Source organism: Anabrus simplex, chromosome 14, assembly GCF_040414725.1.
Source record: "Anabrus simplex isolate iqAnaSimp1 chromosome 14, ASM4041472v1, whole genome shotgun sequence".
In the NCBI taxonomy this organism is placed as follows: domain Eukaryota; kingdom Metazoa; phylum Arthropoda; class Insecta; order Orthoptera; family Tettigoniidae; genus Anabrus; species Anabrus simplex.
The window spans coordinates 19,158,376-19,426,458 of record NC_090278.1 but is presented as its reverse complement, the minus strand read 5'-3'; the positions used below and the strand labels follow the sequence as shown (position 1 = coordinate 19,426,458).

At 40.0% G+C, this 268,083-nt stretch overlaps 1 protein-coding gene across 1 annotated transcript; it reads right to left on the bottom strand.

Annotated features, from left to right (window-relative positions):
- Window positions 1-32,721: 32,721 nt before the first annotated feature.
- On the bottom strand, window positions 32,722-169,249 carry LOC136885373 (zinc finger protein 649). The gene is made up of 6 exons (XM_068230260.1): window positions 169,156-169,249; window positions 165,252-165,381; window positions 153,509-153,604; window positions 111,783-111,865; window positions 57,470-57,602; window positions 32,722-32,847 (listed from the first exon to the last, which is right to left on the bottom strand). Exons 2-6 carry the CDS (start codon window positions 165,315-165,317, stop codon window positions 32,722-32,724), a joined length of 504 nt encoding a protein of 167 aa, XP_068086361.1. The 5' UTR covers window positions 165,318-165,381; window positions 169,156-169,249.
- Between the last annotated feature and the right edge of the window lie 98,834 nt (window positions 169,250-268,083).

Here is a 268,083-nt window from a genome sequence, read left to right as displayed (position 1 = left end):
GATAAATAGTGATCTGAATCTAGATTGGCATTCCTTAGAAACTTCACATTCTGTATCTCTCTTTGGGCTTTACGGGAGACTGCAACGTAGTAAATTTGGAAATCCCCGAGATTGGGATTCGGAGAAGTCCAAGTATTCTGCTTCTTGTGTAGGTGTTCGAAAGCTGTAGATTTCATAACCAACTTGAAGGCCTTCCACAAACCTCCCGCCGTTGCAGTTTGTTCTCTGGTGTGCCGGATAGTTTCCGATGTTTTGGAAGTTTATCTCTTTACCCAGCTGTGCATTGAAATCTCCAAGAAGTATAATCGTGTGTTTGTCCAGGACCTTAGTAAGAACGTCCTCAAGATCTTCCCAGAATTTATCTGTTCCTTCTGGGTCTCTCTTATTCGCTTGATTGATAGCGCACGAACATTCACAGTAGTGTGAACTTTGTTTCTGCTCCGGGAGGAGAGCGTTGAAACTCGGCTGGTAGGTGAAGTGGAGTTAATGACCGAATCCAGAATCTTCCTCCTGACTATGAAACGTGTGCCAAGGTGGGAATCCCTTTTTGACCACGTTTACCAGTTTTTCCTTTAAAGATTCTGTAACCTTCTTACTCAAAGACCTCTTCATCAGTGAATCGTGTTACTTGGATTGCTGCAATCAATATATGATGGTGAGAAAAAGTATCAGTTAGTTGTTTCAATTTGCCAATCTTCCGAAGGGAATTCGTGTTAAAGGTAGCAAAGAAATTCCGGCGTTTCTGTTGGATCTTTCCTGGAGTCTCCGATACCTCCATGCATGTCGGTGCAGGTCCCCCAGAATCCGAAGGCCTGCATGCTTCACTCAAGGTGAAGGTGGACTGGGTATCACCTGGAGTAGTAGCTTCTGCTGAACTTTCCTCCATGCTTTATACAGTTGAAAAACTGTTGATTGGGGTCAGTGATATTTCACACTGACCAAAATACTACCAAGGTTGTGAGCCTTGGAGAGCCTCGCGATGTTTCCTTGATATTATTGATTATTATTGAGGATGATGATGATTATTGTTATTATTATTGTTATTATTATTATTATTATTATTATTACTATTCCTGGGTTATCTGTGGAACGCATAGGGGTGAAAGAAGGTGCGGGCTGGATGGGTCTATCTACGAAAGTCAAAGATTCATTTGAAATTTGAAATGAAGGTTATATTTCTTTTCAAAAAATTAAATTGTTAACCAACAAAATTCTTCACTTTTTGAAAGAACACGGTATCAGGTACAATGACAATTTTTATACTAGAACAGAAAACCCAAGGATGGGTAATTTACAAGTTTTGAGCTTCAAGCTTCAAATTTACAAGTTTACCACGTCGCAAATGTTGCGCTTAGTTAGATGAGGAGAGAGGTCTCCAGGACACAAGTCTAGAGCACTTTGCTCCAACGGACTTCCAAAGGCCCCTCTCAATGGTACACAGAAATCTCTTACATAGCAACGAAAGAACTTACATGCTGCCCCACCAGTTAGGTTACCCGGTGCCAACTAAACTGATTGGCAGTCAAAGACACAACACAGGACAAAGATCCTGTTGAAAGGAACAAAACGGAAGCGTGATAAACACTACACACCCAGAAAACACCAAAAGGAACATAGTAAAAGGTAAACTTACCTCCAGGTGGTAGAAAAAACAGGTGGATCAAACTACCAACCGACAGTGTGTCAAATAAATGTTGCGTGAAAATAAAGACAACACTTCTTTTTTTTAAAAGGAAAATATATAATTCATCAAACTCAGATTAACAAATTGAATAAAATGACATCCTCGTAGTTAGTATTATTAGGAAAAAAATTAGGTATCAGAAACTAAATAAAATCAGATGACATAGTATAAAAATAAGGAGGCCTTTAAAATTCAAAGAGATTAATATAATTAGATAAAATAAGGGAAGCAGACCTCACTAAAACCACAGGAAATACACAATTAAACTCAAGAAACACCCAAAGATAAATTAATGAAAAATCATTTGAAACCGCCGGTCGGTAAGAAAATAATGAAAGTAAATTAAATGGTACCTTGAGTTTGAAACAGACTAAAATTAAGAAATTAAAACACAAAACGCCAGTCGGCAAGAAAGATATAGGCTGCAGGAAGGATTGCAATCACCTCAACCTGTTTACTTAGCAACAACCACCAAATCATTTATCAGAGGTTTCCATTTGGGAAAGGATACTTTGTTAAAAATAAGAAAATACAACCTTCTTGGTTCACCGTTATTCCTTGAGAGGTTCCTACTCTCTATCCGTTTCACATCAGCAAACGGGAACCATAAATACAGTGGGAGTTCCAGTCATGGGATGCTAAGTGCTTTTCATTAAAAGTTACTAAGGGAAAGAGAGCAACTGGGGTGCCCAAAGAACAGTAAATACACAACGGGGTGTCAAAAATACTGAAACAACATCAGACAGGGTAGTCTCCCAACATAAAGATCATCACCAACATCATTCCAGTTCAAAATCAGCATCCATTACCCCGGCAACAAATCAATTGTTAAACCATGGGAGAACCAATCCCGATGGAAGGACCAACAATGGCACCAAAACAATGGAGGCCAGAAGGGAAAAAATCATACGCAAAACACGTTTAAAGCCCAAAAAAATAAAGGATATTAAATTAAAATAAACCAGCATAGCACAAGTAATCCCTACTGGATCTCCCATGTATTATCCTACCTTTAAAAGCCAAAATAATTTCAGAGCAGCAGTAACATCATTACGGTGTGATGATAATAAAATAATAAAAATTTTACACCACTGCTTTTCTTTGGAAATTACCCCAAGTAACACTTAAATTCCATTACGCGAAATGTTATACACTAAGTACTCTGAATTAACAAGGTCTTTTCAACCCGATACTTTGTTTTGAAAGGGCACAATAATTTTACCCAACAATGAAAAGGTCCACATCATTATAATCGAACGCACAACTTTGATAATTAAAAAGTTTCCTCCGAAGAAATCACACGAACAGTTCACCGCCGATGAAAATACCAAAATAACAAAGGTTGACTTACAGGTTGGTTGCTTGCTCAATCAGTAGTATGATTTATACATGGCTCGGGCATGTGCACCTTACCAGTTGGAGATCTTCCTTCGCAGCATATTAAAAACAATCACTCACTACCAGGTTACAAATTGAGAATATAAAGAAAATATGATGAGGGTGTGGAGCACATCCCCACATCCTTATGATTTACTATCCACCGTCCATGATGCTACCCCAAAGCACTGCTTTGAGCTCAGAACGCCAACCACTTTTAGCCATGATTGCAAAGCAGCAACTGCTCGCTTCGCTTCCCTCTCTCACGCGCCAGAGAGAGAGTCTTCATCAAGATGGCTGACACCAAGCGCTGATTGGCCGGAGCAGCTTCAAGGAGAAAGGGGATAAATAGTTCCCATTATAGCCGTAGATAGCAGTAACAATCAGAGCTCACATGCGCTCCCAGAGTTAAACATGAGAAATTGCGAGAACACCGTTTCAAAGCAGAAGAAAATTACAATACAGTTTTCTACACCGTAATAGGCAATCCCAAAACGTTGGTGGAAAGGAGAAAAAAACGAAACCTCGGTTTCAGCCTCCCCCCCTTTAAGGGTTACATATCTTCTTACATCACTCCATGACGTAGTCCAGTGTATGAAATTAAGCTAGATTTTAAGTGTTTCAGTCCACAACAAATAAAAGTCACTGGTACCAAGTCCATCTTTAGATTGTCATAGCATGCAGAAATGAAAGCTTTCCAAAACGGGCAATGTACATAGCTCACCACCAATCAAGCATTAAGTTCATTGAACACCGTTCAAGGTCCGGAAGTTATAGGTTACGATAAACTTACACAGCGCCACAACACAGTTTTTCTTTTGAAATTCACAATCTCCAAACAGTTTAAGGATTCAATTTTCCTACATGTTTTACACCAAGTTCGCTTTAGATTACCTTTCACATACAGTTTCATAGCAAACGCTTTACCATAACCATTCCTGAGTTCATGTGGAATCTGGAAGTTTTAAAATTTTTCACATAACCAGAACCAATGTTCTTCGCTTGCAGATTTCAATCACCAAACACACCTTGGTTTACAAGTTCAATGGACCATTAGAAAACAGTATTTTAAGTCCACTACAGTTCAGGATAGATCACCTAACACCTCTTACAATACCCTTCAAACCTTTAAACCAATTTTCCTTATTAAATCGGGTTGCTAATAAAGAAACGCACCATCAAGATTGTTTCAATTACAGCGAAATGGCCCGCAAAAGAAAAAGGCAAGGACCATAGGGAGGGAAGGAATATGCAACGTTGGTGAGTAATCATAAACAAGGTGAAAAGGCCCAAAAAAATTAGTTTGGCACTAGAGTATATGCTAAAGAGGAGTGCCAAATACCAAGGTTAAGGAACATTACCCCCCCCCCGGAAAAGAAGGATCACAAGGGAGCAAGGAACAGGAGAAAGGAAGGATCATAAATTGGCGAATGCTGTACTACATGATACCCAAAATCCAAGTTTTAGCTCAAATTAAAATAATCAACCCAGTCTCGGCTGAGCCAGGGCCCGAGTATACCACAGCAAATACCCCCCAAAAATGAATAACACAAGCAGAACCTAGGTTATCAGAAGTATTTTCAACAGGTAGAACAAAACAGAGGCAGAACTTCAACACAGCGAGTAAGCAAAATTCTAAATTTCACAAATACACCAGAAAAGATGCAAATGAGGCTCAACATTCCATATACACCATGCATAACCAAGATGAACAACAACAAGGAGAGGCAACCAATACACAATCAATTAGCAATGTTTCAGGTAAGCGAAAATAGGATATAAAATATGGAAAAATCCAAGGCTAAAAAGGTAAACAAATTCATAGCAAGGGAAGAGTAGGTAGGATCGGTTGGAGACCACTTAAAGCTCTTTTAGATGGAGGGTACGCGTTTCAGTTTGTCATCAACAACAGATCAACCAACAAACACCAAGCTAGCAAAACTTCGGGATCCAAAAAAATTGATAAAACATTGGACCTTTAAAAGCACAATGGAACAGACAGGACAGAAAAATGGATAGGAGGAACTCAGGAGGGAATGCAATCTGGAATCAACCAACCAACCCACTACACGATATGACCAAAAATATTATTTCCACAACGGCATATCTAATCAAACATAAAGGCAATGAACCACTTCAGACCAGAAGACCGACAAGGAAGGTAACGAGCAATGACCAACACTACGTAAACCACCGGTTGTTCTTTACAGAACCTCGGCAATAATCCGGTCTAGAAATATGTGATATCCACATCACACTGTCGCTTCACGGCTAAACAGGAACCTCCCCCTATCCCCTAGGGGACCAAGCAAATAAAATATAAATGGCGGAATACGAGGTAAGTCCATGGAAAATGCTCAAAGTAACATGAAGAAGGTAGTACACAACTACTAGACCCCATAATCTAACAGCAGTGAGATTCCAGAACCGACTAGGGGAGAGCAGGTTAGTCCCATACCCAACAAGCAAACACCCAGAACGGTAGGATGACCTACAAACAATGACAAGAGACGCAAGGAGATCCACTGAGAAAACAAAACACCATAGAGTGGTAGATAAAATTAAAATGAGATTTACAGAAGGAAAAAAATAACAAACACGATGACATCAGATCAACCGGAAATGCAGGGAGACAGGAAAAGAAGAAACCGGGAAACAGGCAACCAGCAAATTACAACAAGGTAAGATAGTTCCAAACGAGTAGCAAATCCATGCGAGAGGTTATTCCCAAATCTACAGAGGCACAAGGTAAAACATCAAGACAACACATTGCCCATACCTGACATGCCATAATCACAATTACTTACACCACAATAACAATAATAAAACAGTAACGACGACCCCAAGCCACGTGTTAGCCCATAGAGGGATAAAAGGAATACACCATCCTCAACAACATGCTCAGTAGTCAAAATGCAGATCCCAAAATCAAACTCACGGTACCGTACACATTCCTTCAAACACAGGATCACGACCAAACCATTACAGGTTAAAAGGAACTTAGTCCTCAGGTGTTATGACCCTACTGCATCACTCAACTCCAAAACAATAAGTAGATAAGGTAGGAGGTTGCATAGACTTCACAACTCGAAATGGAACTAGGCTAATAATGATAGGTTAAATGCTTTTTCCAGAAGAAGTATACCTAGACACATAATGACCTCAACTGGGTACCAGTTTCAGTTATGCCGAAAACCACCAGATACAAGAACCTCCATATATGATCAAAAATTTACATCAGGATGACCACAAGAACACAAATTTCAGACAGAATGAGCTAGTTTAATAATTCCACCATAGACAATTCATCAGCAGGAACACTTGAGGCAGGCCACACACCGTACAAATACTTCCAACCAGGTAACAAATACAACCGATAATAGGGTACCAAACACAATGAAACAGAGAACCACATGCAATCAATAGTTAGGAAAAGGGTAAACAAGCAAAGACACTAAAATGTCCAGGCACGTGGCCAACAAGTCACCAACCCAATCCCCGATTAACAGAGTTCAACTATAGCCCATAACTACCAAATAACAGATAACATAATGTAACGTGTCTCCGTCCACCACCTAACAACACACCAAACGGACACCAACCACAAGACAGGGTGAAAGTGGGAACCACTCATGCAATAAGCACAGCCAAGTCTCGCAGCTAGCACAGATCAGCAATCGCACAGCAGACACGGAACACCTTCATCACCAACCGGTTTGTATAATACATAAATGATCATTTCCAAGTAGATTTAAGGGACTACACTTCAAGTCAAATTCCCCACAGAAGTAAAGGTAACTAAACAAGGTTAGGAAGCACCTACCAGGCCAATTTAAGGTAAATAATTTCAAATTAACAACCAGCACAACGATTAAAAAGCATCACAGGAAGGACAAATTTTAAAGTTCAACAATCATCAAGGATCAACCACTGGAAGGAAACTTTTACAATATGTACACAATCCATTTAAGCCCAAGATGGAAACAGGCAATAAATACTTTCGCACAGTAGGCCTACAAGATAAAGTAACACACGCACGCCCACCACATAAACCAGGAAAGGTTTAAAACAGGCTCATAGACAGTAACGATGGTAGGATATAATGAAATGCCAAACAGCCCAGCAGTAAATCACACCCATATAACCAGCCACAAGGTAGATATGCCTAAGTTTAGTTTAACTACATGCAAGGTTCACACGCAGGTAGCAACACAATAGGAAAAACTAACGATGGTAGGTTCTCGCAGAATAATATCAGCACGTTCACAGTCGAAGCATCATGTCAGGTAAAATAATAATAATTAAGACCAAACTGGGAATCAATATAGAACGCCAAGACAGATAAAGTAATAAGAAGATCCCAGAGTACAGTTCAATGAACATATTTCAGTAAAGCAAATAACATCACAGGCAACATATCCGAGCGAAACCAATAACAGGCTTAAAACGCAATTAATTCCATAACCACAGATTATATCTTTTTCGCCTGAAGACAATGGAAATACTCAACAGATAATCACCACCAAAATCACAGAGCACGCTGTAAACTGTGGTACACTCGTAGCCCAAAGCCAATCGATTCATGCTCAAGAGTAGATCAATTTTCCCACTTTTTAAAAGATAAATGGTAACAAATTGAAAATGTATAATATTTGATAATGTGCAAAACTCACCAATTTACGATGAAACCAAGGAGAAAAGATAAAGGGCACCTGAATAAGCACGGAAAGAAGGTTAGCACAATCAGCAACAGAACCCGCTGGACTAGCTCCACGTATCGCTAACTCATAGGTTAACTCTGCCTTACGGAGCTTGTGGGGAAACAGGACCGCTCGAGACATCGTGGAGGTACATGTAACAAAATTCCAACAAATTAATCAAGATAAATGCGCTTCTTTTCACAAAAGTAAGTAACCTTTAAGACCATTTGCCTTTTTTCCACCACTCAACCATTTGACACACTGTACAGTTTTCAAGAAAGGGGGATACGACCGACCTACAGGTAATTAACAGTAGCACGAGCGTAGTCAACTTAGGAACCACGCTCTGCTACCACTTACTGCCCCACCAGTTAGGTTACCCGGTGCCAACTAAACTGATTGGCAGTCAAAGACACAACACAGGACAAAGATCCTGTTGAAAGGAACAAAACGGAAGCGTGATAAACACTACACACCCAAAAAACACCAAAAGGAACATAGTAAAAGGTAAACTTACCTCCAGGTGGTAGAAAAAACAGGTGGATCAAACTACCAACCGACAGTGTGTCAAATAAATGTTGCGTGGAAATAAAGACAAAACTTTTTTTTAAAAGGAAAATATATAATTCATCAAACTCAGATTAACAAATTGAATAAAATGACATCCTCGTAGTTAGTATTATTAGGAAAAAAATTAGGTACCAGAAACTAAATAAAATCAGATGACATAGTATAAAAATAAGGAGGCCTTTAAAATTCAAAGAGATTAATTTAAATTAGATAAAATAAGGGAAGCAGACCTCACTAAAACCACAGGAAATACACAATTAAACTCAAGAAACACCCAAAGATAAATTAATGAAAAATCATTTGAAACCGCCGGTCGGTAAGAAAATAATGAAAGTAAATTAAATGGTACCTTGAGTTTGAAACAGACTAAAATTAAGAAATTAAAACACAAAACGCCAGTCGGCAAGAAAGATATAGGCTGCAGGAAGGATTGCAATCACCTCAACCTGTTTACTTAGCAACAACCACCAAATCATTTATCAGAGGTTTCCATTTGGGAAAGGATACTTTGTTAAAAATTAGAAAATACAACCTTCTTGGTTCACCGTTATTCCTTGAGAGGTTCCTACTCTCTATCCGTTTCACATCAGCAAACGGGAACCATAAATACAGTGGGAGTTCCAGTCATGGGATGCTAAGTGCTTTTCATTAAAAGTTACTAAGGGAAAGAGAGCAACTGGGGTGCCCAAAGAACAGTAAATACACAACGGGGTGTCAAAAATACTGAAACATCAGACAGGGTAGTCTGCCAACATAAAAATCATCACCAACATCATTCCAGTTCAATATCAACATCCATTACCCCGGCAACAAATCAATTGTTAAACCATGGGAGAACCAATCCCGATGGAAGGACCAACAATGGCACCAAAACAATGGAGGCCAGAAGGGCAAAAAACATACGCAAAACACGTTTAAAGCCCAAAAAATAAAGGATATTAAATTAAAATAAACCAGCATAGCACAAGTAATCCCTACTGGATCTCCCATGTATTATCCTACCTTTAAAAGCCAAAATAATTCCAGAGCAGCAGTAACATCATTACGGTGTGATGATAATAATAATAATAAAAATTTTACACCACTGCTTTTCTTTGGAAATTACCCCAAGTAACACTTAAATTCCATTACGCGAAATGTTATACACTAAGTACTCTGAATTAACAAGGTCTTTTCAACCCGATACTTTGTTTTGAAAGGGCACAATAATTTTACCCAACAATGAAAAGGTCCACATCATTATAATCGAACGCACAACTTTGATAATTAAAAAGTTTCCTCCGAAGAAATCACACGAACAGTTCACCGCCGATGAAAATACCAAAATAACAAAGGTTGACTTACAGGTTGGTTGCTTGCTCAATCAGTAGTATGATTTATACATGGCTCGGGCATGTGCACCTTACCAGTTGGAGATCTTCCTTCGCAGCATATTAAAAACAATCACTCACTACGAGGTTACAAATTGAGAATATAAAGAAAATATGATGAGGGTGTGGAGCACATCCCCACATCCTTATGATTTACTATCCACCGTCCATGATGCTATCCCAAAGCATTGCTTTGAGCTCAGAACGCCAACGACTTTTAGCCATGATTGCAAAGCAGCAACTGCTCGCTTCGCTTCCCTCTCTCTCGCGCCAGAGAGAGAGTCTTCATCAAGATGGCTGACACCAAGCGCTGATTGGCCGGAGCAGCTTCAAGGAGAAAGGGGATAAATAGTTCCCATTATAGCCGTAGATAGCAGTAACAATCAGAGCTCACATGCGCTCCCAGAGTTAAACATGAGAAATTGTGAGAACACCGTTTCAAAGCAGAAGAAAATTACAAAACAGTTTTCTACACCGTAATAGGCAGTCCCAAAACGTTGGTGGAAAGGAGACAAAAACGAAACCTCGGTTTCAATGCTCTACTTTTAAGTTTGCATTAATGTTAGAATTACATTACTCGGCCTCTCTAGGCACAACCTACAGTTTACAGTTTCATGTGGTTTACACAGAGCTATCTAGTACCCATGCTACTGGGCCTTCGTGAAAAGAAAGAACAGGTAAAATTACTGGCCCAAACTCAAAAATGAATGGAAGCGTACACTTGTGCTTCTTGAAAACCAATGTTAAAACCCTACTTGGGCTTGTGGCCCAATGATGCAGGGGCTAATCCGACACTACTGAGGTGACTAGAAGAGCAAGTTTCTTGGTAATTTTCAGGAGAATTCGGTTACAAAATCGTAGTCAACTCAAGATAAATTGAAGGGGAACGCAGTCTCTATCCCCAATTTACAGTTTAAGTCTTTATGAGATTCTACATTAGCAAGAAGAAGTTTACATTTTAGAAAACATATGGTTACACAGTAAAAATTAGAACCTTCCCCTCGGGCCAGTTGCGGGGATAGCTGCAGAGACGGACAACTGGTGGCCATTACCTGTGTTGATATTTTGCCAGCCGAAGTATGAGGCACCACACCTCCTCTCTTAACACTCGCACTCAAGACAAGGTAATGGCTTTTATACCCGAAGGGAGGGTTCGAGAAGGCTCTGGACTAAATCCTGACACACCCACTCATTTTACTGAATTCTCAAAAATTTACAAGAAGCTTATTATTGGCTGAAATATAAATACAGAAAACTTGCGATTGGACAGACTCCAAAGCCGGCAGGATGAGAGGGAAGCGTTGCAAACCTTGAAGTATCAATATAAATGAAAGACAATTCAGCTGAGGAAACCTATAAACACAGAACTTCTTTAAATCACAAATTATTCCACCTTGCACCAGAGTGCGTGCCCTCTTTTTTAGTAGAGGCATCTAGGTAGAAACGTGACAACTTCTTGATGTACACCAAAACAAAACAAAGAAATCCAGTCAGTTTAGGAAACTTCAAAATAACACATTACTCAGTTGTTCAGTAGTGACATCTTCTGATCAATGTCCCAACTTTATGAATTAGCAGTTTCATACTTTGATCGACAGATAGTGTTCCTTAAGGCACTTCTTTTAGATGTGCGGGGTTGAGGTGTACCTCCCGGTACGATTATTAATATTATTACTATTACAACTACTATTATTATTATTATTAGATGATGCAGAGAAGTAATTTCTGGCGTTGTCGAACACATCTTGCCTTGCTCCATACAGCTCCTCCATCACGTACTCCTATCCACTCATAACTCCTCTGTAAACTCTCTTGATTTTTATGGTGCAATTATACTATTTTCATTTCCATATATTTTTATTTCCAACAATGGCATCGACCGTTCATCCTTTCTAGGTCAATATTCAAGAGTGAACCAAACGCTCCACTTCCTAATAAAGACACAATGACGCGGGCTTGGGCACATTCAAGACTGAGAAAGGCAATTCCAGGATAATACTGGTATTTATAACTAACGAATGACCCGTGCTTCGCTACGGTATTCTACGTTGTATACCGATATCGAAATAAATTACTGTACATGCAGTGAATAAGTTTTCTAAATGCATTTTCTCAGCGTTATCCGAGAAACAGCATGGCGAGGTCCCCATTCGTTTCTTCCAATGTAAAGTGTGAGTTGCGTGGTTGTGATGATAATGGTAGGCTAACTTGCCTACCGCCATTCACAATCGAGTTTGGGAAGTTTTTATTATAATGGAAGAGCCCCGTTGCCTACTTCCAGACAGATTACAGTTGAGGAGTTTTTACTATACTGTGTTGTGCTGTTATTATTATACTGACAGGCCCCTTTTCCCACTGCCAGCCAGCTTGTTGCCTCTCACAGCGAGTTGGTGAGCTTCCATTAAAACAGCACGCCACTCTAATGCCTAAAGCCAGTCACATTTTAGGATAGGTTCACAATCGGGTAGGGGAGTTTTGAATAAAATGCTCCCTTGCCTTCTGCAAGACAAATCATTAAAGGAATTATTCATTACAATGGTTATAGTAGATGCAAGTAATGATGTTAAATATTGAATATTGAATAACCTATATTACGTATTAATGGAAATTTGGTAATAAACTTACGAGTCAATAATAGATAATATTTATCAAAAGAATTTCAAGTAACCTATAATGAATACTCGTATGGCAATTTCGAAGACAATTTCAGATTAAGTGTATGGTTTAAACTGATTTGAGATAAAATAGGATGTCATTGATAGGAGTGCCTTCATTATGACCACCTATCACTAATGAAGAATTAGGAATGCCATCTATGATATTCCTTATCAAATTGCAGTCAAATGATTGAATTTTAGGAAGTGGTATGACATAATTGCAACCTGACGACGAAGATATTGAATCTATTTAGGACAATTTCACCTATTTCTAAGGAAAATATTTCGAATATAATTATTTATGACTAGTACATTTTTAATATTACGGTAGGTAGCCATTGGAAGCTACAAAACGTGAAAATAAGCTTATTTTGTATTTGCTTAAGCAAACAGTTGCATGTGTTTCAATATGAAAGAAGTGATAAGGTTTAATCATTCTTAGTATCGCAATCAAATACTTTATTTTCTTATTATGAGATTTTAAAACATTCAAATATATTCATCAAGTAATTAATTATTTTTTGACATAATGTACTCTCCAATATTTTATTCTTTAATAATATACCTAGAAGACGAGAGAAGCGATTTATTTTAGATTAAGATAACCTTCAGTTAATTCTGAGCAGATGAATTATATTTACACATGAAATCGAGAGCTTAGAAAAGCTGACATATATATATTTTTATTGAAAGCAATGAGGACCAGGAAGAAGAAAATGAATTTAAACTGATGCTTTCAAAGCAAAATTATTGTAAATAATGATGGATATTTGGATCTGTGATTTAACTTATCCAGATTATACTACTTTGAATAAATAACAGTTATTAAGTTTTAATCTATTATTATTATTTATAGATTATAGTAGTATATATGTAATGATATCTTACTTGATAAGAAATTTCCGATCATGCGGTTGATTTTAAACTAAATTGAAACTTGAATAACATAAATGGAAGAAAGATACTGAATAACTCTCAGTCTATGCCACATAAAATTTTTATATTTAACATAATCCCTGAGATGGACGTAGCTCCAGCACGGTGACCACACTAGCAGCACGAACTAACTCCAGGACGAACACAGTGACCACACGAGAAGCACGAAGTTGCTCCAGCACGACCACGATGACCACACTAGTAGCACGACGTAGCTCCAGCACGAGCACAATGATGGTGACCACACTGCGGCCATCATGGCCAAGCGCAGCGACAGAAATAGCAGCACCACAACGTTCGCATTTGCCCATAGACCACCGTCAAGCTTACATAGTGTGACGGTGAATTCATAGGTTATGAAATATTTAATACAGTTATCAGTCACAGTGAGTATTCCAGAACGCGTTTCAGAGCATATACCCTATCGTCAGGTGCTGAAATATTTCCTCTAGATGGTACACAATTGAAGGTTTGAGCATTAGAAGCGTACTAACTGAAATTTCGTAACTTTTAAAGAGAAAAATTGTGTAAAATCTGTATTTTATGACACATCTTTTATACGGAAGTTATACCTCTACCGTAGAAGGGCATGTATAAATTCTATTGAACTATTCTACTGGTTTTCTTTCAAAACAATATATTATTTGTCAAAGAATTTACCATACTGTGGGATATACACACATAAAACTGTATTATATAGATAAACATTGGACATTTTCTCTGTTCATAATTTTTCTAGTGCTACTTGTGCCACACTTTTATTGAAATGGTAACCCAACGAATACCATCTTCAGGGCTGTCGACAGTAGGATTCGAACCAATTATCTCCCGGATGCAAGCTTATAGCTGCGCGACACTAACTGCATGGCCAACACGCCCTGTATTATAGGTTTCTAGCATTTAAATGCTCAAAGTTCCCATTTCGTCGTTTGGTCTTCATTCTCCGTTTTCTGCTGTTCTGCAAGGAAATCATTCCAGTTTCTTGTTCGCTGGTGCAAAGTCCATTTCGTTTTTAGATCTTTTATTTTAATTTCATTTACTGGTATTCGTCCTTTATATTTCCGAACAAGCGCTCGAAAGATACGGGATCGTCAAGTGTTCCGAATGTTGAATGTTCCTTTTTTTAATAATATTAATAATAATATTAAAAATCATAATAATAATAATCATATACTTTTTATTCACAGAAGCATGAAAAATCAGCAGTTGTTCTACATCTGCATGACACAGGTCATTGAACATCAAACATACAAAATTCTCCCACTGTTTTGCAGACACATCCAAAAGGGATAAAACAAAACATTTTAGAGCTCTAGAAATTTATTGACATCAACTAACACATCTTATAACATACTAACTGTTAATATTGAAGATGAATATATGAAACTAAGCTTTAGCAGCAACTGAATATTTCTGAGGCGACACACACCTATAACTGACTCAACAAACTCACAATGTACGTAGCCTGTGGACTTCCATAAAATAGTATAATATTCATTGAAAACTACTGTGTATTGCAGCCTTGGAGAGCTGCTTCGATGTCCACTTGAAGTTCACTGTTGCCACGACTGCCCCTAAAAAGAATATTCTTACCGAAGACTTGAGACCCGCCTCAGAGATGATCAGCCCCTGTTGTCGTTTCATGGATACATAAGGGAATACTCAACTAAGGATAGCTATCTACCGAAATAAAAGAACTTGACAGAGACCGATTATATGAAAATTTTTGTGTAAAATATATTATTCATAATCAAAAAGAAAGAAATGTAATTTTCAATTTTACTGAATTTAATGAAAATACAGAAAACAAAAAATGTAACTATGACATTATTATTGTGACCATGACTGTCATTGACTAAAATACAGACTTGATACCACATCATTAACTAACTTTTAACCAAATTATTTGTTAATGACCTGTGAAAACTTACTAATTAATTTCCAAATTTATTATTCGAAATCGTTAAGTACTTCCGCTGATATACACACTCGCATGGTAATATTGTGGTAATGATCATAAATAAAATAATAATAATAATAATAATGATAATAATAATAATAATAATAATAATAATAATAATAATAATAATAATAATAATAATAATAATAATAATAATAATAATAATAATAATAATAATTGTATCGGGCGGTACATCTCTACGACGCAAGTTCAAATCTTGGGTCAATTGAAACTTCTCTACTGGAGAAACCCGGAACTTTAACAACTGAACTAACTCCACTGTTTATCAGAAGATGTCACTGTGTGTTTTTGATTTGCTTTTGTTTTTCAGTGATCAAGAAGTGTGCACATTCCCTAACAGATGTCTCTACCAAAAACTATGGTAATACACTCTGGTGCAATGGAATGAACTCTCTTGAAGAAAATTTGTATTCATAAGTTTTGTCTTTACTAAATTTTGTTCTGTCATTGGTGGGTTGGCAATATTAAGTTTTCTTTCCGCCCGTTTTGAATTTAACCAATCCTAAATTTCTGTAATTAATTTCCCACCAATAAGGTGTTTTTTCATTGCCTTGTGTACAAGTTTTTGCTGTCAACCAATAAAAATTGAGTGGGTGTGTCTACTCATTCCTGAAAGGTCTCAAATTTTCCACGAGGGTATAAAACCTGCTGATTTTCTTGTCTCCGGGCCACTTCAGTGACATCTAGCTTAGTGTGTGGATATGTTGCAGGGGGCGGGAAGCGCCCCGTTGTTCAGGCAGCAGCTCTTCATCAAGGTAATGGCCTCTTAACATCTTTATTTCTTGCTAGCTCAGCAGTTTAACTCCCGGGGAAGGTTCGAAACCTTTAATATGTAACCTATATCTTTAAATATGAAAGCCTTTTCAATCTTTGTAAATACTCCACTTCACTGGAACAGTAATTCGGGGATAGAGAGTGCTTTACCCTCTCGAGCTCCCCTTCATTTGAAATTGAGGTGACTACGTTTTCGTAACCGTTTCTTCTCTTCCTTAATGTATTAAAGTTTCATCATATGAGTCACCTCCCCAGCTTGGGATTAGCCCCTGTGTATCGCCCTAGAGCCCCTTAGGTTTTAAAATGTAGATTTAGGAGTGCAAATTCACGCCTCCATCCTTTTTGTTTTGGGCCATTTAAATTAACCTAGTTTTTTCACACTAAGGCCCAGTAGATTGGGTACGAGATACCCCTGTCTCTTTATAATGCCTTGATGGCAGTTTGTGTAAAAGTCTGTTATTGCCTTTATAGGCTTGAAAGATCGAGAGCGGGTCAGCTCTTTATGGTGTTGTGGTAAAAGTGCCTTAAAGAGGCTTGAGATGTAAAGTTGGGAGCATGTGCTTCATGTAGTGAGGGGTTTTCTGCCCTTTGGCAATTTGTGGTTGTGAGCTGAGGGCTCAGGAATTGTAACTTGGGGCACGAAGCCCAGAACTTGTAGGAACCCGAAACTTGGGTTTTCCTTGTAAAACTACTCTGGTACCTGATTTTGTTATTTCCCCTAGTGGAAACTGGTTAAATTTTTCTCTTATCTTGGACTTCTTGACCATGTACCTGATTTAACTTGTTGTTATTTGTTGTACGCTCAAAAAATCTATGTCACAATTGTTAAGTTTTGAAAATATGACCTTTATTTAAATTTTAAATCAATCTTTCGGACTTATACTTACACCCATTCCAGCCCGCACCTTCTTTCACCTCTGACTTCCACGGATAACTCCGTCACAATAATAATAATAATAATAATAATAATAATAATAATAATAATAATAATAATATTAAAAAATTTAACTAAAAAAATACAGTGGCTGTCAAATATCAAGTTCCAGTAATGCTTATAATCACCAAACCAATAACTAAATCGTCCATAAGTTACATAAAAATAAATATGTAAATGTTTTAATTAATTTCAAAATGCATAATTAACTGCTTCTGAATGATCAGTAACTATGCCTTCCAAAAAACAGGTGAATCAAAGTGATGACACCCTAATAATAATAATAATGACATCTAGCCACTGGTGTCCACTGTAATTTACTTCCACTATGTATATGAATTTTATTATTCAGAACATTCACAAACTAATGAAACCATTACACCTCTGGTAATTACTGTTAACTCTGATTTAAATAATTTAATAAACATTTGTTTCCATACAAATCACCATGACAAATTTCTTCTCAGAAAGAAAAACAATCTTCACTGTGTAAAATAAAAGTCCATTACCTAAGGAATATTTCTGCAATTAGCAGTTACTTCTTTGCTAATGGTTACTGAACTGCCTAAATATAAATTTACGGTTCATAACATACAATTTAAAATATACATAAATTTTAGTTCACACCAATTCTAGTTCAGTAACTCATTTAAATTTCCGATGTTGTTGTTGTTGCTGTTGCTGTTGAATCCAAAACATTTCCTTCCGCTTATACGCGAGTACTACACTAAATTTACATAACTTAAAGCAGGGATAATAACTCTCCCACTTAAGAAACAGGATCACAAAAGTAAGCTACTATTTACAACAAGAGACACAGTCAAATAAAGAGCCTACGAAGTCATTAAAATATAGTTGGGAACAAAACAAACTATCATTCACTACCCACAAATATATACAACAGGTCAATATCCAAACGAAAACTATCCAAGGAAATCATAGTATCAGATTATATAAATTGAATGCTGACGATTATTGGTTGATTTCAGTGTGCAAACTGTATGAATCACTGAAATCACCCCTAACCGCGTATATAAATAAATTAATCTCGTGGCTATTCAATCTGGGAAACTGTAAAATTCAATAATATATTCACGAAATGACTTCATAACAGTTTACGGGATTGTAGCGCAAAATTATCAATATTTTTTTAAAATAACAATAAAATTAATGTAACGCTAAAAGATAAATTCACAAAAGAAAACTGTAATTAACAATCTTAATGAATCAGTTGGGTACTTCTCACACCATTACGAGATTTCTGTGGCAATCAAAAATGGTCAATTAAACTTTCATATCAATTATCGAAGTTGCGTCACTGTTAGCTTACAATTTCGTCATTAGGTCCTTTCTACTACTCAGTTTAATCAACTGGTTCATTAGCATATCTTCTTTTCAACGTTACATTCCTTCGGCTTCCCAATGCTGGTATTAATTTAATGTCAGCTGCACCGCTGATTTACTGAATTGCCAGTCTCCAGCTGGCACATAAATTCCTCAATTATTCCATGAGAAAAAAATCACGTACTACAGTATACTCTTCTGTCTCTACCTCAATAAAATATATGACTAATATTGTCACTCAACATCGAACTTCATCACAATGAAAATTATTCTTACCATATGCTATAAATTTAATAACATCCCAACTGTTTATTCAGATTCTGCTTCCAAAAAAATGAAATGAAAAATATATACTTATAGTCTCACATTATCTGACATCATGATAATAGATCAAATAGATTCCTAGTCATTATATTGAATTTAGATAACACAGTCCTAGCTCATTTCGCTTGTGCACAAAATACCCTAATTAATTAATTAATTATATAATTAATCCAATAAGTGTCCTTTTAAACAGTTCAAAATACATATGTTTACGGCATCACACTGAACTGAAATTATACCTCACACAATTGTCAAAAAATACACTAATAAACTGAACTATCAACATGCTTATCTTAATAATAATATCTGTACACATTAACACGACAAAAAACCTAAATAATTTGACTGCGCCCTCGTGTCTTATCACTACGACTCGCGTAACTACATTACGGTAAGATATGTTTTAGTTTCTATGGACGTTATGAGAAATACATTTTGCAACCAAATCCAGCCCTGTCACCGGGCCCCGTCATGGTGAAATTAAAACTCCATTCTTATCCAACTACAATACTTCATTTTTCTTGCTATATCCCATATTGCTTATACACAAGTTATATCTAACACAGAAATATGACGCTTTATTATTCACACTCAACACACGATGTTTTCGCTCTACTACCACGCATAATACACTGGAGCACTGTTTAACTTATACTCGCACATATTACTCCGTGCAAAATCGCGAAGGATTGCTGGTAATATTTGTTTATCTCGGACGTCGGCCTTTTCCACACACACACCAAAATCCTACAGTTGCCCGCCTTCCCTTAAGTCTTGACAAAGAGTCTCCCGTAATCTGCGAGGGGTTCTGTTTGTCCTTGACCGAGTATACTAACTGCAGTTGGAAGACCCTCGTTCTAAAAGGTGAGGGTGAATATCTCCAAACAGCCGCTCGCCAGCGGGCTTATTTAAAACATGGAAAGGAAAGTGTTCTTTATAACTGGAAACATTCCCTGCTTGTTGAAATGTCTGCCGTTATTACTGAACGTGACAAAGACTTTACTGCAATTATTTCATGATTATTATTATGCAACTCAAAATCTTGTATTAACATAAATGCCTGCTGTTCCATAAATTGTTTTTATCGTTTATTTCCTTGATGAAATAAACAGCACTGTCTTAAACACTTGATATCTCGATTTAATACTATATTTATACTTATAGAGATGCACTTTGTTATACCGTATTTATCCGCAATACGGAGCGATGACTGATACACGTCTGACCGACACTATCTCTCCCTGCGAACTAACGTGTGCGAATTGGACTTTTACTCGCCGTAGTTGCGCTTCCGCGGAAGGATCTATACTTGGCATATGAAAATCACCAATTGAGGAGCGTCTCTCAATCATTAAAAATGTTCAGAAGATGAATTGTACCTCTTGGCTAATTACATTAAGTGCATGTTATAACAATGATATGGCATGATCATAGAATCGTTCGTAAAATTATATGTAACACTGACGGCGTGGGTAGCACTACTTTGATATACGCACCGTTCATCAGAACTCTGTTGTGGCGGTAACTCCACACACCTGTTACTAACTCATTGGTTAGTGCGTAATTAATTATTTGCGCCTTAAATAATTTAATTACTTGATCCAAAATATACTTAGTAAATTCAAGTATTCTGCTATTAGAAAATCCATCTTAATTATTTGCAGAGATCGCAGATAAATTAAATATTCTGTCCCGCTACTTTCAAACATATTACATACATACATACATACATACATACATACATACATACATACATACATACATACATACATACATACATACATACATTCATTAACATTATAGACTGTTATGCCTTTCAGCGTTCAGTCTGCAATCCCCTATGAATGTACTAAACGGCACCACAATCCTGTATTTGCAACTAGTGCTGTGGCCACATTTAGTTCTATAGCTCTTATTTTTAAATCGTTAGGTACTGAGTCTAACCATCGTCGTCTTGGTAGTGAATTCTGATTCGGTGAGATGTATTCGCTAGTCACTTGTACAGACGAGTCCATCCTAGATCAAGGGGTATTGGGTAGTAACTTCATTATTTTCTGTCTCTCTTGCACAGTGGAATTTTCCGCTTCAACTGCGTAGTTTTCCCCTACTCCTATTCTGATGCAATCCACCGGGTGTTCGTTGCTTACTTTGCAGAGATAACATTTTCTTTTATTAAACAAACATGAGCTTCATATAATTCTTTGTTCGCTTACAGTTGCTTCATGAATATACCATAATTTTACAATTTAGATGCCACATATGAATACATCACTTCTGACGTCAAATAAAATAATTTAAATTTGCCATGAGGCTCAAAATAATGGGTGCAGTACGAAATAGAGAAACAATTAAATATCAGCATTTCACTGCCTGGTAATAAACTAAAAGCTCTGAAACGCGTCGTGGAATACGAATTAATAAAAACTGTGATTGGTAAGTATTGCATAATGAATAAATTACCTATATTTAACAAGATTGTCACACATAACTTGCTTAAGCAATTCTATCAACCACGAACCCACAACTTTGATGGGAACGGGGCAGGATGAAGAAGTAAGCACGAAGTAAATTACACAGTTTGTATCTTAGTTTCATATATCTACATAAATGTATTTAAAACATAAGGAATAGATGGGCACACACAGTTCACTCGTACTGACAAATATATTAGCGACCATTCCTTCAGACTAAGAACACGTATTCACGAAATCCTGTCCGTGTGACACATGAAGTCTTAGTATAGAGGGAGGTATAAATCACGTTCATCACACAAAGTCACTACAGGAACTTGTCCAGCATGCAAGTTAAAATACAGTGACGTTTCATTCTTGAAATAACATCATCCGATTCTATCAAATCACACTCAAATATTGTGAAATGTATAAACATTTATTTTTATTTCTGTTTAAATACTTAGGAACTTGAAATCTGGAACGTATCTTAATGAAGTCCACTCTAGCATAGAATGCGAGGTGTCGGCACGAGTCCAGCTGGATGGCCAGTCCATTGACCTAGCGTGCCTAGGTCAACGACACGCTGTGTTTTACTTTTAGGTGTTCAATTTTTAGCACTCCCACAAACATTATTATTATTCTTTCTTAATCTGTTTAATCTCCAGGGTTGGTTATTCCCTCGGACTTAACGAGGGATTGAGCCGTATCCTGCCGGCCCATAATAATAATTAGAGTATTATTTGACCCAATATGTAAAATTTATTCATAAAAGTTACAGTCTAACATGTTAAAGCATCGTATCCCAAGATAGTTGATACCGGATGTTGAGCAAGACAGTGAATCGCTGGACATTGCTTCATATTTCCGTATGACCGTGAGAAAGGGTGGCGTAACCAAGCGCTGGCAAGGATCGACACGTGTAGTAGATGCTGACTAAGCAATATATTTCAGCCAATGGAAATTAAGGACTTGGGAAACATGGAGGCTACACCGCGCCAAATCTTAATTCCAGAATGACCAACGTGCTCAGTTTCTGTCAGTAATCGGTTTTCCACAGTTTCAGAAGTCAGATATATTTGGGAAAGTAATATAAAAATTGGTCGAAGCGATTTGCTAGTGTTTGAGCTGTGTTTTGTAAAAATATCACAATAAATATTGTGTCATCATATACGACGAATTTTCTGATTGGTGGTTGGTTCAGACACCCGGGAACCCCAGTATTAATATGGCGTCACCGAAGCCTCCTCAGTAACCCAAGCTCTGGAGAGCGTCACTCTGTGTTAAATGCTTGGATAGTGCGGAAGCACAAACTCTGAATTGATGTTCGTGATTCCAGTAACAGTATCTGGTTCTAAATGATATTTTAAATTGTATAGTTGGAAGATTTTACTGTTCTTGAGTAAATGGAATAGTATATTTTGGGAGAGTTTACTTTCAATATATAAAGACGGTGCTTAGTGACCGCTGTGTAACAAGTGTAGTGGAGACGTGCTATTGTTTCACTACTTCGCGACGGGCGCGTTTCGCGAGGAACTTCCGTAGCGAACCGTGTGCTGCTTATAAAACTGTATTCTCACCCTTTAAGTGAAGTGTATTATAATTATATCAGTGTGTTTAGCTGATCTTGTAAAGAGAAAGGGTATTTCGGCTCGTAGCATTAAGCAGCGAAGATATTGTCAACCATAGTCTTGTATGTTCCAGTGGATTATTTTCAAGCAAGATGATGGCCATGCATGCAGAAGAAGGAAGTGCATTCCCACATGTAAATGCTGTGATTAACATGGAGTAAATCCCTCAATTAGCGGGGATGTAAGCTGCTGTCCTGGTATCTCGAGAGTCGTCGGATGGAATTCAGTTAAGACGCATGTGTTATTTATGGCATGATATGTAAATTACGTTAAGGTACTAGGGCAGTGTAGATAGAATTTTTAATTTTCATATATAGTAAGCCTGAAGGCATGTGTTTGTTTTATTTTGTTAATATGATAGATTCGGATACGAGAATAATGCATGTTTATTTTATTTTTAGTTTGCTTTATGATTAGATGATTGAGAAAATGAGGGATTGATAGGATTAGTTGTTGTTTATTTACGCATGTTACTTAGTATAGGGTATTCCAAGTTTTCCTTATATATATGCTAGAAGGGCTAGATTGACAGGTTCATCACTATACAACGTTCAATACGTATTAGTTCATTTCATTTCGGTTATTCAGAGAGACAGGTATAGATATTCCGCATGACGCATGATTTTACGGAAGCTGACTGAAGGAGCTGCAGAACGTCGTTGTTAAAATAAGATCTTTGAGTTAAGTTGGATTCTGTTTTACCTGATGCTCTGTAAAGGACACGAACTGAGTCTCATAATGTGGAAGGCCAATGGGATTTATGAGAAATAATGAGATAAAAATTGCATGCTGAAATATAATGTATTGATGCAGGCTGATTGTATGCCTGACAAGAGAAATAATATTGTGCAGATGTGTGTACCTGCTAAGTGTCTTCTGAGTATATTTTGTGATCAGAATGGACAGTATTAATTCCAGACTATTGAGTCTGATGATATTCAATGGTAAACGCATGCTAAGAAGGAATGAATATACGTGAGTTTCCGTGTAGCCGGCGAAAGGCGTTATCTCATGGCAAGCTGATTTCTGGCCTGTGTTTATCTGTTCGTGTGAAGGAGACGAAACTTCCTAGTGACAGCCTCGGGAGACAGAATCTAAACTTTAGCATAGTGTTGAGTTCAACATTTCTTTTCAGCTCGTAATCTATCCGGAAGTACATGACGGATGACCGCGCTGTTGAGCGCTCAAATGCAGCAAAAGGAGGCAATGTTGCCCATTGCTTTCTTCATGATATCAAGGGTTATTTATATGTCTTTCCCTTACAGGTTGATGTGTTAAATTGTTATTTGTGATTGTATACCTTGTCTCGTTGTTTTAAAAGGGAACAGCCCGAGTGCTGAAGTATTGGTGGTTTATCTAGTTCTGTCTAGATCTTTTGCAGTGAACCGGGTTTCACATTAGAATCTGTGTAGCATTTAAGACTTTACTCGATATCCGATGTATATAGATGTGTTTGTTTGATTATTTGAATTGTTGTAAATATAGTGTAGGATATGCCCCTAGTATTTTGCATAACTTACATAGCGTCCATTGCGTCTTAATGATTTTCCTTTTCGTCATAACTTTTCTTTATAATGTAACTTTTATTTAACGGTAGTATTTCGACGACTCTCGGATTTAACTTAAATATGGAAACTGTATCGTTGTGATGCGATAGTGTGTAACTCCATACGGAAATACCACATGTCAGTGTTTGCGTACACTTGTTGCCAGACAATATAAACAATGGACTATAAGAAGCAGCTCAGTCTTGATGTATATAATGTTCTTTGTTGAACTTCATTTTTTTAATTTCAAATTTTGTCTTATCATTCAAGTAACGTTTTGATTTTCATTTATTTTCTATATTTTTGAGTTCATTTTGACATATTATTTTTTTATTTAATTGTTTTCTCGTAATATGATCAGGGATATTTATCAATAAATCCATCTTACCCCCTATGATTGTTTCTCATTCGTGTTATACCTCCATTTCCTGTCATTGATTGATATTTTAGTGTAGAACTTCGACTTTTTATCCTGACCCAACCGACAACCTACCCACACTCTGCCCAACCCTGAGTTAGTCGGATGTTCATACAGGAATGGAGGCATCGTCCTAGAGGGTATTTACCCCTGGGTACGGTACAGGATCTCACCTCTACCACCTCAAGGACAATGTCCTGGAGTGTGACACATTTGGTTGGGGATACAAGTGGGGAGGGGGACCATTACCTCGCCCATGCAGTCTCACCTGCTATGCTGAACAGGAGCCGGCTGGAGGATGGGAAGATTGGAAGGGACAGACAAGAAAGAGGGAACGAAGTGGCCGTGACTTTAAGTTAGATACCACCCCGGCATTTGCCTGCAGAAGTAAGATACCACAGAAAACCACTTGTAGGATGGCTGAGGTGGGATTCGATTCCCCATCTATTCAGTTGACCTCCTGAAGCTGAGTTGACCCAGTTCCAGCCCTCGTACAACTTTTCAAATGTCGTGACAGAGCCGCGAATCGAACCCGAACCTCCGGGTGTGGCAGCTAATCACGCTAACCGCTACATCATAGAGGTGGACTGCAAGGGTTGTTAATGGGCATACATCGGTAATTTTCCGGTATGCCATTTACTCAGCCATCCTCCAAGTGATTTTCCATGGTTTCCCACTACTCCTCCAGGCAAATGCCGGGATGTTACCTGACTGAACAGTGACATGCTCACGTATGCGCACCTCTGTATACTGGATTTGGCGTTATTCATTGGAAGTAATGTAAATCTCTACATCATGCAATTTATATCGTACTGTATTACTATTGTCGTATTCAAAGAGTTAGTTAATTATTTATTCGACAGTGGATATGCGATCATGATTATATATAAGTTACTCTTAAATAATAAGTAGGATATATCTACTCAGTTGGTATGGTAAAAATGCTTCAGTTTCTCTTTCTTAAAATTTCTCAAGCTTGGCCCTAGATAAAAGTTTCCAGTTCATCCGTTAGGGTCAGACTCAAATCCTCTTATTTAATTTGTATGATCTATGCTGCCTTCCTTACAGACTTAACTACGTTTAATGGTGGATTTTGATAGCAATATACCACTGATATGAGTTTTTAGAGGTAGAACATTATAGGTACATTATATATTTCCTTAGGGAATTTCGGCCCTTGGTGCATTAACCCGTTCGGTGGGCGATGCGTGGAGATCCGCGGCTACAAGTCGCTTGCGTGACGGGGAACGCGGATGTATGCGCTGAATATAAATATAGTTTACTCAGTTACCTGCCTTCGGAGGTTTATTTCTTTTTCAGTAACGATACTCACGAAAGGATCTGTTATGTTCGTGAATTTTTTCAACTATATTCTCTCAATTCCAATGTTTCATCCAAGAGTTGGATCATAGAGAACGCAACTTACGTCTGGGCAAGAACGACCTAAAGCCCAATAGCCCCGCGCCGAAGCTTTAGCTCAACGCCTAATCGTCCCTTGGATGAAATAATATTGCAGTAGAAGGTATTTCTGGAAATCGTGATACTGAACAGACTTCTCTAGTGACACTTTAGAACTGTAAATTTGAGTTTTTGGGCTCTTTCTTCACGACTGGAGTGTGTGCTTACTGTGTTACACAACATTTATTATCGTACGCATGTGTTCAGTAATAGAGGTACAATTCATGATTTTCCTCCAAACTGCACAGACCAGGGTTCTATTCAATTCCCTTTCTTACATTTTTTCGCTAAAATATCTGAAAGGAATCACCAGTCCCCACCGTTATAGGAAGATGATTTATGGGTCATGATAAACGAAATGTCGATATTTAGTGGGGAGTATAGTGATCTTAGTCAAGTAAGTTCTGCCGCAGGGGAATTCGTAAGTGACAGGAATTTACATGGAACAAGTACTGCAGGCTCGAATGTATAGAGTTCGGGCCCAGCTGATGCGAAAATTTTGCAGTAACAAAAAACATAACACGAGATCGATTCCTGTTCGAGTAGTGATCATGACAGTGACAGTGATGACGATAATACTGATAACGGTCCAACCAGTGTAACTTCTTCGTCAACCTGGACCTAAAGTGGACAAGGAAGGTCCCGCTTTGACCCAAAATTTCATCATGATGTAAAAGGCGAGTTTTTAGGGAAAGCAAAACCGAGCGAAATATTTGATTTCTTCAAGACGAGATATGCCAGTACATACTGTAGCTGAACAGATAAAAGGTGCCCAGCAGAAAATCCAGTTTTTGTAAGAAAAACGAATGGGTAGAATCGGCGAAGCCTCGGTGTTCTTCCGCTGTGAATTAATAACCAGTCACGTACGAAAGCAATCCCCGAAATCGAGGAAGACACGATCTATTTACGAATATCGGCTGCGTGGTATTAATGAGAAGTTTCAATGTGAAGGGGGCAAGGTTAACCATAACAAACAAGAGAGACTAACTGACTTTCCCAAATATGTTAGTCGAGGTATGTTTCTTGTTTCACTACTGTAAGCATTGTACCCTGAACTTTTTTAAAGTTACTATAATAAGGGTTATAATTAAAGTGATGTCGTAAAATAGTTTATTCTACATCATTATGTACTTTTAAATATAATGTATTCAGTATCAGCCCTTCAATTATGTGCTATACACGCGCAAAATGCGGTATTCCTTATATCTCGAAAGTTCGATAACTCGAAATAAAATGTAGATCCAGAGGTCATTCGAGATATTGAGGTTCCACTGTACTATTGTTAATCGCCTCAGGGACATGAATTATTGGAATTGAAGTTTTACATAGAATTTCCCGCCGGGCTCCTCATTCCTGCCACCCGTCTGACGAAAACTTCTGGGGAGAACACTGTTGAAGGTGCTCAAATACATCAGCCTCGTGTCAGTAGATTTGCTCCTGCTAGACTAAACTGTAATACCTCGGTGTCTCCGAAAATCGTAACGTTAGTTAGTGGAACGTAAGGCCAATATTATTATTGCTATTACATATCCATCCGCATCATTTTACATTTATCTGACAATGAGGCGTATAATGAACAAATTCCTCGCAAAGTATAAAAGATAAAGCCAGTATATGACCACCTGGTAGAAAAATATTTGGGAATATATACCACTGATGGCAACGTGTCAATTAATGAGAACCCCTTGTTACTGAAAGGTTGGAAAGTGTATATGCGAAGAAAACGATCGCGTTTCAGAATGGAATCGTACAAACTAAGTGTAACCGAGAGAGGGTATGTAACAAGAACTGCTTCCGTGTGTATAACGATGAACAGCTGTAAAGGAGAAAACACTGTGAAGACTACAAATAATGTACATATTACCTGCAGTTTTGAGTAATATAATCCGTTGGTGACATTTATGAATTGTGGGCGTATACTGGATACATCAGAAGCTCTAACGAACATAACAGATCCTTTCGTGAGTATCGTATATACGATTTTAATCTTTTTATGTACATGAAAAACTTGTAACTCTACAATTCGCATGCAGAGAAAAATTTATTTCCGGGCAGAGATTTTTGGTAAAATATCTAAAATAATTAAGTTCACATTACTGCATAAACGAAAGCCAGAACTCTGTCATTGGGAAGAAACAATCTCGGTATCACGGTCTGAAAGCACTTAGTGCGTTCTTCCACAAAGAATACAAAAAGAATTAAAAAATTAAAACAGTACGATTTTTCAACAATTAGATACAATGTGATCAAGTAAATATTTCTCTAGTGGCCCTTCTATTGTTCATTTTAGTCTAAGATTGTTTCTGAGCAAGTAGTTAAATATTTTCTTCTATCAGGGAAATCACTCCCCACCAGGGAGTAAGTCAGTGTGTACCAATCTCCCCGCAAAAGGAGTTATATTACACGATTCTCTGAAAATTTTAGAGCATTACCTGAGCACACGTTTGCCTTCACACCCGTGTTCGCTCGCAAGTGAACTGTTACACTGACTTTCTTGCTGAAGGATTTGCCACCAATATTTCAGCACTATTACTTCTGGTCCGTATGGTGCGGCTTCTCGCCGGTATGAGTCTGTAAGTGAGCTGCTAGTTGGACTTTCTTGCTGAAGAAGTGCCACAGACATGCAGCGGTTTCACCTCATATCTGAATGCGATTGCATGTGTTTCGATAGTGCACTGCTATCGCTGAAGAGCTTACTACAGATACTGGAGCGGTGTGGCTTTGCGCCCGTGAGAATCCGCATGTGGCTTGCTAGGTGTATTTCCTGGCTGAAGGATTTACCGCAGACATTGCTCAAGTGTGGCTTGTCAGCGTGTGAGTCCGCATATGAATTGTTAGACCGAGTTTGTGGCTGAAGGATTGACCACAGACATCGCAGCACTGTGGCTTATCGTTCGTGTGTGTCCGCATGTGAACTCTTAACTGGACTTTCTGGCTGAAAGATTTGCCACAGACATTACATATTAGAGCTTTTCGCTCGTGTGAGTCGGCATGTGAACTCTTAAATGGACTTTCTGCCTGAAAGATTTGCCACAGACATTGCAAAATGTTGCTTCTCGTCGGTGTGAGTCAGCATATGAACTCTTACTAGGCCTTTCTGGCGAAATGATTTCTCACACACACTTTGCACCAGTATGGATTCTCGTATGTGTGCATTCTTAAATTGACTCTCTGGCAGAAAGATTTGCCACAGACTTTGCAACACTGGTGTTTCATGCCCGTGTGAGTCGGCATGTGATTTGTAAGACCATATTTGTGCTGGATTTTCCACAGGCAATGCACCAATATGACTTCTCGTCTGTGTGAGTCCTGACATGGACTATTAGGGTGCATTTTTTGCTGAAGGATTTGCCACAGACATTGCACAGTTTGGCGTATCGTCCGTATGAGTCCGCATGTGGTCTGTTAGATTACATTTGTGGTTGAAGGATTTACCACAGACAATTCAGCAGTGAAGCTTCTCGCTGGTGTAAGTCAGCAAGTGGACTGTTAAGTAGAATTTCTTGCTTAAGTATCTACCACAGATATTGCAACAGTATGGCATATTGTGCGTGTAGGTCCGCATGTGATCTCTTAGACCACATTTGTGGTTGAATGATTTACTGCAGGCAATGCCTCAGTAAGGCTCTTCGCCTGTGTGAGTCATCATGTGGACTATTAGGGTGAATTTCCTGCCGAAGGATTTCGCACAGACATTGCACCTGAAGGAAGCTTCTCCGCAATCCGGAAGTTGATGATCTGCGTAGCTCACTTCAGGTTTCGATCTACAGTGAAAAAATTAAAACGATGTTACCCATTATTTAACAGTCCACTCCGCTAAAACTCTCAGAGAAAGGTAATGCTACTATACACAACACTCACTGATATCACATGCAGAGAGCTCATTACTCATGAACATCACATTAATGAGGGTAAACATCATCTGAGGTCAAATTCAGGGTGTTAGTAACTTTGAAGAGCTTTCACTTGTTACAAGGATATGTAGCGTCTGACGATACAGGAACGTACGAGTTCATAGACCTCACATAAAGAATGCATGAGAAGAAGTGGTCCAGCCTAAAGCAGAAATACAAGTTCTTTAATCCAGCAAACAGTTATGTATTGAAATCCGTATACGTCTGTTCTCCTAGATAAAGAACGGCATATGCTTTGTAGATTTGATCTTGTTCAACCACTCTGCGGTATTTTGCAGGCGAGTAATAGTTTTTGTAAAAGCCTTTCCTTGCGGTTGTTTGAGAGAATATCTATTGTAGACATTAATAAAGTCGAGATCATTGTTTGCCGACAGTCAGCAGCATCTGCTGATCATTCGCAAATCATTTATAAATATTATTTACTGCCACGCAAACGTAAGTATTGTATTTTTACAATGTTATCATACCAGTGTAGGATTATATTACATCAGAGTGTGGTTAATTCTAATTACATAGTTTTCATGTGCAATCAGAGCCGACATACTGTAAATGTAGGATGGTAGGTTTTTAAAAAGAAGTTCGTACTACTGCCATGTATTACTTCAGTCTTACGTCTTAATTGCTGTCTTTAACATAGGCCGTATGCAATATAGAAACAACTAAACCTTATGAAATCCTCGAAAATCTGAAAGTTAACATACAGAAGACAGCTCTTTCCCTAACCCTGATGCTTTCATTTCACCTACACATACTGCTGTGATACACATTATGATGGCTTAGGTTGTAGTGTTTTATTACAATGTTCCCATATCCTGAAATATCTGATCCCAAATGCAAGCTATCACATCCTCAAATATTCTCACGAGTATTGTTTTCGCACTACACCTAAAAGGAGCATGAAAATCAAGGCTTGAGCTGGAATTCAAGATGACAGGACATTGAAGTGCACGTAGGGGATACTGCTGCTATGTAAAGGAAACAATGAAATTCATTATATTTCAAAAACTTAATGGGGCAGTGTTATTTTTAGTATAATGATAACATCGTTGAATAGCATCCAAGTCTATGCCTGTGTCCCCACTGCAGGATGGTTCTAGATATCCTAGGAAACAAGAGCGAGAAATGAAAATTTCTTGGCTAAAGATTAGATCCGCCTGCAACAAACACATAGAAAAAGTCGATCACACAGGAGAAAATTCATCGTGACGTGATGTGAGACTTCCCAATTCATGCTGTATGCACTAAATTCACATGTACCGGTGGAATGCATGACTTCCTCAAAAGCAAAGCAGTGAGCGGATCGATCATTTGTTGTTACTGCACTCTTAGGAAAAATAAGAGGACAAATGAATGCGGCACAATGATCGCAGACGGGACAGGCTAGGCCACTTGATCATCACACAAGGTTTTGGTATTGTCACCATAAGAAAACACGGGGCAGAAAATACGACACTGGTTTATATGTCACACGTTTTGTGGCATATCGCGCCAAGCAAAAGCTGCAACGCTCTGCGGCAATTCTTCTTTTGGTGATTACATGATTCTTGTGACAAGTGATTTATCGGGTTCTCAATTAGTTTTTTCAATATAATGATATTTCATGTTATATTGGTGAATATTTTCCACGAGCCAATTACCCAGGAATAACACGTGGCTCGTGACAGGTCACGGATATGAGTTCCCCACCGCCCTGCCGGCAGCCTGGAGCGAAATATAATAGCTCAGGTCGACCAAACACACACAAAGTCCTTAATGGCAACTTTGGCGGAGAAGGAGACTTTCGGTACGGAGTAGTTCGCAGACGACGTACACTACCTTTCTGGAAGTTAATGCAGAAACGAGCGTAGCGTTCCTTCTCCAGAGGAGGGTTGCAAAGGCGTCTCTTCCCCATGTCCGGAGGAGCGTTACTACCTCCTCTCATGAGATCTAAAACCCTTCATAACAAGCCGGCCGTAAAATAACACCGTCACATCCTTATGGAAATATCTCTCATGGAATCGGAACCAAGCCTAGGGCGTCCCATGGAAGGGACGCGCGTTGGCAGGGCCAAGTCAGCGTGAAAATTATGCAAGGGTTACCCTCACACGGGCTGTGACAGCTAAACAAGCGAGTACCCGCATTCTGTTTCGCATCACCGAACTAAGTCTGGACGAAGTAGCGAATTATCAACAGCATCTGAGAGAAGGCATACAGGCATCTGTAAGGTGCAGGAAAAAAATGGAGTGCAGAAAAGGAATGCGAAATGGGCTGCAGTAACTAAATGATGTACTATGGAAACTGAAGAATAACAAATGTGTTGGCATTGTTATATCAGCAAAATTTTGACTGTTTAGTCTCTGAGGTGCTAATGTATGACAATCGATTGATGTAACATGTCTACGTTGCGGGTAGGAGGAAAAACCAATTTTTCAGTGCAACGCTCCACAAAATGACCTGGGCACGGAAAGCAAAGATATCTTCTGTGCAGTTGACTATCGTTAACTCTCTTATTGTATCCTGTGATCTGAATAGACGTCAGACGGAGGAAAGAAGACCACACAGCCCACTGCAGTCATGGATATGGACAGAAGAACGATGAAGACGACCAACGAATTCCCGATTATGCACAAACTGATCATCGCGGACAAACGGTTCAAAAAGCGTGATACTCATCTAGCCAGGTATAGCAGTGGCTCCCATCCGACTCACAATGACTAAATCCTTCTGAGACGACAGAATCTCAGAGATGCTGTAGACAATTTCACAGGAAATGGACCCAAATGGATCAAATGGTGGCACCTGAAGAAGACCGATGTTTTTGCAAAAATTACAGTGCCACCAATCACCACAGTTGAGGTGAGCCGGACTAAACTGTAAGTTGCAGCATGCCCTATTCTCGGAACATGTTAATGAGGGAGACGACGACGGATTAGCAGTGACACCTGGCTTCGGAATGACAATGTTAAGAATGCAGTAACGTTGAAGGAACAGTTGTTCCAAAAGTTTCTTGCTCGTTGGAATGCCAACAAAACAGATAGTAGTAAAGAGAAGGAGGTCATTGCCAAAAATAAAACAAAAGAGCTATGCATGTCTACATGTAAAACTAGACATGCGCGAATACGAGCGGGATATTTAACAGCTAATAATATCGAGGCATCATGAAACGGAACAAATACAACGTTTTTACGGCATCAATAAGGGAGCAGACGATTTCTACTCGACTGGCGGGAAGCACGAGAAAGCTGGCGGAACTATGTTGATGAAATTTCAATCCTGGAATTTCCGCATCTATCAGTCCGAATTACCTTCGCTCAAAAATAAGGGAAGCCCTTCCGATTTTTATAATTACCGCCAGATCACACTTCTGAGCCATGCAATGACATTTCTCGAACAAATCCTCGACAATAGGATTAGCAATTTAGCCCAAATTACAACGAGCCCACCTGGATTTGTGAAAAATTGTGCCACAACTGGAGCAATTCTCACTGCACGGCTGTTCGTTTAGAGACACTGTGAAAAGATTAAGAGGCTTCATCTCAACTTTCTGGACCATGCTAAAGCCTTCCATCGGGTATCTCGTGACCTTATCTAGTCAGCGCTACTAGAAAGTGGCATTTCAGAGCACCTTGTTGAGAGGGTACAATTGCTCTCCGTAGAACCAAGGAGTTACGTTCAAGCTGCCGACCCCGGTGGGTGGGGGCGGTAGAATAACACCCACGGCATTCCCTGCCTGTCGTAAGAGGCGACTAAAAGGGGCCTCGGGTGCTCTGAACTTTGGAGCGTGGGTTGGCGACCAAGGGGCACTTTGCTCATTCTTCCACTTACTTGTGCCAGGCTCCTCACTTTCATCTATCCTATCCGGCCTTCCTTGGTCAACTCGTGTTCTTTTGCGACCCCGACGCTATTAGGTTTGCGAGGGCTAGGGAGTCTTTCATTTTCACGCCCTTCGTGGCCCTTGTCTTCCTTTGGCTGACACCTCCATTTTTCGAAGTGTCGGATCCCTTCAATTATTTCTCTCTGATTAGTATTATATAGAGGATGGTTGCCTAGTTGTACTTCCTCTTAAAACAATAATCACCACCACCACCACCTCTGAAGCTGCCGCAGGAGCATCTGATGACTTTCGCATAACTGCACGAGTCCACCAAGGCCCTGCCGTATTACTACTGCTATCCATTCTTGTGATGGACACCATTATATCAGACCTGCAAAAGCCAATAGCATGGGCACTTCTCTTTGCTAATGATTTAATTTGGCTGCCGAGAATAAGCTTGATCTGCAGCGCCAAACAGAAGACTGGAACAATCGACTAGCGCAATATGTCCCGCGCCTCAACAAATAGAAGACAGTTTACATGACATTACATCATCGAGCAGTTGGAAGTATGCATGTTGACGGTGAAGATATATCACGAGTAGTGAAATTTGAGCATCTCGTCTCCACAATCCCTGATGATGTCAACTTGAGGATATACAAAGCGTGGCTGATATGGAGAATGACAACGGCCCCCCTTCTGACCGTCGGATGAAGAACAATCTAAAATCCAATATTACCGAAGTAATATCTGTCCTGTCGTTTTCCATAGCAGCGAATGCTGGACAGCTACAAAGGAAGCAGAACCCAACTAAGCGTCATGGATACGAAGATGCTTAGGTGAAAGGCTGGCATATCTAGAGTACATCACATACCAAATGATGTTATAAGGAAATGTCTTGGCATTGCAACGATCCAGAAGAAAATTGAGGAAAGCCGTTTGCGCTGGATTGGGCAATTGTTGCGTGCAGAGGATAACATATTGTGAAAGTCAGCATATACACAGAAAGTAAGCGGAAAGAGGCGCAAGGGTCGAAGAAGACAGTGAAGAGCAGATACAGCGCACAGCGATCCGAAAGCTGAGAAACTACATACAGGCATTGTCCGAGACCGATCTAACTGGAGACAACGTATCGCAACACCGCACCATGCCACGAGGCAGGACTAACATTAAAGAAGCAGAATAACAAGAAGCAGATTGATGGATGTTCTATTCTGAAAAATGGGATAAGTTGTATATGTTACACATCGTAGCATTCAACTTAATACGTTCCAATTCTCTCCCATGAAGCCTGTGTCCAATATCCATAAATGACTTATTTTCACAAAAAAGTGTTTGAATGACAGAACGCTCCTGGATTGCGTGTTTAAGTAACTGCATTAAATGTATTTTATAGAAAAATATATAACTCAACAAAAGAAAAATTTCATGATTGTATGTATTAACCGGGAGTGACAGTTTTTATATCCAGTGAAATTTTATGGGTACCAACAAGTAGGGAGTCCATCACTGTATTCTAGGCTGAATGGAATTTCGCAATTCATATTTTTGCTTACATCCGTCATAGATAGCAGGCGATCAGATCAATCAATTTATTTTCACCCTGATCAAGTCTATAAATATGAAGACCATGGAGGAGTGGTACAAAGTGGTCAGCTCGGGGCCATGTGACTCTACACAAACGGAAGTTAAACTCATTATTAATTATTTACCTCATGGCGATGTGTATCTCCACAAACGGAAGGTAACCTCACCACTAATTGTTTAGCTCCGGGCGACGTCCCTCTCCACAAGTGGAAGGTAACCTCATCACTAATTGGTAAGCTCAGGAGTATGTATCTTTCCACAAGTCAGCAATTAGGAAATTTTATGAATATTAAAACCTGTTCTTATGTAATCCAGTACCAAATTGACACAGCAAACCTGTCAGACATTTTGAAAGAAGTCATTTAATTTGCTGCATGATATTTATAGACTGCTGAAATGAGAGTCAGGATAACACAGCGCCAGAGGTGAGATATAAAATAATACACTTTGCTGGTTCGAGAGTGTCTCTGCACAAGGTAAGTTTAGGGAGAAAGAAAGCTAAATTAAACTCCATTCAAAAATAGTAATATTAATTTTGTGTGTGAAAATTATTCATAAGCAACATTTTTACTGGTGGTCGTATTACATGATTGTTCTTTAACATAGACCATTGGGTCCTGTAACACAAGAATTACAAAGAAACAGCAGAATTTGAACCTAGAAGAGAAGACATATTCGGACTTTCTTCAGTTGTGTGCACGGTTCTGGTCTGTATAATGGGAGAGTGTAAATTGATACTGGGCAGTTTTGAGGAATGAAATGAACATTTCTTGCCACTAGTTGTGAATGTACAGTAGGAACAATTCAAAGCATCACATAACAGAAGACACTAACCTCTAACAAAATCAAATAAACCTTTCAGAATTCGTAGCTTCCATCAATAATCTGGTTTGAAGTCAAACATTAGGCTATGACTAGCCATTCCAGAACCTGCTGATACAAGAGTGAGTCTAAGAGCACAAAGCCGACCTTATACAATTGTTTCCCAGGGATTATTAAAGATCGTTACACACAGTAACCAACAAAGGTGTGACAGCAAAAAATTAATTAGCAAGTAGCCCGATGGCACACCTACAGTTCAAAAACACTACTGCATTAAAAGTTTGGAAACAGGATACACACTTGCAATACTCTGTTATGTCACTGATAAAAATAACAATTATGAAATAATATTCTATGATTACATCAATATTTATGTACACCTACCAGATAATGAATTCACTTGCTTGAAGAATTCTGGAATGCTCTTTAGGCAACCTGCACAAATTTAAAACTTCTCTTGTCGCTGCCATTTTATTAGTTGATAATAACTGTGTAAATGTGTTTGCAAACGACAAAGTACAAGCACTTAACTGACAATAAGCACTAAAATGAAAAGTGGGAAATGGCGACAATCAGCAAGTGTGACCACAACACTGGAATAAGCATAAATTCAAAACCATGATATCTTTGTACGCTTAGAACAGTGTGGAAGTTTTATTTGAAAACTATTGTATCTAAGATGTAGCACTACTAAATTGAATGTTTCATTTCTACAACACATTATCTGCTTTGGCGTTCACAAATGGAGAAATTTGACTTAACACAAAATAGAACTGGAAAGATCATAAAAGAGGTATCTAACCAAATAAATAATTCAAAAACTGACAATATTTGAGTTATAACACTATTGAACTGGTTAATGAAACTAAATTATATTAGTCTGACATTATTACGCTGTTTATGACGTACGTTAAAAAATTTTAATTTGTAGATTTAGTTTAGCCCTCTTCTCTGTGGCACTCTTGGAACAAACGTACAAAATTACTGAAAATATCTGGAGGCAATAGTGGCAGATGGCATTTCATATGATACGAATGTGATGAACAAATGATGCAGTGACAGTGAAGGAACGAATACATTTTTCACGATTGCTTAGAGGTATTGTTTCTTTTGCTACTTGCTTTACGTCGCACCGACACGGATGGGCCTTATGGCGACGATCAAATGTATTGTAAAAAATATATTTCAGAAATATCTAGTTCTTCTAGAGATTTTTGGTAGATATAAATTCAATAAAACTACATGAAGGAACAATAAATTTGATTTTAAAATTCCTGAATATTTTAGATAATTTTAACCAATAGAATTTTAAGATATAAGTGTATAAACGTAACTTTGTAATGAGAGGATTAAACTGATAAAAAAGGCAAGTTTCAAAGATAAAACAACCACTGCTGAACACAACTGTGAATAGGTACAGCATATTCCATATTGTATAGTGTTTGTGGTGTACGTACTTTGTTTCTTCTTTGATCTACGCCAGCAGCTAGTCATCAGTACTTTGTTCTATGAATATTTCCTTCTTAATGTCTTTGGAAGGCTATAAGTAAGAAAAAAGAGAGTATAATAAAGAAGTAAAGGAATAAAAATACGAATATATAGGCCTAAACAAGAAACAGGTGAGAAAATAAATTTCATATTGGCACAATAAGAGTATAATTAATTTATCTCCCAATTTGAAATATAAACATTTAAGAATAGAAAGTAACAATCAAATAAAAATCACTTTATTCACATAAGAAGTGTGTACCTTGGTGGCAAATGGTACACTAAAATACATTATTATCAAGCACTAAATTTTAAATTGACAAGAGAAGAGACATTTTCCTAAAATACAGTGTTATTCAATTTACACTAACAATTTTGTATTAATCACACAGCTCACCTTTAATAAATTTATATTATTTACAAAATTCTATTTCATAAAACTTCTGCACTCACAAACATAATCAAATCATATACATTATGTGGAATGACTGTAAATAATACTATACAACTGCTACAATACTAAAATTTATATTATATTTATTTATTTTCATGTTTTACCCTTTTTGGAACCAAACTAGCATAACGACCTGTTGCATCTTAACCAGAGCCCCTTTTGCCACCGTTTTCCGATAAGTGATAAGAATGATTAGAACAGGAAAAGGTACATACTATAGGACACCAGTAGACAAGGTAGCGATGGGAGAGGAGGAATATGAAAGGACAATACTATCTCCAAATCCTTACCCAATACCATTCCTTACTGCTCTTTCTCTTTCTGTTGATCCGTACTTTCGCACTGACTACCAATTTTCCATATCCTCTAATATTCACATTCACCTGTTCCCATCATTCTATACATGACTTAACTTGTCACTTTCCATGTTCCTATATCTATATAAATCAAGTTGTAGGGGGTCCGCCGTCAGTAATTCCTTTTGTTTTGCAAGTTTTTCAGATATTTAACCCTTTTAGGTCAACTCAAGACTGAATCGGTGGTTTTACTTTTGTCTGTTGGTCTGTTCCACCATCACGGCGAAACGGCTGGATAGAACTCGACCAAACGTCATATTTAGTGTATACTAATCTCTGGGCAGGTTTTGATATTCATATCATTTTTATATATTTGAACAGACGGGGGTTAATACGAAAACCAGAACGGTTTTGCTCCATTTTCTCTTATACTATTTTATGTAAACACCGTGGACTGTATGTGAAACATCTCTTCATTATAAACAACTTTCGTTATGTTCATAATTTACCTTACTCTTCAAATGACGGAGAAAATTACTAATTTCCCCGGGTATCATGCTCTGCAATTTGAGACCGACAGGCCGACAACGAACCTACAGGTTACCATGGCAACGTCTCTGACTGCTTGCCAACGTATTGACATTTTCGTCATCATTCCTGTAAATTCAAGGTTGTTCCTTGGGTGGAAAGCAAGAGAGGCGTCAATCGGCCATTCTGCAGGATATTGGCGGAATATCGTTGGAGGTTATAAACGTCCTCGAATAGCATAAGTAATAACATCATTAGTCATCTTCTTACCTGTTTACCTAAGAATCCCTGCGCCTAAATTTCTCCAGTGTTACCGCTTTCTTATATCCATGACTCATAATAGCATAATTTATTGAGAGGCACTTGATTATCCAATACATTCACTTGGTATTTACATATTTGTCCTCATCCGGCTGTCTTCAGTTATAATTCTATTTTCTATTAATTTCAACTTTCTTAACTGTATTATTTTCTTCCTTAATTACTCCGTATGAATGCGAGTGTTAATCCCGAAACCTGGACACTTTTTCTTTGAGGAAATATTATAAGCTATGCAAATGTATAACTTTTGGCCCTGGAAAATATTGAAATGTGGATGCAATTTTCAACGACCATTAATACCATGGTACTATGCAACTGCTATCGCCTTTCACTTTAGATAGATCTACAACTTTATTCCTATAACTTTTTGTCGTATTTCTATCCCTTATACGTTAAATAGAGCTGTATTTCTAGACATCAAGTTAATTTTGTACTTTATACACACATATATGTTAACCTTTGGCACATTTACAGGAAAGACAGAATCATGACATATGGCACGCAAACTGACATGACCATTGGCCATATGATAGCCAAATTTTATTATTCTAGCTGTCACATGAGTGTCAAAAAGTATAAAGTATGGGTAGTATGTGAAAACTACAAAATTTCACCCCATTCAATGAATATAACTCAATATAACCCATAAATATAGGAGATACGAGAAGATGTCATAGGACAAACCATGTAGAACACTGAAAGAGGCGTCTGATGGTGAAGTCCGTTTGTAGATACACTGTACAGTTTCAAAGAAGTAACTCTCGAAATAAAGGTCTGCACTTCCAGACGTGTCCATGCTTATCTATACAAAAAAAGGTGTAGAGGATCAGCGTTTTGTAATTTAGTTTGTTTTCCCAATTTTTCAGCTAATTATCCGTTTTAGGTCAACTAAAGACCGAATCGGTGGTTTTTACTTTTTACTTTCCTTGTGTCTCTGTCTGTTTCACTATCACGGCGAAACGGCTGGATAGATCTCGACCAAACGTCATATTTAGTGTAAACTCAACCCGGGGTAGGTTTTGATATGCATATCATTTTAAAATATTTGAATAGGCGAGGGATTTATAGGTGAACCAGAACGGTTTTCCTCCACTTCCTCTTATACTATTGATTTTCTGTAAAAACCGCGGTTGGTATGTGAAACGTCTCTTCATTATAAACAACTTTCAAATTTACCTCTTTAAATGATGGAGAAAATAACTCTTTTCTGCGAGTATTACGCTCTGTATTGAGTGACCGACAGACCGACACCGAACCTACAGTTTACCATGGTAATATCTCGGATAGCAGGAAGAAACGTATTGCATTTTCGTCATCATTGCTGTAAATTCGTAGTTGTTCCTGGAATATAAAACAAGAGAGACATCAATCGACCATTCTGCGGGATATTGGCGAAATATCGTTGGAGGTTATAACCGTCCTCGAATAGCTTAAGTAATGACACCATTAGTCATCTTATCTGTTTACCTAAGAATCCCTGCACCTAAATTTCTCCTCTGTCACCACTTTCCAATATCCGTAACTCATACCATCATAGTTTATTGATGAAGATTTGATCTTCCAGTACATCCACTTGATATTCACATATTTGTCCTAGTCGGCAGTTCTCGGTTATAATCCTATTCTCTACTAATTTCGACTTTCTCAACTGTCTTACTTTCTTCCTTAATTACTCCGTAGGTATGCGAGTGCTAATCCCGAAACCTGGGCACTCTTTTCTTTGAGGAAATATTCCAAGCTATGCAAACGTATTACTTTAGGCCCCGGAAAATATCGGAATATGGATGCAATTTTAACGACGGTGCACACCTTCGTTCGGAATAATTGGTGGCTAAACGGCAACTCGTACCAAAAAAGAGAAAGCATAATCGCGTTTAAATGCGGACAGATCTACAATTTTGGGTCTATGGCTTTTTGACATATCTCTATCCCTTATAAGTTTAACTGAACTGCATTCTCGAGTTCAAGTTAATTTGGTACATTTTACACGAACATGTGTTCTTTCACACATTTATAGGGAAGATGCAATCATGACATTGGGCACGCACATTGACATGACCAGTGGCAATATTTTCGCCAAATTTTATGATTCCAGTGTCATATGAGTATGAAAAAAATTAAGTAGTATGTGAAAACTGTACCAAATTTCACCCCATTCAATGACTAACTGAATGTAATCCATAAATATAGGAAATATGAGAAAATGTCATAGGACCAACCACGTAGAACCCTGAATAAATACAATCACTGCCTTTACAGTAATTTACGGAGAAATCCGTATACAATGTAGAATACCGTAGCGAACCACGGATACATTTCCTAGTATAAAATAATCCCACATTTTTCCTACCACTTTCCCAACAAGTGGACAATGCTTAAACCATAACTACAAAAATATTCATAATCCTTCTCTGTACATCACATTGCGACCAAAAAATCAATCAATCAACCAACCGCAAAATCCATCAACCTCAACTGATCAGCATTTAGGGCATTCACCCAGGTGGCAGATTGTCAGTTGTTTATGTAGAATAATATTGTGAAAATTCATGAAACAACTCCCTTGGTAAATTATTTCAATCACTAAATCCTCTTTGTATAAGCGAACATTTGCCAATATATGTGTCCTTGAATTCCAAGCCAACACTCTAATGACATTTCAGAATATACTGCTTATTCGAACAGCTTGTCTCCTTCTCGAAGTCTTCCCAGCCCAAACTTGGCAACATCTCAGTAACACAATTCTCTTGTCAGAGAACACCCACAAGAAATGGAGCTGTTTCTGTAGATTATTTCCTGTTCTCTAATCAAGTAATTCTGGTGAAGGTCTCATACTCTAATTGTGGCATTGTTGGAGATTTATATATCATCTCCTTTACAAAACCTACATAACCTCATATCATATTAAGAGATCTGTAAATTTTATTTTTAATCCTGTTTATGTGATCACCACAATGAAGATCTGTCTTTATTATGAATACCTAGGTACTTACAGAGATCCCCATTAGGAACTTTCACCCCATGAACACAATAATGAAAACAGAGAGAACTCTTTCTATTTGTGAAACACAGAAACTGACCTTTCACCCCATTTACCATCATGCCATTGCCCAAAGTCCATCTCACAATATTGTCAACATCTTTTGCAGTCGCTCACAATCCTGAAACTTATTTACCACAAATAGTCTTATCTCTGATTCCAGTTCATTATTCATATACTTTATATATATATAAGAAAATAACGGTCTCATTATACTGCCCAATCTCATAACCAATACAAGGTCAATGAAGCTTCAAATACTATTTTCTAGAAATTCAGCGACCCATTTAGTCACTATATTACCTAGCCCGTTTGCACTTATTTTGGTCAGTAGTCTCCCAAGATCTGTCCGATCAAAAGCCTTAGATATGTACATCATGACACATTTGACCTCCTGAATCTAAAATATCTGCTATATCTTGCTGGAATCCACAAGATGAGCTTCAGTGGAATATTTTTTCCTAAACCTGAAGTACCTTCTATCGAACCACTTAGTAATTTTGTAAAAGTTTTAACATAATCAGAAAGAATGCATTCCAAGAGCTTGCATACATCACCAGCCAAGATGACTAGTGTGTAATTATTGGCATTATGTATATCACATTTCTTTATACACAGGATGCTACTACACTTCATTCATTTGGAATAGCTGCTTCATAATACACTAATCAATTATGCACTACAGATTTGGTTCTATATCTCAACCAATTGCCTTTAGTATATCACCAGAAATTTTACCAATCTCAACAGCATTTCTAGTTTTAAATTATTGTACCTTATTTTTAATGTCTGTTTTTAATCATAGATCCATGTGGGCATTGCAAATTAATTTCAAAGGATTAAGTGAAATTGTCAACTGCATCAGGTACTGCAAAGGGACATGACCATACCGTTGGTGACACGTCCTATGCCTCAAGAGTGATGGTGTGATGCCCATTTGCTGATGAATGATGTATTTTTTACATGAAGCAGGACTGCGATACCCATCGACTAATGGAGTATACACATTCCCATGTTCCAAAATTGGTACTCCATACGTTTCTCAGTCTGTCGATATTCAATACTGTTCACACAGCAACAGGACATACTACCATGCACTATATTGTGGACTTCCGATGTAGTGGAATCCTTCAGTCACACAGTATGTCTGTGAAATCTTCATGTCATCCATGCTGACTTTATCATAATTCCCACTTCAACAACTACCCCACTATCAGACTGTAGGCGAGATCCTAGATACCTGAATGAACTTGGATGGAGCCATCAGTCCAGGTATTCACTCTTCTTTATGCTCATTCTTTTTCTTTATTCGTGTCAAGAGTTACTTACAGATGTTCCTGCCCGTGGTGCCCCTGCATAGGTACCTGGATTAAAACTCCAGTACTAAACCGAACGTGAGCATTCCAGAAGTATCTACCAGTCAATAAGTTCATTTCAAGGTCATACTGTTAGAAACAGATATTCCAAACTTGACCTTGAAGCCGCAGTCCCGTTCTGGATCTATCAGAAAGTGCAACATCTTCTGCATATAAGAGAGTCCTAGGAACACTCCTTAGCAGGTCCCATGTGAGTGTGTCCATGCTGAGGACAAAGGGCAATGGGGACAGAGCGGAGCATTGGTGTACACCAAACTGCACTGAGAACCTCTCCGAAAAGCTGAGAGCGCAACGTACATAATCTCTATTGTCCATGTAGAGCACATTGATCTAAATTAGAAGCATTTCTGGTACACGATGGTCACGAATGAAGACCAGATCACACAGTGTGGAACACAGTCGAAAGCCATTTCTAGATCAAGGAAGGCTACAATTGCATGCAGAGCATGCTTTCCTCCCTTGAAGCCTACTGATGCTCTTTGCTTCTAGGATCGAGGTAGCCCTTACTTCTTCGCGGCTTCTCCATATCTCGTTCATCCAGTATCTCTTTAAGAGATCTATCAAGCATATTGGCATTGAAATTACGATAGACTATGCTTCAAGGTTTATGCTTATATTCTTGCAGCACTGTCCGAAGTACCCACACAAGCACACCACACAGAAAAACAGCCCAATATATGATTCTTGAGGTGATCAAACTAACGCAAGTTGATCCTAACAGAACTTCAGTTGGTGAGAAACACTCCAAATAAATCATTTCAAGTAAAATTTGTTGATGCTGTGAACATTCAGTACCACACGACACAACGAAGAAATCCTCTCACTGAGGAACAGAGAAAAAGAGACAACAAACAAGACAGAGTTTTATCACAATAGTTTATGAACTTTGACTGTCCAATATCAACACTGATATATCCGTATTATGAAATGAAGCGTACACTTGTTTGAAGTTAAACCGTCGTCCAAATTAATCCCATGGAATATGTACCAGGAGGTACATCTCTACGCCGCACATTCAAATCTTGCGCCTAAAAGAACTCCTCTACAGGAGAAACAGTGAAACTAAAAGCTAGACCTACTTAAACCTTTACTCAGAAGATGTCACTACAGTAATTTGACGTAATTTTGTATTGTGAAGTTTCCAGAACTGTGTGAATTTCTACTTGTTTTGTTTTCATTCATCAAGAAGTTCGGACATTCTCTCATAGATGCCTCTGCCAAAAAACTATGATCATGCACCCTGGTGCGAAATGAAGGAACTTTTTTGAAGAATTTTTGCATTCATAAGTTTTTCTTTACTCAATTTCGTTCATTCATTTTTGGGTTGGCAACATTGACCTTTTCCTTCCGCCAGTTTTGAATTAAGTCAATCCCTAATTTCTGTAATTAATTTTCAGCCTATCACAGGCTTCTTCTTCGATTTAGTGTGTAACTTTGAGGTAGCCAATAAAATTGAGCAGGTGTGGCTAATTTATTCATTAAAGGTCTCGAACCTTCCTCGAAGGTTTATAAACTGCAATTTCCTCCTCTCTTGGCCATTTGATCAACATCTAACTTAGTGTGTGTGCCAAGCAGGAGGCGGGAGGCGCATCTTTCTTCAGGCAGCAGGTCTTCAGCAAGGTAATCGGGGACAGAGAGTGCTATACCCTCTCGAGCTCCCCTTTATATTGGTTTGAGGTGACTAAGTTTTGTAACTGGTTTTCTTCCCTTCCGTAATGTCTTAATTTATTCTTATACGAGTCACCTCAGTAGTTTGGGAATAGCCCGTGTTTCATCGGCCTAGTGCCTCTTAGGTTTTAAGAAATCACATCGAGAAGTGCAAGTATTCACCTCCTTCCATTTTGTATTCGGGCCATTTATTTAACTGTTATTTCTTTTACACGAAGGCCCTGTAGGTCGCGTACGAGATACCCCTGTTTCAATTTTGTAAGCTGGGTCAGTGAAGGCCAAAAGGTGTAAAATACTTTTGGTGTTGCCTTGAATAGGCTTGAAAATTGAGAGCCTGTTAACTCTTTTTCAAAGTTAATTACTGAATGCTTTTTAAGGCTTGATATTGTGAGTCGGGAGCCAGTGCTCCATGCATTAGGGGATTTCTGCCCTTAAGTAAGGTTATGATCCTTGTAATGTTGAGCGTGTAGCTCAGGAAGTGTAAAGTGAGGGCTTGAAGCCCCAGGTCTGTTTATACCACCAATCAGGTCTTTCCTAGACTTGTTTATTGCTACTGGTACCTGTTACATTGTTACTTGCTGCTTTTTTTAAAGAGAAAAATATAACCTTTGTTACAGTTTTCAATTAACATTGATTTGGTAGTTTGACCCAATCACCCCGGCACCTTCTTTCCCCTCTGCTGGTCCACGGGTAACCCCGTAACATAATATTTTGAAGCTAATACTCAGAGAAATGTAAGAAAACACCAGTAAATTGCAGGGTATATGCTGTAAAAGGGAATGATGGATCAAAGGTATCTGGGCATAGAGAAGTGCACAAGTGGTAGCAGAGCGTGGTTGAATGGGTCTCAACTAAGCCCCTTTTGACGGCTAAACATAGCATTCGAATCGAACTCTACGAATTTTCTCAGTCGCTGTAATTTTCCAAATTTATAAGTTTCTGTCAACATGTCCGGCCCTCGCGAAGTCCTCCATCCCGGCTACTTGCGCAAGGAGGAATTTTTTTTACGAATTATCTATTAGAAATGTTCAATCTGGAGGCACGCTTGCGGTAGATTCAACCAAACTGAAAGAGTCATTAGAGTTACCAATTTGTATCCCAACCTTGGGAGAGAAGACATTGATGAGGCTCTCTCCACCATCACTGACAACACTACTGAGTTAGCATTTGTAGTTAGCTTTTTTGAAGTAAATGATCAATCTCCAAACCAACATAAAAATAGTGCAGGCTAGATCGTTCGATTTTTACCATAGAGTTAGCGACCTATTGCCTCTAAGTTAAATGAAGTTCAGGGTAAAGAGGCAAGTAATCTTGTTGAATACCTTTCCAATATGTCCAGCAAAGTTAGTCTATTGTTAACTGGGTCGGCTACTCCCAAAACTGACCAAGCCACTGTTGTAAACATCGTAAGGGAGGAAGACCCGTCCAAGAATGTAGAAAGCGGAAAATCGGTAGCTACTCAACAAATTTCGGCCCCATTGGAAACCGAGCCTGATCGGCGTACATCTATTCCACCCTTCTTTTTGGATAATGCTGTCTATGAAGCTTCTTCACCTCCTAGGCCGTTACTTAGTATGTCACCTGGGTTTAGTAGTTTGCCACACCCTTTGGCTATGTTGCTTAGGGGAATTTCTAAGTTTTCGGTTAATTCCACTAACGAGGTTATTTCATTTTTAAGGTTTTTAGTTGAGTTTCAAGATCACGCTCTAGTGTTTTCTCTTTCTCCTTCCCAAATTATTCACATCATTTACCCGTACTCCATAGGTGTCTTATCAGACAAAAGAGTCAGAGCCATATCTGAACAATCCTCTATAGAGGATTTCCATGCACACTTTCTGGCGAATTTCATTCCGGCTCGAGCAATGCCATCATTGATTCAAAGGTATTTTACAGAGTACAGCGACTGGATGAAAATCTTGCCGACTTCATCCAGGACATTAAGTTCTACACTATGGTATTTGCTCTTCATTTCCCTCAAGATCAAATAGTGCAGGTTATTGTGGAAGGGATTTCACCACCCTACAGGTCGTACTTGTGTTCTGCAACGAGCCCTCAAACTTATGCTGAATTAGAGGCTATGGCTGTCTCACCCGAAGGAGTTAAGTACGCCTACACCCTACGAGTCGCTAAGGAGCCCGCTCTGTCTTCGAATAATTTTCGGCCTCAACCTCGCCGAACCTTCAACACCCACAAATGCTATGCTTGTGGGTCGGCAGATCATCTGCGTAATAAGTGCCTTTTGATTAAATCTAATGGGACAAAGAATGGAGCAAGGTCATTGCAAGGATGTTTCAAGTGTGGCTCATTTAATCACCTCGCCAGGAACTGCCCTAATGCCAATAGCACCCCCTCCTTTCAACTTCTGGTGCAATATCCACTAATTCGAATGATAGAAAGTGACTAGTGGCATCGGCTGAGTAAGCCAATTCATCTTCACATGGCTCAGCCCCGGGTAAAACCTCCGAAAGCTCGGAACAGGGTAGCAGTTCATCTAACCCAGCATTTGAATGCCCCAAAGAATGCCTTAGGATTGCGGCGGAGACCCCCGCATACTCTTGAGATCCGCCATTTTGTCTGTCACATGTAAGCTGCCATGTGGTAGTTCCCTGCAATGTCTTAAATCCAGTATGAGGAACCATCTTTTAGCCAACACATGAACCGCTTCAAATTAAAATACAACCAATATCATTTAAGAGGTGAGAATTTTAATCAATACAGCTTTATGTCTCCTATAGGAGACGTCATGACTGAGGAGATTATACTCTTCACAGTACTGTTTCTTTTACAGCTCTTCATTGTGATACACACGGAAGAAGATCATGTTATATACACTGTCTCGGCTTCACATAATCTGTATGATTCCATTCCAAATCGCGATCGTTTTCTTGGTATGTAAACTTTCCATTTGAGCTACCCCTAAACATATGTAATTTAAAATCTGTACAGTTTGTATTGAAAAGGTTATTAATACATTATTTTAAATTTATTATAATCACAGTTCAATACGGATCTATTAAAATGAAATTTATTTATTTTAATAGGTAAGTCTTGCCATTGATGCTTTCACTGCCTGTACTAATAGACATGATACTGTATAGGCTTTTGGGCTTCTGTCGTGTCAAAGAAATAAGGTGAAATTCATTAAGTTTCACAGAGAACTGTGCTCTGCATCAGCAGAAGAAATCTCGACCCTCTACGAGAAAGGCTTCTTAAACAATGTAAATAATTTCACCTTATTTGCTTGACACGGCATAAACACAAAAGCCTATACAATATCATGTCTATTGGTACGTCTTATTCGGAAGTAACGATATCTCGTTATGTGGTCTGCTATACTTGCAACTCTAGTTTTGGATGCCCAGTACATACAGATTCTGGGATATTCGATAAGGAAATCTGACTGTAAATTCCCAAAACCCTCTCATCTCTGTTTCAGTTAGAAGCTTTCCTGTATCTTGTGAATGTTATGAGGTCTTGTATATCTGCAGGCAAGTACTTGCTGAAATAATCATGTGGTGATAGTTTAGTTGCTTGTATCTGGTTTGTTGATGTAGGAGCTGGTTGCAATGGCTGGAATCCATCAGAAGGTACTCCTTTCCGAAATACTCTCCACAGAGAGCTGGGAGAATTTATAGAAATGGGAGCTTCAGGGACAGTCCCCAGTATAGGCCATGGCCGCCAAACCCCTTGCCTTCTCCGTTCATCTCCTTCACTGTAACACATCTTCCGGCCTGAGGGATGGCGCCACCGTCTAAAAGGCCCGCCTCCTCATCAGGAGATGAATGGAAACATTTTAGGGAAAAGTGGGAGCTAGGCAGTAAATCTCCTTCAGCCTCAGTTTCTGAAGAATATTGCTGATTAATTTTGGGTAGTATGTAGGTTTTATCCTCCTCGTTATCACATCGGAAGCTGAGTCTAACATTTCTTAGAAACAATACTTACACATTTTATAAAAGAAAAATATGACATGGAAAAATAACTAACCTGGAGCAATTCGCGTCTGTAGCCTACTCTTGAGATCCGCCATTTTGCCTGTCACATGTAAGCTGCCATGTGGTAGTTCCCTACAATTTCTTAAATCCAGTATGAGGAACCATCTTTTAGCCAACATATGAACCGCTTCAAATTAAAATACAACCAATATCACTTAAGAGGTGAGAATTTTAATCAATACAGCTTTATGTCTCCTATAGGAGACGCCACTTTCCATCTGAGCTACCCCTTCCGCAACAAGGGGTACTCATCAACTGACACTTCTCCATCAGTGGTATAAGCTTCCGAAAATTTTGCTACGAGGTGGTAAAATACTGGCTTTATCTTAAATACTTTGGGAGAATTTTGTCCACTATACGCCTCATTGTCAAATAAATGTAAAAAGATGTGGAGGAAAACCTATTAATATTATTATTGGCTTTACGTTCCACTGACTTATTTTGCTGTTTTCGGAGACGGCGAGGTGCCAGAATTTAGTCCCACAGGACTACCTTTGCATATCAGTAAAACTATCGACACGAGACTGATGTAGTAGACAACCGTCAAATACCACCCGACTGAACCAGAGCCGAACCTGACAAGCTGGGATCAGAAGGGCGGCCATCACCGCAACCTTCTGAGCGACTTAGCCTGGCGAGGAGAAATCTCTTCTGTGACATCAGCTCATAGGAAGTAGGTGTAGTCAACGAGCATTGGCGAGAAACATAATGTCCTAATTTAGTTTTCTGGACAATCCCCTTTGACAAATGGATGCCCATAAGAATATTTCGGTTTTATTTGTACAGATCCGGTCTTAACTTCTACTACTCCTTCAGTTTTTCTTACTAAACTGAGTTTTATGTGCGATTTTCTTCCGGGCACCTTTTGTCTGTTCAGGTATGCTCTGTCATACCTCGTCATTAAAAAGCTCAAATGTTTCATTCGGTTTTGCTTTTCGTAAAAACTCTCACATCATGATGGAATTTTTTATTTAAAGAGGACCTTCTTTTTCCACTTTTTGTCCAGGCTGATGAAGAACTTGCACTGGCTGGACTATTATCAGCATTATCGTCACCACTGTCACCATCATGGTTCCTAGTTGAAATGGTATCGAACATGTGTTACCTCTTCCGCGACTGCTAAATATTCGCATCAGCTGGGCTCGAACCCTGTACAATCGAGCCTGATGTACTTGTACCAGGTAAATTCCCGTCACCTAGAAATTAACTTTCGGCAAACTCTCCTTCCCACTAAATTTCATCAATTCGTTTATCATTGCAAGTAAACCTTTTTCGTTTATCGGTGGGAACTGGTGGTTCATTTTAGACAATTTAACGGGGAAAATGTAAGAAGAATATTTAATAGGTTTTTTTCTCTAGTTTGGGAGAAAATCATAAAATGTGTTCGTATTTTGGAACAGATGCGTGCGAAAAAATGTTGTGTAACTCGCAGTAAGCAAACACACCAGTCGAGAAGAAAGAACCCAAGAACTCAATGTCACAGTTCTAAAGTGTCATTGGAGAGGTCTCTCGAATATTATGATGTCCTTAAATACCTTCTACAGCAAAATTATTTCATGTAACGGTTGATTAGGCGATGAGCTGAAGTTTCAGAGCGCGGTTATTGGGCTTTAGGTCGTTCTTGCCCGGACGTATGTGGCGCTCTTTATGATGCAACTCGTGGATGATATATTGGAATTGTGAGAACATAGTTTTACGAATTATCATCACAGGGAAGACTAATCCAGAATACGCTGCTGAAAATGAAATAAACCTCCGCATGGGAGTACCTGAGAAAAAATTATAATCGGCGGATATATCCGCCTTCCTCGCTGAGCAACAGACTTGTAACTGCGGACCTCGACGCATCGTCCACTCAACAGGTTAAGTTACATGATTCCCTGAACATTTTATAGCATTACTGGGCACGCGTTTGCCTTCACATATGTTCGTTCGCATGTAAACTGTTATGTTGAAATTGATGATGATGATGATGATGCTTTTTGTTTTAAGGAGCCTAACATCGAAGGTCATCGGCCCATATTCTGGCTGTAGGATTTGACACAGCCATTTCATCGTATGCCTTCTAGCCTGTATGCGTTAGCATGTGAACTGTTAGATCGACATTCTGCCTGAGCGAATTGCAGCGGACATTGGATTAGTGTGGCATCTCGCTTGTGAGAGGCTGTATTTGTACTGTATGACTGCCTTTCTGGCTGAAGGATTTACCGCAACATTGCAGTAGTATAGCTTCTGCCATGTGTCAGTCCGCACGTGAGCTGCAAGGTTGGCTTTAATGCTGACGGAATTGACACAGACATATCAGCGGTTGGGTTCTCGCCTGTGAGAGTCCGCATGAGGTCTGGTGGGTTCCTTTCTGCCTGAAGCATTTCGCCACAGATATTCCGGCAGTATGTCTTCTCACCTGTATGCCTTCGCATTTGAACTGTGGGGTCGACTTTCTCCCTGAAGTACTTGCCGCAGACATTAACCCCTTAATGTCCACTGGGTCAAAAACGACCCAGTGACTTTAAAATTATACTAGTAACTCTCTATCCATTGTTGACATTTGTTACCCGGTCTGCTGCACTCTCTATAATGCACTTCACACATTGTCACTCTTGGTACACTATTGGCAATTTTCATTCTTCAGCTAGATGTGCAAGTGTGTTGGCGAGTCAAAAAGTCTTCTCCAGTCAGCATGTCGAGCTTCAGAAAAGCGTAAGTACAGCTGAATTTGCTTAAGTCTTATATAATTGAATAATATGTTTTGCATTTGTATACTACTGAGATTATTTAGCATATATAAAATCTATTGCACATCTTATGGTTTAATGGCTATAACTGGCCAAATTATGGATGGGTCAAAAACGACCCAGTGGGCAGGATGTAAAAGTAACATTTTTGTTGAAGTTGGGAAGTTATGAATATCATGCACTCTTATCATGCCATATCATTATTACACAATTGCAGCATTTATGTAAGATTAGAACAAATATTTTAGAGACACGAATTATAAGATAACTGCTGTATTTAGGAATTTATAGTAAAAAATATCACAGTCATTCTGAATATCTCATATATTACAGGCCGTATTTCCTGACCTAATTCCAATCCATTTCTTTTCCTGTTTGTAGTGGCCTATCGACTCATGAAGTAATAGCACTGCTAGAAGAGGAATATATTCCAGGTGATATCGATATCTACATCTCGCCTCCAGATGATAAGGGATTCGACACAGATGGTGATTCCGGAGAAGATGAATGCAACGACCCAGATCGTTTGAGTCGTGGGCTGTTGAAAGCCTCTGCAGAAATTGTTATCAGTGGTGTGAATGAAACTTGAAAATATTCCTCCATGCTTCGCAGCTTCTTCGGCAGACGAAGAGACTGTCTTTACAGGTACATGAGGATCCAATGGGGGACCAATGCACCAGCATCCAAAAAAGGCAAGAACAAATAGGATATGGAAATTAGGGGATTCCATAACTACTCCCCACAAAAACTTTCTACTATGCTGTGTACCACCACTTACTGTGAGTGAAAAAAGTCATCCAGTTGATTATTTTTTAACTATACTTATATGACGAACTTATCCTTCATATAGTGAAGTACACGGTTATGTATGCAGTTTCTAAGAATAATCCAACTTTTGCACTGTCCCTTGCGGAGATATGCATACATTCATTGGTATATTGTTATTGAGTGGTTACGCAGTACTGCCCAGACGACGAATGTATTGGGAGACACAAAATGATGTACATAATGATTTAGTGTCAAATGCAATGAGACGTAACAGTTCTGAAGAAACTTTCCGATATCTTCATGTAGCAGACAACAGTAATCTTCCTGCAGGAGACAAGATGGGTGAAGTCCGACCTATGCTAAATTCTTTGAATGAGTCCGTTTTAAAAACTTTCCCATCCAGAAAGATCTCTCAGCTGATGAATGCATGATACCCTATTTTGGAAGGCACGGCTGCAAGCAGTTTTTACGACGCAAGCCAGTGCGCTTTGGATTCAAAGCATGGGTTTTAGCAAATCCTAATGGATATGTTGAATGGAAAATTCTAAATTCCCATGGGGGGAATCAGATATTTTTCACCAATAGAGCATGTCAAAAACATATCAGATGTAGGCTTTTCAGGCGTTCGCTCTATTAACCAGCATTTCGTCTTAGGTCTGACACTAGACTGGTCAGAGTGGGATGTGTCAGACCCTACCCACTGACACTGGGTGTATGCAGGTGAGCTTATCAGAGGCCTATATATGAGGCACAGTCTGATAAGTGCATACGGAAGATAAATCTCCACAATGGAATTATTGCCCGCCTAGCAATTCCGAATGGAAAATTCTAAATTCCCATGGAGGGAATTAGATATTTTTCACCATGGTGAACGCCTGGAAAGCCTTACATCTGATATGTTTTTGACATGCTCTATTGGTGTAAAATATCTAATTCCCTCCATGGGAATTTAGAATTTTCCATTCGGAATTGCTAGGCGGGCAATAATTTCATTGTGGAGATTTATCTCCCGTATGCAGTTATCAGACTGCGCCTCATATATAGGCTTCTGATAAGCTCACCTGCATACACCCAGCGTCAGTGGGTAGGGTCTGACACATCCCACTCTGACGAGTCTAGTGTCAGACCTAAGACGAAACGCTGGTTAATAGAGCAAACGACTGAAATCCTTACATCTGATATGTTAATGGATATGTTGTTCACATGGATATATATTAGGGTCGAAAGACTGGAGACATGAAAACACATGCCACTAACTTAGGTGAGTCTGTTGTTCTTGGATTTTCGTGATGTTCTACAAGCGAATTACCCTAACGCACCATTCTCCTTATATTTTGATAATTTCTTCACTTCCGTTAGGCTCCTTACCGAGCTTGGCAAGAGGGGATTGCATGAAAGCAGGACCGTTAGAGAAAACAGAACTGAGAAATGTCTTTTGACAGATGCTAAGACATTAGCAAAAGAAGCAAGAGGCACATATGATTCTCGTGTGGATGAAGACAATGCCATAATTGCAGTGAAGTAGAAAGACAAAACGTTGTGATTATGCTCTCTAATGAACATGGGGTACTACCATTTCAGCGAGCAAAGAGATATTCCTACATTGAAAGGAAGAAGATCAATGTGAGTCAACCATTTTAGTTTTCTAAATATAACAAGGGAATGGGCGGTGATGACCAGCTGGGTAACAACGTTTCAATTTACAGGATATCCACGAGAGGAAAAAAATGTACATTCCAATTATTTTGTGGTTGCTGGATGTGTCGATGAACAACGCCTGGCTTCTGAGTAGAAGAGTAGGGTTGTCCCTGGATGCCTTAGGATATTGAAGAGTTGTAGTCCGAGCCTTGTCAACAATGTATGGTAAACTATGCCTGAGTCCCGGACCTCATCAACATTTGCAGTGTAGAAGGAGAGTTGAAGATCCTATCTGGACCAATGCAGCTCAACATATTATTCTTACTGATCAGCCGCGTAAAAGATGTGCACAGTGCTCCAACAAAACAATGAAAGCCTGTAAGAAGTGCTCTGTTCCACTGCCTGACAAGTGTTTTGCAGCTTTCCATCATATGTAATTCCTAAGTATTGTGAAACCTCAAAAAGTTTAAACAGTGAATGTGAAACAATTTTTAAAACTAATTCAGAACAAGTGAACTCTGAGTGTGTGTTATTTGTAACTTTATTAGACAAGAATATACTTATTTTGTTCAGGATTATTCCTGCATTTAAAACATAATTAACCATAAAATCTTGATCACAACTACATAAGAGGGTTGTTTTCGATCCATGCATTTTCACCATACAGAATACGCAATAACGTAAAATTCGTACTAATTGTTATGTTTGAGTCTCATATACAAACTATAAGCACAAATGATCAAAATTAGTGAAAAAAAGTTACGGGCATAAATGGGTTAAAGCAGTGTGGCTTCTCGCCTGAGTATGAGTCCGCAAATAAACTATTGGATTGAGTTTGTAGCTGAAGGATTAGTCACAGACATTGCATTAAGATGGCTTCTGGTGTAGGTAAACATGTGTTTCGAGAGTGCACTTCAATATGTGGAAAGCTGAGCACAGATTCTGCAACACTGTAACTTCTCACTTGTGAGAGACCGCACGCCATCTGCTAGACTGCCTTTGTGGCTGAAGCATATACGACAGGCATTGCAGCATTATTACATCTTGCGCGCGTGAGTCCGCACGTGTGCTGCTAGGTATGCTTTAATTTTGAAGGATTTGCCGCAAATATTGCAAGAGTGTGGCTTCTCGTCTGCGTGAGTCAACACGTGTGTGGCCAGATACACTTTCATCTTGAAAAACTTACCACAAATATTGCAGCAGTATGGCTTCTCACCTGTGTGAGAATGCATGTGAACTGTGAGATTGCCTTTCTGACTGAATGATTTTCCGCAGAGATTGCAGCAGTATGGCTTTTCGCCAGTGTGAGTCCGAGAGTGGGCAGTTAGATTCTTTTTGCTGCTGCAGGACTTTCCGCAGACACTGCAACAGTGTGACCAGTCCTCTGTGTGAGTATTCATATGATTCACTAGGGAACTTCTCTGAGTGAAGACATGACTACAGATACTGCAACGGTGTTGTTTCTCACCTGTGTGAATCCGCATATGGACCGTTAGATTCCCTTTGAGACTGAAGAAATTGCCACAGATATTGCAACAGAATGGCTTCTCACCTGTGTGGGACCGCATGTGAGCTGTAAGAGGTCCTACGTGCCTGAAGGATTTGCCACAGAGATTACAGCAGTGTAGCTTTCTCTCCCTCTGATTCAGCATGCGTATTGTACGATTGCCTTTGTGGCTGAAGGATTTGACACCGGTATTGTCACCGTAAGAATTTCCGCCTGTGTGAGTCCTCATGTGTTTCGAGAGGGCCCCCATGTTATCTCCTACAGTGTATTTCGGGCCGAAGAATTTTCCACAGACATTGCCAGAGGAAGACTTCAACCCAGTGTGAGTAAGCACGTGACGAGCATGTCTGCCTTTCTTGGAGAAGGATTTGCCACACAAATTACAGCAGAATTGCTTCGAGATTGTGTGAATTAGCATATGGGCTGTTAGCGTGGAACTTTCCTTGAAAGATTTGCCACAGACATCGCAACAGTATGGTTTCACAATTGAATGAGTCAGCACATGTGTTGCTAAGTTCACCTTAACACTGAATGATTTTCCACAAATATTGCAGCAGTGTGGCTTGTCACCTGTGTGAATCCGCATATGGGCTGTTAGCGTGGAATTTTGCTTGAAAGATTTGCCACAGACATTGCAACAGTACGGTTTCACAATTGAATGAGTCAGCACATGACTTGCTAAGTTCGCCTTAACACTGAATGATTTTCCACAGATGTTGCAGCAGTGTGGCTTGTCACCTGTGTGAATCCGCATATGAACTGTTAAATTGCCCTTCAGTTTGAAGCACTTGCTACAGACATTGCATTTATGTGGTTTCTCCCCTGTGTGAGTCAGCATGTGGGTTTTTAGAGTTCCCTTCCCCTTGAAGGATTTTAAACAGATATTACAACAGTGGAGTTTTTCGTTTGTGTGAGTCCGCATGTGGGTTTTTAGAGTTCCCTTCCCCCTGAAGGATTTTAAACAGATATTACAACAATGTAGGTCTTCGTTTGTGTGAGTCCGCATATGAATTTTTAGAATGCCTTTCTTGCTGAAAATTTCGCCACAGACATTGCAGCTGTGTGGTTTTGGGTTTGCATGAGATCGCATGTGGGCTACTAGACCGCACTTTTGACTGAAGGATTTACCACAGATTTCGCACCAGTGTGGCCTGAAGCCTGCGTGTGTTCGCATGTGAGCTGCTAAGTAGGCTTTAATGCTGAAGGATTTTCCACATAAATTGCAACAGTGTGGCTTATCCGCTGTGTGAGTCTTCATATGGGCAGTTAGACTGCCTTTCCGGGGAAACAATTTGCAACAGATATTGCAGGAGTAACGCGTCTCCCCAGTGTGAGTCAACCTGTGACGGGTACGGCTACATTTTTGGTCGAAGGATTTGCCACTAACACAGCCATAGTACGGCATGTCTCCTGTATGCGATTTCATGTGAACTGATAGACCGACTTTCTGCCTGAAGGATTTGCCGCAGACATTGCAGCTGTGTGGCTTCTGGCTGAAGGACTTGCCATAGAGATTGCTCCTGAAACAAGGAGGTTGATCTGAGTAACTCACCTCGGGTCTCGATCTACAATGAAACAATTAAAACGATGTTACCAATAGATCAACAGCCAACTCCATTACGACTGTCACACAGCGGAAATTCTACTGAACATTCTACTGACTGATATCACATGCAGAGAGCTTGTTAGTCTTGTACATTACATTCCTGAGGTAAAAATTATCTGAAGTCAAATTCAGAGTATAGTCGTAAATGTGAAAAGCTCCCGCTTGTTACGAGGATGTGTTACGTATTTTGTCTCGAATCACGATATCACGCCCTAGAAATTTCTGATGATTTAGGAATGTGAAGACTCATAGACAACCTCATTTAAAGAATCACTCTAGGAATGTGAAGACTCGTACACAACCTCATTTTAAAGAACGCATGAGAAGAAGAGGTAGAGCCTGAAAGGAGAAATACAATCTCCTTAATCCGGCAAACATTTACCTATTTAAAACCGTATGTGTCTGTTTTCCTACATAGTGGACAGCATATGCTTTGGCGATTTGACCTTCTACAAACAAATACTTTGCGGATTCTGACAGACGAGTAATAATTTTTTGTAAAAATCCCTTTTCCTTGAGGTTGTTTGAGAGAATCTCAGTGTTGTACATATTAATAAAGTTGAGAACATAGTTTTCCGACAATCAGCAAGGTCTACTGAAGAACGGCAATTGATTTATACATATTAATTAACATCGCGCAAACATACGCATTGTATTTGTACATTGTTAAAATATCAGAGCCGCACTCTACGTTTGAGTGTAGGTAGCTCTAAACCATTGCTTTGATGTGCAATCAAACAGAGCCGACATACATATAGACGGACGGTACATTTAAAAAGGACAGTACATACTTACTACAATGTACTACATCTAAATTACTGCCTTCAACAGCAATATGGAAACCACTAATCCTGATGAAATCCTCGAAAAGCTGAAAGATAACGTGCAATTGACGGCTTTTTTCCTAACACTGGCACTTGCGTTTCCACCTCCAGATACTACTGTCATAGATATTATGAAGGCGACAAGGAATATGGCTTTGGTAGTAGTGTTTTATTACAATGTTCTGATATGCTGAAATACTTGAGGATGCTGATGATGATGCTAGTTATTTAAAGGGGCCTAACATCTAGGTCATCGGCCCATGAAATATTTGAAACCAAATGCAGGCTATCACGTCCTTGAATATTCTTACAAGTGTTCCTCTAACACTACAGCTAAAAGGGGCACGAAAATCAAGGCTTGAGCCATAATTAAAGATGACAGGACATCAAACTGCACCATAGTGGATACTGCTGCTAAGCAAACGAAGGAGAGGGAGATTCCTTTTATTTCAAGAACTTCGAGGATCAGGTGATTATATTTAGCAGAATGATAACCCCGTTGGAAAGCATCCACGTTTTAACCTGTCTCCCTACCGCGGAGAGGTTCTAGATTTTCTAGGAAAAAAGTCAGGAATACAAATTTCCTGGTTAAAGGTGAGATTCAGTTACAGCAGGCACGTGGGAAAAGTAGATTACGTAGGCCAAAATACATCATAAGATGAAGTGGTACTTTCCAATTAAAAATGGGGGGGATGGGAAGAAACCCTTGTGGGGTAGCAGTTTTAATAAAAATGAGATAGGGGAGGGTAGAAAGGATACAGAGTGAGGTAGAGGGAGTGGTGTGGTTTAGAATTAAAATGCGAATTGACGCGATGGGGCAATTTGTTTGGCTTTATTATATAATCATCCTAAGGATTCAGATTATGCGAATTTTTTTTGAGGAACTGACTGAAGAAATAAACAAAATTAAAGGGCTGTATGTGGAAGATGAAATGATTTTAATGGGAGATTGGAATGCAAGAGTTAGCAATAGGGTACCAGATTATGGGAGGGAATTTACCGCAGTGAGAGGGTATAGAAGAAGGGGTAAAGACAAAGGTATAAATAGTTACGGAGTAAGGGTGTTAGAGCTATGTGCTATAGAAAATTTATATACTTTAAACGGATGGATGAGGGGAGACAGTAAGGGGGAATTGACGTACATCACATCGAATTGAGAGAGTGTATTACATACAGGAGTAAGCACGGAAACAGCGTTAAATAAAATGATAAGCTTTGAGGTGGCAGAATGTGGGACAACAGAACACATGCCCATTAAGATGAAACTAAGAGGTGCGGACGATGAAGTGGGGAGAGGGGTAGGAAAAAGGTGAGGTATAAGGAGGGATGGAAGTATATCTGGAATGATACTACGAGTGAGGAAATGAGATTAGACTTAAGAGAGAGGGGAGATATTTAAAGGGTAAAAACTGAAAGGGCGCTGGAAGACAATAATAAGGATAAGGTTCTAAAATTAATAGAACTTCCAGTATGGAAAGTGGGAATGAAAGTGAAGATAAGAGAAGGGAGAAACAAGAACAGAGTCATGGGGTGGTTTGGTGAAGACTGTAAGAGGAAACAAGAGGTTGTAGTGACAGCTTTAGCGGAGTTTAAGAAAGAAGGGAAAAAAGAAAACGGGGAGGAATATTGCGAATTACGAAGAGATTACAAGACGTTACTGAATGAGAAAAAGAAATGTTGGAAAGAGGCGGAAGCAGAAAGAATAAACGGATATTGCAAGGAGAAGAGATTGGAGAGGATATGGGAAACAATAAATAAGATAAAGAGAATGAGACCAATGGGGAAGGAAATAAATTAAGGTGAAAATGAGTGGGTAGGATATTTTAGAAGTAGAGCCGCACTCTACGTTTGAGTGTAGGTAGCTCTAAACCATTGCTTTGATGTGCAATCAAACAGAGCCGACATACATATAGACGGACGGTACATTTAAAAAGGACGGTACATACTTACTACAATGTACTACATCTAAATTACTGCCTTCAACAGCAATATGGAAACCACTAATCCTGATAAAATCCTCGAAAAGCTGAAAGATAACGTGCAATTGACGGCTTTTTTCCTAACACTGGCACTTGCGTTTCCACCTCCAGATACTACTGTCATAGATATTATGAAGGCGACAAGGAATATGGCTTTGGTAGTAGTGTTTTATTACAATGTTCTGATATGCTGAAATACTTGAGGATGCTGATGATGATGCTAGTTATTTAAAGGGGCCTAACATCTAGGTCATCGGCCCATGAAATATTTGAAACCAAATGCAGGCTATCACGTCCTTGAATATTCTTACAAGTGTTCCTCTAACACTACAGCTAAAAGGGGCACGAAAATCAAGGCTTGAGCCATAATTAAAGATGACAGGACATCAAACTGCACCATAGTGGATACTGCTGCTAAGCAAACGAAGGAGAGGGAGATTCCTTTTATTTCAAGAACTTCGAGGATCAGGTGATTATATTTAGCAGAATGATAACCCCGTTGGAAAGCATCCACGTTTTAACCTGTCTCCCTACCGCGGAGAGGTTCTAGATTTTCTAGGAAAAAAGTCAGGAATACAAATTTCCTGGTTAAAGGTGAGATTCAGTTACAGCAGGCACGTGGGAAAAGTAGATTACGTAGGCCAAAATACATCATAAGATGAAGTGGTACTTTCCAATTAAAAATGGGGGGGATGGGAAGAAACCCTTGTGGGGTAGCAGTTTTAATAAAAATGAGATAGGGGAGGGTAGAAAGGATACAGAGTGAGGTAGAGGGAGTGGTGTGGTTTAGAATTAAAATGCGAATTGACGCGATGGGGCAATTTGTTTGGCTTTATTATATAATCATCCTAAGGATTCAGATTATGCGAATTTTTTTTGAGGAACTGACTGAAGAAATAAACAAAATTAAAGGGCTGTATGTGGAAGATGAAATGATTTTAATGGGAGATTGGAATGCAAGAGTTAGCAATAGGGTACCAGATTATGGGAGGGAATTTACCGCAGTGAGAGGGTATAGAAGAAGGGGTAAAGACAAAGGTATAAATAGTTACGGAGTAAGGGTGTTAGAGCTATGTGCTATAGAAAATTTATATACTTTAAACGGATGGATGAGGGGAGACAGTAAGGGGGAGTTGACGTACATCACATCGAATTGAGAGAGTGTATTACATACAGGAGTAAGCACGGAAACAGCGTTAAATAAAATGATAAGCTTTGAGGTGGCAGAATGTGGGACAACAGAACACATGCCCATTAAGATGAAACTAAGAGGTACGGACGATAAAGTGGGGAGAGGGGTAGGAAAAAGGTGAGGTATAAGGAGGGATGGAAGTATATCTGGAATGATACTACGAGTGAGGAAATGAGATTAGACTTAAGAGAGAGGGGAGATATTTAAAGGGTAAAAACTGAAAGGGCGCTGGAAGACAATAATAAGGATAAGGTTCTAAAATTAATAGAACTTCCAGTATGGAAAGTGGGAATGAAAGTGAAGATAAGAGAAGGGAGAAACAAGAACAGAGTCATGGGGTGGTTTGGTGAAGACTGTAAGAGGAAACAAGATGTTGTAGTGACAGCTTTAGCGGAGTTTAAGAAAGAAGGGAAAAAAGAAAACGGGGAGGAATATTGCGAATTACGAAGAGATTACAAGACGTTACTGAATGAGAAAAAGAAATGTTGGAAAGAGGCGGAAGCAGAAAGAATAAACGGATATTGCAAGGAGAAGAGATTGGAGAGGATATGGGAAACAATAAATAAGATAAAGAGAATGAGACCAATGGGGAAGGAAATAAATTAAGGTGAAAATGAGTGGGTAGGATATTTTAGAAGTAGAGCCGCACTCTACGTTTGAGTGTAGGTAGCTCTAAACCATTGCTTTGATGTGCAATCAAACAGAGGGGAAACTAGCATGGGGAAATCGGCAAGACTTATATCGTAAGAGAACTAGAAGCAGGAATGCAGATACTAGATGAGGAGATAACAAGACAGGAAGTAATTAGGATGTTAAGTAAAGCAAGAACAAATGCAGCAGGGAGGCCCGAATAGTATTACAAACAGGGTATGGAAGCTATTGGGTCCAAATGAACCGATGTTGAAAGTGATGGTTAAATGTTTTAACAGGATGTGGGAAATGGCGAAATTTCCTAGCGAGTGGAGAAAAGGGGCATTATATCCAATATATAAGAATAAGAAGGTTCGAAATGATCCTAATAATTATAGAGGAATAACGCTCCTTGACTCGTTGTCGAAGGTGTATACAGGAATTTTAGCCAATAGGATTAAAAATTGGGCAGAGCAAAATGGAAGGATATCGGAGTATCAGAATGGGTTTAGGAAAGGGAGGAACACGGTGGACAATGTATGGACTTTGGATACTTTAATTACGAAATATGTGAAGATAGCGGGGATGAGATTATATGTAGCAGCAATTGATTTAGAGAAAGCCTTTGATGCAGTGAGTCGCTATTTACTAGATTAACGGATATACGACTGTCGAACAAAATGAAGGCGGCATTAGAAGGAATATATGAGAAAGTACTAGTGATGATTAAATTAGAGTGGGGAGGGTTGAGTAAGTGTACTGAGTCGAAGAGGGGCATGAGACAAGGTTGTAAGCTGTCACGAATATTATTTTTATTGTTTATAAATAATATATCAGAGACGTGGAGAAGAGAGATGGTCATGACCTTGTATAGGGAAGTGGCATGTACCGGGTCTGCTATCTGCAGATGATCTATTGATCTTGGCACTAACAGAAAGTTGCAAAGAGGGTTAGATGAGGTTGATGAATATACTAGAAGTAGTATAATAAGCGGGTTCGGGCGCCACCGCCACCGCGGGCTCCCAGAGGCCACCTCCACCGCCCCGCAGCCAGAGGCCTCCCAGAGGCCACCTCCACCGCCACCACAGCCAGAGGCCTCCCAGATGCCTCCTCCACCACCACCGCAGCCAGAGGCCTCCCAGAGGTCTCCCCCACCACCCGCGAGAAATTTGAATTTGTAAACTAAGCCACGTGCTTTTTGACAGCAATCATCGACAACAACGCATCGCTAACCTCAGTACTGCCATCTTGACGGGCCTAAACCTCAGTAGTGCCAACTTAACCTAACTAGCGCGAGATAAACAAATCCACGGGTTTTTTGACAGCCACGTGCTTTTTGGCAGACAACAACGCATCGCTAACCTCAGTACTGCCATCTTGACGGGCCTAAACCTCAGTAGTACCAACTTAACCTAACTAGCGTGAGATAAGCAAAGCCACGTGCTTTTTTGACAGCTGTCATCCGCCATCTTTATACCACAGGGCATTGTGCTGCCCTCTTTATCGCCGTAGCTGCAAATTCGTCACCTGTCATCCGCAGTGCTGCCATCTTGGCGGGCCTAAACCTTAGTGCTACCAACTTAACCTCACTAGCGTGAGATAAACAAATCCACGTGCAGTTGTCATCCGCCATCTTTAATCTATAGAGCACAGTGCTGCCCTCTTTAGCTACTTACCTTTGAAATTTGGTGGCGGATAATTTGAAAAATGCTTTTTGACAGCAGCCATCTTTGAGCACCGTGCTGCCCTCTTTAGCTAGATACCTGTGGTGGCAGACAATTCTACGTGACAGCAGCCATCTATGAGCACAGTGATGCCCTCTTTGTGGTGGCGGGAAATTCCACGTGCTCTTGTTTGGAAACAAACTCACGTGCTTTTTTCTGACAGCTGTCATCCGCTATCTTGCATCACAAACCTCAGTGCTGCACTCTTTAGCTAGATGCCTTTGAAATGTGGTGGCGGCAATTTGAAAAATTCTATGTGCTCTTGTTTGGAAACAAAGCCACGTGCTTTTTGACAGCTGTCATCCACCATATTTAATCAATAGAGTACTGTGCTGCTATCATGCGGGCAATTTCGTCAGCTGTCATCCGCCATCTTTAATCCACAGAGCACCGTGCTGCCCTCTTTATGACATGTAGTAGCGGGCAATTTGAAAAGTTCTGTTAGCCATCATCCGCCATCTTTAATCAAGAGAGCACCGTGCTGCCATCTTTAGCTAGATACCTTTGAAATATGGCGGCGGCAATTTGAAAATTTCTATGTGCTCTTGTTTAGTAAACAAAGCCACGTGCTTTTTTGACAGCTGTCATCCACCATATTTAATCAATAGAGCACTGTGCTGCTATCATGCGGACAATTTCGTCAGCTGTCATCCGCCATCTTTAACCTACAGTGCGCCGTGCTGCCCTCTTTATGACATGTAGTAGCGGGCAATTTGAAAAGTTCTGTTAGCTGTCATCCGCCATCTTTAATCAAGAGAGCACCGTGCTGCCAGCTTTAGCTAGATACCTTTGAAATGTGGTGGCGGCAAATTGAAAAATTCCACGTGCTCTTGTTTAGTAAACAAACTCACGCGCTTTTTGTCAGCTGTCATCCGCCATCTTTAATCTATAGGGCTCAGTGCTACACTCTTTAGGTACATACCTTTGAAATATGGTGGCGGATAATTTAAAAAGAAAAATTCTACAGCAGCCAAATCTCGGCGCTAATTGCACAAGATGGTGGATATACATGACTCTTTAAAGGTGCTTATGCATGATGGCCGCCATACATAGGTTCTTATGAGACGCCCTTTGGATGCTTGCGCAAGATAGCGGTTATACAAGGTTCCTTATGAGATACCCTAGAGATTCTTGCGCAAGATGGCGGTTGCTCTTATGAGGCGGCTTAAGGGTCCTTGCACAAGATGGCTACAGACGCCCTAAGGATGCTTGTGCAAGATGGCGGGCGCAAGATGGCGGCTATACACGACTCCTTATGAGACGCCTTAAGGGTGCTTGCGCAAGATGGCTGCTGCTCTTATGAAAAAAGCTAGCTTAGAGGCTAACGTGTCATGCTAGTTCGATTCATTAAATTAGGGGCTTAAATGCAAAATGTTAAATATCTCGAAAACGGTGCATCGTAGAGCAAAACGGACAAAATTTTTCTGTACAATACCTCGGTTCGCAGTACGAAGAACATGATAGCATAAGAAAAACATAGTCTAATGATGAGATCAATGGTTCGGTTCCTACTTAGGCCCTTTGGTATTCGCTCTGTTTTAGCTTGTATTGAAGCAAGTCTTCGTAACATGATCAGGTCTAGCTATGGTAGAGAGTATAACGTGCCGTGCAGGTTCGATTCATTAAATTTGGGGCTTAAATGCAAAATGTTAAATATCTCGAAAACGGTGCATCGTAGAGCAAAACGGATAAACTTTTTCCACCTGATACCTAGGATTGCAGTATCAGGAACATGATAGCATAAAAAAACATAGTCTAATGATGAGATCGACGGTTCGATCCCTACTTAGGCCCTTTGGCATTTGCAGCTATCTAATTCTACAAGATGGCGGCTATACATAGCTTCTTATGTGACAGCTTAAGAGCGCTTGCACAAGATGGCTGCTGTTCTTATGAGACTCCCTAGGGGTGCTTGCGCAAGGTAGCAGCGACAAGACGGTGACTATACACAGCTCCTTATGATACGGCCTAGAGGTGCGCACACAAGATGGTGGCTGCTCTGATGAAGAAAGCTAGCTTTGCATCGTGCAGGTATCTTTACGGCACTAAACCTCATACCTTTGAAATGTGGTGGCGGGTAATTTGAAAAATTCTACGTGCTTTTTCTTAACAGCAGCTATCTTTAAACAATAGCGGCTATACATAAGCTGTTAAGGCCTCCTCTTATGTCAAGGCATAGCTCTATCGAACAAGTTTAAACCTGCATCGGGATAGCTAGAGTAAGCACGTGCTGCAGTGATGACGTCATTATGCATGTTTAGATTTGCAAATCACTAAAGAAACATAACAAGACTAGAATCGAACACTGCACTCTATGCCGTTAACTTTATCATGTGATCGGAACATTGATTGAAGTGTTTAGAACACTAAATAAGTGATCAAGTCTAAAATAGAACACAGGAATTAACCTGGGAGTAGTCCATGTGGCTTTTGTCATCACATGGCTCTGGGCAAATGGGAGTGAAACGCGTCGTTGCTTGTCATCTGCAACTATAACATATTGGGTTCAGCAAGAGAACCCAACTTAGCCTCTTTCACTCCAACTCCAGCATGTAACCTACAAGAGGTGTCCCTGTTAAACCGAGCAACCCAGTGGAAGGTTGGGTAACCAATCCCAGCGGGAAACTGGGTCGGTGAGCCGATCAGTGCTGGTGGCTTCAAGGCTTACAACCTTGATCGTTAAAAACCCGTTACCTTTTAGGTAACCACCATTACGACTCTCGTAATACTCGAAACATGGAGACAAAGGATATTCAGAAATGTACCCCAGGTGGTAAACAATCCACCCCCACACAGTCTGGGGCAAGCAGGTCATCGGATTCTGGGGAACCTGCACCTTCATGCTTCCCACTTCTATCTAATTCTGCTAAACGACAACCAAAGAGACACATCGAGTACTTTGCTAGAATAAATATTAATTCCCTACTGAAGGTAGGTAAGCTCAAACAAACGCTTGACGTGCTGGAAAAGTACAAGGTTATGATAGCAGCGCTACAAGAGACTCGGTTTACCGACGAGGATACAATAGAGTCCGGAGTGTACAGAATCTACAAGGGGAAACCTGGTGAAAGAGTTATCAAGACACTTCCACAATTTGGTACTGGGTTCGCGGTACACCACAAGATGGCTGACCATATTTTAGATTTCACTTCACCTAACGGAAGGACCTCCGCGTTATCCTTCAGGTCTCGTAATAGAGCATACACAATCGTAAATTTCCACTCACCCACGAATGACACAAACCGTTCAAACCTGGAAAATGTAGAACAATGCTGGGCCACCTTAGAAGAAACTCTAGATAAGATCCCTTCCCACCATTCCATCATACTCATGGGAGACTTCAATGCACAAGTCGGTAAGGAGTGGAAGTACCGGAAGATAGTAGGCCATTATCCAGCCCATAAGAGAACAAACAGAAATGGAGAACGTCTCATTGAACTCTGTGACTAGTACAACTTAGTCCTGAAATCAACAGCCTTCAAACGTCTACCTAGAAAGGCCAAAACCTGGAGGAGTCCAAATCCTATACTTGGTGAATTCCAGTTAGACCATGTTGCTATAGCACGGCAACATTATACGGACATACAGAACGTCAAGGTATTACGAGGAGCCAACATAGATTCTGATCACTACCTTTCACTTGTTAAGATTAATATGCAACCCTTTAGAAAAACACCAACTCTCCAAAGTAGTCGTAAGATACCCAGGTTCAACACTCTGCGACTGCGCGATGAGGGTTGTGATTTTCAGGATACCCTCAGGAAGAATACAGAGAAAGAAGGATGGCCTGCCTTACAAAAGGCCTTGCTGGATGCCGCTCAAGAAACTATCCCTGCCTCATCAACCAAAGGCAAACACCCATGGTGGAGTTCAAAGTGTGATGAGGTTATAGAAGAAAGGCGTAAAGCCTGGACTAGGTGGAACCAACATAAAATTGAAGCCAATTATGAAGCCTTCCTCATGCAAAGAAAAGCTACAGCTAACACCATCCGCAGTGTCAAGAGAAATTACCTCTGAGCCTAATGCAAGAGGCTGAAAATAATTTTCAGAGAAACAACTCAAGAGACCTGTACAAAGGACTTAAGAAGCAAACGACCCAGTACACAGCCTCTACCCTCATCCTCCACGGGCCAGATGGAAAACTTCAACTGAACAATAAAGACTGCACCAAAACTCTTGCAGATTATTTCCAGAAGCTACTAAACGCAGAGGAACCTAAAGAAAAGCTTATTTTCCATGAGCCTTCACACAGGAACCCTGATTCTCAACCACCTACGAGAGAAGAAATAAAGGACATCATCGCTGGTCTCAAGAACAACAAGGCTTCAGGTGAAGATGGCATAGTTGCCGAGATGTGGAAACATGCAGATGACCAGTCTTTGCAGAGCATCCATCAAATCATAAAGGACATATGGACAACAGAGTCCCTACCCGAAGGATGGACGTCTGCCGTGATTCACCCCCTCCACAAGAAGGGAAGTAAGACAGATCTCAACAATTATAAAGGTATTTCCTTGTTACAAATTACCTACAAGATCCTCTCTGTAGCCCTGCTTAATAGAGTCACTACACAGCTAGACTCACAGTTAGGTGAATACCAAGCTGGTTTCCGTAAGACTAGATCTTGTCCAGAACAGATACACAATCTTAAGACAGTTCTCAATTACAAAAGCCGAGGTGGACATCCCTGGGTGGTGGTCCTAGTAGATTTTCAGAAAGCTTATAACTCTGTGGACAGAGACACCCTTTTCTCCATACTATGGGAACTTGGTCTGGATGGGAAGACCCTACGATTGATGCAAGCCACTCTGAGGAACAGGACGTCCAAGGTCAGGTTCAGAGGTGAACTATCTGAAAGCTTTCCAATCAGAACAGGAGTTAGACAGGGTGATGGTCTCTCCTGCATTCTCTTCAACTGTGTCCTGGAAAAGATCATTAGAGAATGGAGAACTATGCTACCACCGGGAGCTGGACTGAAGCTTGGGTACAAGAGAGACAACCTCATTGTCACGTGCCTAGCCTTTGCCGATGACCTCATTCTACTGGCAAACAATATAGAGGAGGCTACCTACAACTTAGAGTCTTTATAGTGTAGCGGTTAAGACTGGTCTGAAAATCAGCACCCAGAAGACTGAATTTATGACCAATATCAAGGAGGCCCCTTCTACAATTCCTCTCACAGACGCTACCATACGAAAAGTACCTGCGGTTAAGTACTTGGGAGAATGGATCTCTGCGAATCAGAGCGAGAACCCAGCCATAGATGCCAGATGTACCAAGTTTGAAAGGGCTTATCACTCGTGTCGTAGTATCTATTCATCTAAGTGCCTCTCCAAGAACCTCAAGCTCAGACACTACAACTCGGTAGTCAAACCATCTGTTCTGTATGCTTCTGAGTGCCTTGTAATGGCTAGGAAGGGCCCACTCAGAAAGCTGGAGTTAAAAGAGAGGAAGATCCTGAGGAGGATATTAGGACCAATCAGAGAGGAAGGAGGCACTTACAGAATCCGCCATAATGATGAACTGTATGAACACCAGGAGGACATCGTCACGTCTATAAGGAAAAGGCGCCTGACCTTTTATGGACACTTGTCCCGTCTGGATTCCGAAAGACTCACCAACAGGATATTCACAGTAACAGGAAGAGGCAAGGCTTCTAAGAACAAATGGATCACGTCAGTTAAGTCAGATATGGAACAACTAGATATCCCACCGGGACAAACTCATGACCGACTACTGTTCCGTCAAGCCATCCGACACGGAGTTTTCCCAACGTCCCTTACAAGTAAGAAGACTACAGGAACTAAGTGGACCGAGGAGAGAAAGCTGGCACATAGTCTACAAATGAAGGAGTATTGGAAGAAGAAGAAAGCAACAACTTTACCCAAGAGTAGATACGAGCCCCGTGGTCCTCAGTAGGCCTAAACGACAAAGAAAAAAAAGAATACTGTACTCGATACAACATGTGTTTAGAACATGTCAGGGGATACCTTTGTTCTAAGAAGATTAGGTTACTGCACATTCCTTGTAGGGCTAATAGGCTAAAGGGCTAATGGGCAAAAGGGCTAAAGGGCTAGGGTGCCTCTCCTCTCTTTATCCGGGCTTGAGACCGGCTCTACAACTAGAGGCGGAGTTAACACCCTAAGGAAGGAAGAATGTTGGGAAATAATCTATACGAATATAGCTACTCGATCGACTATATACTACAGATGGATGACTTAGGTGAGGGTAAGCGCTTACTTAATAATACCTACACGACGTAATACATGCTCTATTTCAAAAATATCTTCTTTTTTACTGTGTGTAAGCAGCATCATGATAGGCTCTTAGCAGTTGTAAACGTTTTACGAGTACGTTGGGGTCTTTACAGTACCTTATATCTACATAGGGTAACAGAGGCTTGTTGTGAACTTGGAGTCTATATGCAGGCAGTTGATGTGTAGGGACTTGTTTTGATGTGATACGTGCTTCAGCAGTAGCGTTTCTAGGTACAAACTTAACTTGTTTCGATAGCGATGAAGCGTTGAAATTTCCTTCTTCTTTACCTTGCATCTCTTCTTGAGATGTTTGCACTGCCACAGAACGCGTAGTAGGCTTAGGCAATGAAGTAAAATCATCAAGCTGTAATGGCAATGAATTTTCTTCTTCTTCTACTTTCCCTTTACTACTGTTTTGATCAACATCATTATCCTTATTATCATAATCATGATCTTGCCTCTCTTTATCTTGAAGTTTGTGCTTAGTAACAGAACTCGCAGCAGGTCTAGACAACAAGGGAGAATTAAAAATCTCTCGCAGAGGTGTAATTTTTAAACATAAATCAGTGTTCCCTTGAATATGGTTGAGCTCTTTGTATTTTGTTCCCGATGAAGCTACATTACACGCGGCTTCATGACGTTGAGCGTTGTATGCGTTCTTGAACTCTCTTCTACAATGTTTGCATTGAAAAATTGTCCTACATGATATCTCATGACGTCTCCTGTGATAGCTTCGGGAAAATGCTTTTCCACACTCTTCGCAAATATACCTAGAAGTGGGTTTTTCCATGACGGACTTTTATCTTCTTCTTTAAATCTACTTGACATTTGTTACTCTCTACTTCGATGATGCGAACAGCTTAGCGATTAACAGTAAACTAACACAAAAGCGTATAACCAAGGTAGCAACAGTAAGGTTTAAGCCCATCAAGATGGCAAGAGTGAGGTTAGCGACGTTCTGTTGTTGGATTTTAAATTCCGCGCTATAACATGCATAAGGTGGCAGCCTTGAGGTTTACCGCCGTAAAGATGGCAGCAGTGAGGTTAGCGATGCCCTATTGTCCTTCAATGTGAGGTTAGGGTCCGTCAAGAAGACAGCTGTCAAAAAAAGCACGTGGCTTGGTTTACTAAACAAGAGAACGTGGCAGTGACGTCACGGTCACGTAGTATGCTGCTTCAGAATGCAAAGTTCAATGTCTACACCTACGTAGTTAACACTCTGCTATGTTCACAAGATTTTTTTCACATAGTTATTCTTTATGCTTTAAGTTCGTGCACATAGGTTATGTTAATATAGCAGCACATGTACAAGCGATGGTCGCACGCTCGCGTAGAAGTTGTTTAGTACGATTCTAGCAGGATGTGTTTAGTACGATAGTTGATGCATGCAAAATCGATAAGTGTTGTGTACACACTTTGAAACTTAACTATTCTTCGTGCTTTAAATCCGTGCACATAGGTTATTCTAAGATAGCAGCACACTCTAGCGGAAGAAGTTTTGTACTCTAGTTGATGCATGTATAATCGATAGGCAATGCGTACACGCCTTTAAAACATTGCTATTCTTACTGCTGCTGCTATGTTCACAAATTTTTATACATCAGTATTCTTTATGCTTTAAGTTCATGTGTATAAGTTATACTAAGTTAGCAGCATACTTATAAGGTTATCGCACACTCTAGTGGAAGAAGTTTAATACGAAAGTCGATGCATGCAAAATCGATAGGTGATGAGTACACGCTTTGAACTTGGGTAGTTTTGTGCTTTAACTTCATGCACATAGGTTATGTTAAGATTGCAGCACACACAAGCGATGATCACACGCTGTTGTGGAAGAAGTTTAGTACGATAGTCGATGCATACATCATCGATAGGTGATGTGTACACGCTTTGGAACATAGCTCTTCCTTGTGCTTTAAGTTCGTGCACATGGGTTAGGGATACACAAAAGCGATGGCTACATGCTCTAGCGGAAGAAGCCTAGTACGATAGTCGACGCATGCATCATCAATCCGTGATGTGTACACGCTATTCTTTATTATTTAAATTCACACACATAGGTAGCAGCACACAATTGCGATCGTTGTACACTCTAGCGGGAGAAGTTTAGTACGATAGTCGATGTATGAAAAACCGATAGGAGATGTGTACGCGCTTTGTAATATAGCTATCCTTTGTGCTTTAGCTTTATACACATACGTTAGCAATACACATATGCGATCGTTGTACACTCTGGCGGTAAAAAATAGTCGATGCATGCAAAATAAATAGGTGATGTGTACACGCTGTTAAACATCGTTATTTGTAATGCTTTAAGTTCGCGCGTAAAGGTTATGCTAACATAGCAGTGCAATCTAGCGGAAGAAGTTCAGGGTGATGTGTACACGCTTTGAAACATGGCTAATCTTTGCATTTTAAGTTCATGCACATAGGTTATGCTAAGATAGCAGCATAATCTAGCGGAAGAAGTTTTAGTACGAGAGTCGATGCATGCGAAATCGATAGGTGATGTGTACACGCTTTGAAACATGGCTATTCTTTGCACTTTAAATTTATGGGTATAGGTTATGCTAAGATAGCAGCACGATCTAGCGGAAGAAGTTTAGTACGATATTTGTTGCATGCAAAATCGATAGGTGATGTGTACACGCTTTGAAACATGGCTATTCTTTGTACTTTAAGGTCATACGTATAGGTTATGCTAAGATAGCAGCACAATCTAGCGGAAGAAGTTTAGTACGAGAGTCGATGCATGCAAAATCGATAGGTATTGAGTACACGCTTTGAAACATGGCAATTCATACTGCTGCTCTGTTCCCAACATTTCTAAACATAGCGAATCCTAATGCTACTCTTAACGACGTAGAGCTGAAGATTGATTGCGTGACCGTGACGTCAATGCCACGTGCTCTTGTTTAGTAAACCAAGCCACGTGCTTTTTTTGACAGCTGTCTTCTTGACGGACCCTAACCTCAAATTGAAGGACAATAGGGCGTCGCTAACCTCACTGCTGCCATCTTTACGGCGGTAAACCTCAAGGCTGCCACCTTATGCATGTTATAGCGCGGAATTTAAAATCCAACAACAGAACGTCGCTAACCTCACTCTTGCCATCTTGATGGGCTTAAACCTTACTATTGCTACCTTGGTTATACGCTTTTGTGTTAGTTTACTGTTAATCGCTAAGCTGTTCGCATCATCGAAGTAGAGAGTAACAAATGTCAAGTAGATTTAAAGAAGAAGATAAAAGTCCGTCATGGAAAAACCCACTTCTAGGTATATTTGCGAAGAGTGTGGAAAAGCATTTTCGCGAAGCTATCACAGGAGACGTCATGAGATATCATGTAGGACAATTTTTCAATGCAAACATTGTAGAAGAGAGTTCAAGAACGCATACAACGCTCAACGTCATGAAGCCGCGTGTAATGTAGCTTCATCGGGAACAAAATACAAAGAGCTCAACCATATTCAAGGGAACACTGATTTATGTTTAAAAAGTACACCTCTGCGAGAGATTTTTAATTCTCCCTTGTTGTCTAGACCTGCTGCGAGTTCTGTTACTAAGCACAAACTTCAAGATAAAGAGAGGCAAGATCATGATTATGATAATAAGGATAACGATGTTGATCAAAACAGTAGTAAAGGGAAAGTAGAAGAAGAAGAAGAAGATTCATTGCCATTACAGCTTGATGATTTTACTTCATTTCCTAAGCCTACTACACGTTCTGTCGCAGTGCAAACATCTCAAGAAGAGATGCAAGGTAAAGAAGAAGGAAATTTCAACGCTTCATCGCTATCGAAACAAGTTAAGTTTGTACCTAGAAACGCTACTGCTGAAGCACGTATTACATCAAAACAAGTCCCTACACATCAACTGTCTGCATATAGACTCCAAGTTCACAACAAGCCTCTGTTACCCTATGTAGATATAAGGTACTGTAAAGACCCCAACGTACTCGTAAAACGTTTACAACTGCTAAGAGCCTATCATGATGCTGCTTACACACAGTAAAAAAGAAGATATTTTTGAAATAGAGCATGTATTACGTCGTGTAGGTATTATTAAGTAAGCGCTTACCCTCACCTAAGTCATCCATCTGTAGTATATAGTCGATCGAGTAGCTATATTCGTATAGATTATTTCCCAACATTCTTCCTTCCTTAGGGTGTTAACTCCGCCTCTAGTTGTAGAGCCGGTCTCAAGCCCGGATAAAGAGAGGAGAGGCACCCTAGCCCTTTAGCCCTTTAGCCCATTAGCCCTTTAGCCCTTTTGCCCTTTAGCCCTTTAGCCAATTAGCCCTACAAGGAATGTGCAGCAACCTAATCTTCCTAGAACAAAGGTATCCCCTGACATGTTCTAAACACATGTTGTATCGAGTACAGTGTTCTATTTTAGACTTGATCATTTATTAAGTGTTCTAAACACTTCAATCAAAGTTCCGATCACATGATAAAGTTAACGGCATAGAGTGCCGTGTTCGATTCTAGTCTTGTTATGTTTCTTTAGTGATTTGCAAATCTAAACATGCATAATGACGTCATCACTGCAGCACGTGCTTACTCTAGCTATCCCGATGCAGGTTTAAACTTGTTCGATAGAGCTATGCCTTGACATAAGAGGAGGCCTTAACAGCTTATGTATAGCCGCTATTGTTTAAAGATAGCTGCTGTTAAGAAAAAGCACGTAGAATTTTTCAAATTACCCGCCACCACATTTCAAAGGTATGAGGTTTAGTGCTGTAAAGATAACTGCACGATGCAAAGCTAGCTTTCTTCATCAGAGCAGCCACCATCTTGTGTGAGCACCTCTAGGCCGTATCATAAGGAGCTGTGTATAGTCACCGTCTTGTCGCTGCTACCTTGCGCAAGCAACCCTAGGGAGTCTCATAAGAGCAGCAGCCATCTTGTGCAAGCGCTCTTAAGCTGTCACATAAGAAGCAATGTATAGCCGCCATCTTGTAGAATTAGATAGCTGCAAATGCCAAAGGGCCTAAGTAGGGATCGAACCGTCGATCTCATCATTAGACTATGTTTTTCTTATGCTATCATGTTCCTGATACTGCAATCCTAGGTATCAGGTGGAAAAACTTTATCCGTTTTGCTCTACGATGCACCGTTTTCGAGATATTTAACATTTTGCATTTAAGCCGCAAATTTAATGAATCGAACCTGCACGGCACGTTATACTCTCAACCATAGCTAGACCTGATCATGTTACGAAGACTTGCTTCAATACAAGCTAAAACAGAGCGAATGCCAAAGGGCCTAAGTAGGAACCGAACCGTTGATCTCATCATTAGACTAAGCTTTTCTTATGCTATCATGTTCTTCGTACTGCGAACCGAGGTATTGGGCAGACAAATTTTGTCCGTTTTGCTCTACGATGCACCGTTTTCGAGATATTTAACATTTTGCATTTAAGCCCCAAATTTAATGAATCGAACTAGCATGACACGTTAGCCTCAAAGCTAGCTTTCTTCATAAGAGCAGCAGCCATCTTGCGCAAGCACCCTTAAGGCGTCTCATAAGGAGTCGTGTATAGCCGCCATCTTGCGTCCGCCATCTTGCGCAAGCATCCTTAGGGCGTCTGTAGCCATCTTGTGCAAGGACCTTTAAGCCGCCTCATAAGAGCAACCGCCATCTTGCGCAAGCATCTCTAGGGCATCTCATAAGGAACCTTGTATAACCGCTATCTTGCGCAAGCATCCCAAGGGCGTCTCATAAGAACCTATGTATGGCGTCCATCACGCATAAGCCCCTTTAAAGAGTCATGTATATCCACCATCTTGTGCAATTAGCGCCGAGAGATGGGTGCTGTAGAATTTTTATTTTTAAATTATCCGCCACCATATTTCAAAGGTATGTACCTAAAGAGTGTAGCATTGAGCCCTATAGATTAAAGATGGCGGATGACAGCTGACAAAAAGCGCGTGAGTTTGTTTACTAAACAAGAGCACGTGGAATTTTTCAATTTGTCGCCACCACATTTCAAAGGTATCTAGCTAAAGATGGCAGTACGGTGCTCTCTTGATTAAAGATGGCGGATGACAGCTAACAGAACTTTTCAAATTGCCCGCTACTACATGTCATAAAGAGGGCAGCACGGTGCACTGTAGATTAAAGATGGCGGATGACAGCTGACGAAATTGTCCGCATTATAGCAGCACAGTGCTCTATTGATTAAAGATGGTGGATGACAGCTGTCAAAAAAGCACGTGTCTTTGTTTACTAAACAAGAGCTCATAGAATTTTTCAAATTGCCGCCACCACATTTCAAAAGTATCTAGCTAAAGATGGCAGCACGGTGCTCTCATGATTAAAGATGGCGGATGATAGCTAACAGAACTTTTCAAATTGCCCGCTACTACATGTCATAAAGAGGGCAGCACGGTGCTCTGTGGATTAAAGATGGCGGATGACAGCTGACGAAATTGCCCGCATGATAGCAGCACAGTGCTCTATTGATTAAAGATTGTGGATGACAGCTGTCAAAAAGCACGTGGCTTTGTTTACAAATTCAAATTTCCCGCGGGTGGTGGAGGAGACCTCTGGGAGGCCTCTGGCTGCGGTGGTGGTGGAGGAGGCATCTGGGAGGCCTCTGGCTGTGGTGGCGGTGGAGGTGGCCTCTGGGAGGCCTCTGGCTGCGGTGGCGGTGGAGGTGGCCTCTGGGAGCCCGCGGTGGCGGTGGCGCCCGAACCCGCTTATTATACTACTACTAGAACATGGTCACTTGGAGTAAATGTACGGAAGACGCAGTTATGGTGTGTAGGAAAAGGAAAGACAGGAAAGCAAAGAAAGTCTGGATGGTGAAGCAGGAAGAAATAAGACGTGGAAAAAATTGAGTATTTAGGTGTAACAATTACTAGTAACGGATGATGGCGAGATCACTGTAGGATGGCCAAATTTATGGGAAGGGGAGCACTTGCAGCAGTGGGGGTATTACGAAATTAGTTCCGGAATATAAAGTACAAAAGTCAGAAAATGGTGTTGGAAACACTGGTAAACGGCAAAACGTTATTTGGGGTAGAAGTTTGGGGATTTTAGGAGGGAGGAAGGAACTAAACTAAGTGGTGGCGAAATTTAGTAAGACTATGATGGGTGTTCCAGACTGTACTGCAAATGCGGGGGCTAGATTAGTATGTAAAGAATCGGTAGAAATTGCAATAGCTGAGAGGATGATGAAGTACTGGATAAGATAAGAAGAAGGGAAGGGGGGATTTAATACAAGAGGTGTATAAGACAAATATAGAGAACGAAGGATACTGGGTGAATAAGTGTAAAAATTACAAAATTTAGGGTTAGGGGAATTAGGGTGTGCGAGATTTGGAGAAGGGAAAGAATGGGCATGGAAACGGGTAAAGGGGAGAGTATCAGATATGGAAAGACAGAGTTTAATAATGGAATGCAGGGAGAGAGACTGCAATCACTATTAAACAAATCGTTGGAAACAACGAACCCGAGAACCGAATTTGAGGTCAGAAGGGATAAGAGAGGTATCTAATGGTGGATAATGGGAGTTCCGAAAAACAGGGGGAGGGTACGTCGAGAAAAGGACAGATGCATTTTGAGTTGGTCGGACCTGCATGTATTTAACCAGTGCATACCCTTAGAGGAGATTGAAAAGAATGTGCTGAATAACAAAATTGGTACTTTCCAATTCATGCTGAATGCACTGAATTCACATGGGACAATGGAAAGCATGACTTCTTCACATGTTAAGTAGTGGGAGGCTCCACCTAGTGTTATTATTGCACTCTTATGAGAAAATAAGTGGACAAAGAAAACGGGGTCATTGATTCAAGATACGACAGACTAGACCACCTGAACACCACACAAGATATTAATTTTGCCACCACAAGGCTACAGGGGGCAGAGAATACGACAGTGGTTTGTGTGTCATACATATTGTTGCATATCATACCAAGCAAAAGGTACAATATGCTGTGGCAATTCTTCCTTTCGTGATTTTTGTGAGAAGTGATTTATCACGTTCTCAATTTTTAATTTTTTATTGATGAACATTCTGCAAGAATCAGTTACACTTCCGTAATACACGGCGGGTCACAGGTGACGCACACTAGTTCCCAACCGGCCTGCCGGCAGACTTGAGCGAAATATAATACCTCTTGCAGACCAAACACGCACGAAGTCTTTAATGTCAACATTGGCGGAGATGGAAACATTCGGTACGGAGCACTTGGCAGAAGAGGTACTCTAACTTTCTGGAAGTTAATGCAGAAAGGAGCGTACCATTCCTTCTCCAGAGGAGCGGCTGCAAAATGCGTCTGTTCTCCGTCTCCGGAGCGGCGTAACTACCTGCTGTTATGAGCTTTAAAATGTTTCATAACAGGCCTCCCGTAAAATAACACTTATTAATACTGTTATTATTATTATTATTATTATTATTATTATTATTATTATTATTATTATTATTATTATTATTATCGATGGTTCATGCTTGTGGGTTACTGCAGTCACATCCTAGTTCGTGAACAATGGGCAACTGCTGAGTGGTCTAGTAAGTGGTCCTGAGAGTCGGGATACTACTTGCTATGGAATGGGAGTAGGCATCTCGGACATATTCTGAGTCCTGGCCCTCCTTGTGCTCAGCCGGCTAGGACTACACAATTCACCGGTGGTCCATAACCTGATAGAAGAGAGATGCTCATTTGGACTATGTGTAAGTAGGGTAGCATCCTGCTTCATGAATTTACCGAGCTCAGAACATTCTAAGCAAGCCTCGGACCTATGGGAGTAACGAAGTCCCACTCCCACTTGACAGGCGAGGACTCCTTGGAAATAACTTGGCGAACAAAATGGAATTCCATGGGGAGCTATCAATATTAATGGGGCTTATGGAAGAAATAAAGTAGAACTGGCTGAGTCAGCAAAGAGGATGCATCCGGATGTGCTAGGAGTAAGTGATATTCGGGTAAGGGGAGATAACAAGGAAGAGATAGATTACAAAGTTTACTTGACGGGTGTTAGAAAGGGAAGGGCAGAGTCTGGGGTAGGGCTGTTTATCAGGAATACCATTGCACGCAACATAGTTCCAGTTAGACACGTAAATGACCGAATGATGTGGGTACATTTGTCAGTTGGAGGAATTAGGACTAGAATTGTGTCCGTGCATTCACCATGTGAGGGTGCAGATGAGGATGAAGGTGACAAGTTTTATGAAGCATTGAGTGACATCGTGGTCAGGGTCAACAGCAAGGATAGAATAGTGATAGCATCCTGCTTCATGAATTTACCGAGCTCAGAACATTTTAAGCAAGCCTCGGACCTATGGGAGTAACGAAGTCCCACTCCCACTTGACAGGCGAGGACTCCTTGGAAATAACTTGGCGAACAAAATGGAATTCCATGGGGAGCTATCAATATTAATGGGGCTTATTGAAGAAATAAAGTAGAACTGGCTGAGTCAGCAAAGAGGATGCATCTGGATGTGCTAGGAGTAAGTGATATTCGGGTAAGGGGAGATAACGAGGAAGAGATAAGAGATTACAAAGTTTACTTGACGGGTGTTAGAAAGGGAAGGGCAGAGTCTGGGGTAGGGCTGTTTATCAGGAATACCATTGCACGCAACATAGTTCCAGTTAGGCACGTAAATGACCGAATGATGTGGGTACATTTGTCAGTTGGAGGAATTAGGACTAGAATTGTGTCCGTGCATTCACCATGTGAGGGTGCAGATGAGGATGAAGTTGACAAGTTTTATGAAGCATTGAGTGACATCGTGGTCAGGGTCAACAGCAAGGATAGAATAGTGCTAATGGGCGATTTCAATGCGAGAGTTGGGAACAGAACTGAAGGATACGAAAGGGTGATTTGTAAATGTGGGGAAGATAAGGAAACTAAAGGGAATGGGAAGCAATTGCTGGACTTCTGTGCTAGTATGGGTTTAGCTGTTACGAATACATTCTTCAAGCATAGGACTATTCACCGCTACACATGGGAGGCTAGGGGTACCAGATCCATAATAGACTATATCTTAACAGACTTCGAATTCAGGAAATCTGTTAGGAATATACGAGTTTTGCGCAGATTTTTCGATGATACAAACCACTCTGTGATCTGTAGTGAACTAAGTATATCTAGGCCTGGGGTAGAGAAAGTGAAATCTGTCTGTAAACGAATAATGGTAGAAAATCTCCAGGACGAGGAAATTAGACAGAAGTACATGGATATGTTTGGTGAGAAGTTTCGAACAGTAGACAGTAGTAGTATAATAAGCGGGTTCGGGCGCCTCCTCCCGCGGGAAATTTGAATTCTGGCGGGAAATTTGAATTTTTGGCGGGACATTTGAATTTTGGCGCGAGATTTGAATTTGTAAACAAAGCCACGTGCTTTTTGACAGCTGTCATCGACAACAACGCATCGCTAACCTCACTGCTGCCATCTTGACGGACCTAAACCTCAGTAGTGCCAACTTAACCTAACTAGCGTGAGGTAAAAAAAGCCACGTGTTTTTTGACAGAAACGTGCTTTTTGACAGACAACAACTCATCGCTAACCTCAGTACTGCCATCTTGACGGGCCTAAACCTCAGTAGTGCCAACTTAACCTAACTAGCGTGTGGTAAACAAAGCCACGTGCTTTTTGACAGCCACGTGCTTTTTTGACAGCTGTCATCCGCCATCTTAAAACCACAGAGCACTGTGCTGACCTCTTTATCGTAGTAGATGTAAAATTCGTCACCTGTCATCGGCAGTGCTGCCATCTTGGCGGGCCTAAACCTTAGTGCTACCAACTTAACCTCACTAGCTCAAGATAAACAAATCCACGTGCTTTTTTGACAGCTGTCATCCGCCATCCTTAATCTATAGAGCACAGTGCTGCCCTCTTTAGCTACTTACCTTTGAAATGTGGTGGCAGATAATTTGAAAAATGCTTTTTGACAGCAGCCATCTTGCATCGCAATCCTCAGTGCTGCCCTCTTTAGCTAGATACCTGTGGTGGCAGACAATTCTACGTGACAGCAGCCATCTTTGAGCACAGTGCTGCCCCTATTTGTGGCGGCGGGAAATTCCACGTGCTCTTGTTTGGAAACAAATTCACGTGGTATTTTCTGACAGCTGTCATCCGCCATCTTGCATCACAAACCTCAGTGCTACACTCTTTAGCTAGATACCTTTGAAATGTGGTGGCGGCAAATTCTACATGCTCTTGTTTGGAAACAAACCTATGCGCTTTTTTGACAGCTATTATCCGCCATCTTTAATCCAGAGAGCAACGTGCTGCCCTCTTTAGCTACTTACCTTTGAAATGTGATGGCGGCAATTTCTACGTGCTCTTGTTTGGAAACAAATTCTACTCGCTCTTCCGCTGTCATCCACCATCTTTAATCCAGAGAGAACAGTGCTGCACTCTTTAGTTGAAATGTGGTGGCGGCAAAATTCCACGTGCTCTTGTCTGGAAACAAACCCATGTGCTTTTCTGACAGCTGTCATCCACCATATTTAATCCAGAGAGAACAGTGGTGCACTCTTTAGTTGAAATGTGGTTTTGGCAAATTCCACTTGCTCTTGTTTGGAAACAAGCCTATGCGCTTTTCTGACAGCTGTCATCCGCCATCTTTAATCCAGAGAGAACAGTGCCGAAATCTTTAGTTGAAATGTGGTGGCGGCAAATTCCACGTACTCTTGTTTGGAAACAAATTCTACTCGCTCTTCAGCTGTCATCCACCATCTTTAATCAGGAGAGCACCGTGCTGCCCTGTTTGTGGTGGCGGATAATTTGAAAAATTATTTTCGACAAGCAGTCATCTTTAATCCAGAGAGAACAGTGCTGCCCTCTTTAGCTACTTACCTTTGAGGCGGTTAATTTGAAAAATTCTTTTCGACAAGCAGCCATCATTAATCCAGAGAGAACTGTGCTGCCCTCTTTAGCTACTTACCTTTGAGGCGGTTAATTTGAAAAATTCTATTTAACAAGCTGCCATCTTTAATGAAAATAGCATCGTGGTGCTATCTTGCGGGTAAATTTTACGTCACAGCTGTCATCCACCATCTTGCAATGCTAACCTTAGTGCTGACCTCTTTAGCTACTTACCTTTGAAAAAAAATCTATTTGACAAGCTGTCACCCGCCATCTTGCATCGAAAACCTCAGTGCTGCACTCTATGTGGTGGCGGATAATTTGAAAAAATCTTTTTGAAAAGCAGCCATCTTTAATCAACAGAGCACCGTGCTGCCATCTTTAGCTACCGCCATCTTACATCGCTTACCTCGCTGCTGCACTCTTTAGTTGAAATGTGGTGGCGGTAAATTCGAACAAGTTTAATCACGCATCGGGAAAGCTAGAGTAAGCACGTGCTGCAGTGATGACGTCATCATGCTTGTTTAGACTTGTCCGTTTTCTTAAGAGTAATTCGGTGTAAGGAATGCAATAAGTATGCATCATAAAAACAAGAGTATGCATGTGCTGCAGTGATGACGTTATTGTGCATGTTTAAACCCGTTCGTTGACTAAAAGCTTTAGTCTTCGAGAACAAGTGATAGAGAGTGGAGTGCAAACATGACGAAAACATTAATAGTTGATGTGCAAGGCTTTAAAGTAAACGGAAACAAATTTGTGTTTAAAGAGGTGGCTGTGTTAGACTGCAGTGTGTTGTGGGCACCAAAACTTGTTAGTTTAGTATTTAGTCCACCGTTCCCTTATTGTTTGCAAACAGATGAAGATAAAAAGCAGACTCAGTGGATTGAAAACAATTTAGGTTTGAAGTGGGAAGAAAAAGGAATACCTTATCGTTTTCTACCTTTAATGATGAATGCACATTTGTCAAGAGCAGATCTTGTTCTTTTAAAGGGTTGTGAAAAGAAAGAATGGTTGCGTGATTTTCTACCATCATCGTGTGAAGTTATCGACATGCATGAATTGGGGTGCCCATCATTTAAAACTCTTCCGAAAGAGCATAGTAGATAAACAAGTAAACAGTCTTTACAACATGTATGCATGCTCTTTGATTGGTTGTGTCGCAGTGCATGCCGGGAAGTGAACAACATATGTAAACTGCAGTGTCGAAATAACCTTAGTGTAAAAGAAACATTTCTAGAGTAAAGACATCATGTCATTTCTAACAGATACTAAGTGTAACGCAGTTGAAAAGGCGATCGTAAAGTTTTACGCATGCAAAAAGAAACTATACACTTTTACAGAAGAGTTAAATGCATTACCAAAGGCATTTTTGGTTAATGTAGCTGCGAATGCTGTAAAGAAGATTTGGGATAAGGTGCCTCGTGAGTGGACTCAAGATCCTGTTTTGTCAGAGCTTCAAACGTGTAGTTTACATCATGAACACGTGAGTTTAGGTAGAAGACCTTCTGTGAGATAGTGCCGTACATGTCAACTAATTAAACTGTATCACGGACCTAAAACTAACGAGTTGTCTTCGCTTATAAACACTTATCATGGCTGTGGAGAGAGTAAACAAGGAAAAGGTGAAGAAACGTGCTGGGAGAAAGATGAGGAAGCATGTTGAGCGTGGACTCATCAATAGAGTGATTGATCTTCTTTTCTTCGTGCTTCATCTCCCCTGCGGCCCTAGAACACGTTCGCCTGACACGTAGTTACATGCTGCCTGCATAGAGTATGTCGTGTAGCTGTTAAAATCTGCTTCGTAAAGTTATGCTGTGTGTGTATGTGTTATTACCTAGTGCTTTACCTGCTCAGAAGAATATAGCAGAACTTGTCGTTGTTGGTGTAATAAAACGAAAACTGAGTGACAAAGACCGTAAAATAAACAAAGGATAAAAATGTATATATATATTCTAAAATAAATATGAATTGTCAAAACATATTACAGGTGTTGTTTAATCCTACAGCATGTCCTAGTGACTTAGAAGAAAGGAAACGTAGAGGATTAAAAGAAAACACACATAAGATTTAAAGTACATCCTCTTTATTAATCCATGAATTAAAGCTGTTATTATAACCAAGCCATTTAACATACAGTTTATTGCCACGACGTCGAATAACACGTTCAACTAAATAGTGATCAGGATATTTTGTTTTCTGCAGTTCTTCGATGTAGAATCCTCCTTCAATAGGCTGTCCTCTGAGAACGCGAAGTAAATACGTAACTGGATTAGTAAGCTTAACACTTCTGATTTGAAAAATTTCAGTGCTCCAGTTAGGTGTGTATCCTTTTGCAAAGATGGACTTGTGTTTGCCGATGCGAACAAAATCACCTTCTTTAAAGCGATGGCGACGAGGATCAGCTGTTTTAATTACAAGATGAATAGCATTTATACGAGATGTATTCTTTGTAACAAGACGTGGCTTTGTTCCGATAGTGCGATGAGGTGTATCGTTGTAGGTAGATAAAAGTCTAGGTAGCAGATCAATCCAACGATATGAACCTTGCGCTGTAAATTCTCGCCTCATCATTGTTTTGAGTGTACGATTAAAGCGTTCTACAACACTTGCTTTGAGATTGCTGAACGTAGAGTAGTGTTGAATGCCAAGTAACTTGAGGTAAGAAAAAAAATCCTTGTTGTAAAACTCTTTACCTTGATCAGTTTGAAGAAGCCTTGGGCAGCGTTTCGATTCTTCAACAATATGTTTAAATGCTTCTTTAACTTGAGCTGCTGTTTTAGAACGCACGGGTTGTGCAAAAGCAAACTTCGAGTACACATCGATAACAGTAAGTAGATACTTATACCCCTTATTACTAGAGGCATATGGAATCATTTCTACTAAGTCTGCTTGCCAGAGATCATCTTTTCCTCGTGTAATAACGCGTCTGCGACAGTAGGTGCGACGTGCTGGTTTATGTAACTCATGTGCGATGTTTACCTTTACAGGTGAGATCTTCTCTTGACGAGCCATTACAAAATAATACCGGCAAACGTAGTTCTCTTTCTATTTCTAGAATTTCTGATCCATGACCAGTGTGACCAGCCTCTTGCGATGCTCTTAAAAGTTGTAATCGTTCAACGAGTAAGTTTGGGTCATTCCAGTATCTTACATCCACATACGGTAACAAAGGCTTGTAGATAACATCAAGACTACGTGCAGTTGGAAACAGCTTAGAAATAAACTCACGATACTTGTAACTCTTATTCGCATTTACAGCTTCTGTTCTCTTGTAATTACGTCGTGTTGCATCAGTAGCAAAAAGTATTGCTTTATATTTTTTAAGATCATCTTGTAAAATTATATCCTTGTCAGGTATTCGTGAGAAAAGAAGTTCTAAGAGTCCTTTCGTAGGTTTATAGGTAACACCTTTTACAATGAGTTTGTTGTTATTAATCTTAACATTTGAATTTCCTATCCGGAAACAGTCATCTTCGTAGCGAATACCGTAGGTAGTGTCAGTTTGTCCTGTAAAAATATTTCTATATAAGGTGCAAAGAGAGATCCATAGGTATCTTGAATAAAAGTTCTAAACTGATTGCGATACTCTGGTGTAATCATAACCTCAGACAAAGATGGTAGATTTTGCGTCGAAGTAGTAGGTGTTTCAGCAATAACATCTGTAGTTAAAAACTCAACACGCTTAGATGGTGATGTATCATTAAGTTCTTCTTCTTCTTCCTTATCTTCCTCTTCATGATCTACATCCTGCTTATTCTCTTCCTTATCTTGTTCATGCTTTTCTTCTTCATGCTTCTCTTTATGATATGATGTTTGCATAGAAGCAAAACTTGAAGTAGACTGCGGTAATGAAGTAGAATTAAAAATTTCTTTGAGTGGTGTACATAGTTGTGTTTTTAAAAATAAATCCGTGTCTGCTTGAATACGTTTAAGCTCCTTAAATTTCCGTCGAATATTGTTTCGAGCTTGGATGATATGTTTTGTGATCTCCTTGCTAGATGTTAACATGATGATGGTTTTTAATCAAGTAGTTACTGTAATTCTGTGTTAATGCATATAAAATGATCGAAACCCATGCGATATCGTCCATGCTGTACATCACTTTCTTTATCAATAACTAAAAAGCTGTAACGGTGTAATGACCAACATTTAGCACACATACGTTTAAAGTCATCGAATGTCATATCAGTGTTAACATGATCGTTATACACATGTCGCATGTTGCGCTCATCTTGCAGAAAAAGCACAATAACATTTGCGTTGTCGCGTATCAACTGCTTAGGCACACGAGAATAGATTTGGCACAAATAGATGCAATCAACATATTTATGCCGACCCATACTAAAGAATGCACGAATAACGTTTTGCTGTTCTGTTGCGACATCATCAAAGATCATAAGAGAATTAGGAAGCACATCGTCTGGTGATGGTACTTGCTCATGCGAATTAAATATAAAATATCTTATTCCATCTTTAACTAGATCATGCATTACAGTTTGTAGAATAGTATATAGCAGCTGATAGAGTGACTTTGCGAAAACGTAAATATTCTCGAAGCGTACACCATTTACAGAAGTAATAAGTGTGAGTAAAAGATTTGTTTTCCCGCACCCCGACGGGCCTGATATAATACATCGAACAGTAAAAGGATACAACGTTCCATGACGTTTTCCTGTAGTTGTACTAGAACTAGGTAAGAGATGTGGTACAATGTCGGTAACATGTAGCGTGTCTTGCTGCTTTATAATCTTCATGATAACTGAATCATAAAGTACGTAATAGTAATATATGTATTAAACGAAACAAGAGGTAACGGTTAGTTTATGATTTGCTCTTGACTAGTAAAGTCGTGTCCAGCATGGTAAAACAACGATATCCAAACGACATGAAGACGAAGAAGAAAGTAAAAACTGTTGGATGGAAAGATGTTATAAAGGCTGCGCAAAAAGCTATTCGAGGGGAATACAATCCTCGTGTAGCTATTACTAAAGCGTTACGCGCAGCAAGAGCGAGAATTTCTCCAAAGTGCAGAGCAATATTTAGTAAACGTGCACGAATTATTCCTGTACCAAAACGAGGAGGATTTCTTCCTGCGCTGTTTGCTGGCTTAGCAGCATTAGGGTCATTGCTAGGTGGTGCTAGTGCTGTAGCGAGAACTGTCAAAGCTGTAGAAGAAGCGAAACAACAGTTGAAAGAGAGTGAACGTCATAACAAGACGATGGAGGCAATTGCGTTACGAGGCAAAGGTATGAACATGAAGCTAGCGCCATACAAGAAAGGGCTTGGTATCTACATTTCTCCAAAAAACGTCTACTGAATGCACTGCCATATCGAGCTCTAACGCATGATGAAGTTTTTACGTTTGCTAAACAACTAGGAATTCATTATTTTCGAGGAGTGTATATGCGCGATCAACTACCAGCGCGCCCACGTGAACGTGAAAGTGCCGTAATTAACTTGGACGACAGTCGTGGACCTGGAACTCATTACGTTGCTTATGTAAAACGTAAATCTAAAGTATGGTATTTTGATAGCTATGGAGACTTACCTCCTCCTTTTGAGCTCATACGTTATTTCGGAAGCAGTGCGGATATTGTTTACAATAAAAACCGTGTGCAAAACTTTAATACACGCATGTGCGGACGATTATGTCTTATGTTCTTATATCAAACCCAGACAGTAGAGAAAGTGCATTAGTGTCCACGTGATGACGAACAGTGAAAGAACGTTTGCTGTACGTGGAGAAGGACCTGAAACAACCGTCAATTCTAATCCACCAATCGAACTTAGCTATCAGCCGCATAGTCTTGGACTAGTATCGTTTGAAAGCTACAATAAAATCTATAATGTGCGTGATGGTGTAAACAAGTTCTATTACGATGAGTATGTGCTAACACTACCCTCAGGTAGTTATACAGTAGACGACATTCACGACTATATTGAAAGTACGTTAATTGATCAGTTTGGGGAAGATAGTTTTAGTAATCATAATTACAAGTTCTCAATCACTATAAGCAACATCACACATAAATGTGTTATTGAATCATCATTTAAGATTGACTTCAAATCACAACCTGATTCGATTGGACCACTGCTTGGATTTTCATCGAGGGAGCTCCTACCGAACGTACGTTACGAGTCTGATCAACCTATAAAACACTTCGATGATTACAATGTGAACATTACTTGTAATATTATTACAGACTTGAATAGTAATCTACAACCTTCGCACGTCCTGCACGACTTTATTGTTACAGAGGAACGTGGATATACTATTTGTGAGAAACCAGCAGTAGTTCTTTATCATCCTGTGTCTGTAAAACACATTAGCAACATTACTCTTAGACTTGTAAATAAACATAATCAGCTTATTCATTTAGATCAGCACGCGTACGTAGCTTACAAACTACATCTTAAACCAGTATGAAAACCATCTATAAAACACGGTGTACATTCCGAAGACATACTACATGTGTGCAGAGACTCATCGAGTTAACAGATACCCATAAGCAGATACTCCAAGATTTAGGATATACACTACTACAACAGAATGGAAGAAATGCTAGACATTACGAATACAGTAGAAAGTCGTGAAGGTGTAGTACGAAGTGAGCTTCATTCCTATCAACCTTTTACGTTTGGATTAAATAACAATGATGAAATTCATTTTATTATTAATCAACAAGATGTTTACACCTTACCACACGAAAGCTACCTCTATATTGAAGGACGATTAGAAAAGTCTGATGGAAGTGGACCAAGCACTTCACAACTAAACAACCATGCTCTAGCTTTTCTCTTTTCTGAAGCGCGATATGAAGTAAATAATGTTGAAATAGATCGAACGAAGAATGTTGGTATTACAAGTGCAACGAAACTCTACCCTTCTTTCTGTGATGAAGAAAGTAATCTTTTGCGGATGGCTGGATGGTGTCCAAAAGCTACTAACAACTGGATGATTAATGAGGATGGAAATTTTACGGGTATGTTATCACTGAAACATATTTTTGGATTCGCAGAAGACTTTACACGTATTATAATCAACGCAAAACAAGAGCTTATTCTAATCCGTGATCGAAGTGATTACAATTCTCTTAAAGCAGTAGAAACACCTGTAGAATCGAAAATAACACTGCATCGTATACTGTGGCGGATTCCACATGTGAAAAACTTCGATTGCTCAAGATTGTAGAAAATGATACACCATTATCTATACGTTTTAGAAGTTGGGAGCTGCATGAATATCCTGTGTTACCACCTACAAACAAGCATAGCTGGGCTGTTAAAACATCACGTTTTACTGAGAAGCCCTTGTACATTATTTTTGGATTTCAAACTAATCGTAAATTCAATCACGAAAAAGATAGCTCACTGTTTGATCACTGCAAATTAAGACACGTTAGACTATATCTCAACGGAATTACGTATCCCTACGAAAACATCGACATTAACTTTGAGAAAAATAAGTTTGGGATGCTCTATGACATGCTTTGTAAATTTCAATCATCGTATTATCAGAAAGAAGATCGTCCGCTATTTACACCTCAAGAATTTAAAAATAAAGCACCGATTGTAGTTATAGACTGCTCTTATCATGAAGAATCTATAAAAGAATCTCCAGTTGATATTCGTTTAGAATTTGAAACATCTGAAAATATTCCTGCTAACACAGCAGCCTATTGTCTTATTATTCATATGAGTGATGTTACTTACCATCCGCTAACGAATATTGTTACGAGACTATAAATAAGAATAGATCTTTATCATTTTCATTATTGTGTGCTTCGACATCGTACGCTATGGAACAAAACTGTAAATGTGCATGCTGTTTGCATGCTCATACGCAACATCTTATTTATGTTTCACGAGTGAGTGAGGCTATTAAGATGTTCTATAAACATAGATCGTCGATGCCGAAACATCTTATTCAATACTTACCACCAGGATTTTTATATACGTACGCTGCCTCTTACGTACATAATTTTTGGGACACCCTTCCTATACACAGTAAGATGTCGATCGAAGTAGCTTTATGCAGAACTTGTGAACGACATTACAAGCATCGGGGAGAAAATGGTGATGATGATTGGGATGGACCAAATCCGAGGATTGAGCACTGTACACAGTGTATGAATGAACTTTCTCTAGTACCTCATGATGATGATGATGATTCCGAAAAGGAATAACAGCAAGGTAAGAAGTATATGATCTTCTCTGTAAAGCATAACATACTTAGTATAATATATTTCTAAATGCTTTGTTTAATTTGAATGTTGCAGGAGGCATTACAGAAGCATACGTTGTTAAGAAGCACACCAATCTTGTCAGCAGCAAAAACGAACACTGTTGTAGTACATTTGTAAATAAATATTTGATCGCATTCAAAAAATGTTGTACTTATTGCATTGCTTTACACCGACTTACTCTTAAGAAAAACGATCAGGTCTAAACATGCACAATGACATCATCACAACAGCACGTGCTTACTCTAGCTTTCCCGATGCATGTTTAAACTTGTTCGAATTTACCGCTACCACATTCCTTTACACCGACTTACTCTTAAGAAAACGGACAAGTCTAAACATGCATGATGACGTCATCACTGCAGCACGTGCTTACTCTAGCTTTCCCGATGCGTGATTAAACTTGTTCGAATTTACCGCCACCACATTTCAACTAAAGAGTGCAGCAGCGAAGTAAGCGATATAAGATGGCGGTAGCTAAAGATGGCAGCACGGTGCTATGTTGATTAAAGATGTTGAGGTTGCGATGCAAGATGGCGGGTGACAGTTTGTCAAATAGATTTTTTTTTTCAAAGGTAAGTAGCTAAAGAGGGCAGCACTAAGGTTAGCAATGCAAGATGGTGGATGACAGCTGTGACGTAAAATTTACCCGCAAGATAGCACCACGATGCTCTTTTCATGCTTTTTCAAATTAACCGCCTCAAAGGTAAGTAGCTAAAGAGGGCAGCACTGTTCTCTCTGGATTAAAGATGGCTGCTTGTCGAAAAGAATTTTTCAAATTAACCGCCTCAAAGGTGAGTAGCTAAAGAGGGCAGCACTGTTCTCTCTGGATTAAACATGGCTGCTTGTCGAAAAGAATTTTTCAAATTATCCGCCATCAGAAAGAGGGCAGCACGGTGCTCTCTTGATTGAAGATAGTGGATGACAGCTGAAGAGCGAGTAGAATTTGTTTCCAAACAAGAGCACGTGGAATTTGCCGCCACCACATTTCAACTAAAGAGTGCGGCACTGTTCTCTCTGGATTAAAGATGGCGGATGACAGCTGTCAGAAAAGCGCATAGGTTTGTTTCCAAACAAGAGCACGTGGAATTTGCCACCACCACATTTCAACTAAAGAGTGCAGCACTGTTCTCTCTGGATTAAAGATGGTGGATGACAGCTGTCAGAAAAGCACATGGGTTTGTTTCCAAACAAGAGCACGTGGAATTTGCCGCCACCACATTTCAACTAAAGAGTGCAGCACTGTCTTCTCTGGATTAAAGATGATGGATGACAGCTGAAGAGCGAGTAGAATTTGTTTCCAAACAAGAGCACGTAGAATTTGCCGCCACCACATTTCAAAGGTAAGTAGCTAAAGAGGGCAGCACGGTGCTCTCTGGATTGAAGATGGCGGATGATAGCTGTCAAAAAAGCGCATAGGTTTGTTTCCAAACAAGAGCATGTAGAATTTGCCACCACCACATTTCAAAGGTATCTAGCTAAAGAGTGTAGCACTGAGGTTTGTGATGCAAGATGGCGGATGACAGCTGTCAGAAAATAGCACGTGAATTTGTTTCCAACCAAGAGCACGTGGAATTTTCCGCCGCAACAAAGAGGGGCAGCACTGTGCTCAAAGATGGCTACTGTTACGTAGAATTGTCTGCCATCACAGGTATCTAGCTAAAGAGGGCAGCACTGAGGTTTGCGATGCAAGATGGCTGCTGTCAAAAAGCATTTTTCAAATTATCCGCCACCACATTTCAAAGGTAAGTAGCTAAAGAGGGCAGCACCGTGCTCTATAGATTAAAGATGGCGGATGACAGCTGCACGTGGACTTTTTTATCTCACGCTAGTGAGGTTAAGTTGGTAGCACTAAGGTTTAGGCCCGCCAAGATGGCAGCACTGCCGATGACAGGTGACGAATTTTACATCTACTACGATAAAGAGGGCAGCACAGTGCTCTGTGGTTTAAAGATGGCGGATGACAGCTGTCAAAAAAGCACGTGGCTGTCAAAAAGCACGTGGCTTTGTTTACCACACGCTAGTTAGGTTAAGTTGGCACTACTGAGGTTTAGGTCCGTCAAGATGGCAGTACTGAGGTTAGCGATGCGTTGTTGTCTGTCAAAAAGCACGTGGCTGTCTAAAAACACGTGGCTTTGTTTACCTCGCACTAGTTAGGTTACGTTGGCACTACTGAGGTTTAGGCCCGTCAAGATGGCAGTACTGAGGTTAGCGATGCGTTGTTGTCAAAAAGCACGTTTCTGTCAAAAAACACGTGGCTTTGTTTACCTCACGCTAGTTAGGTTAAGTTGGCACTACTGAGGTTTAGGTCCGTCAAGATGGCAGCAGTGAGGTTAGCGATGCGTTGTTGTCGATTACAGCTCTCTAAAAGCACGTGGCTTTGTTTACAAATACAAATCTCGCGCCAAAATTGAAATTTCCCGCAAAAAATTCAAATTTCCCGCCAGAATTCAAATTTCCCGCGGGAGGAGGCGCCCGAACCCGCTTATTATACTACTGACAGTAAGCAAGTTCAGGATATAGAAAGTGAATGGGTGGCATACAGGGATGCTGTAGTAGAAACAGCAAGGGAATGCCTAGGAACAACTGTATGTAAAGATAGGAAAAGGCGAACATCTTGGTGGAATGATGAAGTGAGAGCAGCTTGTAAACGTAAAAAAGAAGGCTTATCAGAAATGGCTCCAAACAAGGGCCGAGGCAGACAGGGATTTGTATGTAGATGAAAGAAACAGAGCGAAACAAATAGTTGTTGAATCCAAAAATAAGTCATGGGAAGATTTTAGTAACAACATGGAAAGCCTAGGTCAAGCAGAAGGGAAACCTTTCTGGACAGTAATAAAGAATATTAGGAATGGAGGGAAAAAGGAAATGAACAGTGTATTGAGTAATTCAGGTGCACTAATAATAGATCCCAGGGAATCACTGGAGAGGTGGAGGGAATATTTTGAACATCTTCTCAATGTGAAAGGAAATCATCCTGGTGGTGTTGCGAACAGCCAAGCTCATGGGGAGGAGGAAAATAATGTTGGTGAAATTATGCTTGAGGAAGTGGACAGGATGGTAAATTAACTCCATTGTCATGAGGCAGCAGGAATAGATGAAATTAGACCTGAAATGGTGAAGTATAGTGGGAAGGCAGGGATGAAATGAATTCATAGAGTAGTAAGTCTAGCATGGAGTGTTGGTAAGGTACCTTCAGGTTGGACAAAAGCAGTAATTGCACCTATCTATAAGCAAGGGAACAGGAAGGATTGCAACTATCGAGGTATCTCATTGATTAGTATACCAGGAAAAGTATTCACTGGCATCTCGGAAGGGGGAGTGCGATCAGTACTTGAGAGGAAGTTGGATGAAAACCAGTGTGGTTTCAGACCACAGAGAGGATGTCAGGATCAGATTTTCAGTATGCGCCAGGTAACTGAAAAATGCTACGAGAGGAATAGGCAGTTGTGTTTATGATTCGTAGATCTAGAGAAAGGATATGACAGGGTACCGAGGGAAAAGATGTTCGCCACACTGAGGGACTATGGAATTAAAGGTATCGGTAGATTATTAAAATCAATCTAAGGCATTTATGTTGACAATTCGGCTTCAGTGAGAATTGATGGTAGAATGAGTTCTTGGTTCAGGGTACTTACAGGGGTTAGACAAGGCTGTAATCTTTCACCTTTGCTGTTCGTAGTTTACATGGATCATCTGCTGAAAGGTATAAAATGGCAGGGCGGGTTTCAGTTAGGTGGAAATGTAGTAAGCAGTCTGGCCTATGCTGACGACTTGCTCTTAATGGCAGATTGTGCCGAAAGCCTGCAGTGTAATATCTTGGAACTTGAAAATAGGTGCAATGAGTATGGTATGAAAATTAGCCTTTCGAAGACTAAATTGATGTCAGTAGATAAGAAATTCAACAGAATTGAATGTCAAATTGGTGATACAAAGCTAGAACAGGTCGATAATTTCAAGTATTTACGTTGTGTGTTCTCCCAGGATGGTAATATAGTAAGTGAGATTGAATCAAGGTGTCGTAAAGCTAATGCAGTGAGCTCGCAGTTGCGATCAGCAGTATTCTGTAAGAAGGAAGTCAGCTCCCAGACGAAACTATCTTTACATCGGTCTGTTTTCAGACCAACCTTGCATTACGGGAACGAATGCTGGGTGGACTCAGGATATCTTATACATAAGTTACAAGTAACATACATGAAAGTAGCAAGAATGATTGCTGGTACAAACATGTGGGAACAATGGCAGGAGGGTACTCGGAACGAGGAGATAAAGGCTAATTTAGGAATGAACTCGATGGATGTAGCTTTACGCATAAAACGGCTTCGGTGGTGAGGTAATGTGAGGCGAATGGAGGATAGGTTACCTAGGAGAATAATGGACTCTGCTATGGATGGTAAGAGAAAGAGAGGTAGACCAAGACGACAATGGATAGACTCAGTTTTTAACGATTTAAAGATAAGAGGTACAGAACTAAATGAGGCCATAATACTAGTTGCAAATCAAGGATTGTGGCGACATTTAGTACATTCACAGACGCTTGCAGACTGAACGTTGAAAGGTATAACAGTCTATAATGATAATGTATGTATGTAATGTTATTATTATCGTATGGCATTTGCAAGCATAATGTGTAAAAATACACAATTAACATACAAATTAAAATATAGAGATGATTAAACTAAAATGTCCAGCTTCGACAACCAGTCCGCTGCACTTGGTGTCAATTCATGCAGAGCCCGTAAACCGTCCTTAAATGCTAACAGTGGACAGCTATCAACAACATGAAGCAATGTCTGCTTCTCAGCACCACACTCACACGCAGCACTTTCACAATATCCCCACTTGGGCTGTTCTGAAACGATTGAGTTTTGACCACACATGTCGAGAAAGATCGAAACCTGGCACTTTCTTCGTTGGGTCTTTAATCATAAAGGCGTTGGTGGGTGGACATTGTTCCAATTGCTGTCTCCATTCTGCTGTTACATTGGATTTTTCATAGGAGTGTAGATCAGTCCAGAGTGGATTCCTGGATTTTAACCTCATCACATGTGGATCCCGTAAGACATTGAATAAAAGTGAGTTCCTGTTTGCAAAGGTCTTCTTGAGCAACTGTACTTTCGCTGCTTTTCTCCTCAGAACTGGAGGAGCAATGTTTGCTAAAACAGGCAGCCACTGAGTAGGAGTGGACCTCACTGTACCAGTAACAACTCTCATGGTTTCATTGAGCTGTACGTCAATCTTGCTCGAATGTACGCTGTTTTCCCACACAGGAGCGCAGGACTCACCAGCCGAGTATGCTAGAGAAAGTGAAGCAGTGCGAAGAGTGTTTGCATCTGCACCCCAGTTGCTGCCCGCTAGTTTATGCAGTAGATTTACTCTTGCACTCAGATTCTTTGACAGATTCGAGCAATGCTGTTTGAACGACAAGGATCGATCCAGTCTGACACCCAGATATTTTGCGAAGAAGTTGTGGGAGACTTCTGTTCCGTTAAAAACCACATGTAGCTTCCGATTGGCGTCCATCTTATGCAAGTGAAATGTTGTTACTTCCGTTCGGCTGGAGTCTCCATTTGAGAAAATAGTCGCACATGGTAGCTAGGTCCTCTGTAAGTACATCCTCACAGTGTGCCAAATCCGTACTCTGAGTAATTAAAGCTAGATCGTCTGCAAACTTTATCTTCTTTGAAGATGTTCTTGGCAGGTCATGGATGTAAAGATTGAACAGAATGGGAGATAAAACTTACCCTTGGGGTAAACCATTATTTAGAGATTTCCACCTGCTTCTTCCACCGTTCAGAAACACAACAAGTCGACGGTTGGATACCATGTTGTTTAGTAAGCATGCTAGTTTCTGACAAGGGATGACTTGAGCAAACTTGAGCAACAATCCCTCTCTCCAGACCGTGTCATAGGCTGATGTAAGGTCGACAAAAGCTGCAGCAGTCTTCAGTCTTTTCTGGAATCCTTCTTCAATCTCTGTTACCAGTGTTAACACCTGATCACAACAACTACGATTGTTTCTGAAACCCCCTTGCTCAACTGGGATGACTCTTTCTATTGCTTCCTTGATACGGTTAAGTATCATTCTTTCGAGCAACTTGTAGATTACGCTAAGGAGTGAAATTGGTCGATAATGTGAAGCATCAGTTCCTTTCTTTCCTGGTTTCAAGACTGCAATTACCTTGGCTTGTTTTAACAACGTAGGTAATTTAACAGTTCGTAGAATTTCATTGAAGAATTTGATGAACCAATGTTTTGTACCAGGGCCTATGGACTTCAGAAACTCAGGAGAGATTTCATCCAGATCAGCAGCTTTATTTATCTTTGTTTTGGATAGAGCCTTGTCCAGTTCTTCAGTACTGAAGTCACAGGAATACTCCGGATGGGATGTCAACTGTGATCTTCTCGTCTTAATTGCTTTTTAACACTCCTTGCGTGTACCTTGTCCATCTTCGATCTAGAGATTTGTGTCAGTCTGGAGGCAATGATGTTTGGGTTCATTGGCAAACTTCTGCGTTTCATTGTAGGATCACTACCAAGTTTTCTTATGGGGTTCCAGGCTGTACGACTAGAGTGTGTGAAGTCCATCTCTGATGGAGTTCTGTGCCACTTCTCTCTCCTAGATTTATTTAGAGCCCTTAGCAACTCATCAGCTGTCGTTTTATTAGGGGAGTTCTGATATTCGGTGTAGAGCTGACCATCCTGGTACATACGTCTTACGATATCCCGGGGAATGAACTTCCTAGCATTAGCTTTTATCAAGTTGACAAACCTAATGCAATTTTCAGGGACTGGTGGTATCCACTGTACAGTCTTATCAAGCCCTTTTGCAAATTTTTCCCACTTTGCTAGTCGAAAATTCCAACGAGGTTGTGGTACTGAAGACACAAGAGTGATCTCAGTGCCATAGTAAATGATAACTGGCCTATTTTGACTGTGAGGAAAGGAACTGATGACCTTTCGTTGTACCATGTGTTGATCCTCAGGAGTTGACCGTGACACTATGCACAGGTCAGGAGAATAATCCTTTAGCCATCTGCCAGAATGAAATTTGCCAGGATGTTTAGCATTGTGGACGAGTTGTAGGCAGTTTGCTTCAATCCAGTTATTTAGGTTGGACCCATTGTCATCTCCGAATTCGTATCCCCATGCTGGGCTGTGACTATTGAAATATCCGACGTACAAAACAGGTTGATCAAATACTTTTAGTGAACGGCTGGACCAACTGACTCCTGGTGGTTTATAGACATTCACAACAGTAATGCCTGAGATATCCACTACCAGGACAGAGTTATCTGTTGAGTTGTCTTCATAAACAACTTTAAAATCAGTTAAATGGGATTTGATATAAGTTGCGATCCCATAACGTTCATCAATGATTGCCCCAGCGAGATTGTAACCAATTTTCCCTCTTCTTAAGAGATCTTCACTGTCACTGGTATGTGTTTCCTGTAGTGCTATCAAATCCACGTTGTTCTCCAGCATAAGACGAGACTGACTCTTTGGTGGTGATATGGATTCAATAGTTAAGTGACAAATGCGGAGAATGTTACCAAGTCTGATCGACATGTGTTATGGTTGGTCCAGAAAAGGACTGTTAGTGGACATAGTATTTGCTATCATCTGCTTGTTGCTGTGTAGCAGCGCCTTCGTGGAAGAATCAGCCGGTGTACCACCGTTGCCCAGGTAACGCCCGAATGCCTATAGGTTTGTTCCAACACACAGTTCGGAACGAGTTCGGAACGCGTTCAGAACCGATACCAACAACTGTGAATGCGCAAGCGCGTACTGAGTACCGTTCAGAACCGGTTCGTTATTGCAGCGTGTTGGAACGCAAATAGAATCGTTCCGTGTTTAATCAGCGTCATCTAGTGACAGCGGAAGAAACGAATCATTTATTTGGCGGGTACTTGATTGCTATAATGAGGAGATAAGGAATGAATTATGTCTACATTCTTAATGTATTGACAAATGTCATCCTCTTAGCATATCTATCGTCATCGTCCTCAACGTCGCCTATTTCCTGTTGAGACAAGGCCCTTTCTACAATAATGTCGATGCCATTCTCTCCCAATACAGCATCACTTAAACATGGATGGAACACTGTAGGTATAGAATAAAAACCTTTCTTATTTATATAGGAATCCGGGTCATTTCCTGGTTACCGGGCGAGTTGGTCGAGCAGTCAGGGGCACGCGGCTCTGAGCTTGCATCCGGGAGATTGTGGGTTCGAATCCCACTGTCGGCAGCCCTGAAGATGGTTTTCAGTGGTTTCCCGTTTTTACACCAGGAAAATGCTTGGGCTGTACCTTAATTAAGGCCACGGCCGCTTCCTTCCAACTCCTAGGCCTTTCCTATCCCGTCGTCGCCATAAAACCTATCTATTTCGGTGCAACGTAAAGCAACTAGCAAAAAAAAAAAACATTTCCTGGTTTGTCAATTTGTATGTGAGAGCCTTCGATGGCCCCAATAACACCTAGAAACTCTCTTTTTCTTTTTCTGCAATTTAGTTCACTGTCCCCTTTTCAACTTCTGTAGGCCAGGTGATTATTTGGGCAGATATATAGATAGATTGCTCAAAAATAGAACAACTCTTTGGAGTACCCCGTGTAAAGAGCTGATAGTAACATCAAATCTGTCAGTAACATCTCTGAAACTTGCAGTTTGATGCCCCATGAACCACAGAAATATCAAAAACCTGAAATTAGCAATGCATATGTATTATGCCAAAGATGAATAAAATACATGTATAGGCATTTTGCTGAGAAATGAAAGCATGAAGCGTAGTCAACTATAAATTACCACTGCTGACCTGACTTCGAACTGATAGTTTTTCATGCTGCTCATAGTGCCTTTTAAACTGAGGAGTTCACTGAAACTGCTCAGCAATATTCTCAGCAACTGCTCGAGTGACCCGAAAATGTTATAAAAATGAATCATCTTCATACTGAGGGACTGTTTGTTCTGAAGATATAAATTTATAAGCAATAAGTCTATGATCCTTTTAATGAGAAATTAATCATGGTGTTAAAACATAAGAATTAGAAAATTTATTTTCCAAATGGAGTATTTTCTTACTTACTTCTGCCATGACTTCATTCTACATTTGAATGAATGCACATATTTTTGGAAATGATAGAAGATGTTCTTTGCTCAGCTATTCCATTCTTCCCCCCCCCCCTTCCCACAAATGAATATTTCCCCCGGTTTTTATGCCATTGGCGTAACCTTATTTTAAACTTGTGATCGAACCTACCTCCATAAACACCTTCAGTCTTTAATCTCTTTCCATTATCCTCCCAAGCACTTTCCCCTGTATATGCCAGGTACATATCCCAGGTACATACTCTCAACCTCCTTTCTGTCAAACTTAACCTTGCAAGTTTTCTTAGCATGATACTAACACTGCTGGTCATTCTGTGATCCCTATCACATACCTAACCTGCTTTCCTCTGTACCCACTCCAATTCATTTACCAAAAGTTCTTGATAAGGATCCCTTACCTGCGAAGCATACTCCAGTTGAAGTCTTACAAGTATTAAATATGCCATCTCTTTTATACCTACCCCTGCTTGTTCTTTTTAATATCTGCATTGCAATGTGCAGTGATCTAAATGCTTTATTGACTACATACATTACAGGCCCTATGTCTTCCCCAGTGAGATTTACCACTGCCTGATGTGACCCCTAAGTATCTATAATTATATTCAAAATTCACCTTCTCTCCCTCCCCCCCCCCACATTTATCAATTATGCACTCTCCTGCATGTCTTGTTCCTGAAACTAACTGCTTGACTCCTTTCAACATTAATTTTCATCCCATTTTTCTAAGTCCAGATACTGTACGTATTTTGTCCAGATCCTCCTGCAATATTTTAAACTCATAAAACAGTTTACTTTTCTACATACAATTTGCAATCCTTCTTGCATATTGTTCACATAAATTACAAAAATGTAAAGGCGCCAGTTTACTGCCCTCTCCTATACCCCTCCCCACTTTATGAGGTTCTGTTAATGACCCATCTGCCTCCTATCCAGGCCTCCATACTGTATTAAATCATTCACTAATTTTACATCTCCCCTTTTCCCTATCTGCAAGGACACATCCTGAGCTCTCCTGTCTCCCATTTTAGGTCTGGAATTTTACTTTTTACTCCCTGCTGTGTTTTAATATAGCTGTACATATTTCTCCACACTGTCCCCTTTCACTAGCTTACTCTCAAGAAAATTTTGTGCTGTTGATGTGAAGTCTAATACATAAAATTTTATTTTTATTACATTTTCATATTTAATGACTTGCAAAATTATTTATATCTAATAAGAAAACCCCAGCACCCCTGCTTCCCCTATTCCCCCCTATAATATTATACCCTTTTGGAAAAACATCCCCTCAGCATCACAATTAGGCAATTCGAAAAGAAAATTCAAGACAGGGTCCAACCCACATAACCAGAGCATCTTGCGCTTGAAAGTGGGCATATACATAGTTGATTGGGTAAGCGACTATAGTGTAAAGGTTAGCACTCTGGACCCTGAATCCAGCGATCTGAGATCATATCTTGGTGGGACCTCCATAAACAGGTTCCAGGAAGGACATTCCAGGGAACATTAATGGACAAGGCAAGTTCATATGCGAGGATTTACAGAAGGCAGAATTTCTTTGTATTTTTTAAAGGTACCAGTACCAGCCGTGACCTTAATGAAAGTAAGTTACAACATTTGCCTGGCGTGAAAATGGGAGACCACGGACAACCATCTTCAGGGCTGCCGACAGTGGAGGTTCAAACCCACTAACTTCCGAATGCAAACTCACAGATACGTGACCGTAATCCGGCCAAAAATTAAACATTTATCTGAGCTCAGCCAATCGCATTACTTGTCTGGACGGAGGTACCGTACCTAACTGATATGTTTACATTAGGTTTAAAATCTCTTTTAAAAAAATGGTTGTGCAATCAAGTTAAAATATTCAGTATTATAGAAGTCATCTCCGTACAGGCCATGAAGGTACTTGGAATGGTGGAAGGCGAAGGCTTCCACTATTCGTAACCTCGGCTTCAATATTATAGGGCCTACGCCTAACCTAATTATAAAGTTTGAATTGTTAGTTACCGTATCTAAATAATTTTCATTCTTTTTTTTTTTTTCCTAAGTATGTTCATATCTAACTCATCCTATTCACTTAAGCTTTCCTCATAGAGGTTACTGTCATCATCTAAACCACTCATTTTTCTTACTTTCCTATATCTCAAGAAATGTAGGGTTATATCGGTCGTGAGGATTACAGAGGAAGTGCAGTGCGCAGATTGAGTTCCGAACTCTTATCGGAACAAACCTTTTAGTGCGCATGACCAGAACGTGTAGTTCACGCAAGCTGGGAATTCAGAACCGTTCAGAACTGATTCTCATTTATGTTGGAACGCCCGTCGAGTTACTGCGCATGAGCAGACAGTTCAGAACCGATTCGGAATAGTGTTGGAACAAACCTAGTAATTACTTGACTATAGAAATGTCTCATAAAATCGGAACCAAGGTTAGGGCGTCCCCTGGAAGGAATGCGCGTTGGCAGGGCTCAGTCAGTGCGAAAAGCATGCAGAGGTTACCGTCGCACGGGCTGTGATGGCTAAACAAGCGAGTAACCCCATCCTGAATCGCATCACTGAACAATGTCTGGACGAAGTAGCGAATTAGCCACAGCACCTGAGAGAAGGCATGTAGGCATCTGCAAGGTGCAGGAAAAAGGATGGCGTGGGGGAAAGTAATGCGAAATGGGGTGCAGTTCTTAACTTATGTACAACGGGACACGAAGAACAACTTTTATGCTGGCATTGTTATATCAGCAAAATTCGTCTGTACAGCCTCCGAACTGCAAAAGTTTGACAATCGCTTGATGTAACTCGTCTACGTTGTGGATAGAAGGAAATTCCAATTCTCAGTGCAACGCTCCATAAACTGGCCTGAGCACGGAAACCAAAGATGCCCCCCGGGCACCACATGACAAGAAGACTGCTGACTATGTTTTCGTTGCCGGTGATCAGAATGGACACGTCGGATAGCGGAAAGAATACCACACAGCCCATGGAGTAAATGGATATGGACAGAACGGCGATGGCCAATTTATTCCCGATTATGCAGAAACTGATCATCACGAACACATAGTTCAAAAAGCGCGATATTCATCTAGTCACGTACTGCAGTGGCTACATCCTTGTGAGACGAAGGACTCTCAAAGATGTTCTAGAGACCGTTGCAATGCAACATCGACCAGTCACCTGTAAGCTGCGGATAAAGTCACCAAGAGCCCAACACTTCGCAGAAAATGGACCAGAAAGGATCAGATGGTGGCGCCTGAAGGAGGAGGTCGACGTTGTTCAAAAGTTACTGTGTCAAAAATTACCACAGTTGAAGTGAGCCGGACTGAACTGAAAGACGCCGCATTATCTATTCTTGGAACAGCTAAGTCAGGGCAACGACGACGAAGGATTAACTATGACATGTGGCTTCGGGATGACGATGTTAAGGATGCAGTACGGTTGAAGGAACAGCTGCTCGTTGAAATGCCTACAGAGCAGCCAAAAGAACAGTGGAGGAGGTCATTGCCATAACAAAAGCAAACCGGTATGCAGGTCTATATGTGAAATTTGACACGCGCGAAGACGAGCGGGATTTTTAAAGGCTAGTCAGAAAGAGGCATCGCAAAATGGAAGGAATCCAGCTTCAATGAGGAAACAGACGATTTGCTACTCGAATGCCAGGAAGCTACTTTGACAAAATTTCAATTTTGGAATTTCCGCATCTACCAATCCAAATCACCTCTGTTCTTGAAGGTCTAATGTGGGTATTGACATCACCGATGTCCAAGGCTATGCTGAAGGAAATGAAACCAGGTAAAGCCATTGGCCCCGATGATCTTCCGGCAGAGTTTTGATTCTCTCAACTATGGGATGCAGCCGTGTGGCTAGAATAATCTTTTCAACCTGATCATCAAAGAAGGTCGAAAACCAACAGATTGGTAATCCATTCAAAAATAAGGGAAACTCTGCCGATTTTTCTAATCACCTCCCGATCAGACTTGTGAGCCACGCAATGACAAAAGATTAGCGATTTAGCCAAAATTACGAGCCCAGATGAATCGGTGTAAAATTTTGGCACAACAGGAGCAATCCACGCTGCACGGCTGTTAGTTGAGAGACATTGTAAAAAGAATAATAATATTCATCTCGACTTTATGGACATTATCTGGTCAGCGCTACAAGAATATGGCATTCCGGAGCACCTTGTTAAGGGAGTACAATTGCTCTACATAGAACCAAGGAGTTATGTTCAAGCTGCCGCAAGAGAGTCTGATGACTTCCGCACAACTGTATGAGTCCAGAAGACTCTGCCTTATCACCACTCCTGTTCATTCTTGTGATGGACACCATTACATCAGACCTGCAGAAGCCAATACCTCAGACACTTCTCTATGTTAATGATGCCATTTTGGCTGCAGAGAATAAGTTTGATCTCCAGCACCAAACAAAAGATTGGAATAATCGAATGACGGAATATGTCCCGCGCCTCAAAAAAAAAAAAAAAGACAGAATACATGATATTGTATTGCCCAAAATGTTGAAACCGTGTATGCTGGCGGTGAAAATATAGCACAAGTAGAGAAATTTGGCTACACAATCTCTGATTATGGCCGACTTACTGACGAAGCCACCTTAAGGATATACAAAATCAGGCGGAAATAGACAATAACAACGGATCCTTTGCGACCGTCGGATGAAGGGCCATCTGAAATCTAAGATCTACCAAACTGTTACCTGTCCTGTCGTTTTCTACGGCAATGAATGCTGGCCAGCTACAAAGGAGGTAGAAACGAACCAAGCGTCATGCACACGAAGATGCTTATGTGGAAGGCTGGCATAACTAGAGAGGACCACATTCCACATGATGTTATTATGAAACGTTTTGGCGTTGCACCGATCCAGAAAAAATTGAGAAAAGCCATGTGCACTGATTTGGAAATGTGTTGTGTGCAGAGAGCGATATATAGTAAAAGTCAGCGTATACGCAGGAAGTCGGTGGAAAGAGGGGCAAGGCACGATCAAGGCAGCAAAGGACAGATACAGTGCACAACGTCCCGAAAGCCGAGAATACATACAGACATGGACCGAGACCGAACTAACTGAAGACCATCCGCCAGGCAAGGCTAACACTAAAGAAGCAGAATAACAAGAAGGAGACTGATGAATATTGTACTGTGAAAAATGGGATACAATGGATATTTTACACATCCTAGCATTCAACGTAATATGTCCCAATTCTCTCCCCTAAAGCCTAGGTCCAATACTTATAAATGACTTATTTACACAAAATAATATTTGAAAGACCGAAAACAACTCTATTAAATGCATTATAAGGAAAAATTCATAACTCAACAAAATAAAAATTTCACGATTATCTGTGTGACAGAATTTCTGCTGAAATACTACGAGTACCAACAAGGGAGGAGTCAGTCAGTGTATTCTGGGCTGCGAATTTTGCAATAATTCATATTTATGCTTACATTCGTCATAGATAGCTGACAATCAGATTAATCAATTTGTTATTTTCTATCTGTGCACATCATACGATAAATAATAACAACCCCGCTGACGTCTATAATTATGAAGACTGTGGCCATGTGTCTCTTCACCAATTATTTAGCTCAGGACTATGTGTCTCTCCGCAAATGGAAGGTAACATTGTCACTAATTGATTTGCTCACGGCCATGTGTCACTACACATGTGTCTCTTCACCAATTATTTAGCTCAGGACTATGTGTCTCTACGCAAATGCAAGGTAACCTTGTCACTAATTGGTTAGCTCACGGCCATGTGTCCCTACACATGTGTCTCTTCGCTAATTATTTAGCTCAGGACTATATGTCTCTCCGCAAATGGAAGGTAACCTTGTCACAAATTGGTTAGCTCACGGCCATGTCTCTCTACAGTAATTATTTAGCTCAGGACTATGTGTCTCTCCGCAAATGGAAGGTAACCTTGTCACTAATTGGTTAGCTCACGGCCATGTGTCTCTTCAATAATTATTTAGCTCAGGACTATGTGTCTCTCCGCAAATGGAAGGTAACCTTGTCACTAATTGGTTAGCTCACAGCCATGTGTCACTACACAAACGAATGTCAACCTCATCACTAACTGTTTAGCTCAGAGTTATGTGTCTCTCCACAACTGGAAGGTACCCTCATATCTAAGAGGTAAGCTCAAAAATATGCGTCTTTCAACAAGTCGGCAATTAGGAATCTTCATAACCTCTTCTTATGTAATTTAGTACCAAACTGACATGGCAAATCTTTTAGACATTTTGAAAGTAGTCTTCCACAATTCATTCAGAATAAGCAAACATGTTCGGGATTCAAAATGTGGGCTATAGCGGGGTCTACAGGAAATTTATATGACTTTGATGTGTATCAGGGCGCAGATCCTAACAGGGTAAAAAATTTACCGGGCAAGGGACTTGTTTGCAATGTAGTAATGAAACTAACCGCAAACTTGGAAGATAATCGACATTTTTGTGTCTTCGCGGACAAATGTTACAACATGTCAAGTTGCTCAGTCCTTACATAGAAGGGGCTTCTATTATACCGGTACCATAGGAGATGGAAGATTCAGACAATGCACCCTGTCTAACGAAAAAGAACTGAAACCCTAGGGACGAGGCACTGCAGTTTCGAAAATAGATACGACTGGCAAGTTTACTATTGTGAAATGGTACGATAATAAATCTGTCACATTATTGTTGTCTTTGACTGGGATAGAACAGCAGATAAGACCAATAGATGGGACAAGACTAAGAAAGAGCACATTCTCGTCCCAGGACGAAACAATGTTCACGAGCATAACAGGCATATGGGAGGTGTTGATCTCCACAATATGTTGGCTTCCCTCTACAAATTTCCCTGTCCATATTTTGTCACATTGTTACGATTGGCATTGTAAACTGCTGGTTGACATACAGGAAACACTGTAAGGTACTGTGTGAGAAACATGTTGCTCTGAAAAAATTTCAGGCTGACCTTGCCAGCGCACTGATCTCTGCAGGTCAGGGAAAGTTGAAGACGGGACGACTAAGTGCTGAGGATATGTCCAAAAAGTGAAGAAAGCAGCAACTACTTTGACACCAGTGCTGGACTGCCAAAAGGACAAGTATCATAACTTCCCACAGTGGAACGAGACTCGAGGAAGGTGCAAAATTTGCAAAAATATGTCTGTCTGAACTGAGACCGCAATTGTTTCAGGAGGTTCCATTATTAGAGAGTTGAATTTTTAGAGGATCGACTTCTAAATTACACAATTTTTGAGTGTTCCTTATTTCTTCAGTGTGATGACTAAAAACTGACTTACTAACATTTCAGGAATGTAAAAGCTATTGTTCAATGTACTCAATCGAAGATATTTCTGTATTTCTGTAAATTTGTGAACTTTATCAGGAGTGTAATTTGATAGAATGTAAAGGCTGAAGATGTTTGTGGTGTCAAATAAGCAATAAATTCTTTCATTTGAACTAAAACACATGTATACACTTAATACTGAAGTTGAATGTTCAGTATCCCTTAAAGTCCACTGTTACACATTAGTAACTACAACAAAAACAGTTTATAAAATGCTTAACTAGCAAATTTTAAATATTTTTATGAACTACCTTCAATAAAGAGACAATTTCAACCCTTTGCAGAGGAAAAGTTAACTTCTCAATACAATATTAATTGTCATGGGTACTAGAGGGTTAAGTTGCTGCATGATATCTGTAGACTGTTGAAATAAGAGTCAGGACAACACAGCACTAGAGGTGAGATATAAACAAGTGGGAAGCAGTAGATACGGTAAGATCCGGTCGAGTGAATCCTTCAAAAACATATGATAAACAACGGACTAAGCTGCGTAGACAATGGACTGTCCTCTGCATTGTATACCAAGGAAAAAGAATACACAAAAAAGGCTTGTTGCTTTGCTAGTTGGAGAGTGACTCTGCACAAGATATGCTTAGCAGGAAAGCTAAATTAATGTCCATCCAAAAATAGAAATATGCATAGTGAAATAATGATTTTTTGTGAAAAGTATTCATAAGCAATTTTTTTATTGGTGGTCATATTACAAGATTGTTTTCTAACGAAGCCTACTGTGTCCTGTTACACAAGAATTAATAAGAAACAGGAGAATTTGAACCTCAAAGAGTTGACGTATTGGTGCGTTCTTCAGTTGTGTGCATGGTTCTACTCCGACAAATGAGAGAGTGTACTGGGCAGTTCTGAGGAATGAAATGAATATTTCTTGACACAGGTTGTGAATGTCAGGATAACACAGCACCAGAGGGAAATGAGTGGGAAGCAGTCAACAAATCACATAACAGCTAAGAACACGCTCACTACACACAAAATCGTTTCACACAGTAACCAAAAACGGTGTCACAGCAAGAAATTAATTAGCAAGTAGTCCATTGGCACACCTACAGTTCAAGAAACACTACGGCATTAAAAGCTTGAAAACAGGATATACATTTACGCTACTCTGTTACATCACTGATAAAGATAACAATTTTGAAACAAATTTATATCACTACATTATTATTTACCTACTTTTATGAGATAATAAATTCACTTGAAGAATTCTGGAAATTTTTTAGGCAACCTGCACAAAATATAAAACTTCTCTTGTAGCTATCCATTTTATTAGTTATATTAATTGTCTAAATGAGTTTACAATCAACACAGTACAAGCACTTCACTGACAATTAGTACTAAAATGAAAAGTGGGGAAATGGCGACAATCACCACAACACTGGAACAAACATAATTCAATACCATGATATCTTGTTATGCTTACAACAATGTGAAAGTTTTATTTGAAAACTATAATAACTACTAAACTGAACGTTCCATTTCTACAACACATTATCTGCTTTGGTCTTCACAAATGGAGGAATTTTACTTAACACACAATAGAACTGGAAAGATTATAAAAATGTAATCTAACCAAATAAATAATTTAAAAAAGACATTCCTTGTGTTAATTTGCAACTGAATTTAGTCCTCTATATATTGATTAATGAAGTTATGTTATTTTGGAAAGATTATATTGTTTGCAATGTACATTTAAAAAATAACAATCTTGAATTTGTTTGTTTAGTTAATAATCTACAATCATGCCTCTGTGCATCACTGTTGATACAAACATACAAAATTACTGAGAATATCTGGAGGTAATAGGTGCAGATGGCATTTCAGATGATAAAAATATGATGAACAAATGATTCGGTGACAGTGAAAGAAAGAATACAGTTTTCATGCTTGCTTAAAGGTAGAAAACTAAGAAACAATGCTAGGTTTTCGTCCATCCAATCAATACACATCACTTTACAAATGAACTATTTATTCAGGGACAAGTTTTGTCTCTATCTGAGACTTCATCGGCCATAAAATCATGTGGTAGATTGCAAAATTCCATTCAGAAACTGAAAAATATGTTAAAAGTGGAAGAACCCAATGTCTTTTTAAGGACTATTTGGGAAATGCAAAAGATATAAATATATACTTACGACGCATTCCATTTTATTTGCGACATGACATTGGGATGAATTCCATTCTAGAGGGACCAGCCATAGGGGAGTCTCAAGATGAGCTATATATAACTTTTCATTTAAAAAGGATTTCTTTCTGTAAACAAATTATCTCTTTTCACAACCACAAGTGATTGACCTTGTTTTGAATCGAAATGTGAAACTGAGGTGATATATTTTTTCTTTGGGAAAGTTTTAAGAATTTGGGAATTACTTTGTTTACTAGACATTTCTTTTAAAATGCTAAGTTTTTGAAATTTTTGCTAATCTGATTTTGAGATTCATGAACCTATTTACAACTTTCTTAGCCTGGTTGGCTTCATTAGTACAATTTACAAACTTCATCGTGTAGATCCATATTGATACAGTTAAAACTAAGAAACAATTCTAGGTTTTGGTCCAACCAATCAATACAGATCACTTTACAAGTGAACTGTTTATTCGGGAACATGTTTCGTCTTTATTTGAGACTTCATCAGCCATAAAACCATGTGGCAGATTACTAAACTCAAATCAGAAACTGAAGAAATGTAAAAAAAATGGAAGAACCCAATGTAATTTTTAAGGACTATTTGGGAAATGCAAAAGATATAAATATATACTTAATATGCATTCCATTTTATTTGGGACATGACATTGGGATGGATAATTCTAAGTTCCCATGGAGGGAATTATATAATTTTCACCAATAGAGCTTGTCAAAAACAGATCAGATATAAGGCTTTTCAGACATTTGCTCTATTAACCAGCATTTCGTCTTAGGTCTGACGCTACACTCATCAGAGTGGAATGTGTCAGACCCTACCCACTGATGCTAGTTAATAGAGCAAACCCCTGAAAAGCCTTACATCTGATCTGTTTTTGACAAGCTCTATTGGTGAAAAATATCTAACTCCCTCCATGGGAACTTAGAATTTTCCATTCAGGATTGCTAGGCAGGCAATAATTCCATTGTGGAGATTTATCTCCCATATGCAGTTATCAGACTGTGCCTCTTATAATGGGCTTCTCATAAGTTCACCTGCATACACCCCAGCCTTAGTGGGTAGGGTCGGACACATCCCACTCTGAAGAGTCTAACATCAGACCTAAGACGAAATGCTGGTTAACAGAACAAACGCCTGAAAAGCCTTCCATCTGATCTGTTTCTAAGACATTGGGATGAATTCCATTCTAGAGAGACCAGCCATATGGGGGTCTCAAGATGAGCTAAATACAACTCTTCATTTAAAAAGGATTTCTTTCCTGTAAAGAAATTTAATCTCTTTTCTTAACCATAAGTGGTTGACCTTGTTTTGAATCGAAAGGTGAAACTAAGATGATATATTTTTTCTTCCTAAATAAATAGATCACTTGTAAAGTGATGTGCATTGATTGGTTGGACCAAAACCTAGCATTGTTTCTTAGTTTTAACTGTATCAATATGGATCTACACCATGATGTTCGTAAACTGTGCTTAAAAGTATTGTAAACAAATACACTTCAGAAATATCTAGCTCTACCAGAGGTTTTTTGTAGATATATTCGAGAAAAGTATATGAAGGGTCATTAAGTACGATCTAAAAGTTCCTGAATATTTTAGATAATTTTAACCAATAGAATTTTAAGATATTAGTTCTTAAATGTAACCATTTACATACAAATTGATGACCAAGTCGCAACTTCGAAACTGATCAACGGAGTACTCCAAGGAGACCAACTAAGCCCCTTGCTGTTTAACACTGTGACGTACGATGTGGGAAAGGTTACTCAGCAAGGAATAGAGGATTTGAAAATATACTTATACGCAGACGACATGGTCATTTGATCAAATTTCCTACATGATGTGCAAAAAGCTGTAGACAATGTAGACAGGTCGGCAAAAGATAACAAGTTGAAAATTAACACAGATAAGACTGTGGAAATGATATTTCGGAAAGGAGGCGAGAGGCCACAAGTGACAGGATATACCTAGGATCTACAGCCCTCAAGACTGTCAATACATTTAAGTATCTAGGATTGACCATGCAAACAACAGCAACAACCTATAGATTTCACATAAAGTCTAGAGCAACAGCGGCCACCAAAACAGTATGTGATATTAAAAATAATTACTAAGCTTTCACTAGCAACTGCTATGAAACTATTCGGTGCGAAAATTGTGCCAATTGCCACATATGGACTGGACATTATATGGTATAAACTGGGTCTGATTTAGCTGAAACAATTGAAGCAGTCAAGTCGCGCTTCCTGAAAGCTACATTGAGAATGTCAAAATAAACAAAATCAAGGCTTGCATATGAGCTTGCAAAGGAGAACTACTTCATTAAGGACCTCCGAATGAAGTGAGTGTTTCCATCCACAGACAGTTGGCAAAAATCACTGCAGGACAGACTGAAGAAGAGGGAAGAAATCTGGCTTGATTTTTACTCAACAGAGGCGATGATGAATAGAACATGGACAAAGACTAATCAAGACATGCGACATTTCGTTAACTCGATGGCGGTCCATGGGTATATCATAAACTGTGGAACACTGAGTACTTCCATGACCCTGACGAAAACCTGTGTTTGCAAAAACTGGGGTTTATCCACGGTGAACTTCTGTAATAGTGAGAGGTGACAGTACATATAACAAACTTTGTTTATACCATGAACAATTTGGGTGCTGTGTATTTATTAATTATGATGATTAATAAAGAGTTTATTAAAATGTAACCATTTAAAGAAAGGATTAAACTGATGAAAATGGCCAGTTTTTGGATATAAAACATCCACTACTGAACATAATTTTGAATAGGTACTATATATTCTATACTGTGTAGGGTATGTGGTGTACATACCTTGTTTCTTCTTTGATATTCGGTACCAGCTGGATAATTGTGCCAGGTTCTGTGCATATTTCCTTCTTAATACCCTTGGAAGGCTATAAGTAAGAAACAAGAAAAGTAGATTAATTTTTTTTTTGCTAGGGGCTTTACGTCGCACCGACACAGATAGGTCTTATGGCGACGATGGGATAGGAAAGGCCTAGGAGTTGGAAGGAAGCGGCCGTGGCCTTAATTAAGGTACAGCCCCAGCATTTGGCTCGTGTGAAAATGGGAAACCACGGAAAACCATTTTCAGGGCTGCCGATAGTGGGATTCGAACCTACTATCTCCCGGATGCAAGCTCACAGCCGCGCACGGCCAACTCGCCCGGTAAAAGTAGATTAAAAGGGGAATAAAAATATACAGGACAAAACAAGAAACAGCTGAGAAAATACATTTCATATTGGCACAATAAGAGCATAATTAATTTATCTCTCAATTTAAAAATACAAGAACGAAAAGGAACTGTCAAATCAAATATATACATACATACATACATTATCATTATAGACCGTTATACCTTTCAGCATTCAGTCTGCAAGCCTCTGTGAATTTACTAAATGTCGCCACAATCCCCTATTTGCAACTAATGCTGTGGCCTCATTTAGTTCTATACCTCATATCTTCAAATTGTTAGAAACTGAGTCTAACCATCGTCGTCTTGGTCTACCTCAACTTCTCCTACCCTCCATAACAGAGTCCATTATTCTCATAGGTAACCTATGCCATTCGCCTGACATGACCCCACGATTGAAGCCGGTTTATGCATACAGCTGCATCCATCAAGTTCATTCTGAAATCAGACTTTATCTCCTCATTCCGAGTACCCTCCCGCCATTGTTCCCACCTGCTTGTACCAGCAATCATTCTTGCTACTTTCATGTCTGTTACTCCTAACTTATGAATAAGATATCCTGAGTCCACCCAGCTTTCACTCCCGTAAAGCAAAGTTGGTCTAAAAACAGACCGATGTAAAGATAATTTCATCTGGGAGCTCACTTCCTTCTTACAGAATACTGTTGATCGCAACTGCAAGCTCACTGCATTAGCTTTACAACACCTTGATTCAATATCACTTACTATATTACCATCCTGGGAGAACACACTACCTAAATACTTGAAATTATCGACCTGTTCTAGCTTCACAATTAAGTATTTATTTATTTTCCACCTAGTCGATACAATGATTGCTTAAGGCAACTTTTAATGGTCAAAAGTGGTACATGTTTCGTATATTATCAACATCTTCAGCCACATAACACTGTTTAGATGAAAAATATATAAAATTGACAAAGTAATGCTTTAGAGGAAATGTCCTTAAAATTAACATAAGATTGACAAGATTAAAACAAACAAATAACTCAAGAGAAAATATATAAATTATTTCTACAATAGAAAGCAGTCGTCAAGGAAACACTTGTACAATATTCCATAGAGAAATTGTCCTAATAAATATTCTTTTCTTAATAATTCATGAAAAAAGATCAATTTATAAATTAAAAATTATACAATTTATAAGTAATTATCGAAATGAAGAAATCCTGATATCACAGTGCGGCTCTTCTTATTAATGTAGATGAAAATATAACTAATTCCTAGTTGTCAAATCTTATTAAGCCTGCTTTCCTTTGGAACAGTAACTCCTGTCATTCTTTCAAAGTTTTGCGCCGGGTGTAATATTGATGATGCGTTCTTCCTTGCTCTTGCACCTGAGGAGGTGGAGGAGCGGGGGATATAGGTGTGTCAACAACTTCCTTGCTGTCACCTATAGCTTCAACTGAGGAGGAATAAGTTGTAGGGCTACCTGTAGGTGGAGAAATTCCAATTCTTTTTTCGTGATCCTTCTCAAACATTTTCAAATATACTAGAATTTGATAATATAATGGATTCTTATATTCTACAGCCTCATTAAGGTTATCATTTTTCTTTACAAGTTGGTCTAGATGAATGTACAGGTCTTCATATGTGTTCATTAAGCTGCCCTTTTTTAACTTTTTTATGATGGTCAGGTCTTGTTCTATGTTGGTAAATTTATGACCTGTGGCAGTCATGTGTTATGTGGCTGAAGATGTTGATAATATACAAAACATGTACCACTTTTGACCATTAAAAGTTGCCTTAAGCAATCATTGTATCGACTAGGTGGAAAATAAATAAATACTTAATTGTGAATCTATTGAAGTGCGATACGGACCATGAAGCTGATTTTATGTAATCTGTTCTAGCTTTGTATCACCAATCTGACATTCAATTCTGTTGAATTTCTTACCTACTGACATCAAATTAGTCTTCGAGGGGCTAATTTTCATACCATACTCATTGTACCTATTTTCAAGTTCCAAGATATTACACTGCAGGCTTTCGGGACAATCTGCGATTAAGACCAAGTCGACAGCATAGGCCAGACTGCTTACTACATTTCCACCTAACTGAATCCCTCCCTGCCATTTTATACCTTTCAGCAGATGATCCATGTAAACTACGAACAGCAAAGGTGAAAGATTACAGCCTTGTCTAACCCCTGTAAGTACCCTGAACCAAGAACTCATTCTACCATCAATTCTCACTTAAGCCCAATTATCAACATAAATGCCTTTGATTGATTTTAATAATCTACCGATACCTTTAATTCCATAGTCCCCCAGTGTGGCGAACATCGTTTCCCTCGGTACCCTGTCATAACCTTTCTCTAGATCTATGAATCATAAACACAACTGCCTATTCCTCTCTTAGCATTTTTCAATTACCTGGCGCATACTGAAAATCTGATCCTGACATCCTCTCTGTGGTCTGAAACCACACTGGTTTTCATCCAACTTCCTCTCAACTACTGATCGCATCCTCCCTTCCAAGATGCCAGTGAATACTTTGCCTGGTATACTAATCACTGAGATACCTTGATAGTTGCAATCCTTCCTGTTCCCTTGCTTATAGATAGTTGCAATTAATGCTTTTGCCCAATCTGAAGGTACCTTACCAACACTCCATGTTAACTTTACTACTCTATGAAGCCATTTCATCCCTGCCTTCCCACTATACTTTACCATTTCAGGTCTAATTTAATCTATTCCTGCTGCCTTAAATCAAATAGAATCAAATAAAAATCACTTTATTTTCAAAAGAGATGTCTACCACGGTGGCAAATGGTACACAAAAATACATCATTATCAAGCACTAAATTTTAAATTAAGAAGGGAAGAAGGCATTTTCCTAACACACAGTATTATACAATTCACACCAAATGTTTTTTTATTAATCGCACAGCTCATGCTTAATAAATTTATATTATTTACAAATTTCTACTCATAATAACTTCTGTACTTACAAACATAATCAACTCATATACATTATGTGGACGTACCTCAAATAATGTTAAAACTGCAATAAAATTCAAATTTACATTGCATTTATTCATTATCTTTTTTACCCATTTTGAAACGTAACAAGCATAAAAACCTGCTGTGTCTTAACCAGAGCCCATTTCGCCACTGCTAGTGATAAGGGAGGTAAGAACATAAAAATGAACACACGATAGAATAGCAGTAGGCAAGGTAGCAATAGAAAAGGAGGAACATTAAAGGACAAATACTGTCTCCAAATCCTCACCCAAAACCATTCATTGCTTCTTTTTATCTTTCTATTGATCCCTATTTCCACACTGACTAGCTATATTCATTATCCTCTTACATTCACAATCCCCGGTTTCCATCTTTCTATAAATCACTCGTTGCTTCTTTGTTCATTTCCATAATCCTGTATACTTTCTTATCAAAATACCGCAGTGTAATATAAAAATAACCCCACATCATTCCTACCACTCCTCCAACAAGTGGACAATGGATAAATCACAACCACAGAAATATCCATCAATCCTCTCTGCACAACACATTAAAACCATCAAACAAAAATTAATCAATCAGTCGATCAATCAAGCTATCAACCACAAAATCCATCAGTCACCACTGATCAGCATTTAGGGCTGTCACGAAGGTGGCAGATTTGTTTATCAGTTGTTGATGTAGAAAAAGATTGTGCAAATTTATAAAACAACTCACTTGGTAAATTATCTCAATCATTAAATCTTCTTCATACAAGTGAACGTTTGCTGAAAAATTTGTCCCTTTGAATTCCAATTTATTTTCATTTTGTGACCTTTCCTATATGTAAAGAACACGATTTATATTCATTGATCAACAAACGTCATTCCAAGCCATCTCTCCAATGATATCTGAGAATATACTTCTTAGTCAAACAGCCTGTCACCTTCTTCCAAGTCCTCCAGCACAAACTTCGCAACATCTCTGTAACACAACTCTTTTGTCAGAAATCACCCATGAGGAATGGAACTGTTTCTGTGGATTACTTCTTGTCCTCTAATCAAGCAATCCTGGTGATGGTCTCATACTCTAATTGAGGCCTTACTGGAGATTTGTATTCCCTCACCTTAACAACCTCTACACAATTACATTAAGAGATCTGTAAATTTATTTTCAATCTTGTATAGGTGAATACATCAATGAAGATCTATTCTTATTAAAAATACCTAGGTATTTACAGAGATCCCCATGAGGAACTTCGACCCCATCAACACAATAATTAAAGCAGAGAGGACTCCTATATGGGAAACACACAACCTGCCTTTCCACCCCACTAGCCATCATAAGACTGCCCAATGTCCATCTCACAATACTGTCAAGGTATTTTGCAGTCGCTCACAATTCTGAAACTTATTTATTATAAAAAGTCTTATTCCTGACTCCAGTTCATTATTCATATAGTTCATATATATAAGAAAATAAAGGCCCCATTATGCTGCCCTGTGATACTAAACCCCATAATCGTTACAGAACCAAATAAAGCTTCACCTCCTCTAATGCTCTGAGTTCCGTTGTCTAGAAATGAAATGAATACCTACAGCCTGTTTTCCAGGAATTGACCGGGTCAGGGATGTAATGAATGAAGCAGATATAGGCTGTTAGTACGATGGGGTCGCCACTCCCAAAGTGATTATTAATGAAGATAGTGTTGCTGGAATGAAAGATGACAGGGAAAACCGGAGTACCCGGAGAAAAAGCTGTCCAACCTCTGCTTTGTCCAGCACAAATCTCACATGGAGTGACCGGGATTTGAACCACGGTATCCAGCGGTGAGAGGCCGACGCGCTGCCGTCTGAGCCACGGAGGCTCCTGTCTAGAAATATAGCCACCAATTTAGTCACTGTTTAATCTAGTCCAATGGCACTAACTTTTGTCAGTAGTCTCCCAAGACTTAATGCTGGCTATTTGCACACCTTCTGGTTATTCGAAACTGCCTAAGAATGTAATATACTACAGTAGGGAGAGGGTAAAACCCGGTGCCGGCACATAGCCTACTCCTGCTGAAAGAGCCTGCACAAGGCTTAACGCCTCCATCCGACAGATGAATCACCATCAACATCTAGTACCCGCAATCAGTTTTGGAGAAGCCTGCACAAGGTTTAACGTCCCCATCAACAGCCCTTACTTAATGCTGGCTTTTTGCACACCCTCTGGTTATTCGAAACTGCCTGAGAATGTAATATGTAACAGTAGGATCGCCCCATCCGACAGATGAATCACCATCAACATCTTGTACCCGCAATTATTCCCGCTACTTCGGGAGATAGCGGGTTCGAACTCCTACTGTCGGAAGCCGTAAAAATAGCAAATGCTAGGCGGGGGACCTGCGCGATCGTCATAACGTGTAATTACATGATCTAGCCGGATGCCCTTCCTGACGGCATAAGTTGCCAGGATTTGAATCGCGGTATCCATCATTGTGTCCGACTTGCGTGTATGCAAGCTCACGCGTATTTTTGCTGAGATATCATGCTACTTCCGTTCGCCAGCTATAGCGGAAACTCGCAGTACTGCGTCTATTTCGTCTTACAACTTGGAGAAGACAACATGTGTACATATAATTTATGATTTTTTCACCCCTATTTTTTTTACATGTAAGTATGTAGTATCTCGCAACATACTTATCCGTGTGTGTGTGTGTTTCGAGAAAAAAAGAGTAACGTATCGTAATGTATTTGCAGTGTGACCGAGCGAGTTGGCTACGCAGTGTGCTTTTTTGATTTTCGCATGACATATATCAGTGTATTTGCAATTACTAAGCGTCTTAGCAGTGCGGTGAACGAGTTAGCTACGCGGTATAGATTTTTTATTTTCGCAGTAAGCAAATCATTTGAAGTGTTGCCGAGTTAGCTATGCGATATGTGCACAGTGTATATTTGATTTTTACACTAGGTAAATCATTGAAGTTCTACTTTTGCTCTGAACACATCAAAAAATGTTCTAATCACATGTTGTATCGAGTACAGTGTTCGATTCTAGTCTTGCTATGTTTCAATCTAATGTTCTCAGAACAAAGGTATCCCCTAACATGTTGTATCGGATCACATGTTAAGGTTAACGATATCGAGTGTAGTGTTCGATTCTAGTCTTGTTATGTTTCAATCTAATTTTCTTAGAAATAAGGTATCCCCTGACATGTATCGAGTACAGTGTTCGGTTCTACTCGTTTAGTGATCTGAACACATCAGTCAATGTTCTGATCACATGTTGTATCGAGTGCAATGTTCGATTCTAGTCTTGATATGTTTCTTGTTATCTTGATATGTGTCTTGTTATCCCCTGACGTGTTGTATTGAGTACAGTGTTCAATTCTAGTTGTTTAGTGATCTGAACACATCAGACAATGTTCTAATCACATGTTGAAGTTAACAACATCGAGAACAGTGTTCGATTCTAGTTGTTTAGTGATCTGAACACATCAATCAATGTTCTGAACACATGTTAAGGTTAACGACATCGAGTGCAGTGTTCGATTCTAGTCTTGTTATGTTTCAATCTGATCTTCTTAGAACAAAGGTATCCCCTAACATGTTGCATTAAGTACAACGTTCGATTCTACTTATGTAGTGTTCTGAACACACCAAACAATGTTTTAATCACATGTTGAAGTTAACGACATCGAGTACAGTGTTCGATTCAAGTCTTGTTATGTTTCAATCTGATCTTCTTAGAACGAAGGTATCCCCTGGCATGTTCTAAACACATGTTGTATCGAGTACCGTGTTCGATTCTAGTCTTGATCACTTGTTTAGTGATCTGAACACATCAATCAATGTTCTAATCACAGGTTGAAGATAACAACATCGATTTTAGTCTTGTTATGTTTCTTTCGTAATCCGCAAGTCTAAACATGCATAATAATGTTATCGCTGCACACTCTTGCCTTCGCGATGCGTGTTCGATAAAGCTATGCTTTGACAGAGGAGGAGGAGGAGGAGGAGGCGGAGGTGGTAGAGGAGGAGGAAGAGCAGGAGGTAGAGGAGGTGTCGTATAGTCTCCTTCAAGATAGTAGATGAGAGGTTAGGTTAGCGAATGCACTAATGTTTATTGATGATAGCTAACGGAATTTCAAATTATCCGTCACCACAATTCAAAGGGATAGCAGCACGGTGCTCTGTTCATTAAAGATGGCATCTAGATGGAATTTCAAATTGCCGCCACCACATGTTAAATGTATGCAGCTAGAGATAGCAGCACGATGCTCTGTTGAATAAAGATGGCGGATGATAGCTAACGGAAGTTTTTCAAATTATCCGCCACCACATGTTAAATGTATGTAGCTAAAGATAGCAGTACGATGCTTTGTTGATTAAAGATGGCAGATGACAGTAGACGGAATTACCCGCAAGATACCAGCACGGTTCTCTCATGATTAAAGATGGCGGATGTCAGCTGTAAAAAAGCATGTAGATTTTAAATTTCCCACCACCGCCACCACGATAAGGTTTAGTACCGTAAAGATAGCAGCACAGAGGTAAGCGATGCAAGATGTCAGATAACAGCTGACGGAATTTTTCAAATTATCCACTACCACATTTGTTAAATGTATGTACCTAAAGAGTGCGGCACGATGCTTTGTTGATTAAAGATGACAACTTGTCAAATAGAATTTTTCAAATTGTCCGCCACCGCATTTCAAAGGTATGTAGCTAATGAGGGCAGCACGGTGCACAAAGATAGCTGCTGTCAAATAGCATGTTTCAAATTGTCCGCCTCAAAGGTAAGTAGCTAAAGAGGGCAGCACTAAGGTTAGCGATGCAAGATGGTGGATGACAGCTGTTACGTAGAAACTGCCCGCAAGGTAGCAGCACGGTGCTCTGTAGATTAAAGATGGCAGCTTGTCAATAAGAATTTTTTAAATTGCCCGTCTCAACGGTAATTAGCTAAAGAGGGCAGCACGATGCTCCGTTGATTAAGGATGGCGGATAACAGCTGTCAAAAAAGCGAGTAGATTTGTTTCCAAACAAGAGCACGTGGACTTTATCGTCACCACATTTCAAAGGTAAGTAGCTAAAGAGTGCAGCACGGTGCTCTCTTGATTAAAGATGGCGGATGACAGCTGTCAAAACAAAGCACGTGGATTTGTTTTCAAACAAGAGCACGTGGAAATTGCCACTACCACATAGAGGGCAGCATGGTGTTCTCTAGATTAAAGATGGCGGACGACAGCTTGGCGGATGACAGCTGTCAGAAATGCACATAGGTTTGTAAAGCACGTGGAATTTGCCGCCACCACACTTCAAAGGTAAGTAGCTAAAGAGGGCAGCACGGTGCTCAAAGATGGCTGCTGACAAAAAGCATTTTTCAAATTATCCGCCACCACATTTCAAAGGTAAGTAGCTAAAGAGGGCAGCACTGTGCTCTATGGATTAAAGATGGCGGATGGCAACTGTCAAAAAAGCACGTGGATTTGTTTATCTCGCGCTCGTGAGGTTAAGTTGGTACCACTAAGGTTTAGGCACGCCAAGATGGCAGCACTGCCGATGACAGGTGAGGTATTTGCAGCTACTGCGATAAGGAGGGCAGCACGGTGCTCTGTAGTTTAAAGATGGTGGATGACAGCTGTCAAAAAAGCACGTGGCTGTCAAAAAACATGTGGATTTGTTTACAAATTCAAATCTCGCGCTTGTGAGGTTAAGTTGGTACCACTGAGGTTTAGGCCCGTCAAGATGGCAGTACTGAGGTTAGCGATGCGTTGTTATCTGTCAAAAAGCACGTGGCTGTCAAAAAGCACGTGGCTTTGTTTACCGATTCAAATCTCGCGCTAGTTAGGTTAAGTTGGTACCACTGAGGTTTAGGCCCGTCAAGATGACAGCAGTGAGGTTAGCGATGCGTTGTTGTCGATGACAGCTGTCAAAAAGCACGTGGCTTTGTTTACAAATTCAAATCTCGCGCCAAAATTCAAATTTCCCGCGGGAGGTGGAGGCCTCTCCCGAGAGCCCGAGGTGGAGGTGGCGGCCGAATCCGCCTATTATACTACTTCAACTAACATTTGTTGACAATGTGAACGTTCAGTACACACGATACAACAAACAAATTCTCCAACTAGGGGACAGAGAAAAAAGACGACAGTCAAGAAATAGGTTTACCCCAATAGTTCTATGAACTTTGACTGCCGAATTTCAGTACAGATCTATACATACTAAGGAACAAAGCGTACACTTGTTTGAAGATAAACCGTCGTCCAGATTAATCCCATGGAATATTTTGAAGCTAACGCTCAGAGAAGTGTAGAAAACACTAGTAAATTGCAGGGTATATCTTTAAAAGGGAACCATGGATCAAAGGTATCAGGGCATAGAGAAACACTCATGGCTCAATTTATCTCCTAATGGAAAAGATAGGGTTGGATCAAACACATTTCAATGACACTTCAGTGAATTAACGAATAGTAAAGTTAATGATTATCATTATTTTACTGTAAAACCAATTAGAGTGTTAAAATTAACAATTAAAAGGGAGCTGAGCGGCTCAGAATAGTTAACTGTTAATAATGTAGAATGACACTGCGTAAGTACTGTACAAATCTATAGATAGTCTCACTTTGAAGTTCTACACAGCAATTTATACTGAATGTGAGATTTTCACACCAGAGATATAATTTCTACAAACCAGATTTACTAATACAACAACATATCGATATATCAAAATATTATATTGTTAATACTTCTGTATCATTTATACAGTAGTAAAAACTCTTGAAAGAAATATTTCATCTACAACATATTGTACCTGTATATTTCAGTATAATTGGGGTTAAAATTGAGATTGCCACAAGAGCCTAATTTAATTCAGTGCATAATTAATAGCAGCTGCGGTGAAAGCGAGGATCAGATAACCTTGGAGCAAGTCGCCTTTAAGCTCATAGCTGCATGGCCACGTGGGATCCGTTCCTCTTCTCTTATTGGTCAGGAGCTTAGCATGCGACAGACATGAAGAGCTAACATTTTCTAGGCTTGAACCACCCGGCAATTTTCGAGAACTCTTCACATGACCAGTTTCGAACCATATTTTAGGAAGACATGAAGAAAATTTACGACTCGTGTCCAACTAATCACAACTTCTAGACTGAGAACTGATTAAGACATTGTGTAAGCGACGCTCTACTTACACAGCTCTTACTCTACTGCTTGAATATTGCTCTACTTTAGAGCACAACCTCACTTCGCTTTCTCACTATAATTCTACAAGATATTCTACGCCAAGCGATGTTTATCAGCCGTGATGTCTTATAAAGGGAACACGTTATTTCGTCTTCTGCAAGACATAACCACTATGATATTAATTCCAGAACACGTGTGGTATGCACAAATAATCTGAACCCGCAAACTGAGTACCATTTGTGTCGACTGATGTTTAAATGGACATAGTTGGAGCACATAAGTGTGTGCGATTTTAGTTTCTCTCTGTGTGTGTGTGTGTGTGTGTGTGTGTGTTAGGAAGCCTACTGTATACGAGAAGCCTGCAAGACGAGGGGAATCATCACGCTGCTTGCAAGAGCAAGCTCTACATTCACCATGGTGCACTTAAGGTTTTTTTTTTAGAATATGCTACTAAATGGGGAGATACCACAAACCCTAAAGGGTGCTGAAGGGACCAATCGTGAGATGTAGCCAGCCAGGAGTTAATCAACTTCGCGCATCAAAATGCAAGTACCTTTTTCAAATATTAATTTCCTCTTCAGAAAAACTCCATTCTTGTAATAGTGTTTTCTATTAATTTGTGTCGTTACAGATTCGTATCGCTTCTGATCACGTTATTGGTTTTGGTAAATGTTGTGAATGATTGAAATACATTAATGTTCATTAAAAACCAGAACAACTTGAAAGACTAAAGAAACTAAGTTCTAGTTAACGGGGCCTGTGCACTAGTATGTTCTGAAGAAATGATTAGCATTAGAACCACGTCAACCCTCAGGTTCAAGGTCCACATCGATGTCTTCACACCTCCACCGACTGGTAAAACGTGCCTGCGGCTCTCGTTGTCGCTATAAACCGAAGGTCAAGGATCAGTGTGACTTAAGCAGACGTGCAGGATGCCTCGCAGATGTATGCGCATTATTAAGCACGTGAGGCGACCAGCTTAGTGTAAGATAATAATCACACTCCGTGCTCATTCAACAACCCCAAGCTTGTCTGATTAATGCTAATTTTAAACAATTACTAGTCTGTCATAATGTGTGAAGATAGATTGAAAAATCTTCTTAATGTCCTAAAGTGATCATTCCTTTAGTTATTCGATCATGATAGTGAGGGTGATATAAATTCTCGAATTTTCATGAAGTTAAGGTTTTCAATAAATAATGAAAACATACGTAATGTAATACTCAAACCTAAATAAAATGATTAACCTCACATGAGCTTACTTCGTCGCGGATTTGGAAACTAGCGCTTGGCCACGGATTACACTCAAGGCCAAACGTCACAGGCCCTGGATTCACTCCTAGGCTGAACCTTACAAGGTCATTAGGCTAGCTTTACAGACTCAAATTTGATGCCCAAGCGTGCTAGGTTAAGCTAACAGGCACAGATTTATGCCTGGCTTAACCCTACAAGGGTGTTACAGATTCGAGTTTGAGATTCGATCCCAGGTTTAACTTAATTAGACAAGATGAGACATGGTCCATGGGCTTTAGGATCTGAGCTTGGAACTGGATGGTGGCCATACATATTCCTTTAATATGACTAGGGAGATGGTGTAAGGATTAATACATGTGCTTTATTCATAGGGGCATAACGCTGAAAGGTGACCTTAGGTCATGGAGCTGAGTGACTGCAAAAGGGAGAAAGGCCAAAGGGCTAAACGGCTACATGGAAAAGGGACAAAAAATGTTAAATGGCAAACAAACAAAAGGGCAAAAGGGATAAATGGCTAAAGCACTGAAGGTCGAAAGGGTTAAAATCTACAGGGCAAGAGGGAATGAGCTATGGTCTAGGGCTCAGAGCTGAACTTGAAACAAGATGGTGGTATGAGACTATGGAGATAGTGAAAGGTGCATTATTCATAGGGACATATCTTTATAAAGCTACTTCAAAGTCTTGAAGCTGAGTGGCTGCAGAGTCAAAGATGCTAGCGTGTGCGCAGATGCATAACGTGCTGTTGGTTTTAAGTGTTTGAAACCCTAAATTCTTGATTGTAAAAATTATAGCTCTTACATTTGAACTGTGGAGACTAATAGTAGCTTATAATATTGTTGACACCATTTAGAGATTAAAACTTTGTGTTCAGAACTGATAAAACATGTTCGCACAGCATATGATTAGCAATGGAACCCAGGGCCCTTCTCCCTGGACTGCTGTGTACCATGCTAAGTAAATGACGGTACACTGAATGTGTGCATTTAATTCAAAACAGCTAACGTTTGAGCTTCGTGGAATTAAAAAATCCCCACCCTGACTGGGAATCGAACTCCACAGTCTTTCACTGGACTGCTGCCTATCATCGTAACTAAATGATTGAACATTAAATTCAAAAACACCCAACCTTCGAGCTACAAGACACAAAAAATTCGACGACCCGACTAGGATTCGAGCCAGTGGCTCTTTTACTTGGGAAGCAAGGAAGCACGTTAACTAAATGACTGCACATTAAGAGTTCACGTGTTTAATTGAAACACCTAGCTTCAGCGCTACAAGAATTGAAAGTTAAAAATCACCGACCTGACAACAGAGCTCCGAGCAATTAAGAAATCCCCAGGCCGTCTCGGAATCAAACTCGGCACACTTTACCTTGAACTACTGACTACCATAACTAAAGGAATGTGCGTTAAATTCAAAACACAATATTCGAGCGGTGAGAAATTAAGAAATCACCGACCAGACTACAAATCAAACCGGTTGGTCCTTAACTCCGGCAAGAAACAAGCATACTTCTAAATGACGGTACATTAAAAGCTTGTGTGTTTAATTGGAACATTTCAAGTTCGACTTCCTTTCGAGGTGAGGACAATAATAATATTCGCTTTACGCCTTACTAATTACACTTCACCGATTGAGAAGTTCGCAATAATAATGATAATTTTGAGAATCCAAGCTGTTTTCATGCTGAATACTGAACATTCATGCACAGTAAGAAAGTTAAGGCCAGCACTTTACCGTCTGAGCTACTGATCTCGGAAATTAATTTCCTCAGCTGGTAAGTGCTGAAATAGCAATACCCGTTTCAAACAGTTTTCGAAGATACTGACGTGCCAGAATTTAGTCCTGCAAGTTTTCTTTTATGTGCCAGTAAATCTAACAACACGAGGCTGACGAATTTGCACACCAAATGTCACTGGGTTGAGCCAGAATCGAACCTGCCAAGTAGGGGTCAGAAGGCTAGCGCCTCAACCGTCTGAGCTACTATGCCCAAAAATTCAACTGTTACAGTAAGTACCAAAAACACACACACGCTAATAATAATAATAATAATAATAATAATAATAATAATAATAATAATAATAATAATAATAATAACAATAACCATAATCATAATGTGGAGGATCCAAACTACCTTCGTACTGAATATTCAACATGTATATCCAATAAGAAAAAATGTCCTGGTGCCGGAATTAAGTTCCGCAGGAGTTCGCATCTTATCAGAATTCCCCAATAAAGAATAAAATTTACAATCCAGGTGGGAATTACAAAGTCTAGAAAATTTAAATCAGCCTGGATTACATGGGTGCACAGAAGAAGCCTCCCCGAAGAATGTATAAATTACGTTATGAAAAATCAGTACAATCAGGCGCACCCTGGGCAACGTTGCAAATTAGCAGCGGCGGATTCTTCCACTACCGGTCAACACAGAAGTAGTAATCCTCGTAAAGGGTCTTTTCTAAGATCACTTGTTATAGTCTCGATAAATATCGAGGGGTTTTCGTGTGCCAAAGAGACCTTATTGGCTGACTTGTGTAAGGAATATAAATGTGACATCCTTCTAGCGCAAGAGACTCACCGGGGCTACAACAGCCATCGACCCAAAATCGCAGGCATGGAGCTTGTTCGGGAAAGACCCCATGATAAATACGGTAGTGCCATTTTCACCAGACCAAACCTAAATATCACATCAACCTCGCTAACTGAAAGGGATGACATTGAGATTCTTTCTGTATGTACGCCACACTTTAGCGTTAACTCTATATACAAGCCTCCTAATGTTGACTTCACGTTTGAAGAACCTACTAACTTTAAGTACCAGGGCGTAAATTTCTTCCTTGGCGATTACAATTGCAGAAGCACATCTTGGAGATACCCAGATTCGGATTGTGAGAAACCAGTAATATGCGTTGTTTACTTCCTTGAACTTGGTTATGTACGCACTGGAAATGGGGAACTCTGGGACTGATTAAAGAGGAAAATGGTGTGATTGTTTGTGGTTTATAAATATCTGGAGAATTAAACCTTGTGTGAAAGTATATTCTGTGTTGTGAACTGGGTTCACATGTGTAGATGAAGTCCTGTAGTTATTAACGTTGGTGCAAGGATCTGTGACACGGGTAGTGCGCGAGTGTCTAACCCAACATTTAAATTGGTGACCCCGACGTGATTAGTATAACTGTACGTGCCACAATGGAGAATTTGTGTAAGAAACGGAAACCTGTGAGGATATCATTCACGAAAACCTCCTGACTTTTACCAAACGAGCTAAATAAAGACACGATAAATGACGATGTTAGGTTAATGTCCGTAAAATTGGAACAGTTATTTTAAGAACTTTCGATGTTAGATGAGCGAATACTGGACTTGGTTTTGCAGGAAGAAGGGAGTGATAAGAAATATGAAGATGAGTATACCAATATTGAAGAATATAGGGATAAAATGGACACTGTGAGATTCAAAATAGAAGCACACACTCAGAGGTTAGGTCTAATCCAAGAAAATGATAGGTTTGAGATGGTATGTTCTGTTGAGTCATATAAAAAAGGACATGAAATTACAAAAAACAGAGTTGGTTAAATTTAGCGGTGACATAAAGGACTGGCTTTCCTTTTGGAGTCAGTTTCGCAGAATTTATGAAGATGATGACATAACAGCAGAAGACAAATTCCAGTACCTGATGCAGGCGACAGTTCCAGGAATAAGAGCACGAGAAATCATCGACAGCTATCCACCGACTGCAGAAAACTATCAGAAGGCAGTGGACGGACGGACTGACTGAAAGATTTGGAAAGAAGGAGTTGCTGACAGAGTTCTACATCAGAGAGCTCCTAGGTTTGGTAATAAAAGTGCCACCAGTGTGAAAGGTAAGGAACATACTTTACAACTGTACGATAAGCTTGAGTGTTACTTAAGAGCGCTGGAATCCTTTGAAGTGACTTTTGACAAGCATGCGGCAATTTTGTTTCTTTTTTTTTTTTTTGTTAGGGACTTTACGTCGCTCCGACACAGATAGGTCTTATGGCGACGATGGGACAGGAAAGGCCTAGGAGTTGGAAGGAAGTGGCCGTGGCCTTAATTAAGGTACAGCCCCAGCATTTGCCTGGTGTGAAAATGGGAAACCACGGAAAAACATCTTCAGGGCTGCTGATAGTGGGATTCGAACCTACTATCTCCCGGATGCAAGCTCACAGCCGCGCGCCTCAACGCGCACGGCCAACTCGCCCGGTGTTTCCACTTGTTGAATCAAGCATTCCACAGGAGCTTGTGAGAATCTGGATGAGGAGTAGTTCAAGTGTGACTCAGGCAAGTGATTACAGTGAAAAGTTGAAGATGTTAGAATTTCTAAAGGATGAGGTGGAAGGAGAGGAGAGGATAACGTTAGCTAAAACTGGGTTTAAATTGACTCATAGATCACGTAAAACATCCAATGAAAGGAAAAACAGAGGATGAAATTGTACCTACTGCATATAATCTGTTGACTGATGAAAAAGAGAATACACGATCAAATGTTTGTGTATTTTGTGAGAAGTTTCATGAGAGTAAGGAGTGTTTTAAAAGGCAAAGGATGTCGCTTAGAGAAAAGACAGTCATGTTAAAATCTAAACGGGCTTGTTTCACATGTTTAAAACGCGGACACAGGTCTGTAAGGTGTAAATCCTCAGTAAAATGTTTGATCGGTGGGAAAAAACATTATCCGATAATGTGTTCTGATCTGCCTAGAAATAACGAGAAACCAATATTGTCAGAAGAGAATAGGAGGGAAGAAACGAGTGTCGTTGGAGCAAACCACTGTTGTTCTCCAGATGTGCTGCTGCAGACTCTAATGGTAGTTATCACAGCTAAGGGTAGTCAACGTGCAGTAAGGGCGATAATAGATACTGGACCTCAGCATTCATATATTCTAAAGAAGACTCCTCTGGAAACGGCTTGTTCTTGTGTTGGATCTGAGAATCAGATACAAGTTCTATTTGGGGGAATCTCGTCGCAAAGACAAGTACACAAGAGATATCGAGTATCACTTCAGAGTATGACAGGAAAATTCATGTGAGATTGAAGCCTTAGATCAAGTTTCTATATGTGGTTTAATCCCTCGCATTAATCAAAGTGCTTGCCTGCAAGAATTAAAAGAGAAAGGCATTGTAGTCTCTGACACTGGAGCTGGTCATCCTACCATTGACATTTTAATTGGAGTTGATTACGCAGGAAGCTTGTTCACGCGAAATATGGTAGGACTACAATGTGGCTTAGTGGCACAAGAAACTCGTCTTGGCTGGGTGATAATGGGATCAACAAGAAATACAGGGCATGGTAACACGGCCAACCTGGTAACATCCTTACTAACAAATAGTGAAGATCTGACAAGACTCTGGAGGTTAGATGTGCTCGGGATTACAGATCCAGCAGACAAGAAAAACAGAGAGGAGGTGGAGTTAGCAGTTCTGAATCATTTCAAGAGAACAGTCGCTGTTAACTAAGATGGTAGATATGAAGTCTGCCTACCCTGGTGTGAAAGATGAAAGGATCTTGAAAATAACAGAATGGTGGCAGAAAAAAGACTTGCATCGATGAGTTCAAAACTTGTCTCTGAGAACAGATACGAAGAATATCGTTCAGTACTACAAGACTGGCTTCAAGAAAATATCACTGAAGAAGTTGATGATGACATTGGAAACAAGCAGGGACACTTTATACCTCATCGTGGAGTTTTCAAGAGTGATTCAACTACGACGTGCCGACCCGTGTTTGAGTAAACAAGGAGGAAAGCTGTCTCTAAATGACTGGTTGGAGAAAGGCCCCAACTTGCTGGAACTTCTACCATCCATCCTGCTGCGATTTCGAGAAAGGGAAATAGGACTAGTGTCTGATATAAAGAAGGCCTTTCTGCAAATCTCTGTGAACGAAGTGGACCGTCATTATCTGAAATTCCTTTGGTGGGATGATTACGCTACTAGGAAGATTAAGATTTTTCGCCACTGTCGCGCTGTATTTGGTGTAAATTGCAGCCTGTTCATTCTAGGCTAACGGCCGTGGCCGTGTTGAAACACCGGATCCCGTGAGATCTCCGAAGTTAAGCAACATTGGGCGAGATCAGGAGTTGGATGGGTTGCCACGCGCTGTTGGTGGGGGATAAGGGAATGGAGGAGCGGAAAGGAACTGGCCACCCTACCGCACGTAAACTCCGACTCAGGAACACCTCTGCGGAGGTTCGGACCTGCCTTCGGGCAGAATAACCCTTACCTTACCTTCATTCTAGGAGCTGCTATAGAGCATCATCTTGACAATTGTCCTGCTGGTACCGTGAAACTGCAGAAAAACTCAAGCATTCATTTTATGTGGACTACTGTGTTGCTTCAGTCAGTTCGGAAGAAGAATTAAACTGTTTTATTCAGGAGGCTTCTCTTTTGATGGCCATGGCAAAGTTTGAGTCAAGAAGCCGGGTGAGTACTGCACTAAATGAAAGCGATGTGATTCAAGAAACCATACCGGTACCCAGATTACTATGGAAGAGAACAACTGATAGCCTGTCATGTGTAGGGAAATTACAAAATATAGAGCCACCTGTAACAAGAAGAAAGATTGTGTCTGTCTGTCTGTCAGGCAGTATTTGATCCTGTAGGGTATACATGTCCTGTCACTGTTGTACCGAAAAAAACTATTGCAGGACAGTTGGAAAGAGAAGATCTCGGAAGATCTGCAAAGAAACTTCGAAAGGTGGTTGGAAGAATTGCATTGTTTGGCTGATGTTGAATTTACTAGACAATTTAATTCGAGCAGCGATCGGACATTATACACTTTACATGTCTTCTGTGATGCTAGTGCTTCAGCCTATGCTGCTGTTGTATTTTTAAGAAGTGAAAGTAACTGGGATGACAGTGCAGTTGTTACTAGCGAAGTCACGAGTTGCACCGGTGAAGAAAGTAACTATGCCTAGACTAGAATTATTATCTTGCTGCATTGGTGTCCGACTGCTAGTCACTGTCAAGAACAGTTTAGGTCTCATGGAGACTCCTCAATATTGTTGGACTGATTCGAGCATTGTATTACGTTGGATTAGGAGGGACGGAAGATGGAGAACCTTCGTACAGAACAGAATAAAGGATACTAAACTTCACACAAAGAGATGAGTGGAACCACGTTCCTGGAAAACAAAACCCTGCTGACCTGCCGTCGCGAGGATGCTCGGCTAAGGAACTCTTAGAATCTGTCTGGTGGGAGGGACCAGCATGGCTAAGGTTACCTGAGGAGGAATGGCCCAGTAATATGGTTGTGGGCATAGAGTCCTGTTGTCAGGAAAAGGAGAAAGGGGTAGTGATGACAGTCAGTTGGTAGTTCTACCCCATGGTTTCTGGAGTAATTTTCGAAGTATACCAAGATAGTGAGGATGGTGGCATGGATATTCAGATTTGTGAAGAATACTGCAAAACAAACAAATGAAAGGTATAAAGGGAAGCTAACAGTGCAAGAATTAGAAAGGGCTGAAAAGAAGCTTATACAACTGGTAAACGCACGCACATTAATGGTGTTCCGACATAAACAATGAACACTGCCCCACTCCAGTACTGAAAAAGAGGGGAAGGGAGTGAACAGGTGGTACTGAATACACAGTGTGTGTATTCCGGCGTTATACTGTAACATTGTAATGCGATGGCTCCTATCCTATCACAGGTGAATCGAGGCCGTATTATTGACATGTGGGAGGCTCACATGGTCCCCCAAGCAATAGCACAAGCAATACCATGCAGTCTTAAGACAGTTTGGAGATGGATAGAAATATGGCAAGAACGAGGTGAACAAGGATTGGTAGACCCGATATAACGCAGCTACAAAATATTCCTAACTAGTATAAAATACTTTTCGGTTAAAAACCTCCTTTACCTCTTAATACTGTTATTAACAGAGTAGGCTACTTTTTAATTTTTTTATGTTAAAATGCTATTTGTTCGGGGCTTCGCAGTTCTTTTGCCCCAACTTGCACAATAAAAGAACCTGCATGTAATTGGAATTGCGAAAGTGTTGAGCGTTGAATATGAGAAACGTTAAGGACGACACAAACACGCAGTCCCCAGGCCAGGAATATAATGATTTACAATCAAAACCCCCTGACCCGGCCGGGAATCCAACCCGGGGCGGCCGGACGCGTTGCCCCGTACACCGCGGGGCCGGACGAGTAGGTAACCTAATGCCGTACTTCAATACATCCGCCACTGTGCCCATTTCGATCACAACAAAGTCTTGTAGCGGGCTGTCTGCATGCAGTCCATGCAGCAATGCGTTAAGCGAGAAGGTGAGTCATTGTGCCTTCGACACTACCCCTTCATTCTCTCCCCTTCTTTTCAGTACTGGAGTGGGGCAGTGTTGAATGTTTATGTCGGGACACCATTAATGTGCACGTCTGTACAAGAGGAAACGTTCACCAAAGAAAGGGTTTCTAGTTTGAAATCTCTATGTGTCTTCAAGGATGCAGAAGGAATCCTGCGGGTGAAGACGAAAATTGTGGAAAGGAAGGACGATGATAACTTCAAATGCCCCGTTGTCTTGCCAAACAAGCATAAACTAGTTCAGCTTTTCATTCAGGAGGAACATGAAAGACTGCTTCATAGTGGAACTCATATACTACTAGTTCACGTACGAGAGACACTGGATACTGAAATGTCGAAGAACTGTTAGAAATGTGATTCCATCGTGCAAGAAATGCAGACATGAAGCCAAAGGTATGGTTCCAGAAGTACAGTGCCCTATTCCAGAAGATAGGGTGAAGTACGCATCGGTGTTTGAAGTTGTGGGAACAGACCTTGCAGGTCCACTAATCCTCAAGGCAGGACAGAAGTCGTGGATTGTACTATTCACTAGTGCCGTGTATAGGGCAGTTCATCTAGAACTAATAACCACTCTCTCAACAAATGGGTTTATTATGAGTCTACGTAGCTTCATTGCGCGAAGAGGAAGGCCAAAGATAATTTACAGTGACAACGGAAGCGATTTCGTTGGGAGTAATAACCTGCTCAGATCCATTGACTGGAGCAAGATAGAAGAAGATGCTTTGTTGCTACGAATTCATTGGAAGTTCAACCGTCCAACCGCTGCCCGGTGAGGAGGTTTGGTGGGAACGGATCGTCCAAACAATCACAAGAGCCCTTCGTCGTGTGCTGGAAAGAGCATCTCTAAGCTACGAAGAACTACTGAGTATAATATGTGACTGCGTGGCTCTGATAAACTCTCGACCTCTCACTTACATGTCAGAAAATCCTGAAGATTTGAGTCCAATCACGCCTAACGTGTTTCCACAAGACATGCCCAATGTGAGTACTCCAGATTTGGACTTGATAGATGAGAAGTGTTTATTAAAAAGGATGAGTTATATTCAGCAACTACGTCAGGACTTGAGGAAGCGATTCAGTGATGAATATCCGGGTCAGCTTGCACATTGTCATCATAAATCTAGTGGTGAAACAACGAAAATCAAGGAAGGGGACATCGTGCTCATTGGTTGCGACCAGAAGAGGCGGATCTAGTGGCCTATTGCATAGGTGCTTGAAGTTAATCCAGGAAGAGATGGTGTGGTACGAGTGGTACGGTTGAAGACTTTTCTGGTTAACTTACTCGGCCTTTACAGAGACTCTACTTGTTGGAATGATCATCACCTTCAGGTATTAGTCCTGTCATTGATGTTGGTGACCGAGTCCGACAACCTTCAATGTCTCCATTGAGGGAGGTACAGGTAACGAGAAGTGGAAGGAGAGTAAAATTTCCTGAAAAACTGAACCTTTGAGCATAGTTGATTGTTGCTTTGTGCAACAATCAAGGGGGAGGATGTGAGAAACCAGTAATATGTGTTCTTTGTGTTGTTTACTTCCTTGAACTTGGTTATGTACTCATTGGAAATGGGGAAATCTGGAAGTGAGTAAAGAGGAAAATGGTGTGATTGTTTGTGGTTTATAAATGTCTGGAGAATTAAATCTGGTGTTAAAGTATATTCTGTGTTGTAAACTGGGTTCACATGTGTAGATGAAGTCCTGTAGTTACTAATGTTGGTGCAAGGATCTGTGACACGGGTAGTGCACGAGTATCTATCCCGACACAGATACCAATGGCGATAAACTGGAAACCTGGGCAGAGAATCATGATCTTCATCTAATTCATGATCCAAAGCTACCAGCATCCTTCAGTAGTGGTCGATGGAAGAGAGGCTACAAACCTTACAATATTTTCGTGTCATCAAAATTTGCTGGGAGTTGCGTGAAGATGATGGGTAAGCCCATTCCATCTACCGAACATAGACCTGTAATCTGCAAAGTGAATGCCATGGTAGTGCCAGAGGAGTTACCTTTCAAAAAAAGGTTTAATTTTCAGAAGGCCGATTGGGAAAGATTCACCAACGAACTTGATACAGAAGTTGTCAAGATCCCACCGCAACCTGAGATGTACGAGGCATTTGTCAAATGCGTCCAGACAGCCTCTAGAAGGGCCTTTTCAAGAGGTTGTAGAACAAGTTACATACCAGGACTGATTGATGACAGCAAACAGCTGATGAACCATTGCAAAGATCTTTTTGAGGCTGACCCATTTGCTAATGACACAATCCAGGTTGGCGAGGAATTGCTGCAAACTATCTGAGCAAATAGCAAAGTTAAGTGGACCTTACTGCTGGAGAATCTGGACATGAAATTGAACAGTAGGCGAGCCTGGAATCTCCTGAAATACCTCAGCGGTGACCCAACAAAACCTAGAAACTTCACCAGAATAACAGCAGACAAGATTGCAACTCAATTACTCATTAACGGGAAGAGAGCGCCTTATCCTTAACCGAATTAGTAGCATCCTCGAAGTTAATTCCTCAGCAAGCTGGTTTTCGAATACACGGGAGCAACTGGAACGAATCCCAGGAAGTGAGAACCATAATCTCCGAGAACCCTTCACCTTGAATGAACTAGTCTGCCATCTCCACATTGAAATTAAATAAAGCTGCTCGCATCGATGATACAAGAGTAGAACAGATCAAGAATTTCGGCCGGAGCACTCTGCAATGGCTGCTTACAATGATTAATGAGTGTGTATATAAGCCTTATATTCCCAAGCTCCGGAGGAAAGCTCGAGTGGTTGCACTACCTAAGCCTGGTAAGGTAAGAAGCCAAACGATCCTAAAAACTTTCGCCCAGTATCATTGTTATGTCACTGTTTCAAGATCTTCGAGCGCCTTATCCTTAACCGAATTAGTAGCATCCTCGAAGTTAATTCCTCAGCAAGCTGGTTTTCGACCTGGAAAGTCATGCTGCAGTCAGATATTGAACCTCACTGAACACGTCGAGGATGGTTTTGAACAGCGTAAGTTAACAGGAGTTGCCTTTGTTCATTTAACAGCTTCCTATGACACCATCAACCACAGAAAGTTGCTTAGGAAAATTTACCAGCTCACTAATGACTATCAACTAACATCTCTTATTGGCATCCTCCTGCAGAATAGAAGATTCCAAGTCTCTCTCCATGGTAAGAAGAGCAGATGGCGAATACAAAAGAACGGTTTACCTCAAGGCAGTGTGCTAGCCCCTGTGCTCTTTAATATTTACACTAATGATCAGCCCATAACGGAACATTCTAGGCTTTTCATATATGCCGATGATAAAGCAGTAGCTGCAAAAGGAAAGACATTTGAAGAGGTGGAGGGAAAGTTGACTTCTGCACTAGATACTCTTGGCTCTTACTATGAAGGCAATCATCTAAAGCCAAATCCCAACAAGACTCAGGTGTGCGCATTTCACTTTAGGAATAGAGAAGCTCGGCGGGAACTGGATATTACATGGCAAGGCAAACGCCTTGAACATTGTCCAACACCTGTGTATCTAGGTGTTACTCTTGACCGAACACTGCCCTTCAAAAAACATTGCCACAACACCAGGCTGAAAGTCAATTCACGGAACAATATTTTGAGAAAGCTCACAGCCACCACCTGGGGAGCAAGCCCTCGCGTCCTGAAAACCTCTGCTCTTGCTTCGTGTGTGTCCGTTGCAGAGTACGCTTCACCTGTGTGGAGTGCATCCACTCACACCAAGCAGGTTGACATTGCAATCAACGAGACCGTACGAATCTTGTCGGGATGTCTGAAGCCATCTCCAATTGACAAACTCTACCCGATTGTTGGAATAGCTCCCCAACCATCAGAAGGGCTGTTGCTGCTGATGCAGAGAGGACGAAGCAGACTAATGATTTTCGCCCCAGGCTGTAGTCTGTCGACTGAAGTCGAGAAAGAGCTTCATCACCAGGACTCAACCACTGATAGGAACATCGGAGTCTAACCGCATCACCAGGTGGAAGAGCATGCTGCCATCTGATACCCCTGCAAAGGAAGAACTAGCTCCAGGGAATGACCTGCCCTACTCTATTTGGAGATCATTTAATAGTCCTAGGGCGGGCGTCCCACGTTGCAAGACTAACATGCAAAAATGGGGCATACTTCCAGCTGATGGAGACTCATCCTGCGAGTGCGGTGTAACACAAGATCTGAACCACATTGTCATCTGTCCTCTACTAGAACAACCCTGCACTAGACAGGACCGATCGAGAAGAACAACAAGGCCATCGGAGTTGCTACATTTTGGAAATGCTGACCGGACACGGAATGATGATGATGACACCTACATGCACATTATGTCTGTAATATAAAATCGTTAACCAGCAAAGTACTAGTCCTGAACAATAGACGTGTTCTACACTCAGCTGTCAGAGACCAAGGGGGTTTCTAACAAATGGGCTCGCGGTAATAATGCCGGCAAGTTTCGTGTTACTGCATTCTTTAGACCTCGCTCGCTAGATGTGCGCAGGAATGATCAGAACTGTTAGCACGATGACGATATACAAGTTTCCTTATTATTAGTGTGTGTTTTCGGCACTTTATAGTTGAACTGTCGGGCTGAGTAGCTTAGATGGTTAAGGCGTCAGTCTTCTAACCCCAACTTGGCAGGTCTGATTCTGGCTCAGCCCAATTTTGAAGGTGTTCACATACGTCAGCCTCATGTCAGTAGATTTATAGCAATCAAAAAGAAAACATGCAGGACTAAATTCTGGCACATCAGCGTCTTCAAATACTGTTTGAAGCGGGAGTTGCAATTTCAGCACTTAGCAAATGAATTGCCAAGATATGTAGCTCAGGAGGTTATGTCCTTCTTAGTGTGCACGTATGTTAGGTATTCAGCATGAAAGCAGCTTGGATCTTCAAAATTATATTTATTATTGTTTGAGAACTCTTCAAACGTTGGAGTGTGCTTAGTAAGACGTATAGCGATTATTGTAATTGCCCCACCTCAAACGGAAGTCGAACTTGAAGTGTTTCAATTAAACGCACAAGCTTTAAATGTACAGTCATTTAGTTAGCAAGCTTGTTTCTTGCCCAAGAAAAGGAGCCACCGGTTCGATTCCTAGTCTGGTCGGTGATGTTTTAATTTCTTTTAGCTCGAATGTTGTATGTTTTGAATTTCAAGCACATTCCTTTAGTTATTATGATAGTCAGTAGTTTAAGCTAAAGTGTGCCGAGTTTGATTCCCAGGCGGCCTGGGCAGATTTTAATTGGTCACAGCTCTATTGTTAGGTGCCAAGTGATGTAAACATTACAGCAGGCAATTACAAGTCCTTTAGCCACTCAGCCATTTTGTCATTTAGCCATTTAAACATGTTGCCCTTTAGGCCTTTGGTCCTTTTGCAGTTTCTCAGCTCCATGACCTAAGGTCGCCTTCGATCGTTATATCCCTATGAATAAAGCATATGTATTTGGCCTTACACCATTTCCCCAGTTCTAATAAAGCAATGTGTGTAGTCATTATCGTCTTCCAAGATCAGATCCAAAAGCCCCTGGACCATGTCTCAATTGTCTAGTTAGGTTAAGCCTGGGATCGAATCTCAAACATTAATCGGTAACACCCTGGTAAGGTCAAAGTAGACATCAAATCCATGCTTGTCACTAATCACATTGGCAGTTGGGTTCAGCTAGCACTCCTGGGCGTCAAACTTGAGCCTGTAAAGCTAACGCCATTGCAAGGTTAAGCCTGGGGTTGAATCCAGAGCCAGTGAGGCTGGGCTTCGAGTTGACTATGTGCCTGTTAGGTCAAGCTTCCACTCTTGGCCAAGCTCTATTTTCCAAATCCTCCGCCAAGTAAGATCATGTGAGGTTAAGCATGCACTCTTAGTGAGCACATTCCGTGAGGCAGAGGGGCATGTGGTGGCGGTGGTTGGCGAACCTGTGAATAGTATCCACTAATATCTTCTTCCTACAGTGTTACATAAACCACGTTCCATGCCTTCCAAGGACAATGAAGAATATCTTCAAAGTATTATATACTTACATTGTAAAAATGTGTGGGTGTTGATTTAAAATTCAAAAAGACTTTAATAGTGAACAACATCAAAAGACCTAATTATTGTAATTCTTGTGATTTTTGAGCAGTGATGTTATAAAATAAACGTAGACATTTGCCAGACGTGTTCCAAGTCCCGTCACATCTAAATATGCCTCAAATATTTAAGTGTTGCCAACACGAACGGTCCACCTCAGGATTCCCTGTGTTCACCAATTGGGTGAAGAGTAGTTTGGGGGCAATATATAAACATGCGAGCTTTTAAGATAACATTTTATTAGTACAAAGAGTACAAAAAGTGTTCATCAAGCTGTAGACAACTGTGGAACAATTACAGGAGTTAGGTGATGAGCAGCTTACCAAGTATTAATATACTTTTTATTACAATTTGTTTTACATCGCATCGACATAGATTGGTCTTATGGCGACGATGGGATAGGAAAGGCCTAAGACTGGGAAGAAAACGGTTGTGCCCTCAATTAATGTACAGAAACAGCATTTGCCTGGTGTGAAAAGGGGAAACCATGAAAAACCATCTTCAGGGCTGCCGATATAGGGGCTCCAACCCACTATCTCCCAGATGGAAGCTCACAGCTGCTCGCCTCTAATTGGACGCCAACTCGACCGGTAGTTATAATACAATCGATATCTCTGATACTCAGGTTACAGTTAAAAGTCATTACTTGTAAGTACTTGCAGGATTAGTTTCTTCAGTGATAATGCTATCAGTTTCCATTGCATTCGATCAAGTCCCACCCAAGCTGTTCCTTGTCAGATGACAACATGGATGGGGACATCCTCGTATGTACCCATTAGTACAGGAATTTTTATATAGTAAAGATAACTCCCTCAATTCATAGCAGCAAAGCCTGAAAGAACTTGTACAAAATTCACACTACTGCCCTAACAACAAGCTAACATGCCACGGTTTGAAATGGGCAATTCCTGCAATATACCATATATATGTATATGACAAAGAATCGTGGAAAAGTATCACCTGTTGTATGGCCTTGGAACAAAGCCAGATGTCACACAACACCTGGCGGTGCATTACACTACTCTGTGAAAGACATACGGACTACTTGAAGGAAATGACAATATTCATATGAAAAATACAACGTTTCTAAGGACTTAATGCTTTAAAATAAGGGGTGTGGTAGTAGTGGTAAATGATTTTTAAGAGTTAGTACAACTATACAATCATCGTCTCAAAGAAGGGGTAATCTCCATAAATCGAGTACCTAATAATAATGGAACAGAACCACAGTATTACAGTGAAACCTCGTAAGAGCGTTAGTCATTAACAACTTTTCTCACCTAGTAAGTCGTAAATTTGAAGTACCAATGCTCATCGTATTAAATCTATATAAAAAACCTCACTTATCACGTCATGAATTTTCGCAACTGCCGCTTAGTACGACCACATATTTCCTAGCCTTGAAAATTATATTTGTCATCCCTTGTGGAAGGAACGTGATTTCGAACTCCAGTAAGAGCGCTCGCCACAGTTGCGTGATAACTGGAAAATGCCTTGAATTCTTGAAGTTCACAGGAAAATTTCACCTTCAGGGAGCAAGCCATTAGCCTCAGAAACGCTCAGATTTTCTTGCCAGTCAGCAGTGAAACTGCTGAATAACACAATGAGCCTGTTTGTGGTTGTATTTCACACCTGATTCAAAAGTTAGAAATGTATTTCGTGTTTAGTTGTACAATTATGGGTAGCAAATATTTGTCGCGTGATAGCCCACATCTGCAACATTATCGTGTGAAGTGACCACCCACTGGTCCGAAATAAAATGCTTTCTCCAACATTTGTTTTAGAAAGAGTGTAACCTTCGATATTTTTATGGGGCCTGTTCTAATGTTTTCATATTTGTTGTTTTAACACTTTTCAGTGCACAATTGTTACGTTCTAAGCCTCAGCAATTACGTCCTCATATTTGTTCTCTCATGTTTTTTCACTTCTCAATACTCTCTCCTACCGAGCTCGATAGCTGCAGTCGCTTAAGTGCGACCAGTATCCAGTAATCGGGAGATAGTAGGTTCGAACCCCACTGTTGACAGACCTGAAAATGGTCTTCCATGGTTTCCCATTTTTGCACCAGGCAAATGCTGGGGCTGTACCTTAATTAAGGCTACAGCTGCTTCCTTCCCATTCCTAGGCCTTTCCTATCCCATAGTCGACATAAGACCAGTCTGTGTCAGTGCGACGTAAAGCAAACAGCAAAAAAAAAATACTCTCTAAATGCAGAGATTCACTGTATCTGTGGATATACGACGTAAAATCCACATGTGTCGGAAAAATCGTATCTAGTGTTTCCACATCCCTGTTGGATAGTTTTTATTCGTTTATTCAGTAGCACGTTTTCTCGCTTAACACATTCATTTTGCCTGTCTCCTGCAGAAACGTCTTAGCGAGGTTTCGCTGCATTTAAATTAACAGAATTGGTCAATGTGACAAAGGTCTTGCTTCCACAAATAAAGTTACCAAGTTTTGATGGAGACAATATTTCAAGGGTATTTCTGAAAACATGATCGCTAAAAATTAAGGCCTCATTGGAATTTAAAAAATCAATATATCATCTCATCCCTGAAAGTTTAGACAAAGATAACCATAAAAACGCATTGCCATGATCAAATCCAAGGTCACCATACTGTACAAATTAAGCTCATTGCATCAGAGTATGTGAAGCACATCCTTGAATCCACAAATAAGCTGCGCTCAGATAATATTCTCATTATCTGGGCATGGCCTTTAAGGATCGTCGACCCAGATTTAATTTTCGATTGCTTATAACTGAAAAATATGGACGGTATATGCCCAAAACCTTGTGTATTTGTTCATCTCGTTTAGTAGATATCGACATGATTTAAGAATATTTTTCAGTTGCTGACTACTCTACCAGTTCAATAAATTACATACATGATGAATGGGTCGATGGACCGATCCAATAATTTCAATGCTTCCCTGCATGCTGGTCACTGGAGAAACAATGTTTGACCGCCTCCACAACTAGGGAGTGCTGCAGTGTTCAAATATGGCACGTCAGCAGTGGATATGTGAGAAATATATACGAAATATATTCTACGAAATTAGTAAGAGTGAATATGAAGAGGAGGCTGATGATGCATTGGCTGATTCTGATATTTTATTTCCCAAAAAACTCATGATAATATCACATTTCCCTCGAGGGAGATGAAAACGATGAGCTCAGAATATCTGATAATTAAATACAAGATGAGGTTGACGGTACAACAAGAAGTGTACATACCTCAAAATGGGAGAGAATGGAGAAAACAACCCTACTGACAATCAAGTGTAAGGTACATTCAACATATACAGCAGAACCCGTATGTAGCGTTTCTACAGAGACCTGATTCTTTTAACCTTAAATGGGGGTTTACTTTAAATCGAGGTTTCAGTAGGAAGCACATACTTTCCAGAGAATTTTGCATGTATTAACATAAATTGTACCACCATACATTATTTACACAATGACAGCAATAAAAGAAGGAGATATATATAATCTACACAATGTACTGAAGTTACAGTTTGTGCTTCAGTTTTACAAATTTTTGTCAGTGAAAGCATATTGCATCAGTTTACTGTTTTTCTTATAATGTTATACATGATTTTCCATAAAAGAAGGGAAAAATACCAAACTCGCACAAAAACACATTAAGAGGATTGTGGCAAATATATCCATTCTCTTAATCCAAATGGCGTCACCAAACCTAGGTTTACCGTGAACATATTATGAAAACATATTTCAAAGCTCCCTGCAGAAAAATGATAAAACGTTTACTACAAATTTACATGGGAATTTCAGTACATAGTATAAAATTAAGAAATCATTTATTTCAGCTTTTATTTCTAAAGAGTAAAAAACTGCTGTCATTGCACTTATTGCAAAAAAACTTGTTATCCCAATATATCGTACACCAGTCGGAGTTGTGAGAAGAATTCAGGCTCCATCAAAATCGATTCGCTAGCATTTATATGTAAACGCTGGAGTAGTGTATGGATGTTGATAACGGATAAAAACTAACATGTTCAAATCTGCCCGTGATAATGGATGAATCAGTAAAAGGGTTCTCATTGTAACCAAAGGATACTGCACAGAATTATATAGGAATTTTTGATGTTTATAATAATATTGTCATTAAAACGGGGTTCTCTTCTACTACAGCGGCCAGGGTCTGATGTGTATCAGAGTCCAACACCTCACTTCAGCCCTAAGTGCCCGTCTCTAAATTCCTCTTCTGCCTTGAATCATGCTTAGCAAACTTATAATGTCTTATACACAGGTTCTTAATTACCAATAACCTAAATGAATAGAAATACGTATTTGAGAATTTTAGCATTTCCTGAACAATAAAAGCAAGTTTTGCCCATTTTGAATTATTGAAATCCAATATAAAATTGCATTGCTGTTATGGAATAATTTTCAGGACTGGAAATTCCTTCTGTTAAATGCAGGTTTATGCTAAATCAAGGTCACGCAAAATCGGAGTTCTACAGTAACATGGAATAGGTCATTTTTTCGTTTACTGTACATTATGCACAACCTATATCTACTGACCTATAAGCTCATCAAGATTTCAGTAGGTTATATTTACAACATTTCAGAGAAACATACATTTAAATTGCGTGTATTCCAGATTGGGTAACATAATGAGAACTGCACCTGGCCCCACAAGATATGCTCATTCACTGATAGCTGCTTCCCAGATTCCACCAAAGTGTGGTGCTGCAGGGGGGATGAAATGCCATGTTGGTCCCATGCCTGCAGTTGCCATGAAGAGTTTGTTTTTCTGAGTATTGTTTTGCAGGAAGGCCTTGATTTCTTTAACTACTCCGAAGAGTGTTTGTGCCCTTATCTCTGTAAATGTTCAGGGTTGACCGCTATCAGAACAAAGTAAAAAACGAGATGCAAGAGAAGCAGTTGTGGTGAGATCAGGTACCATTTCTATGAACTGCTGTGTGTGTACATTTGAAGGAGACCAGAATAAGTGAATTTTGGATAAGAGTCATTTGAACACTCTACAGTAAAACTGAATGAAGTGTAGCGATTGGCTCTCCTATAAGGAAGTGGGATGTAGGTCATCATTTAACTTTAGTGAGGGATGTGAGTCTTTATTGCAAGAGTGGTCTATTGTGTTTAATGAAAAGAAAATGAGCATTTTCAATAACAAAGTCCGGGCATACCATAGGAATTGACCTGACCAGAAAGTATAAACGTAAACATGTTTAAGATAAGACTATTACACAGTTGAGGAATGTAAACAAATATTGAATTCCAGAAGTTTTCGAGAGAACTGACAGGCAGAAAGTTCATTTGCACATAAATTCCAAAAGCGAAAAGTGACCCAAATAAAGGAATAGACATACAGCTGCTTCCTAATGGATACAAAATAGAATACAAGCACTAGAGAATCAAGTGCAGTTCACATTACCTTATGGTCTAAGAAAAAGTTATATAACAGTGTGAAAATTTTCACCAGTATAACACAAATATGTTGTCCTCAAGGTAGCAGACAAAGAGAACTACTTATACAGACCGGTTGAAGAGGTTATGTACAGGAAAAGTCATCACACACAGCACTAGAAAAGCTAAGAACATATATGACGAGCGTACAATCTAAAACCGATGATGTCATCCATGTTTGATGCAGGTAATCAGCTGACTTTAGTCCCGTAACTGTGGTAGTGCGCACATGTCAAATGCGACAAAGAAAACAGTGGTAAATGACAAATGTGGCGGAGGTGAACTTACAATGTAAAAAAGTAGTCAGTTGTATCTATCTACTAACAAGAAAAGGTGATAAGAACTACACCTCATCAATCTCTATTCTTACACAATCTACAAAACAAAATTCTACTATTCAATTACAGTATTTGAGATAATACAAGAGGACTACACCAACGGAAAAAGGGTTTGAAGCAGACTTCCAGTGACATATGACGACAGACATGTCAAACAGATACACTGTAGAATTCCCTAAGGAATATTTTAAAACATGGTAGATCAAAACAAATGGGAATTATGCATGTCCTCTCCTTGGGAAAAAAAAGACAAACAAAATGGGAAGTTTTGTCAAGATTATATTAAATTCATGTGAGAATTCAAGTCACTTAACCACATGAAAGAAATGAACATGGAATGCTCATGGGGAGAAAAATCACTACTAAATTCCACATCAAGATGTCAAAAATCTCTCAAGTTCAACAACAAAAACACTTGTCATTTTCAATGCTTCTGTCAAGACTGACAATGGCATAAGTCTCAACTACATCCACCATATAGGGCCATCTAGTCAAGAACATGTCTTCTCTACAATCAACTGTTGCAGGATCAACAAACAGCATTTACAGCAAACATAGGAGAATTAATCTTCAGGTGAACATCACAAATAACATTTAAAATTCATGATGTGTACTCTGGCAAGATAGGCAACAACAGCCAATTAAAAACAGACAGACTCACAATGGTAACCTAAAGAATAGCATTCCTTGAAACAAGATGCATGAATAAATTCAACGAAGGTACAAGCTCCCCTCATGCAGGAAACATCATGTATCAAAACTTCTGTGTAGATGCACATATCAAGTGTTCCAAGTTGAATGCAGATACTTCTGAACAATTTATACGAAATACACAAAGGGTGCATATAATCCCAAGATACCCATTCCTTAACACTAGAACAGACTATCTTGGCCCAATTCTCACAGAAAAAAATGTGTGAGATTGAACAAGACCAGATTGCCTAGCTACCAAGGCTGTCTTCACACACATGATACCTGATAACATAACTACAATTTCTCGCCTCTCTTTGTTGACTTGACAGCAGTCAACCCCTGAACATTTACAGCGATAATGGTACCAACTTCTTTGGAGTAGCTAAAGAAATCAAGGCCTGCCTGCAAAGCAATCCTCAGAAAAACCAACTCTTCACAAAAACTGCAAGCATGGGACTGACATGAGAGTTCATCCCCCCTGCAGCATCACACTTCGGTGGAATCTGGGAAGCAGCTGTCAGAAGTCTGATGTATCACCTAAGAAATGTGATGGATTCTTATTGCTTCACCAATAAAGAACGGACCACTCTTACAATAAAGACTCACTAAAGTTAAAAGATGCCTTTTTGAAACTTTCTACCTGACTACATCCCATTTCCTTATAGGAGAGCAAATTACTACACTCCCTGATCATGATTATACTTCCTCTCTCATCACAGCCTTGCCCAGATGGCTATATATTCAACAGCTAACCCAAAACTCCCAAAAGAGGTGGTCAAATGAATATCTCAATAAATGTGTGACATGAATATGGTAAAAAGTATTTAACGGAACTTAATTGGCTTGTGTACTGGGATTTTATCTCCCCTTATCATCCACTGTTTGGAATTGTTGTTAATTGGTGTGACCTACAATGCCAATGTATTTAAATCTGCAATCAGCCATTATTACGTTGAGCTAGGACCATTCCATTCGTTCAATAGAAAATCAATACTGGCACTCATGCGCGAAGCTCATTTCTGAACTGTAAGCTTCCGGCTAGCTACTGCTTCAGCCAAGCTACATGATGTGGCATGCTTGTTGGAAGACATATTGGAATATCTGGGGAATGGAGTTATATACTCCAGGTTAAAGTGCTTGAAGATTAAGGCTATGCCTTATTGTTTTTATTATGTTTCCAGTTATTACCTTTTAATTTTAATTTTATACTAGCTGATGTACCCGTGCTTCGCTACGGGATTCTCAGAAAGACTGGCCTTGTGGTTTTCCTAACTGAAATCAACATAGGTCATTACAAAAACGTAAGTATGAATGTAGCGATTAAAAGCAATGCTATCACATAACATACTCGATCAAATGGAAAGCCGCACGTTTCATCACTTTTAACGAACAGTGCTGCAGTTAGATTGCGGTGCCAATCTAAAAGTCCAAAGTTCGAGAGCTAGGATGACCAGGCCGCAGATTGCCATGAACACTCATCTGCCATTATTCCGCTAAATATGCACACTGTTCATTCCAATCAGTGCCTCAGCGTAGGGATTGAATAGCCCGAATGCTATGATGATCCAGTGTGTTACGTACCAGTAGTATCAGAAAATTTATAAACCAGGGGAATGGCATGCTAAAGAAGAAAGTTATCTAACTCCCCAGCTACTTCCCATCAATATTCAGGCAGGCTGTTACACTCTGTACGACTGGGCGAGTTGACCGTGTGGTTAGCAGTGCGCAGCTGTGAGCTTGCATCCGAGAGATAGTGGATTCAAACCCCATTGTCGGCAGCGCTGAAGATGGTATTCCGTGGTTTCCCACTTTCACACCAGTCAAATGCTGAGCATGTACCTTAATTAAGGACTAAGGCATTCCTAGCCCTTTCCTATCCCATCGTCGCCATAAAACCTATCTATGTCGGTGCGACGTAAATCATATAAAAAATACTCTGTACGCAGCAGTAATCCTATCTACTGGAGATGAGGGGCAACAGAAGACACAAAGCACATCACGACAAACAATGGTCAATGTAATGTTATTGTTGATCAATGTTATGAGCTGTCTACATTGTAGGCCTTCACATTTAGTTTTCTTTCGACTCTGTGATTTGTGAAATCTTCTATACCGTGAACTGTAGTTTCTTATTCTCCGACTTTACATACCGATTTTCATTAAATACTGTTTACCCATTTTGTCATTACTCGGCGCTGATATGGACTTGGTAACAAAAATCCAAATTCATGAATATCTTTGTGATCATAGCCAGTACGGTAACAATGTATAAGACATGAATAATAGGAAATTTAATACTATATAACCTTAGTTATGTAGCATTCATCGATTACACCTCTAATAAGAAATATTTGAGAATTACATTTTAGGCCTTCCCCTAAACTACCATTTCACTCAGCGTGAATAAAATAATTTACAGCCTAGACTATAGCAAATTATTTCCTGATTTGCATACCGATTTTCATCAAGATAGGTCTACTAATAACAACAATATTTGAGAATTATATTTTGGGCCTTCCCCTAAACTACCATCTTCTCAGCGTGAGTAAAATGGTTTATAGCCTAGATTTTAGAGGCTCATCCCCCGACTTCACATACCGATTTTCATTAGACCACTAATAACATAAATAGTTGAGAATTCAATTTTAGGCCTTCCCCTAAACTACCATTTCACTCAGCGTGAGTAAAATGATTTATAGCCTAGATTGTAGAGGCTCATCCCCCGACTTTACATACCGGTTTTCATTAAATTCTCTCCAACCGTTTTCTCATGATGCTGTACATACATACATACAGACAGACAGAAATTACAGAAAAGTAAAAAGTGCATTTTCCTGTTACAATGGACATGACCGATACATAAATACCATTATTTTCAAATTCTGAGCAATGTACAGACAAAACTCTTATTTTATATATATATATATAGATTAAAAGCATGTGCACTAAATTGTTGTGTGTGTGTGTGTGTGTGTACATTTGGAGGAGACCAGAATACGTGAATTTTCAATAACATTAATTTGGACAGTCTACAGAAAAGTGTAAGTAACTTGACTTCCTGAAACTTTTGCTGAATATCTACTGTCGTGGATTAGTTGAAGACATTACCGTTAATTGAAGTACCAAGCCATCACTCATCATATGACATTACTAATATTAGGCCTACTGATCGCAGGAAATTTTGGTAACAACTTTTGCGTCAATCTAATAAACATTCATCTCAACGAACAATTGTAATTAGGTTAAAAATATCACATTAACAATGTCTCGATTTTTATCAAAAGCAAATTAAGAGGTAATTTGTGCCTATGGGTGTTAATGTCATTCTAACTGTTTCATTGAGATTATCGTTCATGTTAAATTTTTGCCCCCACATTTCTCGTTGGTTTTGATAATTATGGAATGATAGGGTAAAGATTAAAGTGAAGGAAAAGAAAATGGCATGGAAAGCATATAAGAATGAAGAAAGTAGAAGAAAATATGTAGAGGCAAAGAATTTGGCCAAGAAAGTAGTGGAGGAAGAAAAGAGGAAAAGCTGGGCCTTATTCACACAGAAATTGAGAGATGATACGCAGGGCAGCAACAAATTACTGTATGGTATCTTAAGAAACAAAAAGAGAGATCAAGTAAACACCAGATTTGTGAAGGATGAAGGGGGCATAATTTTAACAAAACCAGAAGAAATAAGAAATGGATGGAGAGAGTATTTTCAGAAGCTGCTGAACATAAGAACGGATGACAGTCATCCAATGGATGACCAGGAAAGGCAATTAGTTGATGAAGAAATGGATAAAGAAATTACAATGAGTGAAATTGAAATGGCAGTAAGAAAGATGAAGAATGGAAAAACTGCTGGAATAGATGAAATTTCAGTGGAGATGATAAAGGCAGCTGGAGCTGTAGGCCCGCAGTGGATATATCGGGTTCTCAGGAATGTATGGGAGAATAAGGAGGTCCCTGAGGATTGGCAAAAAGGAATAATCATCCCAATTTTCAAGAAAGGTGATAAGAAAGTTTTGAAGAACTACAGGGGAATTACTCTTATATCCCATGTTGCTAAGATAATGGAAAGGATACTGGAAAGTAGAATAAGGTTGAGGGTTGAGAATCAGATACAGGAAAATCAGTTTGGATTCAGAAGTGGAAGGTCAACAACAGAGCCAATTTTCATCATGAGACAATTAATGGAAAAGCATTGGGAGTACGAGAATGATATGGTGATGACATTCACTGATATTGAAAAGGCATATGACAGTGTCCCCAGGACGAAAGTTTGGGACAGTCTGGTGCAAAAAGGAATTGGACAGGGATTAATAAAAATGATCATGGCATTGTATAAGGAATGTTGTAGTTGCATGCAAACACAAGTTGGCAGGACAAGTTGGTTCAAAATAACTAGTGGGCTGAGACAGGGAAGTGTTCTATCAACAATCCTGTTTACAATAGTAATGGATGACATCATGAGAACAGCAAAAGCAGCATATGGAGGAAGAGAAATGAACATGATGTTATTTGCAGATGATATTGTGATTTGGGGAGAAGACGACACGAAGGTTCAAGAACAGTTGAATGTGGTGAATGGGAAGATTGAAGAATGTGGATTGAAAATAAGTGTAGAAAAGAGTAAAACTCTTGTTATGACTAGAGGGGAGAAAGAAGGGAAAGGTCAGATTAGACTTGCAGACAAGCCCCTGGAAGTAGTGGAAACGTTTAAATACCTGGGGAGTGAATTAATGGAGAATGCTCGACAGGATGCTGAGATTAGTAAAAGGATTCAAGCTGGAAGTTGTTTCTATCGTAATGTAAGAAACATGTTATGGGACAAAGATGTGCCAACGGAAGCAAAGGATACTATGTACAAGATGTATTACGTACCCATAACAACTTACGGAGCAGAAACTTGGACAATGACAAAGAAGGATGAGAGTCGAATACAGGCAGCCGAAATGAAGTTCTTGAGGAGTATGATACAGAAAAGCAGAAGAGAGAAAATAAGGAATGAGAAAATCCAGGAAGAAATTGGAGTGGAAAAAATGAATGATAGAATAGAGAAGAGCCGACTAAGATGGTTTGGGCACATAAAGCGAATAAGTGACGAAAGAATGCCAAAAAAGGTGATGGAAATGCAAATTCTAGGAAGGAGAGGCCGTGGACGACCACGATTGAGATGGAAGGATACCATCCAACGCAGCATTATAGAAAGAAACCTGGACTGGGACACAGTGTTGGAGGAGGAGTGGTGGAAAGACCGAAGAAAGTGGAGAGGAACCATTTTTGCCCCCACCCGGCTATAGCTGGATAAAGGGAAATGATGATGATGTTGATTAAATTCTAATCAGTGTATTTTTCCTTGTTCTTGTTATTTGATCTTTAAGTGTGCTGTAATTTTGTGTTTTGACCTGTGTTAGTTTATTTATCATTATGGGATCATTCTTCTCACTGTTCTGGGGTCTAATTTAAATTATGGCTCATACGCACAGTATGCTGTTTCCAAAGTCAGTCATTTTAAATTTAACTATAACAATTTTGATCACCTGTTAAATACTCCGTAAAATGAAATCTTAATTCAATCCAACTATCATTCAGTGTAAAAATAATAATAATATTTATTATTATTATTATTATTATTATTATTATTATTATTATTATTATTTATCCACTGAAACTAGGCAGTTATAGAGAATTGAAATTTGTTTCTCCTGTTCCTAATTCTCCTTTGGTTCACACCCACGTCTTATTCATATCCATGTTTTTTTCTTCGTTTAATTATTTGTTGTGTCAGTAAGCTCTTAACACTTAGCTTGCGGTCGCTTTAATTTTGGCAGGCCTTGCAAGTTATTGGTTAATGATAGCTTGGCTTGGGTAGCTGTAGGCTTCAGTTTGTGTATTGTTGTTCTGTTAATTTCTGACCTTCAATATTGTATTTCCTTCATAATACTCCAATTGGTTTGCAGATTTTTTCTACCATTTATTATTGTCATTTAAATTTATTTATTTATCCGTGTGATTTTATTTGAGGTTCAAGTCACATTTCGAGTTTGTGTGTGTCCGTGTTTCCATAACTGCTTAAACATTCACATAAGAATGAATTGAAACAAAGTTCAATTTAACCACATTAAAAGGTAGTTACTGGCCAGTATTCTAATTTTTTGGAACGGTATACCTTAAAATTAAATATTAATTTTTTAAAGTACCGTAAACCGGGGTTACTTTGTGACAGGTGCGCTCCAAATAATAATTTCATATTTCGCGGGATATGCATCGATAGTCTGACAATGAACACTATATGTTTTCACTCCTCAATAATTCTGCTACCTGTGTGTACAATGATAATGTCCTAAGTGTTGGATTGTTGGCAACAGATAGCCTTTTGGTATGTTGTACTGAGCACATGATTTTGTGAAAAGCGGGAAACTTTTGTCGGCGACAGAAAACGTTAATTAGGTACACACATCAAGGTTAGTGGAAAGCTTAATTTCATGTTTCCTGATAATAATGCACAATTCTCATGACGTTTTGAGCTTTCTTTCAGTTATTTATGTTAAAATAAAATAAAGAGGAGAAATTTAAGGGGTAACTTTGTGACAACATTGACTCTGCCACAAAGTAACCCCAGTGTTCTAAAATTGCCTTTTTAGTAATGTGGAGTCTGAAAACGATGTTCCACTATACTGAAGCAAGAATGTCTTGTTAAGATCTAATTAAGGACTAGTGGAAAATGGTCTGAATTATCTACGTTCTTGATGCAGGAAATGTAGTATTTGCCCTCTAAGCCAGGAAGAAGTGCTGAAGCACATGTATAACAGGGCAATGGATGTAGAAGGTGATGCTGTGAAACAAGCTGTAAGTAAGTTTCATTGAGCACTTGAATCTCAAAGGGGGTAAGGTAACAATTAATGGGTGAAGAAAGGGGAGATGTACAGATGTGCCACCTGGAAGAGGTATGATAACTTCAGATTTTGACACTGTAGATGAGATTCCTAGCTATAGTGGCACCGAAGGGAACTGTCCCTCAAAGAACATTAAAGACACACAAAACGAGAATTCAAGTAAAAATGACAATGATGACATCTGTACTGAATCAAAAGACAACTCAATGCATGAAGAATAATTTAATTCTGACTCTGAAGAACTTCCTATTCGTGAAAATCGTATCTTGGAATCCGGTGATAAGATTGTTGGGACACACGTAACTGTACTGTCCAAGAATCGTAACGAAAGTATACAAACAAGGTGCAGTTGTCATTGCTATGGATAGCACCGTGAAGTGGGTGGATATCAAAGTGCAGTTGTCGGTGCTACGGATAGCACCGTGAAGTGGGCAGAATTCAAGGATGAAATATAGTATGCAGATGACAAAATATGGTGTAAAATTAGTCTAACCATACAAAGGAGAAAACTTGATATCTATGACATTCCAGAACTCAAAAAACACAGCAAAAAGTAAACAGCTTGTAAACTATTCACTCTTTAATGATGCAGATATCTCAAGTGGTTATATCTCCGGGTTTAAAAAATATACAGTGTGTTGTATTATCATGGTTATGAAAGAAATTCTCGTTTTATATTTAGCCAGAGTCTTAAGTAATGACTTAATGGGGGTAACTTTGTGACATCTGCACCAAACATGGAAATACAATGGTAAAACGATTGTGTCACAAAGTAACCCCACCTAATGGGGTAACATTGTCACAAGTTCTTCTTGAAATATTAAGTGATTAAATGTAAATACACATATAAAGATTATTTCAAAACATGAATAAAGGATGGAAGCATACGGCAATATAGAAAAACCTTAATACATAATGATATTATTCTTATTATCTTGAAGAAATCGTCAAAACTGTCACAAAGTAACCCCAGTTTACCGTATCTCAGTTTCATAGTAATAATCTAGGAAGTTGTCGACCTTTCAGTATTCTTCTTGTTTTATAGAATTGGTTAAATTTTATGTTATTTAGTGCTGTATTTAAAGATATTGGTCATCAAATTTCTTCTATTACATTAATTTCATTAATCAAAAATGGTAACTCAACTGTAAATATTCATGAAACTTAAATATTTGTTCATTAAGCAAATATTTAACTGCAATTCTAATTGTGTCTCTTTATTAGGTAGTGTTGGTTACTCTGACCTGACAACTAGTTAAGTGCCAATTTAAGGTTTTGCCTTCTTACCTCTCTACATTTCATGTTTGTATGCTGCTGCCAAAAGGTAAGTAATTTTGTGTTTGATGTTGATTTTTGTTCTTTTACTGTATTCATTTCTGTGCCCTTGCCCCATTGGAAAATGGACACTGAAATACCCCATAGCAACATAATCATACCGAAAGAAGATCACTCAAATGCTATGCAGTGGATAATGGCAGCAATCAAATGTGTATCCTGGTAGTGATGGATTCATTCATGTAATGAATGTTCAGGTGGGTAATGGTCAACATACAAGGACTATTCAAAAACACTATCCCGTACGAAGTGTGAAACAAAAAAGCAAGATCATTCTTGAAGTGTTCTTTATTCATTGTAAGTTTAAGTAATATTATAAGTCACAATAGACTAGGAACATCACAGACCACGTTAGAAAGAATAAGAATGTTTTTCACTTGCCATAAGATTGCTACACTGTGTGTAGTATATAAGTGAATGCTCATGGTAAGCAAGCATATCACCTGCAACTTCAATCTACAAATAATTGTATTATCTAGAAATCAATGAACAATACAATCAATAACATTACAAAGGTGTTCCATTTGGAAACAACTAGTAAAATATCCAGTAACAGTAACAAAATAATGTATCTTACAGCAACTCTGTGTTTGAAAATATTTATGAAGACAAAAGTATTAGTAGGAATGATACCAGCTCCCAAAAGATATACACTAGAGGTCCCTAGAGCAATCCTAACTGCTACACAGGACATAATGCAAGATTGTGGAACAACTTAAACGAAAAGTGAAAATTAGGTAAGTAAACAGTCAATCGCATAACAAAGTATATTTGCATGTATGCATTGAAATTAAGGGTCAACCACTGATATCTGTAGCATCATTTTCTAACTATTTTAATTACCTGAAGATAGCTTATCTAATTTTGTACATTACCTCAAAAGAGTTTCCCTGTGGTGACCCTGGCTCAGTTAACTCAGATTTAACTTCTTTTCTCAGAACTACCACATCTGATGTATGTTCAGTATTCTCCTGTGGAAAATAAGACATATTAAGTATGCATATAACACACATCCACAAATATAGTTACCAACAAATGAACATGATAATTTATTACCTGCCAGTATTGCAGTTACTTTCAAAATTTCAGTAACGTTTACGGTGCCAGTATTGCAGTTACTTTCAAAATTTCAGTAACGTTTATGGAAGATTTCTACCAGCAGAGGTTTGTTAACACCAAAGGCTGTACTAAGAATAGGGTTACTATACTTGCTCACTCCTTATTTCAGAGAAAGGGTAGGACTGAAGAACAAATAAATATGAGATACATTTTCTAGCCCTATCAGCAGATATCCTACCAGAGATCGAATTGTGGCCACCTCTCACAGAATTTGGAAGGAAGCTGCCATAGACATAAACACTACATCATATGTACTGTACCGGAAAAAGATATGGAATAAGGAATAAGAGCATTAGATTCAAAAAAGGGATGAACAGGTCTTTTGGAGGAGGTACAAAGAGAGATATATGCTGATCGAAATAATAGCTAGTTTTTTAAGACAAAATTTATTCATTTCTTTGAGGAGGACTTGCACTTTCCCTAATATTTGCCTGATCAAATAAATATATTAATAAACGGATTCACTTTCGTCTTGAAGTTTTAATATAGAATTAATTACGACAAATTTCTGTCATTCCAAAATGAATTTCATTTCAAAGTACAAACTCTTCTTTTAAAAGTTATTAAATTTCTTTCTTGACCATGTTTCAATTATGACAAAAGAGAATATTATTTAACTTAAATTAAGTTTTCCTTCACTTGACAATATGGAAATTTTCTCTAGAGAATTTTCTAAATATTTAGCACTTGAAATTGTGAAAGTCTGCTCTAGGGTCTATTTAAACATTTAACACTTCACAAAATATTACAAGGTGATCCATCTTACACAGATCGGTCTCATAATTTCTTTATGAATTGAAGTTTAAATATTGTGATAATACTGATGGAATATTGATTCCCAGCAAAAATCAATAAACTGTTGAAGTGCTCTCCAAGATCACTGATTCTAATATTCTGCCAATGAAGAGATAGTCTTTTGGAATTCAAAAAGTGTCTGAAAAGCACTAATCTGGAATTCAGGACAGGATTGTGAAGTTATGCGGTTCAGCGAACACCATGTTTGACAGCTGGTGTCGTGATGTCATCACCCATGGTTACATGTTCAACTCCGTCGTTGAGACCACGTCCCTCGCTGAAACCACGTCTTCAATCCCACGTCGACATATAGACATGATTATAATAGGCACTCGTCTGGTTTTAGCGCGTTTCTGGTTCGAATTAAAAATACGAAAAAGTTCAGCTGATTAGTAATAATTATAGTATCCTACCTGGCCTACTTCATATCCGTATGAATCACACTACGAACAAGTGTGCACTAGCTGTAAATTGTTAATAATTATTGTTATGCAAATCGTCGTTTAAAAAGCAAAGTTTGAGGATATTTACAAGTATTGTCACACTGAGGTCACAGTCTATTCAAATGACGAAATGTTATATCTCGCGAATGTTTACAATTGCGGTAGAGTAGAAAGCGGTACAACATCACACACTCGCGTCGAAAGATTCAATACGTTGATAGTTCAAAATTGTCATTAGACGTGTATTTTAAAGCACCATTATGAGATAGCCTGCTTTAGTAAATGAGATATTATCTTACAAGAAATTGTCTTTAACTTGCACACGTTTATGAGTTGTAAATGTTTTATGTTATTCTGTCCAGACGAAAATTATCAGTTTTAAATAGTCAAGTTCACTCGAGTTAAAGTCCAAAATGTAAAGCAAGCTGCTATCACCAGCACTGTCAGACACTTTAAAAATGGTAAAAATACCAAGTCATCGCAGTAATAATTGAAAAATGTAAGATAATTGAAGCAGAGTACCGGTACGCAATAATTAAGTCTACTTTCGACGTGAATATCCGCGTTCAACAGCATGCTTACGTGATTGCTGTGAGTTGAGAACTGTCTGAGCAGGACAAATGCCTGCTCTTTTATATCGCGCAGCTGTGTTAGCTTTCCTCCCATTCTGATAAAATTGCATTTCTTTACTGTGGAATGACTTTTAACTCCGTGAGCCGATTTTAATAAAATTTACACACGTTTACTTTTAAATAATGGGTTAAAGGATGGTGTGGGTCATTATTTGATATCTCTACGGGATAACCAGTTAGTAAAAGTACTTCTTGTATGTTCTAAATCAATCATGCATTGTTCACATGATCATGACGTCAGTGTCCAACATGGAAGTTCTGCCATAAATGCTCGCTGTTTGCCAGCCTGAGCCATGACGCTGCAGTTCCTCGCACGTCGGGCCATAACGTTGCGGCTAAATGACATTACAAGATAATGCTCCAGGCCGTTAATGGTTCCTGGTACAAGTTCCTCCCTCAGTGGATTTTCTTCTGCTTATTCTTCTTTCCGGACATATTTCTTGAGTTTGGAGGCGTTGTATATACCCTCTAGGGTACCATCCATTCTTGGTATCGTCTGATGATGTCTTTCGTTTCAGGAGGACGAACATATTCGAGAACCAATCTCTCGTTAAAGACGCGAGCCTCAAGATATAACCTAATACGAACGTTAGACTTGCGAACAATTGCCAGTGGCTTAATATAAGGCGTAACGCAAGGTGAAATGATTCAATCTTCCTTCATTTGCTGGATAAGGACTCTAGCTTCGTCTCTAAACTTGTCTGGAATCCGAAACGGCTTTCTCTTATAAGGGGAACGATCATTTACTTAAAGGTGATATTCTAATCCCTTAATTTCACGGAGTTTGTCATCAAACACACAGGGATAGATGTTGAATACCTCTTGTCTAGGTTTTCCTAATCTGGCTGCGAGTTCTGGGTCTTCAGCCACACTGGTTAAGTAAGGATATAAAATACTCGGCACCGGCTATGGAGTTTTCGTCAAGTACGGACTCTTTTTTGTCCTCTTCTGGTTCACCCTTCTTAAAAACCATTGGTTCGGCTAGTGCATCCTGGCATTCAGCGGGTAAAACATAGTCACTACCGAGCTCTGCGGCAAGGTTTCCAACCTCTTGAATCTCCATGTCCCCATGATCCACCAGCTGTAGCTCTACAGAATCGGTACTGGGCAGACTTACAAGACTGGCATTGTAATTTATGGTTCCTCTATAGTATATCATAAAGCCTAACCCTAATATAATATTAAAGTTGAGACCTGCTATTACCAGAAAAATATGCTCAAATGACTTTCCAGTGATGTAAAATTCTACGAAAGCTTGCACGCTACATTTGATATTTTTATCTGGAAATATTCCTCGGACCTTGAGTTGTGCAACTGGCATTAGCAAAATTTCATTATTCTTCTTCAAAGATTCAATCAGTTTATCAGATATAAGTGAGGCTTGTGTTCCTGAGTCAGTTAAAATGGTTACTTTTAAGTTCCCAACACGGCCTGTAATAACTGGCAATGATCGTAAGACTGTTGGTCTAGTCGGCTGCATATCCTCGTATAAAAATTCAGTCTTCTATATGGCAACAGTTGACATTGGTAGTACAAACTATCTGATTGTCGTCCTCTTCTTGAGATTCAGGCAATTTCCTTTTGTTGAGTAGGATTTTTTCATACCAGTCATGTTGGTATCATAACTAGAATTATCTTGTGCTCTGATATGCTGCTGGTATTCCAACGAAGTTCCTCCAGGGTCTTCGTTAGGTCTGATTCTTTCTTTGATGTATTCTCTTGCTCCTTTCCACCTGCGTTCTAGGTCTTCTCTCCTAGAATCCTTTTTCTTCTGGCGTTTCCCCCTGTTTTCTCTTGGAAAGTCTGTTTCTGTAGGGAACTTCACCACAATTCTCGCGTCTTGGATATCCATGATAACGAGAAGGAGTGGTTGTGTTATTCCGCCTCTTTTCTCTTGCTTTTACGTTCTCTCTATCAGGCGTCTTAATCTCGGCAGAGTTGGTAGAAATATCTTTAGTCCTGCCACCTTTAGGAGTTGACTGGGTGTTAGCACTATCAAGTCTTCTTAACGTGGCATCTAAGTGTTCAAAGGTCTGAAAGTTAGCAGCTACAAGTGTCTCTTGTACATTGGACGGGAACTGCGAAGTCATGATCTGGATTAGTTCTTTATCCGGCAGTGGAGGATCCAGAAACTACATTTTCTCTAGTTGCGTGCGAAAATAATCAGAGTATCGGGACGTATTGACTGAAGTATTATACTTTCTGGAGAGAACTCTGTCTTCCAGTAACATAGAGATGTATGGAGTTGTCTATCCTGACCTATTCTGTTCTCCTGAAAATAGTCTTCAACGTTATGTAAAAATTCCCGGGATGCGTACTCATCTCGTCCAGAAGATTTAGTTGGTTTGTCGTCCTGAATCTTAATAAGAGTTGATGTATTTCAGAAGTCCTTTAATGTACCATGCCTTGATGTAAATTATAGGTTTTCCTTTTGCTTAATTTGTGTCATCTCTTCAGACTTTCTACTTTAGACTGACATACAGTGTCTAAAGTCTTGATTTCAGCTTGTAGATCCATTTAGCGATCCTTAACATCTTTGCAAAAGGCTGCTTTCCTTTTAGAGGAAAAATCTCTTCAGAATGAGAGCGAGGGACCTCCTGACAATAACATAACTCAATCTAGCATCCACCATTCTCCATCACTTCTGCAACTACTAACATTGCAATTCGCTGACATATGATAGGAAATGATGTCAATCCCACAAAGATTACCATTACCAAATCATTATGTACGTACATACATACCTACATTACCACTATAGACTGTTATGCCCTCCAGCATTCAGTCTGAGAGCCTCTGTGAATTTACTAAACGTTTCCACAATCCTCTACCTGCAAGTAGTGCTGTGGCTTCATTTAGTTGTATACCTCTAATCATTTAATAATAATGTTATTTGTTATACGTCCTGCTAACTACTCTTTTACAAATTTTGGAGACGCCGAGGTGCCGGAATTTAGCCCCGCAGGAGTTCTTTTACATGCCAGTAAATCTACCGACACGAGGCTGACATATTTGAGCACCTTCAAATACCACCAGACTGAGCCAGGATCGAACCTGCCAAGTTGGGGTCAGAAGGCCAGCGCCTTAACCGTCTGAGCCACTCAGCCCGGCTCTAATCATTTATTTCTATACCTCATATCTTTAAATTGTTAGGAAATGAGTCTAACCATCATAGTCTTGGTCTCCCTCTACTTCTCTTACCCTCCATAAAAGAGTCCATTATCCTCCTAGGTAACCTATCCTCCTCCATTCGCCTGACATGACCCCACCTCCAAAGCCAGTTTATGCTAACAGCTTCATCCATCGAGTTCATTCCTACATTAGCCATTATCTCCTCATTCCAAGGACATCCTGCCATTGTTCCCACAAGTTTGTGAGTAGTTAAATACAGGGATTTGGGCGTCTCGTCCTCTGCAGGCTCCCAGGGGCCTCCTCCACCACTCCCAGGGGCCTCTTCCAGTACTGCTTAGACTTGCAGATGATAAAAGAAACATAACAAGACTAGAATCAAATGCTGTACTCGATGTCGTTAACTTCAACATGTGATCACTGCCTTGTGCATAAGATCGTGTTGTATGTTCGATAAAGCTATGCCTTAACCGAGCGGGATGTGGAGGAGGATATGTTCTAAACACATGTTGTATCAAGTACAGTGTTCTATTCTGGTCTTGTTCACTTATTTAGTGTTCTCAACACATCAAGCAATGTTCTAAACACATGCTGTACCAAACACAGCACTTGATTCTAGTCTTGTTATGTATCTTCTGTGATCTACAAGTCTAAGCATGCATAATGATGTTATCGCTGCACACTCTGCCTCCGCGATGCAGGTTTAAACTTGTTCAATAGGGAAATGTCTTGACATAGGAAGAGGCCTGAACAGTTTATGTATAACCGCTATTGTTTAAAGATGACCGCTGATAGCTGTCAAAAAAGCACAAAGAATTTTTCAAATTACCCACCACCACATTTCAAAAGTATGAGATTTAGTGCTGTAAAGATAGCAGCACGATGCTCTGTTGATTAAAGATGAGATCTGTCACAAATTGCCTGCTAGAACATGTCAAGGGTAAGTAGCTAAAGATAGCAGCATGGTGCTCTGTTGATTAAAGACAGCCGCTGTCAGAGAAGCACGTGGAATTTTTCAAATTACCTGCTACTACGTACGTAAGGTAGTAGCTAAAGATGGTCGCATGGTGCTCTGTTAATTAAAGATAGCAGTTTGTCAAACAAAGCACAGAGAATTTTTCAAATTTTCCTCCACTGCATGCATAACAGCAGCCACCATCTTGTGTGAGCACCACTAGGCTGTCTCATCAGGAGCTATGCATAGCCACCATTTTGTGTCCGCCATCTTGCATAGGCATCCCTAGGGAGTCTCATAAAAGCAGCAGTCATCTTGTGCAAGCACCCTTAAGCTCTCTCATAAGTAGCTACATATAGCCGCCATCTTGCAGAATTAGATAGCCGTCAATGCCAAAGGGCCTAAGTAGGAACCGAACCATTGATCTCATCTAGAGACTATGTGTTCCTTATGCTATCATGTTCCTGATACTGCATACGTACGTATTTGGCGGAAAAATTTTGTCAGTTTTGCTCTCCGATGTACCGTTTTTGAGATATTTAACATTTTGCATTTAAGCCCCAAATTTAATAAATCGAACCAGCACGGCACGTTATACTCTCTACCATAGCTAGACCTGATCATGTTACGAAGACTTCTTTCAATACAAACTAAAACAGAGCAAATGCCAAAGGGCCTAAGTGGAAACCGAACTGTTGAACTCATCATTAAACTATATTTTTCTTATACTATCATGTTCCTCATACTACATAGCTGCATATTGGGCGGAAACATTTTGTCCGTTTTGATCTACGATGCACCGTTTTTGAGATATTTAACATTTTGCATTCAAGCCCCAAATTTAATCAATCGAACTAGCACGGCACGTTAGCCTCTAAGCTAGCTTTCTTCATAAGAGCAGCAGCCATCTTGCGCAAGCACCCTTAAGGCGTCTCATAAGAGAAGCCGCCACCTTGAGCAAGCATCCCTAGGGGGTCTCATAAGGAGCCATGTGTAGCCGCCATCTTGCGCAAGCATCCAAGGGAGTCTCATAAGAACCTATGTAAGCAGCCATCTTGCGTAAGCACCCTTAAGGAGTCGTGTATGGCCACCATCTTGTGCAATTAGCGTCGAGAGATGGCTGCTGTAGAATTTTTTAAATTATCCGCACCATATTTCAAAGGTATGTACCTAAAGAGTGCAGCACTGAGGTTTGCAATGTAAGATGGCAGATGACGGAATTTTTTTTAATTGCCCGCAAGATAGCAGCACGGTGCTCTGAAGATTAAAGATGGCTGCCCTCAAAAAGCATTTTTCAAATTGCTGCCACCACATTTCAAAGGTATGTATCTAAAGAGTGCAGCACGGTGCTCTCTTGATTAAAGATGGCGGATGACAGCTGTTAAAAAAGCACGGGGATTAGTTTCCAGACGAGAGAATGTGAAATTTGCTGCCATCAAATTTCAAAGGTATGTAGCTAAAGAGTGCAGCACTGAGGTTAGCGATGCAAGACGGCTAATGGCTGCTGTCAAAAAAGCACGTGGGTTTGTTTCCCAACAAGAGCATGTGGAATTTTTCAAATTGCCGCCACCACATTTCAAAGGTAAGTAGCTAACGAGTGCAGCACGGTGCTCTCTTGATTAAAGATAGCGGAAAAGAGCTAACAGAACTTTTTAAATTGCCTGCTACTACGTGCTTAAGGTAGTAGCCATAAAGAGGGCAGCACAGTGCTCTGTTGATTAAAGATGGCGGAGGGCAGCTGTCAAAAAAGCATGTGGCTGGTTTACCGATTCAAATCTCATGCTAGTAAGTTTAAGTTGTCAGCACTTAGGTTTAGGCCCGTAAAGATGGCAGCAGTGAGGTTAGCGATGCGTTGTTGTCTATCAAAAAGCATGTGGCTGTCAAAAAAGCACGTGGCTTTGTTTACTAATTCAAATCTCGCGCTAGTAAGGTTTAGTTGGCAGCACTGGAAGAGGCCCCTGGGAGCCTGCGGAGGTGGAGGCGCCCGAATCCCTGTATTTAACTACTTTTGTGCCAGCAATCATTCTCGCTACTTTAATGTCAATTACATCTAACTTATGAATATGATATCCCGAGTCCACCAGGCTATCACTCCCTTTGGTTAGAAAGCAGACCGATGTAAAGATAGTTTCGTCTGGGAGCTGACTTCCTTCTTATAGAATACTGTTGACCGCAACTGTGAGCTCACTGCATTAGCTTTATACACCTTGATCCCATCTCACTTACTATATGACCAACCTGGGAGAACATACAACCTAAATACTTGAAATTATCGACTTGTTCTAGCTTTGTAACACCAATCAGACATTCAATTCTGTTGAATTTCTTACCTACTGATATCAATTTAGTCTCTGAAAGGCAAATATCCTTACCAAACCCATTATCAAGTTCCAGGATATTTGACTGCAGGCCTTCGGCACAATCTACCATTACGACCAAGTTGTCAGCAAAGGCCAGACTGCTTACTAAATTTCCACCTAACTGAATCCCTCCCTGTCATTTTATACCTTTCAGCAGGTGATCCATGTAAACTACAAACAGCAAAGGTGAAAGATTACAGCCTTGTATAACACCTGTACGTACGCTGAACCAAGAACTCATTCTACCATCAATTCTCACTGAAAGCCAATATACTGTCAACATAAATGCCTTTGATTGATTTTAATAATCTGCATTTAAATCCGTAGTTCTCCAGTATGGTGAACATCTTTTCCCTCGATACCCTGTCATATGCTTTCTCTAGATCTATGAAACATAAACACAACTGCCTATCCCTCTCGGCGCATTTTTCAATTACCTGCCGCATAGTGAAAAAATGATCTTGACAGCCTCTCTGTGGTCTGAAACCACAGTGGATTTCATCTAACTTCCTCCCAGCTACTGATCGCACCCTCCATTCCAAGATGCCAGTGAATACTTTGCCTGGTATACTAATCAATGAGATACCTCGATAGTTGTTGCAATCCTTCCTGTTCCTTTGCTTATAGTTAGGTGCAATTACTGCTTTTGTCCAATCCGAAGGTACCTTACCAATACTCCTTGCTAAACTTACTTCTCTGTGAAGCCATTTCATCCCTGCCTCCCACAATACTTCATCATTTCAGGTCTAAATTCATCTATTCCTGCTGCTTTATGACAATGGAGTTTATTTACCATCCTTCCACTCCGTCAAGCTTAATTTTACCAACATCATTTTCCTCCTCCCCATGAGCTTGGCGGTTCACAACACCACCAGAAAGATTTCCTTTTACATTGAGAAGATGTTCAATATATTCCCACCACCTCTCAGGTGATTCCCTGGGATTTATTATGAGTTCACCTGAATTACTCAAAACACTGTTCATTTCCTTTTTCCCTTCCTTCATAACATTCTTTATTACTGTCCAGAAAGGTTTCCCTGCTGTTTGACCTAGCCTTTCCAGGTTATTACCAAAATCTTCCCATGACTTCTTTTTTGATTTAACAACTATTTGTTTCACTCTGCTTCTTCCATCTACATACAATGCTCTATCTGCATTGGCCCTTGTTCGGAGCCACTTCTGATAAGCCTTCCTCTTATGTTTGCAAACTCCTCTCACTTCATTACTCCACCAAGAAGTTTGCCTTTTCCCATCCTTACAAAAAGAAGTTCCGTGGCATTTCCTTACTGTTTCTACTATAGCATCCCTCCATGCCACCCATTCTCTTTCTATATCCTGAACCTGCTTACCGTCTACTGTTCATAACTTGTCACTAATCATATCCATGTACTTCCATCTAATTTCCTCGTCCTGGAGATTTTCTACACTTATTCGTTTGCAGACAGATTACACTTTCTCCAACCTAGGCCTACATATACTTAGTTCACTACAGATCAGATAGTGGTCTGTATCATCCAAAAATCCCCAGAAAACTGATACATTCCTGACAGATTTACTGAATTCGAAGTCGGTTAAGATATAGTCTGTTATGGATCTGGTACCCATAGCCTCCCATGTGTAGTGGTTAATAGCTTCATGCTTGAAGAATATATTCGTAACTGCTAAACCCATACTAGCACAGAAGTGAAGCAAATGCTTCCCATTTCCATATCTCCCCCACATTTACCAATCAACCTTTCGTATCCTTCAGTTTTATTTCCAACTCTCACAATGAAATCACCCATTAGCACTATTCTATCCTTGCTGTTCACACTACCATGATGTCATGCTTTATAAAACTTGTCAACTTCATCCTCATCTGCACCCTCACATGGTCAATACACTGAGACAATTCTGGTCCTAATTTCTCCAATTGCGAAATCTACCCACATCATTCGCTCATTTATGTGCCTAACAGAAACTATGATGCATGTGATGGTATTCCTGATAAACAGTCCTACCCCGGACTCTGCCCTTCTCTTTCTGATGATGATGTTGATGATGTTTGTTGTTTTAAGGGGATTAACATTGAAGGTCATCGGCCCCCCCTTCCCTTTTTAACACCCATCAAGAAAATTTTATAATCTCCTATCTCTTCCTCATTGTCTCCCCTTACCCGAATATCACTTATTCCGAACACATCCGGATGCATCCTCTTTGCTGACTCAGCCAGTTCTACTTTCTTTCTTCCATAAGCCCCATTAATATTGATAGCTCCCCATCGAATTCCATTTCGTTCGCCAAGTTGTTTCCAAGGAGTCCCTCGCCTGTCAAATGGGAGTGGGACTCCGTTACTCCCATAGGTCCGAGGCTTGCTTAAACTGTCCTGAGCTCGGTAGATTCATGAAGCAGGATGCTACCCTACTTACACATAGTCCAAGTGAGGATCTCTCCTCTAACGGGTTATGGACCACCAGTGGATTGTATAGTCCTAGCTGCCTGAGCGCAAGTAGGGCCATGAATCAGAATATGTCCAAGATGCCCACTCCCATTCCATAGCAACTGGTATCCCATCTCTCAGAACCACTTACTAGGCCACTCAGCTCTTGCCCATGGTTCACGAACTAGGGCAAGACTACAGTAACCCACACCATGAACCAAATCATGCATAATAAATACATAATCATACACCCCTCAGAAATCCATTTCAATAACCAACAGAGGTAAACAATTAAACAACACACAGTCAATCAATGGGTACTTAACACAAGAAATGCCCTGCAGCATCGATCTTGAGACAATGCCCATCACAAATTTGTCGTTAGCTGGTTATAACCAAGGCTCCTTCACTATCAAGCCCACAACATTAATTCAGGTTTTTGCCACCATCAAACAATGAATTCACTGCCATCCACTAGTAAATGCTAGAGGCCAATTGTCAACTCTGTGGCCCTCATCTGTGGGCTCATGCCACAACTACTGTTGTTTGTACTTCCTAAGAGCTGGCAACTTTCTGTAGCAAGCTATCACATAATCCACGGCAAAGAAACAAAACAGTCATACCATGCCTAGATGCCCACGCAGCAAATGAAGACTGCTGGTGTTAATGTTGTGTAAGCAGAGAGTAAATTTTAACCCAGACAAACTTATTTAGTCACTAAGGGTTAAATTCTGATCTCTATAAAGTTATCTGGAATGGGACTTACAAGTGAGGCATTTGTTGTTCCATCAGGCCAGGCTGGTTCCTGTTTGATGTTTACTTCCAGGTCCATTTCACACTGCAACTGGAGTAGTTAGAAAGTACTGGGGTTGTTGATTACTTCCAATCACCTTACACTGAAACACAGGCCAGAAAATATATATTTCTTATTGCTGTCATTGCTACATAGGTTATTTTTCAACAGACTAAGCAGCAAGCTTACACCCATAGGTCTGAGGCTTGCTTAAAATGTTCTGAGCTCAGTAAATTCATGAAGCAGGATGCTACCCTACTTACACATAGTCCAAGTGAGGATCTCTCCTCTAACGGGTTATGGACCATCAGTGGATTGTATAGTCCTAACTGCCTGAGCACAAGGAGGGCCATGACTCAGAGAATGTCCGAGATGCCCACTCCCATTCCATAGCAACTGGTATCCGAACTCTCAGGACCACTTACTAGGCCACTCAACCATTGCTCATGGTTCACAAACTAGGACGAGGCTACAGTAACCCATACCATGAAACAATTCATGCTAAATAAATACGTAACCACATGACTGTCAATATTATGATCATACCAAAAAGATCCAAAATTTTAAATGATTGTTGATATTATCATGATCATACATATAGGACTTCAAGTTATCTATGACTGATGCTACGGTCACCGCCTCCAGTTTTACACGACTTCTAATACAATGATCACTTCCATAGGATATCCAATTTAACATATCTGTCAATATTGAAATCATATTACCCTAGTTTTACATTACAACTTATCTTATTAATAGCAACATAAATTACAGTTTTATATGGAACTGAAATCACAGCAACATGACTTTTCTTTCTAAAAATCCAACGTACATTGATTGTGATTGAAATTCACAATATTTCATGAAAATCCAGTGACAAAATCATGTGAATATCACTCTGATCACCTGGGTCCAAATCTTGGAATCTTCCTACCATTTTTACCCTCTGCACTGTGCTTCTGTGCCTTGAGATTTTTCTATCAACATTTTTCTTAACAGGATCAGCTTCTCTAAAACTATTCTCCTCTCATCAAGCTGATTCACTAACTCTTTATTTGAGGCGTGTTCTAATCATCTGATCTTCAACAAATTCCGATATCATGGCATTTCAAAGGCCTACATTCTGTTTTTCTCAGCACCAGTTAGTATCCATGTTTCACTTCCATGTGGTTCTGTACACGACATTCAGTGCAAACATAATTGTTAAGATTTCAGTCCGTTGAATCTGAAAAACATGATGGTGAAAAGATGGGAGTTCAGGCAGGATTTAGTAATGACATTTATAGATATTGAGGAGGCATATGACCGTGTACCACAGCAAGCGGTCTTCGATGCACTGATAAAAAAGCAGGCAGGGAGAGGAGAACTAACAATAAAAGCCAAAAATGAAAAATGAGAAATTAATATGAAGACTACTACAGGACAAACAAACCGGTTCAAACTAGAAACAGGACTTCAACAAGGATATGTATTATCCCCTCTACACTTCATTACAGTCATGGATGAAATACACAAGGGTATACAACAAAAAATGGGAACCAAGGAGGCAAAGGCCTCACTCTTTAGAGATGACATTGTAATATGGGGTGATGATAATAATAATAATAATAATAATAATAATAATAATAATAATGATAATAATAGTATGGCCTCAGCTATCATGTGCAGACATTTCAATTCGACACCATCTGGCTGTCTGCTCATCAACTTCGACGTTCGGTTTTACTCTAGGCCCATTAGATGGCAGACCGAGTAAACCGAAACTATCTTGGGCATCTGTGGCTGAGATTTAATTAATTTTGTAGGGTAAAAACCAAATGTGTCACCAGAGATCTTTTCCATGCCGACATCGTACGATATGGAGTGTCGAATGGACTTTTCTCCACCCTTCAAAAATCTGACTACGTCTGCGGGTTTGAACCCGCTATCTTGGGATCCGGAGACCGACACTTTACCACTGATCCACAGGGAGAAGATGAAATGGAAGTACAAGAACAAGTTTCTGTACAAAATCAGGAGATAGAGGAATATGGAATTAAAATAAGTGTGGAGAAGTTTACGATAATAGTGGTGATGAGATGTAATAGAGAAGAAAGTGGGAATATTGAAGTAAATGGAAGAACATTAGATATTGTGGAAAGCTTCAAGTATTCATGGAGAAAAATAGCAGAAGATAGAATGATAAATTAAAAAGTTGGAAAAAGGACTGAACAAGCCAATGTGTTTTACCAATGTGTGAGATACATAGTCTGGAACTGGGACATTCCACATCCCAAAGTGAGTATTTACACAGAAAATAGAAGAAGAAAGACGTCAGGGAATGCCCTGAAAGAGGTGGATGGATACGGTGAAGGAGAGAAACAAAACGTGGGAGTCCTTAATTCACAACTCTACCCAGAAGACTGGAAACAGAAAATGAAGAAAAAGAATCTGTAGAACTAAAGACAGAAATCTATACAACACTGCTATTCGCTCATTTCATGCAACAATGCCACCAACTTTTACTTAAGGGTCCTTACAGTATTTGTCTGTGCATGTCATGTCTTACGACACAACCGAGGGGTGTTTACCAGTGCGCCCCTTGAATGGAGTTCCGTGTCAAACATTTGGTTTTAATATTTATCAGTTTATATTATTCCCCAGGTGGTAAGAAACTTGTCTGCGTTGAATACCTCAAGGGATGCCTCACAAAATTCATTTCACCCAATAGCAATGTTTGTTGGTCAATGACATTTTACTGTAAAAGTAAACATACTGCAGTAACAATGAATACTACAATTTTTCACACATGTAACACGAGCTTCATTCCTGTGGCCAATTGCGTAAATTCTTACTCATTACCAGGAAGCAGACTTCACATCTATTGAGGAAACTATGATCAATTGTACTTTGTATATTCCAACGTAGGGGACACAACTAAAGTGTGCCACGTTTACTTGTTCTGGCCATCACTGGTTATTTTATTAATATATTACTGGTTTGCAAGTAACTGCCTTGTACAGTTTCCAGAGCCTGAATTTAGTCCTGAACATTTTTCTTTCATTCTTGGAAGTGGTTTAATGTTGCACTAACATATCGAAGAGAAAGGGCTAAGGTTAGGAAGATAGGAGAGTTAATTAAGGTTAAGTAATGAGAAAATGGGGGAACCACAGAAACAATTTCTGGGCTACCCATCGCGGAATTCGAACCATGCAATCTCACTGCCACTCACCCCAGAAGGAGATATTTTACATACTAATAATTATCAGAAAAATCTGAAAGAGAGGCAGCCTACTGATAAATAAAACATAAGGACTAATTACTGGATATAGCTGTGTTGTGGGGTAATGATGTGATACAGAAGAATCTCCATAACAACACTTATATACCAAGAATGCTACATATTCAGATAATATTCCAGATATCCTAAACGGAACATCTCTCAAGATTTCGAACCCTACCACCATATTTCGCAGCCGACAGTGTAAAGAAAAACTCAACATTCACAGCATCACTTTTAAATCGCACACAGAGGTAAATAACACATTAACACAATAATTAAAATTATACACTGCATCCTGTAATTTCTTTCTGAAACAACGATCCGCATTTCTTCACCTGCGTAGCTCTTCAGAAAAATTCCTCATTCCTCTAAATTTAATTGCACGCTACACACGACTTGCCGACACTTGCAGGAGATTTCAAGAAGAAAGCTGGTTATACAAGTATACACTTTTAATGCTTAAGTAAGCGTAAAATTTAAGAAAAATTAAAAGTATTAAATATAAAAATATGCACGCTAGAATGCTGAAACAGAAAGATTAGTATTAACTTATTGCGGTTCTCAACTGAGATCTGTAAGTTCGGCAAAAGTAAATTATTGAAACTTAAGCATTACCGACAATATCTTAGAGGTTGTGAACACAGTGTAAAATGATAGAAATCACAATTCGTCAATAAAGGAAATCTGTATCACAATTAGCGGAATAAGCTGTACAACTGGCTAATACGAGTCTTATATAACAACATGCCTCACACTTCGAAATAAAACCAAACATTTTAATGTAGTTTAAAGTAGTTTAATCACTTAAAACAAACGCATGAAGAACAAATTTAATTTCTATCATTCAGTACAATAGGCTGAATTTACAAAAGGATGTATTACCGCTAAAAACTTCCAATTATACGACACCTACTGAAAAGATCACTGGGTATAATGTCCGGCTATGTCTGGCCGTTGCCTACGCTATAATACAAGGCCTTGAAATGCACTCGTGGAAACGGGTTGCTTCCTAGTTCACCATTCAGCCGCTAGGATCGCGGACTTGCCCCCTTGTATTCGCATGTCAATAAGTAAAGTATATCATAAATTAAAAGAACTGAATGTTTTTGCAAGTATTGACAGTACTTTATTTATAGAGCGGTGCTGCATTGGCTTGGATATGTCATTGAAGTTTAAAAACTTTCCTTTTGAGGGGCTTCTTATCAAGTTTCAAAACTTTCACTCTTCTACTTGAGTGGCTCAAAACAATGTTGTCTAGAGGTCTCAGAAATTTTCATAGTAGAAAAAGAGGTGGTTTGTCGCCTTTAAACTTTCCACACTTAATTTCACTGTTGAACATGTCTTTCGAAAAAATAAGCGTACACCTTTCAGTAACTCTCTTCGGGAGAAGTACTGCGTAGCGGAAGTGACAAATTCCGTCGTTCACTGCAGAAGTGCCACAGACGATGATTTTCGGTATCTGAGGGCTCCTCGATCTTGAAAACGAATAAGACACAATGTTGGACTTTGAGTAGTTGGAGAACAGATATGTTCTAAACAGCCTTTACAGTCTGTTTTTTATTTTGCCACACGAACCATAATGTCATTGTATTCCGCTTGGCGTCTTAGGTACCGTAGCTGAAGAAGAGCTCGATGTCATAGCTCGTTAGGTTCCTCATCAATGTATAGTGCAAATGTATACTTATGAGGTATTTTACGCAGGCCACAGTGGACTGGGTAGTCAAGATCTATGCCTGATACATTTCTCTCATGATTCTTTTTTTACTTTCTCTGAATGCATTTTAAGTTTCTTAATATATGACAGGAAATCATTAATTTACCAACTGAGGAGTTCATCTTCAGTACTAAAAGTTGCTTTTATTTTTATTTTATTGCTAGTGACTTTACATCGCACCGACACAGATAGGTATTATGGCGACGATGGGATAGGAAAGGCCTAGGAGTTGGAAGGAAGCGGCCGTGGCCTTAATTAAGGTACAGCCCCAGCATTTGCCTGGTGTCAAAATGGGAAACCACAGAAAACCATCTTCAGGGCTGCCAACAGTGGGATTCGAACCCACTATCTCCCGGATGCAAGCTCACAGCCGCGTGCCCCTAACCGTACGACCAACTCGCCCGGTTAAAAGATGCTCGTTTGTTCTCGTTCCTGGAATATGTCCCATGTGAGGTGTTGCAGATGTTATGCGCATTTAACAATTTAATAAAATGCTCCATAAAACAAATGGCGTATTTTAAACTGTATTTTATGCTCTCGGGACAAAACTACCTCCATACTTTACAAACCAGAGATTGTTTCAGGGGAAAATACAATATTTTTAGCTCTTGCTACATTCATTTTCGTGAAATTTGTTGGGCAAATTATTTTCCTCGTTGGTTTCCTAATTTAAGATTTCTGAGTTTGAAGATGCCTCTCAAATGATTGCCGGTCACGGTAGCATAGTTTAAAAAATGTCCAGTGACAAATTTTGGGATCAAAACTTAGGAACATTCACTGGAAACTTGTGAAACGAAATTCCACTACCTTTAATTTCTCGTGAATAAAGCATGACTGGAACTGCGAATGCTTATCAGACAAATACATAATACATTCACAATCAATTTAGTTAATGAACACGTTTAAAGGCGCGAGCCTGGTCGACAGGGGGCAAGATAGCGATCCTAGCGGCCCGGCATTGAACTTCAGTGTAACCACTTCCATAGCGTTTTACGGGCTCTAGTTCCAGGCCTTGTATTATAACGTAGGCAACGGTCTGGCCCACACAGCATCTATAATAGAAAATGAACCTCTCCGAAAATAAAAAGACCGGAATACACAAATTCGACATTAGTTGCAGCAGGGGAGAAAAATAATACGACAGCGGGTCCATAAGTCGTAACGTATGTGGATAGCCATGGAAGGAGAGATCAACTGGCTGAATTTCAAGATCCAATTCGACGTATAACAGAAATTGAACCGTACAGTTTTATTATTATTATTAGTAGTAGTAGTTAGTGAAAAAATGGAAGGGAATTTGTATGACTGCCAATTATGCTTGCCTTCATGTTATCCTTAGCTGACTTCTTTCCTAGATTCAATTTCCTAGTAAGTTACCTCAATTCCTCCTTACTTCCACAGCCATTTCTAACGCTATTTCTTTCCAGTCTGCACCTCCTTAGTCTCCTTATTTTTCTATTTTAGTAATTTAGGTCTTTACCATTCATTACCCCCCTTTAAAGGTACAGACCTATTGTCACATTCCTCAACAATTGCTTTAAACCCATCCCAGAACCTGTTCACATTTTTATGTACCGTTTTCCACCGATCATACTTACTTTATAAAAACGTCCCCATGAGTGCTTTATCAGCAATATGGTACTGCCTAATAGTCCTACCTTTACGACTCTCCTTTCAATAATTTTTTAACTACGATAATAACAGCTTCATGATCTCTAATACCGTCTATTACTTCGGTTTTTGATACAGCTCATCTGGTTTTATCAGCACCACGTCGAGGATATTTTTCCCTCTAGTTGGTTCCATCACTTTCTGAATCAGCTGTCCGTCCCATATTAGCTTACTTGTCATTTGTTGGTCATGCTTCCTGTCGTTCGCATTACCTTCCCAATTGACATTTGGTAAATTCAGATCTCCCGCTACATTCACATTCCTATCCATGTCGTTTCCCACATTCGTGATTAGCTTATCAAATAATTCTGAATCCGCGTCAGCGCTACGCTTTCCCAGTATGTACAATTCAAAGACATAAAGTTGCCTATTATTTTTAGAAATGAGCCTTACACCTAGAATTTTATGTTTGTGATCTTTAACTTTTTCGTAGCGTACAAATTCTACTCTCACCAGAATGAATACTCCCCCTCCCACCATTCCTACCCTATCTCTACGATACACAGTCCAGTTCCGTGAGAAAATTTCTGTTTCCATTATATCATTTCTCAGCCTTGACTCAACTCCTATTACAGTATCTGATAAGTATATATCTATTAAATTACTTAATTCTATTCCTTTCTTTACAATACTTCTACAGTTCTACACTAACATTCTTTTTGTCATCCCTACTTGACTTCCAGATCCCTGTAACCTTATCACCGCTCCCTAGACTACCCCGTTTTCCTGAATGTACCTCCCTATTACACTTACAAAGAAATTTCCTAACTTATATTTACCACTGCGATTTAAGTGAAGGCCATCTGAACACAGATCTCCGATCTCCCGCCCACCCATTAGGATCTAGAAATATCTCTCAGTTTCCCACGCATCCCCTCCATAGTTTCAATTAAATCCCCAATCACCCTCCAGTCAGTATCCCTCCTACACAATATTCCACTTCACCCAGGCTGCATTTACCAGATCCCACACATCCCCAGCTATGTTGATACTGCTTGTCAAACGTTGTTAGTACATGAGACACAACCACCTTCTCCTTTCCCTCCTCCTTCTCTTCTACTTTCCTCAACATCTGCCTAAATCTAATTACTGGATAACAGTCTACCCTGGTACTCTTTCCTCCACACACTTTCCCCACATGTCTGATATGGAATACCCCATGACCAGAGCCTCAACCCTACCCACTACATTTGATCCCCTCCCATCCGTCCTATCTTTCCTGACAGTTGCAGAAGATACTTCCTCCTCCCTTTTATCCCTCCGATGACCGTCTTCCACCTGTATTTTCCTATTCTCTACTCTACATTTTCCTTTCCTACATTTTCCCTTCCCCCTGCTTCCACATATCTCAGCAACATTTCCCTGTTCCTCACCTTCCCTCTGTTGTTCTACCTGCAGTGACTCGTACCGATTTCTCACAGACACCTGTCCTGAATTCTAATCCTGAAGAGAGCCCTTAGTCTGCAATATCCTTCCCCTTAGAACATTAGATCACCGTTCTTCTAAAATTCCCCCCTTTCCTTCACATCCCTCTTTTACACCTACTGTATCCTGTATATTGTATGAGGGAGGCCTACCTTCCTTCCTGTCTTCTGAGAGAATCCTAAATATCTCCCTCAAACTCGCCAACTCCTTCCTCATACTCCCCAGTGCCTCGCCACACCCACAGTTCCTACACTTGCACTCCTTAGCCAACCTCTACATGAAAATGAAAGTGAAAATAAAGTAACTTCTTATGTGCAGAAAAATAAAAGGAAAGAAATATAGGACAGTACTCAAAGATCTCACGAGAAAAAGGTAATTAATATACTAGTACACTACAATACTATTTAGTCGTACTCTACTTTATCCTACAACACAACAACAAGATAAAAACTGCCATTATTTACTGAATACCGAAGGGAATACACAAGAATTATACAAATGGAAACTGCAGTTAAACCTATCGCAAATACAACTACAGAATTCTTGCAAGAGAATTTCTACGGATACGTCTACTATACTACACAAATATTTTACAATAATATAATAATCACGCTAGTTCCTAATCAAATATTACTCATATACTATTTCACAGTACACTACAATAATTTTAAACTACCGTAACGGACTTGGAACTGGTCTTTAAGTGAACAGTACGCCGGAACATCCTGTTCTGAAAGAACAGTGTTCCGTGTGGCCTGCACTCCAGCGAGGTCGGTCTAGCAGCATCCTGTTCCGAAAGAGCAGTGTTCCGTATCGTCCTCTTTCATAACACTAACTAATAATATTACCTAATAATATTAAAACTCATTGGTTAACAAAATTCTGTTTCATAAAAATGTATACATTACTAATAAAATGACTTCACTCGTAATATTAGTTAATTAGTCAGTTGATCCGATTGGATGTGAGAATCGGTTTGTTGCATAGGTTCTTGGTTTGTGTTTGTTCCGAGCAGTAGTCTCGTGCTTGACTACAACTGGCTATTAATCCATATGTTCAATAGGCTCACTTGATATTTTCATTGTACTTTGGGTACATAGGAGAATGTGTACCGGTAAAAGAATTGAAAGTAATGTGAGAGAAGAAATGTCCTTTGCGGGAAGTTTTTTATTTGCAGCCTCTATAACCCTCCTTGCTTTTTATTTTGTATGTGCGCTTAAAAATCTCTGCTGAGACTGACTAGCAAAATCTTGGTTTACTGGTGGTATAAGCGAAGCATAAAAGGATAGACTGAGTCTCCGAATAGAACTGCATCAGGGAAATGTCTGCAACCATTAGTCATCTTATTGTTCAAGTCACTTAGCCTTAGAGCCCTGCCAGGCCAATTCCCACAAACATAGAATTCTAAGTGGTGGTGGTGGTGGTGGTGGTGATGCTTATTTTTTTAAGAGGAAGTACAACTAGGGAACCATTCCCTATATAATGCCAATCAGAGAGAAAAAATGGAAGAGATCCGATACTCGAAAAAAGAATATATCGGCCAACGGAGAACAAGGTCCACAAAGGGTCTGAAAATGGAAGACTCCCTAGGCCTCTAGAGCTCTAATACCTCCTGTTCGGAAAAGAACAAAAGTAGACCAAGGGAGGTCGGACAGGCTAGATGAAAGTGAGGAGCCTGGCACAAATAAGTGGAAGCAATGCCAGTACTCAGCTAAGAATCCCTTGGTCGCAAAACCACGCTCTCAGAAGTATAATTCCAAATTTGGTTCACATATGAGCATTACATTAAAGAATTGTTTCGTTTATCGATCAGCAAATGCTGATTCATAAGCACTTGGTGCATCAACTTTTAGCATTCCACCAAGTGCTCCACAAACCAAAGGAATACCGACAAGTTCAGTGATTATGACAAATGCAGTACCGTACTTCACCATAGTCAGCCAACCAACATGCGACATCTGGCGCTGACATAACTCAGCGGACTGCCACTTTTGAAATAACATGTATATGAGAAACACAATGATACTGTGTACCAGTTGAGTGCTGTTAGTGCTTGCAGTGGAGAATTATAAGATATTGCCTCTCCTATCAAGCACATATTCAAGTGTTCTGTAATCTGACCTAAATCTCTCATTGTACTCATGTGTTTATTTCCTACCACTAAAGGTTGTTCTTGGCCTAAAATTTATTGCACAGTGAATATCCATTCGCTCCTCATCGCTATTTGATTCAGAGTCAACCATTTCACTGATCTTCACAATTTTATGCCAAAATATTAAAATACGGTACCACTTATTTTGGTTTCTCTAATAATATAGATTATGAGTCGAAATACTGTACAAAGATGGAAATAATCCCAATAATATGAGTAACTTGCATTAGCCATATTGTCTATGAAACAGTTTTCAAATATTATTAGGAATATCTACAAATAATTTTTGCTCACAAACTAACAGGACTAACTAATATTATTACCTAATACCACTATGAAACGTATTACTCATAATGAAAATCCTTACCCTATTTCCTGCCATTCGACGGGGCCAGGAACGCTATGAATGAAGTCCCCATCTAGCGGCGAGGACAGGAATTGTGGCGGCTGCCGAACCTCTCGCACTCCTCTTGGGCAAAGATTAATGAATGACAGTTGAAAGGAAATATTACTGGAGAGTGCTGGTGGAATGAAATACGACAGGGAAATCCGGAGTACCCTGAGAAGAACCTGTCCAACCTCCGCTTTGTCCAGCACAAATCTCACATGGAGTAACCGAGATTTGAACCACGAAACCCGGCGGTGAGAGGCCGGCGAGCATCTGCCTGAGACACGGAGGCTCTGTATTACTTATAATATTAATTACTATTTGTACCGGGAGGTACACCTCAACCCCGTGCATTTAAATGAAGCGCCTTGAAGAATGCTATCTATCGCATAAAAATTGAAACAACTAGTGCAAGAAGTTGGAAATTTGATCAACAGGTGTCACTACTAAACTGATACAGTAATTTGTTATTTGAAGGTTTCCTAAACTGACTGAATGTCTTTTGTTTCTTGGTGTATCACAGTTTACAACTGTTTCAAGAAGTTTGGACTTTTATTCATAGATGTCTCGATTTGAGAACTGCGGTCATGCACTCTGGTGAAAAGTGGAATAACTAGAAATTTAAAGAAATTTTGTGTTCATAGGATTTCTGAACTGAATTGACTTCCTTGAGTTTTTATACTTCAAGGTTTACAACATTTCATACTCACCCCGCCAGCTTTGGAGTCTGGCCAATCATAAATTTTGTGTATTTATTTTTCAATCAATCATAGGCTTCCTGTAACTTTTCGACTATCCAATAAAAATGCGAGGGTGTGTTTAATTTTAGTCCACAGCTTTCTCGAACCTTCCTCACTGGTATAACGGCTGTAGCCTTTTCGAGCTAACTTGTCTTATCGATCGACGCATTACTGAGTGTATGTGTGTGTATGTTAAGAGAGGAGACTGGTTCCTCATTCTTCGGCAGGCAGAATATCAGCTTAGGTAATGGCCACCATTTTCTATCTCTGTAGTTATCTTCGCAAGCTGACTCGAGGGGAAGGTTCCTATTTTTGACTATGTAACAGTCAGTTTCCTAAAATGTAAACTTTCTTTCTTTTCATGTAACAGCTCAAGTAAGTCAGGAGTACTTAACTGAAAACCGGGTATAGAGAGTGCGTTACCCTCTCGAATTCCCCTTCAGTTAACTCTTTCCGAGCTAAATGCGAGCTATGCAGCGGCAGAAATTACTTTCAGGCCGCGCTGGGGGCATAGCCCGTAGTAAGGTTTGACAATTAACTAAAAATCGAGAACGAGCTATGCACGCATTATGGTGGTAACATCGTGTTTCTTCATGCATTAGTTACGAGAGTATTTAAACTGATGGCAGTATTATATGCCTTAGTCAGAGAATTTATGACAATTTCGATCAGCATGCATCAGTAGATGTAGTCACTCAGTGAGCTCTAAGACATGGATTCTCGCGGCAAACATGTGCTTGACGAAAGTGAGATTTTCGATACTTTATGATATAAGTTTATGCGCAAATGAACATATTATTGGCATGAATTTGAAACAACTTTATTATGATTGGAGTTCGTTTCACGGCCTAGCGCATGTTCCCGCGTATTTTATATTTGCGTGAATACGTCAGATTGTCGACATATTAGTAAAGTTGTCTGTTTAGAAGACTGTATTTTCACTTTCTCAGAAGTCTTTTGTGGTAAATGGAACAATAATTTTACATTTGAGTAACTTTTGAAAAAATTTATCAATTAAAATAAAATTTAATAAGAGCTGCCATTATCATTATAGTAATTATTACTATTATAGTAATTATTACGTAAGAGATCCCATTTTCATGATTGTAATTAGTACTATTATTATTATGATTATTATTATTATTATTATTATTATTACTATTATTATTATTATTATTATTATTATTATTATATAAAAATTATTATTTTATATCGTACTCATTATTGTTGTTTTGTATTTGCAATGCGCATTTGATATTAGCAAAATAGGGTAAATATAACAGTATTTCAGAAAACTGTACTTGCTTAGTTATCCGTCAGACCTTTCCTCCATTCGCAAAACATGTTATAATATATAAACAACTTTAAAATCTCATGTGATAGTTGACATGATACAAAGAGCATTTCTAAAAATGAGATGCTCAAACAAGCGCAAAGAAAAAAGAATCATGCAAATATCTCCTACAGGTACAGAGATATAATGTTTTAAAAATCCTTAAAAATGACCAGTCCAGAACGTTTGTTAGGGATATTAAGGCCCAGACTGGAATGGGTTAATCTTGAGGTTTCTACGGTTTTAAAACTGTTTTTCACTTGTAAATAGTAAATTAACTTGTCCACCTAGTCACCTCAGTAGTTTGGCATCATCGTGCCACAAGATCCAGTAGGGTTTTAACCTTTGATTTCAAGGAGTGCAAGAGGTAGCATGCATACATTTTGATTTTTGGGCCAGTAATTGAACCTGATATTTTTCACGAAGGCCCGGTAGAATGAGTACTTGTTCCGTCTGCGTAAACTTAAAAAGACAATTGATATGATCTTGTAAAATGTAGGTCGTGCCTAGACAGGCCAGAAATTGTAAAGATATTGTGCAAATGTAAAAGTTAAAGGTTGCCTTCAGTAAGCGGTAAGGGTTTGGGAGCGCAGCCTCTTTGGTAGAATTGGTAGACCATGTAGGCTCTTTCTTGTAAAGCAAACTGGGGGCCTTTCGAAGGCCAGAACGTGTAATATTGCGGAGGAAAAGTGCTCTTGATAATTAATTTTAAATATCCTGTAAAAGAAAATTGGGAGATCTAGTGCTCTTGTTAACTGGACAATTTCAAGACCGACAAGCTCATTTTCCTAATATATAAGTTTTTTATGTTACCTACTGTGTACCTGATCTAACTAATTACAATAGTTCTGTAACCCAGTCTTCGCAAAGCGAATTGATGTTACAATGTTTATTACTGAAAAGAAATATAACATTTATTTTCAAAGTTTTAAATAAGAGATAGACCCCTTCAAGTCCGCATCATCTTTTACCTCCGCGTTCCACAGAATACCCCGGAACACTATCATTGATTTCTTACTAATAATATGTGGTTCATGGTGTGGGTTACTCTAGTCACGTCCTAGTTCGTGAGCCATGGGCAACGGCTGAGTGGCCTAGTAAGTGGTCGTGAGAGTCGGGATACCAGTTGCTATGGAATGGGAGTGGGCATCTCGGACATATTCTGAGTCATGGCCCTCCTTGTGCTCAGGCGGCTAGGACTATACAATCCACCGGTGGTCCATAATCCGTTAGAGGAGTTATCCTCACTTGCATTATGTGCAAGTAGAGTAGCATCCTGTTTCGTGATTTTACCGAGCTCAGAACATTTTATGCAAGCCTCGGACCTATGGGAGTAACGGAGTCCCTCTCCCATTTGACAGACGAGGCACTCCTTGGAAACAACTTGGCGAACGAAATGGAATTCGATGGCAAGCTATCAATATTAATGGGGCTTATGCAAGAAATAAAGTAGAACTGGGTGAGTCAGCAAAGAGGATGCATCTGGATGTGCTAGGAATAAGTGATATTCGGGAAAGGGGAGATAACGAGGAAGAGATAGGAGATTATAAAGTGTACTTGACGGGTGTTAGCAAGGGAAGGGCAGAGTATGAGGTAGTGCTGTTTCTCAGGAATACCATTGCACGCAGCATAGTTTCAGTCAGGCACGTAAATGAGCGAAAGATGTGGGTAGATTTGGCAGTCGGAGGAATTAGGACGAGAATTGTCTCAGTGTATACACCATTTGAGGGTGCAGATGAAGATGAAGTTGATAAGTTTTATAAAGCATTGAGTGAGATCGTGGTCAGGGTCAACAGCAAGGATACAATAGTGCTAATGGCCGATTTCAATGCGAGAGTTGGAAATATATTTACGCTAGTGGCTTTTACGTCGCACCGACACAGATAGGTCCTACGGCGACGATGGGATAGGAAAGGCCTAGGAGTTGGAAGGAAGCGGCCGTGGACTTAAATAAGGTACAGCCCTAGCATTTGCCTGGTGTGAAAATGGGAAACCACGGAAAATCATATTCAGGTCTGAAGGATACTAAAGGGTGATTGGTAAATGTGGCGAAGATATGGAAGCTAATGTGAATGGGAAGCATTTGATGGAGTTCTGTGCTAGTATGGGTTTAGCAGTTACGAATACATTCTTCAAGCATAAAGCTATTCACCGCTACACATGGGAGCCTGGGTGTACCAGATCCATCATAGACGATATCTTAACCCACTTCGAATTCAGGAAATCTGTTCGGAATGTACGAGTTTTCCGGGGAGTTTTCGATGACACAAACCACTATCAGATCTGTAGTGAACTAAGTATCTCTGGGCCTAGGGTAGAGAAAATGAAATCTGTCTGCAAACGAATAATAATGGTAGGAAATCTCCAGGACGAGGAAATTAGGCAGCAGTACACGGATATGACTAGTGAGAAGTTGCGAACAGTAGACAGCAAGGAGGTTCAGGATATAGAAAGTGAATGGGTGACATACAGGGATGCTGTAGTAGAAACCGTAAGGGTATGCCTAGGAACAACTGTGTGTAAAGATAAGGAAAGGCGAACATCTTGGTGGAATGATGAAGTGAGAGCAGCTTGTAAAAGTAAAAGGAAGGCTTATCAGAATTGGCTCCAAACAAGGGCCGATGCAGACAGGGATTTGTACATAGATGAAAGAAACAGAGCAAAACAAACAGTTGTTGAATCCAAAAGGAAGTCATGGAAGATTTTGGTAATAACCTGGAAAGGCCAAGCCAAGCAGCCGGGAAACCTCTCTGGACAGTAATAAGGAATCGTAGGAAGGGAGGGAAAAAGGAAATGAACAGTGTTTTGAGTAATTCAGGCGACCTCATAATAGATCCCAGGGAATCACTAGAGAGGTGGAGGTAATATTTTGAATATCTTCTCACTTTTTTTGCTATTTGCTTTACATCGCACCGACACAGATAGGTCTAATGGCGACGGTGGGACAGGAAAGGTCTAGGACTGGGAAGGAATCGGCCGTGGCCTTAATTAAGGTGCAGCCCCAGCATTCGCATGGTGTGAAAATGGGAAACCATGGAAAACCATCTTCAGAGCTGCCGACAGTGGGGTTCGAACGCACTATCTCCCGAATATTGGATACTGGTCGCACTTAAGCGACTGCAGCTATCGAGCTCGGTGAATATCTTCTCAACGTAAAAGGAATTCTACCTGGTGGTGTTGCGAACAACCAAGCTCATGGGGAGGACGAAAATGATGCTGGTGTAATTACGCTTGAGGAGGTGGAAAGGATGGTAAATAAACTCTATTGTCACAAAGCAGCAGGAATAGATGGAATAATTAGACCTGAAATGGTGAAGTATAGTGGGAAGGCAGTGATGAAATGGCTTCATAGAATAGTAAGTTTAGCATGGAGTGCTGGTAAGGTACCTTCAGATTGGACAAAAGCAGTAATTGCACCTATCTGTAAGCAAGGGAACAGGAAGGATTGCACAACTATCGAGGTATCTCATTGATTAGTATACCGGGCAAAGTATTCACTGGCATCTTGGAAGGGAGGGTGCGATCAGTAGTTGAGAGGAAGTTGGATGAAATCCACTGTGATTTTAGACCACACAGAGGATGTCAAGAGCATTTTTTCAGTATGCGGCAGGTAATTGAAAAATGCTACGAGATGAATAGGCAGTAGTGTTTATGTTTCGTAGATCTAGAGAAAGCATATGACAGGGTGCCGAGGAAAAAAGATGTTCGCCATACTGGGGGACTAAGGAATTAAATATAGATCAGTAAAATCAATCATAGGCATTTATGTTGACAATAAATTGACTTTCAGTGAGAATTGATGGTAGAATGAGTTCTAGGTTCAGGGTACTTACACGGGTTAGACAAGGCTGTAATCTTTTGACCTTTGCTGTTCGTGGTTTTCATGGATCATCTGCTGAAAGGTATAAAATGGCAGGGAGGGATTCAGTTAGGTGGAAATATAGTAAGCAGTCCGGCCTCTGCTGACGAATTGGTCTTATTGGTAGATAGTGCCGAAAGCCTGCAGTCTAATATCCTGGAACTTAAATAGGTGCAATCAGTATGATATGAAAATTAGCCTTTCGAAACTAAATTGATGTCAGTAGGTAAGAAATTCAACAGAATTGAATGTCAGATTGGTGATACAAAGCTAGAACAGGTCGATAAATTCAAGTATTTAGGTGTTGTCTTCTCCCAGGATAGTAATATAGTAAGTGAGATTGAATCAAGGTTTAGCAAAGCTAATGCAGTGAGTTTGCAGTTGCGATCAACAGTATTCTGTAAGAAGGAAGTCAGCTCCCAGACGATACAATCTTTGCATCGGTCTGTCTTCAGACCAACTTTGCTTTACGTAAGCGAAAGCTCGGTGTACTCAGGATATGTTATTCATGGGTTAGAAACAACAGCCATGATATTAGGGATAATGATTGCTGGTAAATCAGTTGGGAACAATGGCAGGAGGGTGCTCCGAATGAGGATATAAAGGCTAATTTAGGAATGAAGTAGATGGATGAAGCTGTACGCATAAGCCATGGCATGTGAGGCGAATGGAGGAGGATAGGTTACCTAGAAGAATAATGGGCTCTTGTATGGAGGGTGAGAGAAGTAGTGGGAGACCAAGACTCAGTTCGTACAGATTTAAGCAGAGGCAGAGAACACAGCATTATTTGTGGTGACATTTAATACATTCACAGAGGCTTACACACTGATCGCTGAAAGACGTAACTGTATGTATGTATGTATGTATCTATATATATTAATAATATTAGTGAAAAATGATTTATAAAACAAGGCCTTGCACTCGGCGGGGCTGGTCTAGCAACACCCTGTTCCAAAAGAACAGTGTTCTGTATCGCCCGCACTCGGCGGTATTGGTCTAGCAACACCCTGTTCCAAAAGAACAGTGTTCTGTATCGCCCGCACTCGGCGGTATTGGTCTAGCAACACCCTGTTCCAAAAGAACAGTGTTTTGTATCGCCTACACTCGGCGGTATTGGTCTAGTAACACCCTGTTCCAAAAGAACAGTGTTCTGTATCGCCCGCACTCGGCGTATTGGTCTAGCAACACCCTGTTCCAAAAGAACAGTATTCTGTATCGCCTTCACTCGGCGGGCCTGTTATAGCAACACCCTGTTCCAAAAGAACAGTATTCTGTATCGCCTGCACTCGGCGGGATAGGTCTAGCAACACCTGTTCCAAAAGAACAGTGTTCTGTATCGCCCGCACTCGGCGGGCCTGTTATAGCAACACCTTGTTCCAAAAGAACAGTATTCTGTATTGCCTACACTCGGCGGGATTGGTCTAGCAACACCTGTTCCAAAAGAACAGTGTTCTGTATCGCCTTCACTCGGCGGGCCTGTTATAGCAACACCCTGTTCCAAAAGAACAGTGTTCTGTATCGCCTTCACTCGGCGGGCCTGTTATAGCAACACCCTGTTCCAAAAGAACAGTGTTCTGTATCGCCTGCACTCGGCGGGATAGGTCTAGCAACACCCTGTTCCAGAAGAACAGTGTTCTGTATCGCCCGCACTCGGCGGGCCTGTTATAGCAACACCCTGTTCCAGAAGAACAGTATTCTGTATCGCCTGCACTCGGCGGGATAGGTCTAGCAACACCCTGTTCCAAAAGAACAGTGTTCTGTATCGCCCGCACTCGGCGGGATTGGTCTAGCAACACCCTGTTCCAGAAGAACAGTATTCTGTATCGCCTGCACTCGGCGGGATTGGTCTAGCAACACTATGTTCCAAAAGAACAGTGTTCTGTATCGCCCGCACTCGGCGGGATAGGTCTAGCAACACCCTGTTCCAAAAGAACAGTATTCTGTATCGCCTACACTCGGCGGGATTGGTCTAGCAACACCCTGTTCCAAAAGAACAGTGTTCTGTATCGCCTTCATTCGGCGGGCCTGTTATAGCAACACCCTGTTCCAAACGAACAGTGTTCTGTATCGCCTGCACTCGGCGGGATAGGTCTAGCAATACCCTGTTCCAAAAGAACAGTGTTCTGTATCGCCTGCACTCGGCGGGCCTGTTATAGCAACACCCTGTTCCAGAAGAACAGTGTTCTGTATCGCCTGCACTCGGCGGGCCTGTTATAGCAACACCCTGTTCCAAAAGAACAGTGTTCTGTATCGCCCGCACTCGGCGGGCCTGTTATAGCAACACCCTGTTCCAGAAGAACAGTATTCTGTATCGCCTGCACTCGGCGGGATAGGTCTAGCAACACCCTGTTCCAAAAGAACACTGTTCTGTATCGCCCGCACTCGGCGGGATTGGTCTAGCAACACCCTGTTCCAGAAGAACAGTATTCTGTATCGCCTGCTCTCGGCGGGATTGGTCTAGCAACACCCTGTTCCAAAAGAACAGTGTTCTGTATCGCCCGCACTCGGCGGGCCTGTTATAGCAACACCCTGTTCCAAAAGAACAGTATTCTGTATCGCCCGCACTCGGCGGGCCTGTTATAGCAACACCCTGTTCCAAAAGAACAGTGTTCTGTATCGCCTGCACTAGGCGGGATTGGTCAAGCAACACCCTGTTCCAAAAGAACAGTGTTCTGAATCGCCTGCACTCGGCGGGCCTGTTATAGCAACACCCTGTTCCAAAAGAACAGTGTTCTGTGTCGCCTACACTCGGCTGGATTGGTCTAGCAACACCCTGTTCCAACAGAACAGTGTTCTGTATCGAGAACATCGGCGGGATTGGTCTAGCAACAACCTGTTCCAAAAGAACAGTGTTTTGTATCGCCCGCACTCGGCGGGATTGGTCTAGAGTAGTATAATACAGGGATTCTGGCGCCTCCTCCCGCGGGAAATGTGAATTCTGGCGGGAAATTTGAATTTTTGGCGGGAAATTTGAATTTTGGCGGGAGATTTTGAATTTTGGCGCGAGATTTGAATTTGTAAACAAAGCTACGTGCTTTTTGACAGCTGTCATCGACAACAACGCATCGCAAACCTCAGTACTGCCATCTTGATGGGCCTAAACCTCAGTACTACCAACTTAACCTAACTAGCGCGAGGTAAACAAAGCCACGTGTTTTTTGACAGCCACGTGCTTTTTGACAGACAACAACGCATCGCTAACCTCAGTACTGCCATCTTGACGGGCCTAAACCTCAGTAGTACCAACTTAACTAGCGTGTGGTAAACAAAGCCACGTGCTTTTTGACAGCTGTCATCCGCCATCTTTAAACCACAGAGCACTGTGCTGCCTCTTTATCGTAGTAGATGTAAATTCGTCACCTGTCATCAGCAGTGCTGCCATCTTGGCAGGCCTAAACCTTAGTGCTACCAACTTAACCTCACTAGCGTGAGATAAACAAATCCACGTGCAGCTGTCATTCGCCATCTTTAATCCATAGAGCACCGTGCTGCCCTCTTTGTGGTGGCGGATAATTTGAAAAATGCTTTTTGAAAGCAGCCATCTTTGAGCACCATGCTGCCCTCTTTAGCTACTTACCTTTGAAATGTGGTGGCGGTAAATTCCACGTGCTTTACAAACCTATATGCTTTTCTGACAGCTGTCATCCGCCATCTTTAATCCAGAGAGAACAGTGCTGCCCTCTATATGGTGGCGGCAAATTCCACGTGCTCTTGTTTGGAAACAAATCAACATGCTTTTTTTGACAACTGTCAACCGCCATCTTTAATCACCGTGCTGCCCTCTTTAGCTACTTACCTTTGACAGCTGTCATCCGCCATCTTTAATCCAGAGAGTACAGTGCTGCCCTCTATGTGGTGGCGGCAAATTCCACGTGCTCTTGTTTGGAAACAAATCAACATGCTTTTTTTTTGACAGCTGTCAACCGCCATCTTTAATCACCGTGCTGCCCTCTTTAGCTACTTACCTTTGGCAGCTGTCATCCGCTATCTTTAATCCAGAGAGAACAGTGCTGCCCTCTATGAGGTGGCGGCAAATTCCACGTGCTCTTGTTTGGAAACAAATCAACATGCTTTTTTGACAGCTGTCAACCGCCATCTTTAATCACCGTGCTGCCCCCCTCTTTAGCTACTCACCTTTGAAATGTGGTGGCGGTAAATTCTACGTCCTTTACAAACCTATATGCTTTTCTGACAGCTGTCATCCGCCATCTTTAAGCTGTAAATCCCCGATTCTCATGTTAAAAGAGCAGCTAGTTGTAAAACAGATTCTTAATCCGAGTTCTTTGACGTCAGGAAGGGCAACCGGTCGAAAACAATAGCGTATGATGTAAGAGGCTAGATACTGCTAGTTTTGCGTCAAGAAGGGTAACTAGTCTTAAAACAAATTCTTGCGATTTAAAATCTTACTTTCGCGTCAGGAAGGGCATCCGGCTGTAAAACAATAGTTCGTGATACAGTGATTTAAAATCTAAGAAGAGCATCTAGCTGTAAATCCCCGATTCTCATGTTAGAAGTTGTAAAACAGATTCTTAATCCGAGTTCTTTGACGTCAGGAAGGGCAACCAGTCGAAAACAATAGCGTATGATGTAAGAGGCTAGATCCTGCCAGTTTTACATCAGGAAGGGCAACTAGTCTTAAAACAAATTCTTGCGATTTAAAATCTTAGTTTTGCGTCAGGAAGGGCATCCGGCTGTAAAACAATAGTTCGTGATACAGCGATTTAAAATCTAAGAAGAGTATCTAGCTGTAAATCCCCGATTCTCGTGTCAGAAGTTGTAAAACAGTTTCTTAATCCGAGTTCTTTGACGTCAGGAAGGGCAACCAGTCGAAAACAATAGCGTATGATGTAAGAGGCTAGATCCTGCCAGTTTTACATCAGGAAGGGCAACTAGTCTTAAAACAAATTCTTGCGATTTAAAATCTTAGTTTTGCGTCAGGAAGGGCATCCGGCTGTAAAACAATAGTTCGTGATACAGCGATTTAAAATCTAAGAAGAGCATCTAGCTATAAATCCCCGATTCTCGTGTTAGAAGTTGTAAAACAGTTTCTTAATCCGAGTTCTTTGACGTCAGGAAGGGCAACCGGTCGAAAACAATAGTGTATGATGTAAGAGGCTAGATACTGCCAGTTTGCGTCAGGAAGGGCAACTAGTCTTAAAACAAATTCTTGCGATTTAAAATCTGTAAAACATTAATCCCAAGAGAATCGAACCCGAGACTACCGGGTGAGAGGCATGCACACTAAACCAAACTGTAGGCTATAGGTTACATTTTTTTGTTCCACAGTCCTTGAAGTTGTATCGGCACAGTCATTCTGAGCGAGGCGTGGAATGCATGTGTTAGCTGAAATTGTACACGTATCTTCCGGCTGTAGTCACCTTGACCGAAGACACGGTGTGCTGATAAGCAACTTGTAACTCATAGAACGTCTTATTGCTAGATTATAAGCGTATTAAGGTTGTAAAATATTCTGTTCTGTAAAACTGAAATAGTCCTCCTCTGTGGTGTAGTAGTTAGTGTGATTAGCTGCTACCCCCGGAGGCCCGAGTTCGATTCCCGGCTCTGCCACGGAATGTGTAGCATTTAGCCTATGTAAGTTCCTAACATAAAATATCATGATTGTACGGAGAGGTTAAAACACAGTGCCAGCATATAGCCTACTCCTATCGAAAGAGCCTGCACGGTGCCGGCATGTAGGCTTCTCCTGTTGAAGGAGTCTGTACAAGGTTTAACACCCCTCCATCAACAGCCCTTACTTAATACTGGCTTTTTTGCACGCCCTCGACACTACCTAAGAATGTAATATACTACCGTAGGGAGAGGGTAAAGCCCAGTGCTGGTACATAGCCTACTCCTACCGAAGAAGCTTGCACACAGCTTAACGCCTCAATCCGACAAATGAATCACCCTCAAAACTCTTGTACTCACAATCATTTTCGAAGTAGTCTGCACGAGGTTTAACGCCTCCCATCAACAGCCCTTACTTAATGCTAGCTTTTTTGCACACCCCGCCTCTTAGATCATACACCATAGTTTTACGACCGGTTGCCCTTCCTGACTAGGATTTTAAATCGCAGTATACGCGATAAATTTGTTATAGCAGGTTTTATAACTAGATATCCCGGTACCGACACATAGCCTACTCCTACCGAAGAAGCCTGCACATAGCTTAACACCCACATCCGATAAATGAATCACCCTCAACACTCTTGTACTCACAATCATTTTCGAATGAGTCTGTACAAGGTTTAACGCCCCCATCAACAGCCCTTACTTAATGCTAGCTTTTTTGCACACCCCGCCTGTTAGATCATACACCATAGTTTTACGACCGGTTGCCCTTCCTGACTAGGATTTTAAATCGCAGTATACGCGATAAATTTGTTGTAGCGGGTTTTATAACTAGATGTACCGGTACCGGCACATAGCCTACTCCTACCGAAGAAGCCTGCACACAGCTTAACGCCTCCATCCGACAGATGAATCACCCTCAACACTCTTGTACTCAAAATCATTTTCGAAGGAGTCTGCACAAGGTTTAACGTCCCCATCAACAGCCCTTACTTAATGCTGGCTTTTTTGCACACCCCGCCTCTTAGATCATACACCATAGTTTTACGACCGGTTACCCTTCCTGACTAGGATTTTAAATCGGCAACTAGATGTCCCGGTACCGGCACATAGCCTACTCCTACCGAAGAAGCCTGCACATAGCTTAACGCCTCCATCCGACAAATGAATCACCCTCAACACTCTTCAATCATTCTCGCTACTTCGGAAGATAGCGGGTTCGAACTCCTACTGTTGGAAGCCGTAAAAATATATCAAATGCTAGGCGAGGGGCCTGCGCGATCGTCATAACGTGTAATTACATGATCTAGCTAAATGTAGTTTTAGCTCAATACCTTTAAGTGCCTACAGGTAAGGAATACCGTGGATGTAGCTTAGTACCCTCCCGTTTAAGTCCAGAAGTCGAGGATCGCGCGCTAACTTTCCAAGGCTCGATCCGCTGCAGAACTCTTAAATTCTGACACCTCGGCATCAAGAGGAGGTTCGATTCCGGCTTAAATACGTCAGCTTGCGGGACTTCAGGAGAGCTCTTGTTGCATAAACACTTCGTTCCGACTGTACTGCAGTTGTCAGCGATTTTCACATCCGCTTGGTAACAAGCAGCATATTTACTCGCTGCAGTCTGCGTGAAGCGCTCACAGTTCTCGGTATGCGTTTATCACGCACACATCTCCCGTCCAAGTACTGTCTGCTGTGAATATTATTCTTCAGCCTTTATCTTAAGGTAAGCTAGAACTGTTAGTTACTTTTTGCAAAGCAACTTCTACGCTAGATAATAGACATCTACATTCATATATGTTTGTTCTTTTCTTTTTAGGTACCCTTCGAGTTACAGGCTTGAAAGTACGCATTTTATTCATCCGAGTAACAGTCTGCAGCACATGCATTTTTAAGGTATGTTTTCGAACTTTGAGTTGTAAAGATAGCTAGGTTAACTTATGTACCCTACACTACATTCATATATGTTTGTTCTTTTCTTTTAGGTACGACCAGAATATTATCATTCGAGTTACAGGCTTGAAAGTACGCATTTTATTCATCCGAGTAACAGTCTGCAGTGCGACGATTTTAAGGTATGTCTGACCTCTATTCGTTGAAACTTGGTTTCTTCCGAACATCGTAACTTTAAGCTAATCATAAATAGTTGTTCTCTTCAATCCTCATGCTATAGGCGAGGTTAATCTTATAATTTCAAACACGCACACATAGCTATGTCTGTACTCAACAGGCTGAAACTTGGTTTCTTCTAAAACATCGTAACATTAGTCTATTGATAAATAGTCGTTCTCTTCAATCCTCATGCTATAGACGAGGTTAATCTTATAATTTCAAACACGCACGCATAGCTATGTCTGTCCTCAACAGGCTGAAACTTGGTATCTTCTAAAACATCGTAACTTTAGTCTATTGATAAATAGTCGTTCTCTTCAATCCTCATGTTATAGACGAGGTTAATTTTATAATTTCAAACACACACATAGCTATGTCTGACCTCAACAGGCTGAAACTTGGTTTCTTCCGAACATCGTAACTTTAGACTATTGATAAATAGTCGTTCTCTTCAATCCTCATGCTATAGACGAGGTTAATTTTATAATTTCAAACACGCACACATAGCTATGTCTGTCCTCAACAGGCTGAAACTTGGTTCCTTCTAAAACATCGTAACTTTAGTCTATTGATAAATAGTCGTTCTCTTCAATCCTCATGCTATAGACGAGGTTAATTTTATAATTTCAAACACACACATAGCTATGTCTGACCTCAACAGGCTGAAACTTGATTTCTTCTAAAACATCGTAACTTTAGACTATTGATAAATAGTCGTTCTCTTCAATCCTCATACTATAGACGTGGTTAATCTTATAATTTCAAACACGCACACATAGCTATGTCTGTCCTCAACAGGCCGAAACTTGGTTTCTTCCGAACATCGTAACTTTAAGCTAATCATAAATAGTTGTTCTCTTCAATCCTCATGCTATAGACGAGGTTAATCTTATAATTTCAAACACGCACACATAGCTATGTCTGTCCTCAACAGGCTGAAACTTGGTTTCTTCTAAAACATCGTAACTTTAAGCTAATCATAAATAGTTGTTCTCTTCAATCCTCATGCTATAGACGAGGTTAATCTTATAATTTCAAACACGCACACATAGCTATGTCTGTCCTCAACAGGCTGAAACTTGGTTTCTTCTAAATCATCGTAACTTTAGACTATTGATAAATAGTCGTTCTCTTCAATCCTCATACTATAGACGAGGTTAATTTTATAATTTCAAACACACACATAGCTATGTCTGTGCTCAACAGGCCGAAACTTGGTTTCTTCCGAACATCGTAACTTTAAGCTAATCACAAATAGTTGTTCTCTTCAATCCTCATGCTATAGACGAGGTTAATCTTATAATTTCAAACTCACAGCAATGTCCGACCTCTATACGTTGAAACTTGGTTTCTTCCGAACATCTTAACTTTAAGCTAATCATAAATAGTTGTTCTCTTCAATCCTCATGCTATAGACGAGGTTAATCTTATAATTTCAAACTCACAGCAATGTCCGACCTCTATACGTTGAAACTTGGTTTCTTCCGAACATCTTAACTTTAAGCTAATCATAAATAGTTGTTCTCTTCAATCCTCATGCTATAGACGAGGTTAATCTTATAATTTCAAACTCACAGCAATGTCCGACCTCTATACATTGAAACGTGGTTTCTTCCGAACATCGTAACTTTAGTCTATTGATAAATAGTCGTTCTCTTCAATCCTCATGCTATAGGCTAGGTTAATTTTATAATTTCAAACACACATAGCTATGTCTGACCTCAACAGGCTGAAACTTGGTTTCTTCTAAAACATCGTAACTTTAGTCTATTCATAAATAGTCGTTCTCTTCAATCCTAATGCTATAGAAGAGGTTAATCTTATAATTTCAAACTCACAGCCATGTCCGACCTCTATACGTTGAAACTTGGTTTCTTCCGAACATCGTAACTTTCGCCTAATCTCTATCGGTCGTTCTCTTTTCAGATGTTCCCCTGCTGCGAGGAATGTAATGTAACGTTTACAAGGCGAGATAACTTCATGCGCCATATGAAATGAAAACACCCTAGCATAACATCTGCTTTATGTAAAGTTTGTAGTGTGTATTTCGCTAACGTAGAGCGATACGAGGCTCACTTAGTAGAGGTACATCAAATATCTACTTGCCCTCAGGTAGTAGTAGGGAAAAAGCGTGCAGCTACTGATGTAGCTGTAGAAAGTACTAGTAGTAAGAAACCTAGGAAAAATGAACTTCAAACTATTCACTGCGAGCACTGTAACACTGATGTACCATCTTCGCATTTTCAGGGACACTTACGGAGTAATGCACATAAAAATAATGCATGTAGAAGTGGTAGTAACGCAAACATCGAGGAAATTAATACAGCATTTAAAAGTAGGATTGCTAGTTACAGAATTCGCACTAGTCAAAAGTTTCAGAGCACTTCAAACTTTTTAAATTACGTTCAACCGGATGTACAACAGCTTCTTGCTAAATCTTTGTCCAATCATAATTTATTTAAAGTTAATTTTGAACTTTTTGCCTTGTACATTAAAAGCACGGGTGAATCAGAAATAGCGGACATTAAATCATTTAATACGAAGAATTTTGTCATAAGTGAGTCGACTAATTTTGGTGATGTACTTAGGGATGTCTCTAACATTATTTCAACTAAGAGCGAGGAATTTCAGGAAAAGGAATCAGGGTGGGCTTTAGTTGAGATAATGTATCCAGAAGTTAACATCAATAAGTACAATCCCATGCGAGGTTCATCGTACATCGAGCTGCCGACATGGATTCAGCAAAGAAAAGCTGTTGTAAACATCCAAAACAATGACGAGGCATGTTTGCCAAACAAGTGCACGTGGAATTTGCCACCACCACATAGAGGGCAGCACTGTTCTCTCTGGATTAAAGATAGCGGATGACAGCTGCCAAAGGTAAGTAGCTAAAGAGGGCAGCACGGTGATTAAAGATGGCGGATGACAGCTGTCAAAAAAGCATGTTGATTTGTTTCCAAACAAGAGCACGTGGAATTTGCCGCCACCACATAGAGGGCAGCACTGTTCTCTCTGGATTAAAGATGGCGGATGACAGCTGTCAAAGGTAAGTAGCTAAAGAGGGCAGCACGGTGATTAAAGATGGCAGCTGACAGCTGTCAAAAAAGCATGTTGATTTGTTTCCAAAAAAGAGCACATGGAATTTGCCGCCACCACATAGAGGGCAGCACTGTTCTCTCTGGATTAAAGATGGCGGATGACAGCTGTCAGAAAAGCATATAGGTTTGTAAAGCACGTGGAATTTACCGCCACCACATTTCAAAGGTAAGTAGCTAAAGAGGGCAGCATGGTGCTCAAAGATGGCTGCTATCAAAATCATTTTTCAAATTATCCGCCACCACAAAGAGGGCAGCACGGTGCTCTATGGATTAAAGATGGCGGGTGACAGCTGCACGTGGATTTGTTTAACTCACGCTAGTGAGGTTAAGTTGGTAGCACTAAGGTTTAGGCCCGCCAAGATGGCAGCACTGCTGATGACAGGTGACGAATTTACATCTACTACGATAAAGAGGGCAGCACAGTGCTCTGTGGTTTAAAGAAGGCGGATGACAGCTGTCAAAAAGCACGTGGCTTTGTTTACCACACGCTAGTTAGGTTAAGTTGGTACTACTGAGGTTTAGGCCCGTCAAGATGGCAGTACTGAGGTTAGCGATGCGTTGTTGTCTGTCAAAAAGCACGTGGCTGTCAAAAAACACGTGGCTTTGTTTACCTCGCGCTAGTTAGGTTAAGTTGGTACTACTGAGGTTTAGGCCCGTCAAGATGGCAGTACTGAGGTTAGCGATGCGTTGTTGTCGATGACAGCTGTCAAAAAGCACGTGGATGTCAAAAACACGTGGCTTTGTTTACAAATTCAAATCTCGCGCCAAAATTCAAATCTCCCGCCAAAATTCAAATATCCCGCCAAAAATTCAAATTTCCCGCCAGAATTCAAATTTCCCGCGGGAGGAGGCGCCAGAATCCCTGTATTATACTACTGTCTAGCAACACCCTGTTCCAAAAGAACAGTGTTCTGTATCGCCTGCACTCGGCGGGCCTGTTATAGCAACACCCTGTTCCAAAAGGACAGTGCTCCGTATCGCCTGCACTCGGTGGGTTTGGTCCAAGGACGACTCCAACTCTCCTGATTGGTCTAGGTGTCTGAGAACTGCGCATGTGCCGCTCCGCTGGTTGGCTGATTGTCCTGACTCGGGGCGGACGTCAAAGCTATTTCTCTGCGCTAGTTTCGAAGTTCATTGAAACTTGACTGCACTGGAACATCCAGGGAAGGGGAAGTGAACTCACGAATTACGAAACTGTAGGACGTAGAGGCGCGCATCTTATTCAGCATTCTTGACAGACAGCGAATGTTTTCGTGACACTGATTTTTAATCTATACTCGTATGAATTCTTGCTGCGTGAAACCACGTATATCGGCAAGTATTCCTTTACCGCGATTTACGGCTGTTTGTTCTGTGCTATCCACTGCAATTTGTTCATAAGAAGTTATAGAAATAGCCTATTATACATACCTCTATATAAAAACATGGTGATATCAGTAACCAAATGTTATTGAACAAGACCTACATGTTTCGTATTTTATTGGTATATGTCTTCTTTCGTCAGATAAACATCTTAGTTAATATATGGCAGTTACTCTGTCTGTAGAAACTAATTTCTTTATCATGAAATTCCTGAAAAATGAACCATATAAGAACAGATCAAAGTTCAATTTACTTTAATTTATTTAAGATGTTTCCTTCTCAGGTTTTATTAATACACATTTTTGTGGTAGAACAAATGTTTCAGCGTTTTCTACAGATTAAATGTCAAGCATGAAACTAACAGTAAGGAAACAATTTTAGAATTAGCATTTATGAGGTTCGTTAATATTTTATTTTACCGTTATTTTGGAACTGTTATCCGGAACGAAGTATTTTTTCGTAATCGGAACTGTTCCAGATAAAGAACAACTTCGCCCATCTCTATAGCGTTGGCTCTTCCGATCCCAAGAGAGGAGGTAGTTAGGCAAAAGGGAAGGGAAGACAGGTAGGAAAATGTCTTAAGTTCAAGGACAACGAGGGCTTAGGGTTATCCGTAGTGAGTTGGCCCAGGTGAGGTTGGTTTGACTCACTGCAGGAAGATTAGCGGACGGAAGTGTTACAGAGGAATGGTGGGGCACGTGAAGGGAAGGAAACCAGAGTGGCGTATTAAGGCAAATGTTGACGAAAATAGAAATGCTGAAATGGGATAAGGAGATGGTAGTAATTTTCAACGTAAGACAAGCAGGAGATTTATGGGATTTGGTTACTTCAGAATGGAAGGAGTTTAAGGAAGCAGATATAGTTATCAGTGGTATACCGTGTAGGAGGGGTAATGAATGGAGAATGATTGGTGATATAAATTAGACTAGGGAATGGGTACGCGGCGAATTGGATGTGAGATCTGGAGATCCTAATGGGTTGGGTAGGAGATAGGGATTTGCGGTCAGATGGCCTTCACTTGAACCTACTTAGTGACGACACCATCGAATGATAACTTCCAAATTATTCGATAGTCGTCAACTACCATTACAGTCGACTGTTTCCGTTTGCATTTGGTTTTTCATTCGCATCGCAAATTCCAATTGTTTCCACTTGTCGGCGCTGAAATCGGTCTCCTCTTTCGACATGCAGTAAGGTCAGAGTTGATAGTATTCTCTGTACTATTTGGTATGCACCACTTGACTGGCCCTAATTATGATGTAAACTTAAACTTACATGTTCGGTTTTATCCTCCACCCCTACCCCTCGCAGAAGTGAACAAACTTGACACATTGCGCAATTTTGAGAAATGAAAGGAATAAAAAATGTGTAAGATGCGACTTCAACGTTTGGCAATTATTATTAACTAGACGGCGTGCAGTAAATATTGTCTTAATTTCAAAATATTGTCAACCATGCTAAATACATATTTAGTCTGCCGGTTTTATTCTCTCGCTGCCACCATCGGGACTTGTGTGTTGAGTATTGCTTGCGTCATAAGTAGTATAATTGGATGGTTCTGCGGCATCCTCCCCCTCCGGCTCTCGGGAGAGGCCTACTCCTCCCGCGGGAAATTTTAGTTTTGGCGGGAGATTTTAATTTTGGCGCGACATTTGAATTTGTAAACAAAGCCACGTGCTTTTTGACAGCTGCCATCGACAACAACGCATCGCTAACCTCACTGTTGCCATCTCAACGGGCCTAAACCTCAGTGCTGCCAACTTAACCTTACTAGCGCGAGATTTGAAGTGGTAAACAAAGCCACGAGCTTTTTGACAGCCACGTGCTATTAGACAGACAACAACGCATAGCTAACCTCAGTACTGCCATCTTGACGGGCCTAAACCTTAGTGGTACCATCTTAACCTAACTAGCGAGAGATTTGAATTGGTAAACAAAGCCACGTGCTTTTTGACAGACAACAACGTATCGCAAACCTCAGTGCTGCCATTTTGACGGGCCTAAACCTTAGTGCTGCCAACTTAACCTTACTAGCGCGAGATTTGAATCAGTAAACAAAGCCACGTGCTTTTTTGACAGCTGCAAGTTCCGTTAGCTGTCATCAACCATCTAAAATCAAGAGAGCACAGTGTTGCACTCTTCAGCTACTTACATTTGAAATGTGGTGGTGGCAAATTCCACGTGCTCTTGTTTGGAAACAAACCCACATGCTTTTTGACAGCTGTCATCCGCCATCTTTAATCAAGAGAGCACCGTGCTGCACTCTTCACCTACTTACCTTTGAAATGTGGTGGCGGCAAATTCCACGTGCTCTTGTTTGGAAACAATTCCACGTGCTTTTATGACAGTTGTCATCCGCCATATATAATCAACAGAGCACCATGCTGCCCTCTTGCGGGTAATTTCGTTAGCTGTCATCCGCCATCTTTAATCTACAGAGCATCGTGTTGCCCTCATGCGAGCAATTTCGACAGCTGTCATCCGCCGTCTTTAATCAAGAGAGCACCATGCCGCACTCTTTAGTTGAAATGTGGTGGCGGCGAATTCCACATCCGCCATCTTTAATCGAGAGAGCACCGTGCCGCACTCTAGCTGAAATGTGGTGGCGGAAATTCTACATCCGCCATCTTTAATCGAAAGAGCACCGTGCCGCACTCTTTGTGGTGGCAGACAATTTAAAAGAACATGTCGAAGAATACATTTGTTCTAAGAGAAAAAATAATAAGACTACAGTTCTGAACAGCTTGCGCAAGATAGCGATTGATATAACCTCCTTTCTTCCCTGCTCTGTAAAGGCATAGCTTTATCGAGCATACAACGTGATTTTATGCATAAGACAGCACGCATATCGCGTACCTGCAGTGATGCAGGTTTGGACTTGAACACATACTGCTGTTCAAAACCTATAGTTCGATGTTGTTGAACACTGCATTGCATGAATAGAATCAAACGCTGTTTAGAAAAAGTAAAATTCTCTTCTCAACATACTTACTGAGCTAGACGATAACATACTAACGAATCTGTTCAACACCTTCTTTCTTGACATACTTACTCTTCTTCCTTGAGTGATATAGTATTGAACAAAACTCTATCTTGCATATAAGGAGCGGAAGGAAGGTAATACCAAATCTAAAATAAAAGAATATGCCAATTCTACATTATTTATTTACATCTTGTATGTACAAGTTTTATCTCGAATCATTTTACCGTTGTGATGTTTACATACTTCTCCTATTTTCGACGCAATTCTTTTATGTACAAGTTTAAACTTGAATCATTTGCTGTACTTCGCTCTCAGTGTACCTCTCCCTATCTTTATACAATATGTACAGTGAATTGTGATGTAAGACAGCTTAACGTATACATTAAAAAGTACACACCTCTAGCATAATGTTCACACACACACATCTGCCTTTATGTAAAGTAGTACCTATCAATACTACTAAGCCCCCAGGCTGGAGTGTTGGTAGAATTTGGAATGACAAACCGTTTTCAATCATCATTATTAAGGGCTACCTTACTAATTAAATGAGTGTACAATTGGTGCTTCTTGCTTCTAATGACAGACATTTGCTTATGTAAAATAGGTGGATTACATTTAATACAATATTGTTATAGTTTTCAAAACTTAGCTGATTCTGAACTACAATCTTATTAACCCCTTCAATCTCTTTATTTGTAGTTCATTTAAGAGTTTTATGCAATATGACTTGGATTTAGTACCTACAAATGAATCGATAATATTTCCAGCACATTCATCTTTCATTTTACCTAGAACCTTTTTGTTAACTAGCGGTAAATGATAATGATTATTTGCAGGATAGTTACTTGTATCAAACCTACCCAAGTCTGGCTTTATATCATTGTTATAGTCATCAGTTTTGATTTGATAAATAAACGAATCGGCATCTGTGTAGAGCAATTGCGCATTATGAGCGTACTTCTTCATCATAATGGAATTCATACATGAGTGTTTTAGCCAATTCAAGTACTGCAAAGCCGACGTAGGTAGGTTTGTCATACTTAACCTTAACACAATTCATCTGTATAATAACTAAATTCTCATGTATGATAGTACAGCTGTGGAAATTTGGTTTACTTATTAAATAGCACCGTACCTTTTCTTAACATTCTCCCAATTTGTAATCAATTTTACATCAACGCGTTCGTCAACATTTTCCATAGTCTTACCAAACACACTGTTATTCATGAGCTTGTAGAAATCTTTCTCAAACCCGTTAACTGCATTTGTTCTTAAATAATTATTGAGATCTTTATATGGCTTTAGACATGGTGACTGATTAAATTCTATGCGATGAATTTTGGATAACTTCAAACCATGCTGCAAACACTGTTTTAAATTTCGGTATTGAATGATATACTTAGATTTGTCGCACAAATTAGCAATTAGCATTTTTGCCGTTGATGTGATGTACGGGACTTCATATTTTCAGAGCAGAACGGTAAGTCATTATGAGAAGTGTGTAACTCTTTAGATACTGTAAGTCAACTTCGAGGAAAAAGACTTTATTAGCTTCATCGTCTAGGGCGTGCAGCTGAAAATCATCAATTTCACACTGCGTTAGCCAGCGGAAACCACTCACCGGTAGATGCTGACTCATCGCCCACTCATACTGATTGTTAGCATCGAGATAAACAATATACTGAGATTCATGAATAGAATCGAAACTCGGCATGTACTTATTATTTGCCTTAGAATACCGCCTACTACACTAACTTAGTCCGCCTCGAATATACGATTTTATAAAGTGTACCATATCAATGTCAGTTAGCGGTTCCAAATTCACCTGCGTGTATATTAACATGGCATCCCAACATAACCCAGGCGCTGTAAAATACTGACATGGGTCAAGGCTGTAGGTTTTCTTGCAAACACAGCGAAAATTTTCGAAAACATCAGCTAACAAAAGTACATCCGTCTTTAAATATAAGTCAGAGTATTCACCTAGCGTTTGAATGTGGAACTGCTCCCAGATATGTTGCGCTTGTAAATAGTCATCATCACTAATATCCGCTGAATTTAGCGAGCTGTAAAATGATTGTTTTGATGGTAAAGCACGTTCTTCAAGGCGTTCTAAGCAGTCAAGATATTCATAACAAAAGAAATCCTTACGCCGAAGTAAATTAAACTGCGCTTCTTCAGGAAAAACACGTCGAATTTCCGTAAATTGTTCTGGCTGCAAAATACTAGAAAGTTTATCGAGGCTACTCGCCATAAAGCGAAACGAGTCAAGGAATCTCAGTTTTATAGAATGTTCCTCATCTACTTTTACACACTTTGTAAATGTAATGTACCGCTCTTTGTTCTGAGGGATTATATCTACTTTCACTACTTGTGAAATGATGAAATGTGAGTCGTAGCCAGATAAGTTATGAAAAATTACAGGGATAAATTTTGGAACTCTATACTTAAGATTACGGCTCTTATGAGCGGGACATCTGTACAAACCAGTTAAATGATCATGATCGAAAACTGTAGGGTCATTTTCGGAAAATTTCCCATCACAAATACTACATTTTGTAGCACGTTCATGTTCATGTAACTTAATTTCGGAGAGCGGTTTCTAAGGAGCATTACTATTTAGAATACTACCAAGACGTACTGCATCACTTTCAAGTCTTTCTAAAAATTACTTTAGCAGCATCAGGTCCTCGATACAGCTCTAACTTGTTAAGCGTACTATCATAACTACACTTGATGTAATACGCGAAGCTATACGGGACATGCATATGTGTAGTATTAGTAAAAGAGTTGTCAGGATTAGGCGAGCATGTGCTGCATGGCTTAAGGATGGCTTCAAAGTCTGCGTAAATCACGAAAGGTACCCACATCTGCTTGTTATAATTTGTAAATTTTAAAACATTATTGCCTGTAGTAGGTATCTCTGTACGTACATGATTGCAGTCATTCTTGGAATGGTTCGTTAACTGATCTTCAGTTCTAAAATACTGCAAGCATCCATCACATAGCCACTTTTTGTTACATCTGTTTGACAACTGACTACCAACAAGTCTACTCAAATTTTTAATCCAACAAGAGTGGCTATCCTCACTGTTTTCGATATAGAGTAAGTTAACATCAGTACTCTTCTTATGACATGTATAATACAGAGGACCTTCTACAGACTTTTTGTCTACACCATACACATTAATGCTAATATTATTTAGTTCTTCAAAGCGCTTAATGTCCTTTAACTGCATAGGGAATTCTATACTATCGAAATTTAGTTGCGTTGAATAGTGTGGATATGATGATGTTCTATTCGCTACATTCGATTTAGCAGGATTTAAAGCCGACATCACCGCCCATGCAAAACATGCCTCGTCATTGTTTTGGATGTTTACAACAGCTTTTCTTCGCTGAATCCACGTCGGCAGCTCGATGTGCGAAGATCCTCGCATGGGATTGTACTTATTGATGTTAACTTCTAGATACATTATTTCAACTAAAGCCCACCCTGATTCCTTTTCCTGAAATTCCTCGCTCTTAGTTGAAATAATGATCGAGACATCCGTAAGTACATCACCAAAATTAGTCGACTCACTTACTATAAAATTCTTCGTATTAAATGATTTAATGTCAGTTATTTCGGATTCATCTGTGCTCTTAATATACAACGCAAAAAGTTCGAAATTATCTTTAAATAAATTATAATTGGTCAAACTTTTGTCAAGAAGCTGTTGTACATCCGGATGAACACAATTTAAAAAGTTTTCAGTACTTTGAAACTTCTAACTAGGACGAATTCTGCAACTAGAAATCCTACTTTTAAAGGCAGTATTAATTTCCTCGATGTTTGTATCATTACCACTTCTACAGGCATTATTTTTATGCGCATTACTCCGTAAGTGTCCCTGAAAATGTAAAGATGGTACATCAGTGTTACAGTGCTCGCAGTGAATAGTTTGAAGTTCTTGGTTTTTCCTTGGTTTTTTACTACAACTTTCTACAGCTACATCCGTATTTACACGCTTTTTTCCTACTACCTGAGGGTTATAGTTGTAAGCAGATACCTTATGTACCTCTACTAAGTGAGCCTGGTATTGGTCCGCATTAGCGAAATACACACCACAAAACTTCACATAAAGCAGATGTTATGCTAGGGTGTTTTGTTTTAAATGTCGTTTGAGGTTATCTTGTTGACTGAACGTCGCCTTATACTGCTCGCAGTGTAACGTTCGGATACATTTTGATGACTACATTTTATATGACGTTAAAGGCTATCCCGTCTTCCGAATGTTATGTCACACTGCGAGCAGGGAAACATCGTATCTTCAAGTTCTGAAAAGAGAACAACCATTTATCAATAGAGATTAGCCTAAAGTTGCAATGCTCGAAAGAAACCAAGTTTCAACCTATAGAGGTCAGACATTGTAGTGAGTTTTGAAAAGGAGACAGAGAGAGATGAATGTTCTATACCTAACAAAGTAGAAGCACTCTTGTTGTTTAAAAAGTTCTGAAGAAACCAAGTTTCAACCTATAGAGGTCGGACATTGTTGTGAGTTGAGAATTACATGATTAACATCTTCTATGTCTATGCTTTCTAATTCTCCTATCTTATAAGGCTAAAAACAATGTAAACATATAAGATCGATAGAAAAATTTCGAAACATACCTTAAAGTGTACGCGCTGCAAACTGTTACTCAGATGAATAAAATGTGCACGTTCAAGCCTGTAACTCGAATGATAATATTCTTGCTGTACCTAAAAAGAACAAAAATATATGAATGTAGTGTAGGGATATGAAAGGGTAAGTCTGCTAGCCTAGCTATCTTTACAAACATACAACTCAAAGTTCGAAACATACCTTAAAATGTACACGCTGCAAACTGTTACTCAGATGAATAAAATGTGCACGTTCAAGCCTGTAACTCGAATGATAATATTCTTGCTGTACCTAAAAAGAACAAAAATATATGAATGTAGTGCAGAAGCACTTGTAATAATTAGATATAAAATGGTAAGTCAGCGTGTTTAGCCTTCTTTAAGCACTTGTGGTGATAGGATATAAAAGGGTAAGTCAGCTAGCCTACAGGTGTGATGTTCGGAAGAAACCAAGTTTCAACCTATAGAGGTCAGACATTGTCGTGAGTTTGAAATTAGAAGATTAACCTCTTCTATGTCTATGCCTTCTAATTCTGATATCCTAAAGTGCTAAAACAATGTAAACATATAGCATTGATAAAAAAATTCGAAACATACCTTAAAATGTACGCGCTGCAGACAGCAAACTGTTACTCGGATGAATAAAATGTGCACGTTCAAGCCTGTAACTCGAACTTTAATTCAAAGATTCTAGTCTTGTTAAGTTTCTTTTATCATCTGCAAGTATAAACATGCATAATGATGTTATCGCTGCACAATCTTGCCATCGCGATGCAGGTTTAAACTTGTTCGATAGAGCAATGCTTTGACATAAGAAGAGGCCTTAACAGCTTATGTATAACCGCTACTGTTTAAAGATGACCGCTGGTAGCTGTTAAAAAAGCACGAAGAATTTTTTAATTACCTACCACCACATTTCAAAAGTATGAGATTTAGTGCTGTAAAGATAGCAGCACGATGCTCTCTTGATTATAGATGAGAGCTGTCACAAATTGCCTGCTAGCACATTTCAAAGGTAAGTAGCTGAAGATAGCAGCACCGTGCTCTGTTGATTAAAGATGACCGCTATCAGAAAAGCACGTGGAATTTTTCAAATTACCTGCTACGACGTACGTAAGGTAGTAGCTAAAGATGATAGCACGGTGCTCTGTTAATTAAAGATAGCAGCTTGTCAAAAAAGCACATAGAATTTTTCAAATTTCCCTCCACCGCATGCATAACAGCAGCCACCATCTTGCGCAGTAGCCTCTAAGCTAGCCTTCTTTATAAGAGTAGCCGCCATCTTGTGCGAGCACCCCTAGGCTGTCTCATAAGGAGCTATGTATAGTCACCATTTTGTGTCCGCCATCTTGCGTAAGCATCCCTAGGGTGTCTCAAGCCATCTTGTGCAAGCACCCTTAAGCTGTCTCATATGAAGCTATGTATAGCCGCCATCTTGTACAATTAGATAGCCGTCAATGTCAAAGGGCCTAAGTAGGAATCGAACCGTTGATCTCATCATTAGACTATGTTGTTCTTATGCTATCATGTTCCTGATACTGCGAACCTACGTATTGGGCGGAAAAATTTTGTCCGTTTTGTTCTACGATACACCGTTTTTGAAATATTTAACATTTTGCATTTAAGCCCCAAATTTCATAAATCGAACCAGCACGGCATGTTATATTCTCTACCATAGCTACACCTGATCATGTTACAAAAAACTTGCTTCAATACAAGCTGAAACAGTGCAAAGTGCCAAAGGGCCTAAGTAGGAACCGAACCGTTGATCTCATCATTAGACTATGTTTTTCTTATGCTATCATGTTCCTGATACTGCGAACCTACGTATGAGGCGGAAAAATTTTGTCCGTTTTGCTCTACGATGCACCGTTTTCGAGATATTTAACATTTTGCATTTAAGACCCAAATTTAATGAATCGAACCAGCACGGCACGTTATACTCTCTACCACAGCCAGATCTGATCATGTTACAGAAAACTTGCTTCAATACAAGCAAAACAGTGCAAATGCCAAAGAGCCTAAGTAGGAACCGAACCGTTGATCTCATCATTAGACTATGTTTTTCTTATGCTATCATGTTCCTGATACTGCGAACCTATGTATGAGGCGGAAAAAATTTGTCCGTTTTGCTCTACGATGCACCGTTTTCGAGATATTTAACATTTTGCATTCAAGCCCCAAATTTAATGAATCGAACCAGCACGGCACGTTATACTCTCTACCACAGCCAGATCTGATCATGTTACAGAAAACTTGCTTCAATACAAGCTAAAACAGTGCAAATGCCAAAGAGCCTAAGTAGGAACCGAACCGTTGATCTCATCATTAGACTATGTTTTTCTTATGCTATCATGTTCCTGATACTGCGAACCTACGTATGAGGCGGAAAAATTTTGTCCGTTTTGCTCTACGATGCACCGTTTTCGAGATATTTAACATTTTGCATTTAAGCCCCAAATTTAATCAATCGAACTAGCACGGCACGTTAGCCTCTAAGCTAGCTTTCTTGATAGGAGCACCAGCCATCTTGCGCAAGCACCCTTAAGGCGTCTCATAAGGAGTCGTGTATAGCCGCCATCTTGTGTCCGCCATCTTGCGTAAGCATCCTTAGGGTGTCTCAAGCCATCTTGTGCAAGGACCCTTAAGCCATCTCATAAGAGTAGCCGCTATCTTGAGCAAGCATCCCTAGGGCGTCTCATAAGGAGCCATCTATAGCCACCATCTTCCGCAAGCATCCCAAGGGCGTCTCATATGAACCTGTGTATAGCAGCCATCTTGCGTGAGCATCATTAAGGAGTCATGTATAGCCACCATCTTGTGCAACTAGCGTCGAGAAATGGCTGCTGTAGAATTTTTTTAATTATCCGCCACCATATTTCAAAGGTATGTAGCTAAAGAGTACAGCACTGAGGTTTGCGATGTAAGATGGCGGATGACAGTTGACGGAATTTTTTTTTAATTGTCCGCTACTACATGCTTGAGGTAGTACCCATAAAGAGGGCAGCACGGTGTTCTGTTGATTAAAGATGTTGGGTGACAGCTGTCGAAATTACCCGCATGATAGCAGCACGGTGCTCTGTTGATTAAAGATGGTGGATGACAGCTGTCAAAAAAAGCACATGGGTTTGTTTCCAAACAGAGCACATGGAATTTTTCAAATTGCTGCCACCACATTTAAAAGGTATGTAGCTAAAGAGGGCAGCACTGGGGTTTGTGGTGCAAGATGGCAGATGACAGCTGTCAAAAAGCATGTGAGTTTGTTTCCAATTTTCAAAATGCCGCCAACACATTTCTAAACTATATAGCTAAAGAGGGCAGCACGATGCTCTCTTGATTAAAGATGGCTGCTGTCACGTGGAATTGCCTGCTACCACAATTCAAAGGTATCTAGCCAAAGAGTGCAGTACGGTGCTCTGTCGATTAAAGATGGCGGATAACAGCTGTGAAAAAAGCACGCGGATTTGTTTACCGATTCAAATCTCGCGCTAGTAAGGTTAAGTTGGCACCACTAAGGTTTAGGCCCATTAAGATGTAGCTATTACAACAGATATATTGTGTAATTCTAACACATCCTCATTTATTATGGTAACTGCACAACTTTCAACAGTGAATTATCCCTAAAATCTAAAGTCCTTAATACCCTTAAGTTGCATTTAAACCACACTGCAACTTACCTGTCAGATGTCCTAAGAAGAACCCTAGAAGAATGCACATCAAGGAAAAGGTTGCAGCTGATATAACTGATGGTGGAGCCAATATACGAGCGGACCCTTTCTATCAGTCACCTACCTTGCTTGGCCCACACGCTGAACTTAGTTGGGCATAGTGGTTAAGTAATACCAAGAATACTGATGAAATCCTCCTTATCTTAGGAACTCAGGTAACACACTTCAAGTCCGCGTTGTTTCAGCTGACAAGTTGGTACAGCTAAATACCGTTCAATATAAATTGAAGAAGGATGTGGTGACGCGGTGGATTTCCACTTACTGCATCACTACCGAACAGTCCGTCACCACTCACTGCCGATCAGTGGAGAGTGCGGCAGTGTTGAATCCACTAGAGCTTCTGCCGTGTTGTATCCAACAACCTCCACGGCAATTGCTCTCATTAGGGGAGTTCAGATCACACTCCGGAACATAGTTTTAAAAATTGTGCTGTCTAAGAGATAACCTTATCCAAGAAATAGACAAAAGATTTGGACAGGTGGAGAAAACAGTCATTCTTGCATCAGCCACAATTCTGGACCCGCGGCTGAAAAAAGCAGGGTTTGGGAGAGCAGAAAATGCAGAAAATGCTCAAAATATCCTTACTGTTGAGCTTTTAGAAGTTTACCAAAAGCAGACTGCTGAAAAGGAAGTTCCTCTCCCTTCTACCAGTACCAGATCACCTACATCTACTAGTGACAATATTTGTTTTTTTTAGAAAACCCTACAAGTAATATTTTAACGTAATATCTTGACCAGACGTTCGTGAAACTGAAAGAGAACCCAGCCGACTTTTGGAGGAAACATAAATCTAGTTTGGAGCTGTTGTAAAGCCCTTCTCAAAAATATCTTTGTTTTCCTGCAACATCAGTTCCTTCGGAGGGAATATTTTCTAAAGCGGGACTAATCCTCAGTGAAAGTGGGAACCGACTCAAACCAAAAAATTTTGATATGTTAATTTTTATGAACACAAATATTAGCAGAGTTTGAAGTTGTATTATATCGGTCCTATTTACCACAGTACCATTTATCAAAATTGTTTTTGTACGGTATGAAAATTGCACTAATATAATTTTCCAATTATTTGTGACAAAATGCTGAGTGGGTGTGTATATATGTCTAAGTTTTAATATAGACCTACACATTTCTTGTACTTTTATCTATTTATGGTATGGCAATTCAGTTGAGCTAATTACCAAATTAGGTTCTTAAAACTTACGAATAAACTTAGCCTAACTTAACCTGGTATTAACAGGATGTAAAATAGAACCTCAGCAGGCCTATTTGGCACCACAATGCCAATTACAAAAATTGTTTAATGTATGAGAAATATGCTAGTATAGTTTTCCAGTTCTTTGTACATTTCTAATTTAACACCTTCTAATAAGGAATGATTTCATTTAGTTATATCCTGTATTGAATAGGTTTATATTGCAATATATTTGAAAAATTAACCCATTTTATTGTTGTGCGTAAGTAACACGTAACTGGAACACCTAGGTCCTTTGGATCCACTGATGAATATTGTGAGACGTACAGTAGGCAACAGGTTGTGTGTTTCACTGATTTGTGATATCTGAAGCCATTTCTTTTTTCAATCGAAACCAACTTTCAACTTATTAGGTTGTGTTACGTACATTTAGTATGTGTTGAAGAGATGTTAAGTAGAGAACAAAAATGACCAACCAGACACCAGTGGGATCCAAACCCACAACCTCCCGATTTTGCGTCGGTTGCTCTACCAATTGAGCTATGGTGGCCTAGGCTATCTTTGTTCTGTTGGAAAGGATCTGAGCTACAGGTCTGGTACTACTACCAACACACTGTAGAGTGCGTTTAAGTTTCCCGTTGAGGGCCAAGTCAATGAATATTGAATTTTCATGACCGCATTGTAATGGAAACCGACTTTCAACCTATTAGGTTGTGTTACGTGCATTTAGTACGTGTTGAAGAGATGTTAAGCACAGAACAAAAATGGCCAACCAGACACCAGTGGGATCCGAACCCACAACCTCCCGATTTCATACAGAAAGAGCTGCATGTCCTCGGGAGTTAGTGAGGACTGTAGATTCCCGTTGCTTTCAGCCGTGTAGCAGTATCAACACAGCAAAGCCATGTTGAGTATTATTACAAGACCTATCAGTCAATCATTTAGACTGCCGCCCTTGCAACTACCGAAAGGCTGCTACCCACCTTTCGATGAACCATTCCTTAGTATGGTCTCTCAACAGATACCCATCCGATATGGTTGCACCTGCGCCACAGCTATCTGCTTCATTGGGATACGCAAGCCTCTCCACCATGGCAAGGTCACAAGTTTCGCAGGGGAGGGAATTATGTCATCAGATGGAATTACGAGGTTAAACTTTATTCTATGAGAAGAAATATGATCGAAATAAGTGAACATAGTTGCAACAAAGTTTTATACATCTTAATAATAGAGGTTATGATATAAGGAAAAGTGGTTATGTTGATTTAATTGAATTGATTGAGCGATATGTAGATGAGAATGGAATTATATGAAGCGATGGGAGGGAAGTAATAGTAAGATATGTTGCAATGAAGACGTAATGGGGATGCTAAATGTTTATATCCAGATATGGATCAAATATGTGAGGCAAGTAAACCCATACGCGTATATGAAAATAAGTGGTTTCTGCTATGTCAAATACAGCTGTGTTGTAAGGGAATGCTCATAGCAAATGTCATATTTGGTAATGCACATAATGAAAGATAAAATGAGTGTGCAGCTGTACTGAGTAACATAGACAGATAATATTGCGCTACCATAACTGAAATTTCGAGGAGTCACTTAGATAAACTTGTCATGATAATTTAGGTTTGGTGAAAGGTCAAATGCATATCGAGAGGAAGTAAGGCTAATTAAGTACCACTTTAGTTAGAAATGAGACATGGATTATTTTATATTTTGAAAGATGTTTCATGATTATGTTTTAATACGTAAATATAATAGAGTAGGAGCAGAGGTGCCGAGAGTTTGGAAGGCAATAGGGAGTAATAACCTTAGCATGTCATTCAACATAAACATCGATGAAAAAGCGATAATTATAAAATAATTCAGACTGCGTGATTTTTAAAGAAAACATTCTGAAATGAACTGAGTGTTATGCTAGTCAAGGATATGAGTGATTATTTTCTTTCAATGTAATGATTATTTTAATGATGTAATTGATTAATTTTTCATATCAAATGAAATGTAAAATATAATGTTAACTCATGTCAGGATTGAAATCCAACTTCTCTAAGCCAGAGCTGACTTAAACGAAATGCATGCATAATAGTAATTTAATTTTATGCGATATTTGATAAATATCAGGAAATGCTACTTTCTCTTTTCTTCAGTATTTCATTTAGATTAATGAACTTCTTATTATATAATTTTTAAATGTGTGAATAAGTGATTTGTAGATATTAGAGTGTATGTTAACTTAGTTTTAAGTTGAGTTCATTCAGTTTATTATGATACATGCAGTGATTGAAAATGCGACAGGATGGAGATGTTCATCCGGAGATGAAATATGTCGCGTGCGATCTGACTCTTCCTCGAATTCACGTTAAGTTAAACTATTTCACGAAGATTTACCCTGAGATGACAACCAGCGTACATCGTACCTGGATGCAGGATGGGCACAGTAGAAATACACTGGCGACCCAACATGGAGCTCGAAGAGAGAGACAACATAGAACTTGAAGAGTGACACATCGCCAAGTGTAGAAATAAACTGGCAGCGTAACGTGGCACACGAAGAGAAAGACACCATGGAACTAGAATAGAAAAGCCACATAGAAATAAATTTATACTCCAACGTGGAACTCAAAAGGTGAGAAAGAGACCAGGAGAAGTGAAGAAAAAGATATTGTTAGATCTTAAAAATATTTGACCACATAACGTGATACTTTGAAAGAAGAGACAGAGCCTAATAAAATATTTCATGACCCAGAATAAAATTTGAAGAGATAGATATTATTGAAGATTTGGAATTGATGAATAGGAGAGTCACAAGAGAGAAGAAAGGCAAGGAGTAGTAAAGGATGTTATTTTCTTGTCTTGAAAATAATATGAAGTATTTCCTTTTAAAATTTTCTTTTTAAAAATATGATAGAATTAGAGACTGATATTGTTGTTGTTTGAGTCATCAGTCCATAGACTGGTTTGATGCAGCTCTCCATGGCACCCTATACTGTGCTAACCTTTTCATTTCTATGTAACTATTGCATCCTACATCTGCTCTAATCTGCTTGTCATATTCATACCTTGGTCTACGCCTACCGTTCTTACCACCTACACTTCCTCCAAAAACAAACTGAACAAGTCCTGGGTGACTTAAGATGTCTCCTATCATTCTATCTCTTCTTCTTGTCAAATTTAGCCAAATCGATCTCCTCTCGCCAATTCAATTCAGTATCTCTTCATTCGTGATTTGATCTATCCATCTTACCTTCAGAATTCTACTGTAACACCACATTTCAAAAGCTTCTATTCTCTTTCTTTCTGAGCTAGTTATCGTCCATGTTTCACTTCCATACAACGCCACGCTCCACACGAAAGTCTTCAAAAACATCTTTCTAATTCCGATATCAATGTTTGAAGTGAGCAAATTTCTTTTCTTAAGAAAGCTCTTCCTTGCTTGTGCCAGTCTGCATTTTATGTCCTCCTTACTTCTGCCATCGTTAGTTATTTTACTACCCAAGTAACAATATTCATCTACTTTCTTTAAGACTTCATTTCCTAATCTAATATTTCCTACATCACCTGCTTTCATTCGACTGCACTCCATTACTTTTGTTTCGGACTTATTTATTTTCATATTGTACTCCTTACCCAAGACTTCATCCATACCATTCAGCAACTTCTCGAGATCTTCTGCAGTCTCAGATAAAATAACAATATCATCGGCAAATCTCAAGGTTTTGATTTCCTCTCCTTGGAATGTGATTCCCTTTCCAAATTCTCTTTGATTTCCTTTACTGCCTGTTCTATGTAAACAATGAAAAGGAGAGGGGACAAACCGCAGCCTTGCCTCACTCCTTTCTGGATTGCTGCTTCTTTTACAAAGCCCTCAGTTCTTATCACTGCAGACTGATTTTTATACAGATTGTAGATAATTCTTCGTTCTCGGTATCTGATTCCTATCATCTTCAGAATCATAAATAGCTTGGTCCAATCAACATTATCGAATGCCTTTTCTAGATCTACGAATGGCATGTACATGGGCTTATCCTTCTTGATTCGATCCTCTAAGATCAGACGTAAAGTCAGGATTGCTTCACGTGTTCCTACATTTCTTCTGAAGCCAAATTGATCTTCTCCCAACTCCGCTTCAACTTGTTTTTCCATTCTTCTGTAAATAATACGTCTTAACATTTTGCAGGCATGAGATACTAAACTAATGGTGCGGTAGTTTTCACACCTGTCAGCACCGGCTTTCTTGGGAATAGGTATAACAATATTCTGCTGAAAATCGGATGGGACTTCTCCTGTCTCATACATTTTGCACACTAAATGAAATAACCTTGCCATGCTGGTTTCTCCTAAGGCAGTCAGTAATTCAGAGGGAATGTCATCAATACCAGGTGCCTTGTTCCTATTTAGGTCACTCACAGCTCTGTCAAACTCTGACCTCAAAATTGGGTCTCCCATTTCATCAGCATCAACAGCCTCTTCATGTTCCAGAACCAAATTATCTACATCTTTACCTTGATACAACTGTTGGATATGCTCCTGCCATCTTTATGCTTTGCCTTCTTTCCCTAGAAGTGGCTTTCCATCTGAGATCTTAATATTCATACACCTAGATTTCCTTTCTCCAAAGGTTTCATTGATTTTCCTGTATGCAGCATCTACCTTTCCCAGGACCATACAGACTTCGACATCCTTGCACTTCTCCTTCAGCCATTCTTCTTTAGCTACTTTGCACTTTCTATCCACTTGATTCTTTAATCGCCTGTATTCTTTTCTGCCCTCTTCATTTCTAGCATTCTTGTATTTTCGTCGTTCATCAATCAGGTCTAGTATCTCCTGAGTTATCCACTGATTCTTAGTTGATCTTTTCTTCCTTCCCAACATTTATTCAGCAGCCCTACTGACTTCATTTTTCATGACTTTCCACTCTTCCTTGATAGTGTTTCCTTCAGCCTTTTCATTTAGTCCTTGTGCAACATGTTCCTTGAAATAATCCCTCACACTCTTTTCATTCAACTTGTCTAGATCCCATCTTTTTGCAATCTTCCCTTTCTTCAATTTCTTCAACTTCAGATGGCATTTCATGACCAACAAGTTGTGGTCAGAGTCCATGTCTGCTCCTGGGAAAGTTTTGCAATCCAACACCTGCTTTCTGAATCTCTGCCTAATCATAATGAAGTCTATTTGATACCTTCCATTGTCTCTAGGTCTCGTCCACGTATACAGCCGTCGTTTGTGGTGTTTGAACCAAGTATTGGAAAGAAGTCCGACTCGTTGGCTGAACGGTCAGCGTACTGGCCTTCGGTCCAGAGGGTCCCGTGTTCGATTCCCGGCCGGGACGAGGATTTTAACCTTAATTTTAAGGACTTAAATGACTTATAACATTTCATTTGTGTTGTATGTGCAATTAGTGAATTCAGTGAAAATGATAGAGAATTGGATAGGAAATTAGAGAAAGTATATATAGAATTTTTGACAAAAACATGGCTAACCAAGCTAGAGCTCAGTCCCAAAAGGAACAAGAAGAATCAAGGAGGACAGATAAGAGATTTACGAATAATGAGGAAGAGTTAAAGAAAATAAGAGAGAAGCAGGAAAGGATAGCAGAATGGTTCCATGAATTTATGAGAGAATGAGAAGAAAAGGAGGGAAATCAGGATGAAGAAAGAAAAAGAGAAAAGGATGAAAAGGACAGAAGATGAGTGGAAAAGGAAAGAATACAAGAAGAATGGTTACAAGACTTCAGTAAGAAACAAGAAACAAGAAGAATGGCAACAGAAGCAACTGGAGGAGGAAAGAAAAGGAAAGCAAGAATTTTTGCAAGAACTGAGAGAGGAAAGAAAAAGGAGAAAAAGAAAGAAGGGAAGATCATGAGAAAAAGCAGAAGTCAGTGCAGGAAATCATTAAAAAACAAGAAGAAAAGGAGAGAAAAAGAAGGAGAAAGATAGAAAATGAAGAATGAAAGGAAAGAAATCAACAAGAATGGTTGCAAGACTTCATTAGAAAACAAAAAGAGAGACAGCAAGAGATTGAGAGAAAGCAGGAAGAGAAAGAGCAAGATCAGGAAGAAAGGTCTTAAGAACTCATGGAGGAAATAAGAAGAGAAAGAAGAGAAGATCAAAGGAAAAAGAAAAAGATGATGGAGGACAAAGGCATAAAAGCTCGATCAGAAATATTTGAAATTAAGAATAATATAGAAAATATATGAACAAGTAAACAAAATAAGAGGAGGACTAACAGAGAATAGAAACGTCATTCAAACTTTAAGAGAGGAGGAAATAAAGAAGTTATCAAGCAACATGGAAGGATTGAAAATCAATTCTCAAAAGAAATGGGATCAATACCAGGAAGATTTGGTTAAAATAAATGAAGGAATAGAAAACACAAACCGGACAATGGAAATGAATTTTATTGTGGCTAGAGACCAAGTAGCTGATGAGATTGGTGTATTAAAAGAAGAGATGGAGCGCGACAGATATCAATCCAACCAAAGAATGGAGAAAACAGAAGAAGGACTAAAACAGCTTAGAAATGAGGTGCAAGAAATGCGAACAGAGAGTCAAATGACAAGATCTGTTACATCAAATTACAATGAGAAACACAAAGCACTTGGACTCAAACTCGAACATCTGGTACCAGGCTTTCAAATACAATTTGCATGACTACGATGAATTTAAGACTGCATTCTTTAGAAGATTCCTGAATCCTGAGATACAGCAACAGTTGAGATTGGAATTATATGCACGGAAATATATGTCGACAGGCCAAACGTGGTTTAGCGACTACTTTGCTTATCAATTTCATCGATTCCAGGACTTGTACACAGCGCCAAGCGAACTTGAGGACATAAAGACCATTCAGAAACAATTTCCACCAGAGGTGCAGAGATTGCTAGCGACTGAAAATGTAGAAACTGCGGTAGGTATGGAAAATATCATGAGGCACCTAGACATGATGTCAACATACCCAGCGAAAAGGAATCTACGAAATGCGATCCTAGAAGAAGCAGTAAACACTATAACCCCAGAGAGTTTAGATAGTCATGAAAATAAGAAACCCGAGAATAAGTCAATAACTTACGGCGGAGAAAGGGAGCAGGAGCAGGATAAATGTAATTGCCGCTGGAATGGAAACTCTAGTGGAAGATACGGCCACAATAAGAGATATGTTCCATACCGCAGAGCAAATCCAAGATATAGAGGAAACAGGAATCGGCAATATTACCGAACTAGACCACAATATGAAGACAGAATAGGGCAGAATGATTATAATAGGAATTATGACAATAGGAAATACATACAGGAATTGCAAGAAACAACACAAAATAAGGAAAAATGGGAAAGTGCAATTCGAGACAAAGATATAAATGGAGATATTGAGGGTGCTGAAAGTTTAGAATTGCAATTATAAATGAAGAAGAGCGGAAGACAAAGATTGAGCCCAGACACCCCAGAATTTACGGTAAACTCAGAGGCGTCTGGCAGTGATCAAATGTGTATCGTGGTAGTGACGGAATAATTCATATAACGAATGTTCAGGTAAATAACGATCAACATACAAGGCCTATTCACAAACACTATCCATAGATAGGCAAGTTCATTGTTGAAGAGTTTATTTATTCACTGCAAGTTTAAGTAACATTAAAAATCATAATAGTCAAGTAACACCATAGACCACATTAATAAGGACAATAATATATTTTGCCTGCCACAAGATGGCTACAATTGTGTGTATTATATAAATGATAGCTCACAGTAAAAAATGTATTATCTAGAAATCAATAACACTAAAAAGGCATTTCATTTGGAAGTAACTAGTAAAATATCCAGTAATAGTAATGGTTAACATATTTTTTCTCCAAAAGAAATTCCAGGTAAGATTTTCATCATTTAAACTTATTTACAATGTCACTAATGTTGGGTGAGCACGTAGTAAATTCTGCCTTGGCAGTTTGCTGTGAATATAGCTCATCTAAAGCAAACACCCTGAGGAAGGTGGAGATCCAGTAGATTATTTTGGAGAAAAAGCAAGATATTTTCATCAATTTTCCTTGCTTTGTCTGTTGCTACCCTAATCACAGTCCATTGCTATCTCCTGAGTGTGTGCCTTTCAATTCAGTGGCTCTTCATCTGATAGCTCAGAGGGTAAACTGATGACATGCCAATTTCATGTTGGAGAGTGTGATTTGGGTTCAGTCCAGAGGTATTTGAAGAAGTTGAATTATCCCAGCCCACGTCTGTAGTTATACTAGCATGAATGTGAATTTCTGCACCTCATTCCGGCAGCTCAGATTCTTTGAAAACCTTGAAAGTAGGAAGAGAGATGTTCAATGAATAACTGACCCTGTGTACTGTTCATTTATAGATGTGATATTGCCCAAGAGTTGCTTAAAGCTAAAATTATGCAGTTAACACATGCTATTCTCAGAATAAATGTGTGCTTGTTGAGTTCTAAGTTACAGGCACTACAGAAGAGAATAGTGTCTGATTATATCCAAGATGTGAGCGTATTGCTGTTCAAGATCTCTAGCTTTGATATTTCTTGTTAGCTGCCTCTGTGGACAGCCTACGGATCCCAAGATAGCGGGTTCAAACCCGGCAGAGGTAGTCGGATTTTTGCGGCATTTACGCGACGGGTGGTGGCGTATCAAATTTGTGGGATTATATCAAGAGGCATCACAAGGATGAAATGAGCAGATCGGCTTCTCCAGCAGAAAGCAACATTGCTGTATTCAGCAAAATGGTTATGTTGTGAGAAAAGGGCATTGAATTTGCGTTGCCATACCAATAACGTATTTAAACGTGCCACCACATTACATTCACTCGGGTAGTTTACCCGGTACGTCACAACAACTGCTCCGCTCTGCTCCGCTCTGCTCCGCTCCGTCCTCACCACTAATTACAGATATCCTAAATGGAACAACTCTCAAGATTTCGAACCCTACTACCATCTTTCGTAGCCAAGAGTATAAAGAAAAATTCAACATTCACAGGGTCACGTTGAAATCGCACACAGAGGTAAATAACACATCAACACAATCATTAAAATTATACACTACACCTTGTCATTTCTCCCTGAAACTACCATCCGCATTTCTTCACCTGCGTAGCTCTTCAGAAAAACTCCTCATTCCACTGAATTTAGATACCTATCTGATATATCGCTACAACACACGAGGGTAAGGCCGGGCGCACATTGGGACGCAGGCGAAGCAGCTAAAGCAGCGCAGCGCAGAGCAGATTTTTGTAATCCACACAAATCATGGCACCATCGCAAGTTGACAGACAGGGCAGGACAGAGCAGAGCAGGTCGGTTCTGCACCTACTTCCGCCTACCACGCGCAGTCTTCGAAACACAGTTTCCTGCGCACGTGTCGCGTAGTTAGTTAAGAAATGGAAGAGAAAATTACCACAGCCGTTCGGTCTCACCATGTTTTGCAGGTACTATGTGCATCATGTGGACTGCAAAGCAGTATGCACGTATGTATGTACATGCATCGTGAGAAAATGGCTGAACAGAATTTAATGAAAATCGGTATGTAGTATGCCTCTAGTAGTCTAATACCTCGAGGTCGGAAGAGAACAAGAGTTGACCAAGGGAGATCGGACAGGTTAGATGAAATTGAGGAGCCTGGCACAAATAAGTAGAAGCAATTTGAGGACTCAGCTTAGTGCCCCGTGGTCGCCAAACCACGCTCTCAACTGTAGAATTCTAAATTTGGTGCACATATGAGCATTACATTCAAGAAATGATTCCCACTTCGATCATCTAATGCTGGTTCATTCGCACTTGGTGCATCCATTTTTAGCATTCCACCAAGTACTCTACAAGCCGCCAAGTTCAGTGTAATGCAGTACTTACTTCACCATAGTCATCATGCGACATGTGGAGCTGACATAAGTCTGCACACTCTCGCCTTTGAAATAACATGTATATCAGAAACACAATGATACTGTGTACCAGCTGAGTGCTGTTAGTGCTTCATTCCTTGCAGTGGAGCACTATGATATATTACATCTCCTATCAAGCACATATTCAAATGGTCTGTAATCCAACCTAAATTTCTCATTGTACAGCATTGTTTCCTAACAGTATCGGCTGTTGTTGTTATTGGACAGTGAATATTCATTCGCTCCTCATCACTATTTAAGTTACAGTCAACCATTTCACTGATCCTCACAATTTTTTGCCAAAATATTAATACTACTCACTTTGATTTCTCTAATAATATAGATTATGAGTTGAAATACACTCATGGAAATAATCCCAATAATATGAGTAACTTTATTAGTCACATTGTCTATGAAACTGTTTATAAATATTATTAGGAATATCTGCTAATAATTTGTATTCGTGAACTAATATGCCTAATTAATATTATTACCAAATACTCTATGAAACATAATATTCATATCGAAAATGAAAACCCACAGCCTGTTTTCAGTCATTCTACCGAGTCACGAATGGAATTCCATTTGGAATTGCTAGGCGGGCATTAATTCCATTTTGGAGTTTTATCTCAGTAGTATAATTGGATGGTTCTGGCGCCACCGCCATCACGGGCTCCCAGAGGCCACCTCCACCGCCACCACAGCCAGAGGCCTCCCAGAGGCCACCTCCACCGCCACCGCACTGGGGGGCCTCCCAGGGGCCTCCTCCACCGCCACCGCAGCCAGAGGCCTCCCAGAGGTCTCCTCCACCACCCGCGGGAAATTTGAATTTGTAAACAAAGCCACGTGCTTTTTGACAGCTGTCATCGACAACAACGCATCGCTAACCTCAGTACTGCCATCTTGACGGGCCTAAACCTCAGTAGTACCAGCTTAACATAACTAGCGCGAGATAAACAAATCCACGTGTTTTTTGACAGCCACGTGCTTTTTGACAGACAACAACGCATCGCTAACCCCAGTACTGCCATCTTGACGGGCCTAAACCTCAGAAGTACCAACTTAACCTAACTAGCGCGTGGTAAACAAAGCCACGTGCTATTTTGACAGCTGTCATCCGCCATCTTTAAACTACAGAGCACTGTGCTGCCCTCTTTATCGCAGTAGCTACAAATTCGTCACCTGTCATCGGCAGTGCTGCCATCTTGGCGGGTCTAAACCTTAGTGCTACCAACTTAACCTCACTAGCGCGAGATAAACAAATCCACGTGCTTTTCTGACGGCTGTCATCCGCCATCTTTAATCAACAGAACACCATGCTGTCCTCTATATCTTTGAAATGTGGTGGCTGATAATTTGAAAAATGGTTTTTGATAGCAGCCATCTTTAATCAAGAGAGCACCGTGCTGCACTCTATGTGGTAGCGGCAATTTGAAAACTTCTAAGTGCCCCTGTTTGGAAACAAACCACGTGCTTTTTTGACAGCTACATCCGCCATCTTTAATCAAGGGAGCACCGTGCCGCACTCTTTAGTTGAAATGTGGTGGCGGCAATTTGAAAAATTTCCACGTGCTCTTGTTTGGAAACAATGCTACATGCTTATTTGACAACTACCGTCCGCCATCTTTAATCCATAGAGCACAGCGCTGCCCTCTTTAGTTACTTACCTTTGAAATGTGGTGGCGGATAATTTGAAAAATGCTTTTTGACAGCAGCCATCCTTAATCTAGAGAGCACCGTGCTGCCCTCTTTAGCTAGATACCTTTGAAATGTAGTGGCAGGCAATTCCACATGACAGCAGCCATCTTTAATCAAGAGAGCACCGTGCTGCCCTCTATGTGGTGGCGGCAATTTGAAAAATCTACATGCTCTTGTTTGGAAACAAACTCACGCGCTTTTTTGAGAGCCGTCATCCGCCATCTTTAATGAACAGAGCACAGTGCTGCCCTCTTTAGCTAGATACCTTTGAAATGTGGTGGCGGCAAATTCCACGTGCTCTTGTTTGGAAACACAGCCATGTGCTTTTTGACAGCTGTCATCCACCATCTTTAATCAATAGAGCACTGTGCTGCTATCATGTGGGTAATTTCGTCAGTTGTCATCCGCCATCTTTAATCCACAGAGCACCGTGCTGCCCTCTGTATGACATGTAGTAGCGGGCAATTTGAAAAGTTCTGTTAGCTGTCATCCGCCATCTTTAATCAAGAGAGTACCGTGCTGCCATCTTTAGCTAGATACCTTTGAAATGTGGTGGTGGCAATTTGAAAAATTCTACGTGCTCTTGTTTAGAAACAAAGCCACGTGCTTTTTGACAACTGTCATCCACCATCTTTAATCAATAGAGCACTGTGCTGCTATCATGCGGGCAATTTCGTCAGCTGTCATCCGCCATCTTTAATCCACAGAGCACGGTGCTGCCCTCTGTAGTAGCGGGCAATTTGAAAAGTTCTGTTAGCTGTCATCCACCATCTTTAATCAAGAGAGCACCGTGCTGCCATCTTTAGCTAGATACCTTTGAAATGTGGTGGCGGCAAATTGAAAAATTCCACGTGCTCTTGTTTAGTAAACAAACTCACGCGCTCTTTGTCAGCTGTCATCCGCCATCTTACATCGCAAACTTAAGTGCTACACTCTTTAGGTACATACCTTTGAAATATGCTGGCGGATAATTTAAAAAGAAAAATTCTACAGCAGCCATCTCTCGGCGCTAATTGCACAAGATGGTGGCTATACATGACTCCTTAAAGGTGCTTATGCAAGATGGCTACTATACATAGGTTCTTATGAGACTCCCTTGGGATGCTTGCGCATGATAGCGGTTACACAAGGCTCCTTATGAGACACCCTAGAGATGCTTGCGCAAGATGGCGGTTGCTCTTATGAGGCGGCTTAAGGGTCCTTCCACAATATGGCTAGAGACGCCCTAAGGATGCTTGCGCAAGATGGCGGACGCAAGATGGCGGCTATACACGACTCCTTATGAGACGCCTTAAGGGTGCTTGCGCAAGATGGCTGCTGCTCTTATGAAGAAAGCTACCTTAGAGCAATGTATAAAAATCTTGTAAACATGACAGCAGCATTAAGTATAGCCATGTTTAAATGCGCGTACACATCATGTAACTATGATGCACGCAGTACTAAACTTATTCCACTAGAATGTGCAAAGTTCGCATGTGTTTGTGCTGCTATCTTAGCATAGCCTATGTGCATGAACTTAAAGTACAAAGAACAGCGATGCTTAAAAATCTTGTGAACATGGCAGCGGTAAGAATAGCAATGTTTAAAAGCGTTACACACCACCTTTTGATAATTCATGCATCTTCTACTAGAGCGTGTGACCATCGTTTGTATCTACTGCTATCTTAACATAACCTATGTACACGAACGTAAAGCATAAAGAATACTTATGTGTAAAAAATCTTGTGAACAAAGCAGAGTGTTAACTACGTAGGTGTAGACATTGATCTTCTCATGCTGACGCAGCATACCACGTGACCGTGACGTCACAGCCACGTGCTCTTGTTTGGTAAACATAGCCACGTACGTTTTTGACAGCTGTCTTCTTGACGAACCCTAACCTCACATTGAAGGACAATAGAGCGTTGCTAACCTCACTGCTGCCATCTTTACGGCGGTAAACCTCAAGGCTGCCACCTTATGCATGTTAGAGCGCGGAATTTAAAATCCAACAACGGAATATTGCTAACCTCACTCTTGTCATCTTTACGGCGGTAAACCTCAAGGCTGCTACCTTATGCATGTTGTAGCGCGGAATTTATAATCCAACAACAGAACATTGCTAAACTCTCTGCTATCATCTTGAAAAGTTCAGTGTTCCAAACACTAGTTCGAAAAACGTAACTATTCGCACCTCGGGGATTTTACTAGGTAAGACGTAATCCCTAGGTTCCATTCCTTGTTCTGAACATGAAACCATTTACAAATAATGAATTATTTTCTACACTTAACAAAGTACAAGCGTCGTTGCTGATAGCGATCGAAGAGGTTGTTGCTCCTTTAGCCCTTTAGTCCTTTAGCCCATTAGCCCTTTAGCCCTTTAGACCATTAGCCCATTAGCCCATTAGCCCATTAGCCCATTAGCCCATTAGCCCTTTAGCCCTACAAGGAATGTGTGGTAATCTAATCTTCTTAGAACAAAGGTATCCCCTGACATGTTCTAAACACATGTTGTATCGAGTACAGTGTTCTATTATAGTCTTGATCACTTATTGAGTGTTCTAAACACTTCAATCAATGTTCCGATCACATGATCACGGTATAGAGTGCAGTGTTCGATTCTAGTCTTGTTATGTTTCTTTAGTGATTTGCAAGTCTAAACATGCATAATGACGTCATCACTGCAGCACGTGCGTACTCTAGCTATTCCGATGCAGGTTTAAACTTGCTCGATAGAGCTATGCCTTGACATAAGAGTAGGCCTTAACAGCTTATGTATAGCTATTGTCTAAAGATAGCTGCTGTGAAGAAAAAGCACGTCGAATTTTTCAAATCTCCCGCCACCAAATTTCAAAGGTATGAGGTTTAGTGCTGTAAAAATACCTGCGCGATGCAAGGCTAGCTTTCTTCGTCAGAGCAGCCACCATCTTGTGTGAGCACCTCTAGGCCGTATCATAAGCAGCTGTGTATAGTCACTGTCTTGTCGCTGCTAACTTGCGCAAGCACCCCTAGGGCGTCTCATAAGAGCAGCAGTCATCTTGTGCAAGCGCTCTTAAGCTGTCTCATAAGAAGCTATGTATAGCCGCCATCTTGTAGAAATAGAGAGCTACCAATGCCAAAGGGCCTAAGTAGGAATCGAACCGTCGATCTCATCATTAGACTATGTTTTTGTTGTTCCTGATACTGCAAACCTAGGTATTAGGTAGAAAAATTTTGTCCGTTTTCGAGATATTTAACATTTTGCATTTAAGCCCCAAATTTAATGAATCGAACCTGCACGGCACGTTATACTCTCTACCATACCTAGACTTGATCATGTTGCGAAGACTTGCTTCAATACAAGGTAAAACAGAGCGAATGCCAAAGGGTCTAAGTAGGAACCGAACCGTTGATCTCATCAATAGACTATGTTTTACTTGTTCCCCATACTGCGAACCGAGGTATTGGGTAGAACAATTTTGTCCGTTTTGCTCTACGATGCACCGTTTTCGAGATATTTAACATTTTGCATTTAAGCCCCAAATTTAATGAATCGAACTAGCACGACACGTTAGCCTCTAAGGTAGCTTTCTTCATAAGGGCAGCAGCCATCTTGCGCAAGCACCCTTAAGGCGTCTCATAAGGAGTCGTGTATAGCCGCCATCTTGCGTCCGCCATCTTGCGCAAGCATCCTTAGGGCGTCTCTAGCCATATTGTGGAAGGACCCTTAAGCCGCCTCATAAGAGCAACCGCCATCTTGCGCAAGCATCTCTAGGGTGTCTCATAAGGAGCCTTGTGTAACCGCTATCATGCGCAAGCATCCCAAGGGAGTCTCATAAGAACCTATGTATATTAGCCATCTTGCATAAGCACCTTTAAGGAGTCATGTATAGCTACCATCTTGTGCAATTAGCGTCGAGAGATGGCTGATGTAGAATTTTTCTTTTTAAATTATCCGCCACCATATTTCAAAGGTATGTACCTAAAGAGTGTAGCACTGAAGTTTGCGATGTAAGATGGCGGATGGCAGCTGACAAAGAGCGCGTGAGTTTGTTTACTAAACAAGAGCACGTGGAATTTTTCAATTTGCCGCCACCACATTTCAAAGGTATCTAGCTAAAGATGGCAGCACGGTGCTCTCTTGATTGAAGATGGTGGATGACAGCTAACAGAACTTTTCAAATTGCCCGCTACTACAGAGGGCAGCACCGTGCTCTGTGGATTAAAGATGGCGGATGACAGCTGACGAAATTGCCCGCATGATAGCAGCACAGTGCTCTATTGATTAAAGATGGTGGATGACAGCTGTCAAAAAGCACGTGGCTTTGTTTCCAAACAAGAGCACATAGAATTTTTCAAATTGCCACCACCACATTTCAAAGGTATCTAGCTAAAGATGGCAGCACGGTACTCTCTTGATTAAAGATGGCGGATGACAGCTAACAGAACTTTTCAAATTGCCCGCTACTACATGTCATACAGAGGGCAGCACGGTGCTCTGTGGATTAAAGATGGCGGATGACAACTGACGAAATTACCCGCATGATAGCAGCACAGTGCTCTATTGATTAAAGATGGTGGATGACAGCTGTCAAAAAGCACATGGCTGTGTTTCCAAACAAGAGCACGTGGAATTTGCCGCCACCACATTTCAAAGGTATCTAGCTAAAGAGGGCAGCACTGTGCTCTGTTCATTAAAGATGGCGGATGACGGCTCTCAAAAAAGCGCGTGAGTTTGTTTCCAAACAAGAGCATGTAGATTTTTCAAATTGCCGCCACCACATAGAGGGCAGCACGGTGCTCTCTTGATTTAAGATGGCTGCTGTCATGTGGAATTGCCTGCCACTACATTTCAAAGGTATCTAGCTAAAGAGGGCAGCACGGTGCTCTCTAGATTAAAGATGGCTGCTGTCAAAAAGCATTTTTCAAATTATCCGCCACCACATTTCAAAGGTAAGTAACTAAAGAGGGCAGCGCTGTGCTCTATGGATTAAAGATGGCGGACGGTAGCTGTCAAATAAGCATGTAGCATTGTTTCCAAACAAGAGCACGTGGAAATTTTTCAAATTGCCGCCACCATATTTCAACTAAAGATTGCGGCACGGTTCTCCCTTGATTAAATATGGCGGTTGTAGCTGTCAAAAAAGCACGTGGTTTGTTTCCAAACAGGGGCACTTAGAAGTTTTCAAATTGCCGCTACCACATAGAGTGCAGCACGGTGCTCTCTTGATTAAAGATGGCTGCTATCAAAAACCATTTTTCAAATTATCCGCCACCACATTTCAAAGATATAGAGGACAGCATGGTGTTCTGTTGATTAAAGATGGCGGATGACAGCCGTCAGAAAAGCACGTGGATTTGTGTATCTCGCGCTAGTGAGGTTAAGTTGGTAGCACTAAGGTTTAGACCCGCCAAGATGGCAGCACTGCCGATGACATTTGACGAATTTGTAGCTACTGCGATAAAGAGGGCAGCACAGTGCTCTGTAGTTTAAAGATGGCGGATGACAGCTGTCAAAATAGCACGTGGCTTTGTTTACCACGCGCTAGTTAGGTTAAGTTGGTACTTCTGAGGTTTAGGCCCGTCAAGATGGCAGTACTGAGTTTAGCGATGCGTTGTTGTCTGTCAAAAAGCACGTGGTTGTCAAAAAACACGTGGATTTGTTTATCTCGCGCTAGTTATGTTAAGTTGGTACTACTGAGGTTTAGGCCCGTCAAGATGGCAGTACTGAGGTTAGCGATGCGTTGTTGTCGATGACAGCTGTCAAAAAGCACGTGGCTTTGTTTACAAATTCAAATTTCCCGCGGGTGGTGGAGGAGACCTCTGGGAGGCCTCTGGCTGCGGTGGCGGTGGAGGAGGCCCCTGGGAGGCCCCCCAGTGCGGTGGCGGTGGAGGTGGCCTCTGGGAGGCCTCTGGCTGTGGTGGCGGTGGAGGTGGCCTCTGGGAGCCCGCGGTGGCGGTGGCGCCAGAACCATCCAATTATACTATTTATCTCCCGTATGCAGTTATCAGACTGTGCCTCTTAAGGAGGCTTCTGATAATTTCACCTGCATAGTGGAGCGCACATCTACCGACGTTTTCATCCAGTGGAACTATCTCGCTCTCCTCCTCGACCTTTCCCCTGACATCCTTCCGTAGCTACATGTCACCGCACCCGGCCAGCTTATATTCCCCATCAATCTCGTCACTACGTACGCCCACAACTTCCCGCAACTCTTCCTTTCCTCCACCCTCCCCCAGACACAGACCTCTATCGACTCCTCACATCGCTGCAGCCCTTCAACTCTTCAACCCATTCTTCCACCCTGGCACTCCCGTTTAACACTTCACTCCTTCTGCACACCCTCTATACCTCGCAAGTCCTCCATATCTTTTTAACATCGTTTTCCCATCTTTCTCCTTCATCACACCTCACTTTCACTGCACATCTCCCGGCCCGAGCGAGAGTGTCACACTCTAGGGGGCCCGCCCCGCCCTTCGGACGGGGAATGAAAACGTGATAAGTAAGTAAGTTCACCTGCATGCACCCCAGCGTCAGTGGGTAGGGTCTGCCACATCCCACTCTCACGAGTCTAGTATCAGACCTAAGACAAGACGCTGGTTAACCCTACATCTAATTTTTGATCTGATGAATGAAGTCCCCATCTAACGGCGAGGACAAGAATTGTGCCGGCTACCGAAGCCTTTTGCACTCCTCTGGAGCAAACATTAATGAATGACAGATGAAATATTACTGGAGCGTGTTGCTGGGATGAAAAATGACAGGGAAAACCGGAGTACCCGGAGAAAAATCTGTCCTGCCTCCGCTTTGTCAAGCAGAAATCTCACTTGGAGTGAGCGGGATTTGAACCACTGAACCCAGCGGTGAGAGGCAGGCGCGTTGCCACCTGAGCCACGGAGGCTCTGTAATACTAATAAATATTATTGGTTTTTTGCTAATAATATTAGTGAATGTTTTATGAAACAAGATCCTCCAGTCGGTGGGATTAGTCTAGCAACACCCTGTTCCGAAAGAATAGTGTTCCGTATCGCCTTCACACGGCGGGATTGGTCCAAGAACGACTCCAGCTGTACTGACTGGTCTAGGTATTTGAGAACCGAGCATGTTCGGCTCACTGGTTGGCTGATTGTTCCGACTCCGGGCGATCGTGAGTGCTATTTCTGTGCACTGGTTTCGAATTTTTGGAAACTTGACTGCACTGGAACATCAAAGGAAAAGGAAGGGAAGCGTTTTGAGCGACAGCAAAAGTATGCATGACACTGATTTTTGATCTTTATTCGTATGAATTCTTGCTGCATGAAACCGCGTGCATCGTCAAAGTATTCTTTTACCGGGATTTACGGCTGCTTTTGCTGTGCTATCCACTGCAATTTGTTCATAAGAAGTGTTTGAAGTAGACTGTTATACATACCGATATATAAAGCATGGCGATATCAATGTACCAAATGTTATTGAACAAGACCTACATATTTCATATTTTACCGGTACGGTATCTGTCTTCTTTTGTCACATAGGCATTTTAGTTAATCTATGACTGTTCTTCTGTCTGTCGAAACTAATTTATTTATCACAAAATACATAAAAAGTGATACATTTAACAACAGAACCAACCTGGAAATTATTTTAATTTAATTAAGGTTTTTTTCTCAGGTTTCATTAATACCTATTTTTTGTGAAAAAAACATGTTTCAGCGTTCTCTACAGACATTAACAGTACAGCACGAAACTAACAGTAAAGAAAAAAGTTCGAAATAGCTTTGTGTGGTTCGTTTTCTAATTACCACTGCCTAAATCTTTTACTGTTATTTTGGAACTGTTATTTGGAGCATAGTATTTATTCGTAACCGGAACAAGCGGAACTGATCCAGAAAAAGAACAACTTTGCCCATCTCTACAGGGTTGGTTGGCTCTTCCGTTGCTCAGAGAGCAGGTAGTTAGGCAAAAGAGAAGGGAGGACAGGTGGACAAATGTCTTAAGGTCAAAGACAACGAGAGCGAAGGGTTGTCCTTATGGAGTTGGCCCTGGTGGGTTTGGTTTGAGCAAATACAGTAGAGACAATACGCGACACTCAGCGAGATATCGAGGAACAGCTATTAGAGCTCTCTCTAGCGGACTGACCTGAGAACTACTGATTCTGTCATAAGAGCACGTGTACTTGTGTGTGAAGTTTTTGGTGTTATTAATGCGTTTACAGTGAGTTGACATAATTAAATAGTAGCGTGTCTCATTCCTTGATATCTCCTCTCAACATGAGGAGAAAGGTATGTGCTGTGTTTGGCTCCAGTAACGATGAAGTAGAGAAGAATGCGCGGTCTTTCTTCAATTTAACTCGTGACAAGAAAATGTAAGTAATATTGTGTTTGCATATATATTCTTCCAGTGGCAAAGAGATTTTTATAGTACTTCATAATCTTCTGACCTGTTCGACCCATATTTTAACTGGCTTAAAATATAATACGCATATTTTATCGTATACTGCAGCAGTTAACCTTCAATACCGATGTGTTGTTGTAGGTGTGATCTGTGGGTTTGATTTAATTCAGGAAAATAGATGTGCATATGAGTGTGGCTGATTGTGTTCCAAGTTACCCCATTTGGAATGCCGTAATGCGTTGTCAAGCACTGAACAAAATATGGTTGACTTAAGAAATGTACACATTTTGTTGAAGCAATATGATCATGCAAATTTGCTTTACCCTAATATAATAGCAAGTATTGCTTATAGGAAAGTTTTAATGTTTTTGAGGCTAATTTTATAGATTTTCTTTCTGTTAGTAGGCTTCATGTTAAGAGGAAAATTGTCCAGCTTTTAAATGTTAATTCATTGCATCATTGCCGATATTTTTATTGACAAGTGTCTTAATGTGATGATTATTTCTTTTAATGAGAAAAGAGACAAATCTAACCGTAAAAGTTCAGGAAGGAATGCTAAAGCAAGAAAAGTAATGCATAAATGAAAGATAAAGCCATTTCACAGCAGTCCATTTTACATCTTGTTTATATGTCTAATTTCAGTCTTTGAATAATAACCTTTTAAATAATTCTTCATTCATTTATCCAGAATGGCTTTAGCATCTTCGAAGTTAATATCTCAATAACACTTTCTTTCTAGACGTATTTTATTTATCCATTTTCGCATATGCATTTCCATTGATATTTGAATTTAGCGCCACTTTTCAGGTCAAGTCACTAGGAACGCCACCGTCGAATTGTCTCCCATTTTAACAAGGCTAAATCCTTAAGTGTCGCGTCTACTGTATTTGGTTTGCCTCACTGCAGGAAGATCAGCACAGGGAAGAGTTACAGAGGAGCGGTGGGGCAAGAGGAATGGAAACATGAAGTAGAGGATAGGAGGGAGGAGAGGGAGAGGAGGGGATCTAAAGAGGGTGGGTTTGAGGCTGAGGTCAAGCACGTGGAGGAAAGAAGGAAACCAGAGGGGAGTATTAAGGCAGATGTTGAGGAAAATAAAAATGTGGAAGCGGGAGATTTGTGGGATCTGGTTACTGCAGAATGGAAGAAGTTTAAGGAATAAGGGATAGTTATCAGTGGGATACCATGTAGGAGGGGTAATGTTGGAGAATGATTAGGGATTTAAATGAGACTATGAAATGGGTATGCGGGGAATTGCAAGTGAGATTTGGAGATCCTAATGGGTGGGTAGGAGACAGGGATTTGCGCTCAGATTGCCTTCACTTGAACTTCAACTGTAGACCTACTTAGTAACGGGACTATCGAATGATAACTACCGAGTTATTCGATAGTCGTCAACTACCGTTACAATCGACTGTTTCTGTTTGCATTCGGTTTTTCATTCGTGTTGCAAATTCCAATTGTTTACATTTGTTGGCGCGGAAAATGGTCTCCTTCTTCACCCTGGAGGAACGTCAGAGTTGATAGTATTCTCTATACTCTTTGGCATGAACCCCTTGACTGACGCTAATTATGCTATGAACATAAACTAATGAAGCTGATATTATGTTTGGGTTTTTTCCCCCACCCACACCCCTCACAGAAGTGAACAAACTTTCAAGCTTGCCCAAATTTTGAGAAATGAATAAAAGTATGTGTATGAAGCGATTTTAACGTTCCGCAATAATGAAATGTCCTATGGCTTTTAGTGCCGGGATATCCCAGGAAGGGTTCGGCTCGCCAGGTGCAGGTCTTTCTATTTGACACCCGTAGGTGACCTGCGCGTCGTGATGAGAATGAAATGATGATGAAGACTGTTACCGTGTTTTGGTGGTAGGTAGAGGTGAAAGAAGGTGCGGGCGTGAATGAGTCTCAAACTACGGAATCAAAGTTACTGTAAAATTTAACAAGGTTATATTTTCTTTTCAAAATTAAGTAATAACAAAGAACAGGTACTTAGTAGCCGAAACACAATTTGAAATGTACAATTACAGAGATTACAGAATTTGGGCTTCGAGCCCTGAGTTCACAATTCTTGGGCAACTAGCCCAACTTTCCGATATACAAATTTTAACCAAGGGGCAGAAGACCCCAATCAAACCCTGGAGCACTTGCTCCAAATTACACAGTAAAGCCTCCTCGAGGCATACAAAAATTGAATTCCAAAAGCGCAATCTGCTCTCAAAGTGTAAGCCAATCACAGGCCACACCAAACTTCACCTTCAAGCTGTCCTCTCAGGACATATACACAGGGGTAAAATACCCAACCTACTGAGGTCTATTGAATGAAAAAGAAGGTTAATTAAATGACCTCTAAAATGACAATTTGGGAGGAGGCAAACTGGCACTCCTAGTACACTTTGATTAAGACCTACTTGGCACTAGGCCGTTAACACAAGGGCTAATCCCATTCTAAAGAGGTGACTTAAGAAGAGAACACATTGTTTTACGTTATCGAAGAATAGGTTGAGAAAACTAAGTTCACCTCACAACAATATGAGTGGGAGCTCGAGAGGGTTAGCACTCTCTATCCCAATATGAAGCTTTAAAAGAGAATATATAAAAGAGTAGTTACATTTAGGAAAAGGTTACATGGTAGAACGCTTAGAACCCGCCCCGAAAGTTAAACTGCTGAGCTAGCAAAGAAAGAAGTTATTAATCGGCCATTACCTTGTTGTTGACCGCTGCCGAAGAAAGAGGCGCTTCCCGCCCCCTGCTATGTACTTAACACCCTGAAAGATGGAACAGAAGTGGCCCGGAGACCCAAAAATCAGCAGTTTATAACCTCTCGTGGAAGGTTCTAGGCGTTAGGGGAAAGAAAACACCCGCCCACAACTTTTTTATTGGCTAGGACCCCGCAATCGATACAAGTTGGGGGAAGATACTCCAGATTGGTCAGAAATTAATAGAAGAATTCCGGGATTGGATACATTCATAACAAGGGGAAGAAAGGGGTAAATATTGCCAACTTAAACAAAGACAGAAAGAAATTTAACAAAGAACAAACTCTTGAAATTAAATTTTCTCCAACAAAATAGTTCTTTGACTCCGCACTAGGTTGCACTATTGTAGATCTTCAGTAGTGTCCTCTAGAAGAGAAAGTTCACACTTCTTACTTCAAGCGAAACAAAAACACATAAAAAATGACACAGTTCAAAAACTCAAATTTTTCCACATGGTGACATCTTTTGAGAAAGTAAAGAATTAACAGCGTAGATAAAGTTCAGCCCTCCTCCAGCAGAGGAGTTCCAACAGGCGCACATTTTAAATTAACGGAGTGGAGGTGTACCGCCCGGTACAGACCTCCCCCCCCCCCCAAAAGTTCCTCCAGGGATTTCACATGAAGTCAGTTTGAAAACAAAAGTCCAAGTTTTGATGTTGATATTAAAATAATTTGCAGAAGTATTTGAGAAATTCTTAATTCAGTTCCAAAATTTTTGTTGTAATTGGTAACGTAAGGTTTTTATGTTTGTAGAAGGCGAATTTCTGAAGATAATCTTTTAAAATGTGATGAAAAATTTTGCAATGTCCACCAAATTTGTTGTTGAATTCCCAAGTGTAGTCATCTCTTATAGTGAATGTCCATGTAGTTGATGTAGGCTAAGTTGAATGGCCAGACCGGCCGTTGCAGCTTGCGTCCAAAGGAGGCCGCTCGGACCCCTCAAGTACCCTGAGATACCGCTCGCCCGCACTATGAGGGGAGCAGAGGTGTTGAAGTACGCCGCGCCCGCGGTGAACATATACAGGCTGCGGGCAAGTAGCAGGTTGTGCGCCGCACATCAGCCTTGGCCGGGAGGAGAGCTCCGGCTCGCCGTGCACATGTCGTCCTCGCTGGAGAGGAGGGGGCCCATCCCCCTCCCCAGTTGCTGCACGGCGCTGCGCGGCTGCGGGGGCACTGAAACATAAAAACTCGGCGGCAGAATTGTGTTGGACCATCATGTTTCTTTGAGGGCACAGGCTTGGTGAGGAGGTCGAGGGGTCAGCGGCGTGCAGATATCCATGGCATTTACTCAAATTAAGCCACAGTGTGTATTGAAGCAGGAGACGGGAGCGTGGTAATGGCCGAGGCAAAGACAGAATGGCAGTTTAACGGATCGGGGAAGGTTTTACAAGAGGATTACATATAAGACCAAAATATTATAGAAAGGGCAGAAAGCCTTAAAGTTGAACTCAAAAAAAAAATATAACCGTCATATTCCTTTCAAATTATATGAAGCAAGTTGACACAAAATTTACACCGGTTTCACCTGGGACAGGTGAACCCTAAATATCCTCTCGGTGGCTGGATTGCTTACTAACAATGTAACCGGCGTGAGAAAATCGAGAATTATACAAGGCCCATGAAATCTGGGGGCAAGCTTGCCCGCGGGAACAAAATTCTAGACCATAACTTGGTCACCTACCTTCAAAGGGGTGGGTCTCCGTCCACGATCATACCTTTCCCTAACCTTTTCATGAGACACTTTAAGATTGGCTTTAGCCTTCTTCCAAAGATCTTTAATGTTATCCGGATCTATTGTCTCGGGTAGAATGTCACTCAGAGACCAGAGGTTAGAGAGCGGCGAGTTGGGAACAAACTTGAACATCAAAGAAGCTGGAGTAAACTTGTGAGATTCATGAACCGCCGAATTCAAAGCAAAAGCTAACCAATGCAGGGACGTGTCCCACCTGGAATGATCATCATGATGATAGGCAATCAGTGCGGACCTGAGATTACGATTAACCCGTTCGGCCAGAGATGGTTGAGGATAATACGCGGAAGTAGTTACATGAGAGATGGATAAGTCAAAGCAGAATTTACGAAATAAATTAGATGTAAAAGCCTTAGCATTATCGGATACAATATATTGGCACGGACCAAAGGAAGCAAAAATAGAATTTAGGCAAGTAATGGTGGACTGAGCGGTAGCCAGCTTAGTCGGAAATAACCAGGAAAATCTGGTAAAACCATCTACACATACAAGGATGAATTTGTTGGCATTTCCCTTCGACTGAGGGAAGGGTCCTACATAATCAATATACAGGCGTTCCATGGGGCGCGATGCTTGATGCGAAGACAAGAGGCCTACCTTGGTGGACATGGTTGGTTTACTAATCAAACAGGATTTACAAGCTTTACTAGTTCACGGATTTCACCGTCCATACCTTTCCAGATGAACATTTCACGAATCTTTTCACGAGTTTTAAAAATACCAAGATGCCCCCCTAATGGGGTCTCATGATAGTACTTGAAGATCATAGGCACAAGAACAGCTGGAACGACAACCTTCATCATCTTGTCATGCCTCGAAGGGCAACATAAAACACCATTCCTCAGAACATAAGGGACGACATGTTCCCCAGAAGAAAGGGTTTCCATTATCGGAGCCAGCGTCGGATCTTCACGTTGGTATTTCTCAATATCCCTAAAAAGCATGGGAGCATCTGTTAAAATGGCATTAACGCCAGATAGTATGGACTCGGGAGGTGATGAACTGTCGACCGGTTCCTGGATCTCGACGTCGTTAGAAAACATACGGCTGAGTCCATCAGCAACAACATTTTCGGTACCTCTGATATGCCTGACGTCAAATTGGAAGGCAGAAATACGGATGGCCCAACGGGCTATACGACCAGTACGACGCGGCCTACCTAAGACCCAGCTTAAGGCTTGATTATCTGTCTCCAGGTCGAATTTAACATGTTCCAGATAGAGACGGAACTTCTCTAAGGCGAATAAGACTGCCAAACCTTCGAGCTCATAGATGGAATACTTGGCTTCTTGAGCCGACAAAGTCCTAGACGCATAGGCGATGGGGCGCCTCCCTAGTTCAGTCTCTTGAAGAAGGACTGCAGCTACCGCTGACGACGACGCGTCGGTTTGGACGATGAATTTCTTCGAGAAATCAGGCATAGCAAGTACAGGGGCATTACAAAGTGCTAATTTAAGGTCTTCAAAAGCGGTTTGTTGAGAAGGTCCCCACTCGAATTTGATGCCTTTCCTACGGAGAAGGTTTAAGGGCGCCGCTCTATTAGCAAAGTTAGGAATGAACTTTCTGAAGAAATTCACCATACCAATGAACCTGGCGATACCTTTAATGTCCTTGGGAGGTTTAAAATCACGGATGGCCTGTGTTCTAGAATGATCGACTGCTACACCATCGGGTGACACAATATGCCCTAGGAATGACATAGAGGGCTTAGCGAAGGCAACCTTGGACAACTTAACAGTTAACCCAGCCTTACGAAGGCGATCGAGAACTTCTCGCAGATGATCTAGATGCTCTTCAAAAGTCTCTGAAAATACGACGACATCATCCAAGTAGTGATACAAGTATTCAAATTTGATGTCGGAGAAGACCCTATCTAGTAGCCTAGTGAGTACAGCTGCTCCCGTGGGGAGCCCGAAAGGCACGCGGTTGTATTCGTATAAGTTCCAGTCCGTGGCAAACGCTGTAAGATGTTTAGACTCTTCGGCAAGGGGAATTTGATTATAGGCCTGATTCAAGTCCAAGATAGTAAAGAACTTGGCCTTACGAAACCATGAAAAACAAGAGTGAAGGTCAGGAAGGGGCACAGATTGTAACACCACCTTCCGATTGAGAGCCCTGTAATCAATGACAGGCCTGAAGCCTCCTTGGGGTTTCGGGACTAGAAAAATAGGCGATGAATACGCCGACTTAGAGGGCCTAATAATACCATCCTTCAACATCTGATCGATAATTTCTTTCAGAGCCTTGATTTTAGGTGGAGATAGCCTATAAGGTGGAAAACGGACAGGAATCGAATCCGTGACCTCAATTTTGTATTCAATAAGGTCAGTAACACCAAGAGTATCAGAGAACACCTCGGGAAACGACTGACACAGTTTGCGAATACTATTAGCCTGCTCCTCAGGTAGATGTCTAAGGTCTAACAACATCTCATCCTGGGTAGGCGAAATAGAAGAACATGACACGGAATTACACTTTAATAGTGGTATTTTACAATTAGAAGCAAATTTGAATGTGCACGACCTAGACTGGAGATCGAGCACAAGACCAGTGTGAGAAATAAAGTCCGCTCCCAATATAATGGGACTAGACAATTGCTTGGCCACAAACAATTTAACTTTCCATGTAAACTTAAAAACACGAATTTTGACCAGTAAGGAACCTAGAATTTCTAATGGAGATGAATTAGCCGAAACGTATTGAACAGGAGAAAAGACATAGTCAGGAAGTTTACAAACCGTTTTCAATTTAGAATACCATTCAGCCGAAATAATCGAACAAACACTGCCTGAATCTAAGAGAGCTGTTATAGGCTCGTTATTTAACTCAATCTTAAGAAAAGGAATAGGTGCGGGGGAATCCGCCGCAATCCTAAGACACTCTTTGGGGCATTCAAAAGATGAATTTGAAAATTGCTCGTTCCCTGAATTTACAACCTGTTTACCCGGGGCTGAGTCTCGGGAAGATGGATTAGTCGACTCAGCCGAAGCCACTAGTCACTTTTTATTATTGGCATAGGTGGAATTTGCACCAGAAGTTGAGCAGGAGGGGGTGCTATTCGAGTTTGGGCAATTCTTGGCGATATGTGAGAAAGCCCCACATTTAAAACAGCCTTGTGCTGAACCAGCTCCATTATTTGCCCTACTAGACTTGATCAGTGGACACTTATTGCGCAGATGGTCAGGCGACCCACAAGCATAACATTTACGGGGTGTGACTGGTCGGCGAGGTGGAGGCCGAGTATTACTAAACGAAGGAGGGGGTTCTTTCGCGACACGCAAAGAATCGGCGTATCTAACTCCTTCCGCTGAGACGGCCAATGCTTCAAGTTCAGAAAAAGTTTGCGGGCACGCCGCGAAACACAAATATGACCTGTAGGGTGGTGAAATCCCTTCCACAATAGCTTGTACAATTTGATCCTCAGGGAAGTGAAGAGCAAACACCCTGGTATAAAACTTAATGTCTTGTATGAAATCAGCCAAGTTTTCATCCAAGCGCTGTACCCGATAATAGTACTTCTGAATAAGGGAGGACCTAGCCCTAGCAGGGATGAAGTTAGCTAGCAAATGGGCATGGAAATCCTCAATAGATGATTGCTCGGCAATGGCTCTTACGATTTTATCAGAGAGAATACCAATAGCATACGGATAGATAATTTGCAAAATTTGACATGGAGAAAGAGAAAACACAAGGGCATGATCCTGAAATTCAACTAGAAATCTTAAAAAAGAAATTACATCACTGGTGGTATTAACGGAAAACTTAGAGATCCCTCTGAGCAACATTGCCAATGGATGAGGCAAGCTGCTAAACCCGGGTGACATAGTAGGTAAAGGTTTCAATGGCAAAGAAGTTAATTCAGAACGAATGTTACTCAACGATGCACGGCGTTCAGGCTTGTTGTCCAATGGGGCAGAGATAGTTTGAGCAGCAACGGTTATGCTATTAACTTCTCCCTTGGGAGGCGCTTCCTCACTACCTGCATTCACTATGGTGGGTTGATCAGATTTGGGAGGGACTTCCCCAGTCAACAATAAAGTGACCTTACTAGATAATTCGGAAATATTTTCCAGGAGCGTACTAGCTTCCTTCCTCTGAACGTCATTCAGTTTTAGAGACAACAGATCGTTAACCCTATTCGAAAAATGATATAGCCTGCCTTGCACACGCTTAATTTGATTAGGAGACGGATCATTTTCATCAAAAAAACTAACTACAGAAGCTAGCCCAGTAATATTCTCGACGATCGTGGAAAGAGAGTCATCAATTTCTTTCTCTCCCAAATTGGGGATGGAAATGGGCAAATCTAGGGACTCTCTAAGCTTGTTAGTGTCTACTGCAACCGTGCTTCCAGATTGTACATTTCTGATAGTTAATTCATAGATCAACTCCTCTTTGCGCAAATAATTAAGATGGAGAACATCGCGAGGGCCTGGCATGATGACAGAACAATTTAGAAAAACTCAAAAGATTCCAGCAACTGGGAAAATAGTTAGAGTTCGGATCAAAACAATGTTTAGCCGTCAAAAGGGGCTAAATTGAGACCCATTCAACCACGCTCTGCTACCACTTGTTACCGTGTTTTGGTGGTAGGTAGAGGTGAAAGAAGGTGCGGGCGTGAATGAGTCTCAAACTACGGAATCAAAGTTACTGTAAAATTTAACAAGGTTATATTTTCTTTTCAAAATTAAGTAATAACAAAGAACAGGTACTTAGTAGCCGAAACACAATTTGAAATGTACAATTACAGAGATTACAGAATTTGGGCTTCGAGCCCTGAGTTCACAATTCTTGGGCAACTAGCCCAACTTTCCGATATACAAATTTTAACCAAGGGGCAGAAGACCCCAATCAAACCCTGGAGCACTTGCTCCAAATTACACAGTAAAGCCTCCTCGAGGCATACAAAAATTGAATTCCAAAAGCGCAATCTGCTCTCAAAGTGTAAGCCAATCACAGGCCACACCAAACTTCACCTTCAAGCTGTCCTCTCAGGACATATACACAGGGGTAAAATACCCAACCTACTGAGGTCTATTGAATGAAAAAGAAGGTTAATTAAATGACCTCTAAAATGACAATTTGGGAGGAGGCAAACTGGCACTCCTAGTACACTTTGATTAAGACCTACTTGGCACTAGGCCGTTAACACAAGGGCTAATCCCATTCTAAAGAGGTGACTTAAGAAGAGAACACATTGTTTTACGTTATCGAAGAATAGGTTGAGAAAACTAAGTTCACCTCACAACAATATGAGTGGGAGCTCGAGAGGGTTAGCACTCTCTATCCCAATATGAAGCTTTAAAAGAGAATATATAAAAGAGTAGTTACATTTAGGAAAAGGTTACATGGTAGAACGCTTAGAACCCGCCCCGAAAGTTAAACTGCTGAGCTAGCAAAGAAAGAAGTTATTAATCGGCCATTACCTTGTTGTTGACCGCTGCCGAAGAAAGAGGCGCTTCCCGCCCCCTGCTATGTACTTAACACCCTGAAAGATGGAACAGAAGTGGCCCGGAGACCCAAAAATCAGCAGTTTATAACCTCTCGTGGAAGGTTCTAGGCGTTAGGGGAAAGAAAACACCCGCCCACAACTTTTTTATTGGCTAGGACCCCGCAATCGATACAAGTTGGGGGAAGATACTCCAGATTGGTCAGAAATTAATAGAAGAATTCCGGGATTGGATACATTCATAACAAGGGGAAGAAAGGGGTAAATATTGCCAACTTAAACAAAGACAGAAAGAAATTTAACAAAGAACAAACTCTTGAAATTAAATTTTCTCCAACAAAATAGTTCTTTGACTCCGCACTAGGTTGCACTATTGTAGATCTTCAGTAGTGTCCTCTAGAAGAGAAAGTTCACACTTCTTACTTCAAGCGAAACAAAAACACATCAAAAATGACACAGTTCAAAAACTCAAATTTTTCCACATGGTGACATCTTTTGAGAAAGTAAAGAATTAACAGCGTAGATAAAGTTCAGCCCTCCTCCAGCAGAGGAGTTCCAACAGGCGCACATTTTAAATTAACGGAGTGGAGGTGTACCGCCCGGTACAAAGACAACACATACACTCAGCCCCCGTGCCATTGGAATTAATCAATTAAGGATAAAATCCCCGACCCGGCCGGGAATCGAACCCGGGACCCTCTGAACCGAAGGCCAGTACGCTGACCGTTCAGCCAACGAGTCGGACACGTTTGGCAATTATTATAAACTATTGTCTTCATTTCAAAATATTGTCAACCACGCTAAAAAAAGAAATATTTAGTATGACGAGTTTTTGTCTCGCTGTCGCCATCGGGACTTGTGTGTTGAGTATTGCCTGCGTCATAGACGTTCTATTGTGCGTGCATTTCTTAATTCTAAAATGACCAGAAGGAATATATCGAAACAGACTTTCAACGTATTAGGTCGTGTTACGTACATGTAGTACGTAACAGGACCTAATACGTTGAAAGTCTGTTTCGATTACAATGCGGTCGTGAAAGAATATATCTTTATTTGGGGAGCATTTGAAAAAATTTCCGAATTTTCAACTAAATGTTTAATGTGTGAAATGAGTTCAAGTGCAAAATCAACACTTCTAATTAAAAAGATAAATGAAACGGAAGCATTTTACAGTGTTTCCAGGAAGAGCCTATACTAGAGTGACGCAATGTAATGATGATCCTTCTGACAATAAACAGCCATCGACATCTGTACCGATTCTTCCAGCTGCATCCTGTTCCGTCTAACCATCACGCCTCCCTCTGCGTCAATTTCTCCATCAGTGGCCGTAACTTCAAACGCAGGTAAACGATTTTATCAGCTCTCCCTAGGAAACAGCGACAAATTTGGCCAGCTAAATCAAGAAAAATGAATGAAAATTGATACTCTAGTAGCTGAAATGGTGGCAGAAGACCTACAGCCTCTACTGCTCGTCAAGAATAGAGGATTTACAAACCTCATAAAGGAGCTAGAACCAAGGTATACATTGCCTAGCCGTCGTCTACTCACCGACACTATATTACCAGGACTTTGCCAGACAACGAAGGCAGCACTACAAAGGAACCTACATTCAACATCTCATGTGGTTGTTACAACACATATATGGCCTAATTCTTACTCAACCTCATTTATTACGGTAAGTGCATACTTTTTCAACAGCGAATTTGCCTTAAAATGTAATGTTCTTAGTACTCTTGAGTTGCATTCAAACCACATTCATCTTACCCATCAGATGTCCTAAGAAGAACCCCAGAAGAATGGCACATCAAGGAAATGGTTGTAGCTGGTATAACTGATGGTAGGTCCAAATTAAAAGATGCTGTGCGGACTCTTTCTAACAGTCACCTACCTTGCTTGGCCCACATGCTGAACTTAGCTGTGCAGAGTAGGTTACGAAATACCAAAAGTACTGGTGAAATCCTCCTTATCGACAGACTTCAGGTAACAAACTTCAAGTCCAGCATTGTTTCAGCTGACAAGTTGTGCAGTATCCAGACACAGCTAAATACCGTTCAATAAATTGAAGAAAGATGTGGTGGCGGGGTAGAATTCCACTTATTACATGTTGTAGAGGTTACTACAGAAGCCTTGACTTCAATACCGAACAGTCCGTCACCACTTACTGCCGATCAGTGGAGAACCATCGAAGACTCTGCGGCAGTGTTGAAACCGCTAGAGCTCCTGACAACGGAGTTATCTACCGAGTTGTACCCAACAATCTTCGCGGCAATTCCCCCCTTTGGAGGAGTTCAGATCACACTCCGGTACAAGATTTTATAGACTGTGCTGTTTAAGAGATAACCTTATCCAAAGAAGTAGACAAAAGATTTGGACAGGTGGAGAAAATGGATATTCCTGCATCAGCCACAATTATGGACTCATGGTTCAAAAAGCAGAGTGTGGGAGAGCAGAAAATGCAAAAAATGCTCAAAAACTCCTTACCGTTGAGCTTGCACAACTGTATCGAGAGCAGACTGCAAAAAAGGAAGTCCCTCTCGCTTCTACCAGTACCGGATCACCTACATCCACTAGTGGCAATAATTCGGGGTTTTAAGACGAGAAGGTGGCTCATTACAAGTGCACAGAAATTATACATGTAATGCAGATATTGTTTTAAGGTAATCTCTTGACCAGAATTTCATAAATTTGAGAGAATACCCAGCCGAATTTTGGAGAAAGCATAAATCTATTATGGAGCTGTTGTACGATATTTCCCAAAAATATCTTTGTGTTTCTGCAAGATCAGTTCCTTCGGAGAGAATATTTTTCTAAATAGGGACTCATCATGAGTGAAAGAAGGCCTATGGGGTACCATAATGCCATTTACAAAAAATTAATCTGTGAATTATGTGCTAGTATAGTTTTGCAATTGTTTGCACATTTCTAATGTAAACATCTTGTAATAAGGAATGATTCCAGCTGGTTATATCCTGTATTTAATAGGTTTACATTGCTACACTTTGAAATATTATTCCATTTTATTGTTGTGCGTAAGTAACACGTAACTGGAACACTTAAGTCCTCGGGATCCACTGATAAATGTTATGAGACGTACAGTAGGCAATCGTATGATAAAAGTCAGGTTGTGAGTTTCACTAATTTGTGACATCTGAAGCCATCTCGACTCAGCTAATTTATAACTGTTGTCTCTTTTGCTGGTGTAACACTCTTACCATGTGTTTCAGGTTGTTTATAAATTACCGGGCGAGTTGGCCATGCAGTTAGGGGCGCGCGGCTGTGACCCTCCATCCGAGATATAGTGGGTTCGAATTCCACTGTCGGCAGACCTGAAGATGGTATTCTGTGTTTTCCCATTTTCACACCAGGCAAATGCTGGGGCTGTTCCTTGATTAAGGCCACGGCCCCTTCCTTCCAGCTCCTCGGCCTTTCCTATCCTTTGTCGCCATAAGACCTATCTCTGTCGGTGCGACATAAAGCCACTAGCAAAAAGAAAACTTTATAAATGTATTTACTCAAAGTTACTTTCAGAAAACTGAAGAGTCTGACAGTTATAAAGTTCCATTAATAGGAAAAGTTCTCTCAGTTTTAATATTACTGCGTTCATGAGGTGAAAGTTCCTTATGGGGATCACTGTAAGTACCTAGGTGTTAATATAAGGAAGGATATTCATTTGAGTATTCACATAAACAGGATTGTGAATAAAGGGTACAGATCTCTGCACATGGTTATGAGGGTATTTAACGACGTAAAGTAGAGGGCATCCAAGTTTCTCGTAAAGAGGGCATCTAAGTTTCTCGTAAGACCCCAAATAGAGTATGGTTCCAATGTATGAGACCCTCACCAGGATTACTTGCTTCGGGAACTGAAAAGTATCCAAAGAAAAGCAGCTCGATTTGTTCTGTGCGTTTCCCGAAAAAAGAGTAGTGTTACAAAAATGGTGCAAGTTTGAGCTGGGAAGGCTTGGGAAAGGAAGACGAGCTGCTCGACAAAGGGGTATATTCTGAGCTGTCAGTGGAGAGTTGGCGTGGAATGACATTAGTAGACACGTTTAAGTGGTGTTTTTTAAAGTAGGAAAGTTCACAAAGTTAGAATTCAAAATGGCAAATTGAGGTAAATTTTAGTTTATAGGAAGGGAAATTAGAGACTGGAATAATTTAACAAGGGTAATATTCAATAAGTTACCAAATTCATTGCAATGATTTTAGAAAAAACTAAATAAACAACAGACAGGGAATCTGCCACCTGGGTGACTGCCCTAAATGTAGATCAGTGTTGACCCCCATAAGGAGCTTTCACCCCATCAACTGAGAGGACTTTGGATTGATTGATTGATTGATTGATTGATTGATTGATTGATTGATTGATTGATTGATTGACTTATTTATTTATTTATTTATTTATTTATTTATTTATTTATTTATTTATTTATTTATTTATTTATTTATTTATTTATTTATTTATTTATTTATTTATTTATTTATTTATTTATTTATTTAATGTGCCGACAGGGTGTATATACGTCAGTTTTAATATAGGCCAATATACTTCTTGTTTTTTCTGTTTATGGGATGACATTTATTCACTTATCCTGATTACCAAACTACATAAAATTAACCAATTAACTGGGTTTTTCCGTGATCCGGAGACGGAAGTAAACATGAGGCCTAAATGGGTGGAAAATTCTAGAATCAAAGTTAAAATTTTGAAAATAATCTCTTTTCTTTACTGAAGAAAAATATGGCAAGATAACAAGAAGAAGAAAGATGATAGAGATTTTGACAAGCTTATAAGCTTAGGTAATTCGCATCAGGGGAGAAAGGAATCCCATTTTCACACAAGACTTCCAGTGGAAACCAGGCCAATAGATCTTATACATTTAAAAATCATTGGCAACATTAGCCTTTACAAATGAACTCCCCAAGCAGTGTGAATATCGAACTTAAATTCGTTCAAAAAGGAAGACGTAGAACAAAGTTACCAAGAGGGTAATCGAACCCTCAAATTCAAAGTCATATATCTGAAGGGTCTCGAACCCTGAACCACAATACACAATAAATATTTTACAGTGTCGTAATGGGCTTCGAATTCACATTAGGTTAATGACTTAACGTCAGAACACTTCTAGTTGCATTTAGGAGAATTATGCTCTTAAAAGCCACCCTAATTTCATAGGGGAGCCAGAAAATCAGGAGCCACACGGCCAAGAAGAGCCGAGAAATAAAATAAAATGGAGGGACTCCTAGTACAAGGCCCCGCCATACTAAGATAAGAAAAGTTCAAGTCCGAAAGGAAGGTAGGCAATTTTGAGTTTGAAAACCCAGTCTCCATACAGTGAAGTACATAAGGGAGACGAGGGTACACACACGTGCGTCCATTTTAGAAGTTTTACATTAAGTCCTTAGGAAACTTACATTTTAAGTCCGAACACAGAGGTGGAAACCATATATTTAAATTGAGAAAACGCAGATAGACCTAACGGTGACATGATAAAGGGAAACGCTGAAATATCCTTTTGCCATAAGTAGATAAAGTTCACAAAATTTTATGATCGTTCTGCTTCACCTTATGCCAGTTTTACGCGTTACGGTTCCGAGGTGATCTCCTCAATTAACGTAGCACTCTGAAAGGTCCCAATGAAGATTGACACTTTGAGGTTCAAACTCGCAGCTCGGTAATTGTCGTAGAAAATGACATAACTGAACTGTCTATTTGGTGGAACATGACATCATAAGGCAGATATCTGATGGTTGATAAACTCAACGACAGCTTAGGTTGATCAGTCCACTAGGTGGCACTTAGAAACAAGAGTGGTGACATCTTGTGAAGATACGCTAAACCTTGTTTATATGGTAGAATTCAAACAGACTGCGTTAGATTAAACTACTGACAGATGATGAGCGGCAATGAAAACTCAGTAAAAGGTGGGACTACTGACACAATAATAATATTATTAATAATAATAATAATTATTATTAATAATAATAATAATAAAACCAGGTGTTGGATTGCAAAACTTTCCCAGGAGCAGACGTGGACTCTGACCACAACTTGTTGGTCATGAAATGCCATCTGAAGTTGAAGAAATTGAAGAAAGGAAAGAATGCAAAAAGATGGGATCTAGACAAGTTGAAAGAAAAGAGTGTGATGGATCGTTTCAAGGAACATGTTGCACAAGGACTAAATGAAAAGGCCGAAAGAAACACAGTAGAGGAAGAGTGGAGAGTCATGAAAAATGAAGTCAGTAGGGCTGCTGAAGAAATGTTAGGAAGGAAGAAAAGATCAACTAAGAATCAGTGGATAACTCAGGAGATACTAGACCTGATTGATGAACGACGAAAATACAAGAATGCTAGAAATGAAGAGGGCAGAAAAGAACACAGGCGATTAAAGAATCAAGTGGATAGAAAGTGCAAGGTAGCTAAGGAAGAATGGCTGAAGGAGAAGTGCAAGGATGTCGAAGGCTGTATGGTCCTGGGAAAGGTAGATGCTGCATACAGGAAAATCAAGGAAACCTTTGGAGAAAGGAAATCTAGGTGCATGAATATTAAGAGCTCAGATGGAAAGCCACTTCTAGGGAAAGAAGACAAAGCAGAAAGATGGCAGGAGCATATCCAACAGTTGTATCAAGGTAACGATGTAGATAATTTGGTTCTGGAACATGAAGAGGCTGTTGATGCTGATGAAATGGGAGACCCAATTTTGAGGTCAGAGTTTGACAGAGCTGTGAGTGACCTAAATAGGAACAAGGCACCTGGAATTGATGATATTCCCTCTGAATTACTGACTGCCTTAGGAGAAACCAGCATGGTAAGGTTATTTCATTTAGTGTGCAAGATGTATGAGACAGGAGAAGTCCCATCCGATTTTCGGCAGAATGTTGTTATACCTATTCCCAAGAAAGCCGGTGCTGACAGGTGTGAAAACTACCGTACTATTAGTTTAGTATCTCATGCCTGCAAAATTTTAACACGTATTATTTACAGAAGAATGGAAAAACAAGTTGAAGCTGAGTTGGGGGAAGATCAATTTGGCTTCAGAAGAAATGTAGGAACACGTGAAGCAATCCTGACTTTACGTCTGATCTTCAGGGATCGAATCAAGAAGGACAAGCCCACGTACATGGCATTCGTAGATCTAGAAAAGGCATTCGATAATGTTGATTGGACCAGGCTATTTATGATTCTGAAGATGATAGGGATCAGATACCGAGAACGAAGAATTATCTACAACCTGTATAAAAATCAGTCTGCAGTGATAAGAATCGAGGGCTTTGAAAAAGAAGCAGCAATCCAGAAAGGAGTGAGGCAAGGCTGCAGTTTGTCCCCTCTCCTTTTCAATGTTTACATAGAACAGGCAGTAAAGGAAATCAAAGAGAAATTTGGAAAGGGAATCACAGTCCAAGGAGAGGAAATCAAAACCTTGAGATTTGCCGATGATATTGTTATTTTATCTGAGACTGCAGAAGATCTCGAGAAGTTGCTGAATGGTATGGATGAAGTCTTAGGTAAGGAGTACAAGATGAAAATAAATAAGTCCAAAACAAAAGTAATGGAGTGCAGTCGAACGAAGGCAGGTGATATAGGAAATATTAGATTAGGAAACGAAGTCTTAAAGGAAGTAGATGAATATTGTTACTTGGGTAGTAAAATAACCAACGATGGCATAAGTAAGGAGGACATAAAATGCAGACTAGCACAAGCAAGGAAGAGCTTTCTTAAGAAAAGAAATTTGCTCACTTCAAACATTGATATCGGAATTAGAAAGATGTTTTTGAAGACTTTTGTGTGGAGCGTGGCATTGTATGGAAGTGAAACATGGACGATAACTAGCTCAGAAAGAAAGAGAATAGAAGCTTTTGAAATGTGGTGTTACAGAAGAATGCTGAAGGTGAGATGGATAGATCGAATCACGAATGAAGAGATACTGAATCGAATTGGTGAGAGGAGATCGATTTGGCTAAATTTGACGAGAAGAAGAGATAGAATGATAGGACACATCTTAAGACACCCAGGACTTGTTCAGTTGGTTTTTGAAGGAAGTGTAGGTGGCAAGAACGGTAGGGGTAGACCAAGGTATGAATATGACAAACAGATTAGGGCAGATGTAGGATGCAATAGTTACGTAGAAATGAAAAAGTTAGCACAGGATAGGGTGGCATGGAGAGCTGCATCAAACCAGTCTATGGACTGATGACTCAAACACAATAATAATTAAATCATGGGTCTTCAAACACGACCCCTGACTGACTTCATTAATTGTGCTCATCACTGTCTAACCGCTTAGCGCTAATTGAAAAGTTATTTACTAGCAAACATAGCCCCTGTTTAGTACCTGTTTCGCTGCGATAATATCAACATCATTTGAGATGGTGGAAATGTTAGATATTTCAACTCAAATGCTAAGAGGACTTCTCCGTATTTCATCATCTGCAGATCCTTTCTCGTATTCGGTAGTAATCATGTCCGCGCCACTTGAAGGAGCTTTAACTTCAGAATTTTGACAGGTTTTATCTTCTGCTTCATATTTTGGCTTTCTAAAAGCTATTGAAATTAAACACTAGAAAAATTTACGTTTGAGCCTGATCACGCAGAAATTAGTAAACTTTCAGGTATTACTTGTGAAATAAGCCTACTTTTGAAACACATTCGCTGTGAGTATTAATGCAAGCCCCTCGTAACTTGTGGAGCATTGTGCCGGAGCGGTCGCTGAGGTGAACATGCAGCCTGTTGTTGCCTATCGTTGTCCACAGATAGGACGAGTCCAGCAGTTAAAATCAAGGGATGTGTGTTCATCCCTAGCAGACTTTGGTGACATACTTATTTAAGACAGAAATAAAATAGTTAACATAGCGAATACAAGACCAAGTGTTTCACATCACCTCTTGGAGCGGATCAGAGTATTGCGCTCTGCAATATGAGGTGCTAAGGAGACTAGGTTTTATTTTTGAGCAATTTTAATACATAATACGCGGTCTTTCATACGCTTCACGCTTGGTTATTTCCTTGCCAATGTAATACACACACAATGTGTTATATTCAGCTCTAGACACATAAACATTAAAAATACAGCGTGCCGAGAGAATGGCTCCATCGTTTTAGTCGAATAGCTCTAAACTAGTATTCGGGAGGTAGTGGGTTCAAAGCTTATTGCCCGTAGCCCTGAAAACGGTTTTCGGTGGTTTCCCATTTTACATTAGACAAATGCTTGGGCTGCACCTTAATTAACGATACGGTCATCTCCTTTCCGCACCCAGGCCTTTCCTATGCCACCTTCGCCATCATACCCGTCCATGGCTCTGTTAACGACCGTGATGACCGAGCTCGATAGCTGCAGTCGCTTAAGTGCGGCCAGTATCCAGTATTCGGGAGATAGTAGGTTCGAACCTCACTGTCGGCAGCCCTGAAGATGGTTTACCGTGGTTTTCCATTTTCACACCAGGCAAATGCTGGGGCTGTATCTTAATTAAGGCCACGGCCGCTTCCTTCCCACTCCTAGCCCTTTCCTGTTCCATCGTCACCATAAGAGCTATCCGTGTTGGTGCGACGTAAAGCAACTATCAAGAAAAGAAAAGACCTTGATGAATAGAGTTGGGATCATGGCTGAATCTTGATGTACGCCAACATCAACAGGGAAATTTAAACTAGATTTCCCTTTCGTACAGAAACGGGCATATCTTCCATATTTTGGAGGTAGCACACGTTCCATATTCTTAGCCAATAAAAGCAATACAGTCCATATTTCGGCTGAAAAGTATTAAATTCTATTACATTAGCAGTCATCTCAGTAGTCGAGATACAAATTAAACCTGCAATAAGTTAACTGGTGGGCAGCCTCGTCCAAGGTATGGTCGGATCACACGGAAGGACGTTAGTTCGATTCATCGTAAGGATATACTAAATTTTCAGAAAATAGATTTCCCTTTCCGGAGGTTCACATGGCCCTGAGGTTCGCTCAGTCTACATCAAACATCAGTTCCCGGTTAATTCCTGGGGGCAAAGGCGGCCGGGCATAGAGGTAAGCACTTTGCCCCACCAAGTGACGAGGAGATGACAATCGCGTCTGTCCCGGTCCGAGCTGACAAGTGGTGTGGAGAAAGAGAGGAGATGAGGAAAGCCGGTCAGTACATAACACTAAAGAAGGTCAGTCCACCAGTTTAAAATTTTAAAAGTTACTTATCAGAATTTGAAGATCACAGTAAGATATTATTTGTAATTTGTGTCCGTGTACAGCGACATCCCTTTTGAGGTTTCTGGCACAACACCACATCTCAAGGAGTAAACATCAGACTAACAAAGAACGAAATTCCAATCAAAGACAAATGTTTCGAATAAAGCAACAACTTCGAGTGTAACGTCATCCTTGCTGACATCCCCCTCTTCAAACTGATAAATCAGCGCTTCACGGAATTCCTTGAGAAATGAAGTACATCGGACGAATCAACGTTGAGAAAACATATTGTTCAGCACATATGAAGAAACTGTTCCAAAGATAAGACAAGAAATTAAAGACGGTCCATTTCGGCTTTCCAGTGACGAAACCTCAGACAAAGAAGGCAGGCAAATTCGCAACGTTATCTTGGGTTTCTTAATTTAACCCATATGTGCCCACTGTGGACTTTATACCCGTAAACCGGTAGAATGTGTTCGAGGTGCATTGTTTGATACTTACTGCACAGCACGAAAACAAGAAACTCTCGATTTCGCGCCTTGTCGCGTGGCTGTGTATTCCGTATACAGTCAAGAGGATGACGCTTCCGTCGCGGTGAGTAATATTTTGTTATAATATGGCTACAGTTGAAAGTAAGTTCGGACTGTTGTGTTAAACGTAATAACGAAACATGCCTTTAACAGATTTTTTCATTTATGGCTGATTTTTAGTTGTTTTTGTCTAGCAGAGCACAAAATTCCTCGTCAACATATGTCGACAGTGGGCGCAAACGGGAATGCCTCAGTACTGATGTAGAATTTTCACTTATTCTTCCCAGATTAACTGACGATCAGATCGTAAGTACCCTGGAGGAATCATAAGACATCCTAGATACTAATATATACATAGAACCACCTGAAAATGCATTCCATAGATACGAGGATAGCGATGATGGTGATGATGATGATGAGTCATGTGGAGATATAAACAGACTCTCTGGCAATAAACTCCGGGCTGGTGCTGAACTAGTGTGTACAAAAAGAAGTGTGTGAGATGGTGTATTGACTGAAAATGAAGTATGTCACAGTGGCGGTTCGTGCATGAAGGGCTTTTCGGCGCCGCCCCGCCTCCTTTACTAAAATACGTAACATAATTTCACTCCGTAGCTGATTATATAGATGGACAAATGTAACAAAGTGTAACTTATGGTACTGTGTTATTCAGTTATTCAATGTTATCTTTATTGTTTTGGCTATAAACGTTTCGCTTTTTTATTTTCAAAGACATGGCAAAGGCTGTCTGACCGTGCCATCCGTTCAGCAAGCACGATGTTTTTTCTTTAGTCCAGCACAATGTTTTCTCTTCAGACATTAGGGGGTCGGGTGCTGACAGGAGAGCCCCCAGTAAGTTCCTAGAGTTTAACAAGAATGAGGGGTGCGGAAGGGGCCTTGTAAGACGATTTGGGCTTCTCAGGGGAAGGAAAAGTGCAGGCGGGGTGTATGCATAGAGCATTTAATACTTGAATGGTATATGGTCTGTCCGGCAGAGCCCGTGGCAACGTCGCCAACCACTTTACAATGTAACTAGGCCTTTTCCCACACGTATTACGGTAACTGTTGTTAGAGGTTAATTCCAAAACTCTTTACAAAACAATGGATTTCATTAGACTGACTATTTAAGCAATTCAGTTCAAAAAATAAGCTAAAATAAAGATTTAAAATCTAATCATAAGGTGACGGCACTATTTGTACGTTGGTCACATGTCTTTGAGATTTGAGGAAGCCGAAAGGAACTCGGGCGTGCATTGTTTATTTGTTCTCGTGAATGTCATTGTCGTTTGTGATCAGTGAAACAGTTGAGTGTCACAGTAGCCGGCTAATGTGTCTGTGTGTGTAGTGTTTCTGTGCAAGTGTTCAGTAGATAAAACTACGGTACCATAATAGTTTAAATAACGTTGTAAATTCTACTTTCAGTTTTAAGTGTCGTGTTAATATCTTCATTCGTGTGTTTAGTACTTATCTGCCCATTTGAAAACTAAATGTTACAGTCTTAATTTAGGAAGACAAGGAAGATGAATTCTGTAAATAGTATTTAAGTAGTGACGGGAATTTAAGTTTTGAACATAAGATAGAATTAAAGAAATTAGGGACTCCTCGACCGAATTTAAATATTGCACAAGAACAGAAGAATTACAAGAACAAAAATGCATATACTAGGAAATTCAGTCCGTCACTTTATAAGCAGGTTGACTGGCTGTGCGGATGTGAGATAAGGAATGCGTTCTCCTGTTACTCTTGTTTAGCAATGAATGTCGTTGGCGCTCCATGGACATCAGTTGGGGTATCAGACATAAAATACCAAGGTGAAAAAGTGAAAAAGCATACAATGAGCGAGAAACATATAAACGCTGGTATTGGATTTGCTATGCTTGGTAGAGTAGATATTCGATGCCAATTAGACAGTGCGTACAGACTTAAAATTAAACAATCAAATGAACAGGTTTCTAGGAATCGATACATTCTTAGTAAATTAATTGATGCTATTAAGTTCTGTGGGAAGTTTGAACTAGCGCTCAGGGCCCACGATGAGACATACATGTCTGATAACCCAGGCATTTTTCGAGGTTTAGTCAATTTAATGTCAGAGCTAGACAGCACACTGGCAGAACATATGGAAAGAGCAAATAACAGAGTATTTGTTGGGTTATCTAATACCATACAGAACGAGCTTCTGAATTCAATCTATGCCGTGTGCCATGAAATGATTTCGGAAGAAATCTCTCAAACAAATTTTGTGGCAATTCAAGTTGATGGAACCACCGATTGTTCCACCTTATCTCAACTCGCTTTTGTTGTACGGTACGAGCTGGGTAGCAAAATAAATTAAAAATTCATAAGTTTTGTGTTGCCTGATAATCACTGAACAGTAGGCATTACCTCTGCAGTATTCCAGGAGTTGGAAAAATTTAAGCTGGACCAAACTCCGGACAAAGTCATTGCGCAGAAGTACGATAGTAGTATAATAAGCGGGTTCGGCCGCCTCCTCCCGCGGGAAATTTTAATTCTGGCGGGAAATTTGAATTTTGGCGGGAAATTTGAATTTTGGCGGGAGATTTGAATTTGTAAACAAAGCCACGTGCTTTTTGACAGCTGTCATCGACAACAACGCATCGCTAACCTCACTGCTGCCATCTTGACGGGCCTAAACCTCAGTAGTGCCAACTTAACCTAACTAGCGCGAGGTAAACAAAGCCACGTGTTTTTTGACAGCCACGTGCTTTTTGACAGACAACAACGCATCGCTAACATCAGTACTGCCATCTTGACGGGCCTAAACCTCAGTAGTACCAACTTAACCTAACTAGCGCGAGATAAACAAAGCCACGTGTTTTTTGACAGCCACGTGCTTTTTGACAGACAACAACGCATCGCTAACCTCAGTACTGCCATCTTGACGGGCCTAAACCTCAGTAGTACCAACTTAACCTAACTAGCGCGTGGTAAACAAAGCCACGTGCTTTTTTGACAGATGTCATCCGCCATCTTTAAAATACAGAGCACTGTGCTGCCCTCTTTATCGTAGTAGATGTAAAATTCGTCACCTGTCATCGGCAGTGCTGCCATCTTGGCGGGCCTAAACCTTAGTGCTACCAACTTAACCTCACTAGCGTGAGATAAACAAATCAACGTGCAGCTGTCATCCGCCATCTTTAATCCATAGAGCACCGTGCTGCCCTCTTTAGCTACTTACCTTTGAAATGTGGTATGTCACAGCTGTCATCCGCCATCTTGCATCGCAAACCTCAGTGCTGCACTCTTAGTTTGAAATGTGGTGGCGGCAAATTCCACGTGCTCTTGTTTGGAAACAAAGCCACGTGCAGCTGTCATCCGCCATCTTTAATCCAGAGAGCACCGTGCTGCCCTCTTTAGCTACTTACCTTTGAAATGTGGTACGTCACAGCTGTCATCCGCCATCTTGCATCGCAAACCTCAGTGCTGCACTCTTTAGCTAGATACCTTTGAAATGTAGTGGCGGCAATTTGAAAAATTCTTTATGTTCCTGTTTGGAAACAAACCTATGCGCTTTTTTGTCAGCTATCATCCGCCATCTTTAATCCAGAGAGCGCCGTGCTGCCCTCTATGTGGTGGTGGTAAATTCTACACGCTTTACAAACCCATGTGCTTTTCTGACAGCTGTCAACCGCCAGAGAGCACCGTGCTGCCCTGTTTGTGCCGGTGACAAATTCCACGTGCTTTTTGACAGCTGTCATCCGCCATCTTGCATCACAAACCTCAGTGCTGTACTCTTTAGCTAGATACCTTTGAAATGTGGTGGCGGCAAATTCCACGTGCTCTTGTTTAGTAAACAAAGCCACGTGCTTTTTTGACAGCTGTCGTCCGCCATCTTTAATCAATAGAGCACTGTGCTGCGGGTAATTTCGTCAGCTGTCATCCGCCATCTTTAATCCACAGAGCACCGTGCTGCTCTCTGTAGTAGCGGCTAATTTGAAAAGTTCTGTTAGCTGTCATCCGCCATCTTTAATCAAGAGAGCACCGTGTTGCCATCTTTAGTTGAACTGTGGTGGCGGCAAATTCCACGTGCTCTTGTTTAGTAAACAAACTCACGCGCTTTTTGTCAGCTGTCATCCGAAATCTTACATCGCAAACCTCAGTGCTACACTCTTTAGTTGAAAAATGGTGGCGGATAATTTAAAAAGAAAAATTCTACAGCAGCCATCTCTCGACGCTAATTGCACAAGATGGTGGCAATACATGACTCCTTAAAGGTGCTTATGCGAGATGACCGCTATAAATAGTTTCTTATGAGACGCCCTTGGGATGCTTGCGCAAGATGGCGGTTATACAAGGCTCCTTATGAGACACCCTAGGGATGCTTGCGCAAGATGGTGGTTGCTCTTATGAGGCGGCTTAAGGATCCTTGCATAAGATGGCTAGAGACGCCCCCCACCCCTAAGGATGCTTGAGCAAGATGGCGGACGGAAGATGGCGGTTATACATAGCTCCTTATGAGACAGCCAGTACTCGATACAACATGTGATCAGAACATTGATTGATGTGTTCAGAACACAAAATAAGTGATCAAGACTAGAATCGAACACTGTACTCGATGTCGTTAACTTCAACATGTGATTAAAACATTGTTTGGTGTGTTCAGAACACTACATAAGTAGAATCGAACGCTGTACAACATGTTAGGGGATACCTTTGTTCTAAGAAGATCAGATTGAAACATAACAAGACTAGAATTGAACACTGCACTCGATGTCGTTAACCGTAACATGTGAACAGAACATTGATTGATGTGTTCAGATCACTAAACAAGTAGAACCGAACACTGTACAACATGTTAGGGGATACCTTTGTTCTAAGAAAATTAGATTGAAACATAACAAGACTAAAATCGAACACTGCACTCGATGTCGTTAACCTTAACATGTGATCAGAACATTGATTGATGTGTTCAGATCACTAAACAAGTAGAACCGAACACTGTACAACATGTTAGGGGATACCTTTGTTCTAAGAAGATCAGATTGAAACATAACAAGACTAGAATTGAACACAGCACTCGATATCGTTAACCTTAACATGTGATCAGAACATTGATTGATGTGTTCAGAACACTAAACAAGTAGAACCGAACACTGTACAACATGTTAGGGGATACCTTTGTTCTAAGAAGATAAGATTGAAACATAACAAGACTAGAATTGAACACAGCACTCGATATCGTTAACCTTAACATGTGATCAGAACATTGATTGATGTGTTCAGAACACTAAACAAGTAGAACCGAACACTGTACAACATGTTAGGGGATACCTTTGTTCTAAGAAGATCAGATTGAAACATAACAAGACTAGATTTGAACACTGCACTCGATGCAACATGTGATCAGAACATTGATTGATGAGTTCAGATCACTAAACAAGTAGAACCGAACACTGTACAACATGTTAGGGGATACCTTTGTTCTAAGAAAATTAGATTGAAACATAACAAGACTAGAATCGAACACTGCACTCGATGTCGTTGACCTTAACATGTGATCCGATACAACATGTTAGGGGATACCTTTGTTCTAAGAAAATTAGATTGAAGCATAGCAAGACTAGAATCGAAAACTGTAAGAACATTGTTTGATGTGTTCAGTACAACTTCAATGATTTACCTAGTGTGAAACACACACTGTGCACATATCGCATGGCTATGTCGCCTATCACTTGCCTAGTATGAAAATCAAAAACACACTGTGCACATATCGCATAGCTAACTCGGCAACACTTCAAATGATTTGCTTAGTACGAAAATTAAAAAAATCTATACCGCGTAGCTAACTCGTTCATCGCACTGCTAAGACGCTTAGTAATTGGAAATACACTGATATATGTCATACGAAAATCAAGAAAGCACACTGCGTAGCCAACTCGCTCGGGTCACTCGCTTAGTAATTGCAACACGACTAGAACACTGATACACACACGGATAAGAATGTTGCGAGATACTACATACTTACATGTTAAAAAATATTGGGGGTGGAAGATCATAAATTATATGTACACATGTTGTCTCCTCCAAGTTGTAAGACGAAATAGACGCAGTACTGCGAGTTTCCGCTATAGCTGGCGAACGGAAGTAGCATGATATCTCAGCAAAAAAAAAATACGCGTGTGCTTGCAAGTCAGACACAATGATGGATACCGCGATTCAAATCCTGGCAACTTATGCCGTCATTAAGGGCATCCGGCGAGCATCTAGCTGTAAATCCCCGATTCTCATGTTAGAAAGAGCAACTTGTTGTAAAACATTCTTAATCCCAGTGTTTTGACGTCAGGAAGGGCAACCGGTCGAAAACAATAGTGTATGATGTAAGAGGCTGATTCTGTTCTGACTCCTGTTCTCCACAGAACAAGAGTAAGAATATATATATGATTTATTATGTTCTCGTGATGACAGGAAGGTTTGATTGCATAGAACATTACTATCTTGTTCCTGGACACAGCTTTCTTGCCTTCAGACCGCGATTTCCGTTTCATCGAAAAGATGTTCAGGAAAACGGACTATGTATTCACACCAGAAGATAGGTTTCGTCTCGTGGAACATTCAAGAGTGAAGAATCCTTTTCAAGTGAAAGGCATGAAAAGTGAAGACCTCAAAAACTTCAACAGTGCCACATCGTTCTTCGTTAGAAACAAGAAAAGTAGGTCAGGTGTTAAAATGCCACTCCGGGAGATTGCCATTCTGAGGATAGACGGTAATATACCCGGTATATTACAGGACAAAACCACCTATTCTGAACTTTGTCCGTGGGAGGGAGTGCGAGTACTATATACAATACGTGGGAGGCCTCGCAGGGAGAAAACACAAGCACCACTAGAAGCACTGAAGATAATATTAATTCCTTCAGAACGGGAAAGTCCATATCCTGTTGGAAGAAGAATTAATAAAGCTAATACAAGGACTTGATGTCTCTTCTGCCGTACATACCGCAAAATTATCATACTATATACTACGCACTCCAGCCGGATAACTCGAGCACAGCTGAGGATGCCGAGGAAGACCCGGATATCTGAAGGTACTGAAATATTTCTTACTCCGGAGTTAGTTCAATTTTTAATTAACTGAAGTTCCAAATATTTTTTATAAAGGACTAAAAGTTTTATAGTAACCGAGTAACCGGGTGATGAAAGCAATCCTTGCGTATGTACTATTAGCGAACCTAGAGATAGTAATGCAAGGTTATTTTGTTTGGTTGTTTGCAGGTGGAAAGGGCCTAAAGAGCCGGTTAAATGATGGAATTACACACTGTAAATAATTTTCCTAAAGATTGAAATGTATGCTTTGAAATGGTAACCAATAAATTATATGTCAATAGGAATGTTTTTCTCATTATTACAGCAAACACAAAACTGTAAATATCTCAGTTCCATCCAATTCTGGCACAGCCCACTCTCTCACTCACTGCCTCAATTGTTCTAGGAATTCCTAACACTACTTCTCAAACTCACTTCTTTACCTGAGATTTTGTTATTCGCTTAGCAAATTGTAAAATTTAAAGTATGAAAAAAATAGCTACAAAGGAAATGAAACCGACAATTTTAAAGTTTTAAATTAATCTTCCATCTTTTGCGTATCCACCCATTCATGCCCGCACATCCTTTCACCTCTGCGTTCCAAAATATCCGCGTATCAGAAATAAATATAATTTCAATGTTTAGTGCGTTAAATTATGCTCTGCCCATTTCCTTTCCTGCCCATTCACCCCAGTACTTACTTACACCTCTCTGACCCGAGATATTTCCAGAACAACTATAATAATAATAATAATAATAATAATAATAATAATAATAATAATAATAATAATAATAATAATAATAATAATAATAATACATTTGTACGATTTTATTTCCGTTATACGAAGAATTGGATCATAAAGTTCACTCAGTTGTACCCTCCTTCCATGGCTGTCCACATACCTTACGCCTTATGGACCTGCTGTTGTATTATTTTTCTCCCCTGAAGCAAGTGACGTCGAATTTGTGTATTCCCGTTTGTTTATACCAACACCTCCTAGATAATAAGGCCTAACAACAGCGTGGTGACGTCACGCTAAGGAGACGATGGCAATGCAGAGAAACGCGGAACATGGTTAAACACAGACATGATTTTAATATTTTTTGTCAATGAATAATTTATTTACTAACAAATACCGTTTGAATTTTAAAGTATATTGAATTATACTGTCGTTATTACCGTATTATAGTGACACTGCCATTAAAGATAAACATCAAACAGTTTTAAAACACGACAGCATTTTGCAATGTTAACTTACTTAGGCCGAATTGTTAACACCACAACCGAATGTTACAAATATATTTCAATTTACATAGGCATTATGTATGTATGTTCAGTCCGTCAGCGATTCCGCTGGTGGGATCCTCAACAGCTCTGCCATCAGCTGTCATAGATGGCCTAGGCATCACTGAAGAGGCGTACTAAAGAAAATGAGGAGTAAGGTATTTTCCCGTTGCTTTCCTCACCGAGCCAGATGTTGCTATTACATATCAGTCTGTTAAGCGCACTGAAATGCATGCACCAACCGACCCTATGAGCAATATTTTCACACCATTCATAGCAGGGACCGGCTGCAGAAGGAATGGCATTACTAGTATCACTCATACCTCAGTCACTTTCATTTTGTCAAATCCAAGGATAAAGCTGAGACAGATCAATGAAAGTAACAAAATTGCTCTAGCCCATACCAGAAGACATAGTGCACTGTAAACACTAAGTCCCGCCAGCAAAGGCACTAAATAGGCATTACATGACCTTAAAAGAAAACTAGCACGCATAATATTAGCATAGGCCTAACATCTAAGCTGATGTAGCATCACTGGCAGTATTTGCACACGAGCCTACAATATTTCCTCCCTTGAAGTTCATGTATGGTCTAATGAGAATTTCACCTACCATCGATGTTGCCAATTTGTCATTCTGTTCGAAACCTTAAACTTTACGTTTTATGAATTCCAGAAAGTATGTAAGTTTCTGTCCTAATATTGGACTACCATTCAGACCGCAGCCTACACTTTTAAAAGTATTGACATGTGACAACATTAGATTGCTACTATGTCTCATACATTTGTAAAAATCGCACTGAATGGCTTGGCCTTGGCCCTGCTCAGCCCGAAGGCCTGCAGATTACGAGGTGTCTTGTGTTCGGCAGGACGAATCCTCTCGGCTGTTATTCTTGGCTTTCTAGACCAGGGCCGCTATCTCACCGTGCCATAGCTCGCAAATGTAATCACGTAGGCTGAGTCGACCTCGAACCAGCCCTCAGATCTACGTAAAAATCCCTGACTTGGCCAGGAATCGAACCCGGGGCCTCCGTGTAAGAGGCAGGCATTATATCCCTTCACTAAGGTGTCGGCCGTAAATTTGTAAATATGAGGATACATCAGGCAGAAGGTTGAACAAATAACAAGAAAATCATACATATGGCGGCAGTGAAGAAGTGCATGTGAGAGAGCTCCGTAAACCACCTAGCAAATCAGCAAGTTTAACTGCAATTCGTGTGTACTAGGTCAAGTTTCATAACTAAATAACACTCAGTGGCTACATACATTGATTCACAATGTCTCTAAAGTCATTGAACAAGCGGATTTCTTCATTCGAAGAAAAGCTAAACGACATCCAAGCTCGCTTCGAGAAAGCAACGCGCACCGCCAACAGCAGTGCTACCAACCCCGGCGATGTTTCCCTAGGCGCACTCGCCCTTGAGTTCCAGTCTTTCAGAGCAGCTGTCACCGAGGAGCTCAAGGAGGTGAAGTCCGAACTTACCCAAATGCACAACCAGATCTCCAAACAGGACGACCTAATCGACGAAGCAGAGCAGTACAGCAGGAGAAACTGCCTATTACTCCACGGGGTGGCAGAAGCTCCGAACGAGGACGTCTATGACAAGGTGTTCGGTGTTGTGAAATCCCACCTAGGGATAGACTTGACATTGGACAATTTAGATCGCTGTCACAGGATTGGGAAACCAAGGAGAACAGCTGAGGTGGTGACGGGAGGGAAGAGGCCCATCATAATAAAGTTCACGCGATATCACGAACGTGACCGTATCTGGCGTGCAAAGAAATCGCTGAAGGGATCGGGTATGCTGATAACAGGATCGCTAACAGCAACGAGAAAGGACATACTAAACGCCGCGCGTGAACACTTCGGTCAGAAATCTGTATGGACTAAGGATGGACGTATCATTATTCTAAGCTCTGATGGGAAGAAAATTCAAGTGACCACACGAGCTGACCTTAACAATGTTATTCAAGCAGCTAGGGGGTGAAACAGTGTGAAGTAACGACAATGTGGATTAGTTTAAATTTGTATTATAGTGTTTTATTATTGAGTGTGAATGTGATTGAGTGCATGAAAAGCCGGCGCGATATCAGAGGAAATACGCAGGTAAGAAGCATGTATTCTTCTTGGTATTCTGCTTTGTGTGATGAGTACTGTTATAACCACTACCAGCTGTGGACCTGACTGTCCCGCTACCCCTAACCTCTCCTATCCGAGAACGGAGACACCCCGCTGCCAAGGCTCATTAGCGAAAGTATTTCAGGACAACGCACGTTCATTGAACTGCATTCATTTAAATTCTCAATCCCTACCTGCTCACCATGAGGAGCTAACAGCTCTCCTTGAAAACAGTAATATACACGTAGCTTGTATCAGTGAGAGTTGGTTACGTGCAACTATCCCTAGTAGTATGGTACACATAACGGGCTATAATATTTACAGGCATTTACCGAATAGATAAAAGAGGTGGAGGAGTAGCCTTGTACTGTAGAGATGATATTAAATGTAAAATCGTATGCACATCTGCCCACTGTCCTGACCCGAGACCTGAGTTCATTTTTGCCGAGATAACTGTGACAACAGTTAAAGCCCTAATAGGAGTTGTTTATCGGCCACCACGGGTAGGTCACCTCTCAGACATTGAAGACATCCTGCAGGGACTATCACCTGCTTATGAACATATTTTAATATTTGGAGACTTCAATACTAATTTACTGGAACAGGCTGGAGATACAAAGCAACTCTTAAGTATTTTCCAGACGTGTGACATGACAATACTTCCACTAAAACCGACAAATCATACCTCATCTTCACACACACTAATTGATTTAATGGTCACTAACAACCCACAGAAAATAGTATCACATGGACAAATTCCTACCCCTAGCATATCGACACATGACTTAATATACTTACCTTTTCGCTCAAAGTACCGAAGTATAAGTCCGGATACATCACATTCAGGGACATTAAACATATAAACTTAGATCATCTGAGAGTTGACGCCTTGAATAGTCCTTGGGATGACGTAAAAATATAAACGGTATCGATAAGAAAGTTGAAACTTTAAGTTCACTTATACTTGGTCTCCTTGATAAACATGCACCTAAGCGTACGGCCAAAGTCTCCCGACCTCCTTCTCCATGGCTGACCGATGACATTAAACAAATGATGTCTCACCGCGACGCTTTACACCGGCTCTACAGACGCACACACTCTTCCAGAGCACTTGAACAGTACCGGACACTTCGGAATAGAATTAAAGTAATAATTCGAAATAAGAAATTTTCTTTTTACAATCGCCTGGCTGGAAATTTAAATGTGTCAAACACTTGGAATCAACTTCGTTCCATTGGAATTGGGAAACCTTTGCCCCAGCCATGTAATCCAGACATCTCGCTGGAGAGATTGAATGCTCATTTCTCTGAAGTAAAAATTAAACCGGAAATACACGCAATATCACAGACTATAAAATCTCTTCTGAACCAGACACCACCAAATAGGCCATTCTTTGAATTTCGCGAAGTCACAGAGATTGACGTGAAACGCGAGGTATTATCAATTACATCATCTGCTGTAGGACCTGATGAAATACCCATACTCATAATACAACACATCATTGACATTATTCTTCCTGCCATTACTCATATATACAACAAGTGCCTCACAAGTGGCCTCTTTCCAAAAATGTGGAAAAATGCCATTATAAATCCTGTTACCAAAACTTCCTCACCTGTACTTATAACAGATTATCGACCTGTTTGCATACTTTCATCTCTCTCCAAGCCTCTTGAACGCATAGTACACGTGCAATTAACCGACTATTTAAATAAATACAAACTACTTGACCCTTTACAATCGGGTTTCAAAAAGGGACACAGTACGGCCACTGCCCTGCTGAAAGTTACAGACTACATGAGACGCGCTATGGACGAAAGGCAGGTGACGTTACGTACACTTCTTTATTTTAGCAGCGCTTTTGACACAGTAAATATAGACGTACTGGTTGCTAAATTGAAATCGCTTCACCTTGGACAGACAGCTCTAGAATTCTTTCTCTCATATCTTACGGAACGAAAACAATGCGTAATTATTCAGAATAGGTCATCCGAATGGGTAATGAAATTTTCAGGAGTACCACAAGGCTCTGTACTTGGACCACTTCTCTTTGTTATCTATATTAACGATATATCGACACGGCTAAGACACTGTAAATACCACTTGTATGCTGACGATCTGCAGATCTATTACCATTCCAAAATTTCAGACATCAATCAAGCAATAATAATAATAATAATAATAATCGTATGGCCTCAGCTACCGTTTGCAGACATTTCGATTTGACGCCATCTGGCTGTCTGCTCTCTTGGGCGTCTATGGCTGAGATTTAATTAATTTTGTCGGGTAAATACCAAATGTATCACCAGAGTTCTTTTACATGCCGACATCGTACGACATGGAGTGTCGAATGGACTTTTTTCCGCCCTTCAAAAATCCGACTCCCTCTGCCGGGTTTGAACCCGCTATCTTGGGATCCGGAGGCCGACACTCTACCACGGATCCACAGAGGCAGCAATAGGTTATATGAACTCTGACTTAAATAATATCTGTGCATACGCTCATGAAAACTGTATTTTAATTAATCCGTCAAAATCTACAGCTATTATTTTTGGGCAGACGAAACAAATCAGTGCGGCAAAAAACAAAAACATTCCTCCACTAACTTTATCTGGTAAAATTATTCAGTACGAAAACTCGGTAAGAAATCTTGGTGTCATTATAAACGAGAATCTTAACTGGGGAGAGCACATTACAAATATCTGTAGAAAAGTGTACGCGTCCCTTCACCCACTAAAATATCATCAAAATATGCTGCCACTAAACATGAGAATTAGGCTTACAAATACTCTTATTCTCCCTATATTTTCCTACTGTGACGTAGTACTAATTGATGCCACGAGAGAACAACTAAACCGATTACAACGTGCTATGAACTCGTGTATTAGATTTATCTTTTCCTTACGCTATGATGTTCATGTTACCCCTTATTATCGACAACTTTCCCTTCTAAAATTTAAACAATATAGAAACCTCCACGTGGCAGTATTAATCTTTCGAGTATTAAAAGAGAATATCCCATACTACTTATCTTCACAACTCAATTTCCTATCCTCTTTCCACCAGCATAACACACGCTCTGGCAGTACACTTGCTATCCCTCTCAGCAGGTCAGCAGCATTCAGCCGTTCCTTTGTTGCAAATGGAGCTAGAATATGGAATTCTCTCCCCCACAACATTAGAGCCATACAATCCTTAAATTCCTTCAAGTTGTCTTGCCGTGAGCATCTCCTCGATGTGTGCCGCCAGGCCGAATGAATCTGGTAGAGTGAATGTGTGTATGAATGTACGTTTACTGTGCTTAGGGTATTTAGTGTCAATCAACTTTTAATTTGTAACGATAGTTTAAGACATGACTGAGAATATTTATAGAGTTTATGTTATTTTGTTTCATATTTTGTTTCTAGTTTGTAATGGTAGTTTTAAGATAATATTATGAATATTGCTCTCAGATGTACAATGTTAATGAAGTGTGGTTAAGTGTAAGAGAGGACCATGAATCCTAACTTCGCCACTACAAATAAAGGCAAATATAATAATAATAATAATAATAATAATAATAATAATAATAATAATAATAATAATAATAATAATAATAATAATAATAATAATAATAATACTCCTTTATGAACTAAGAAATGTTTTATCTGCGACTATTACATTAACTGTGGGAACATCATCCTCGGTGTTCAATTCACCAACTAGGACTAGAATTAACTTATTTTTTGAAGCTTTCTACACATTGTTACACTCATTCCTTGTAGTGCAGCTATGATGTTTTGTAACTAAAGAATATACCGCATTTGTATTAGTAATTTTGTTCACATATACACGTACATTAGAAATATTTTATACTTCAATAAAACCCGTTTAGAATAAAGGCCATGTCCTATTAGATGATTACGTATGCTATGCAGTATGCTTGCCTTGATGTATCGACGTACAGAAAAATTACTTACGTTCCCTTCATCACAGTACAACAACCATCAGGTAACAACATGTTTATTGTACTTTTCAGCTGTGTAAGAGTGTGGATTGAAATTCTGTGTACAGTATGAGATATGTACTATCTTCAATGGCTCTGTTTATTGGTCCTCTGTCTATTTTACTTTCTTGCCTGGTTCTTCTCTTCACCTGCCAGAATGTGACGATAAATATGATGGGCAGTTGGGAAAGATATAAGGCACTGCAGTCTCTGACAGTCATGGTCTTGGAAGAGGAGTAGTTAAAAGTTTTTCCTGAGGATCAGTACCTGTTACTTCCCATAAAATATCACCGACTTTGAAATGTCTGTGGCATACCTGTAAAATAATGTATCACCGTGAGCGAAATTCGTGCATTTATAGAGTGAATCGGTCTACACCAGCAGCTCTTGTAGGGGGTATGTTTTAATGCGTATAATAATAATAAAAATAATAATACCGTTGAAATAATGTATTCCATGATTGTGAGCTAACATAACCTTATATCATTGAAGAGTAAATAAGCCTACATTTCACCAGCTTTTGCGTGTAGTTAAATACGTCATAGCTCTATGCTCATTATGATTGTGTGAAAATGTAATAATAATAGTTACTCACGACTGAGTTATTAGTAAATCTGTAGCCTTGTCTTGGAATTGCACGTAAACATACTGCCGCATAACCTCGTCTTTCGGAAACATAATACATGCACTTCGTTATCACTGTCGCAATTCTCCTTACAGTTGAGTACCCAACACATCGGTACCTTTACGTACAACGGTCTTAGCAATCGGCACCACTAAACGAATTAAAACTCTTCTAATTTCAGCATTACAAGGCCAAACTCATTGCTGTGTTATTATTGAAAAGTTTCAAGCTTGCCTGCCGATGATGACGTCACAGTATATTCCCAGAACGGTTGTGAGGCCTTATATCCAGGAGGTGTTGTTTATACCCTTTTGATATCCTCTTTGGGCGAGACATAGGTTGACATTGCACCTAGTTGTTTTTTAATATGTGTCGTACACTCCATCGCAAGGGTAACACTGACTCCCTGAGCTCTCTACATGCAATTTCGTCTTTAAAACCATCCACCAACTGGTATGTGTAAAATGTTAAAAAATTACTTTTCGATTTAGAACAAGCTGGACAACAAATGACGTTAGTGTGGATACCAGGACACTCGGGCATTACTGGTAATACCATAGTGGATCAATTGGCAAGGGACGCGGCAAATACTACCGATAATATACAGCAAACAGCCGAGCCTTATATAGACTTACTAATGGACTTACTAACCTCCATAAAGCTTCAAAGCACCAACACGTGGAATGAGATTTGGCAGGAAACCTCCACATATAAATGGCACAACTACCATCAGCTTCAACCACAAGCAGGTACGAAACCTTGGTATTACACTGGTCACTATTCTCGTCGACACATAACATACATTATTCGCTTACGTTTTAATCATGCTCTCACTCCCCAATATAAACAAAGGTTCCATCTTCAAGCACCTGCTCGGTGTTTTTGCGGTGAAGTCGCGAGTGATGCTAATCATATTTGTTTTAACTGCACAAGCTTCGATGCAAAAGTTATCACAATTAAGAATTCCGTTTCCAACCAGTATATCCTGTCTGTTCCATAAGCCCTCTCCGCAAATCGTTCATGTAATTAATCGCTTTCTTGACGAAAATAAGTTACTAATGTAGTTCGTGTAACCACTTTACAGAATAAAGACGTCCTAACATTTCGCAGAATAGTTCTTGATTGAAATGTAACTCCGTTTTCGTAATATATTTAGAACCGGTTATGCGTATTTTGTTTACCAACACTCTTCAGGACGCCGTGATTTCATTACTTACATTAGTCGTAGTTTTAGCCCGCTGTCACACAGGGCATCGAACGATCAAGAGCGACCAACTGACATCGAGTACTAACGACTAAATTCATTTACCTTGTCACACTGGTCATCGATCGAGAGGGATCGACTGCACGGAAACAGCTGATACTCCCGCCCAGTACCGTACAGGCTACAGATGTATTCATATTCACGAGAGAAAAAGAATGTTGTGAAAGCGATAATTCGGGTGGAAATATGATTCTAACCTATGAATATATTAGCAGAAAGGAAAGAACCAGACGATCGCAGTGGACAAGGTAAAGAGCCATGGAGAATTCCACCAAAGTGTGCCTTCGTTGTGGAATGTCGAAGAAAAATTCAGGAACTAGTACCTAATGCCCATCAATAATTACGGTATAAGGAATTAGAGGAAAAAATGAAGTCAATAATAAACATCATGCAAACAAATTACAGGAAAAGTATAAGTTCTGAGGAAAGGCTGACACTATCGTTAAATTCAATATTCACAACGATTTTTTTAAGGTTTAAAGTCAGAAGTGATGTTCACCTCCGAAACAACTACTGTATGTCCGTGGCAAAATATATCAAATAAAAGATTAGTGGCAGGTACATTTCTTTGCATTCTACAGGATTCTAAAAAAGTATTGATAAAAAGGACTGAAAACTGTTATGTACATCAATTTGAATTCATAATTTGAAGGTGCTACAATCAACAGTGGAAATATATTTATTTAGGCCTACAGGTTTCTGGACATTGGTGACTCATACAGATTTAGGATTGCTCACAATACATCAGTGGATTTGTTCCTATTATATGTGATGCCATTCATAGAGCACTACAGCCAGAATTCTTGACAGGGTGAAAATTCCAACAAAAGCCTAACAACAGTGGCTCATTGTACTTCAAATATAAGACTAATACCATTTATGCTTATTTGTTTTAATGATGCTGGATCTTGGGGCATAATTACTGTCTTTTCAAATGATTTTTTTTTCTTCATACCACTTGGTGAGATCCCACCTACCGAAATAATAGACATATCAAGAAATGCTTCCAGTCAAAATTTACATTACCTAATGTAGAAATAGTGTGTCAAGTTTCATTACAATCCTGTAAATAATTTTGAAAGAAAGAAAAATGCACATATGCTCTGAATATTGTGAAAATGAGAAAAGCAATGGAGTTCCTTACACTGTTTCTCTCCCTCATGATCCTCTGCAAATCTCTTGTTGCCTCTCCTCTTCTTTGTTATTGTGCCATGTTCAGAATAGTATCATATTGCTTTCATGACAAGCATGTTGCTGAATTTCTGTACGCCTACTGTGTTTTGTGCAAAGAATCCAGGTCCATATCCAAACTTTGCAAGAATGACAATCCTGTCTTAATTTATATCATTGAAGACTACAGCAGCTTCAAAAGCAGCTAATTTTACCAAAGGGCTGTGAAGAAAGGTTGTCTCTTTAGGGTTCTGTGTATTCACATATGTGTACATTTCTTGAGGAGTTCAGGTGAGGCTAGTGCTCTGTACACTAGCTTAATAAATATAGGAAAAGCTTCTGGAATATTGTTCTAATAAGTAAGTTGGCAGTCTAATAGACTGATACTTGTTACAACTACATGTAAATTACACACAAGGTCTTGTTTATTACCCTCATCACTAAGCATAAAGTACAGTCTCCCCGAACTTCGCATTGACAAGCTGATCTAATTGCTCACTTGGCAATAATAAACCAATTAATATAAATCCTGCACTTCCATCCAAGTTACTGGTAAACTCCTTGGTACAGAGTAACAACTTTTTCTGCAAAGGTCTGGTAGGACTCTCTTTCTTACCTCAATGTTGATTTTGCCTTTCTGTGTATTGTTCATATGTAACTTCTTTACTGATATGAACACGACCAAGCCTATCTATCCATCCCGAAATACTTTCCTTATGTATCAGTTCAAGGAAAATGAAAAATTTGCCTTCAATTTCACCAAAAATGAGAAGCAAACACTGCAAAAAATAATAGGTGCTAATAACAAGCACCTTGCCTTCTATTTTTAGAAGTGAAGGGTATTTATTTATTTATTTATTTTATTTCATACCACCAACAGAGATGTTTCTCCAATTACAGGTGGCTTAGTCATTATGCATTAATTATTAAAAATAACAATTGTTAGAAAGAACTTAATATCTAAAACTAAAAATATACAACATTATTAACAAGTAGAGTAGCAAACAGAATTTACAGCACATTAATACTTTTTCAAGTTTAAATATACTTACTGTAATATCTAAAAATTAATTTAAAAAGTAGACTTTTTCAGGTTCGAAGTGGACTTATGACCTAAAATACTTAATATCTAAAAATGAATTAAAAATTAGAAAAACAGAAACATAAAATAAATTAGGAATTAGGATCTACAAAAGAAATAACTCCAATCTTAGACTGACGCCAGTTAAAGAAACTGATATACAAAAAGAAAATCATAGAAAGTAACGCATGAAATATATGTGTTTGGTGAGAGATGAGTTGTAGCAATAGGTATGAACAGCACATTAAATCTTAAGTGCAAATAGACATTAGTAATGATAATTTGTTTGCAGTTTTCCTTACATTTTCTTCATCTATATAAAATTATATGAATTTAAATAAAATAAAACACAAAAATGAAACACAAATTAACCAAGAAATAAGTATAAATATAGTACATATATACACCTATAGGGTAAACCTTCAGAAATAGTGAACTGAACTCAAAGTGCCCAGCATAGTGTGACCATTACTTCAACTGTGTGCCTTCTTCAATAATTTTACATAATAATTGTATCTAACAGCAAAGTCTAGATCAAGATCAGGAAATTTTTGAACTGTGACGTTATAAGTAGTGCACATTCTGAACAGTGGTGAGCTTCTATAAAATACTGTTTTAGAAATCGGAAGAAACAAGAGATGTCTGTGTCTTAAACTTCCTTTCCGGGTATTGAACGAGAATTGTTGTAGAAAGTAACTGTTATCTACCACATTATTGATAACTCTATGGAGGTATTTTTGATCATTTATTATACGTCTGTTTAATAATGAAATGATGTTAAATTCTTTCAGGAGATCTTTATAGTGAATTATGCCGCTAGGAACAAACCTGTTATATTTTTTAAAGTAAAGATAACGTAAGAAACGTTTTTGAACTTTCTCCACATGGTTTTGATAAGATTTGTAAATGGGAGACCAAATTACCGACGCGTACTCAAGTTTGGACCTCACAAGTGTGTTGAACAAAAGTGTGAGGGCTTGGATATTATTCAGCTCTCTGGTGTGTCGGATTAAGAAGCCCAGTTTTTTGTAGGCATCATTAATTGTGTCATAAATGTGTGAGTTAAACGACAAATTGTTTGTGATGCGTACTCCTAGATCATTAATTGAATTAACCTGCGTCAGTAATTCGTTGTTGATAGAGTACACGTGTTCTTTAGGGAATTTTCCGTGTGTAATTTTCATGAAGCAACATTTCTTTATATTGAAATGTAAATTATTTTCTATGCCTTTCTAACAACTAAATACTATTGCCATCTACAGTAAAATGTTATTTAGGCCTGTTGCTCAGATGGTAAATGATTTAATTTTGCTATATCTTACATTGCCTGTCAAAACTGTTTGTAAATACCGATTATATAAATTAATGTTTGACAGAGTAGGGTGTATGGGTCTTGTAAGATCTTGGATTGACTTACAGGGTAATTAATCTACTCAACCTTTTATTACAAGCATGTAACTGTCATATGAATATATTTTTTATAAATGATGTACATGTTCTGCCATCATATCCCCTTAATATCACATCACACAAAACACAGTTTTTTATGTTGTAGATTAAAATCTACAAAACTTTGGTAGAAACACCTGTCAAAATAGTTACAAATGAATTTTTCATCTTTGTTTTTCATTGTTTATATGGATCTACAGCACAAGAAATAAAATAATCAGTCTACCTTGATGCCCTCTGTAGGCCTATATGTTATTAATAAATTATAAGTACGGTAACAGACATGAAAGTAGTGATTGCTGGTGCAGACAGGTATTTATAAAAAATATATTCATATGACAGTACTTGGAATGAGGAGATAAAGGCTACCTAAGTTACAAAGGTATAAGGTGGCAGGGAGGGATTCTGTCAGGTATGACTGTAGTAAGAATTTTGTCCTATGCAAACAAAATATATTCATATGACAGTACTTGGAATGAGGAGATAAAGGCTACCTAAGTTACAAAGGTATAAGGTGGCAGGGAGGGATTCTGTCAGGTATAACTGTAGTAAGAATTTTGTCCTATGCAAACAACTTGGTCTATTGAAACTGTGCAATCTAATATCTTGCAACTTCAAAAAGGATGCAATGAATATGACATGAAAATTAGTCGTTTCAAGACTAAAGTGATGGCAGTAGGGAAGACACCTAAAATAGAACTGAATGTCAGGTTGAGAATACAAAACTGGAACAGGTAGATAATTTCAAATAGGTATTTAGGATGTGTATTCTCCCAGGATGGCAGTATAGTAAGCAACATTGAATATAGATGCAGTAAACCCAATGCAAATGAGCTTGCAGTTGTGATCAACAGTATTCTGTAAGAAGGCAGTCAGCTCCTAGACAAAACTACTCATGTCTTTACACTGGTCTGGTTTCAGACCACCTGTGCTGTACAAACCTAGTGCAATGAGTTTGCAGCTGCGATCAATAGTATACCGTAAGAAG

Bases quoted from the DNA above. Each gene is read 5' to 3' on its own strand.
- LOC136885373 (XM_068230260.1), bottom strand. From the start codon at position 165,317: ATGGACCTGGAAGTAAACATCAAACAGGAACCAGCCTGGCCTGATGGA. The intron at 111,866-153,508 runs GTAATGTACAAA...TCTTACTTATAG, and splicing joins CACAGGGAAACTCTTTTGAG to CCTTCCAAGGGTATTAAGAA. The intron at 32,848-57,469 runs GTTAGTGGCAAA...GGTCTTCTTCAG, and splicing joins ACATGCCGTACTATGGCTGT to GTGCCACCATTTGATCCATT.